Source organism: Apostichopus japonicus, chromosome 4 (assembly GCF_037975245.1).
Source record: "Apostichopus japonicus isolate 1M-3 chromosome 4, ASM3797524v1, whole genome shotgun sequence".
Classification (NCBI taxonomy): Eukaryota; Metazoa; Echinodermata; class Holothuroidea; order Aspidochirotida; family Stichopodidae; genus Apostichopus; species Apostichopus japonicus.
In genome coordinates this window covers 528,853-731,409 of record NC_092564.1, presented here as the reverse complement: position 1 = coordinate 731,409, position 202,557 = coordinate 528,853, and the positions used below count along the sequence as shown (strand labels likewise).

The window sequence follows — 202,557 nt, the reverse complement described above, 5'->3', positions numbered from 1 at the left end:
TTCGAAATGACGATTGAGGTAATATGAATGGTCACTATAGTCAAACCCTCTACTGCCCTCTCATCACCCGTCATGCCAGCCGTCGGCAAGGAGAGGGAATAAACTATCATATTTGTCTGTTAATTTATTTGCTTTGATGTTTTTTTATAATTGTCTGTCTGTCTGTCGGTCTGACAGTTTGTTTCCTTCCTTTCATATTCTTATCTGATTGCTTTTCTGATTGTATGTCCATGCATTTGTGGTAATTCATCTAATTTGGATGTAGGCAATCACTAAACTGCTCATAATATAATGTATAATAATAGTAATATGAAACGTGTTAAAAATAACACGACTCCAAGTCATGGAATCCACTAATTTATCATAGTTTTCTTGATTTATAGTAAAGTGAAAGCAAGTTGAACAGGTTTGGGTGGCATATTACTCTAAAAGGATTTGTTTACGCAAACCGAACATGAGGAAACATTGATAAAGTGACTTAAATGACCTGAAGTTTTCAACGCCGGTTCCCGGGTATCCGTATGATATATATATATATATATATATGTATATATATATATATATATATATATATATATATATATATATACATATATATATATATACTATTTGTTGTCATGAAGATGTTATGCTCAGTTTGATTTCACCATTCTTTTCAATCCTAATTCTCATATAGGATACATAAGTTGTTTTGTTTGATTGAATATATCAATATATCCATGTCATATATATCTTGTATATCACAGTTCGCTTAATTGTAAGTGCATACATCCGATCGGAAATGCATTTCCATTAACAAAGAACACACTTTCTTAGCATATATCCTTTCCAACATTTCCTAAGGATATTTCCTGGCGTTGGTTTGGATATCATAGAATGTATTGTGGTACTCGTTCGTACCCAGCCGGTGGGAAGTCCATATACGTCATTATACGAATACTTAAAGTCCTGTGCATTATGATGCATTACAATACAGGCTTACACTCTTTCACCTTCAACTATACCGAAGTGTCAATCAGAATGATATAGACTTCTACAGGCCAATCATCGAATTAAGTTCAGTTCTTATCGGATATGAATACATCATAATTAGCGAGAACTCCGCCTACCTTTCTCCAATTGGAATATTCCGTTACACAAAGCGACGCACGTTACTGCCTGCTATGCGCTGATTACGTCCTTATTTTGTCTTGACATGCTTACACGTGAGCGCGGGTTTTCGCCTACACCACTTATAATCAACTTCCGACTACTATCTAAAATAAGTACGTATTATTGGACAAAATTGCGTCTTCAAGCTTGTTTTGTCCTCTGCTTAGTCGTTTCCCTTTCGCAAAGTTGTAGCCTTGAATATTTTCTATGGGATCTTTAACTCGCCGCTCATCCTTGTAATTTTGCCTACGTCATACCTGAGCCTCTCAGTTCTATTGTGGATTGGCGCGCTCAGAAGTGCTGCCGAAACTTGTGGGCAGCTGGTATAAAATGCATGTAGTTAGTAGTCGCTTCTCAAAAGACTCTAGAAATAGCTTTGCATAATTGAGGCCATCAGTGTGCTGGTTATAGCTTTATATAGTTACTCTACTTGTAAGGAAGATTGTGACAGGATTTCTATATCCTCCAACGAGTGTAATCTTTTTTTGGATTGTTTTGATGGGTTACATTCATTTTAATATATCTGGAACATAAAGAGAAAAGGAAAGAACATTTTTTTCCTATATTTTCCGTGATCGAAAACTTTTTCTCCAAAATGTCGGAGTAATATAAAACAAGGAACCTAAAAGCTTGTGAACGCGTTTAAAAGATAAACTCACCATTGTTATTTGAGTTTTCTTTTCTTCCTGGGAAGTATAACAGATTTCTGGTAAGTAAGAAATATGTTTCTTTTCTCTTCGTATTTTAATTAAATTCTAAATTAAAAGACTATAGTCTGCGAATTCTGTGCAACAAAGGTTTATTGAAACTATTGTACAATGTATTGATTAAACAGTTACATCTTAAAGCAAGAAAGCTTCGCAGTTAAATACGTTAATTAACAGAGTCCGTTTTGCTAGTAGGCCAATAGAAGAAAAATCAAATATTAAAAAGGAAAGATCAAAGCTAGCTAGCTCTCTCTCTCTCTCTGTGACAACATAGGATATTGAAATCTAGAATGATGCTCTACATTTAAGGCCCAATTCCTGATTAGTGTGACACGACGTTCTGGATACGCTATTCTTATGTTATTATGCGTTGTTTATTACTCATGCACAGGGCTACAATGTTGAATTAATTACGGTACTTTTAAATGAGAATAATGTAAAATTACTAACTACTTTGAACAATGTTAGCTGATTCTTTCAAAATAACATGATTCATTCTATACGTGAAACAGCTTGCGTATCATGTGATGGAAGCGGGGGTGCGGGCTGCGGGCGGGGGGGGGGGAGGTCGAATGAGTATCGCACCATAGAAGGTAATATCTCTTCTAGGCCGACAGCTAAAATACTCGGGTTCCTGCCAATTAAATACGTTTTTTTATTTCTTTTTCGTTAGTTTTTGTGTGTTTGTGTTATTAAATTTCCGTGATTTACCTCTTTTTTTTTTGGCCTGTCACATATTCAGGCAAATATTAAAATTGCGTATTGAAATATAAGTTAATGTTTGCAATTACACAGAAACTGTAACATGTTTTTTTTCTTTCAGTGTAGATCAATGTTGTTATGTGCTTGTCAAGGAGCTTGATAGATGTTTACAAGGTTATAAACATTATGGCGTTCACTGTCGTAGTATTGGACAGGTAATTATAACTGAGTCGACTTGTCGTGCTCATGTTATTAAAATATAAATCATTCAAAGATCAACCTCATTCAGGACTCTAATAATGCAGTACTCTACCGTAGCATGTCGGGTTTTAACAGACAGTATTCAATGGTTTGAATAACAAAGTACGCACACGGTAAACACTTATTAAATATTAACTGCATTATTGTTTGTTCCAAAATTAAAACGGCACTAATTATACCTAAAAGAGAATAGACAATTATATTTCTATGAAGCAAAACAGTAAAATCAAAACTATATGTCATGGAGAAACCAACTGCTGCTAATGAGATGTATTTTTAGTTGTAATTAACAACATGATTTCAATGCAATTATTAAATTGCAGAGTTGTTTGCTGATATCTTATTTTCAATCATAATTAAAATAGTTTTTCATCCAAGTTGTTACGATTCGTCAAGGGCACCAAATTTCTTACTTCTAAACTAAATGTCTTTATTCCATTTTAATTTTACAGTTGTAACGCTTTCACATTATATACATTTCCGCTATATATAAAGTCCAACAATCCACTTAACAACTGAAGGTATAACAAAAGGTGAACCAGGTATCCATGGTAACTCGATATTTGATTGAAAGCCTTACATGACAGGAAAGCCATCAGGTTTTTGACCTTCATGTAGAATATTTCAACTGTTTCCATAAACGCTGGTTGCATCTCAGGTCTTTGAAGTTATTAATAATTTCCTCATATCACTTTAAAGTTCACTTTTTTACTAGCAAACATTCTTCTGTTCATTTCATTTAAGGCTGGCGAATATTCGTACATTCTGAAATAGTTGTCTTATCAAAAATATCTTAATTATTAATAAATGTTAAATCTGACAAAACTCTTCCTCTCTCAGTCCACTTCTTTGCGCACTTTCTTTCTCTAATCCTCTCTCTAATCCTCTCTCTAATTAGAGAACTTATTTTCAAGATATAATACTTTAATCTATATTTTATTTATGTGTTCTTTTATACATGTGCTGTTGACGTATTATATATTTGCCAAGGTGAAATCATATTTTTCTGACACAAGTTCCATTTTTGTATATTTTAACTGATGAGTTTCAGAAATTCGAGACAATTCTTTCAGTTTCTATGCTTCGATGGTTCGATAGCAAAACAACTCCATAAATCTTACGACTTAAAGAAAAATGATTAAGGGATGACATTTCCATATGCGCCAGAAATAGTACATTTCTTTTCTTGTTTTGTCAATCATAAAAGGTGTGTTTTGCTGACAGAAACTTGTAATAACATCTACAAAATTAGAAGGTAATTAAGCATATTACCTCAATGGATTTGTAATAACATCCACAAAATTAGAAGGTAATTAACATATTACCTAAATGGATTTGTAATAACATCCACAAACTTACAAGGTAATTAAGCATAGTACTTCAATGGATTTCTTTGTGATCAGAGGTGATTGCTTATAAATAAAAATCCATAATGACTCCAAACCTAAGAGAGCAAACCAAACACAATTACTAGAAAATTGTTTTAGGACGCACTTAAAATAAACCGAAAATATGAGGCAAGTGTGGTCAATATCGTCTGATTTAAATCCATATAATAACTTGCGGACTGTTGGAAAAGATGAGATTAAGGTGAGGTCATTTCATCACTTGATGAGGTGCCCCTATAGGTGCAGCCAATGAACACAGAGGTTACTTGATGGGGTGCCCCTTAGGTGCAGCCTATGAACACAGAGGTTACAATTACTTTTGATGGAGTGGTTGTCGCTCTTTAACGACACGCTTTGAATGAGTGAAGGGGGCTAACAGGCTTGAATGATCACCCTGCAAGTTTTCTTTCTTGGAGGTGATGGATAACTTTCAACGACAATGTGGCGGAAGTACATGTGGCTGTAACCTCTTACCAGGGTCATTCAACAATCTCATTCTAATCATACATACTGAAGATGTCATAGTTTACTGATGAGATTTATTTTGATCAGAATGCCGTGTTCTCAATGGAGAAAGGGCTGGCGGTCTGTGATAGTGTATAATGTCCCCTTCCTTGGATTATTTTATCCTGCAGGGGGTTCTAAGCTAGTGTTCAACCCCCTCGGGAAATTGGACACTGGACTAAGTGCAGCTGTATCTCACAATATGTAGCGAGCAAAAGTTACATTATGGCTGGTTTGTTCTTAACTACTCATGCATTTCTGTTTGTTCCAGTACAATTATACATATATGCAATTACATATTTCTCATTAAATACATTATCGATACTGCATGTCAAAAACACTGATTAGACAGATCTAAGGTAATCATAATAGTAATCTTTTCAAGTCGGTTACCTCTCAAACTAACCATCAAACTTAATGTTTAGAGAAAATCGCGGCAGCATATATCATGGTGCGGAGCCTTTCACGAGACAGAATTTTTCTGCAGAGGGTTTGCTCTAAATTGAATACCTCCCCGGGATAGACTACTCGGAGAGGGGGAGTGGAGGGGGTGATGCTACACTGTCATACCGGACCAGGTAATGACGTACACCAGACGGGAGGGGTGGGAGAAGTGATGGGGGCTGCCGGGCTTTGCGAGGGGCGCGGAATGGGGAGTGGGGAATGAGGATGGGGTAAAAAATAATTTCCTGCGCTCCCAGCGAAAAGTCGAAAGTACGACTCGAGGCGCATGCGCTGGTTTATTTGCTTTGAACAACCACTACTCAGTATTATTTTATATAGATCATATCTACATGCAAGTTAATATACCATTGACAATGGGCAGCACCAACGATATGATAAGGATCCTTTATTCACTGTCATTATAATTTTACTGTTTTATGCTGTGTTACATTAGTATTAAGCAGTGTTATGTCAAGCATGCGTCTTAGTAATATTTTGATAGTGCATCGATTGTTCTATTTGTAAACTGTAGCGGGCACGGTTTGTTTACTTACCGATTTTCATTTGCTCAATATTTTTTAAAGGGATCAATAATAGAGGGGAAAGCAGCTCATTATGATTATGTGATTGCTTGCTACATATTACAACCAAAAAAGAGATTTAGCAAAACAAGGAAATGTATCAGTTCGCATGTGTTAACAGAATAATGCTTTAACTTCTTTCGCTTATAAATAGCACAGAAACAACGATTAAACATGTGAATTAGTTTTGTTTTATACACATAATGTCTTGTATGAACGACTGATCGAGTAGTGGGACCCAAGTTTGCAGAATATTGAAATTATGTATCCACGAATCGAGCCACTTATTTGGAACAATTGAGTATCTACTTATATTGTTAAATTCTGGTTATATATTATAAGCACGTACAATTTAGTTAGCATGCAGGGTATGTTGGATCTTGTGTAAATTAACTTTACTGTTTAACTATAATGTTTAATGATATAACGTTCAGCTCCTTGTAATGGCCACCCATTGATCTTTTCGTGTTGTTTTTCTACTCCCATATATACACTTATATACTCTATCAATCGTCTGAGGACGATCCTATACGCAAATGATTCATCTATCGAAAGAAAATAGATGAGATGTAAATTAAACATGCGTATATTCCACAATTAATATCTGCTTAATACTTAATATCTGTTAAATACACTGAAAGCAGTTATAATAACCATAACCATATTATAACCATAAACTGCCTCCGTACCACTGATATTATACGAACTGCATCAAACTGAATCAATTGAGAATCGTCGAGAAAAGAGAAAGCAAACAAACGAATCATGAAGGGTAAACGATATGTTGACATTTATTAAATTAGTTTAGTGACCTTATCGTGCGTTCTTGTATGATGTACCAAGCATGGATTGAGATGGTTGTGTTTACACAGCGTATATGTAATATATCGTTAGGGTTAAATGTAGGCGCCATACTAAAATGATGGCGTATGCTTGACAATCTATACTCCATTGAATAATTTATCATTTAAATCATTTATTGTATATGTTACGAATGAATTACCATTGTATAATTGTATGGATTTTTCTGGAAGCATTTGCAAATTAATAAGTTTTTACACATCAGGCTAGATTTTACATAATCTCAGAACAACCAGAACATGCATTACCGCAGACAATATAGATGTGTGTGATGTATCGATGACGCTTAAGAATTCTGTGTATATATATATATATATATATATATATATATATATAGTCTATATATAGTCATATATAGTCATATATTGTCTCTATATAGTCATATATAGTAATATATAGTTTCTATATAGTCTATATATACTCTCTCTCTCTCTCTCTCTCTCTCTCTCTCTCTATATATATATATATATATATATATATATATATTTTTCGTCATCCGCACCGAAAGATTTATGAGCCGATTTTGTTCTTCTTCTATTGTTCCATGATGGTTCAACGCACTTTTACCTGTGTTTACCATGGATGGAACTACATACAGGAACAACACCTTGATCACCTGCTACATTATGAGACTGATTCATTCAAGGACGAGGAATAAAAATATACTCTTTGCCATGTTTACTTAATATTTACATATCATCGTATCTAATTGCAATGCAAAATAGTTGCCGTGTCCTCCTCCGTTCGTGTGTAGTCTGCAGTGTGTATAGCGAAACTGCCCATACTAATCACACTCTTGGCGCCATTCTCCTAGCTCGGGTTTTTTATCGTTTTGTTGTATAACATCGTAGAATCAATAACGACCCACATGGCATCGACTTTCCTTTAAATGGCGGATGATCCAAACAAAATACGATTTACGTATACGACCCTGGAATATCGACGTGACGGCTTATTTGTTATTTATAATGACAGTATTTTAAGCAATGAATATGTATTTATATATGTGAGATGAAAACACGCATTGTCAAATAAGACACGGAGGTACATTACATAATGTGAGGTAAACTATAATATACCTTTGTAATATTAAACAAACATAGTTATACATTCACTCGAGAATGATATATGCTGCATATAAAGACACTATATGCAGGTTGGCTAGATTATTAATTAGATGTATTGTAGAAGACCCTTAGAATAGATGCAGGGCCTATCTTAAATACTTCTGTCTCTTGATTCCTATATTGAACTCAACTACCGTAAATTACAAAGGGCGATTTTATCTGTCGGTTACTGACGATTAATGGTGAATAATGAACGACTTGTGTCACTTATTTATTACAACAATTCGTACTTCAACCTCACGGCAAGTCTGCTGCTGCTAGAATTATTTGTCAAGTGTGTCATTAATTTCTATACTTACTCCTCTTTGGACTTCAGAGAGTGCATCTATATTGAGCTGTTAATGCACAAGTGCTTTTGAGTTTTGCCATAACGAATGTGGTATAAGATAGATGGTTAAGTAATTGCACATTAATGAAACCGATTCACTTCTTGATGTGATAAGAAATAATGGTAGCAGTTAAGTAATCCAAATAGAGCTACAAGCCTACCACTTCAGTACATGTTGAAGTCATTAGGAGAAATTGTGAGCTATAAATCTAAAGAAAACACGATTGTCTCACTGTGATAAGAACATCTTGTTATTATACTACCTTTATTTGCGTGTTTTTAACGGCTTTAAGTAGTTTTATCAACATTTGTGTATACCAGCTGACAATACCAATGTATCTATGACGCATACATGACTATAACCTGATGAAAGTAATGAATGTGTATACATTAGATTATTGTGCTGGGAACAATGGATAACTAGTTTATAACTAGTCAATAATATGATCATTATGGTATACAGTGGTTGACACGAAACGGGTCGTACGAGACAAAATCTAATCCTGTGATATGTAACATATGTCTCTACATGATACAGTAGAAGAGCAGATATTTCCACATGCGCATGTCTATCCGATGTACTAAATACAATGGTTCCGCGAGCCGCGCCAATAGACTCGTAAAGATTGTATCACATGTCCGCACATTGCCCGAAACTCTGGTCTATGTAATAATGCCTTTCAGTTTTATCATTGTTTTAGTTTTTACATCCAAACACACATCTAACAACATAATGTTGTAATAATGAAGTATGGAAACAACATATATTTTGAAACTTCAAACTTTCGCTCTCGCAAAGGCTTGGTATCATTTTTGCTTGAAGCTATCACTTTGTTATTCTTTCGTGATGTTAATGTTGTGTTTGTCTAATATTTATATTCTTATTATACATGTGATTTATCAAATTTGTCAATTTATCGATGCTGTTCTGAAGTAGAATTCCATAATGTAGGTCAGTAGCTTGTTCAGTCAAGTGTTATTTTAAGTAGTAGAATATAAGTTGAAATTTTGAAAATTTGTCAAATTCTACTCTTTAAAGTCCTCCGGGAGACGAGTGTCGAATCGAATTCATTCATTGGTTGACTGTGTGTATTCCTTTCTTCCAGTATAAGCATGATAGTGTGGTGTCTCCTAGTTTTAGGGGCCGTGGCCATTCTAAATGTTCGTTTGAATAGTAACTTACTACGAAGACAGTCAGAGAGAAATCAACATCATTTCTGAGCATTGTAGTATGACTTCAGCTAGATCTGACCGGGCAACCTCCATGTTAAAAAAAAACTGACAATGCGCAAACCTATACGTATACGTATTAGAAGAATAATGAGCACAAAAACCTATATGTGATCTGCGAAGCATTATGCATATGAACTCGGTAGCTGACAATGACACCGGTAGCAGCACATATCTACTTGCATATGTGGTCGGTTTAGAGGGGGGTCAACTCTCGGTAGCTGATAATGACACCGGTAACAGCCTATATCTACTTGCATATGTAGATCGGTTTAGAGGGGGGTCAGCGAACAGTGTTAAATTGGTATGAAATGCTCCCAATTTGTCACTTCATATTGTTACTTGTCACCTAAATCGGCTGCACATACAGGCAAAGCTGTTCTCTATATTAAATGTGTAACTGAAGTGCCAAACATGGTGGAATTTGTAAGATGGGGATCGGTAGCGACAGATGGTTGTTTCATAAACACACAATTGTCCTACGCTCTGGCAGGATATGCCGTAATTATATTAACGGATATCAATCACTCTCAATGAACCAATTATTTAGTCTGTAGCTACATTAAAATATATCTTTCTTCTTGTTTTGTATGATAACACTTCGTAGTTCAGTCCGTGATTCAAGATTCATAAGTGTCAGAGTCACGACTCCTCGACAGATCAAGATTTCTGTTTTCCGTTCCAGTTAATTCTAAGCAATTCTGTTTAGAATTTCCTGCCCTTCAGTAACTGCAGTGTATATTTTCCTCTGTGTTGAAGTATTTTATTTGCACAAGCTATTATTATTATTAGTATTTCCGACGGTATGTAAATAGTTAAAGGGAAATACCCTCTGAAGGGTACGATGCCACGAGATTCAAATCACCGCCTTTATTTGCCGAATTTGAGGAATGGTTTTGTTGATTTGCGTTCCTTTTTTTTTTGGAGGAAGAGGGGGGGTGGGGTGACAATTTTTTTTTTATTGAAGATTGTCGTCTTTAGAATAAAAGCAACTATTTCGTTTTCTTCTGTTGGTTGTTTTACTTTAAATGCTTCTTTAAGAATTCATAATCAAACCTAAACGAAGTGTTTCGATTGTAATTTTACTAGACAGTAGAAATTACTCTAAATCTAGCTATCTATTTCTCTTTGGGCTTCGATTCCAACATATTAACTTAAAATTTCACAATTCATCAGTCAATGTTTAAATTACTGAAGTAAAGCATTTCGGTCATCACAATAAACGTTTCCATTATTATATGTACTGTCAAATTCAACATATAGCAGGAAGGGCTGTTAATATTAGCATATCGCTACTTATTCTTATACTGGTATATATATAGTAGTATAGCTTCTGTTAATCATATTATATTTCCTCTTTTGATATCACGTGTCAGTATTCACCAGTCTCGGATAAGTCGACTAAATCTGACAATTGCTATAGCGGCTTTAAGTAAGACCAGATACGCTAGATAGTTCTAAGGTGTTCCAAACAGGTTATTGTTTATCCTATTGTAAGCTCTTGAACCTTTTTTATTGTTGTTGTGTGTCCCAGTTGTAATACGCACGGCTGAAGTCCAGTACCGCAGATCCGAGTCCGAATCAGGCTGAGTCCAGCCAATCCGAGCCAACGAACCATGAGTCCAAGTCCGGGCTATTGACTTAGCACTCACGATAGCACACACCTGAATCAACCTCCCCATTCCCTTTCCGTCTCCCCTTACTCATCCTTTCCTTATTCCCCATCCTTTTTCCCCTTCCCTTCCCCTCCCAATCCTTGTCCCCTTCCCCATTTCCCCCTTCCCCATCTCCCCTTTCCCATCATTGTCCCCTTTCCCATCCTTGTTCCCCTTCCCCTTCCTTCTACCCCTTCTCCATCTCCCCTTCTCCCCACGCCCACCTCTCACCCATGTCTATCGCCCACCATTTAGCTATAAATTATATCCTTACATATATGTTGTGTCACATATTCTGCAAAGATTTCTTCTATGGAAACAATCATCATAGAATAATTAATATATCTGTTGATGCTACAGTGACCAAGATTGACAGGGCTATTCTAAGAATCACAGGTGCAAGTGATACAGGGGTAAGGGATGGTGTAGGTTACAAACCTGTGAGACTTAGATTATGACTTGATAATATTAGCAGAGGTGTAAGAGAGTGTAGTTCTAATGGGGGTTCATTGTAATTGATCGGAAGTGCAGGGAGCCGAAGAAGGGGAACATCCTGCTTGGTTAGGGGATAATGCATCAATTCCACATTCAGTTTGCTCCCTCAAACACAAAATAAATACATATCTGAACAAACATTACAACGAAATGTCTTTGCAATGTATCTCAGGGCCCAGTTGGGTGTAGAACACACAACAACTGCAGCTATTTTCTATATAGAGAAAATCAACACAAGAGATTCCACTATGTACCTACTACAGTAACTCTAGAGCATATATACAGAGAGAGAAAAGCAACATATATGATCCCACTTTGCACCTACTACAGTGACTCTAGTGCATAGAGCAAATATATATATATAGAGAGAGATAGACAGGTATAGAGAGAGAAAATCAACATGGCTTCTGTAGAGCTGTTAAACACTGTACGTACTGTATATATCTCTATTAACAAAGCTTTTCTCTGCATTAAGTTATTTATCTATATAGTAGTCCCGTACACATGCCAAGCTGCCATCTCATCTCTGGTTAAATGACTGAAGTAATACTTGAACTTTCGATAGCATTTCACCTTTTTACTATGTCTGTGTATGCAAATGAAGCCACTTAATATAAGTACCATTTTATTCCTTCCTAGTTGAGACCCACTTACGCTGCTTAAAACTATTTCCTGTTCTGTAACTCTTCCGCGTGATTTGAGACAAGCGTAGATTATTTCGCATTGTCTTTGCCCAAGAACGATAAAGTTATTAATATACCAAACTTTATCAATCGTATAGTGATCTGAGATATGGCAAAGAAACAACCATGTTTCTTCTCTTACACTATTTAACGCAATCCTTTTGTCCATGTTGATGTTGTTTGTCTTTTATCGGTCAAGTCCAATTAAGAAATGAACATTAAAGTAAGCTTCTGAAAAATACGTTAAATTATATCTACAGCCGACCACACTTAAGTAATTTAACTGGAATAGCAACTATAACGTTTGATCTCAGTGACCATATCTCCTTCATCGATCAAATTTAAATTCTGATCAATAAGTTGATAATTTCATTATTCCACGTGACCAAAAGCTAAACTACTGTGTTAGTCAACTGCGGAAGGTGCGAACTTTGTTAGATAATCTATTCTCCACATTATAGGACTATACTGATGGGATGTGTGATCAGTGTTACAGTTCTTTATAGTGTCTTAGTGTCTTATATTGTGTTATAGTGTAATATAGTGTGTATAGTGTGTTATAGTGTGTTATAGTGTGATATAGTGTGTATAGTGTGTTATAGTGTGTTATAGTGTTATAGTGTGTTATCTGTTTTCAATTACAAAATAGTAGAAAATGATATAAAACATTACTGCAACACTCAAACTAAACACAATAGTAAATCTTTTACTTATCGCAGTGAATTATTTTCATGTTTTACTTCCCTTGATCCTAGAGATTTGAAAACATCCATTCACTTGTAAACATTTCAAAGTGGCAAAGGAAGCTATTAATAAGTGGGGAGGGGGGGGGTCGGTAGAAAACCTTTAAACTTGATGGCAGGCAATCTGTGGCCGGCTTGGGGAACTTCAAAATGTCGATTATTTGATCACAAAGTTGTGCTTTCCTTTCAAATTTTTGAAGACTTTAAAGCATTTCCCCCATCTGTTCTCGAAATTTTAACTTTCTAACTGCTAACTTTTGTTAAAGAAAAGTTACATTCTTCATATTATTTTTCTACTCAACCTGTCATACCGAAATTTATCTTTAAAAATTTGGTATAAAAAGACGAATTGCGATTTAGAAGCTCGACATTTAGGATTTTAATAACAAACTTTGTTTATCTCAACTTTCGACATTTTCACATTTTGACACTTTTGACATTTTCTCAGAGACTTCGACTACATAATATATCAAATTGTTACTTTGTATCCTAAAAATTCGATTCAATCTTTGAAATTACGGCTCTTTATGCAGGAATTTCAAATTTTAGTGTACCTGTTTTGCAACCCAGTGTTTACTGCTGAGAACACCTATGTACTGCTGTACTGCTATGTGAAATTGTGCTTTAGTAGGCAGCTTGGTACAACTGTGTGCATCGACTGTGGAAATGTACATATCGGTATTTCATTATATCTACAGTGTAATTTGAGTAGAACAATGTGCAATACAGAGCGTAATTGCAATCACAGTTTTAAACTGTATTTAGATTTTAATGACATTACCGCCCTCAACTTTGAATGGTGACGTAAAACATTACTGTCATGTGACTGTCTTTTGTACAATGTAAAACTGGTTCACATGACACAGGAAGTTGTTATAACTTATACTTAAAATACCTCATTCTATTTTTTGCCAAGAGGAACTGCTTCAGCAACCGTTCCCTTGGCAACAAACTACTTTTTCAGCTTCATCAACGACACTTCACATATTATATTATATGAAATGATTAATTGGAAATAAAGCCACGCATTTCCTACTACTAAATATAAAAACAAATCAAGGATAGAAAGCTGACAGGATAATTGAAAGCAAATGCTGATGGACTATAAAACGTATTTGCTCTAGCGGTTACAGGTTAGCAAATCCCTTTCTTTCACTAATATAATGTCCTCTACTTCAACATGTGTAGCTACAGTAATTTTGAGCTGGGCACCTTTTTGGAGCTTTTTCATAACCACGGTACTTACATTTTAGTTGACTCACTTCAGCTTCATTCGATGTCTCTTTAAATAATTTGACGACATACTGCCTGACAGTTTGCCTCACAATCAGTGAGGAACCTTGAGGCATTTTGCTAACCAGGAGGTACCCTACAGGAGAACAATTCTCAATACCAATTCTGTGATCGATATTATTTGATCACGTGACCGACATGTGACGATATTATGACGCTCTGAAACAGCTAATTGATTTTGGAGCTACCGGAGGTGATCGCCGTGTTATTTGGAAATAATAATCAGAAGATAAGTAGTTTCACATATTGTTTGCGGTCGAAGAAATGAACTTGTGGAAATTATTAATTTTGTGCACATTTACACAACATTGAGAAATCCATGGAACTTCCAAAAACTAAACTTCTGCATAATAGTTATTGTCTTCGTATGTTACGACTTAAATACTTGAATTCATGTTAAAAGTTACAATATATTCACGTCACCTGATGCAATTTCAACTTCATCTTCCTAATTTCTACTTTAAATTAATTATTGCCGAATTAAAGTCCCAACAATTTCAAAGAAATCGCTGTTAGCATCTGATATATACTGGAACTGATATTTTGATTCAATTAATTTCAATCAGCTTTCATAAATAAGAAATATGATCAGCATATGATCAATATAGCAACGGTGGTGTGACTTGAAGTGCTCATCTACTTCTAATCGGAAATATGGCAAATAATAGCATACACCCTTTAAACAAATGTAACATTACCTATGAAACTAAATGTAACATTACCTATCGAACCTGCTCATTGTTATGAATCTTTACATCTCTTTATAATTTGTTAATTGCTCATAAATCAATATGTTTCTGATCCGTTTCCTTATCCTCCTGGTTTTGTTCATAATGCGCATGTATCTCATAATTCCACCGACACAGCAATATAGCTGGCATCAAACTATCTTAGCTAATGAACCGCTACAGTAATATAGCCAGCATGAAACTATCTTAGCTAATGAACCGCTACTGTAATATATAGCTGGCGTCAAGCCAACTTAACTAATGCACCGCCACATTAATATAGCTAGCATCAAACTATCTTAGCTATTGCACCACTACAGTAATATAGCTGGTATCAAACTATCTTTGCTATTGCACTACTTCAGTAATATAGCTGGTATCAAACTATCTTAGCTAATGAACCGCTACAGTTATATAGCTAGCATCAAACTATCTTAGCTATTGCACCACTACAGTAATATAGCTGGTATCAAACTATCTTTGCTATTGCACTACTTCAGTAATATAGCTGGTATCAAACTATCTTAGCTAATGAACCGCTACAGTTATATAGCTAGCATCGAGCCATCTTGGTTAATGTACCACTTCAGTAATATAGCTGGCATCAAACCATCTTAGCAAATGCGCCGCTACAGTTATATATAGCAGGCATCAAACCATCTTGGTTAATGCACCGCTACAGCAATATAGCTGACATCAAACCATGTTAGCAATGGTTACCTTTAAATCATAATCTTCATTCTACTTATTTGTTCATCAATTTAAGAAAACCAAGGTAAAGTTCAACTTAATGCGACGGAAAGCACAAGATTCCTCCGGAGCAAGTCAAGCGCCTGCATCTCCTGTCGGTCAATCTATTTGTACGTTTGGATAATTGTAGGTGGGCGGTGAGATAAGTAAACTTGTTAACATCAGAAAGACGGTCTTGACACTAGCTTCATCACTCAAATGGTTCACGTCTCGTTTGTAAAGGTCACAAAGAGAGGAAACCCATGTCCAGGAAGTACAAGGAAAACGTCTAAACTGAACAGACTTATTGAGAAAAATGATAGCTAAAACAACCTTAAAGGGAAGGAGGCAGCATTAGCTCCAGTTAGATTAATATAATTATGATCTTATGAAACGGTCCGTAAAAACATAACACTAAAGTGAAGGGGAAATACTTGTATTTTATTGCTAATGTGAATAACTATCACACCATGATGGAGACTAAAATTAATCCATCGCTAAATTCACAAAGAATGAAATCCACACCGGGGTAAAACAGAATTAAAAATAGAGGGATGTCAAAGTGAAATCTTGAGCGGTTATTTTATTCTTATTCATAATGTTCCTGAGTTCACACAGGCACGATGTGGACTTGGACTGGCGGTACCGAGGCGATACCGCTTGATACACGTAGATATCCTCAGACAAGTCATAGTCAGTATAGAATTGTTCACTTAACACAAAATAATGCAATTATGAAATGTGTATTTTACTTCCAACATTTGCTCAAGTTGGGAACGGCTGCGCGCAGTTACAGTACATTTCTTAGTATAATACATTTATAGTGGTAGGATTCGAAGGTACATCCAGTGTAAATATAAAACAAAAAATATAAATTCCGGAAACTTATGTCACGATTACCATAGCGTACGTTATAGTGAATCTGATAACTTTAATAATACCTTTGTGGCAGGTAAACGAATTAAGTTAAAGATTATGTTATAAAGAACTACACTATGATCATTGACATGATAATGCGGAATAAAATGTCATTAAATTTAAGTAATAAGGTGACAGGTGTTGAGGGTCCACGTGTTTCATATATTGTCTTCACTAATCAAAGTAATGACTTATGGACAATGAGGGTTACATCGCGGAACCCGTACAACATGTCTCTTTAATCGAGTGCCGCATTACTTGCACAAGGATTTATCATCTGCATGTGGAACGAATGGCTTCATTACGTTCAAATTGCCCCAGCTGCTTATGATCACAGGACATATTATTTCAAATCATGTCGACGCGTTGACATTGTTAACCCCTCGTCAAGGGCCATCTAGGTTCCTTTTCAACCTGTCCCTAATTCTATTTGACTTCTCGATCAATACACATCGATAGGATGTGGGCCCTGTAAAAGAGCTTGGATTTTAAAAATCGGATTCCTAGTAGAACCTGTCAAATTGTGTACTTTTAAGAGGATGAGAATAATATACCATAGACATGATTCAAATGTTTACATATGCTATACACATCTTTTGTTATCCAACTGCTACGGGCTTACATACATTGAATAGATAAGGATCAGTGTTTATTTGCTGAGATCAAATTTGATACAAATCGAGTTCGAAGATTTTGATTCGGATTGGTACAATGAATTGTAGCTCTGAATCAAGTTGACGTGCAAATACTCTCCTTATAAAATGTGATACGGATATCAAATGTTTCCTTTATAGGTACGCTGATTATGCTATAAAATAAAACAAACTCGCATGCACAGTGACATGCGCAAAGAGGGAGGGGGAGGGGGTGGCAGGGGGATATGGCATGCTCACCTGCCATGATCAGTCGAGGGAATTCAGCCGGTGAAGAATTAGACCAATGTTACGGGTGTACACCTTCCCACCCCCTCCCACCCCCTACCACCCTCCCCCATTCAACCAAACAAAATATCAAGGGTATTTATGAGAATAAGCTTGTGTTTAGAGTTAAAGACAACATTTAACATCTAACTATGCCTCAGAATGCACCATGTGACGTCTAAACATTTTACTTTGACTCAACACTCCCGCCCCCAACACCCCACCCCAACACCCCTCAACACCCCCTCAACAACCCAACACCCCCTCCTCTCCTTCGCGCGAAGTCTAGGTTGTAATTTCATTATGATTCTATTTAGTGTGACATCTCCTGACAAGCACGGTGTGAAATAGGTCACAATTGATGTCACCTTCATAGTTTTCCATGAAGCTTATTCGGTCATCTCCACCTGTTAAAATAAATAAACAACTCTATTTAAAGAACAGTTCTGTTTGTCAGTAATAGATAGTCTTTCTGAGCTATAAACCTGATGAAATATTCTGTGGGTTTTGCTGTTAAATTCCTTCTGTTTATTTTCAATACTCTCTTTTTTTTCTAAATTTCTCTTTTGAACGTATTTACTGCTGAGCATTATATCACAATACTGAATACGTTATTATAAAATGTGGCATGATTGAGTCAAATGAGCAATAATTTCATTTGTTTCTTAGAATGACGCCTGCAAGGATCGTGGCCTTCCTTTGTTTTCTCGTGGTGCTTTTTTCGTGTATGGTATCAGCGGCGAGGCAGAGGGGAAGGGGCAATGGTTGTCCGCCAACAGTAGGGTGTGACGGCAGAACAGACAGCATCCGATGGGGGAAAAGGTCACCCACCACGATAGACGATATAAGGTAAAAACAAACAACCATTTTCAAATGGAAGTTTTTCTTCATAAAAATTCATCACAGAACAAAAGAAGCAACGTAGAATGTAAGAATAATAAGATAAGGTCTAACAGGTAAAATAAAAGTGATAGCGATCCATATGTTTGATCTTTCTTAGGATTGGATGTGCACTGCATATATGAGCTAGCAGTTAATGTCTTTGCGTTGCACAAATTAAATGTAACGACAGATTTGTAACGCAATGTTATTGCCTTTTTTTTAAAATGAAAACTCTTATTGAATGTTAAACTTGCATTATAGACGTCTGAGCTTTAGGCCATCCTCATATAGTGATGAGAAATTGTTCGCAACATAAGTTGACGGCTTCAGGTTTAATTAATTATTAGAAACTTGATCCACTATGCTTTTTAGTATTCGTTTAAAGTTAAACGGATTCAGGCGTGCATGTGCATGCATCTAGACAAACCGCCACACGCATGCACATATATGGTATGCAAACACATAAACGTGTGCTTAGTTACACATTGAATGTGTTCTAAGATGTCGTCGTATGATGCGATCCAAACATGTGAAAATACACAGAAGAAACAACAGTAATATTAAGTGTAACAAATATATGTAATCACAAACAAAGTAAACAAGAAAGAAAGGTGAAATATCCTTCTTGATAGAGTTCAGTTCCAAGTTATTCCAACGTGCATGTCATGTATTGGTTTATTTTGTCATGGATCAGTACAAATAACCTCCATCTTAAACTGAATGATCACCTCAGCCACGGAATACTCTGGATTGTTAATTTAAGATATAGGCATTTCACAATGGATCAATAAAACTTTTGAATAACTTGAAAAGCTTTCATTTTAAAAGACCAGACTGACTAACGAGTAAGAGAATCCTAACACGCAATCAATGAATGTTGTTATCATGTATTTTATAGACTTGACGAGAGGGGGTAAGAGTGAGCTACGCGGCCCCGGGATGTGCGGTCAATAGGGCACCTGGAGAATTTGGAGGGCTTTCCGGGAAAATGTGGTATAAAGAATAGTGTGTTCTCATTTCCACAATATAGTTAGGAAACATTAAGTGTGCAAAAGGGGGACCCGGTGATAAACCTATCCCAGGACCAGACCAGACTCTCGACTCGTCTGGCACTACGCTGTACTCATTAAGATATTAACAGCTATATCTTATACTGAGACATTACTTGCTTATGAATTTTGATCATTCTATAGGACTTGTAATATCAACTTATTTATCACTGCGATGCTAATGTCAGCAAACTATGCTAACACATTTCGTTATAACTCATTGTACCTAATTCTTGCCAAACCTGGTCATTACTCAATTTAAGCTTCCCGATCGTGTCGTGCCTGTTCGCTGCATGTGGCTGGTTGGGTGTTTCATTGCTGGCCATCCGTGCCTGTTCGCTGCATGTGGCTGGTTGGGGTGTTTCATTGCTGGCCATCCGTGCCTGTTCGCTGCATGTGGCTGGTTGGGGTGTTTCATTGCTGGCCATCCGTGCCTGTTCGCTGCATGTGGCTGGTTGGGGTGTTTCATTGCTGGCCATCCGTGCCTGTTCGCTGCATGTGGCTGGTTGGGGTGTTTCATTGCTGGCCATCCGTGCCTGTTCGCTGCATGTGGCTGGTTGGGGTGTTTCATTGCTGGCCATCCGTGCCTGTTCGCTGCATGTGGCTGGTTGGGGTGTTTCATTGCTGGCCATCCGTGCCTGTTCGCTGCATGTGGCTGGTTGGGGTGTTTCATTGCTGGCCATCCGTGCCTGTTCGCTGCATGTGGCTGGTTGGGGTGTTTCATTGCTGGCCATCCGTGCCTGTTCGCTGCATGTGGCTGGTTGGGGTGTTTCATTGCTGGCCATCCGTGCCTGTTCGCTGCATGTGGCTGGTTGGGGTGTTTCATTGCTGGCCATCCGTGCCTGTTCGCTGCATGTGGCTGGTTGGGGTGTTTCATTGCTGGCCATCCGTGCCTGTTCGCTGCATGTGGCTGGTTGGGGTGTTTCATTGCTGGCCATCCGTGCCTGTTCGCTGCATGTGGCTGGTTGGGGTGTTTCATTGCTGGCCATCCGTGCCTGTTCGCTGCATGTGGCTGGTTGGGGTGTTTCATTGCTGGCCATCCGTGCCTGTTCGCTGCATGTGGCTGGTTGGGGTGTTTCATTGCTGGCCATCCGTGCCTGTTCGCTGCATGTGGCTGGTTGGGGTGTTTCATTGCTGGCCATCCGTGCCTGTTCGCTGCATGTGGCTGGTTGGGGTGTTTCATTGCTGGCCATCCGTGCCTGTTCGCTGCATGTGGCTGGTTGGGGTGTTTCATTGCTGGCCATCCGTGCCTGTTCGCTGCATGTGGCTGGTTGGGGTGTTTCATTGCTGGCCATCCGTGCCTGTTCGCTGCATGTGGCTGGTTGGGGTGTTTCATTGCTGGCCATCCGTGCCTGTTCGCTGCATGTGGCTGGTTGGGGTGTTTCATTGCTGGCCATCCGGACAGTATCATATTCTGAAAGATAAATTGTATTTGTTAGTCTATTTATATCAAGGAAGGATCATCGTGTTATATTTCTGTATCTATAGTGTGAGATTCTCTTCTGTAACATCATCAATAACATAGACCAGTGGTTCTGTCGAATATTGCCCTGGAAACCTGCTTATCTATTTTTGCATGAGTTACTTTAATCAATAGACCATACTTACAAGCTATTTATTTCATTTACAAAACACACGATGTCTTTCTACAGAATAATTATATTCTACATTTGTTATCATACAGTGGTTAGTTTCATACTTCATTTATTATTCGCAGTTGAAGATGAGATTAGGTTCTCACTGAATATTTAGAAAGCCTTCCATCTCACATGTCATAGTTGTTGGGAACATTGTCATATTTTACCTCACACTTAATTCACTCGTTAGTCTAGCAATATTCTGGGACTGTTATACTTTCTTTCAAAATGGTCTAGGCAGTTAATCACGTAACGCATTGATCCATGAATATAAGGAGGCTAGAGTTGTATACCTCTGCTATACAGCATGTAGTGTGCATGGTAGGTGTTTAGCCTATAGGTAACTCAGTCATGTCACAGTGTGGTAGGACCGCATGTAGTGTGGTAGGTTAATCTAAGTTTGGCCTCTGAAAAATTAATGTCCAGGTTTGTTTGTAGAATCAATCAACATTCATGATGAAGTTAATACAAAAAACTAAGAATGTTATTCCCGTAAGCACGAGTATATGATTACCACGGGAATTACACTGCAACCACGCGCATAATTTGAACAACACTCCCTGATTAAAATCACATCCATGGAGAGGTTGCGTGTAAAACAGTTAGATTAAAAAGCACCCCACATTACTTTTATTACTATATCAAAAACGCTCCATTGAAACCAGAACATAAAAATCGCTGCAAAAAAAATTGTCAGTGAATTACTATAGTTAATATAAATATAACCAGCTCCGTTGATTTTTTTTTATAAACTTGCGATAAACCTTGTTTTTGTAAAGCCAAAACCTGACTCTCCTGCAAATTACACGTTAAATGATCACAGCTGGTGGTCTATTCATGAAATAATATTTGACCATTAGACCAGTTTTGTCCCTATCCGAATTATAATTAATCAAGTCAAAAAAGACCGCACGGTTTTTGATGAAGCTAAATTGTTTTATAATTATTGATTATATCCAATTAAGTTATTATTATCAATCATATTTTCAATCCAAAGGACCACCGAATGTTTTTTTTTTTTCAACTTGCCGCTATTGTTGAAAAAACTAAGAGGGTTATCCAGCGAGTACTGTTTATACAATGAAATAAAGATATAGAATTCAAACACTCCTGCATTAAGTATTATATATATATTGTCAACTATGCTAGTATCGTCACCTGTCTCTTCACCAAGCACCAAGGAACACCATCTCTAGGCAATGACTTCTAACGATAATATCCTAAAACCATGAAACATAGGTGTCCTTTAAACTGTAGTACCCCTTCTATAGGTCACATATCGATTACATCATCGACATAATTAGCAATTAAAATCCAATACGAATAACCTAAAATACCTCGTTATGGAAATTTAATAAAAGGAAAAGTTCGGCTTGCATTTAAGAACCTATCGACGTCGTTAAAAATACAATAAAATGAACGTTGAAAGTGTTATTGCCTGATATCAGTTTGCAACCTGTTGTTTTTATTGCATGATCTTAATTTTTAAATTGTGTTTCATCTTGTATTGCAACACTTTCTCCCAATCTTTTGGCTCTAAAATTGACTGTAATGGCTTTATAGTGTGTCTTCTAAATGTCAATGACAGACTTCTACATCTTGTCAAATCTATTTGCATCTTTGCTAATTTTTTCTTTGCCTGAAGGGAATCATGTATGTGAATTACAATATACTGAACAGCCAGAAGTCTGCTAGTCATTCCCAAAAGACGATATTAATCTACTGAGCTGATTTTTATCTCATAAACTAACTTATTTAAGTCATCACTATATGATACCGTTTAATTCATTACAAACAAATCTTTAAATGACATTTTATTATAGGGCTTTCCTCTTTGCCTGGAATGGCCGCCATAGGATAAGTATATATATATATATATATATATATATATATATCTCTGTTCAAAGTGTCTCTTTCGAGATCCGGCTTTAGGAATCACAAATGATTTTCGAGTTGGATAGCATCATGTTTGATCTCTAGAGTAGGGCAAAATATGTCACCAAAAACAGAACTAGTATTGTTCGATATAGGTGACAAACGCCTACAGTGGAATTACGATCTTCCTTACCGGTTTCGAACCTCTGGACATACAATCAGCGTCCATAGCCTAGTGGTTAGGGTGTCCGCGTACAGAGCGGGAGGCCCGTGGTTCGAATCCCGGTGGAGGCTGAAAGTTTTTTCACTGTTCTTGATTTTCCAACTCATTACGATTTTCATATATATATATATATATATATATATATATATATATATATATATATATATATATATATATATATATATATATATATATATATATATATAAACCGCAACGGAAGGGCTTATATACCTATCGTTTGTATCATATATAACACAAGCGTCTTCATGAGTGCAACTGCGCGTGCGTAAAGTCTAAAAGTGAATCCCATAGGCTACCGTACCTAGCGATAAAAGTAATGATAAAATCCTTCCCAGTTCATAAAAACGAGAGTAAATACATTTTTGGATTTACCTCCTTATAGATAAGAATTCGTTGATTAGGTTAAGCAACTAAATCTTGGCCTCCCTTTACTGGTTTCAGACTTATGCGCATATAATCAATTTCTACAGACCGCATATAGAGCGGGGTGCGGGTTCGAATCCTGGTGGCTGGAATTAATTTCTATATATTTGTGATCTGAAACATTAAACATAAAAGACAATGTATTGAATTTGTTTGTAATACATTCTACGTCACGTTGTATTGTTTTGTTTAAACACAGAGCACTATTTTCTCAAACGAATACATCAAGAGCTTCCATATAGACGTCCAAGGCCTAATATAGATAGTAAAGTTGTGACGTACAAGGCTTGTTATTAGAAGAATAATTTTGTTGGCTCACTTAAAAATAATGAAAAATTGGTTTCTTCTAACCTTGGAAACCACCAAGTTTATTTTTTTCAAACAGAGAACTGTTTCATAGGGAGAAACGTTACATATAAATTGGCGTGAATAGTGATTAAAACTCCCAAAAACATGGCGGCTTTTGAAGTTAAGTGTGGCTAGCGGCAACATTGTGTAGTATTTAATATATTTTCTTCTCTTGCAAACCTGATGTCACGATCTTCATATCATCTTCTTTAGAGGTGAATGACTGAAAGTCAAAAAGCGTTCTAAGGTAAATAATCAGGTTAGAAACAGTCCGTTCTCTTAGGTTTAGTGTTATTATGTTTGTCCAAACCAAACATTACTGTTACTAAAATATAATGAAATAGTTTTATAACATTAAAGACATCACTCTCTCGCAGTTGCGTCCTACATCATTACCTATAACAAGCTACATGATCAAGAAGAATAAATCCTTTTATCGATCAAGACGATAAAGATAAATTATAATTTCGCAATATGACACTTCAATTATCAACCATGCATGATTGAATCAAAATTATCACAGAGCATGCAGTATTACAAAGACAATGTTAATGGATGACATTCATACATATTATTCACAATAACAGACAAGTATCGAAAACGTACCGTACATCTCATAGCCTGACCTTATATCCATTCATCCATGTACAGTTTTATTTATATTTAAAAAAGCACTTCTTAAACTAACATTCAATTAAAAGCTTAGGCCTATAGCAACATTCGAGAAGATTTACCTAATGTTAAGTTCTTATCCAATTATTCTTCTTTGTCGCTAAAATATGTGATGAAAGCACTGTGTCTGCACCAAGTCTACTTTAATATCACGTAAGTTATTGTTCAGTTTAAAGAATATTTAATAACACCCACAGAGACAGACAGACACACTCACACACATATATATATATAAATATATATATATATCATATATATATAAATATATGTGTGATATATATATTTATATGATATATATTATAGTCACTAATATTTATGTATCAATGATTTATGTTAACTTACTCCTACTGACTTTATAAAGGTTTACGAGAGGTACGAACTTGAACATTCGGGGTATATCAACCTGACTTACTGATAATAACATGAATTTCATAGCTAATTATGGACTCATCAAGTTAGCAAGAAGCATTTCCGTAAAGTTTAGTAGTTAATCGATAAACTTAAAAAAGTTAACTAGATTAAACTGTCTGTGGACTGCCATTTGACCAAACTACGACAATATACCGACACCTTTTTGATTTTCAAACCTCGAACGGATATGTATTCAACCATGATATCCACATTTGTGGAAGTATTCAATTTTGCAACGGACATTTTGCGATATTCTTTAAAATTAACTATCCATCCTTCCCCCTCCTCTATTATAAACCTGACCAATAAATCATTACCTGAAACTGCCTTCGTACCCCATGGAAACCTGCACACCTGCTGCCATATAACTTACCTTAACATGGCAAATATAAAAAGCGTGAGCAAAATAATGGAAATAACAGCGCTTCTGGTTTTATACGCATGACTTTTACCTCTTAATTGGGCTCTTAAAATCTTCAAATTACATCCTTTAGGCTCCGTATTTTAGTGTACGGTGACTAAGAACTTGGCGATGGTAGAAGAAATTTAACCGATTTAGTTAAGCTTTTAGTCACAAACAACAAACATGTTGGTGTCACGAAACTATATTGTCAGCATAGGATAGCAGTCTCATAAAGCTGTAGTTTTAACAACCAAATTCTTGAAAAACATCAAGAATGTTTGAAGTCGGTCAAACAAGCTCCTTGTTGTTGTGGATTAGTCGTAATTGACCTTAAAGAGGACGACATTTAGAGGCGCTGCCTGCATTTTGTTCTTTATTTAAATTTCGAAGAATGCAACGCTTTAAAAAATAAATATAGGATAAACGCTAAACGAAATATATAAGTAGAATTATATTTTTCATAAGTTTCTACAGTTTTGTAATGCTTATTAAAATAGAGTTATTGCAAATTGTCTTTAAGATTTTTCCATCAGCCTTTATAGTGAATTAATTCCACTAACTGATTGATCAAAGCGAGCACTTCCATACTTCTGTGATGTTATCTCACATTGCAATTAAATGGAGATAAATAGGTCACTCTTTATTTTTGTCACAAATCTAGATTCGAAACTATAATATTAAGTGCCGTGTCAACAAAGCAACACTGACCTCATCGAAAGCAAGAATTGTCTGTTTTCATTAGATTTGAAATACACGATACAAGTGATAATTCTAAGATAGAATATTAGTTAATATTAAAACAAAATGGGTCAAGTTGAAAAACAAGAAGCAAAGTAATAATTGCTTTTGTCTTCAATTGCAATCGGATATCCTCCGTAATGCATTCACTTTAGGCTTGATTTATGGTGACTGCTGACCAATAAACTCTTCTGGTCAGAAGTAAATGTATAGTCACAGTTTTATTACGCCAGCAGGTAAAACGCTGCAACAAATTGCGTGGATACAAATAGAAAGGTCAAATTATTATATAGTTAATGAAACTACAACCGATAATTTGAGTACACCATATAATCGTAATGGAATTTAATGGAATATATATATATATAAACTCCATATATGTCTCATTTATTACATTGTGTACATATTACTGTGTGCGTCTGACAAAGTTGAAATCCACAGTGACGCTTGACTCAGAACCTTAACTCATCACAAAACGTTTGTCATCGCCGTATGCATTTTGCAAACATTATTTCTCTATGTATATCAAATTAGTAATTATTTCCTTCCTATTTCTTCACCTTTACGTCTTAAGATCGATTTTCTTGGAGATATTTTCCGAATTTAACATCGCTATTATGTTAGTTGTCCTTGTGAAGGCGCTTTGCGTATGTGTCACAAGTTGTTTAACCGATGAGAACTAATAGCCGATATACAACGAACAAGAATTATACACAAAGAGCTAGCTAGTGAAATTGAATTAAACTTGCCTTGGGACGATGAGTAAAATTTTCGTCACGTGATTATTCATACCACAGTCACGTGTATGACGTAACGGCTCATTAGCAGCTTAACCTAATACGTATTGTTGTACACATTAAGACATGTTTTTATACGTTGCTGTTAACAACATACTATTTGCATTTCGAAATGGTCTGTTAAATATCAATCATATTTTTACTATGGTTGTATAAAGCATGCAATGATTCTTGAAGCTTTATAAAGTCCAACCAGAATTTCTTCTCTTAGCACCTTCAGAAATGTCGCATTTTATTAGTATTACTGTTTATCCAATTGTGTTTTGTTTTATACTAAATTCCCATAAAAAGGTAGTTCGTTGATTTGAATATAGTAGCCTAAGCTTTTTTTTAAGAAGTATTTCTCAACTTTCTATTTTGCCTTGTAAACATATCATTCATAATATTATGGAAACTGTTTACGGTGACGAAATGTTGAGAAACCAATGATTGGAACTATTATTTATTTGTATATTAACCTTCTGTCAGTGAAAACATTTAAATCTAGATAAGTGTCTTAGTTATGTTGATCAATATTGGAATCTTCGTATTTGGAAGATTGCTCAGTATAGATGTTTGTATAAATTGTCGACCGAAGTCAGAAGGTATAGGTTTACCTGTGCTGTGCACCCGTTGTTACACAAACAACATAAAGCGTATCTCGTGGGTTCTACTTACGCGATAAAGATAGTCACGTGGTAGTTATATCTGCTTCAAAACGGTACTTTTTTTTAATAATAGATGCAAACGAGATTCAAGTTATTAAAACAATAAATGAAAACAATCCGGTATATGAACTGAATAGTTTAATCATAAGAGCATGTTTGTTGTACATATCATGTACTTACTTACCCTTGTACACAATTAGCCACTATACGTCAGTTCCTAAAGGGCTTCCCGGAATTTATCAAATGAATTATTTCAATCTTTCAAACTAACAATAGAACATGAATCACTAGTCAGTCACCACAGAACAATATCAAAGTAAGAATACTGCTACTTGTTTTTATCAAATTCTTTCTCAACATGAATAACAAAATGAAGGTGAAATTCATCTTGTAGAGTTTAAATAAAAATCGAGTACTTCCTAACTATCCGTAAAATTTCATCTTAACTTTTATTATAATATGAATTCAGGAAAATATCGTTCCCAGGAGACTACACGTCAGAGGGTAATATCGATTCACACGATTATCTCTCTTAGTATGAAACAGGTGAACAAGCACTCAAGGGTTAACTCTGTAAACCTGAGACTAGGTCTGAAGATTTAACCATAACAACTACATTGTATGTGACGTCATTCTGTTGCTGCTAGCAGGAACCCTAAAGCTGTGCTGAATCGAAGTATTAAAAAGTAATGAATTTTATATTAAGTCACAAACAAGCGCCCTGAAAAACACAGTGTTAGGGAATTGCCTCTTGTATAAAATTGAAATTGTAGTGAGTTGGAAAATCCAGAACATTGAAAAACTTCCAGCCCCCACCGGGATTCGAACCCGGGCCTCCCGCTTTATATGAGGACATCATATATATATATATATATATATATATATATATATATATATATATATATATATATATATAGCACAAAACGTAGAAGTTACGGAATTCCTAAGCCTAATAATTCATTGTCGATTAAACATTAGATTATATTTACTTGTATTCATTAAGTGACAAGGCTTAGGTCTATGTGATGCAACAACTGAGGATAGCCATCTGTTGTGTCACTAATATAATAAATTAACAATGCAAAGTATCTTTAGTTATGTGCAAGACTGCAAACAAAACCAGCATGCTTCAAATTTGGCGATACAATGACAAACAACTGAAATGCGACACTCCACGCGGTCCTCAGTCGAAATATTTTGGTTGCAATTTTCAGAACAACGTCTGAAAATGATATGGATGGTTGTCTTGATATTTAGGCAGAGGTTTCGCGTAATGAAACTCTCGGACCGTGGAGACTTGAGACTGATGATATTGACCAGCAATGCGCACATATTGTGTCCTGTTTACTGAACCACTGAGGTCACTTCATGAGTTTGAGCGTCATATTCCTGGAAGCCACTGCGGTGTTACGTCTATTGAGAGATATAAGTTATATCATATATAGAAGAAATAAACACAGAACATTGATAAGAAATTGATATAATCGTCTATACTTGTCTATATATCGATTCCTCATACATGAAGGATGATCTACAAACACAGTTTCATGCAGCAGCAGCAGCAGATAACATCACATAGTAACGTGCAATAAGACTCTTATCATCCGCTACACAAAAGCTGGTCTTTCGCCTTTATCAACTTCTAAATGGTTTCATCTACCCGGTGCCATCTTAAATAGACTAGAGTTTTTTAAAGCAAACAGATGAATAAAGCGGCGTTGTATGAAGCGTGATTCGCGAAACTGAACCTATACGGGTATAAGTGTGTGAAGGTGATCGAGAAACTGTTTCAATGTACTTTACAGAGATAATAAAGAAACGACTTGCAATGATCTGTTTCCTTGAAGAAGTTGTTAACTGCTCAATAATTAATGTTGTCTCCCTGACATTTCTTCATATGAGAAAGGTAATGTTCGAATGTAACTCCCTGTCCTCCATTATTAGATATGAATATGTAAACCATAATGAAGCTCATATTGATGAAACTTCAGGTGTCGCGGCTATAGTTATTTGATCAATTTCAACCAAACCTGTCTTGTGAAAGTGTGTCTCATAGGCTTGCATGCGTTCTTTGATGTGATTTGTTTGATTATCAACTGAATACCTCATCTTCTCTTAACCATAATCGCCAATAATACAGATAATGAACATTTCAAATTATACCTATAATAAACTGAAGGCAGTAAAATAACGAATTCCCTCGTTTCATTTAAGTGTGAATGTTTGAAACATTCATGCTCTGTAAGTATTATTTAAATTAATGTATTTCTGTCGGTAAATGCACATTTTGATATTACCCTTTTTAACAACTGCCTTACTTCCGTTACAATCCTTTTAAATGTCTTTTGACGTTTTACGATTATGTCGGTTTATGACGTTTGACGTTTTCAGCCTTGCATTGCCGCTGTTATCGTTAAAAGCGTTGCAGTATTACGTCATTCATACCATGAATTATGACTGATCACTTCATTTCCTGTCGATATCGTTGCGTTATCTTTGTACCATCTGTAACTCGCTCTTCTAATGGCTTATGTTTGTCATCAATTCGGCCCTAGTCTATAAGTCATACAGGAAGCAAAAAAAAGAAAAAAGAAAAAAACCAAAGGACATCATTGTCACTGTCATATAGCTGGTTATTGGATACAACACACATTTTGAAATTACACTGAGTCACAAAAATAATTGTTATCGTACACCAAAATATAGTTTGTAACAGTCCTGTACCAGTGGCGTAGCCAGAGGGGCAGGGGAAAGTGCCCCCACCCCCTCTCCTCACCCGAAACTTTAAATGGCTTACATTTTATAACACAAGCACGCATCTTATACACAAATCTAGTTATCATGATGGAAATTATCGAAACGAACTGTTCTCAGAGGGGATGGCCCGCCCCTTAGACCCAGATCGAACGTCAGCCAAAATTTGTGCCCCTGGTCCTAAACTTTGAATTGGTAACAGAGGGTAGAGCCTATATGATGTCATAAAAAGGCATATCAATACAAGCTTTAATTAAAACAATCCATGACTCCAATAGGAACGAAAATTTGGTTTTGCCTACTCGCACCACGATGTTTAACTACACGCCTGTCCTCTACAATGTTGGACTGTACGGTAATATATGAGCCAAACAAAAGTGGGTTGTTGTTCTCAATAGCAAACAAATATCAAAAACGTTGGATTTAATATCGTGGTTAGTTGTTTGTCTGCAGATCGCAGACTAACATTCTTCTTGCAACTCATTGGTAAGCAGAAAAACAGATATATCCTTCAATTTGTTGACTAGGTAAGAACAGTATTACGTCAAACTCCTCCATGGAGAATATTTATAGCGTAACTCTGTTCTTCTGTTTGTGTCCAATTTTGCGACTTTTTCAAAGTTTGCTGAATTATAGAGTGTCATTTTGAAAACATTTTAAAATTAAACCGTTACCTTAGAGTCCATATCACAATGAGACACATCAAACAGTTCATACAATCTTGGTAGTGACGTCAATTTGAATTACCAAGGGCTGTTATTAAGCGTGACAGACATTGGTGAAGATTCAGTGGGTATATCATCTGTTAAATGAAATTACTATGTGTAGCAAAGATATAATGTTTTCCAGTCACTCACTGACTGAATTCGTTCTTAGTATGAGATCTAACACAGGAACGGAAAGTCTTTTAAGAAACACATGTTCTCATTTTCATTATGTTTCTGTCATGCCAGTATACCAAGAGCAGCAAAACTTAGAATTTAGATGTCATTGTGTATCTTTTAATATTTTACATACCACTAATCATTTATTTCAATTAATAAATCAATTAATTTAATTCAATAAGATGACGTCAGTGGATGACTTATCCATATATGTCGCTGAATATATTTTATATTGTCTTACCATTAGCCTTGTAATGAGTCTCGGACTCCTAATCTAGCATAGTTGACTGTGCTCGCACCTCTCCCAGCGCATGAATTTGCTCTATAGTGCTGGTACTCGGTGGTGCATTTACAAGTCTAGTATATAAATGAAAGATTAAACGCATTCTTACTCGCAACAAGACGAATGTTAACGTTTGTGTTTTACTCATATATCACTACAAGTGTGCTTAAATTTCTCTAACCCTTACCCTAACCTTTTAGGGTTATTCAAATAAAGTATTTGGACATGCTTCGTAAGTAGCCTAACTATCATCAGTAGAGATGAACGAGCCTATATTCAATCTTCTTACATATCTTACCATATCTTACGAGATGCCACATTAAATAATTTATCGCAATATTTTTAATTATTGAAAATCCAATTATTACCATTAATTAAAACCCTATAATTACATAAAACTATACCGTTATTTTATTATACGACTGGTTTTTTCGAAATAAAGGACCATTTTTTATCGTAATTTCCTTATGTGTGATCGTTCTACTTTCAAGCATAAATAGAGCCCGAACTGAACTTATGTCAACAAGAAATATAAGTTAATATATATTAATATAACATTAACTTATTTCTAATACCATTGTATTTACTTTGGTGAGTTTAACCTCTGTTTTCAATCAGGCATGCAACATTAGTGTTACAATAACTAAAACCATTCTGTGATTATAGTCTTCATTTATAAACATCTTGGTTACCATGCTGTCATTGGCTTAACCACACAACCGTCTACTTATCCCGATCGCCTGATTGTTACAAGCAAACGTTTTACGGAACACAGACATTGGAATAGCATTACAAGGTTTGATCCGATACGTAGCCATATTTCTTCTGTCATCCTTTATGTTCTACATTGTTATACATCTCTTCACCTGTCGACATGGTATCCGTTTACGTGATGTCATCGCTGCATGGAACCTTCACTATAATATTACATTCGGATTATTGATGCTGGTTTATTATCTCGTAACCTCAGCTGGAGAGGCCGAGAGATAGCAGGGTTTAGAAACACGGAGGCATTGCGCAAACTCTTGCTGGTTCATCTGTAACGAGATTTTAATTTCATTAACGGTTCTGTTGTAATAATATTTGCAATGCTACTGGCACTGTATCACCAAGGTTTAAAGTTGATAAGGTTACTTCTATGTTGGTCTACCATAGATCTTAATCGATAATTTTCGATATTTGGATTAGTACACGTTATAGCGTTATTCTTGGCATTATTGTGTATACAACAATGTTATAAAGGTTGCGAATCAACCTCTATATATTTTTTGACATGTAATATATTTCTATGTTTCCCCTTCAAGTTTGCGAATACAAAATGATGCTAGTAAGTGTTTTGTAAGTTTTATGAACAGCAGCATGGACGAAACAGGCATATCATTACTATAAACAAATTAGCATTAATAAATAAATAAGCATTAATAAATATAAGCCTGTGTGGTATTCATTTACAACAATGGAAATGGACTAAACTATTTACAGTTCAAATAATAACAAAGCATTTCAAGCAATTGTGAAATGCATGTCACAATTAAAACTTCTTTCTTCGTTTTCGGTGTTAGAACGATAAACTTGCTAACGATTCTGCTGCTTGGTATTAAGATTGAGGAGTAACATATTAGAACAATAACGTAAAGAAAACCACTTTAATGAAGTGCGCGAGGAAGCTTAATGACGTTGGACTAGAGTGACCAGTATATCCCTTTCTAGCATATATGTGAGCTAAACTGATGAAGTTTAAATTTATTGCTATCTGAGTGCTTGCTAAGTACATGTTGTTATGAGCAGAAGCAGTGAAACTATTAATTTAGTCGGGTATATGTTGTTATGAGTAGAAGCAGTGAAACCATTGATATAGTTGGGTATATGTTGGGTATATGTAGAAGCAGTGAAACCATTGATGTAGTTAGGTATATGTTGTTATGAGTAGAAGCAGTGAAACCATTGATGTAGTTAGGTATATGTTGTTATGAGTAGAAGCAGTGAAACCATTGATATAGTTAGGTATATGTTGTTATGAGTAGAAGCAGTGAAACCATTGATATAGTTGGGTATATGTTGGGTATATGTAGAAGCAGTGAAACCATTGATGTAGTTAGGTATATGTTGTTATGAGTAGAAGCAGTGAAACCATTGATATAGTTGGGTGTATGTTGTTATGAGTAGAAGCAGGGAAACCATTGATATAGTTGGGTGTATATTGTAAACCATTGATTTAGTTTGGTATATGTAGACGCAGTGAAACCATAGTAATAGTTGGGTATATGCTACAATTAGCCTTCTATTCGTTTGATCGTTGGATGCGTTCTTTCGATGAGGTATTTATGGCCATTCGGAAACCTACCTTGAATGAACAAGAATCATGCTGTAAAGATAACTGTACTGAGGATTTAGTTGTGGAGGGTGCCGTAAATTTACGCCTTAGTAAACCTGTTTTCTACAAGGCGATCAATTAATTATTGGGAACAAAAACCAGTTTTAATATTTCTGTCTTCTTTTCTTTCCTTTCGCTCACTTGCAGAAACGCAGCAGAAATGCTCTTAAGGAGAAGAAGGCCATACTTGGAAAAAGAATACCCAGAAAACTTAGGAGGAACCAAGACTACATTTTTGTCTCTATATAACAGACTCAGGAGTAAAAATTACTATAGATAGTAAGTTAAACTTTATTCTTTCTCTCTAACAAATTTCATATGTGTTTTCGAATTATAGTAGAGCGATTCAATACAAAAGTATAAGAAGACGTTAGCCGACACAAATCATAGACAACTACTTTCACTCCACCTCCCTTCCATCCCTTCCACCCTTCCCTCCTTCCCCTCCCCTCCCCTCCCCTTCTCCCATCCCCTCCCTCCCCTCCCTCTATCCCTCCCTCCCCTCCCTCCATACCCACCCTCACCTCCCTGACGTTTCAATTCGGTATATTCTCACTATAGAAGTTCAACCAAGAACAATTTATAAGTTGAAGCTTTTGATACAAGTATTCTGCATGCCGGTTAAGCCTATATCGTACTCGTGTCTATACTCTATTCACCAAGTGAATAATACGCCACAGACCTCCCACACCCTTCACCCCCCCCCCACCCTCCCCACTGACTCTTCCTTTCCTCTGTTATCACTCATCCGCATTACGAGCATGGCGAACCTCTACCATGGCCATATGGCGATACATGGTTTTCTATACCTTCTTCAAGAATGAAGTAATGTTTAGTGTTGAAAGGTGGGAAAAGAGTATAACCGACAGAGTTTAAATATGACTGCCAGTCATACAAGATATGGCTGCAAGGAATCTGCAAAAACCTTAATTGAATCTAAATTATGTATATATTAATAAAAATAATTCTCAGTTCTTATATAGCGCAACTTACAATAAAGTCTCGCCGCGCTGTATTTAACCCTGGTCATTGGTAACTTGTCACACCTCGCAAGTCCCCATTTATACACCTGGGTTATATCATGTATGTTATATAATAGTATCCAAACAGACTAATTTTTCATGTTGGTTTTGCTACAAATTCCGCCTTTCAGAAAGAAAGAAATGAAGAACAGAAATTTTGAAAATTGAATAATTGTTAACATCATTTCCATATGAAAGTATTATATATTTAATAGGCATCTAATTTCCATTTGTTTGTAAAATGTATGTGTTATAATTTTGCATAATTTCTAACTTCATCAATCAAGATATTTTAACGGTTTTTCTTGTGAGTTGTAGCAACTGATTAGGTTTAGAGGAAGTGTAAACTTAGGTTTCTCAACAGTAACAATCAATTTGTGAAGCATTATTTCTGTCATGCTGTAAGAGAGAACAAAATAATAGTTCCATTCGTGGTATGGAACACAGTACACTAAATGCTCTATTTTACACGTGTAAATGAACAATACGCAAGCAGTTAAATGTAGGATATAACATGTTGTTTGGAATTAACGTATTTTTTTAATTAATTGAAAGTCGATAATCAAATGTGATATTAGTGGATGCAATACAGGACATTAAGAGACTTCGTCATAAAATATGGTGGATCTGCAGCATGTATATCATTGTTAATTACGAAGCCAAATTAGTAATACCAGAACAAAGGGGATACCGCAATTGTAACAATTAAACGTTAACAGTGTTTTGTACGTCCCCGTTACAGGCAAATCAAGAGCAGTTATTTCTTCTCGAAACTTCTTAAGTTCGTTGGAGAACAAAATATTTCGATAATTTTGAAACGTCTAAGATAGTGGTCATATATTCCAACAATTTTTGTCATGGATGGTGTAGTTTATTATCTTATCAAATAATGAACAGAACACAACCAAATATCAGACCGTAGAAAGTAATTTAATGAAATGGTCCAGGATTGGAACTCAACCGTTTCTTCTCTCATTTCTAACCCCAATCCCTAAAGTTAGTTTTCTTTCTAACTCTCCCCTATTGTTAACCCTTCTTAAAAGAATAAATTAATACTTTGCCTTGTTCTTATTTCTTTGAGATTTATGGCAGAATATTTTGCAATTAAATTAAGTTGTGTTCTGTGTGCGTTAACAAATAAGTTGTACCATCATTTCTCGTATAGTCAACAGCACTTACAAACATGCTTCTTTTGATTGATTTCAGGAATATTTATTTATAAGTAAATAAATTGTATCAAGGGAACCGTTAATACTTTTTGACATTTTCAAAATAAAATATGAGAAGAAGAAACGTGAATTTGAAGCCTATAGTGTTCTAGATTTCATGATATTGTGTGCTTACTAGGTTTATAAGATTGTTATAACCAACACCCCTGCAGGCTAATTTATATCTAATATCGTTTGACGTCATTCTTTAGATGGCATAAAGGTTGGTTTGATTGAAGCAGTCAGGCTTATCATGACACCCCCCCCCCCCCTCTCTCTCTCTCTCTCTATTGTTGCTTGATTTGTACTGCCTAAATCCTTCTTACCAGCTTTCTCCCTGCATGGCTCTTTCCATTTATAGATCAAATTGTTTAAAGAATTCTGCTGTAATTTTGTTGACCCTGTCACGATCTCCAGGAAAAGTGTGTAATTCGCTATCCGAAAAAAAAAACTCAATTCTAGAGCATCAACGATTAAATAGTTTTTTATGAGAAAATTGATGCACGTCCGTCGGTCCGGAAAAATGGGACAGTTTTTCCTTATTTTAGCTGACAGATTGCAGTAAAATATCTTTAGATTCTTTCGATTATTTTCGAGATTCAATTTGTGATATTACTTGGAATGTCAATCAGACTTAGTCGAGTGTGTTTGAGAACAATTACGGGTGATTAAATGTAGGATGACGAGCGATATGTGGTGTAAAGTGAGGAATATTGCATTATGCTACGTCAAGTTATAGCAGACTGAGTCATTAACTGTAACATGCATAGGTTCTATATATCCGCTGGTGAAAAGAGAGGAATATTGCATTATACTACGTCAAGATTAACAGACTGAGTCATTAAACTGTAACATGCATAGGTTCTATATATCCGCTGCAAACATTTGCTACAAGGGACTGGGCGTTAAATGAAATGATTAAGTTTTAATTTTATTTTTGTTTTAATTAGAATTGAAGTAGATTAAATTCAGGAGGGAAGCTGGAATCTTTGAGGCTAGAATAAGGTGATCATAATCACGTAAAACTGTATGTATGAGGCCATTCTACAAACTTACTATAGTTACATGGTTGGATGGCTTTCCAACACTATAGCCATCAATGGAATTGTATGTTGTAATTTGAGGTTCCCTGCTGTTATTTTTGTATCCACGCAGCTCTTATCAAGGACGTGATTATTCATGGGAGATGATCAATAAGACAACGTTTCCTTGTAATAAATACTTGTTTTGCTTTCAAAACAAGACCAGCATGAGATATTAGCAATATGAGTCTACAGATGTCGTTGAGATGTTCAGTTTTCATAATCATTATTTACAATACTATTGATGTAGTACAGTGCTATTTCTTCGCCTCTCAGTTATTAAGTATTATATCTTTGAATATGGTTATAATGACTGTATTAATTGCAGCATCGCACCGGTATATATTGAAGAGAGTTATATAGTAACCATGCGAATCGAAATATATCTTTTGAAGATATTTATACGTGAAATGAAGTATCTTATCTTTTGTTTTTAGTAATTATAGTGCCTTATTTGAAGTATCGTCCGTACGTATAATGATATAGTAATAGTAAATGTTTTAATGTATATTATTGAATAGCTTTAGTCAGATACTTGATAAAGCTTTTCTATCATATAACAGATTTGTAAAATGAAAGCAGTTACCGTTTAATGGAAACGATGCACATATTGAAAGTAATATCATAGTAATACTAACAATAAATATGTTTGTGTCTAGATCGCTATAATAATTATTTTAGATTATCCATATTTAGGAACATTTCTTTTATTATTTTCACTTCCTCCAAGTATCTAAAGATACAAATCATCATTCATTTGAAGACAATCGACTTAATGACAAAACCGTCTATGTGTGTTACACCTTCCGTGGTATTCTTTTTGACTTAACGTAATTTAAATACCACGTGTTGTTCTTGTCAACAGGAACAAGTCTTGAACGCTAATGGAAACATTTTTCGGAAATATCCCACACGGGATGTTATTTAATACGTAGGAATAGTCTCTGCAAAAACACATCTTTCAATTAGGCCAAGTAACAGAGAGACTTGAATGCAATAAGCATAACTTAATACGTTTATTCTTACACACGTGGGAGTCGTCCTGCATCGCTGCCGGTTAGTAAAGTGGATATCATTTCTTCAGAAAGCTTAGAAATCTTCTGCTAATGTGTAATTGTAGACTAATATTCGGGGGTAGACAGCACGTTGCCTTCAACTTACAAATACATTCAGCTATTATCCAGAATTCTACTTCCTCGTAAAGTTATTGAACTAAAAGTGAAAGAGAGTAGGCTAGTTGAATTTCTCGAACGACGTAAATATATGAAACAAATGTTCCATAATATGTGCTTATGCGTTCTTCATTTGTAATCATTAATTTGTTAATGTTTTCTTTAAGCATTACTGTTGCTATTTGTTGAATGAAGGTCTTATCATGGACATAGGTTTACCCTGTAAGCGAAATACGTTTGCACACATTTTCATCTTTCATGGCTTGAAATTATTCTTTGCCTAATGATATTACTTCCTGCACATTCAGTATTTCATATATCCATATCTGATTATCGATGGACCAAGACCCTTTGACAGCCAGCTTAATATTGATCTATGTTTCACTGATATGTACTGCAGTAATATGATTCTTTCTCCCAAAGCATCGCATTTATTGGTATAAGTTTTGTAGATCTAAATCATGTAATAATACAATTTTGAATTTAGAAACGAGGCTTCAATTATGCCATTTAGCTTGCATTTTTGTGTCTGTTTAATGTATCTATAGATGATTAAGAATATAGTGTCTTTCGTTTGTTTGTTAATATGTTACCTGGCGACTCTTCGTTTCGAACTAATGTTTATGACGGTTTTTCTTCGCTCTCATTTAGAAACCCCAAGACTTTACTATCTGGCAACAAAAGTTAACAGTTCGTCCACTCAGTGAAGTTCTATCTCAGATGGATCCCCAGCGCGGAGTACCAGGGAATCATGAATCAGAAAATGGGGAAAATTCCACACAGGCATCGGACGGGAAACTATTTTGATTTTGACGGCCGTTTCTGCTCACACGTACCGGACGACGAAAGATTCAGATTTAAATTTTCTAGTCAAAGCGATATTAACATTGGTTTCCAAACATTAAAATAATTTTAAAGGAACTGAAGCCATTTAAATAATTTTGAGGTATGGCAAACTTTACAACAATTATCCTTAATAGTTTATTTGATCCCCAGCGCTATTAAAAATTTGGGGATGCACCGATTAAAGTATTCATATATTTACGGGGTAAATATGGCTAAGTTATACTGTGCAAGCACTAACGGAAACTGTCAAAGCTTTTGAAATGTTTTGAAATTATATGTTAGCAGCTAAAAACTCTCGTAATATCTTATTTCTCAAATTGATAAGTTGCAAACAGTCTGTATAACCAAAAGGTGGAAGTAGCCTATGTACTTGATAATCATCGACATCACTGATGGACACGGAATTGATCGTAGTCTAATAAATTCATTTCGGATAAAGGTTAGTCATTTCCGATTATCACATCTACAAAGTCAAAAGTTGCAAAGCATATTAATAGCAGGAAATGGGAACTATTACAGACATGGAATTAACGTTGTCCGATATTTCCTTAAGCTCTAGATTTACTCCTCTTGTGTTTTGCAGGAAATTGTAATGGAAGTTAAATGTCCTCTTTCATGACAAGACGTTGCTTGATTGGGGCGTATGTCTTAGTTACATTTATAGCTTAATTCTGCCTTAACAGATTTTTGCTTTGTTGAATTGGATGGTTATTGACGATGGAAAACGAGTGCTTTCTCGGTATGCCGCCGTGAGGTATATTGACCGAACTTAATGCGTTCAGAAAACTTGTCAGCTTTAATTTGTTTACAAAAAGCTGGCAGTAGTTATTAAATTACTTTCAAGTTAGTTGATGTTATAAGTAGGACGCAGTCAACTTTTTATGAATACCTGGTGTTTAGGGGTAACATCATTCTGATTGTGATGGGACGAGTAAGGATGGATAAATTAATTTATCATTCTATCAAGAAAATGTTTCAATTCAGAAGGGTATCCTTTATTCTCTGTTCTGTTCACATAGGTGGAATTTGGGAATATAAAAGCCAGAAAATGTTAAGCAATTATCCATGTGCTGATCGAGATCAAATGTGTGACAGGTACAAAAGTTTAGATTACCCTAAGTGCGTAAGCAGGAAGGTATAAATTTAAAGAATTCAAGGAATGCGAGTCTTAGTTAGAGTGAGGGGACAAGTAACGGCATATGTCATCTGCATCAATAAGAATATCTCGATAATGATAGCTGTATCATACCACTCGCCCACCCGCCCACCTCTCTCTGTCTCCCTCTTCAGGTCTACCAACATGTTCAATTTGTATTATAGCGCCCACCCGCCCGCCCGCCCACCCGCCCACCCGCCCGCCCACCCGCCCACCCGCCCACATTCATTTCGTTTTATTTACAGTTGTTACCAAAATATTCACAACCGATTGTGCAATCTTTTCGCGACATCAAATGTACACTTCAGTATGAAATGTTTTACATTTTAAGGCTTCACTTTGTCACATTACATTTAGTTTGTGACGCCATATGTATATATGTAAGCATGGAAATGTTAAGATGTATTCAAAGATCTGTTCGGAGTGGTGCCTGGTGAACAATGGTGAGAATATATATATATATATATATATATATATATATATATATATATATAAATATATATATATATATAAATATATATATATATATATATATATATATATATATATATATATATATATATATATATATGATACCACAGCTGTTCTTCAAATGAGTCTTATAAATCCCCCCAAAAGTTGAATGTCCCATAAATATTGATGTTCGATTTCCCATGTTCGTGGAAGAAGAGTATGTATATACTATTCCGTGATTTGCAAGTTCTTTCAATACAAATACAAGAATGCTTTAAATTTCATCACGTATTATTTCTTTATTCTTATAAATTGCATATTTAAGTTCATTCTTTAGCATTCTCATAAATTACCATTCTATATGTAGCTAATTAAATTTTAATAGTATATTATTAAAAATAACGACAAGACTCGATAATGCAATCTGATTCTTAGAGGTATGAAGTTGAATTCCACATATAAACCTGATTCTTAGAGATATGTAGTTGAATTCCACATATTAATCTGATTCATATAGATATGTAGTTGAATTCCATATATTAATATATTTCTTAGAGATATGTAGTTGAACTACACACATTAATCTGATTCATAGAGATATGTAGTTGAAATCCACGCATTAATATGATTCTTAGAGATATGTAGTTGAACTTTACATATTATTCTGATCCTTAGAGATATGTATATGAATTCCACATATTAATCTGATTCATATAGATATATAGTTGAATTCCACATATTAATATATTTCTTAGAGATATGTAGTTGAATTCCACATATTAATCTGATTCTTAGAGATATGTAGTTGAATTCCACATATTAATCTGATTCTTAGAGATACGTAGTTGAATTCCACATATTAATCTGATTCATATAGATATGTAGTTGAATTTCACATATTAACCTGATTCTAAGAGATATGTAGTTGAATTCCACATATTAATCTGATTCTTAGAGATATGTATTTGAATTCCACATATTAATCTGATTCATATAGATATGTAGTTGAATTCCACATATTAATCTGATTCATATAGATATGTAGTTGAACTCCACATATTAATATATTTCTTAGAGATATGTAGTTGAACTACACACATTAATCTGATTCATAGAGATATGTAGTTGAAATCCACACATTAATCTGATTCTTAGAGATATGTAGTTGAATTCCACATATTATTCTGATCCTTAGAGATATGTATTTGAATTCCACATATTTATCTGATTCATATAGATATGTAGTTGAATTCCACATATTAATCTGATTAAAACATTAACTTGCTTGAGGTGATATTTCAAAGTGCTGTAATACGTTCGTTCACTGACCAATACCTTTACATGAATATGTCATTTACTTCGTGTATATACTGTGGTTCTATTTTTAACTGTAAATGTAGTGCTCCGTATAACGGCGAATTGATTATTGCCAGACAGATGCTTTGAGGAAGTTTATTGCATGATTTTACTAAACATGCAACAACTGCTACAGAAGTCAGAAACGTCCATTAAGCAAAATAAAAAATACGAAATAATGATATACACGAAGAAGTTACTTTTTCTTAAAACACCCCACCCTCATCCAGATATCTCAAAATATATTATATTGTTGAGTCGTGTACTTTGTATTGATTAACTGTTTTTGGCGAATCGATTATCTCGTTAAGTTTGTTCAGATTGGAAGGCTGATAATGCAATTTTAAAGTGCATTGTCAGCACAATGCAAAACTTCTGCTAGGAACAATATTAAAACTCCTTGTCAAGCCATCCTTACAGATCATTCATATAAATGTCATTGCTATCAATATTTCTAAGTAGCGAATAATCTACAGGCTGGAAATTACAAACGAGGCTTTCACGAGTGTACAAATAAATATTGCAAATTGAAGAAAGAAAAGTAACGGGCAGGTATTGATTTACCTGCAATTTTAATTTCATCGGTAATAATACACGTTTTTAAGGGGTCGAAGCTTCAGGAAACATAACATGACATGTTATATCTTTTAGTGGAGACATGGTTTGTCCAACAAACTCTCTAAGAGACTTATGAAAGGAATCTGTTCTCTTCAAATTGCCAATTACTCGGCCATATTACAATAATTTCATTGAGTCAGTACATGGTCATTCCATATACATGGACAATACAATATTTCAACCTCAGTAATTTAAATTCCTACTTACTCGTTATTCCCAGTGTATGTATGGGTGTGTGGGTGTATGTATGTATGGGTGTATGTATGTGTGTATGGGTGAATGTATGTATGAATGTATGTATGTATATATATATATATATATATATATATATATATATACGCCTACAGTGGAATTACGACCTTCCTTACCAGTTTCGAACCTTTGGACATACAATCAGCGTCCATAGCCTAGTGGTTAGGGTGTCCGCGTACAGAGCGGAAGGCCCGTGGTTCGAATCCCGGTGGAGGCTGAAAGTTTTTTCGCTGTTCTTGATTTTCCAACTCATTACGATTTTCATATATATATATATATATATATATATATATATACGCCTACAGTGATTTTCCAACTCATTACGATTTTCATATATATATATATGTATATATATATATATTTATATATATTATAACGAAAATCCACGTTTATTCCAAAAGAAAATATTAATAGAGAAAGCCAGAGAAATAAGATATGACTCATAATTGACAAATAAGGAGTAATGTTTTAGAAAATATATTGGAATTTTCGGTCCTCTGGGACCTTCGTCAGCAGTACTTGGCAGTCGAATGAAAAGTACAAAATGTAACACAATGAAAGTATGTCGGTAGATAAGTGTTAGTTTTATTGATGGAATTAGTACCAAATAAACCATGACTATACAGGAAGCAGGTTAAGGAGCCAAGGTTAAGGAGTCAAGGGGTCCCAAGTCTTTGTTGAGGCCGGTGATGTGGGACTAAATACACACGATCTAATCGATTTCTTTTTATTTACGTTCAGTAAAGAATTAATCGGTTACTCTTGAATAATATTCAGGATTCTCAAAAAAATGTGTAGTGTCCTGTATATATGAAGGAATATGGTCTAGTTTAGTTTAGTTAAGCTTAGTTTAGAAGCAAAAAAAAATGATCAGGATGGACACTCAAGTCATCAAGGACCCTATAGGAGAGAAAAAAATACTGAAGACACAAAAAAATCAGACCCAATTACAATGATTAAAGTGATGATGATTACAATGATAAATTGCTTGTCCAGAGCATTCTTAAACCCATTCACATGACTTGGAAGTACAACTTTCTCAGGCAAATCGTTCCGCTAATTCACAACCCTATTAGAAAAGTTATGCCGAATATTTACCCTACTTTGTAACTTCTGGACTTTCAGACAATGACCTCTGGTACAACTACTATATTTGCAAAAATGTCAGTGAAGGATAAATTGTCAAAACCATACACAATCTTGCAAACCTGAATCAAGTCAGCACGTAACCTCCTAAGCTCTAGTGTGGTGAGATTCAGCGGCTGTAACCGCCTATAATAAGGAACACTCTTTAAGGAACTAATCATTCTAGTAGCCCTCCCCTGTACCTTCTCAAGTACTTCCTTATTCTTAGCAAAATATGTCTTAGTAAAAGGGTTGAGTATGGAGTCGATGTATCCGATGTTCTGTAAGAGTACGAATTTCTGAAATAATTCAGTCAATTCAGTTCATGATCACCGAACGTGGCCACTTTAGATATAATGCATATTAATAACAAAGTGACTCGAGTTCATGTAGATTCGGAGTTTATGGAATATAAACTCATGATTTGAAGTGCAAAACACTTAGAAGGATTTTCTGGTGTCTGTATTGATAATTTATCAATTTTTTAAATGTTTATGCATGTTGAGCTGAAAGCCACATCTTTGTAGCATTTTATACTGTACTGTAATATTTGTAAATGCATCTGCAAGCATTGGTTTCTTCTTTATAATATGTCAATCATTTACCCACAGAGAAATAACATTTCTACAACAAAGATGCATTTTGATTACATTCTAAATACAGGTTGACAGCTTACCAAACATTCCAAATGTATCAGGCCTCAATGATAAATCAACAAGAAAATAATCGCCTAAATAAAGCCGTTGGAAGCATTTGCCTACTAATGAATACATATCTGATAGTATAAGTTACTTAAACTACGCTAAAAGATGAGTACATACTTGATATCACCAGTTTCTTAAACTACATGAAAATGAGTACATATATGTTATGTATTGAACCCACATTGCTTTCCTACATTGACCTGTTATATGTTTAACTGTTAATGAAATAATAATACATTAAATGTTAAATATAAAAGGTTTCGCATGGACGACGAAACTTTGCAATCACAGAAATAGTATCTTCTTTATGAAATTGAAGTCAACCAACCGAAAATATATAGAAATGAAATATGACTGAAAGTATGATGTCAACTATTATAAATTCAGAGATCCGTTGATTCTGTTGACAGAAACGCAAATTAAATTTATCTGTTGACATAACCTAAATTTTCCTGACCAAATAGAATTATACGATACGTTTGACATTTCCAATAGAATTTAGAATACACTTCACTGATGCCTGTTGAATTGTTATTTACTCTGACCAATGTGATATATATATATATATATATATATATATATATATATATATATACATATATATATATATATATCTATATATAAATATATAGATATTATATATATATATATATATATATATATATATATATATATATAGATAGATATATATCTATATCTATATATATATATATATATATATACACATATATATCACCCATATCACCATATATATTTATATCACCCATGGACAGATGATTTACGATATACATGGCACATTGTCACCTGATTTTATATAAACAAGCAAACATAAAAAGAACAGATGGTGCGAAAATAGGGAGGACTGAAGGTGATTTAAAGTATTTTATAAACTTTTTGGCTAAATGTGGATATTACGTCGGGCGTTTAGTCGGAAGGGTTGGGCTCATCATTCTAAACTTTCCCCTCTTCCAAGTCAAATTTATGGAAATTTGGATGATGGGAATATTATCAGCTATCAATGTAGTATGATGGGTAGGATATACCAGTTAATAACGTCTGTCTATGCTGTAACGAGATGGGAAAGTCTCATAAATATTAATGAATGTGTCAGTTTAATGTACATTCTTGAAATGTCAATATTTTTATGCAAGTGTATATATCCCTATTATTTATTATTGATGAGTATGGTGGTGCCAAATAGATACTGTACAGTAGTTTCGCCCGACGGAATGGGCAATCAGTTACGAGGGCAACATATTAGTTACGAAGGCAACCTAAGTTTCCCAACGGCAATCTAAGTTTCCGCGGAGGAAACATGACTTCTTGCGACGGCAACATAACGATGTACAATCTGCGCGCCATACTGAACTTTTGTAGATCGTGGCGCTCTACTCTTTCATTTTATTACGCACTATACCCATTTGTCATTCTCCGGACTAGACGTGACATGTGCTGTTCCTCTCCGAAATTGGTGCCCAAGATATTTCCGTTACCGAATTACAAACGGAAAAACTGTAACGAAAGTTCCGTTCGAAGTGATGCCACATACCAATTGCCATTATCGATGACCAAACTTTGCGGTAACAGTTTCTGACTCTAAACGTCTATCACTTTCAATTGGTAATTTAGGTCTGCATCTTCAGGCCCAAAGATGGTGCAATTTGCTGTAGGGCCTACTGTACAGTAGACCTAACGTTAGGCCTAGACTGGTTACTGTAGGCTGACATCACTCTGCCAGTGACATATATATATTGCAGTTTGAATCCAAGAATACCCATACCACAGGGTTTCAAATTTGACCCAATCATTTGACCTAATCTGTCATACTGGGAGTGGTACTGGTACAGTGGCTAGGCCTCAGTTGTGGCTGTCACTAGTGAACTACAATTACACTACAGCCTAAACCACTGCCTATAGTACAGGTTAGGCCTAGGCCTAAGCAATAATATTTAGCATTAAAACTGCAGTATACATCTTGATACAGTCCTATTAATATCGAAAAGTACCTATTTTAACACACCCAGAAATTTCATGTTTTTACCATAACAACGCGAAGTAAGTTAAAGGGCTTGACATATGCCTCTAAAAAGGGTATGTACAGCGAAAATGTCATTTGGTAGGCATAGGTGTAGGAGGCTGGGGGAGCTGCAGCCCCCCCAACCAAAAATTCGGGCAATATGCTGAGAATTTTTCGGGCACCTACTGAAAGAAGAATAATTTGCAGCGTGTTTTACAAATTTTTTTGTGAAAATTCGGGCAATGTGCTGAGAATTTTTCGGGCACCTTCTGAAAGAAGAATAATTTGCAATGTGTTTTCAATGGTTAAACTTACAGTACTGATTTCGCTTAACTCCCGTTGAAAAAAAAATCAACGATCGATAACAAAAGTTGAAAATCGTTGAAAATCGATTAAAAACGAATAATTTCGTTGACAAGATTTAGACTACTGCGGGCACGGTTGTCAACAAAGTTTCAACGAAATTTCCACGAAAGTTATCGCGATCAAAAACCGCCAAGGCAATTCTAGACATATCAAGGTTGTGACTTGCGTTGAATCCTTAGTGTAACTACAGCCGTTTTCAGACTATACCAGAAGTTGCCGAGGAATATTACAAACGTTGCAAAAGTTTGATTGTATATAAGACAGAGTTAGTTCTGTACTAGGTGTTTGAAAAAATGATTTGGCTAGGATAATAAAAACTAGTCTTGGTCGATCGTAACAAGCACATTCTACGACTGTTATAGGCTAGTATTTAACTAGGATAAGTTTAAGTTAACTCACCAAGGAACGCAGTGTCAGAAAAACAAGGAAAAAAATATCAACAATGAAACAGTACTTTCGTAGCTGGATATCAAAGAGATCTTTATTCCCAATAAATTCCTGTGCTGTGTTACTTGACGTACTACAGTACCGTTTACTACAGAACCGCACTCTCAAACTTTTCTGCATTCCGACCAAAAAACCTCCCCCGGCTTCAATGCACGCAAAAAAAAACAAAAAAAAAACTGTTATTTTCCCCCTAACCCGTTACTGTAAGTTGCCCGCGAATGCAGATTGACTGCCCTGGTAATTAAGGTCGCAGCCTGGGTCTGGGCCACCTATAGTATGCTGCTTACATGTGCATTCCCTACCCTGGATATCCCCACCACCAAACTTTCTTGAGAGGCTTAGTCCAATCATAAACCTGGTTTTGTCAAATTCACGCCTACCATATGTTAATTAGCATAGTATTTTATCTTCGTGGGGGTTTAGCACTGCAGAACCTTTGGCTGGCTGCCTCTAGAAGCAAACATTATTTTACCCCCCTACTGTTCGTAATGGAATGGATGTTACCTGTTACTAAGTTAATTGAAACCCAAATATTCATTCATATATATATAAGTAGAACAATCCAGCAGGGATAGAAAGTTTATCTTGAATGAACCAATCAGAAGTCGTGCTATTAATAAAACTTGAAAACACCTGGCCAGCAAGAGAGTTGCAAACAATTGTTTCCATGACTACTAAGAAAATAAAGCAGTGACTTGGGGCCCACGTTGGGTAGATTTCTGTGGAAAATGAATATATTTTCATTGCTTATTTGAGTATTGTATATTGAGAAGAGTTGATCAAACATTACTGGGGAGGGCTTTCAACTGGCCTGACGGCTTTCAACTGGCCTGACGGCATGTAAATTTAATTTAATGAGAAGGGGGAGTTTTTATGAGTCTCCCGGTATGCGTCACATGAGAAGTAAATGTTTTGTTTTTCGGTTTTATCATCGTTTTTCAAGTGGAACAACTCATAAAATCATATAAAATGAAAATAATATATATTTGAATATCCTTCTCTAGTTTTACTAATCAGGAATGTTTGATAAGGCATGCAATGCATCGTTCGAAAATGTAATTTTAAAGTAGAATTGAAAATGAACAACATAAAACAATATCTGTGAAGCGTGTGGAGCACAACTTTGAATATTCGTTGTGAAAGAAAACATAATGAACGATGTTTACTGCGTAAATAAATTTCGCGGAACTGGTATAGAGAAATTACGTACTGCAGCTTACGTCAGAGAAGCTCATAAATGACACAGGTGGATAGAGCGCATCAAAATTCGGTTTAGGAAATCCATATACAGCCGACAAAAGTCGATGTCTCCTTCCGTTTTCGAGTTATAAGCGATTTTGTGTTTTTGCGATATAGCTTTCAGTATATTTTCATTGAATAAGGTCGTTTTTGGTTCCTTGCTTTAGCAAAAGGAACCTATGCAGTCAGGTTGGCGTGTGTGTGTATGTATGTATGTATGTGTGTATGTGCGTGTGTGTGTCTGTGACACTTGCTTGGGTACGCTCTATCTCAATAAGGGAATGTTGGATTGAGGCCAAACTTGGACTATAGATCCACCATATGGAGAAGGTGTGCCCTATTGTTTCTGGTGCCCACAAAGGTCACCAAAGGTCAGTTATGGTCCAAAAACCGAAAATATTAAAACTGCAATAACTCCCAGTGCCAATGTGCGACAAGATTGATATTTTGGGACAAGTTGTGAACTGGTTAGGGGAGCATTTCAAACTTAACGGTCATGTGATCTGAGGTCAACAAAGGTCAATTAATGATAAAAAACTAGTATTTTTGCGATAACTTGAGAACGAAATGTCCGTTAGGGTTGGGAGTTGCTTCAATGTAATCCAATTGTTGACCCGCACCTGGGTGACCCTTGACCTCAATTTGACCTTTGGTGACCTTTACGTGTTTTTTTGGATTTTTACAGTTTTGATGCTATTTTCAGATGTCAAAGGTACCTTCTGAACATAAATGTCAATAGGTTGACCCCGTGTGACCTTTATGTGCGAAGTTATATGGGGTCAAAGTTTTTCGGTCGGAGTTAGGATGGTTGTACAGACTTGTCGTTTTGTTTTTTGGAATCAGGAGATTAAACTACATTTGAAACCAAGGTCAAAAGGTCAAAGGTCACATTAGAAAAAATGTGCTTATTTTGGGAGGAAACGAGCAAAAAAGAAAATGTTTGGTTTTGATGCTAGATTTGGATACCAAAGGTACCTTCCGATCAAAAATGTCAATGGGTTGACACCCGTGTGACCTTCGTGTGCGAAGTTATACAAGGTCAAAGTTAATTTTCAGACATTTAATGCAATAACTCCCAGTTCCAAGGTGTGACGTGGTTGATATTTTTGGACAAGTTGCAAATGGTATAGGGGAATATTTTAAAACTTAACGGTCATGTGATCGGAGGTCACCAAAGGTCAATTAATGTTAAAAAACTAGTATTTTGGGAGGAGAAAATGGGCAAAGCAAATAAATGTTTGAATTTGTATAGTTTGATGCTCTATTTAGGTCTCACCGATCAAAAATGTCAATAAGTTGACCCAAGGTGACCTTTGTATGTTAAGTTGTACGAGGTCAAAGTTAATTTTCAGACATTTAGTGTAATAACTCCCAGTGCCAAGGTATTACACGGTTGATATTTTGGGACAAGTTGCAAATGGTATAGGGGAATATTTTCAAACTTAACGGTCATGTGATCCGAGGTCACTAAAGGTCAATTAATGATAAAAAACTAGTATTTTTGCGATAACTTGAGAACAAATTGTCCGTTAGGGTTGGGAGTTGCTTCAATGTAATCCAATTGTCGACCCGCTTCTGGGTGACCCTTGACCTCAATTTGACCTCTGGTGACCTCTGGTGACCTTTTTGTGTTTTGTGGATTTTTACAGTTTCGATGCTATTTTCAGATGTCAAAGGTACCTTCTGATCATAAATGTCAATGGGTTGACCCCCGTGTGACCTTTGTGTGCAAAGTTATACGAGGTCAAAGTTAATTTTCAGATATTTAATGCAATAACTCCCAGTTCCGAGGTGTGACAGGGTTGATATTTTTGGAGTAGTTGCAAATGGTATAGGGTAATATTTTCAAACTTAACGGTCATGTGATCCAAGGTCACCAAAGGTCAATTAATGATAAAAAACTAGTAATTTTGCGATAACTTGAGAACGAATTTTCAGTTAGGGTTGGGAGTTGCTTCTACGTAATCCAATTGTCCACCCACATCTGGGTGACCCTTGACCTCAATTTGACCTCTGGTGACCTTTTCGTGTTTTGGGGATTTTTACAGTTTCGATGCTATTTTCAGATGTTAAAGGTACCTTCTGATCATAAATGTCAATAGGTTGACCCCTGGATGAGCTTTGTGTGTGAAGTTATAGGAGGTCAAAGTTAATTTTCAGACATTTCATGCAATAACTCCCAGTGCCAAGGTGTGACAAGGTTGATTTTTTTGGACAAGTTGCGAATGGTATAGGGGAATATTTTCAAACTTAGCGGTCATGTGGTCCAAGGTCACCAAAGGTCAGCTAATGTTAAAAAACTAGTATTTTGGGGGGGAGAAAATGGGCAAAGAAAACATGTTTGAATTTTTACAGTTTTGATGCTCCGTTTAGGTCTCACCGATCAAAAATGTCAATTGGTTGACCTACAGGTGACCTTTGTGTGTGAAGTTATGTATACAAGTTCAAAGTTAATTTTTAGACATTTAATGCAATTAAATCCCAATGCCAAGGTGTGACACGGTTGATAATTTGGGACAAGTTGTGAATGGGGTGGTGGAACATTTTCATACTTAAAGGTCATGTCATCTGTGGTCACCAATGTTATCATATCTGTTGACCCGCTTGTAGGTGACCTTATACTTCTTACATTTTCGACGCCATATTTAGATCTCAAAAGTGCCTTTGATAAAAAATCCCATCACATTTTGTGATCACAAAAGTGTTGGCTATAGTGTTGGTTACTTTATGCGTACATGTAGGACCACAATTACTTGGACTATTTGAGCCCAATCTTGCTTGATAATATTATGTGTATTGTCATATACCCCAAGCAAGGAACCACAGTGCCCTTGGGCTCTTGTTTTTGTGTGTGTTTAAATAAGGGTGTGACCTAACAGATATTTCGCTAACCGTTTCACCGTATCGCCTGCCGGTCGGTTAAACGTTTAAACGCCGTTCCCGATCGCGGCTTTTTCGACTCGACTCGACCGTCACTCGACTTTTAATCAAAATAGGACGTAATGAGTACAATAATTAAGGTTTTCTTTTCCAGCAGGTAGCAATTCAGGCAGCAAGACAACGATCAGTGTATGTTAATTACTAATTAGGCCCAATAATATTGCGAACCTTTCGTGTAATAATAATTGTCTAACACACATGATCAGTATTCATGGTCTTCAGAAGTTCAGATCATTGAATTTATATAACTCCGCCTTCGGCAACATCGTAACTTTTGAAGAAAAAAAAACAATATATTTGTCTATCACAAGATTTTAAACAAAAACTCGCCTAAATTAGCAAACTTACCCACCTTTCCTACTTACTCATTAAAAGTCATGTTAAGAAAACAAATTACGCACGCACGTGTTCTGCGATGGGTTGTAAAAATCAAGTTCAAACTGGTTTTAGCAGCCTCTGATTTCATTTTCTTTCTCTTGTGTCACATACATGATACAGTACCTTACATTTGATATGAAAGTAACTTCAACAACAGCTTGCCCAAAATTTGTGTCGCAATATGTTAAGATTTAACCACGCTGCGCAGTACCATTCATAATTTGCCTATTACACTAAAATTTACACTCGGCGTCCAGATGGCGGGAGAATTTAACATCATGTTCAATGTGTTGTGTCGTTCCCATGGTGCGATGAACTTGGGCAAGTTGCCAAGTTCGAATGTCAATGACCTACTTATGTTCTGTGACCAATGTCAGTGGGAATTATGTGTGTAAAAACTCGGGTTTTTCAATGTGTTATATATATAGAAGTTTTAAGGTAAGCGGAGCGAATTTTAGGGCGGCTCGTTGATTGTGAGGAAGCACTTATCTAAGCATCAATATTTGTGAAGAATATCGTAAGTTTTTCGTATTCATTCATTTCCATTTATGTTTGCCGCAATCCCGCCCGCAATGCATGCACAGCATAATACCATGTGTGAAAAAAAATGGCTGTACACGTGCGGACCTGAGAGAGCAAACTGGCCATGTGTTGTTAATGTTATAACGGTACTTTCTGGAACGACCATTTGCGTCTTTTGGGGTTAATATATTTCACACGGGATTTCAACATGCCATTGATCGATGTACACGGGTGATATGTCGCAAATATAAACTGAGAAAACGAATTGACGACAGTCATGAGCTCATGACTATTGACCTACTACTTTAGTTATATTGAACACATTATTCATGCCTAAAACATCGTTTTTCTGTTTTTTATAGATAGTTTGCAGTACATTACTAAGTTCTTTACATATTTTTAAATAATTTTCATGTTTAAAATGTAAACAAATAGAAAAAATAAAAAGAGAAAACGCCTTTTTGAAAAATGGAAGCGTCCTCGCAGAATGGGCGGGGCATCTTTATTTTGCTTCAAGTAACATGTTTTCGCTCGGAAACAAAGTTTCATACTTCAACTCTCATAAAAACCAAATTAACATCTCTTAAAAATAACTATTTTTAGTAATCTGCAAGTAAACCAAGTTTATATGTCCATTCATTGTTATTTAAATGGTTAAACAGAACTTCAACTTATCTGGAAGGGTGCCTCGTGGTACATAGCTTGTACTGCAGCCCTCTATTAGACCTGGCCAAGTTAAGACTTATGTCACTGTGTTTGGGGTTCACAGTAAGAAAACGTCCCCCGCCAGTTTAGCTACATGAATTTATGTGCATTACTACTCATACAAGCCTGAGAATGCTCTTGTAAATATTCCCTCTTTCAAACGACTGTACCAAAGTCTAATTGATACTGATAAACGAAGTTACGCGTTTTCCGGCGATTCGCGTAACCACATATTAACCTTCTATTTCGTTTACAAAAGAATTTCAACGCATCGTTGAAAATTCCACGAAGGAAATGACTGAGATAACCAATCGTTAAAATTCGGGGAATTTCGATAAAAATCGGGGAATTTCGATTAAAAAAACGTAGAAATCCGATTATTTTTCTATCAACGAATTTTAACGGGAGTTAAGCGAAATCAGTACTGTATATTATTATGATCATTATTGTTGTAACGACTTCCCCAATAATTATAACCAATATGGAAGGGTAATAAGACGGGAAATGATTGATGTTATTGGCATGTGATGTAATAACCGATGAATGTCTATATGATTATGCACATTAACCTGTTGAACGCGCGCATTTCATTTCATTTACAAATAAGGCAAAATTTTTTTGTACAAACAGGGTGGTACTATATCTCTTCTAGAAAAAGTTTTTGAGTTATCGGCTGTCAAAGTGGACCGCTTTTGTACATCGGAGCAACTTTACAACTTAATAAATTCATGTTGAGTAGAAGCTAGAACCCTGGAATTTGGTAATTTGTAAGCACTTTATACTTTAAATTAAAGTAAAATACCCTTACAGCTCTCACTTGGTTACGTTGGTAGAATAAATGGCATCAAAAACCCTTCCTCATGCTGAATTGCAGCACGAAATAGCAACTTTAGAACTGCACAACTTGCAAATATATTACAGGAAAGCATTGTAATCATTAGTTCGTATTGCTTGGACTGGACATTGTAACCTCTGAAAAACCAAGTAGTACCCTGAAGCAATTATTTAGGAGCAATTTATCACTAAAAATAGCACATTATTTTGGCGAAAAATACTGTACCAAAATTGAATATTTTGGCATTTCTAAGTTGACCTTACTCCACAAGACAAATTTGCTTTTATAACCTATTTTTTTTTTCATTCTATGGGATAGGGTCTATAGGCTTCTGTAATAGGAAGGTAGGAGGATGTTTAATTGCTGAGAGGTCAGACCTCATAAATCATGAAAATGCCATGTGGCGACAAATTGCTGAATTTCAAAGTGTCATAATTCAGCTTATTTTGAAGCAATACAACAGAAGTTTTCAGAATATGCTTATTCCATGGATTTCCATGCATACAATACAATAATATGGTAACATTTAAAAGAGGTCGAACTACAACATACTCCAAACTTTGGTGATTTGACGTTGTCAATATTTATATGTGTCCTTTTTAACTGCAAAATGGTCCATGACATTTTCCAATACACTACCTAAATCAAAGCGATCTTTTATGCTTGAAGTCAGCACTGCGCATGTGTAGTCAAAAAACATCAGCATTGAAGGTGCCCAGGTGTGGCCTGTTTACATTTATAAACACATGCAGTAGTACATACAAGCAGAGGTGTCTATAAACTCATACAGATAGCAAGGGGGATTCCATTCAAAACCACAGTGGAATATTGTGAATATATTTGGTTGGGATGTTTTCAACTTGTCATAGTTGCGGTTTTGTAGTTTGTGTAGCATTTGGTAGTTGAGTAATTTGCTGCACATAATACCAGTATCCTGCGGATGCAGTCCTTATGACATTTACGTCCGCTGGAAATTTCTTGTGTCCCGGACGCAGAATCCTGTGTTGGTAACCATTCTGTGTAGACTACAGCTCTGAATGGCTAAATGTTATGTGATGATTGGTCAGAATACCTAGCCCTCATGAATGAAAAACATCCAACCAGTCAGAAAATATTTGATGTCTAGAACCCTGGAACAAATTAAACTCCAGATTTGAGATAACACAAAGAACATAGAATTCATACAAAGAAACAAAATAACCAAAGCAATTAGGAAGTATCTTACAATATAATATTGACATGCTGTTTCCTACATACTGTACATAATATTCCAAACCTTTTGTTTCTTCCATTGATGTCATCAATGGCCTCTTTTCTAGACCTTATGTTATGTTAGGCTATCAGTTATAGCATGGCACTACTTTTTTCAGTTTGGTTATAAATATATAGATTTTGGCAGCTAGATCCTTTGTTTAACAAAGACAAGACTAGTTGTTTCAGCTATTATTATGATCATATCATATGATATGATTTTGGCCCATATTTGACCAGAATGACAAGTAATCAGCAATGATATACCATGTGACCTTGAACAGCTCTATGGGATGATAGCTGCTCAGTATATATGGTAGCAGAGCTATGGGATGATAGCTGCTCAGTGTATATGGTAGCAGAGCTATGGGATGATAGCTGCTCAGTGTATATGGTAGCAGAGCTATGGGATGATAGCTGCTCAGTATATATGGTAGCAGAGCTATGGGATGATACAGTAGCTGCTCAGTGTATATGGTAGCAGAGCTATGGGATGATAGCTGCTCAGTATATATGGTAGCAGAGCTATGGGATGATAGCTGCTCAGTATATATGGTAACAGAGCTATGAGATGATAGCTGCTCAGTATGGTAGCAGAGCTATGAGATGATAGCTCACTCAGTATATATGGTAGCAGAGCTATGGGATGATAGCTGCTCAGTATATATGGTAAAAGAGCTATGGAATGATAGCTGCTCAGTATGGTAGCAGAGCTATGAGATGATAGCTGCTCGGTTGATATGGTAGCAGAGCTATGGGATGATAGCTGCTCAGTATATATGGTAGCAGAGCTATGGGATGATAGCTGCTCAGTATGGTAGCAGAGCTATGAGATGATAGCTCACTCAGTATATATGGTAGCAGAGCTATGGGATGATAGCTGCTCAGTATATATTGTAGCAGAGCTATGGGATGATAGCTGCTCAGTATATATGGTAGCAGAGCTATGGGATGATAGCTGCTCAGTATATATGGTAGCAGAGCTATGGGATGATAGCTGCTCAGTTTATATGGTAACAGAGCTATGGGATGATAGCTGCTCAGTATGGTAGCAGAGCTATGAGATGATAGCTGCTCGGTTGATATGATAGCAGAGCTATGGGATGATAGCTGCTCAGTATATATGGTAGCAGAGCTATGGGATGATAGCTGCTCAGTTTATATGGTAACAGAGCTATGGGATGATAGCTGCTCAGTTTATATGGTAGCAGAGCTATGGGATGATAGCTGCTCAGTGTATGTAGTTGCAGAGCTATGAGATGATAGCTGCTCAGTATGGTAGGCAAGTATGGTACATACAGAAAGATTGGATTCATAATCACAGAATTCAGAGACATAAGGGTGAAATGAAATAAAGCTCTCTCAAAGAATGCACCATGAATCCAGGTATCTGGATGTAACTGACTGACCATACTCTCTACTTTGTACTTGTGTTTTCTTTTGTTTGTAGAGGGCATCCATCCCTATTGTCAAAGATCAGCAGATACTTTAATCTTCTTTAAGCTAACAGGAAATGGTAGTGTACTAAAATGTAGATAACTAACTGTTTATTGAGCACAGGAGGTATATATGAAGAACAGATATAACAAGGGTTAATAGAAGACTTGACAGCCACTGCAAACAATGTTTTGAAGGATTCCTTTGCTTAGTAGGTGATAGATTTGACCAGAGATTTACCCTTGAGAATAAACAAACAAACCACTATGATAATTCATGGTAAATGTGATTTCCATGATCACTCACTGTGCAGGTTGTTATTAACACAATTAGCCCAAATGTCTAATGCAAATGTTCACTTTAAATGTAACCTTGATGTTGTCAAATTGATCTCCCACAAATTAATGAAAGGAATATTTTGCATTGTGTACATCTGTGTACTATACTGAAGCTCCCTTAATAGTAGCACATACAGTGACATGTGTCATCAATAGGCAACACCTCAAATTGTCTTTGATTTTCACCATGCAAATAGGACACAATTTAAATACTGTTTATTGTTTTAATGATGATGAAATTATCACTTGATTTATATCTATATTGATGATATTTCTTATCCCAGCAATGGAACAGGCTGGGAGTAGGATCAATGTGCTATGTTTGCCAAGCTCGTTATTACATGTATCAAATCTCACATTTCTTTTTCCTTTAATTTTGTTGAGTAGTTATACGTGCTGAACAGAAGCAGTTATATATGCATCAGAACTGTGTTAGCACTCAGATTAAACTAGTGAAGGAGAAATCCATGCCTAATGTCTGAATTTATACTTCAAACATTATTCATAGATGCAAATAGTTGCAAATATTTTCTATTCTCCATGAAGTTTAAAGATAAGCTGTAGTTAGAGAATTACGCTAATTGTAATTTAAAACTTTTTTCTGTGCCAGGAAGGACGAAGAGGCCATATAAGTGTGTATAACTTGTAAAAGAAAGAATAAATGGGCATCAACAGTTTCGTTCCTTTGATTTGCAGTTAGCTTGGGAATTTTTTAATTAATTTTATCTCAATGAACAATTATCACTGAATTTGGTAACATGAAATGATTATGTACAATTGGAGACACTTGAAGTCAAGTTTCCTACTGACATGAATCCTTGTGTCAGTGGTGAAGAAATGTCCAGTCCCATAGATCTATACTTCTGATGAAAGTTGAACCTCTTGTCTTAGCATAAATTTAAATGTGGCCTTTGATCGGGCAGGTGGTACAGATGGAAAACCATTAAAGATTGAGTCTGAACAATCTTGGTATTGTTCCAACACATTGGTGGACTGGCTATATAATGGGACAACACAAATAAATAACTCTCTTGTCATCTACGATGTGTTGCAGTTAAGATTCCCACATATCCAGCTGGTATTGCCATCTAGTTCTGACTACCACATATGGCTGATATTGCCATCTAGTTCCGATTATCCCATATGGCTGGTATTTCCAGCCCAGGTCTGACTACCACATATGGCTGGTATTTCCAGCCGAGTTCCGATTACCCCATATGGCTGGTATTTCCAGCCCAGGTCTGACTACCACATATGGCTGGTATTTCCAGCCGAGTTCCGATTACCCCATATGGCTGGTATTTCCAGCCCAGGTCTGACTACCACATATGGCTGGTATTTCCAGCCCAGGTCTGACTACCACATATGGCTGGTATTGCCAGCCCAGGTCTGACTACCACATATGGCTGGTATTTCCAGCCCAGGTCTGACTACCACATATGGCTGGTATTGCCAGCCCAGGTCTGACTACCACATATGGCTGGTATTGCCAGCCCAGGTCTGACTACCACATATGGCTGGTATTGCCAGCCCAGGTCTGACTACCACATATGGCTGGTATTGCCAGCCCAGTTCTGATTACCACATATGGCTGGTTAAAGGTCATCTGTAGTCACCAAAGGTCAAAACATGAAACCTTGGGAACATGATGTACTGTATGGTCATAATGGAAGCTTGGATATGCTAAGTTCAGTCATTGCCCAATATTGAAAAGAAGAAATATACTTTTAGTGGAGGTCATCTCATTTGAGGTCACCAAAGTCAAAATATTTAAACAATATCTCAAGAAGGGAATCTCAGACAGATTTCATAATTTGCCAGGGGATGTGTTGTGTTGAGAGAGGCTTAAATATTGTTTTTATTGTGCAAGTAATGGGACATTTGAGGTCACTAGACGACAAACTTTGGAAAAAAACAAACATATAAACATGGCATTTCAAAGAGAAGCTTCCTTCAATCTCATATTTGCTATGAAAGGAGGAGGTGAAAGGTCATTTGTGGTTGCAAGAAGTCAAATATGCAACGATATAAACGATGTCTCAAGTAAAGAATTTTGAGAGATCCAATAGTTTGCAGTTATACTGTAGGTTATGTATCATCTTTGATGAGAAAAGCCTATTGTTTTATTGCAGAGCTCCAAGGTCATTTGAGGTCACCAGAGGTAAAAAGGTGAAAGGTTCAAACAGATCTTGTTTATAGAGTTTTGATCTAATTCTTCCCAAGTTGGTCCCAAACATCAGTTGTTAATGGTGTTAAAGTGTATAGGAACAGGAGGTCAAATGAAGTTATTAGCAGCTGCCAAAAGGAGGAATGATTCAAACCTGCATCTGTCCTCAAGGCTTGCTCTTGTTGTTCTCTCAACTAGCTTTAGTTCCATCCCAAATAGACGTCTTATCTTTACTAACATGAACCGTAAGTAGTCAATGTTTATCACAGTGTTTCATAATATTGCCTTTCAATTAGGGCATGTGTGAATGGATGTCTTGACCACTTGATAGATTTAGAATTTATTACAAAGCAATCATTCTATCTGAAAGTCACAATAGTTATCTTTCTGCATATTACACAATGTTGGTCTTATTTAAAAGGTGTGAAGACTCGCACACAAAGAAAAGTCTAATGCCGGTTATCTGACCTAGTTTAGAATAAGGTGTAACAGAAGTGTTAGACACCACCATAGATCCCAGAAAGTACGCACACAGCTTGCTACCTCTGTAATTAGACACTAGTGTACAGTCAATACAAACAGCGGCGGTCAATACCCACAGCACAGTGTACACACGATACAGCGATGGACATCTCAGGTCCAGCTAAAGATAACAAGGTATAACGTTCCTTAATGTTTGCATTTTGTAGCGACAAGCAGAAAACTTCACTTGCAAGCAACGGAAAGTTAACTTTTTCAGAGCGCGGCACACGGTTTGGTGCGAGTCTTCAATGCCTTTAATAAGTTAATCCCTCATTACATGGTCTATCTTTGATGTAAGATAGTGACATAAGAGTTGGGATATTTCAACATCAGTACAGTACATCTCTTTAAATGAAGATATATTGCATGATTAAGATATTAATGTAATTGACTTGAATTATTCTTTTTCTCAAGACTTGCAGCTTATGTTTCTTTTATGTTTCTTCTATTATGCAAATGTTTTATGAGGAGATAATGTTATGTTGGAGACTTCAAGCAATGTTGGTTATGTCAATTATGTTGTTTCAGTCATACAAGCGATGTTTGTTCCGTAAGTTGAAATGCTTTGTTGAGTTTATCCAACCGATGCACATGAATCATTTACAGACTTTTATCTACTTCTGTTCAAGCTTGCAGAGGTTTTAGTTTGTTTCTACACATTTGGAATAAATGTGATGCAACAGTTAAAAATATGTTTTGTTCCTGTATTTTTGCTGTCCAGCAACTCTCCATGCCCAGTGACAGTTTTGATTTAACATGAGATGAAATGTGACCCTTTTTTTTACTTGTCCTCTTGTCTTTAAACAAGTTAAAGACTGAGTTGTAGACAAAACAAATTTCCAATTGATAGGAACTCTTTCTATTGACATTTCCCAAACAGAGCAGTTTTCTTCTGCAGTAATAAATTTTCTGTTGAAAGGATGCATAGACATATTATATTATTCTCAGCACAGCTTCATCAATAAATGCTGCTTTTGACTATTTCATTCACAGGACTGATTTCCTTGTTCCGAAATGTTTCCAGTGCATTCTCCTCAAAGGTGACAGTGAATTTAGTTTTTACTAAATGGCATACAAGAAGCAGTTAATGGTGTATACAGTATGGTGTAGAACCAGAGGGAATCATGAATACATATATATCTAAATTCCTGTGACATATCACTAACACATGGCTTCCATCTTCCTGTATTATACTCATGAATGTTGAAATTTACACATTTGGATCTTTATTGTTGGGAACAGATGAAAGATAATTTCAAAGAGGTTCTAATTCTCATGTAAATTTGTGGATCTATTTTGTGTAATTTGACTGCCTTTAGTGACCAGATATATTGAAATGGCAGTAAAGGTCAAATTTGATCTATTTTGAAATGTTATAAAATGAATAGGAGCAGAAACTTATAGCAGACCTCGCAGTGAAACCTTTAAAACCTTTATAAAACCTTTATTTCAAAAACAGCTCTTTATTTTTCAAAAACACTCTTTAAATCCTTTGAAACCTTTATTTTTAGTTTAAGTTAAGTAAATTTTTTGAGTAGAAATGTTGTATTCAGTCATGCTAACCATTGGCCATTAAGTTTTTGTGGACAGCCAGGATTGATTCGTGCAGTGATTCAAAACAGACCCACAAACAGCAGTTAATGTAAGTCAGGTATATATTTTAAGTAAGGGACACATGGTGAGTATTTTACAAATTAACTTCATTTAAACCTTTAAAATCCTTTATTTTCATGTTTGAAGCCTTTTAAAACCTTTATTTCTTCATTTTCAACCTTTAAAAAGCCTTTATTTTGTTGAAGAGCTGCTGGGAGGTCTGTAATAGATGGAACTTGAGGAAAAGTATCCAATCGATTATTGTTTGATTCATTTGATAGGTGATATGAGTTACAATTTTGGATTAATTACAGAGAAATAAAATGCCATGCATGTATTTGTTAATTTAACTTTCTTCTTATATTTAATTTTCCATAATAAAAATAATCCAGTCAATATCCAAACTGTCATTTGTTTAAACTGAGTTGTGGAAGTTTGGATAGCATGTACAGAGGGAGGTCTAATGTAATATTTTAAATTGACCAGGCTGCACAATGTCTGGTAACTGTTGAAGGAATTTCAGAGAAAGAAGAGTTCTATTGAAAACATAGACATTAACGTCTTTCTCATGTAAATATCATGGTGGAATAACATGAAAGCAGTTGTAATCTGTAACATTACTTGTCTGTTCATATGCAAATTGTATTTAGGAGACCCACTCAAACCATATAATGAACTACCTCAAGAGAAAAAAATTAAAGGTGTGTAGTTTATCTTGTAGAGTGCAGTATTTAAGAACATTAATTAAGAAATTGGCAAGTAATGGACAAAGCCTTTTGTCCTCTGTGGTGAGCCTGGAAGAGATATCAGTTCTTACCTAGAAACAGTCTCCATATTACTTCCAAAATATGTTACATGTATTTGATTTCAAAACTTTGAAATTCACATATATGAGGACTTAAAAGTAAATTCTACAACAGCTGTAAAGTTTTCAAATCTTTGAATTGTTGCTACAAAACTGTGAAATGCTCTATTACAGGAATACTTAGGAATATATTCCATTGGTTTATTTAAATTTATCAAAGATAATGAAATTTTTCAAGACCATTACAGGAACAGTGTTAATTTCTGTGTGTAATGAATTTGGCTCCTGAAATAGTGATCTGGGAATTCTAAGCGATGTATAAATGCTTCACAGAGTTTGAAAACTATGTATGTTTTCTTGCTGCATCACTAAGCAGATAAACATTTAGTCGATCAGCCAACTGATTAAATACAAATTGAAGCAACCTTTATTCTTTGCCAATGACATAAGACATCTAGGTGATGGTGTTGGCATGTGTGTAAGGGTGTTCAAATGTGTGTGTGATGCTGTAGCTTGTATGCCCTTAATAATGATAATTAAATTGTAGTGCAAATATCCAGAAAAGAAAATGTTCAATGTGCTTCACAAACAAAGTATGAATGAAAAAGATGAGATTTTAGTTTCTGCTTAAAAGGGTCCATACTGTATATGGAGCGGTCTGTGTGTCCAGTGGGGGAGGGTTTAACTCAAAGAGCACATGGTGGTTTAACTTCATACTTAGGATACTTAGAGAGGAATCTGTTGTTCCCTGTTTGCCAATGGTCATGGGAGGTCAACATAGGTCAAAGTCTGAAATTATGTGAACACATACAGTAGCTCCAAAACAGAGCTTTGATGACATTCCAACTGAACTGAATGCACAAGATCAATATATAAATCAAAGGTCATTTGAGGTCACCAGTTGGCTTGTTGACTTTCTAATTAATAGACAGATTTTATGAATTTAATGATATTCATTATTGGCTCTTTCTCCAGGCTTGAGGTATCACAGACTGGAATCTTCACGAGTCATCGATTACAGTCCATTTCCCAGCTGCCTGTTCCTGCTGCTACTGGTGCATTCAGCTACAACCCTGTTATATCAGTGTGTCCTACTGTACCGTCTGTTACTGCAGTACCTCTCTCTGTCTCTTCTCCACCCCTCAGCTGCCCCCAACTTATTTATCTACAACACAGTGACATTGTTCAAGGTCAAAGGACAACCACTACCCAAGGTGTCTTTTCCTCACCACCAGTGGCTACTTCCGCATCTCAAACGTCATTCTCTTTCCACTGCAACCCTCCAGGATTGACTATTGGTGTTCCAATGGCATCAGGTTTCCACATAGACCCCACATGCATCACAGAGTTGCCTCTTCAACCAATGGCAATGTCCACTGAAGCTGTATTGGTTACCTCAGCTTCATCTCCACAAAGCACCTTTTCTCTCCAGTGCAATCCATATCATGTGAATAGTGCTGACATAGAGAAAGACTCTACTGTCCTCAAATACAACAATAGGGGATTTCCCTTACCAATCACACCCTATGGATTTGTTGATAGAGATCATCAGAAGAGTTTGTCAGTTGTTGATACACTCCTAGATGGAAGTAAAAAGGAGTTCATGATAACCAGAGCAGAAAAGGTTTCCCTGTGGAGGTAAGCATACAGTTAAGTTTGTAAACATATTTAATGTATCTCGTAGAAACAACAACCCCCAAATTGAAATAGTTGTCACTATACATCTTTTAAAAGGTCTAGGTAGGGCTGATTATTAAAAAGGATTTTGAAATTTTTCCATTTTGCAATAAGGGCACACAATGTGACATTAAAAAGATGACCTAAATATTGAAACCCACAAGCCCCATGTCTACTATAGGTGAGGTTACTTGAAGGGTAGTTTTTGAACTCTCTACAGGACTTTTGCATCAGCATTTCCAGACAGTTCCACAAAACTAGAAGTAACAGACAGTTCCTTATTATCCATATTCCTTGGCCTGCCATCACATATCAGAAAGGCTGTACGCCACAAAGGTGGCATTAGTGCCATCCTAAGAGAGTGTCCATGGTTCTATGTATCCGGAGATCAAGTTGAGCTGGTACCATCCATGGAAAAACTCTATCAATGCCAGGTATGTTTACATCTGTACATGGTTAGTTACAGTAGCAGTTAGTGTTGGGCTGTAAATCAAATAATTCATATTTTCAATTGTCTTCAATGTGTTCTGCCTGAAAAATTAGATACATCTGCTGGAACTGAAAGTGAGTGGACAAATAAATGTACTTTTAAAATAAAGACTAATAGTTTAAGATTACACAGAAGGAAAACTAATTTGAAACCTCAATTCCATTCATCCCGGAATGAGGTGGAAAGTTATTTAGCATTGCAGATTTTTAAGTCTCAATGTGTGTTTGTTGATGAATTTCGGAAAACAAATTTCTGAAGCAGACTTAATGTTTATTATTCTAAATGCACTCTGACCAGGTGGGATTCAATGAAGAAAAGCTGTCGCAATCTAAAGAAAGATATTTATTTTCTATTGCCCTTATGGCAAGAACGATTTACCGTAAATCACTGCGACCACCCATATCAGCATGTTCATTACACAAATGAAAGCTATATACTCGTATTGTCCACTTTTTTACCCAATTTCACGGAGAAAACGTCTGAAAACACCTGTTTATTCCTTGCAATGGAAGGAAATAACACAATTTTGTAAGCTACATCGGTAAGACCAAAAGAAAGATACTACTCAAGAGACTGGACCTAGCACAGGCTAGGCCATAAAAGTGAAAGTAAGTCCTAAGCCTAACAGTCGTAAACAAAACAGAGAGATTTGATTGGCACATAATCTGTTGGGCGGGGCTTGCAAATTTTGAATGAAGTTTGTAGAATCTACGGACTCATTAAACAATCTTGCGGAAATTGCATAGAACGGTGTTATTTTCACTGAGATTTTTGGGCAAAAAGCTTGCAAGGATGAAGTTAAAATTTGGCAAACACACAAATTAAACCCTGGGTTTTGGAGTGAACACAGAATACAGAATAAGTTTCTTAAGTAATATAGATATGTGAAATAACCAGTCAGGTTTTACAGGAAGTTTTCATTTTGATACTTTACAATAATGAGGGTGCTTCAAACGTGACACTAAGCAAGCCACATTGATAATCAAATGCTAGGTAATGCAAAGTATAGGCCTGTCTGTTTGTCTTGTTTGCTGTCCCACTTTCCTTGCACCCCATAAATTCCACAAAACTCAAAAAAAATTGTCATAGTTGCAAACACGACTAATTGAATTTGGCTTGTTCAAAGCAATCCATTACAGCAAAATGCACAACATGTAGATTGTGTGGCTTTCTCAGTTGCAGAAGTGCACTAGTGTTACAAGCCATGTACAGAAGCTACATCATCTCTCATACTATCAGAATAAGGTAAATAGTAGGAATACATTAAGAAAGGAAAGAGTTGTACAGTATAGAGGGATTGGAATGGAGAGGCATGGCCGGTAGTACACTTCCTATAAACAAAGGATCAAACAAACTTACAAAATTTATCCAAAGTTAAAGATGTACCAGACGTGTAACCCTGTGTTTGGTAAAGTACGAAATAGATTAAAAAATCCATTTATGTGCTTTATAATAAGGTGAGGGACCTTCAATGTGCTATTATGCAAAAATAATGCAAAAAATTGTTCAACAGGCCCAAGTACGGCTGGTATATTTGTTAAACAAATTGTATCTTGAGCGAGGAATTACCTCTTTTTCTGGCAAGAAATGTAATATGACTTTTGTTTGATGTATTTATCTTGCAAGTGGTAATGAATTCTTGCTTCATTGGTTGTATATTTTTGTATCAAGATCATCTTAAAGTCGCAGTTTGTGTCATGTGCTAGGTATGCTTTTGTTCATGTAATAATATTTCACTCAAGGGCTGAAGAAAGTGGTCACCTAAGCTTACATTACCTTGTATAAGTATGCTCTTGTGAGATTTATGCAGTGTTAAATATCACTGATGTGAGTCAACTGGGCTGACTTAAAAGTGCTGGCTTTGTTTTGCTTTTGGCTTTTCTTTTCTAGATACAACCATACTCAAAACTAAAATCTGGCCTTGTCAAAATTTACAAGTATTTTCAGTGAAGGCAAGATGGTTCCTAGAGTTTCAGCCTCTAGGGTTGCAGAAAAAGATCTTTTTTGAAACGTATTAAATGAAAGAACTTTTTTTGTTACATTTGTATGTTTTTTATAATTTAAATGACATAACAAAGTTATTCAAAGAAAAACATGATTTGCAATTAATATCTAATATCTATAAGGTTAAGTCAGTGAAGGGTTTTGTGCCCTACTTTCACCCAATATGTTCACTTAACCATGTTCTCTAAAGGTCAGTGTAATTGAAAACAATAACAAATGAAACACATCCCTTTCAACCACATGATTTTCATCACACACTGTGTGAGCAACAAATTTATATTTAATGTAAGTATTCTGATCTTTCTCTTCAGCTATTTGTAGTTATAATTGCAAACTAGAATGATTTTTTTCAGTGACTAATAGTCTGTCATTTAATGAGGCTATCATGTTTAGATTCTCATGGGGCATCAAACTTTTGTTACCTTGTCACATCTAAAGAGAGTAATGTTCAAGTACTTCTCAAGTACAGAATGACAAAAAGAATGTACTTTGTTCTCTTCCTCTTAACATGCAAATATGAAAACATAAATGTCAAGGATGACATTAATATAAATGAGACAGATATACCTGAAGTACCTGGAAAAGATATATCTTTTTCTAATGAAATCAAATCATTTTTTAGTCAAGTAGCTTTTTGTTTTTGGTATGTAACTTTAGCAAACCTACAAATTATGATAAAATAAGTTTGCACTTGATCCAGACAAAGACACCCACTAGATTTTTAACTATTTCAGAATTTTTGACATTTCTTAGCCCAGACACTTCATTGGTATATTGGCATACTATGTAAAACAAATTGGATCCTTTCAAATTTGTTGATTTTTGCTTCATTGTTTTAAATGTCGGCTTTTGACTTTAATGCATTTTAGGTAGACTTTTATGTTGGTAATATCGATTCTATGGAGCTTAAGAAGAATAATCGAGAATAACTAAAATCTGAAATATTTGGTTGCCATGAAAGTTTTACTATATAGTTAGATTGAAGAGTCATCACTGACGACAAGGTAGTTTATTGGACAGTTATAAACATTCCACATGATAGTCCAGCATTGCCAACATCATCGCCACCACCGTCATAGCCATCACCACCGTTACGATCATCATGATCAAGTAGGCCTTCATGCTTAACCACTCGCTGTGAACATTGATACCATGTAACCTTTGAATACTAAAGACTGATGGATTTACCTGTCTTTTTGACTTCAGCTTATGAAATGTACTACTAGCTGTATTAATGGAAACTCTCACCTTCTCCACCTGTTCCTTCTAACAAACTCATTGGTCATTGGGGTCCTTGCTGTCACTAATACCATTAATTTCACTTAAACTATAACGTAGATGAAATAATTATAGGCAAATCATCACTATCTGTTCCCAGAGGAACATGACCTGCCTCTGTCACCTTTAATAGTTTAAATTACAAACTACTACTAGCTAATTTACATCATCATAGTACTCTGCAACCTGAATTCATACATGAAATATGATAATTAAACATAAAGTAAGAAACTTGCTTTTTCGTGTAAATTGTTACAAGTTCGAAACAAATTTACGATGACAACAGATTCTTAGTTCATAATGAGTTTCGATTAAATTTCTCCTGTTTTGGCATAATTTGTTATGTCTGTGGTATTCATCAATTCAGAATAAACCTTTCTATAGATTTCTACTTCTAATGTGGCAACAGTGTGCTTTAGGGACTTGTCCTGTGACAGCTCTGCAAAATTAATAATTTATGTTTGATGCTGAGTTGGAAGGAGTGTTACTGCATGCCATTGGAGGTCAGTGTAAGTTTAAACTCTTCAAGTGTATAATTGGTTATCTTGTGTTACTATGAATATTATGCAGATGGATTTTCACCTTATTGTATACTTTGGGAATTTTTGCATTTCAAATTATGGACGTAAGTGCCAAGAAAAGAAGATGTGTCCTTGAGGAAGTATTATCTTAAAATTTAATAGCTAAAAATAGGACAAACATACTTTTGGATGTTGAATTAGACATATACTTGATTGCATGGGTATGTCAGGATGTTGGTGCACTTCTCTTCATTTTGTGTTATTAATTTCTAAATATTGTAACGTTACAGAAAGTCTGATGTTTTTTATCTTTTTGTAATTTTCCAAATGTGTTAACCTTAGGAGTAATAATGAGCTTTAGTCTTAAAATACTAGCATGAAACAGATGAAGTAGCAACAACAAAAAACAAAAAGGAGGGTGGTGAGGTGGGAGGAGGGGGGGGGGAAGGGAAGCAAAATGCCTTTGTGTTGAATAAAGCTAAATTTGTACATAGTAACAGTGAGCCTTCAATATATGCTCTTCTTCCTAGATTTTATGTCTCATCTGGGAAAATTTGAAAGTTCTTCCCCTTTTTGCTTGACTTTTAGGATGATGATGTCGCAGACATGTCCAAACATCAAGTGGAGGAGCAAACAGGTAGTGATGTTTATGACTTCGTTAACATTTAGGGAGTTTCATTGCAGTGGTGGACTTGCTCAACTTTTATCAAATGTGTTTTATAGGATTTTAAGCAGTGGAGCCTTTGATTGGTGACAGAAAGAAATTTAACATTAGATTGGATTGGTCAATAAATTTGAATCCTGAAAGAACTAAGATTATACTTGATATGATCATCCGTGGACTTCAACAAGGATCAAGTTACAGGAGCCAACTCTATGGTGACTGATGAAACCTGCCAAACTGGCTTAAAGAAAGTTACATTATGGTTTGTCGTTACTATTGTAATGCTGACTGTGGGAGTTTTAAGTTAGCCTGTATCACAGTAACTGGTATTAATAATGCTAGCATTCCTCAAGGTATATCTTTGACTTTAGTCATATATGTGGTGCGAGTGCAAAGGTTTTAAGTGGTTAAATGGTATACTGTTTTGTTTGTGTTAGGAAACAGCAGTCATGAGTCGGCTGTGTTCTACTATTAGACTCTCACAATGTGTTATGGTAATTTATAAATCTTTGCAGTTAATTAAATTCTAGAGACAAACAATGCAAGTTGATTCTTTCCCTCATATTTCTTTTTCTCAGAGACTACTCCTGTTTCTTGGGAAGATCTTTCTTTATCTGACATAGAAGAAGGAGGTTATCCCTGTCTCTCATCAGAGAATGGTCAGTATTATTCCCGTCTCTCATCAGAGAATGGTCAGTATTATTCCCGTCTCTCATCAGAGAATGGTCAGTATATTATTCCTGTCTCTCATCAGAGAATGGTCAGTATATTATTCCTGTCTCTCATCAGAGAATGGTCAGTATATTATTCCTGTCTCTCATCAGAGAATGGTCAGTATATTATTCCTGTCTCTCATCAGAGAATGGTCAGTATATTATTCCTGTCTCTCATCAGAGAATGGTCAGTATTATTCCTGTCTCTCATCAGAGAATGGTCAGTATATTATTCCTGTCTCTCATCAGAGAATGGTCAGTATTATTCCTGTCTCTCATCAGAGAATGGTCAGTATTATTCCTGTCTCTCATCAGAGAATGGTCAGTATTATCCCTGTCTCTCATCAGAGAATGGTCAGTATTATTCCTGTCTCTCATCAGAGAATGGTCAGTATTATTCCTGTCTCTCATCAGAGAATGGTCAGTAATTATTCCTGTCTCTCATCAGAGAATGGTCAGTATTATTCCCGTCTCTCATCAGAGAATGGTCAGTATTATTCCTGTCTCTCATCAGAGAATGGTCAGTATTATTCCTGTCTCTCATCAGAGAATGGTCAGTATATTATTCCCGTCTCTCATCAGAGAATGGTCAGTATTATTCCCGTCTCTCATCAGAGAATGGTCAGTATTATTCCCGTCTCTCATCAGAGAATGGTCAGTATTATTCCCGTCTCTCATCAGAGAATGGTCAGTATTATTCCCGTCTCTCATCAGAGAATGGTCAGTATTATTCCTGTCTCTCATCAGAGAATGGTCAGTATTATTCCCGTCTCTCATCAGAGAATGGTCAGTATTATTCCCGTCTCTCATCAGAGAATGGTCAGTATTATTCCCGTCTCTCATCAGAGAATGGTCAGTATTATCCCTGTCTCTCATCAGAGAATGGTCAGTATTATCCCTGTCTCTCATCAGAGAATGGTCATTATTATTCCCGTCTCTCATCAGAGAATGGTCAGTATTATTCCCGTCTCTCATCAGAGAATGGTCAGTATTATTCCCGTCTCTCATCAGAGAATGGTCAGTATTATTCCCGTCTCTCATCAGAGAATGGTCAGTATTATTCCCGTCTCTCATCAGAGAATGGTCAGTATTATTCCCGTCTCTCATCAGAGAATGGTCAGTATTATTCCCGTCTCTCATCAGAGAATGGTCAGTATTATTCCCGTCTCTCATCAGAGAATGGTCATTATTATTCCCGTCTCTCATCAGAGAATGGTCAGTATTATTCCCGTCTCTCATCAGAGAATGGTCAGTATTATTCCCGTCTCTCATCAGAGAATGGTCAGTATTATCCCTGTCTCTCATCAGAGAATGGTCAGTACCAGTTATCATGACGTCTTCTTTGTCTTAACATCAATTGTTTTCTCTATGTTAAATTGGACCTATACAAACAACTTTCTCTCTTTATTTTGTTTTTGTTTTGTTATTCACAGTATTGGAAATTGATCGTTTTAACTTAAATATTTATTGAAACATTCATGAAAGCAGTCTGAAATCTCCCCCCCCCCCCCCCACACACCCATCAATGAAATACTGATTCCGTAGCTACTTTAAGAGATATATCTGTAGCCCCTACTAATTGATCCAAGGTTTGAATGAACAAGGAGTTTTGGTTTGACTAGAATGGAATTCAGACCTGTGGCAGTGATAACTGATTTAGTTATACAATTTCTTATATATATAAGAATATTTTGTTCTCCAATACTGGTTTAATGACATTATTTTCTAGTTAGTTCTCTTTGTATCTTTGTTTACAACTTATATATTTATGTAAAATGATTTATGGTCTGAAACAGCAACTGTGAGCAGATCCACCCTTATTAACTGCTGACATATTTTCTTTCCCTGGTTCTAGACTACCCAGTATCAAAAACATTGGCCTGATGGATAATAGTAAAAAGAATTGTCTCTAGTATCGCAATGCTTTGCAAACCACAGGGTGTATAATACACAATCACAAATAGATATATAGCATTTGTTGTAATAGAACCTATTCATGATTTTCCATGATGAAATATTTAAGAAACACTTATGTGAATTGTTACTTTAATAACTATTCTCTTGCCTTCAATTTGTTTATTCTTTTATTATTATTATTTATTATTATTATAATCATCATTCATGATTGATTGATTGTTCTTTGATTATCCTTAATCATGACAAGTAAATATTTGTTTAATTATATCCAGACAATGTTCATTTAATAAAGGTCCCTTTTAATTCCTTGCCAAAGACAACAGGAACCTATAGTAAGATGAGGCCGTGTACTTGCATTTGTTGAGTAATATTTTGGCCTTCAAATATTGTGTAGTGCATGGTATGGAAGGCTCTGAACTTTGTCTGTTATAAAATACTATAGTTCATGAGTACAAAAACTGATGTACAAGTTTGCACTTTTGTGACAATTTGCCCATTTTGAATAGCATGCTGCTATGTGTTCTCGAATAAATTATTCCTTGTGTGTCATGTTTTGGCTTGCAAACACTCTTACTCTAAAAGTGAAGCTTGGATGAACTTCATACTTGGTACGCAGATCCATGGTCCATCTAAGTGAGTACAAGAACCCTAGATACTCTTTTTTGAAGGTCAATGGTCATGTGAGGTCAACACTGGTCAAAGTCTGAAAACCTTGCGAACAAAAGTAAAGGTGGGATGAAGTCACACTTTGCATTTGGATCCATTTTATGGATTACCAATTGAGTACTTGATGTTTTCTGTGGAGGTCAAAGTTCTTTCCAGGTCAACAGAGGCCAGTTTCTGGAAAACTTATAAACATTATAACTTCAAGAGTAAAGCTTAAATACACTTCAAGCTAGTGGTGAACTAGAAGATTCCTGTTGTTTTCTTTGAAGGTCTATGGACATTTGAGGTCAAGAGATAGTATGATAATCTTTTAAACAGGTCGATGTGAGCATAAGAACCTTGGTGATCATGTGCATTCAGCAATGGTCAAAATGTAAACTTTTGTATGTAGTGTAATATGACATGTTCTCATGTGAAATGAGGCAAGTAATACAAATCTAGTTGGCTTTCTGGTTGTATTATAATCTCATTCACATTATATACTCCCCACCTCCGTATGGCAATATTTATCAAGTAGAAAAATAAAAATAGGGCTGCTGTTATCCAGTACATGGTTAGATATTGTACTCCTCCTCATCCTCAGTTTATTTACAGTATCATGATTATTTCAACCACTTTCCATTCATCTTCTCTCAAGCAAGGAATCTTGTTGACATAATATCTGTGGATCAGACAGACAGTTTGTCTACCACATTAATTCTATGACTTATGTCAGTTCAGATTTAAAGTTCCTTTGAGGGCAAACATAAACTTTTCAGCAGTTTGATTGATAAGTCAGCATAAACCTTTTTAGATATAAACATCCAAACTAATTTCATGAATATTGTGGAAGAAAATGATTTGTGGAGATTGTCTTTTTGTGCCCTGGGTCGCATTTTGGCAAATTCTAATTTAAATTATTACTTTGATACTTGCTGTGTTATTTAGCACTTCCTTACATTCTGTCTGATGAGTGTGTTTCCCTGAGGATAATGGGATATTTCTAAAACAAGTAAGGGAGTTAAACTTAATATACATAAATACATCTGATGATACAGTATGTTTGAAGGTTCCTGCTGCTTCCATCTGCTCCTAAGATGTATTAGAAACACTGTAGTCATGGATAATATCAAAAATTTCTCTGATGAATGAATCTTTACCAATGACCCTGAGTGTTGTTATTAACCTATTCCTTCTTGCAATATTCAGTGAACCTTATTTAGAATGAAAGCTTCAAATCATGTTTGTCTGGTTGCTTTCATATCTTTCATTGGGAGTGTACTTACTGGGGGTCATCAAGTTAGTTACATGCCTACCAATCTAAGGAGTATGAATATTATATCATATGATATATATCATACATAGTTTAGCTATTCTTTGTGAGTGCAACATAAAGGGATACTAATCAGATGCAGTCACTGCCACAAGTTGTAAAATATTAAAGACATCCAGGTCTGTCTCTATATCATTCCATCCTATCAATACCTATTTTATGCATGATTTCCACTTGTTCTGTAACAGTCGGGAAAAGGAAGAATCTTTGGGGGTCATAGAAGTCCTTGAATTTGACGTTTAATCTGGGGAAGTGAGGACAAATCCCCATTTTAACACTTATTATGGTAAAAAGGAATAAATTATTATTGCTAAAGTGCTATGCACAATATTAATTAGAACAACAGTATCTCATTTCATGAATATGCATCCAAGTATATAAAGTGACTTGAATCCTTGATGATGTGAAGCAAGATATAGAGAGAAAAAAACCACCAAAGAAATCTGGAAAGAGGATTTTATTATCCTAATTTAGTACTCGTGATATTTGCACAAATGTGATTGTGTCTGCATTAATCAACATGATTTAGAGCTCCAAGCAAACTCCTGCTCTGTTCAAACAGCTTATTAATAAATTAATGGATTGCATTAAAATTTCACAATTTGACAGTTAATTAAATGTTTAGATGCAATAACAACTTTTGAGGGTGATGGCGAGTGTGTGGGAGTGCGTGTTGTGTATTTGTGTGTTATGCCAAAGCTTGTAACCATGTATGACAACTCACAAAGTACATCTTGGTTGAAGATTGAGTGTGCAAGAACCATATTTCAAATGGTGGAGGTCAAAGGTCAACTGAGTTCAGTCTGAAACTTGTAAGCACGATAACTGCAGAAGTAAAGCTTTATTGATCTTAGTATATATTATGTAGATCCACCTTAGTGAGTAAAAGAACTAACAGAAATGACTTTGTTGAACTTTTTAGAATGTAGATTCCATAAGGCAGTAAACTGGTGCAGTTCAAATGTCATTAGAAGACAACATAGGTCAAGGTCAAATGTCATTAGAAGACAACATAGGCCAAGGTCAAATGTCATTAGAGGCAACATAGGTCAAGGTCAAATGTCATTAGAGACAACATAGGTCAAGGTCAAATGTCAGTAGAAGACAATATAGGTCAAGGTCAAATGTCATTAGAGACAACATAGGTCAAGGTCAAATGTCAGTAGAAGACAACATAGGTCAAGGTCAAGTCAGTAGAAGTCAACGTAGGTCAAGGTCTTAAAACTTTGTAAAGATGATACCTGCAATTGGCCTTCTGGTCATTTTAAATGTAAAGACTAAAAAAACTCATTCAAGAGTATATTAACAGAATATCTTCCTTAATTTCTATTTATTTTTATGAGGTCAAGGAAGAAAACAAATCTCTTGTTGTGTTTGTTTTGCATTATGTAATGATGAGAACTCATATATCATGTAAAACAGTAAAAGGGATCTAAAAAATGTAATTAGCTGGTTGTAGTTGATTATTAAACAAAGTCTCAAAACTAGTCTAAGTGAAAGTAAATATTATTGTCTAGAAAACTATCTTCTGCATCTGTGAGTTGGATTTTGTAATATAAGGTTGGATTTCATTTTTGAGCATCATTTTTCATCATTTAATTAAGGATGTATGGTTCCATGAACTATTAAGATTGGTATACAGACAAATATAATAAAGTGTGATATTAAGTTTCCATGTTTTCAAATGACTGGCACTTTTTGGCATCAAGATACTTCATCATTTTTCATTTTGATATAAATCTGCTTCAGTCTTCTTGACAAGTGTATCATTTTTACCTTTCCCTTCTAGTTGTGACTTCTTTGCTTAATTGTCTCTTCTGTCAACTAAATCTTGCTCAGCTGGTTCTGCAAGTTCAGTTTGACTTATTTTAATCCAATGCATTCAATATGCTTTTATATGCACTCTGTATTCACATTGAAGACCTGAAAACAATTATTGAAGAAGAAACTGATTGTTATTACCCTAATTTATTTTCTAAATGTTTGTTGAATGACAATATTAATTACAGTCATAATGAAAGTGCAGAAAAGTCCTGATACCTACAGAACTCAACAGTAGCTGACTTGTTTTATGCATCTTAAACTTCACTTTATTGAAAGTAACCCAAATTATAACATAGAACAAATGCACCTCCCCACCCCTTCCCTCCCCACCCCTTCCCTCCACTCCCCTCAAGAAAAATGACCAACAGGCACATTAAATATTTCTAACTCAATGACAACAATCTGTAATACAGTATTTAGCAGGTTAACTACAAAGGAATTCTCGACAAGAACAGAACAAAACCTGCATACTATGAAAGAGAAGACTTGTACTATTTCACACAGTAGTAATGAGCTCTGTATATTAAAAATGAAGCAGATTAGATTCACATTGATACATTTTGATATATTTGATTTATAGAAACGCTTGAACCTGAAAATACCCCCAGCCTAACACCGTTGACTGCAGATTTTGATGGAAGATCATCCAGGAACGATAAGAGGGACTGGAATGAGAGGAGAGAGGCAGAACGAGAGGAATCAGAGATCATGAAACAGGAAAAACCAGGGAATGATACTCAAGAGAAAGGTGCTTGTGAGGTTAAATCTTATGCCAGTGGAAGGAGTGTGTTAGATGATCACGAGACAGACTATGTGGTTAGGGATGAAAATAAAACAATGAATCCAAGTTTGATGACTGATAAGTCCACAGAAGATTGGAAATGTGTCCAAGAGACAGGAATGGTGGCCTTTGATAGAGAAAAACAAGAATGTGTTGTAGCAAGTAAAGATGAGCCTAGAGAGAATAAAATGTTGAATACTAGTGGGTGGGAAGATCCAGCTGCTGCCAATGTCTCTAATAGTTTACATAGTCCTGGTAAACACCTCAAGTTTGGTGATATGGAAAGCAGTAACCGCTGTGGTGGGAGAGGGAATCAAGGATTGATGAAGATTGAAGATGGAAGTTGGTATGTGGTGGATGAAGTAGAAGAGGGAGGAGAGGAGGGGGAGATGGGGTGGGGGGATGATTCATCATCACAGTGTCAAACCTGGGATGAGGTTGATGATACTAGAGCTCTTAGAGAACTCATTATGGAGAATGAAGAGAAGGAAATGGGAGCCTGTAGCAGTCAAAAGCAATTCAATATGGAGGGCCACCGACAAGATGAAATACATACAAGTTTTGTTCAGGCAGGTAGAAGACTGTCAGAGAATCATAAGATGATACAGACTGTCAATAGAGGATGTTGGAATGAGGAAGAAGTTAGCATCTCAGGAGTAGATACTGTGAGAAGTGATGTTAGTATTCAAACATCCATCTTGATACAGCCACCAGTCACAGCTAAAACTTTGGTGGATCATTCTACTGACTGTGCTGATCTAGTAGCAGTGACCGAAGCCACAGAGAATACAGTAAGTTGTTTACCAATTAAATCTCTCCTGCTGATCTCCAATCGTTAAGAAATTAAGATTATTAATTGTTAATTCTAAATTGTCATCATGGCAAAGGACCAAACGTACATCCAGGATAAATCATGTGTTTACTACTTTATATCATGCCTAGGAACTTTAAGATTAATCAGCTATGTTTACCATAACACAACCTCTCTCATTACTTGTATACCTATAGTGTGGAGGAGAAATGGTTGGGTCTGCTCGGATTCTTTGCGCTTTTTCAAACATACTGAGTACAAATCACACCAATTAACCTATTTTAACACCCTCATGTGTCCCCAACATTGGTATGACCTCATATCACATGATAAGCACATGTTGTATCTTGTCAAATGATTTTATTATTTATGATATTGCAGTTGTTCAAGCTGAGATAGCCTTATTATTTTTTTTCACCAAGTGAAACTTAATAATTGAATAATTAATTGCATCAAAGTTCAATGTTTTGTTACATGGACATCTACTTGTCACATGGTACTTGGAAGATGTGGCTATAATTTAGTATTTGAGATGTAAATCATCAAAACAATTGTCTAAAAATGTTAGGAATTCGAAAGTCCAGTTTGCATCCTGGGTGTCAACTTTTGGACCTTAAAGCAACGTAACCAAAGGAGGTGTCCTCTGTAAAGGTGAACAATACAAGATGTTGACATTTGAGCAACATGTACTATTCTAGTAGACACAACATCTACTTAGAATCTACTTGGTCTTAAAATAACTTCAGAATGGAGATATCTTGGTCTAACAGGATTATGTTGTTGGTGGTTTTACTACATGTTTTACAGGGTCAGTATACAAGTGATATGCAATGTGTCTCAAAATTAGGGTGCACAGTATGTGTAGCTTAATAACACTTTAGTATGTGTGTATATATAGCTTATTAACATGTTGGGGTGTATAGATACATATATAGCTTATGAGTACATCGGTGTGTGTATGCATATTAGGCCTGAGTCGGGTAGCAAAAAATCGGAACCGGGTACCCGTTATCAGTATCCGGCCGGGTAACAGGTACAACCTCCGGACCAAATATTGAATATAAAATGTTCAATGTACATAAATGGCAGATCACTATGCCACCTACAGTACTGATTTCGCTTAACTCCCGTTGAAAAAAAAACAACAATCGATAACAAAAGTCGAAAATCGATAAAAAAAGTTGAAAATCGATAAAAAACGAATAATTTCGTTGACAAGATTTAGACTACTGCGGGCACGGTTGTCAACGAAGTTTCAACGAAATTTCCACGAAAGTTATCGCGATCAAAAACTGCAAAGGCAATTCTAGACATATCAAGGTTGTGACTTGCGTTGAATCCTTAGTGTAACTACAGCCGTTTTCAGACTATACCAGAAGTTGCCGAGGAATATTACAAACGTTGCAAAAGTTTGATTGTATATAAGACAGAGTAAGTTCTGTACTAGGTGTTTGAAAAATGATTTGGCTAGGATAATAAAAACTAGTCTTGGTCGATCGTAACAAGCACATTCTACGACTCTTAAGTTATAGGCTAGTATTAAACTAAGATAAGTTTAAGTTAACTCACCAAGGAACGCAGCGTCAGAAAAAAAAAAGAAAAAAAAAATATCCACAATGAAACAGTCGTAGCTGGATATCAAAGAGATATTTATTCCAATAAATTCCTGTGTTACTTGACGTACAACAGTACCGTTTACTACAGAACCGCACTCACTTTCAAACTTTTCTGAGAGCGCATTCCGTCCAAAAAATCTCCCCCCCCGGCTTCAATGCACGCAAAATAAAAAACATCCTGTTATTTTCCCCCCTAACCCAGCTACTGTAAGTTGCCCGCGAATGCAGATGGACTGCCCTGGTAATTAAGGTCGCAGCCTGGGTCTGGGCCACCTACAGTATGCTGCTTACATGTGCATTCCCTACCCTGGATATCCCCAGCGACCAAACTTTTTTGAGAGGCTTAGTCCAATCATAAACCTGGCTTTGTCAAATTCATGCCTACCATCCATTAATTAGCATTGTATTTATCTTCATGGGGGGTTTAGCACTGCAGAACCTTTGGCTGGCTGCCTCTAGAAGCAAACATTATTTTACCCCTACTGTTCGTAATGGAATGGATGTTACCTGTAACTAAGTTAATTGAAAACAAAATATTCATTCATATATATATAAGTAGAACAATCCAGCAGGGATAGAAAGTTTATCTTGAATGAACCAATCAGAAGTCGTGCTATTAATAAAACTTGAAAACACCTGGCCAGCAAGAGAGTTGCAAACAATTGTTTCCATGACTACTAAGAAAATAAAGCAGTGGCTTGGGGCCCACCGTTGGGGAAAAATCTGTGGAAAGTGAATATATTTTCATTGCTTATTTGAGTATTGTATATTGGGAAGAGCTGATCAAACATTACTGGGGAGGGCTTTCAACTGGCCTGACGGCATGTAAATTTAATTTAATGAGAAGGGGGTGTTTTTATGAGTCTCCCGGTATGCGTCACATGAGAAGTAAATGTTTTGTTTTTCGGTTTTATCATCGTTTTTCAAGTGGAACAGCTCATAAAATCATATCAAATGAAAATAATATATATTTGAATATCCTTCCTTAGTTTTACTAATCAGGAATGTTTGATAAGGCATGCAATGCATCATTCGAAAATGTAATTTTAAAGTAGAATTGAAAATGAACGACATAAAACAATATCTGTGAAGCGTGTGGAGCACAACTTTGAATATTTGTTGTGAAAGAAAACATAATGAACGATGTTTACTGAGTAAATAAATTTCGCGGAACTGGTATAGAGAAATTACGTACTGCAGCTTACGTCAGAGAAGCTCATAAATGACACAGGTGGATAGAGCGCATAAAAATTCGGTTTAGGAAATCCCTATTATAGTTATAAGCGATTTTGTGTTTTTGCGATATGGTTTTCAGTATATTTTCATTCAATAAGGTCGTTTTTTTGTGTGTGTTTAATTTTGTGTTATCTTGTTCGGAAATGATCCGAAATGAATGTAATAACTGTTTAGTTTTTCCACTTCTGGTATAAAATTATTCCATCAAAGTTAACATGAGTAACATGTCTCATGCCAAATCTATATTAAACAAAATAGAAAAAATAAAAAGAGAAAACGCCTTTTTGAAAAATGGAAGTGTCCTCGCAGAATGGGCGAGGCATCTTTATTTTGCTTGAAGTAACATGTTTTCGCTTGGAAACAAAGTTTCATACTTCAACTCTAATAAAAAACCAAATTTACATCTCTTAAAAATAATTTTTTTCGTAATCTGCAAGTTAACCAAGTTTATATGTCCATTCATTGTTATTTAAATGGTTAAACAGCACTTCAACTTATCTGGAAGGGTGCCTCATGGTACATAGCTTGTACTGCAACCTTGCAGACGGCCTGGCGAAGTTAAGACTTATGTTACTGTGTTTGGGGTTCACAGTTAGAAAACGTCCGCCATCAATTTTACTACATGTTTCTTTGAGTGTTACTACTCATGCACGCCTGAGAATGCTTAAGTAAATGTTCTTGCTTTAAACGACTGTACCAAAGTCTAATTGATACTAATAAACGAAGTTACGCGTTTTCCAACGTTTCGCGTAACCACATATTGACCTTCTATTTCGTTTAAAAAAGAATTTCAACGCATCGTTGAAAATTCCACGAAGGAAATGACTGGGATAACCAATCGTTAAATTCGGGGAATTTCGATAAAAATCAGGGAATTTCAATAAAAACGAAGAAATTCGGTTATTTTCCTTTTAACGAATTTCAACGGGAATCTCGCATCACCAAAGTTGCCAAGACAGGATTTCCAGTAATAAATTTCAGCTCTCAACTTGAATTTAACAGACATTACAGCTGTGACTGTGTAGCGATTCATCCCTAAACGATCGTATTTGGAATAAACGTTTAGTAAATAGCCACTTGCGATTATTTTTGTTTTGTTATCTCGTCTGTAATCCATGTTGACAAACTGTAAATTTCCTTGCCAGTCTTTCCTTTTATGAAATAAATGAATGAAAAACGTTATACAGTAACTATAACTATATGAGAGGAAATAACTTGCCATGGACAACCAGCGCTAGCTGCCTGATGACAACAAAGACACATGCACTCGACAAACTATGTTTGCGTAAATCCCCACAAATCTCAGACCAAATAGTAGCCTAATATCACAAAGAGTCAACATGGAAATCTAGCCTAACCATCTGTTTATTTGCTCAAATTGTAACGCAGTTAGCTGAAACTAGAACATCCATGGAATGCTTTCATTTATTGCTGCTATCTTCGACCACGTGGTAGCCTAACACCACACTAAGTCAATGGGGAAATCTAGCCTAACCATCTGTCTAGTTGCTCAAATTGTGATGCAGTTAGCTGGAACTAAAACATCCATGGAATACTTTCATTTATTGCTACTATCTTCGACCACATGGTAGCCTAACACCACACTAAGTCAATTGGGAAATTTTGCCTAACCATCGGTTTGCAAAAAAAAGAAAAGCATTCTTTGCCTACTGTAGCCTTGTTTACAACTTTCAATTAGTTGGAAGCCAGCAATTGTTTGGAAGGTTTCTGCTATGATTTGAAGATGGAATTTAGTATTTTACGTACACTGTTGCTGTTGCGATGGATTGAAGGTTTCAATTTTGAGTAGTTTTCACCAGTATAATATTTTCGCTTTTGGTGTTGAGTGATTTTATCCACACACGAAAAAGAATTATTAAGAATGGCTAAAACTTGAAATAGTAAGTAGTTAAAACAACCATCTACACAAGAAAGTTATTTCATGAAATTAATCTATCGTATTCGCGTGTCTTGATTAATCAAAACATGCAGTTACACCATTTTTTGTTCGGTGAAATGTTCGGTGGGGTATTGGGTATCTGGGAACCCGACTCAGGCAAATGCATATAGCTAATAACACATAGATGTGTGTATGTATATGGGCATTTACACAGTAAACCAACACGGTTGAAGCCTAAGACTTAACTTGCATGGGATTAAAAAAGTAAATGCACATTCTTGCCTCTTTTGTGTCATGTGTTATTGTTCTGTCTGATAATAGCAATAACTTTACACTGAGCGTTTCGATTTTTGTATATTTCCATTTGAAGTTCTATTTTGCGTTATTTTTGTAGTTGTCAAACGTGACACTGTGTTACCGTCTTTCTTTATGTCATCGAAATTATCTAGGGTTAAAATTTTGGATTCCTGTCATAGAGGAGATTTTCCCTGATAACACTGATAGAAAAATGAAAATTGCCATTAAAAAAAAAATGATACAACTCCCACAAAATATGGTTAATGGTCGTAACAGTGTATGTCAAGATGTAGGCCAAATTAAACAGATCAGTATTATCTGAGAGAAATCTCCCATGTTTAATACATGCAGTCATGCCCCACAGTGTACAGTAGCTTTAAGGTGATTGTAACTTCTGTGTTAATTGGAAACATAAACTGTGTGATTGTACCCTCGCAATGAAGTTGGCCTAGATTTCTTGGGCAACAAATGTATATATAGTAATTTTGTGATGACATCAGTTGCATTTGGTAGTATAGTGTAATTGATAGATGCATGTACTTACCAGAATATGTGTGTACAAGTCAGCTTGAAAACTGTACTGTAAACTTGTAGAAAAGTATATCTCCCTCCAACTGAGCCCAACAATCACTGTATCAAATCAGAAGACAATGTGATATATAATGACCAACATGTATGATGGAATACCTGAAAACTAAAAGACATAATCTGGTCCCATATGTGGTGTCCAAAGATTCAAAAGCTGAGCTTATCATTTTTCGTACAAACAGAATGGCCAACAAAGTGAAGGATACCAGCAGAACCTCACTTATTAGAAGCCTAGATTGTTGGAATCATGTAGAATAATTACCAAACTTTATTTTCTTTCATGAATTGAATGTGTATTTCTTACATGGCTTGGTCTGAGTGGCAATGTTCAGGTTTGGTATGTTTTCGATGTGCTTTGTTTTATCTATGGATTTATCAGCAGTTTTATTCGGCTGTCAAACTTCTTTTCGACAAGTAAAAAATCTCTTTATGTCAAAAACACAATATTTGCTGCTATACAATTTTTTTTAATGTGAAACATTGCAAATTGATCATAAAATCAATCTTAAATAATCATTTATCAATTTTAGGCCATAAAAAGCCTATTGTTTTATGGAACTCCCAATTTTGATTATTAACTACTCAGTTCACAAGTCAATGTTTATAAACAATGCATGCATGGGTGACTCTCAACAATAGCAAGGAATGTGAATGTGTACCTCATGATGTCTCCATTCTTAGAAGCTGTAGAAGCAGTATATGACCCAGGTCAACATGCACTCATGTTAACATTGATTATAGGAAGGATGTATTTATAAATGTGCACTCTTCTGGTAAACTCCAGTGTGCAAATTTATGAACCTTAAAGGAGTTTGGGGTTGCCTCAAGTTTAGTGAATATCCAATCTCTCCACAGTACTTTCCTTCTCAATAATTAAATGTGTCCAACATATGCATCAGGAAATTAAAACAATTGTGTAGTAAATGATTACAGTATGCTAATAAAAGAGATGGAACATCTGAACATAACCTGTAGATTTTCTATAGAACTTTATAAAGCCATACTTAAAACCACTTTGCCTAAAATTTCAGTTGGTGTTAGGCAAATAGATGCCTTTAAATGCTAATATATCGTGTAGTGGCACCCCTGAGTAATGTAGGTTTCAATTGTCATCAGGAGGACCACAAACCTCACACGTCTAAGGTTTGTAGGCTAATTTGGTTATAACCTGCCAGAGGATTATTTTACAGATGGGGCTGGAGTAAGGAAGTGCTTGACTGATATTTTTAAGTTGTTGTTGTCTAATCTAAACTTACAGTATGAGATTCATGTAGTGCAATTGACATGACAATGCCATGAAAAGTCTGTAACAAGTAGACAAATTTTATATTTCAGAAGAATATTTTATATACTTTTCAAGTTAACTAGGTCTCTTGTATAGAGCAGTTAGCCTGTAATCATCAGTGTTGTCCAAAATATGCAACAAATGTTAGACACATGTGTTAACTCTTGATCATGTTATTTCATCAAAACAAACATGAACATAAACTGCACTTTCTTCCTTTCACTTTTATGCTATAATTTAACAATAGAGTTTAATGTCTGCAATTATCTTGGAACACATCCAGGAAAGGGTCTATTTACCAAAGTGTTTAATAATAATAATAATAATTATTATTATTATTAATTCTCTTGGGAAACATCCAGGCAAGTGTCTATTTACAGTACCAAAGTGTTTGTAAGCTTCAGCATGCTACTGTACAGTGTTCCAGTAATACTAATGTCTGTCTATAGAGTAGTCAAACATAAAGCTCTGTGTGTGCTATGTTACATTGATTGTTCTCATACATACACATGGCGAAGAATCACAACCTTGTGGCTCCGTGTTCAATTGTCTGTAATGTATTTCATGTTTATTGTTTTATTTGATACAGGAATGTAGATCTGATCAATGTAAGAAGATACTTGCCTGTTGTCTGTTTATTGTTTTATTTGATACAGGAATGTAGATCTGATCAATGTAAGAAGATACTTGCCTGTTGTCTGTATATTGTTTTATTTGATACAGGAATGTAGATCTGATCAATGTAAGAAGATACTTGCCTGTTGTCTGATTATTGTTTTATTTGATACAGGAATGTAGATCTGATCAATGTAAGAAGATACTTGCCTGTTGTCTGATTATTGTTTTATTTGATACAGGAATGTAGATCTGATCAATGTAAGATACTGTACTTGCCTGTTGTCTGTTTATTGTTTTATTTGATACAGGAATGTAGATCTGATCAATGTAAGAAGATACTGTACTTGCCTGTTGTCTGTTTATTGTTTTATTTGATACAGGAATGTAGATCTGATCAATGTAAGAAGATACTGTACTTGCCTGTTGTCTGATTATTGTTTTATTTGATACAGGAATGTAGATCTGATCAATGTAAGAAGATACTTGCCTGTTGTCTGATTATTGTTTTATTTGATACAGGAATGTAGATCTGATCAATGTAAGAAGATACTTGCCTGTTGTCTGATTATTGTTTTATTTGATACAGGAATGTAGATCTGATCAATGTAAGAAGGTACTTGCCTGTTGTCTGATTATTGTTTTATTTGATACAGGAATGTAGATCTGATCAATGTAAGAAGATACTTGCCTGTTGTATGTTTATTGTTTTATTTGATACAGGAATGTAGATCTGATCAATGTAAGAAGATACTTGCCTGTTGTCTGTTTATTGTTTTATTTGATACAGGAATGTCGATCTGATCAATGTAAGAAGGTACTTGCCTGTTGTCTGATTATTGTTTTATTTGATACAGGAATGTAGATCTGATCAATGTAAGAAGATACTTGCCTGTTGTCTGTTTATTGTTTTATTTGATACAGGAATGTAGATCTGATCAATGTAAGAAGATACTGTACTTGCCTGTTGTCTGATTATTGTTTTATTTGATACAGGAATGTAGATCTGATCAATGTAAGAAGATACTGTACTTGCCTGTTGTCTGATTATTGTTTTATTTGATACAGGAATGTAGATCTGATCAATGTAAGAAGATACTTGCCTGTTGTCTGATTATTGTTTTATTTGATACAGGAATGTAGATCTGATCAATGTAAGAAGGTACTTGCCTGTTGTCTGATTATTGTTTTATTTGATACAGGAATGTAGATCTGATCATTGTAAGAAGATACTTGCCTGTTGTCTGTTTATTGTTTTATTTGATACAGGAATGTAGATCTGATCAATGTAAGAAGATACTTGCCTGTTGTCTGTTGATTGTTTTATTTGATACAGGAATGTAGATCTGATCAATGTAAGAAGATATTGCCTGTTGTATGTTTATTGTTTTATTTGATACAGGAATGTAGATCTGATCAATGTAAGAAGATACTTGCCTGTTGTCTGATTATTGTTTTATTTGATACAGGAATGTAGATCTGATCAATGTAAGAAGATACTTGCCTGTTGTCTGATTATTGTTTTATTTGATACAGGAATGTAGATCTGATCAATGTAAGAAGGTACTTGCCTGTTGTCTGTTTATTGTTTTATTTGATACAGGAATGTAGATCTGATCAATGTAAGAAGATATTGCCTGTTGTATGTTTATTGTTTTATTTGATACAGGAATGTAGATCTGATCAATGTAAGAAGATACTTGCCTGTTGTCTGATTATTGTTTTATTTGATACAGGAATGTAGATCTGATCAATGTAAGAAGATACTTGCCTGTTGTCTGATTATTGTTTTATTTGATACAGGAATGTAGATCTGATCAATGTAAGAAGATACTTGCCTGTTGTCTGATTATTGTTTTATTTGATACAGGAATGTAGATCTGATCAATGTAAGAAGATACTTGCCTGTTGTCTGTTTATTGTTTGATTTGATACAGGAATGTAGATCTGATCAATGTAAGAAGATACTTGCCTGTTGTCTGTTTATTGTTTTATTTGATACAGGAATGTAGATCTGATCAATGTAAGAAGATACTGTACTTGCCTGTTGTCTGTTTATTGTTTTATTTGATACAGGAATGTAGATCTGATCAATGTAAGAAGATACTTGCCTGTTGTCTGATTATTGTTTTATTTGATACAGGAATGTAGATCTGATCAATGTAAGAAGATACTTGCCTGTTGTCTGATTATTGTTTTATTTGATACAGGAATGTAGATCTGATCAATGTAAGAAGATACTTGCCTGTTGTCTGATTATTGTTTTATTTGATACAGGAATGTAGATCTGATCAATGTAAGAAGATACTGTACTTGCCTGTTGTATGTTTATTGTTTTATTTGATACAGGAATGTAGGTCTGATCAATGTAAGAAGATACTTGCCTGTTGTCTGATTATTGTTTTATTTGATACAGGAATGTCGATCTGATCAATGTAAGAAGATACTTGCCTGTTGTCTGTTTATTGTTTTATTTGATACAGGAATGTAGATCTGATCAATGTAAGAAGATACTTGCCTGTTGTCTGTTTATTGTTTTATTTGATACAGGAATGTCGATCTGATCAATGTAAGAAGGTACTTGCCTGTTGTCTGATTATTGTTTTATTTGATACAGGAATGTAGATCTGATCAATGTAAGAAGATACTTGCCTGTTGTCTGTTTATTGTTTTATTTGATACAGGAATGTAGATCTGATCAATGTAAGAAGGTACTTGCCTGTTGTCTGATTATTGTTTTATTTGATACAGGAATGTAGATCTGATCAATGTAAGAAGATACTTGCCTGTTGTCTGTTTATTGTTTTATTTGATACAGGAATGTAGATCTGATCAATGTAAGAAGATACTTGCCTGTTGTCTGTTTATTGTTTTATTTGATACAGGAATGTAGATCTGATCAATGTAAGAAGATATTGCCTGTTGTATGTTTATTGTTTTATTTGATACAGGAATGTAGATCTGATCAATGTAAGAAGATACTTGCCTGTTGTCTGATTATTGTTTTATTTGATACAGGAATGTAGATCTGATCAATGTAAGAAGATACTTGCCTGTTGTCTGATTATTGTTTTATTTGATACAGGAATGTAGATCTGATCAATGTAAGAAGATACTTGCCTGTTGTCTGATTATTGTTTTATTTGATACAGGAATGTAGATCTGATCAATGTAAGAAGATACTTGCCTGTTGTCTGTTTATTGTTTTATTTGATACAGGAATGTAGATCTGATCAATGTAAGAAGATATTGCCTGTTGTATGTTTGTTTTATTTGATACAGGAATGTAGATCTGATCAATGTAAGAAGATACTTGCCTGTTGTCTGATTATTGTTTTATTTGATACAGGAATGTAGATCTGATCAATGTAAGAAGATACTTGCCTGTTGTCTGATTATTGTTTTATTTGATACAGGAATGTAGATCTGATCAATGTAAGAAGATACTTGCCTGTTGTCTGATTATTGTTTTATTTGATACAGGAATGTAGATCTGATCAATGTAAGAAGATACTTGCCTGTTGTCTGATTATTGTTTTATTTGATACAGGAATGTAGATCTGATCAATGTAAGAAGATACTTGCCTGTTGTCTGATTATTGTTTTATTTGATACAGGAATGTAGATCTGATCAATGAAAGAAGATACTTGCCTGTTGTCTGTTTATTGTTTTATTTGATACAGGAATGTAGATCTGATCAATGTAAGAAGATACTTGCCTGTTGTATGTTTATTGTTTTATTTGATACAGGAATGTAGATCTGATCAATGAAAGAAGATACTTGCCTGTTGTCTGATTATTGTTTTATTTGATACAGGAATGTAGATCTGATCAATGTAAGAAGATACTTGCCTGTTGTCTGATTATTGTTTTATTTGATACAGGAATGTAGATCTGATCAATGTAAGAAGATACTTGCCTGTTGTCTGTTTATTGTTTTATTTGATACAGGAATGTCGATCTGATCAATGTAAGAAGGTACTTGCCTGTTGTCTGATTATTGTTTTATTTGATACAGGAATGTAGATCTGATCAATGTAAGAAGATACTTGCCTGTTGTCTGTTTATTGTTTTATTTGATACAGGAATGTAGATCTGATCAATGTAAGAAGATACTGTACTTGCCTGTTGTCTGATTATTGTTTTATTTGATACAGGAATGTAGATCTGATCAATGTAAGAAGATACTTGCCTGTTGTCTGATTATTGTTTTATTTGATACAGGAATGTAGATCTGATCAATGTAAGAAGGTACTTGCCTGTTGTCTGATTATTGTTTTATTTGATACAGGAATGTAGATCTGATCATTGTAAGAAGATACTTGCCTGTTGTCTGTTTATTGTTTTATTTGATACAGGAATGTAGATCTGATCAATGTAAGAAGATACTTGCCTGTTGTCTGTTTATTGTTTTATTTGATACAGGAATGTAGATCTGATCAATGTAAGAAGATATTGCCTGTTGTATGTTTATTGTTTTATTTGATACAGGAATGTAGATCTGATCAATGTAAGAAGATACTTGCCTGTTGTCTGATTATTGTTTTATTTGATACAGGAATGTAGATCTGATCAATGTAAGAAGATACTTGCCTGTTGTCTGATTATTGTTTTATTTGATACAGGAATGTAGATCTGATCAATGTAAGAAGGTACTTGCCTGTTGTCTGTTTATTGTTTTATTTGATACAGGAATGTAGATCTGATCAATGTAAGAAGATATTGCCTGTTGTATGTTTATTGTTTTATTTGATACAGGAATGTAGATCTGATCAATGTAAGAAGATACTTGCCTGTTGTCTGATTATTGTTTTATTTGATACAGGAATGTAGATCTGATCAATGTAAGAAGATACTTGCCTGTTGTCTGATTATTGTTTTATTTGATACAGGAATGTAGATCTGATCAATGTAAGAAGATACTTGCCTGTTGTCTGATTATTGTTTTATTTGATACAGGAATGTAGATCTGATCAATGTAAGAAGATACTTGCCTGTTGTCTGTTTATTGTTTTATTTGATACAGGAATGTAGATCTGATCAATGTAAGAAGATACTTGCCTGTTGTCTGTTTATTGTTTTATTTGATACAGGAATGTAGATCTGATCAATGTAAGAAGATACTGTACTTGCCTGTTGTCTGTTTATTGTTTTATTTGATACAGGAATGTAGATCTGATCAATGTAAGAAGATACTTGCCTGTTGTCTGATTATTGTTTTATTTGATACAGGAATGTAGATCTGATCAATGTAAGAAGATACTTGCCTGTTGTCTGATTATTGTTTTATTTGATACAGGAATATAGATCTGATCAATGTAAGAAGATACTTGCCTGTTGTCTGATTATTGTTTTATTTGATACAGGAATGTAGATCTGATCAATGTAAGAAGATACTGTACTTGCCTGTTGTATGTTTATTGTTTTATTTGATACAGGAATGTAGGTCTGATCAATGTAAGAAGATACTTGCCTGTTGTCTGATTATTGTTTTATTTGATACAGGAATGTCGATCTGATCAATGTAAGAAGATACTTGCCTGTTGTCTGTTTATTGTTTTATTTGATACAGGAATGTAGATCTGATCAATGTAAGAAGATACTTGCCTGTTGTCTGTTTATTGTTTTATTTGATACAGGAATGTCGATCTGATCAATGTAAGAAGGTACTTGCCTGTTGTCTGATTATTGTTTTATTTGATACAGGAATGTAGATCTGATCAATGTAAGAAGATACTTGCCTGTTGTCTGTTTATTGTTTTATTTGATACAGGAATGTAGATCTGATCAATGTAAGAAGGTACTTGCCTGTTGTCTGATTATTGTTTTATTTGATACAGGAATGTAGATCTGATCAATGTAAGAAGATACTTGCCTGTTGTCTGTTTATTGTTTTATTTGATACAGGAATGTAGATCTGATCAATGTAAGAAGATACTTGCCTGTTGTCTGTTTATTGTTTTATTTGATACAGGAATGTAGATCTGATCAATGTAAGAAGATATTGCCTGTTGTATGTTTATTGTTTTATTTGATACAGGAATGTAGATCTGATCAATGTAAGAAGATACTTGCCTGTTGTCTGATTATTGTTTTATTTGATACAGGAATGTAGATCTGATCAATGTAAGAAGATACTTGCCTGTTGTCTGATTATTGTTTTATTTGATACAGGAATGTAGATCTGATCAATGTAAGAAGATACTTGCCTGTTGTCTGATTATTGTTTTATTTGATACAGGAATGTAGATCTGATCAATGTAAGAAGATACTTGCCTGTTGTCTGTTTATTGTTTTATTTGATACAGGAATGTAGATCTGATCAATGTAAGAAGATACTTGCCTGTTGTCTGATTATTGTTTTATTTGATACAGGAATGTAGATCTGATCAATGTAAGAAGATACTGTACTTGCCTGTTGTATGTTTATTGTTTTATTTGATACAGGAATGTAGGTCTGATCAATGTAAGAAGATACTTGCCTGTTGTCTGATTATTGTTTTATTTGATACAGGAATGTCGATCTGATCAATGTAAGAAGATACTTGCCTGTTGTCTGTTTATTGTTTTATTTGATACAGGAATGTAGATCTGATCAATGTAAGAAGATACTTGCCTGTTGTCTGTTTATTGTTTTATTTGATACAGGAATGTCGATCTGATCAATGTAAGAAGGTACTTGCCTGTTGTCTGATTATTGTTTTATTTGATACAGGAATGTAGATCTGATCAATGTAAGAAGATACTTGCCTGTTGTCTGTTTATTGTTTTATTTGATACAGGAATGTAGATCTGATCAATGTAAGAAGGTACTTGCCTGTTGTCTGATTATTGTTTTATTTGATACAGGAATGTAGATCTGATCAATGTAAGAAGATACTTGCCTGTTGTCTGTTTATTGTTTTATTTGATACAGGAATGTAGATCTGATCAATGTAAGAAGATACTTGCCTGTTGTCTGTTTATTGTTTTATTTGATACAGGAATGTAGATCTGATCAATGTAAGAAGATATTGCCTGTTGTATGTTTATTGTTTTATTTGATACAGGAATGTAGATCTGATCAATGTAAGAAGATACTTGCCTGTTGTCTGATTATTGTTTTATTTGATACAGGAATGTAGATCTGATCAATGTAAGAAGATACTTGCCTGTTGTCTGATTATTGTTTTATTTGATACAGGAATGTAGATCTGATCAATGTAAGAAGATACTTGCCTGTTGTCTGATTATTGTTTTATTTGATACAGGAATGTAGATCTGATCAATGTAAGAAGATACTTGCCTGTTGTCTGTTTATTGTTTTATTTGATACAGGAATGTAGATCTGATCAATGTAAGAAGATACTTGCCTGTTGTCTGATTATTGTTTTATTTGATACAGGAATGTAGATCTGATCAATGTAAGAAGATACTTGCCTGTTGTCTGTTTATTGTTTTATTTGATACAGGAATGTCGATCTGATCAATGTAAGAAGGTACTTGCCTGTTGTCTGATTATTGTTTTATTTGATACAGGAATGTAGATCTGATCAATGTAAGAAGATACTTGCCTGTTGTCTGTTTATTGTTTTATTTGATACAGGAATGTAGATCTGATCAATGTAAGAAGATACTGTACTTGCCTGTTGTCTGATTATTGTTTTATTTGATACAGGAATGTAGATCTGATCAATGTAAGAAGATACTTGCCTGTTGTCTGTTTATTGTTTTATTTGATACAGGAATGTAGATCTGATCAATGTAAGAAGATACTTGCCTGTTTTCTGTTAATTGTTTTATTTGATACAGGAATGTAGATCTGATCAATGTAAGAAGATACTTGCCTGTTGTCTGTTTATTGTTTTATTTGATACAGGAATGTAGATCTGATCAATGTAAGAAGATACTTGCCTGTTGTCTGATTATTGTTTTATTTGATACAGGAATGTAGATCTGATCAATGTAAGAAGATACTGTACTTGCCTGTTGTCTGTTTATTGTTTTATTTGATACAGGAATGTAGATCTGATCAATGTAAGAAGATACTGTACTTGCCTGTTGTCTGATTATTGTTTTTATTTGATACAGGAATGTAGATCTGATCAATGTAAGAAGATACTTGCCTGTTGTATGTTTATTGTTTTATTTGATACAGGAATGTAGATCTGATCAATGTAAGAAGATACTTGCCTGTTGTCTGATTATTGTTTTATTTGATACAGGAATGTAGATCTGATCAATGTAAGAAGATACTGTACTTGCCTGTTGTATGTTTATTGTTTTATTTGATACAGGAATGTAGGTCTGATCAATGTAAGAAGATACTTGCCTGTTGTCTGATTATTGTTTTATTTGATACAGGAATGTCAATCTGATCAATGTAAGAAGATACTTGCCTGTTGTATGTTTATTGTTTTATTTGATACAGGAATGTAGATCTGATCAATGTAAGAAGGTACTTGCCTGTTGTCTGTTTATTGTTTCATTTGATACAGGAATGTAGATCTGATCAATGTAAGAAGATACTTGCCTGTTGTCTGATTATTGTTTTATTTGATACAGGAATGTAGATCTGATCAATGTAAGAAGGTACTTGCCTGTTGTCTGTTTATTGTTTCATTTGATACAGGAATGTAGGTCTGATCAATGTAAGAAGATACTTGCCTGTTGTCTGATTATTGTTTTATTTGATACAGGAATGTAGGTCTGATCAATGTAAGAAGATACTGTACTTGCCTGTTGTCTGATTATTGTTTTATTTGATACAGGAATGTAGATCTGATCAATGTAAGAAGATACTTGCCTGTTGTATGTTTATTGTTTTATTTGATACAGGAATGTAGATCTGATCAATGTAAGAAGGTACTTGCCTGTTGTCTGATTATTGTTTTATTTGATACAGGAATGTAGGTCTGATCAATGTAAGAAGATACTTGCCTGTTGTCTGATTATTGTTTTATTTGATGCAGGAATGTAGATCTGATCAATGTAAGAAGATACTGTACTTGTCTGTTGTATGTTTATTGTTTTATTTGATACAGGAATGTAGGTCTGATCAATGTAAGAAGATACTTGCCTGTTGTCTGATTATTGTTTTATTTGATACAGGAATGTCGATCTGATCAATGTAAGAAGATACTTGCCTGTTGTCTGTTTATTGTTTTATTTGATACAGGAATGTAGATCTGATCAATGTAAGAAGGTACTTGCCTGTTGTCTGTTTATTGTTTTATTTGATACAGGAATGTAGATCTGATCAGTGTAAGAAGATGCTTGCCTGTTGTCAGTCAGATCTACTAAAGGTAACCTTGGAGCAGAGAGAGGCAGATGCCCATCTTTCTCATGTAACATCTAAACTCAAACATGTTGAGGAGGAAAACAGGAGGTAAGCAACATGTACTTCTACCAGGACCCATGCAACACCTTCTCTTGTGTTCTTCCTTTGTCATAGGGTAGTAGTGCAGGTACAACACTAAGCAATAATGAACAAATGTTTTGTGGTCAAACCTATTTATCTATTTTATTATGATCTCTGTCAAATATAAAACAGGTCCAGCTCTGTTGTACAGAAACATGGCTATTTGTCCACCTGTGTGTACCCTAAGACACTTAAATATCAGATATCCTATAAAGATGAATTTTGACAGAAGTTCAGTTTTTATATCATGATTCAAGGAGTCTGGGACTGACAGCAGTGTTTTGCAGTGATCTGCAACATTTCAAAATTAATTTAGAAAGTCATCCTTTAAACTGTAGATATAAATTGGTTTTTCAAAGTTATTTTGTTTGTTCTTTCTGAAGTCACAGCATGATATTCTGTCATATATGGTCAGAAGTGACAATTTATTAAGAGTGCAGGGCATCAAAATGTCTGAATAAATCCTTAAAGTGGAGGCATTGTTCAACATTGTTTCTTTCTTTCTTTTGCTATGCTATCAGGTTAAACATGCACAGCAGCTCTTCAAATGTAATTGCTGCTTTGTTATATATGTCTGAGATTAAAATCCATTTTAATATATGCATCTCATATTTAGGGCATGATTCTTAAATAATATATTCACAGTCCTCCTTCCTCTGCCATTGTTTAGAGCCTCCTCATTAAAAGTCATCTCTTTATATTTTTGTTGCAAATCAATACTAAATGATACCTTAATACCATTGGTTTTCCATTTTGTTGTCCCTATTTTATATATTAAGTGACTGTTGTCTTTTTGTTTTTGTGTGTGTGTGTGTTTGGGGGGGGGGGGGGGGGGTTACATAGAAATCTTGTCCAATCAGTTCCTTGCCAAGCCCCAGATTATTTATGCTATTTCTGTATTTTTAGACTGAAAGATGAACTTTCATCTGTCATTACGGACTTAATTAAACAGCAGCAGAAACCCAAAACAGAGGAAAAGACTACTGCTACTGAAATCAACTATGACATGGTCAAGATGTTACAGAGAAGTCTGTCAGAAGCTAAGCAGAATCTTCTCCATTGTAACCTAAAGGTAATTTCAAGATCATCCTCTTGTATGTTCCTGTTGTATGTTTGTTACTTCATAGACTTTGAACATACCAATTATATGTTATTAGGACACTCTTCAATGGTTGCTAACCATTGTAAGCATTGGCCACAACTTACATTCATGTTCCAGTGATGACCATGTTGATAGAATTAGCATATGAATAGAAACAGAAGAAAAATGATGTTTTATTATTTGATTTATTCTTCTAGGGCTAGAAAGAAACACAACTGTGCATGTCATTTGAAAGCATACTCTATGTTTGATTCCTTGCCAAAGTTTATTCCAGGAATATATTCCATGCTGAAGGAGAGTGTGTATATTTATTTATGTATGTATGTATGTATGTAACCCCCTTGGCCTTTAAACACGTTACTCAAAAAGCATATTATGCAATAACTTCATGCTCAAGTGGTATGAGCATATATATTTTAATGAGCACAAGATTCCTATCGTTTTTGGTAGATATCAAGTTCATTTGAGGTCAACACAGGGCAAAATCTGAAAACAACATAATAACATGATAACTCTCTAAGTAAAGCTTGGATAAAAACCATATCTAAATGCAGGTCTGCTGTAGTGAGTATTAGAATATTATTTTTTGAAAAGGTCATATGGTGTCAATACAGGTCACACTTTTTAAAAACAGTACCTTCAAAACTGATGCTTGGATGTAAAATGAGGGCAAGAACCCAGCTGACCATGAAAATTCAGCATTGGTCAATACTTGATATCTACCAAATGTACTACCACATTTCATGGATAAATCAACAAGAAGATAACGATAAGAAAACAAAGATTCTGAAGAACCTCTGCCATCATATGAGATGACATTAAAACAACCATCTGTGATACACTTTAGGCTAGAGTAAGGAAGGGTGCAACTAGTCAAAATAGATGACATTAAAACAACCATCTGTGATACACTTTAGGCTAGACTAAGGAAGGGTGCAACTAGTCAAAATAGATGACATTAAAACAACCATCTGTGATACATTTTAGGCTAGAGTAAGGAAGGGTGCAACTAGTCAAAATAGATGACATTAAATCAACCATCTGTGATACACTTAAGGCTAGAGTAAGTAAGGGTGCAACTAGTCAAAATAGATGACATTAAATCAACCATCTGTGATACACTTTAGGCTAGAGTAAGGAAGGGTGCAACTAGTCAAAATAGATGACATTAAAACAACCATCTGTGATACACTTTAGGCTAGAGTAAGGAAGGGTGCAACTAGTCAAAATAGATGACATTAAAACAACCATCTGTGATACACTTTAGGCTAGAGTAAGGAAGGGTGCAACTAGTCAAAATAGATGACATTAAATCAACCATCTGTGATACACTTTAGGCTAGAGTAAGGAAGGGTGCAACTAGTCAAAATAGATGACATTAAATCAACCATCTGTGATACACTTTAGGCTAGAGTAAGGAAGGGTGCAACTAGTCAAAATAGATGACATTAAATCAACCATCTGTGATACACTTTAGGCTAGAGTAAGGAAGGGTGCAACTAGTCAAAATAGATGACATTAAAACAACCATCTGTGATACACTTTAGGCTAGAGTAAGGAAGGGTGCAACTAGTCAAAATAGATGACATTAAAACAACCATCTGTGATACACTTTAGGCTAGAGTAAGGAAGGGTGCAACTAGTCAAAATAGATGACATTAAATCAACCATCTGTGATACACTTTAGGCTAGAGTAAGGAAGGGTGCAACTAGTCAAAATAGATGACATTAAATCAACCATCTGTGATACACTTTAGGCTAGAGTAAGGAAGGGTGCAACTAGTCAAAATAGATGACATTAAAACAACCATCTGTGATACACTTTAGGCTAGAGTAAGGAAGGGTGCAACTAGTCAAAATAGCAATATAGATTACGTTAAAATATGTCCTCGCTTCTTGCCAAGTGTTTTTACAAATGTTACCATAGTAAACGTGTATACGAGACTGTCATCGAACTTTACCCTAGCTGACAGAGAACTGTGAAACATACTTCTTGAAATTCAAAAGGATAATCCAAGGTCCCATATAGTCATTGTAGGAGACATCAACAGAGATACCATTCCGTTTCTACAGACAATGGGATATAGAAATTTTGTGGACTTTGTCACATATCCTCAAGCAAATTCCAAACTCGATGCTATGTTAGCGAAAGGCGAATATTACAAGGTTAAACCAGGGCCACCCATCTCAAGCTCCGACCATACCACTGTTCATATTTTACCAATTTTTACTGAAAAGCATAGGAAAAGTCAACCAAGGAAAACGAAATTGAAAGCTGATTTATAAAAGGACAAGACTGATATTTAACGAGACGCGTTAGGTACCACTGATTGGAACACTTTTAGAGAAAGCTCCAATAATATAGACGAACTTACTGAAGTGGTATCATTTTATATTAACTTTGTGAGCGACGTGTGTGTTCCAAAGAAGGCAACCCCATTAGCAACCCTTAGAAAACGGATTCCAGCTGATGCTGACATCAAACGATTGGAGAAAGAAAAGCGACATGCGATAGAGGTAAATGACCGAGTACTTAGAAAATAATACAGAGAGATATTAACAGATGCATACATCAGAATAGAACCACTGTTTTTCAGGAAGTAACTGCAGACTCTAAATCTCTGTGGGACCTACTTAGAACCGTACGATCGCCGGACAATGATGAAAAACATACTGTAAGCAGAGATATGGCAAATGAACTAAATGTTTATTTCGGACATTTCAATGACTCCTTATGCTTAGATGTACCCTTGTCTTTGCCTGAACGTACGAATAATGAAAACTTTAAATTTGAAGAAAGGAATGTTACAAAATGCCTTAAGTCTCTAAATAATGGTAAAGCTGGTGGCTCTGATAATACAGCTTGGTGGGTATATAAATTTTGTGAGGATGAACTATCAGGTATTTTTACAACTATTTTCAATAAATGTAGGGCACAATGTGAGATACCAGCTATGTGGAAAAATGCCATAATAGTCCCTATACCCAAAGTGTCAACCCCACGATCTGTAAATGAATTTAGACCAATTGATCTTGCCTGTATATTAAAGTTTTAATTGTATGCAGAAATTGATGTGCCTCAAATAACCCAAGCTATTGATCAATATGGAGATAGCAATCAATTTGCTTATAGGAAGGGGTTGTCATGTACTGATGCTGTTTTAACACTAATTCACAATATTGTCACAGTATTAAATAACAAAGATACTACTATATCTAAGGTCTTATTTCTTGATTTTTCCAGTGCTTTTAACACGGTTCTTCCAAATCGTTTAATCAAGGACATGCAAGGGTTCGTTGAAGAGCCATGGTTGTTACATTGGATATCAAATTTTATGAATGGCTGGTCTAGACAGATAAAATATTCCAAAGGTCTGACGGAAAAATCGAAAATAAATGTTGGTGTCCCTCAAGGCGGTCCTCTGTCGTCTCTACTGTTCACAATATATGCTGACGAAATACGATCTACTTCTAAATGTACTGTGGTGAAATATGCTGATGACACTGCTATAGTGTGCAGTATATCAAAGCGAACGCATCAGGCTGTCCAAGCAAGTTATAAAACTGCTGTATCAAATATTGTAGATCTTTGTGATGGGAAGAATCTAAGACTCAATCCAAAGAAAACTAAGGAAATGGTTTTTGAGAATATAAATATTAACATGAAGTTCTTGTATCATGTAAGTTAACTAAAATCTCAATTAAAGATGCAGAAGTAGAACGAACTCATCATTCAGTATATCTAGGTGTTTGTATTGATGATAAACTGAGTTTCACTGGTCAATTAAGCAGAATACTTAAACGGGTGTACTTCATAGTCTCAACTCTATCGTATATAGTTATATTTTCATGTTGATGTAAGGAAAAGAGTTTTCACTGCCAATATCTTACCACACCTAATATATGCTGTTTCTGCTTGGTATCACTTTTTACTAATAAAAGATAATAATAAGAGGATTATTACTTTTTTAAAGTATTGTTCTAGAATTTTTAATAAAAATTTAACTTTCTTATGAGTACTGTAAACAATGCTGCTAAAAATGAGTTCATTAGAAGTGTAAATTGCATACAGAGAAATGACAGACATTCTTTGCATACCGAACTTAACTCTCTACTTCGAGAAACTACTAGGTATAATTTAAGAATCAAAGCAATAACACCAAAATTCAGAATTAATGTGTATAGACATAGTTTTATTTAGTTGCTATTTATATACAAAATGGTAATCTGGATAATTTATTGTAGACAGCTGCACTTAATTTTTTGTTTTTTTTTTGTTTTTTTGTTTTTTTTTGTACACTAACATTTTAAAATAATTTCTTGTTACATACTCACTTTTAATGTCCTATTTATAAATATTTATATTTATACTGGAAATAAATAAATGAAAAAAAAAATTAAATGAAAAATTAAATCAACTATCTTGAAAACATAATTAGATAGATATGATCATAAAAGGTGATACTTTTTGACAGCTGTGGATTCACCTCAGGCATTTCATTTGCATTTTGAATGTTAAAGTTGTTTATTTATCTGTAGCATGAATGATATCTTAACTTGATTTGGCATGTTTGAGTAATTTATTTTCTTTGAAGGTATAGTTGACTTTGATTCCTTGTCAAAGGCAAAGAGAATCCATGTCATCTTGAATCATAAGTTACACAACCACTCAATTTATTTAATCATAAGTTACACAACCACTCAATTTATTTAATCATAAGTTACACAACCACTCAATTTATTTAATCATAAGTTACACAACCACTCAATTTATTTAATCATAAGTTACACAACCACTCAATTTATTTAATCATAAGTTACACAACCACTCAATTTATTTAATCATAAGTTACACAACCACTCAATTTATTGAATCATAAGTTACACAACCACTCAATTTATTGAATCATAAGTTACACAACCACTCAATTTATTTAATCATAAGTTACACAACCACTCAATTTATTTAATCATAAGTTACACAACCACTCAATTTATTTAATCATAAGTTACACAACCACTCAATTTATTGAATCATAAGTTACACAACCACTCAATTTATTGAATCATAAGTTACACAACCACTCAATTTATTTAATCATAAGTTACACAACCACTCAATTTATTTAATCATAAGTTACACAACCACTCAATTTATTTAATCATAAGTTACACAACCACTCAATTTATTTAATCATAAGTTACACAACCACTCAATTTATTTAATCATAAGTTACACAACCACTCAATTTATTTAATCATAAGTTACACAACCACTCAATTTATTTAATCATAAGTTACACAACCACTCAATTTATTTAATCATAAGTTACACAACCACTCAATTTATTTAATCATAAGTTACACAACCACTCAATTTATTTAATCATAAGTTACACAACCACTCAATTTATTTAATCATAAGTTACACAACCACTCAATTATTTTTTTAGTGTGTACTGTATTCAAGAACATATTGTTCTTAGTGGTTAAAGGTAATTTAAGGACACCAGAGGTAAAAAATCTGTAGTCATAAACATGTTGTTAATAATCAATAGGTAAGCTTGACTGAACTTAATACCTGGTATGAAGATTTATTAATAGAAATTACAAGAATCGTGTTAGTTTTGTTGAGGTCAAAGGTTATATGAGATCACCATAGGTCCTCAAAACCTTGTAAACACAATAATCCTAAAATTAAAGCTTGAATGAACATTTACTACATGTGCATCCACTTCAAAGTGTAGAAACATGTAATTTATCTGTCTTTTAATGTCACCAGAAGTCATGGATTGAAATTTTGTTAGCAACTAAAAAAGAAAGGTTGGGTGGACTTCATACTTTGTAAATTTACTTTATTATGTACAAAAATCCTATTTTTTATGTGAGGTCAAAGATCAGTTTAAAATCTTGATGCTCATTCTGTGTATTTATACTTTGTTATGTTTTTATTTTCCTGTAGAACATTGACTTACAGGCCAAACTAGCTCTCCAGTTGATCAGTCAAGCATATGAAGAGTCTGAAATCATCTACTCCATGAAGAGGCTAAGGTAATATTGTGATCTGTGTTTGATGGGGTAGGAATATTCACAATCTAATGCCTGGGTATGCTCTATAAAATGGAGTAAGAAAATAAGTATCAGAAAATATCACGATCCAATTCTGTTATAGTCATATAATGTATGTTATTTGTTTGAACCAGTTTGAGTAAATTGTAAGAAGCAGGAATAGTGTTCAAATGTTTAGTGGCTGAAGAACAATTACTGAAAACGTTACCGTTTTGGTTTTGTTTGCAAATAGTGCTAGGTACATTTACATTACAAATGGACATAGCCAGCAGCCACAGTACCAAATATGAGAATATGTATTGAGCAGCCTCAGTTTAAAAGCACATTACAATACTTTTGAGAACACTGCTTTTGTTTTATGAGACTACTGGCTATGAGTGGAATATACAAGATACATGCACTGTTAAAGGGTTAATAACCAGCTGGGACTAATCTAAAATGCACCGAAGGACGTAAAACATCATGTAATTTGATGGCGGAATAGATTAGCTGATATATTTTTAGAGAGGCGGAAGGAAGTCTCAAATGTGTATTTGATGGTTTAAATGTAAGTTAAAGGAAATAGTTACTATATATGTCTGTCAGTCTGCTTTCAATGTCTGCAACTGTCTTCAAAGTTAACACTAAAGACTTACCATAATGATGTCATTTCCCATGTGATTACAAAGCAAGATAATCCTTACTTACCATAATAATGTCTTTTCCTGTGATTACAAAGATATGTCTTTTCCCATGTGATTAAAAAGATATGTCTATCCCCATGTGATTAAAAAGATGTCTTTTCCCACGTGATTAAAAAGATATGTCTTTTCCCATGTGATTAAAAAGATATGTCTATCCCCATGTGATTACAAAGATGTCTTTTCCCATGTGATTAAAAAGATATGTCTTTTCCCATGTGATTTCAAAGATATGTCTTTTCCCATGTGATTGCAAAGATATGTTTTTTCCCATGTGATTTCAAAGATATGTCTTTTCCCATGTGATTAAAAAGATATGTCTTTTCCCATGTGATTAAAAAGATATGTCTTTTCCCATGCGATTAAAAAGATATGTCTTTTCCCATGTGATTAAAAAGATGTCTTTTCCCTTGTGATTAAAAAGATATGTCTTTTCCCATGTGATTTCAAAGATATGTCTTTTCCCATGTGATTTCAAAGATATGTCTTTTCCCATGTGATTAAAAAGATATGTATTTTCCCATGTGATTAAAAAGCAAGATAATCCATTAATGCTAGAGCAAAATACAATACACTTTCTGGTTACTTATGATTGATATGAAATATTGCATTTGCTACTTGTCTTGATCCCTCAAGTTAAGTGTAAAATAGATGTGTTCGCCTTCATTTGTGAATCATGAGGCAAAGGAAATTGACAATTTGGAGAATGAAGTTATAATTGTTGTTTTTCTAGCCTTTCTTAAAATAGCAGTCCCTCAGGATCTTGTAATAGTGGAAATTGCTGTAGCTGTTTATGGGTTTGAAACTTTTAGCACTTAAAAATAATAGTCGTCTCTGTGGGGACACCTTATACCTTACAGCTGTTTGTATCTGCTTATAATACTGAAGGTGTGATTTTTGTAATGGCTAAGATAAGCTACCATCCGGAAATGTGGAATAATTTAGAAATTAAATTGGTTATATAAATTATCAGTTAGACTATTAATAGGTGACATTGTGGTTATCATTTTGTTATTATGTATTACAAATATTCTATTACTGCAGTGCTTGTGTGGTTATTTTATGTGTACTGGCTGTATTGAGTATTAGTAGAGTTTTACCTTTCTTGTATCTGCCCTACTTTCTGTTTTTGAATGTCACAGTGTGGTGTCGGAATAGTGTTATCACATACTGATGCCAAACACCAGCATGGAAACTGATATTAGGCCAATCAGAAGATGACAGATTTACAGTGTGCATATACTGTACTGTGTTCTAGTGATGGGGCTACTGTGTGTTTAGTACTCCCTTGTGTCCTTTTACTCATGAAGAAGTAGACATTCCCGATGCCACAATGGTTTAATCAGATTTTTCTTGACTTATTCATGATTGTCTGGATGATGCAGTTCAGGAATTTTTCATTAATTGGTTGTTTTTGGGAAAATCTTCCCACTCTTAAACTGTACATCAATTGACTGTGTTATTACCCACATTTTTAACCTTAGTTTATTTATAAGAGAGGCCATTATTCAGAGAATTGGTTTGTTGTGATTGTTGCCCATGGAGGTGGATAAGGTTATAAATCTAACAGAACTTGTCAACTTTATTAGCCTAAGATAAAAGGTTAAGATAAAGAGAGTAAACATTTGTGGTTTTGATGACAAGAGAAACCTTTTCAGTCATGATGGTGTGTGTATGTGATGCCCAGTGTGTAGACAATATCTCGAGATAGGAATCATGGATACTTTACATACTTTAATTGTAGATGCCCCATATCGAGTAGAAGAACCCTATCGGGGGTCGAAATTGACGCTATTCCGCTATCCCGAGAATAGTAAAATCATGAACGGAATACCAAGTTGCTTGGGGTGACTATTCCGTATGGATAGTGCTAAATGTGATAGCTAACAACAAACTTTGACAAATCCATCTAAATTTACTTGCCTGTCACTAGTCAGGCAACAATTTTTATTTTATTTGTTTCCCGGGCGTAAAATCTTGCCCAGAAATTAGTGTTTGCACGGGTTATCCGGGTTCCCGCCTGATGCGATACTACCCGATTCCTAATTTATTACCCGAATCCTACACAAAGTGTGATTTAAAAAAAAAAAAAAAATTGGCAAACCGACGGTAAGGCAGATTTCCCATTGACTACCATGCAGTCGAAGATAACAGCAATAACGAAGGTACCCGCCCGACGCGATACTAACCGGTTCCTAATTTATTGTACCCAAATCCTACGCAAAGTGTGATTTTTTTGCAAACTGATGGTTAGGCAGATTTCCCATTGACTTAGTGTGGTGTTAGGCTACCATGTGGTCAAAGATAACAGCAATAACGAAAGGTATTCCATGGATATCTTATAACTGCGTCACAATTTCAGCTAATGAACAGATGGCTAGGCTAGATTACCCCCATTGACTTAGTGTGGTGTTAGGCAACCATGTGGTCGAACAGTTCAGCAGTAATGAAAGTATTCCATTGATATCTTATAACTGCGTCACAATTTCAGCAATTAAACAAATGGGTAGGCTTAGCTAGATTTCTCATTGACTTAGTGTTGTGTTAGACTACCATGTGGAAGAAATTATTATTTATTCATTTGTTTATTTCATAGAAGGAAAGGCTGAAAAGGAATTTTACGAATGTTTATGGATTATAGACGGGATAACTAAAAAATAATAATTGCAAGTGGCTTTTTACTAATCGTTTATTCCAAATGTGATCAAATTGCACGAATCGCGCAATCTCGCGGCTAATGCGAAGCCCGGGCTTGCATAATAGATAGTAGTAGTAACAACTGTTTAAGAGCTAAATTGGATATTTATATGGTCAGATCCAATAGACGTGGAGAGCAAGCATAAGCAGCAGCTGCAGTGCGATGTTAGTAGTAATGTTAATCATATGAAGTTATTAACAAGTTAATGAAAGAAACCAAAGCAAATAGAAATTATTGAGGAAGGTTTTTATAGTTTTAAAGGAATAGTGGAAAATGAGACGGAATAGTGCATTTTCAAATCCACTATTCCGCTGGAATAGTGGTAAATATTCTAAATTTCGACTTCTGCCTATTGTTTTTGGTGGAGGTCAAGAGTCATCTGAGATCACCAGAGTTCATACTGTGAAAACTTTGTTAACATGATATCTGAAGTTAAGAAGCATGGAAACTGTTCATACTTGTTGTGTGGATGCATTATTGTAAGAAGAAGAACCCTAGTGTCTGGAGGAGGTCAAAGGTTATCTGAGGTCATCAGATCAACATTGCAACTTTGTGAACATGTGATCTCATGATAGGAAGTATGAATACTTTCTATACTTGACATGTGTATATGCATCAAACTAAGTTGAAGAATCCTAGTGTTTTTGGTGGAAGTCTGAGGTCACCAGAGGTCAAACATTGAAAACCTTGTAAACACTATATCCCTAGATAGGAAGCATGGATAATTTTACACTTAACATGTGGATTTGTCATATTGAGAAGAAGAAGCCTATAGTTTTTGGTGGTGGTCAAAGGTCATCTGAGTTCACCCGATCAAATATTGAAAACATTGTAAACATGATAGTTGGGAAGGATGGATACTTTTCATACATGCATCTGAATTGCCATATTGAGTACAAGAATCTTGTTGGTTGTGTAGGTCATTTGTGGTCACCAGAGGTTAAATTTAGAATCCTTAAACATGATATCTCAAGGTAGGAATCATAGATCCTCCTCATAATTGGTGTGTGGACGCATCACATTGAGTACAAGACCCCTTTTGTGTTTAGTGTAGGTGTGTATTGTCAAGTACAGATAACTGACCTGTGTTTATCATGCCATAGTAGTATTGTACATCAACATAGTGGTTCAGGACATATATGTTACAGGAGCTATTTCTGGTTAACAAGCAGAAGTCTAGTGTAATGAAGTCATTGAAACCTCAATGCACTTTGCATTCTGTGTTTTTCTACTAACATCGAACACCTTCAAAATATCAATCGTGGACTCTTTCAGTTTACCTCACATTTAAACAAAAGTTGGTTGTTAATATGAACGACAGTTTAAAGTAGAATGAAATTCTGAAATTAGTTGTGAATATATCATGTGGTTAAAGTTCTTTCTGTGCTGGTTATTCCAAAGGTGACATATCTCAAGTCAGAATTCAATGTGAATGTTCTGAATTCACAGCGCGTACTCCCTCACCTCATATAACCTATGCATTACCGTATTAACCTCGCTCTAGCATCTGGCAATTGTCTGTATGTGAGTGTGGCCATCTCCCTTTCGTAATTGCCAGCCTTTTGCGGAAGTATCGCTCTTTCATTGCTCTTAATAAAGCTTAAGATTTCAATCACTTCGTATACTATTATCGTTGGTTTTGTAATTCTATTTCAAACCAGGTAAGGTTTGGGGAGTCTATTAGAAAGCAAGTTTGGTCTACAAAGGAACAATTTATCTGGTTTTGGTCAACCAAATGTTATACAAATGGGGAACTTTAAACACACATGGAAATGGAGATTTTACAGAAATAGCTGTAGCATTTGCAGTATCGTTATTCTTTCTAGTATATGATCCTGGTCATAATCACTTTTCACATCTTTCTTCAGTATTTCCAAGAAAGCTAGTCTGACCATGCAAATGATGAAATATCAGGGCCAACTTCAGTCATGCAAAGAAACAGTAGATGGATGGAAGATAAAGAGTGAAAGGATGTTAGCATCGGGAGGTTCCATCCATAACCTACCTCTCTTACCTCCAATTGACATTGAAAAATTCACTCCAAAATTCAAGGTAATAGTAGGAACTGGTGCATGCATGTTAACGCTATTATTATTTAGTTTGTCATTTCAAGAACATTTCTTTAGTGCCAGTATTTTGTTGATCAAAGTTTTATTGCAAAATCTGCAATTTTCTACGGCTTACAAGGTTCAATATTTATGCGCAAATCATTCCATAGGATGGGAGATGGCAATATCTGTACACTTGAAGTAATGACTGCCCCAGGACTGCTTAAAGTAGGGACAGACTGTTCATAAATAGTGTTTCAAGTAGCTTAGGAAATTGTCAGGCAATTTGCAGGCTACCAGCCAGTATTGTTGTTTATTGCAAAATCTGCAGTTTTGTAATAGTGTTTTCAGGAAGCTTAAGGAATTTTCAGGCTACCAGTTATAGAATTAGGTTTTTTAATAGAATATTTGCTGTTATTTGTTACGATGGTTTTGATTTAAAATCAATCAAACTGTTTTTACTCTTGCTGCCAGCCTTCAGTTCATGGCCCCCTGAGACATCCTACCCAACCTTCAGCTGCCAATATCAAGCTTGCTGCTAACTTCAGCAGTTCAGTGCAGACAGACAGAACATCTAAACCTCAACAGGTTGAAAAGGAAAAGAAAGAGAAGATGTCACAACATGCAAGTTTTATCCTTAGTGCTGGCTCTGAGGATTCCAAGATACCTCTGTGCTCAACATTCATGCCAAACAGTAACTCAGACCGCCCTGGGTCTGAGTTTCAACCTGACTTAACTGCGTCTAGGTTTGTTGATGAGAACAATGGATGTCATCTCGCTAAGGTGGAGACTAAAAATATTACCGAAGAAGCAAAAAATCAAGGTACAGCTGCCCCTAAGAAGGTTGAAAATCAGTTAAGGACTGATCCTGTAGTAACACCCCACCAGGAGCCTAGAACAGCATTCCACTCTGATTCTTCTCTACTATATCAGCATGACCCTGCAATGTCCCTTTACCATCACCCTACAGCATCCACAAAGCATGGCAGTACCTGGCAGAACTCCTACCTTGGTCAAGAGGTGCCACCTCACAGACACCTTCCAAATACCAGTACCTCTGTAGAAGTGCCAAGCGTGCAACCAAGTAACAATTGGCATACAGGAGAGTTATTTTATGATAAGAATAATAGTTATTACTCATGTCAACACAAGCAGCCTGACAACAGGATAGGTACATCTGATTGGATGGGTCAGCCAATTGATTTGAGATCATGCAATACCCAGAGACTACCAGGAAACATCAGAGTTGATACCCAACATTTTACTCCCAAGCCATTACCAGAAAATATTCAGGGAGAATTAATGGCAGTTGAAGCAACCATTATTCAGGGAGTTTGTAGTGAGCAGACAAATTCTCCAACCTCATCTTCAAACATGGAATGCATGCCCAATGTACATTATATAGGATCAGACAGGGGAACTGTGAATGCACCAACACAGGTGCAGAGGAAGTCCCCCACTAACCCCACTTTACCTGTGACTGCAATGCAAACCACAGTACCTGCTGATTCAAAAGAACCTTGTGACACTAGCCTCTCAACAGAGGCAAGCGGGGAGTGTGTGGGAACAAAGGTTAACTGTCCAAGTAGCACTCAGAAAGGAGAAAGTCTACAAAAATATGTTACTCAAGATACAAGACAGGAAATAGATAACATCCAAATAGGTGGTGAAGTAGTATGTCCATCACTAACAGAGATACCTCAGGTAGCACAAGCAAAGATCCCCAGAATACGTGGTGAAATAGTTTGCCCATCACTAACAGAGATACCTCAAGTAACCCAAGCAAAGATCCCCAGACAGGATTTAGGGCCAACTGCAGCAGAGAAGGATAATTACAGAAATCTTGATAGAAAGGTGGGCCCACCAATTTCACCAGCGTTACAAAACATTGCAAGAAAAAAAGAAATAGTTGTTCATCCAAATCACATCCAAAAGGTGGCAAGGGCATCAGTCCATAGTAATGTAGGACTGGATACATTTGAGAAGGAAGTTACAAGAGCAGAAAGGAAAAAGAGAGGCAAGAGCACCCTGACTGGAACAACTGACAGAGGCAGTGGATGGTTAACTTCGGTAGGTTTTATCAAGATTGATGGCTGAGGTATGGGTGCTAGGTTTTATCAAGATTGATAGCTGAGGTATGGGTGCAGAGAAGTGTAAGTAATTAGGGGGATTGAACCCTGACTGGAACAACTTTTTTGAAAAGCATTTTATTTTCTAACTTTAAGCTGTTGGTTTGGAATTGTCAATTCAAATTAAAGCAGTATTTGTGTTAGAATGTATCATAGGGTGACTTTCACCAAGTCATTTGATGTTCATATACACTGGATTCACCTAAATCTAGAAATATGTGGTACAACTATTTGGCTGCCCCTGATAATTAAAGTATAGTTTTGTCTCACATAAAGAATCTAATGTCTTCATATTTTGGTAATGTTTGTACACATTTCTGTACTTTACCATCAATCATACCTAAATATGTAATGAAAGGGACATATCCTCTGAATGTAATTACTTTCTGTCCTTTTAAAAAAAATTAAAGAATCATATCTTTCTTGGTTAAATATAGCAAACTTTTGTACCATTTTGAAACATGAAAATTACATTGGAAAAGTAATAAGTGTGTACCTAGGGGGCTATAGAGTATTTGATAGGGAGGGATCAATCAAACAAATTGTAGTAAAGATAGTTTGTGTTGCAGGGATCAGATGAAAACTTGCAAATGAAGGGACTGAAGATGTCTCAGATTGTAAAATTGATTGACTTTAATATTTCATCTCAAGTTTATTGTATTTTTGCATGTTTTCTTTTCAAGGGAGGTAAAAGAAAGAAGAAACAAAATGAGAGAGATTCCTTGAGAGATCGTGGGGAGGTGGTAGCTACAACTAGGCCACCCAAGAGAGATCGTGGGGAGGTGGTAGCTACAACTAGGCCACCCATAGAGGATGATGTTATCCCATCTGTCTTTTCTTTGACCCATTTATTGAAGAAGTTGTCAGACATGTTTCCAGAAGAATCAAGGTGAGAGTAGAATTTATAATCCTTTTATGCAAACTGCCATTCACATGGGTTTAATCCATCCTGCAATGGCATCTACTACTGAACACATTTTAATGAATTAAAAGAAAACTACAGCTGCAGTGGGAGGGTGGCATTATATTTTGTGCATTTTATCTGTTTGTTTCTTGAGGACAAGAATAAAAAATACTAGCAAACGTAGAAATGTTCTTATCCTGACAGAAGAGGCTGACAGGACCAAGTAGGGTGAGTGGTAGGGGTGGGAATGAGCTCAGAGGAGCTGGTAAATTTAACAATTGGTGTTGAGAGCAAGCAAAGGCATGCTGTTCATGGTATGGATAACACATATAGGCCTTGACTTGTCTTCTGATTCCATGTTTAGTGATCATTGGAACACATTTTCTTAGTTGTAAGAAAATGGGAACCCTTCTTTTTATCTTTGAGCACCATCTTTAATTAAACCTGCATGTCACTTGTACCCTACAGCAATCACCTTGCAAAAATTCTACTCTATGCAAAAGTTGAAGTGATGAAATTTGTGCACTAAGGTTACATTCTAAATAAAAAGCTCCCAAGCTTATGTTCTACAGAAAAAGTACAAACATTTCAGACACTTATTTCTGGATAAAGTGTTTTTAGAAGTTATTTGAACTTACAATGCTAAACATAAAATTGCTCTAGTCAAGAATTATTTCTAATAATAGAAGAAAATCATTTTAACCAATGAATTCAATGCAGCTTCCGATTTTGAAAAATAGAATACTTACAATTGCACCAGATATGGAAATGTCAGTATTGTAGTCAAGCCCCTTTTTGTTCAGCCGGAATCGAGTCCCTTTCACTTAGCTTGTGTCCTGGGTTGTTGGTCTACAGTCATCCTGATCCTACCAGCTAGTATCTTAGTAGCATTTGTTGTTCTACAGCCGTCCTCATCCTTCCAGCTAGTATCTTTGTAGCATATATTGGTCTACTGCCATCCTGATCCTTCCAGCTAGTATCTTAGTAGCATATATTGGTCTACAGCCATCCCGATCCTACCAGCTAGTATCTTAGTAGCATTTGTTGTTCTACAGCCGTCCTCATCCTTCCAGCTAGTATCTTTGTAGCATATATTGGTCTACTGCCATCCTGATCCTTCCAGCTAGTATCTTAGTAGCATATATTGGTCTACAGCCATCCCGATCCTTCCAGCCAGTATCTTAGTAGCATATATTGGTCTACTACTATCCTGATCATTCCAGCCAGTATCTTAGTAGCATATATTGGTCTACTGCCATCCTGATCCTTCCAACTGGTATCTTAGTAGCATATATTGGTCTACTGCCATCCTGATCCTTCCAGCCAGTATCTTAGTAGCATTTGTTGTTCTACAGCCATCCTGATCCTACCAGCTAGTATCTTTGTAGCATATATAGGTCTACTGCCATCCTGATCCTTCCAGCCAGTATCTTAGTAGCATATATTGGTCTACTGCCATCCTGATCCTTCCAGCTAGTATCTTAGTAGCATATATTGGTCTACAGCCATCCTGATCCTTCCAGCTAGTATCTTAGTGGCATATATTGGTCTACAGCTATCCTGATCCTTCCAGCCAGTATCTTAGTAGCATATATTGGTCTACTGCCATCCTGATCCTTCCAGCTGGTATCTTAGTAGCATATATTGGTCTACAGCTATCCTGATCCTTCCAGCCAGTATCTTAGTAGCATATATTGGTCTACTGCCATCCTGATCCTTCCAGCTAGTATCTTAGTAGCATATATTGGTCTACTGCCATCCTGATCCTTCCAGCTAGTATCTTTGTAGGATATATTGGTCTACAGCTATCCTGATCCTTCCAGCCAGTATCTTAGTAGCATTTGTTGTTCTACAGCCATCCTGATCCTACCAGCTAGTATCTTTGTAGCATATATAGGTCTACTGCCATCCTGATCCTTCCAGCCAGTATCTTAGTAGCATATATTGGTCTACAGCCATCCCGATCCTTCCAGCCAGTATCTTAGTAGCATATATTGGTCTACTACTATCCTGATCCTTCCAGCCAGTATCTTAGTAGCATATATTGGTCTACTGCCATCCTGATCCTTCCAACTGGTATCTTTGTAGCATATATAGGTCTACTGCCATCCTGATCCTTCCAGCCAGTATCTTAGTAGCATATATTGGTCTACAGCCATCCTGATCCTTCCAGCTAGTATCTTAGTAGCATATATTGGTCTACTGCCATCCTGATCCTTCCAGCTAGTATCTTTGTAGCATATATTGGTCTACTGCCATCCTGATCCTTCCAGCCAGTATCTTAGTAGCATATATTGGTCTACTACTATCCTGATCCTTCCAGCCAGTATCTTAGTAGCATATATTGGTCTACTGCCATCCTGATCCTTCCAGCCAGTATCTTTGTAGCATATATAGGTCTACAGCCATCCTGATCCTTCCAGCCAGTATCTTAGTAGCATATATTGGTCTACTGCCATCCTGATCCTTCCAGCTAGTATCTTTGTGGCATATATTGGTCTACTGCTATCCTGATCCTTCCAGCCAGTATCTTAGTAGCATATATTGGTCTACTGCCATCCTGATCCTTCCAGCTAGTATCTTTGTAGCATATATTGGTCTACTGCCATCCTGATCCTTCCAGCCAGTATCTTAGTAGCATATATTGGTCTACAGCCATCCTGATCCTTCCAGCTAGTATCTTAGTGGCATATATTGGTCTACAGCCATCCTGATCCTACCAGCTAGTATCTTAGTGGCATATATTGGTCTACTGCCATCCTGATCCTTTCAGCTAGTATCTTTGTAGGATATATTGGTCTACAGCTATCCTGATCCTTCCAGCCAGTATCTTAGTAGCATATATTGGTCTACAGCTATCCTGATCCTTCCAGCCAGTATCTTTGTAGCATATATTGGTCTACTGCCATCCTGATCCTTCCAGCTAGTATCTTTGTAGGATATATTGGTCTACAGCGATCCTGATCCTTCCAGCTAGTATCTTTGTAGCATATATTGGTCTACTGCCATCCTGATCCTTCCAGCCAGTATCTTAGTAGCATATATTGGTCTACTACTATCCTGATCCTTCCAGCCAGTATCTTAGTAGCATATATTGGTCTACTGCCATCCTGATCCTTCCAGCTAGTATCTTTGTAGCATATATTGGTCTACTGCCATCCTGATCCAGCCAGTATCTTAGTAGCATATATTGGTCTACAGCCATCCTGATCCTTCCAGCTAGTATCTTTGTAGCATATATTGGTCTACTGCCATCCTGATCCTACCAGCTAGTATCTTAGTAGCATATATTGGTCTACTGCCATCCTGATCCTTCCAGCTAGTATCTTTGTAGGATATATTGGTCTACAGCTATCCTGATCCTTCCAGCCAGTATCTTAGTAGCATATATTGGTCTACTGCCATCCTGATCCTTCCAGCTAGTATCTTTGTAGCATATATTGGTCTACAGCCATCCTGATCCTTCCAGCCAGTATCTTAGTAGCATATATTGGTCTACAGCTATCCTGATCCTTCCAGCCAGTATCTTAGTAGCATATATTGGTCTACTGCCATCCTGATCCTTCCAGCTGGTATCTTAGTAGCATATATTGGTCTACAGCTATCCTGATCCTTCCAGCCAGTATCTTAGTAGCATATATTGGTCTACTGCCATCCTGATCCTTCCAGCTAGTATCTTAGTAGCATGTATTGGTCTACTGCCATCCTGATCCTTCCAGCTAGTATCTTTGTAGGATATATTGGTCTACAGCTATCCTGATCCTTCCAGCCAGTATCTTAGTAGCATATATTGGTCTACAGCCATCCTGATCCTTCCAGCCAGTATCTTAGTAGCATTTGTTGTTCTACAGCCATCCTGATCCTACCAGCTAGTATCTTTGTAGCATATATAGGTCTACTGCCATCCTGATCCTTCCAGCCAGTATCTTAGTAGCATATATTGGTCTACAGCCATCCTGATCCTACCAGCTAGTATCTTTGTAGCATATATAGGTCTACTGCCATCCTGATCCTTCCAGCTGATATCTTAGTAGCATATATTAGTCTACTGCCATCCTGATCCTTCCAGCCAGTATCTTATTAGCATATGTTGTTCTACAGCTCTCCTGATTTGCCATTAAAACCAGCTGTTTGGATCATTTCTTTTCAAGGATGAGAACGATGACACCACACATGATATGATTTTAATGTTTAGATATTGTTTATGCTCATATTTATTCATTTTGCATACTTTCATCAGATTATCCCTGACTAGTGCCATCTTGAAGGTACGTGCGAATCATCGTGGACAGCTTGACAAAGTACCATATGCTATCATCATATCAGAAGCAACAGTCATCCTTACATCTCAGAATGATACCAGACAAGAAAGATCAAAGGGTGTGGCCTGTAAACTAAATGCAAGACAGGATCATCAAGAAGCTGAAGAAGAACCAAGAACTGCTCCCAAGGGAAACCTCTTGCCAAAATTACTCAAAAAAATGTCGGAAACTTTTCCACAAAAAAAAAAGTGGGTCAACTTTAGGTTTTTATAAATTTATTGTTTGTAAATATTAGAGATGGAGCACATCAAGGTGGTCAAATGGGAAAAGGGTCTGAGCACATTGAGGTGGTCAAGGTGGGAACAGGGTCTGAGCATATTGAGGTGGTCAAGGTGGGAACAGGGTCTGAGCACATTGAGGTGGTCAAGGTGGGTTGAGTACACGTGGCAAAAGATTCTGAGCACACATTGAGGTGGTCAAGGTGGGAAAAGGGTCTGAGCACATTGAGGTGGTCAAGGTGGATTGAGTACAGGTGGCAAAAGATTCTGAGCACACATTGAGGTGGTCAAGGTGGGAACAGGGTCTGAGCATATTGAGGTGGTCAAGGTGGGTTGAGTACAGGTGGCAAAAGATTCTGAGCACACATTGAGGTGGTCAAGGTGGGAACAGGGTCTGAGCATATTGAGGTGGTCAAGGTGGGTTGAGTACAGGTGGCAAAAGATTCTGAGCACACATTGAGGTGGTCAAGGTGGGAACAGGGTCTGAGCATATTGAGGTGGTCAAGGTGGGTTGAGTACAGGTGGCAAAAGATTCTGAGCACACATTGAGGTGGTCAAGGTGGGAACAGGGTCTGAGCATATTGAGGTGGTCAAGGTGGGTTGAGCTCAGGGTGGGTAAAGAGAGTGAGCACATGGAGGTGGTCAAGATGGGTGGAGTACAGGCTGGCAAAAGATTCTGAGCACATTGAGGTGGTCAAGGTGGGTTGGATCCAGGGTGGGAAAAAGTCTGAAAGCCTTTGTGTACATCCATGACAAGCTTTTGAAAAGTTTATTTTATGTTTTTAATGTTGGCCCTTGAAGCCTGTGCTGAAATGCAGACAAAGAATGCTTATCCATATCCTATGAATTCTGTTACCCATGTTAACAGAAAATAAGCAATATAGGCAGTACTTTGACATTTAAGACAGGTGTTTTCTTCTGAATTACTGCCATTGTATTGTTGCCAGTCTTGTGATAATATTGTTTCTGTTTATTTGTCTGATAAATAACAGCCACTGATTCCAGAGCTAGTCAATGATGATGTAAAGTGATTGTTTCTTTTCCATCATGCAGAAAGGATATTATAGATGGCATAATTCAGGTTCGCAAGACACACGGAGGGACGTTGGCTGGTATCTCCATGACTCAGGTCATTTTTGAAGTTTCAATGTTTCTTAAAAATATTGGCACCGTACAAGAAAACGATGATAAGGTAAATAGATCCTCTCAAACTACAAATTTTAATAATTCCAGTACAAATCCTGTGTATTGTGCAAATTTTGCCAACAGAAGTTTGTGTGTACTGAAGAAGGGGCATCAACTTATTTGATTTTTGAAATTAAAATGTCTTTCTTTTTGAAAAGAGGGAGATTACTGCATTCTCATTGAAATTGTCTCTTGTAAACACAAAATACTTGTGATTTTTAAGTTGACTTCACTTTGTTTTCCATGGATGTGCTACTCTAATTGATCAACTTACACCAATTTGATGATATCGATAGAAATATTTCGTAATTAAAGGCATTCAATTTGAAGCCATTTTATTTGAGCAGTAGTGTCCTGAAATGATCTTACAATGTTAGATTTTATTAGTATGATGCAAACAAGTTGTCTGTAGTTAATTACAAATTATTTAGATTATTAGATGTTTTGATGCTCATGATCCCTCCCCGTCACCATCCATCCCCCCTCAACATCCCTCGCCCCTCAACATCCATCCCCCCTCAACATCCCTTGCCCCTCAGCATCCCTCAACACCCCTCAACATCCATCCCCCCTCAACATCCCTCGCCCCGTCACCATCCATCCCCCCTCAACATCCCTCACCCCGTCACCATCCATCCCCCCTCAACATCCCTCGCCCATCAACATCCATTCCCCCATCATCCAATCCCCATCATTGTCCTTCCTGGTGATCATCTGGCCCTGCCACAGTGGTTTTAAATGATTAAAATATAGAAAGAATGCTTATTAGTGGTCGGCCCATGCACTGCTATTCATGAAGGATATGTGCTTAGTGTAGTTAGTGTAGAAGGCTATACGAGCACACGCTAGAACATGTGGATTCTCATAACTGTTTAGGGCTCTGTATGATTTGCCCAGGAAGCCAGCTCATTTTAGAGTACAAATGTTTAACAGGAATTTACCACAATGACGGTAGCCTTGGGCCATTACCCATACCTCTCACTTTGTCTTTCAATAGACGGACATTCAAAAATGTTTTGAGTCTTTGCACAAACTATTGACAAACATAGATAGATTTTGTTTACAAGCACTTCAATAAGGCCATTGCAAGATGTAGAAATCAACCAATCATTGCCCAGCTTCCATTTATGGTTTCATTGGAGTTGGCCAACTAAAATAGGCTAAATACGTACAACTGCAGCACATGCAATCACTGCTGTGTAGTATAAAATCAGCTAAATGCAATAGAATCATGTCTGGAAATGGTCAACAAACATCCTTCCGAACAAACATCAACAAATATTGTCATCGTGTATAAATTGTATATGGTTCTACATCATACTCACTCTGTGCTGTGCTCGAAGCATTAAACAACAGTACCGCAACTCTATAGGGCTAGCCCACTTGTTAGTTATTCCAGCAATATACCAACATTAGGCCTACATAGTTGGATGTCATAATTTGTACAGATTTCCAGCCTTCTCTAATTGTTAGGTCTAAGTGTTCAGTGTGGTTGTCTAGTTTAACTTCATACTGTGATATTTTCAATGTCTAACATATCAGCTTGAAGGGTTTGGCTTTTAAGCCTTTGGATTTTTATTAAGAATTCCTTAATTCAGAATTCATGCTAAGAATAAAATACTAGTAAGAAACAACATCAATGAATGAACAATCGATAGTGTCATTTTCGATACGCAAGTTAAAATGAAAGGGGATTGTACACATAGATGGCCTAATGTTTGGCAACAGTTTCATTTTTTAGTACAATTACTGTTATTGGTATCAGCCAATGTTTGAACTTGAAATATCAGCTATCGGCCATAGTAACGATATTGGTGAAACACTAAAGATTATAATGTGTAGAATTAATTATCAAGAGTGGTGGAAGTAGGGCTGACAACCTGGCTTTTGAATTTTTTTTGGATATCATGCACAGTTCTCACCTTGCTATCACCAGTTATATGTTATCCAGTAGAAAGTGCATTTCCATTAACAAAGAACACACTTCCATGGCATATATCCTACAGAAAGGAGGTCATTACCTGCAAGGGTGTGAATCTTAAGGTGTGGTTTAGTATTCAGTATTGATCAAATGAGCCTAAGGTATGAAGGAAGCATTCAGCTATGAATATTCATACCAGATGCTTGTTTCCAGTATGATGTGGGATATTCAGTGTTGGTGATGAGTTTGAATACTCAGAAAAGCAACATTGAGGTATGACTGACTACCCAACCTAGAATTGTCATGACAAAAGTTTGGTTCTTAACCAATTATACTTTACTCACATAAACCCTTCAGTTTATGTCTGTCATAAAAGTTCTTCTAGTTTGACATGGGATAATCAGTTTAATCAAATCTAATATTTAATGCAATAATGAACCTATTTACCATTCAAGAAAAAAGCCTACCAACAAGCAACTATTGAATATGATAAGAAGGATGTAAGAGAATGAGTGATGATGGATAACATTCTAAGACAGAGGCAGGTGAAAACATTCTTTAAATCATCAATACTGCAAAGATGAGGCCCACAATTATATTAGCCTGTGAGTTTATATAAAGTCAGGGTTACCCTTGATGGTTAGCATTTGTACTATCTTGACAGGCTTAATATTAATGATCTATGTTGCTGTCAGTGTAAACTAACATTTGTAGTGTTTAATACTCCAGAAACATATTGATGATGGTTTAATGTTATTGATATAACAGCATTTTGAATATAATGCTTTTTTTATTTGAATATTTAGGATTTACAGGATAGAAATTGCTGCAAAATCTGTCAGGGTTCAATAAAGTCCTCCCAACTGGTTCGAGAATTGGAATGCTTACATACATTTCATGATGAGGTAGGTAAATATTAAAACAATGACAATATTCTAATTGACCCATACATTTCATGATAAGGTAGGTAAATATTAAAGCAATGACAATATTCTAATTCACCTATCACCTGCTGGCTTTGGTAAATGCTGTGGAACCTTTTCTGGTGTTTGAAGCTAAACTTTGTTTCTTTCAGTCCAGTAAATGAAATAAGATTCTTCTATATTATTGTCGAGTGATAGTCATTCAGTTCAGCACATTAAACAAGATTCTTGCAAGTTATTGTCACGTGATATCCTTACAGTCCAGCAAATTAAGTAAGGTTCATATTATTTTCACGTGATAGTCCTTCAGTCCAGCACATTAAATAAGATTCCAATATACTGTCGGAATAAGATCCTTCATACTTGTCTTGGTTGGCACTCTCCTGATACCTAGATGCACTGACTGGTAAGCCTTGGCTGTATGCACTGACTGGTAAGCCTTCGTTGGCACTCTCCTGGTGCCTAGATGCACTGACTGGTAAGCCTGGGTTTGCACTCTCCTGGTGCCTAGATGCACTGACTGGTAAGCCTGGGTTGGCACTCTCCTGGTGCCTAGATGCACTGACTGGTAAGCCTTGGCTGTATGCACTGACTGGTAAGCCTTGGTTGGCACTCTCCTGGTGCCTAGATGCACTGACTGGTAAGCCTGGGTTTTGCACTCTCCTGGTGCCTAGATGCACTGAATGGTAAGCCTGGGTTTGCACTCTCCTGGTGCCTAGATGCACTGACTGGTAAGCCTGGGTTTGCACTCTCCTGGTGCCTAGATTCACTAAATGGTAAGCCTGGGTTTGCACTCTCCTGGTGCCTAGATGCATTGACTGGTAAGCCTTGGCTGTATGCACTGACTGGTAAGCATTGGTTAGCACTCTCCTGGTGCCTAGATGCACTGACTGGTAAGCCTGGGTTTGCACTCTCCTGGTGCCTAGATGCACTGACTGGTAAGCCTGGGCTGTATGCACTGACTGGTAAGCCTGGGTTTGCACTCTCCTGGTGCCTTGATGCACTGACTGGTAAGCCTTGGCTGTATGCACTGACTGGTAAGCCTTGGTTGGCACTCTCCTGGTGCCTAGATGCACTGACTGGTAAGCCTGGGTTTGCACTCTCCTGGTGCCTAGATGCACTGACTGGTAAGCCTGGGTTTGCACTCTCCTGGTGCCTAGATGCATTGACTGGTAAGCCTTGGCTGTATGCACTGACTGGTAAGCCTCAGTTGGCACTCTACTAGTACATAGATGCACTGACTGGTAAGCCTCAGTTTGCACTCTCCTGATACCTAGATGCACTGACTGGTAAGCCTGGGTTTGCACTCTCCTGGTGCCTAGATGCATTGACTGGTAAGCCTTGGCTGTATGCACTGACTGGTAAGCCTTGGTTGGAACTCTCCTGGTGCCTAGATGCACTGACTGGTAAGCCTGGGTTTGCACTCTCCTGGTGCCTAGATGCACTGACTGGTAAGCCTGGGTTTGCACTCTCCTGGTGCCTAGATGCACTGACTGGTAAGCCTGGGTTGGCACTCTCCTGGTGCCTAGATGCACTGACTGGTAAGCCTGGGTTTGCACTCTCCTGGTGCCTAGATGCACTGACTGGTAAGCCTTGGTTGGCACTCTCCTGATACCTAGATGCATTGACTGGTAAGCTTTGGCTGTATGCACTGACTGGTAAGCCTCGGCTGGCACTCTCTTGGTGCCAAGATTTACTGATTGTGTGACTTTAAACAGCGAAGTTAAGTCATTGCAATATTGATGATCAAACATGGGTTGGTCACAGGATCTGGTAATGTGCAATGGAAATGAAGTGTTAATATGTAAATAAGAATCCTCTGCTCCTGATTAGGACCTTTTCTTTATTTATTGGAAAAACTGAAATAGTGGCAGTCCTGAAATTAGATTTGTGTTACAATCAAGCTTTGCTTTATACTTTCTACATTGTTTGCTTTATTTGTAAAAGAGAGCAGAGCTAATATATTATATATGTAATGTTTAGTCACATAACTTTCTATGTATATAATGTATCTTCACATAACTTTCTAAAGTATCAGTTGAATGGTTCCAGAGAGCTGAGTTTACTCATATTTGTGCAGCTGTGTTTATCACAGAAATCAAACACATTTCATTCATCTGTTTAATTTGTCTCTATTAGTGCATCCAATTGTGGTTTCAAAAAAGGGAATATAGATGTCCAGTTTGCAGAAGACACGCCCTCTTACAAGAAGATTTCCCAAGATTGAATTGACTGAAGAATGCATGTAGAAAATTTGAAGGCCATTACAACGAGACTGGGATGAGGGGAGTTAACTACTGGTTCTTCTTGGAGTCTGTTATTTGTATTGTCATTATTGCACCAGTCCTTGAGTAGGTGTTAACTGTTAAGATTGGAACTTTACTAAAAGTGAAAACTCAGGACACAACCCGTTTTATATTCAGTTTTATGATTCAATTTGCTTTCATTTTGTACTAACATTTGAGTACTATTCGGTCTTTTGTGAAAATTGAGACAGATCAGCAAAAAGATGGATTTGTTGGGACAGATTGAGTACTTTTGGAGGTTTGCCTATGAAAGATGCCAGAAATATATCAGTTACTCAAAGAATAAAAATGTATATTCTGGGATGTCTTGTAGAGGTATTCAATCAAGTCTCTGGGTAATGTTTTGTCCAAGATTTAACTGCATGTTGGCTCACCTTATGGGGCCCATCTGACCATGACTAGGTTAATAGCATCCATGGTCTCATTAATGTTCAGTATTACCTGGTGGCTCACCCTGTGGGCCCATCTGACCATGACTAGGTTATTAGCATCCATGGTCTCATTAATGTTTAGTACAATATGTTGGCTCACCTTATGGGGCCCATCTGACCATGACTGGGTTATTAGCATCCATGGTCTCAATATATAGTACAACATGTTGGCTGATCTTGTGGGCCCATCTGACCATGACAAGGTTATTAGCATCCATGGTCTCATTAATGTTTAGTACAATATGTTGGCTCACCTTATGGGGCCCATCTGACCATGACTAGGTTATTAGCATCCATGGTCTCAATATATAGTACAACATGTTGGCTGATCTTGTGGGCCCATCTGACCATGACTAGGTTAATAGCATCCATGGTCTCATTAATGTTCAGTATTACCTGGTGGCTCACCCTGTGGGCCCATCTGACCATGACTAGGTTATTAGCATCCATGGTCTCATTAATGTTTAGTACAATATGTTGGCTCACCTTATGGGGCCCATCTGACCATGACTAGGTTATTAGCATCCATGGTCTCAATATATAGTACAACATGTTGGCTGATCTTGTGGGCCCATCTGACCATGACAAGGTTATTAGCATCCATGGTCTCATTAATGTTTAGTACAATATGTTGGCTCACCTTATGGGGCCCATCTGACCATGACTAGGTTAATAGCATCCATGGTCTCATTAATGTTCAGTATTACCTGGTGGCTCACCCTGTGGGCCCATCTGACCATGACTAGGTTATTAGCATCCATGGTCTCATTAATGTTTAGTACAATATGTTGGCTCACCTTATGGGGCCCATCTGACCATGACTAGGTTATTAGCATCCATGGTCTCAATATATAGTACAACATGTTGGCTGATCTTGTGGGCCCATCTGACCATGACAAGGTTATTAGCATCCATGGTCTCATTAATGTTTAGTACAATATGTTGGCTCACCTTATGGGGCCCATCTGACCATGACTAGGTTATTAGCATCCATGGTCTCAATATATAGTACAACATGTTGGCTGATCTTGTGGGCCCATCTGACCATGACAAGGTTATTAGCATCCATGGTCTCATTAATGTTTAGTACAATATGTTGGCTCACCTTATGGGGCCCATCTGACCATGACTAGGTTAATAGCATCCATGGTCTCATTAATGTTCAGTATTACCCTGGTGGCTCACCCTGTGGGCCCATCTGACCATGACTAGGTTATTAGCATCCATGGTCTCATTAATGTTTAGTACAATATGTTGGCTCACCTTATGGGGCCCATCTGACCATGACTAGGTTATTAGCATCCATGGTCTCAATATATAGTACAACATGTTGGCTGATCTTGTGGGCCCATCTGACCATGACAAGGTTATTAGCATCCAAGTTCTCATTAATGTTTAGTACAATATGTTGGCTCACCTTATGGGGCCCATCTGACCATGACTAGGTTAATAGCATCCATGGTCTCATTAATGTTCAGTATTACCTGGTGGCTCACCCTGTGGGCCCATCTGACCATGACTAGGTTATTAGCATCCATGGTCTCATTAATGTTTAGTACAATATGTTGGCTCACCTTATGGGGCCCATCTGACCATGACTAGGTTATTAGCATCCATGGTCTCAATATATAGTACAACATGTTGGCTGATCTTGTGGGCCCATCTGACCATGACAAGGTTATTAGCATCCATGGTCTCATTAATGTTTAGTACAATATGTTGGCTCACCTTATGGGGCCCATCTGACCATGACTAGGTTAATAGCATCCATGGTCTCATTAATGTTTAGTACAATATGTTGGCTCACCTTATGGGGCCCATCTGACCATGGCTAGGTTAATAGCATCCATGGTCTCATTAATGTTTAGTACAATATGTTGGCTCATCTTGTGGGCCCATCTGACCATGACTAGGTAATTAGCATCCATGGTCTCATTAATGTTCAGTATTACCTGGTGGCTCACCCTGTGGGCCCATCTGACCATGACTAGGTAATTAGCATCCATGGTCTCATTAATGTTTAGTACAACTTGTTTGCTATCTAATGGGCCCATCTGACCATGACTAGGTTATTAGCATCCATGGTCTCATTAATGTTTAGTACAATATGTTGGCTCATCTTGTGGGCCCATCTGACCATGACTAGGTTATTAGCATCCATGGTCTCATTAATGTTCAGTATGGCTCACCTTATGGCCCAGTATTAAATGTTGGCTCACCTTATGGGCCCATTTGACCATGTCTCTGTCAAGTGAAATTTACAAGCCATAGTCTAGAAGTATATTCAGTATGTCAATACTATGTAGATTACTGCAGTGTTAATAGTTAGTTCATAAAAAAGTACAAACTATAGATAATTGATTTGACTTCTATTAATTATATTTTAGTATCATTGCTTTAATATATATGATCTTTCCACTGAGTTTTGCCATTGTTAATCTGTACTCTACCCTTGCCATAAAGTTTGTTTAGATGCATTGTCAGTTTTCTGTTGATTATTACCAAGCATATGGAGTGCGATTAATTAATTAGTAAGCACATCATAGTAAGTAGAGCATTTTGTTTATTCTTTCTGTATAACCTTTCACTTTGTTATGTTTCGTTATTTTTGCTGATTTCAATACTTTTGGTCCAAAGATGTTAAATTGATGCAAAGCTGTAGGCCATTCTTTAGATCCTTGTGTAATTCTTTAGATCCTTGTCATTCTTTAGATCCTTGTGTCATTCTTTAGATCCTTGTGTCATTGTTTAGATCCTTGTGTAATTCTTTAGATCCTTGTGTCATTCTTTAGATCCTTGTGTCATTCTTTAGATCCTTGTGTCATTCTTTAGATCCTTGTGTCATTGTTTAGATCCTTGTGTCATTCTTTAGATCCTTGTGTCATTCTTTAGATCCTTGTGTCATTCTTTAGATCCTTGTCATTTTTTAGATCCTTGTGTCATTCTTTAGATCCTTGTGTCATTCTTTAGATCCTTGTGTCATTCTTCTGATCCTTGTGTCATTCTTTAGATCCTTGTGTCATTCTTCTGATCCTTGTGTCATTCTTTAGATCCTTGTGTCATTCTTTTGATCCTTGTGTAATTCTTTTTTATCCTTGTGTAATTCTTTGATCCTGTGTCATTCTTTTGATCCTTGTGTCATTCCAGAGAAGATAAATTGTTAGTAGATGTTTGTTAGTCTTTCAATACTCTAAGATAGTTGTAAGTGCCCTTAAATATATCCATAACATTCCTTACATAGATGTCATTTTAACTTCAAGAAGACGATAAAGAAAGAGGTTTTTTCTTGGAAGTAGGAAAGTTTATTATTCATGTTTTGTTACATATGTCTTTATCATGTACAAATATAAAGCATAAATCACTCATATGTCTTAATGAATTTATTTCCGTATAGTACACATAAATTTGCATTGACTTAAATTTGCGATTCAAAATAATGACACAATTTCATAAAATCAAGCTTGAGAAAGAAAAGAAATGGTTAAGAAAACTTCATTTGCATCTGAATAGCTCCACCTTCTGTTTTGGGTGTGGGAAATTACTGGAACACCAATCTGCAATTGATAGTGAAATATGATTTGGATAGTTATCCTTCATTGATAACTGATAATTCCAAGAGTTTTAAGCTAGGGATGTCGGGTCCATGGACTCAAGTTTTACAGTTGAGACTTCCTTCTCCCCTGATTTGTACAAAGCATTGTCAAATCCGATACTTGGAGGCAGGCCAGGATCTTTGGATACAGCTGGACTTTTACCGCGATACATCAAGAATATCACGACCATGACAGCAACAACCACCGCAGCAAGAACACCAATTACAATACCAGCGACACCACCAGAACTAACACCTACATAAAAAGAAAACCAACACATGCTTAGTGATTTTAAAATCTTCCAAACCAGCAGGCTGAATGTATACCAAACTTCACCTCAACTGACCTTATGAAGAATGATTCACCTTGTTCATTCAAGCTTTGTTTTGACTTCATCAGGTTTACAAAGTTTTCAAACTTTGACATCTGGTGACCTCAAATGACTGCTACTAAACAATGTTTCTAAAACTTAGGTTTTGGAGTCGCCATATATTCAGATATATTCATGAGAAACTACATATTTCTTTTACTCACCAAGGATAGCTGTTTTTGGGAGTTATCTGCTTTCAACATTTTCAGAGTTTGACCTCTTTCCAAAACAAAAGGGTTCTGGTACTCACAAAGATAAGTCCACACACCAAGTATGAATTCATTTTATACTTTATGAACTGTACAGGCTAAGGGTGTCACATACATATGAACACACAAGCCCCACCACCATTGAATAGATTCCTTTTAACCTGTGGCAAGGAATCAAAGAGCCCACCAGCCATAGTAATTAATAATATTACCTGTTTGCTCTTCTGGTGAACCTTCTTTGGCAGTTGTAATGGCTGGCACTGTGAATGGTGGTAGGGATGGATTCAGCGTATCTGTAACCACAAAGAATAACAAAACTGAAGTCTCCAGGAGCAAGATATCACTCGAGGCTGAAACCCTCAGATCATTCTTTCCATTGCAAACATATCTATAAATAACTTGTGGATGCCTTGTGTACATATGTCACTGATACTTACTTTTAGATGCTTAATGTACATATGTGTCTGAAACTCACTTTGGGATATCCTGTATAGATATGTCACTGATGCATTTGGAAGTCTTGTGTACGTATATCACTGATACTCACTTTTAGATGCCTTGCATACATATCCCTGCTTCTGCAGACATTCCCTGTCATTCCACAACCCAGAGCTGGGGTACATCTCCACGCACAGCTCTTCTATATCCCCGGCTTGGTAGGAAGGCTCATTATCAGCCCAGTTCAGGTAGTTTACTGAGGATCCATCAACCCATCTGTAGGCTCCTATCATACATAAAGTAATTTGGTTATAAGCCACATAGGCTCCTATCATACATAAAGTAATTTGGTTATACGCCACATAGGCTCCTATCATACATAAAGAAATTTGTTTATACGCCATATAGGCTCCTATCATACATAAAGAAATTTGGTTATACGCCACATTGTCCCCCATCATTCATTAAATCATTTGGTTATAAGCCACATAGGCTCCTATCATACATAAAGTAATTTAATTATTAGCCGCATAGGCAGCTCCTATCATACATAAGGTAATTTGGTTATAAGCCAAATAGGCTCCTATCATACATAAAGTAATTTGTTTATAAGCCACATAGGCTCCTATCATACATAAGGTAATTTGCTTATAAGCCAAATAGGCAGCTCCTATCATACATAAAGTTATTTGTTTATAAGCAACTAGGCTCCTATCATACATAGAGTAATTTGGTTATAAGCCACATAGGCAGCTCCTATCATACATATAGTAATTTAATTATTAGCCACATTGGTTCCTATCATACATAAGGTAATTTGTTTATAAGCCACATAGGCTCCTATCATACATAAGGTAATTTGTTTATAAGCCACATAGGCAGCTCCTATCATATATAAAGTTATTTGTTTATAAGCAACTAGGCTCCTATGATACATAAAGTAATTTGGTAATAAGCCACATAGGCAGCTCCTATGATACATAAAGTAATTTAATTATTAGCCACAAAGGCTCCTATCATACATAAAGTAATTTTTTTATAAGCCACATAGGCTCCTATCATACATAAGGTAATTTGTTTATAAGCCACATAGGCTCCTATCATACATAAAGTAATTTGTTTATAAGCCACATAGGCTCCTATCATACATAAGGTAATTTGTTTATAAGCCACATAGGCTCCTATCATACATAAAGTAATTTAATTATTAGCCACATTGGCTCCTATCATACATAAGGTAATTTGTTTATAAGCCACATAGGCTCCTATCATACATAAAGAAATTTGGTTATAAGCCACATAGGCTCCTATCATACATAAAGTAATTTGTTTATAAGCCACATAGGCAGCTCCTATCATACATCAAATAATTTTGTTAAAATCTACATTGGTACCTTTCTTCCGCTAAGAAATTAAAAGTTGTAAAAGTTTATGTAACTATTCTAATAAATAGGATGCAAGAGTCATATCATCATAATCTAGATAAATATAAAATTCTTCATTTAGGTTGTCTTCAGCAGGATGGAACTTGACAAGTTATTACTCATTATGTACTATACTCACCATTTAAATCCCTGTCCAAGCCAATCCATACATCAGTGTTGGTAGCTTGCACTGTGCTAAGAATGAAATCATTCTCAGCCTTGCTATGGATACTGGATAACTGTGCTCCATATGTTCTGCAGATGTACTGAGCCTCAGGGAATGATGCCTGATCTCCAGCCCCTGCCCTTATCAAGAGGCAGTCATTACCGTAGGTTAACCAATCCATAGGACATGAACCAGGCGTCTCTGGTGGTAATGTTGGTTTCACCACTGTCATTGAGAGAGTAACCATACATTGTATTAACAATAGTTTTAATGTTTATATCCAGCACGACATCTCTAAATCATTTCATGTTCCCTTCTAGTCCTGCTTAACCTTGGGGCTAAGATGTACTTGCTTTATGTTATTACTGAGGTAGCATATAACTTACATGATGTGTATTTACAGATGCCTCTGTAGTTGCTGCTACAGCCTGTGTCATCCCAGGTACCGTTCACAGTAAGTGCAATACACCCTTCATTTGATCCCTGGCTTGGCTCCATAGCTGCCCAGTTGGTGTAAGAAACCGGCCAACCATCCAACCATTCATATTCTCCACTTACCTTCAAAAGTAAAAACATTTTGTTATTGATATGCTGGGAATACTTTTTGTTAACAATTCTTTTTGCAGTTTTGAATATTAAAACATGGTATTGGGGGCTTGTAAATGTAGTAGCTCCTAGAAGTCTTTTGTAACGGGGCGGGGAGTGGGTGTATTTTATATTTCTGGTTATTCAATGTCCCATGTACAACTCCCATCTCCAAGGGGTCTTTGTTAGACATACCCCATTTTGAGTCATGCCAATCCAGAAAGCATCTGCATTAGTGCCGTAGAGTAACGTCTCCACAAATGATTGTTCGTAGACATCCATGATGCTTGCCAGATCGTAGCCATCACTCTGACAGGTAGCTGCTGCTGTCTGGAAGCTGGTTTCTGATGTAAGAACCCTGAAACAGCTCTCATGGAAGGGAACATAACCATCATCACAGTTGTTTTCTACTGGTGTTGGCTCAGAATTTGAAGCATCTTCAAAAAAAAGTAAAAAACAAGTGGAGTTTGAAACATATCTAGTACCTCTGTGTACTGTAAGATGCAGTCCCTAGGCATAACATCTTCAGTTTAGACTAAAACTCCACTCAATATCTCTGACAGCTATTTCAAGGTAAATATAATGATGTACCTGTGTCTAATTCATCATCATGATGTATAGAATGAACTTCAACCATTCAAGAATGAATCAGAGTTAACTCACACAAATCCTATAACCAAATCTTAGCATTAATAGCATTAATCATCTGTATTTACCACCTTTCATTATCTCAACAACATTTTGTGGGATGAAAATTGGGAGCCGTGCCATCCCCCTACTTTCAGGTTATCCATCCCATCCCCCTACATTCAGGTTACCCATCCCATCCCCTACATTCAGGTTACCCATCCTTCCCCTACATTCAGGATACCCATCCCTTCCCCTACATTCAGGTTACCCATCCCATCCCCCTACATTCAGGTTACCTGTCCCTTCCCCCTACATTCAGGTTACCTGTCCCTTTCCCCTTCATTCAGGTTACCCGTCCCTTCCCCCTACATTCAGATTACCTGTCCCTTCCCCCTACATTCAGGTTACCCATCCCATCCCCCTACTTTCAGGTTATCCATCCCATCCCCCTACATTCAGGTTACCCATCCCATCCCCTACATTCAGGTTACCCGTCCCTTCCCCTACATTCAGGTTACCCGTCCCATGCCTCTACATTCAGGTTACCCGTCCCATGCCCCTACATTCAGGTTACCCGTCCCTTTCCCCTACATTCCGGTTACCTGTCCCTTCCCCTACATTCAGGTTACCCATCCCATGCCTCTACATTCAGGTTACCCGTCCCATGCCTCTACATTCAGGTTACCCGTCCCATGCCTCTACATTCAGGTTACCCGTCCCATGCCTCTACATTCAGGTTACCCGTCCCATCCCCCTATATTCAGGTTACCTGTCCCTTTCCCCTTCATTCAGGTTATCCATCCCTTCCCCCTACATCCAGGTTACCCTTCCCATCCCCCTATATTCAGGTTACCCATCCCATCCCCCTACATTCAGGTTACACTTCCCATGCCTCTACATTCAGGTTACCCGTGCAATGACCCTACGTTCAGGTTACCCACCCTGAATGCCTCAGTAATCTTTATATTTGGGTAATTCCATAAATTGGGGGGCCAGGTGGTATTTAACTATTTATTATACTTTCATGGGGCATTTGTTACCATACTATGATCAACATGTTAAATTTTATGTTATTATTGTGTTGCCACTATTCATCTGTACTAAATGAAACCTAAGTTATTAGTTGAATAAGTTATTATGATAAAAAAATAACATGGCTTAAAACAAGTTTTATGATGACTTATTGTAATGTAAACATTTTGGTGTCCCTTTTACACATGAAATGTACAATTTTCAAGAAATTCAGGTGTTCTGAAGGTGTAATTCACTCCTTTACCCTTAAAAGGTATTTACACATTGTCATTTTGAAGGTTCCTATTAGATAAAACAATTTGAAAAGGGGGTTTATGATAAAAAGGTGATTGATAGATTGTTGGGGCTACACATGTGAATAGCCTCTACAGTGCTAACTTCACTAGAGTTACAGGCCGGATGTTACAATCCTAGCGGGATCTTCAGAGTTAGGTTAAATGAAAGCTGAGAATAAGCTACAGACAGTTGGGCCAGACAAGCTATGTGAGAACTCATATATATGTCATGAAGTGATAAGTATTACCATAGACCCCTCTAAGTTTTATCAAACACTTGCAAGGTTATTAACCCCTGTGCACTCTTGACTTTTTCCCTGGTTCCCTGACAGCATATAAAGAAATACTTAAAAAAATTGTTTGACCTGCTTTTTCTAGGTAGGGCTCTGTAAATAGCCTATCATGTAACTTACCCCAGGGCACGAATAAGGTACTAACTCTACCGAGCCATAAGGCGCCACCATAGTGACACAGCCACTTTACACTAATGTATGAAGCCAAACATCAAAGAGAAAATATATTTGCAGGAGATGAACTTATGATAAACTGCACTTAACAAAGAGAGGAGCAAAAGGAGTGGGCAGTAAAAAGTGGGAATTAGGAAGAAGGAAGTGTGAAAGGTCAGAATGGAACATGAAGCCCTCTAATTACCTATATTCTTCTGGCATACATATCCGCTTTCCTGAGTGCAGATGATATCATTCCATTTGCCGACCACTTGCTGGTTCCAAACCATCTCTACACAGTCTTCCTGTAATGAATCAAATCATCACATTAATTAAGTACAGCGAACACACATGACATTAATTACATACAGCGAACACACATGAAATTAATTAAAATGCTGTTCTCCAAAAATTGATAGAAATAGTAGGTGACAGGATTGATGCCCGTGTAACACAACTTCTGTAAAAGTTTGTTAATGATTGAACCTTACACAGTGTCGACACTAATTGTAAGGTATAATATTTAGATACAAAGGAATGCTCTGTTACTCATCAAATCATATTAGATACGCTACTTACCTCTCCACCACTCTCATTTGGTTCCCCACTGTTCCAATTAGTGTAGTCTATGGGAGCACCATCTACCCAGTAGAACTGTTCTGTATCAGAAATGTCACTTAATCCTATATAGACCTCAAACTCAACATCCTTCATTTTAGAAATGAGATAAGCTGTGTAAAATTAAAACCAAGTAGCCCATATTATTAATAACCTATTCAGTTAAGCATTACATGTAGGTAAATCTTTTATTCTATAATTTTTCATTTTTAGAAAAACATTAACACTGCCAAGCACTTTTGTATGTTAATGTAAAACCAACTTGCCAAGTACATCCACATATATTCTGTTGTTTCATGTGAGTCAAATTTCATATTTTGTGCTTACTTCTTCGAATATGGAAGAAGTATATAGATTTCATATTTCCTTCACCTGAATTTCTGTCACCTACCTTTGTCAATCAATCAGTCAATTTGACATACATCATTCACACTACCATAAGTACAATCAGTACCAAGATTGTTTGCACTGTGATCAATACTATTAAATCACATCAATGTGATATCGATTGCTCATCAATAATTTAATCACTTGACATATTCAATTTCATGCATGATTATAGCCTCAGACAATTCATTTTCTTTGTTATCAATACAAAAACAATAATGTGCTTTATAATCGGTCTTTTTGACATTGATAACTTACACTGAATCTTTCGATCATAAATGATGGCCAAGTCTGCTCCTTGAGCTTGGCAGTTTTCCTGAGCATCGTACCAAGTTTTACGATCATACTGATTCTGACCATAAAACTTGTAACAACGGTGATCAAGCTGGTCCCAGTCACTGGGGCAGTAGCCTGATGGGGCAGGAGTAGGTGCCCTGGTGTAAGGGGCTGGTTCTGTGTACACTTGTTTACATATAAAGGTAAGTGCATTTTCACAATTGACATCATTCCATAAACCATCTGTAAATAAGAAATAAAAGCTTGGAAGTGTTCACAACCTAACATCACTTTCTTCCCTTCAGAATCCCTTAAGATCACATATAGAGATTTGAAGGAAAAAAAAAGGTTTGCCAAAAATGTTCACAGTTACAAACAACTCAGGTGAAAGGTTCCTAGCTACTACATAACTTTTATCACATTGCTCTGTATAATTTGCTCAACTTTGCTGCATCAACAATGTTATATTTCAGTAAATTAGCATTCAATTATGTTAATATATACATTGGGGTCTAATAATATACCATAATGATGAACCTGTATTCATGGAAACAACACAGTTGAAACAATAGAGAGCTAATAATGTACATATAGTTTAGCTAACATACATGGTGTCCATACCTGTGTTAATGTACATATTGTGTAGCTAACATACATGGTGTCCATACCTGTGTTAATGTACATATTGTTTAGCTAACATGCATGGTGTCCATACCTGAGTAAATGTACATATTGTTTACCTAACATGCATGGTGTCCATACATCAGTACATGTACATATAGTTTAGCTAACATGCATGGTGTCCATACCTGAGTTAATGTACATATTGTTTAGCTAACATGCATGGTGTCCATACCTGAGTAAATGTACATATTGTTTACCTAACATGCATGGTGTCCATACATCAGTACATGTACATATAGTTTAGCTAACATGCATGGTGTCCATACCTGAGTAAATGTACATATTGTTTAGCTAACATGCATGTTGTCCATACCTGAGTTAATGTACATATTGTTTACCTAACATGCATGTTGTCCATACATCAGTACATGTACACATTGTTTAGCTAACATGCATGGTGTCCATACCTGAGTAAATGTACATATTGTTTAGCTAACATGCATGTTGTCCATACCTCAGTTAATGTTCATATTGTTTAGCTAACATGTATGGTGTACATATTGTTTAGCTAACATGCATGGTGTCCATACCTGAGTTAATGTACATATTGTTTAGCTAACATGCATGTTGTCCATACCTCAGTTAATGTACATATTGTTTAGCTAACATGCATGGTGTCCATACCTGAGTTAATGTACATATTGTTTAGCTAACATGCATGGTGTCCATACATCAGTTAATGTACATATAGTTTAGCTAACATGCATGGTGTCCATACCTGAGTACATTTCTGCACACTGTTCTTCTCCGTTTGCATCGTTGGGCTCACCAACATTCCAGTTCTCAAAATCAAGAGGAGTGCTATCAGCCCACCTGAAATGATAATGTGATTCCATGTGAAGGTTGAAGACAAGATTGAACCACATAATATGTAAATGACACATCAACCTCACAATTATTAACCAGGTTCCACAAGTATGAACAGAACAATAAAGGCATGTCCAATGATATTTTTCCTTGTGAAACAAATCTATCACACATTTGGAAAATGAATTTGGAAATTTCATATCCTACAAGACAATACAAAACCGACCCTAATTTTTGGAGAGCTTTTTAGTTATGTGTATCAAGAAAGGCAAAGATGATATTTGGGCTTATATCACTTTAACCTACATGTAACAAGAACTAAATCAAGTAAACCATTACTGTGTATGGATGACAAACTGCCAGTTAAAACAACACTGAATAATTATCACTTTTAACATTTGAACAGCCTTACTCCGCTTCTATGTTCTGTTGATTTTTACTGTCATTTGTTATTACATTTATTGATTGATTAGATTGATAAGTTGTTATTATTATTATATTTTATAGTTGCTGCTATTTACGGTTAAGCCTTTCATAAATTAAGACAATAAAACTACAATTGAACAAGAACTACATCACAGTGGATAAAAGAATGTAAATAGCTTACACGTATGTTCCTGATATGTCATATTCTCTGATACCAATCCAGTGAGAGCTGTAAGAGTATGCACTGGCCTGAACAGAAAAAGAAAACAGATCATTCATGGGGATCTCTTGATCAGAAGGTGGAATCAATTGAAATAAATCAACCATATTCCAGTAATATTTCCTAAAAGTAAACATTAACACATTTACATGTCCCTTAAAACACAGCATGAGCATATGTAACATTATAAATACCATGTGTAGATATAACATTATAAACACCATGTGTAGATGTAACATTATAAACACCATGTGTAGATATAACATTATAAACACCATGTGTAGATATAACATTATAAACACCATGTGTAGATGTAACATTATAAACACCATGTGTAGATATAACATTATAAACACCATGTGTAGATGTAACATTATAAACACCATGTGTAGATGTAACATTATAAACACCATGTGTAGATGTAACATTATAAACACCATGTGAAGATGTAACATTATAAACACCATGTGTAGATGTAACATTATAAACACCATGTGTAGATGTAACATTATAAACATCATGTGTAGATGTAACATTATAAACACCATGTGTAGATGTAACATTATAAACACCATGTGTAGATGTAACATTATAAACACCATGTGTAGATATAACATTATAAACATCATGTGTAGATGTAACATTATAAACACCATGAGCATATGTAACATTATAAACACCATGTGTAGATATAACATTATAAACATCATGTGTATATGTAACATTATAAACACCATGTGTAGATATAACATTATAAAAATTAACAAATGTACATGTAACATTATTAACATCATGTGTAGATGTAACATTATAAAAATCATGTGTAGATGTAACATTATAAACACCATGTGTAGATGTAACATTATAAACACCATGTGTAGATGTAACATTATAAACACCATGTGTAGATGTAACATTATTAACATCATGTGTAGATGTAACATTATAAAAATCATGTGTAGATGTAACATTATAAACACCATGTGTAGATGTAACATTATAAACACCATGTGTAGATGTAACATTATAAACACCATGTGAAGATGTAACATTATAAACACCATGTGTAGATGTAACATTATAAACACCATGTGTAGATGTAACATTATAAACATCATGTGTAGATGTAACATTATAAACACCATGTGTAGATGTAACATTATAAACACCATGTGTAGATGTAACATTATAAACACCATGTGTAGATATAACATTATAAACATCATGTGTAGATGTAACATTATAAACACCATGAGCATATGTAACATTATAAACACCATGTGTAGATATAACATTATAAACATCATGTGTAGATGTAACATTATAAACACCATGTGTAGATATAACATTATAAAAATTAACAAATGTACATGTAACATTATTAACATCATGTGTAGATGTAACATTATAAAAATCATGTGTAGATATAACATTATAAACATCATGTGTGGACATGACATTATAAACATTAACACATGTACATGTGACATTATAAACATCATGTTTAGATGTAACACAAACAGTACCACATGTACATTAAAAACATTGAAGACATCAAAAATTGCATGTGTAGCTGTGGCAATATAAACATCAGGATGTGATGAAACATTATCCATGTTGATTTAACATTATGAACATTAATACATTAATAGTAAAAGCAGCATGTGTAGATGTGACATTATAAACACCATGTGTAGATGTAACATTATAAACATTAACACGTGCAGAAAAACAACAGATGCTACATAGTAATAACAGACTTACATAATATATCAATTTGTCCTGTTCATCCCTGCCATGAATGGACACCAAGTAGCCTCCATTATCCATGCACCAGGTATTAGCATCTGTCCAGCTAAGTCTTGTGTTGGCTCCAGCACTGAGGTAGTAGCAGTAGTCGCCTTCAAGAATCCAATCCTGGGCAGTAGGGCAGGGAGTATCTACAGAAATAACAACAAAGGTTTGTGTGGACATTCATACTGTCACTAACATGCAAGTTGCCATCTTTTGAGGTGGAAAGGACCAAAAATAAGATTCATTCAAAATCTCTCTATACAAAAATAAAGGAATATGATTGTAGAATCATCAGGTAATATTTATCAGAGAATTCCAGGAGCAGAACTGTGACAATGACAACTCACACACTAAACAGATTTGATTGAAATAGAACAATTATGATTTAAAAATCATCTCATTTTCTTAAATGTCTGGACAAATGTCATAGATAAAGCTATTCAAACTCAATTCTTCAAAGCACAAAATGATGTACAAATATTAAAGATTACAGAATGACTCACATGTCGGTTGACTTGAAGGAGGTAACATAGGGTCACTTCCAGGAACTTTCCCTGGGAGAAGAAAAAAATAAAAGAAATTTAGGTTGAACCAACATGAAATGGACTTAAAGACACCCACCCGACCACTGCAATAAACATGATCTAACACAGCATATTTGTTGGTGCAGTCATTCATATTCTACAACACCTTCTTTTCTCAGCCTGTTCAACTCTTAAAATTGTTACTATAACATTTCATAAAGGAAGGTCAATGTTAACCTCTGGTCAGCAGGTGGCATAAAGGTGATAATATCAAATACTATCTTAGATGGTGTTTTTCAATAGTCTACCCAAAGTACAAGTATCTTATATCATCTCATACCCACAGTACTAGTATCATATAGCATTTCATACCCACAGTACTAGTTTAATATAGCATCTCATACTCACAGTACTAGTATCATATAGCATCTCATACCGACAGTACTAGTATCATATAGCATCTCATACTCACAGTGCTAGTATCATATAGCATCTCATACCGACAGTACTAGTTCCATATAGCATCTCATACCCACAGTGCTAGTATCATATAGCATCTCATACCCACAGTACTAGCATCATAAAGCATCTCATACCCACAGTTCTAGTATCATATAGCATCACATACCCACAGTACTAGCATCATAAAGCATCTCATACCCACAGTACTAGTATCATTTAACATCTCATACCCATAGCACTAGTATCAAGTAGCATCTCATACCCATAGTAGAATCTCATACCCACAGTACTAGCATCATAAAGCATCTCATACCTGCAGTACTAGTATCATATAGCATCTCATACTTACAGTACTAGTATCATATAGCATCCCATACCCACAGTAATAGTATCATATAGCATCTCATACCCACAGTACTAGTATCGTATAGCATCTCATACCCATAGTACTAGTATCGTATAGCATCTCATACCCATAGTACTAGTATCGTATAGCATCTCATACCCACAGTACTAGTATCATATAGCATCTCATACCCACAGTACTAGTATCATATAGCATCTCATACCCACAGTACTAGTATCATATAGCATCTCATACCCACAGTACTAGTATCTTATATCATCTCATACCCACAGTACTAGTATCATATAGCATCTCATACCCACAGTACTAGTATCTTATATCATCTCATACCCACAGTACTAGTATCATATAGCATCTCATACCCACAGTACTAGTATCATATAGCATCTCATACCCACAGTACTAGTATCATATAGCATCTCATACCCACAGTACTAGTATCATATAGCATCTCATACCCACAGTACTAGTATCTTATATCATCTCATACCCACAGTGCTAGTATCATATAGCATCTCATACTCACAGTACTAGTTCCATATAGCATCTCATACCCACAGTACTAGTTCCATATAGCATCTCATACCCACATTACTAGTATCATATAGCATCTCATACCCACAGTACTAGTATCATATATCATCTCATACCCACATTACTAGTATCATATAGCATCTCATACCCACAGTACTAGTTCCATATAGCATCTCATACCCACAGTGCTAGTATCATATAGCATCTCATACCCACATTACTAGTATCATATAGCATCTCATACCCACAGTACTAGTTCCATATAGCATCTCATACCCACTGTACTAGTACTTGGAGACTGTACCTTTCTCTATCTGGCAGATCCAGTTCTTGAGGTTAGTACATTCTTGATCGTTCCATCCTCTCCCATTGAACAACATCTCTGCACAGTCTTCACCAAATGTGCCAACATTATTTGGTTCTCCTTCTTGCCAACTGACATAGTCCAATACAGAACCATCACTCCATTCAAAACCTGTAAGAAAGCAAGAAATCATCACTCTATTCAGAAGCCGAGACAAAGAAAAAACAGATGTTGTTGTTGGTTCTAAAGATATAATAAAACTGGTTGAGATCATTACAAACAACACCATATATGTTTGCCAGGATAAATTGAAACAGCTACTTGTCCCAAAATGATCCCTAGACTCAGTGATGTAATTGTTACACATTCCTTAGCACAGAGCAAGCCTTTAACAGTGACATTTTACTCACCACTTTCAGTTGATCTGTCATGCAGTCCAATCCAGAAGCCATTATCTCTGTGAAGATCAACAATAACTACCACGGTGATATGTTCTTACATAAGAGATATATACGACCACATAGTATGACTATTAATGAGCATCCAGAGACTAAAACTAACAATTCACACTATTTGACATTTGCATATCCCACACATATGTGTGTTTAGATCTCTTATACAGATAGATAATAGTGGGGTTACACTGTTTGACTTACGTATATCCTACACATGTGGGTACTTTAGATCTCTAAGATAGATAGATAATAGTGGGGTTACACTGTTTGACTTTCTCATATCCTACACATGTGGGTATTTTAGATCTCTAAGATAGATAATAGTGGGGTTACACTGTTTGACTTACGCATATCCCACTCGCATCTTTATATAGTTTTCTTCATCAGCACTATGGAAACTTGCCAAATCTGCTCCGATGGCATTACAGTAACTTTCTGCATCCTGCCAACTACGTAGGCTTGAAACAACAAAACCAAAGTCATAGGCCTGAAGGAAATCAAAGAAATAGAGGAGAGAATGAAAAAATCCAATCCAACCAACATATCTGCACAACAAAAGTGTTATTATTCAAACTCAGTTTAACATACTAAAAGGGAGATTTTATCAAAGGTGTCCTACAAATATAAATGCTCATTCTTTGAAAATGGACCATACATCTTTGCAATAACAGTGGATTACAACTTCATATCCACAAACATTTCCCCTTCACTTTTTGCAGCTGTACCTTAAAGCACTTATTAGCATAGCCGATCCAGCCTTCAGCACAGTTAGAGTCACTTGGTGCAGTTGGGTTGATTGGCTGTGTCACTGTTGGGGGAGGGGTGTAACCACCCCTAACTCTTTCACAGAGGAAGTCATTTCTGGTGGTGCAATTCTTCACCTGCCACAAACCAGCAACAATACCAGAAGTAGCAGCTACACAGTCACCATTGTTCTCCTCTAAAGATAAAGGAAAAAAAGGAAAAGTAAGATTGCAGGCAAAATATATATTAAAATACATATGAATATCCATGAACACTTTCAGAGTACAAAGGAAAATAACAACTTTTAATACCAGTTCCTCTGGTGAAAACTTGTAGATGTTTATCCATTGCATAGAATTACTTACAATGTCCCACATTCTTAATTATTAAGGATGTAGGTTGTCCTTCTTGGGCTTAACCACCTTGGGGTAGCTTGAAACGCTATGTCAGTTCCTACTATAGGCTTACTGTTACTACAGTTTGCCTTGGCTATGTCAAACTGCAAGTCTGCATGTTCTAGCTCACCCTTTCATGATTAAATTTCACAGTTGAGATGGCATCTAGTCACTGGCTATGTATTCTGTACTTATGTTTGATGTTCTTTATGGCCATTCATCAGGTAACTTCTTCAGCTAGGTTCTTTGCCCTTTGTTACTCAGATACATAACATTATTAACCATATTACTACTTCTTGATTCTGGAGTCACATAAACACAACATTTCTAAATGATCACATATAGATATGAATGGCACCAATTTTTCGGGATAGTTATAGCTACTTTCCAACTTTCCATGCTACTCTCCAACTTTCCATGCTTATATATACAGTACTTGATTTGGAATTACTAGAGGCCACCCTGATTTATACTTGTGAAGACTTTCACTCTCATAGTTGAACACACGAAGTAACATGTTAGACTGGAACAAGTGCAGTTTTCCATTTTATTTACTGTTTCATGGACCCTACAGGTTTCATCTTTTTTCACTTAGGAACTTCATCAACCAGTGTTTCATAACAGACAACTGAAACTATAGTAACCATGAATGAACAAATATTGTGTAGTGTTACTCATTACTCTTGAAATTCATCTGACCAGTTGCTGTAAGTTGAGAGGTCACAAGCGCATACGATTTTGCCATTCAATGACTGCAGATAAAAGATATTACGAATAGTCTTCGAGAATTGGAAATGTGGATATCCTCCAACCATATAACAGATACAATAGTAGCAGCTGTATTCTGTATGAAGAACTCTACATAATATATAACACACTGTAGACAGCAGTTAATGTTTGAGCTACTTACTTGGTTCCAAATAATCCCAGTGTGTATAAGACACTGCAGTATTATCACTCCATTGGTACTGTCCAGACACTGTTAGGCTGTTCAGTCCTATCCAATATGAAGTACCATCCTCCTGGCTAAGAATACTGGTTATAACAGTCTGTTCATATCTGTCAAGTAATGTTGTAGTAACAAATATTTCACAGAATATAGTTTAAAATGTTACTAATTATATTTCAATAACACAGTCATCAAGTTTGTTCACTCTTGCTTCATGAGAAGGACATCAGGCAATTATTCTCATCCCATATAGCCATAAATCAGCTGCTTAGAAGCTGAATTCTTTGACAACATAAAATCTTAGGTTAGGCCTATGTGCATCTGCTGAGAACTGAATTTTGTACAGCAGTTAAAATAAGTCTATTATACAATTTCAACATGAATTGTTCAAGGTATTGTGACTTGAATGTTCGTTACAATAAAAGGCTTTTTGAATAAAATGATTTGTGGGAGTAAACATGTGGCAAAAACGACCTGCTGCATTAAACAGAAATGGCCACAGTAGGTGGCCGTATGTACAGCATCAAAACACAGTGCCCTGTCCTCCATCCAGGATTACCTTTGCCAAACACATGAATGTTAGGCAATCTTTATGAAAGAATTTTAAGCATAACTATAAACAATCAATGTTTGAATTTACCAAATAATCAACAGCTAAATATATTTAAAGTCTACTTTTATATGTTATGTCTACACATTGTCCAGCATCAAAACTTGGTCCTGGTGCTTCATAAATTCTCACGGTTCCCCCATTTAATTCATATTCTTGTCACATTGTCAAGCATCAAACCTTGGAACTGGTGCTTCATAAATTCTCAGTTCACTGATGTTATTCATATTCCTGTCACATTGCCAGCATCAAATTGATGCCTCATAATTTCTTATTCGTGTCACATTGTTCAGCATCAAGCCTCACTACTAGTGCCTCATAAATCCTTACAGTTCACCGATGTAAATCTTATTCTTACCTGTCTTTGATTGATGCAAGCATAGCTCCAGAATCTCTGCATTTACTTTCAGCATCAGACCAAGATGATTCAATGCTGTTACTGATAATGCCATAACAGGATCCACCGTAGCCAACCCAGCCCTTAAAGAATGTGACATAATGCAAAGATTGTTACATTGCAATGATACAGAGCAAATGTTAACCAAGTTTATCAGGGATTGCATGAGAAGTCCCTTTAATTTACCAAATTACAAGTAAGCTGAAAATACCTGGCAGGGTTGAAATTTGCCAATTAGCCAATAATTATAATAAATGAGCCAATATCGCATTCCTTTTTCTGATATCTTATGATGTTTGTTTGATTTATGACTACCATATCACTAATTTTTCACTTACATATTCACATCCATTAGTATGTTTGTTTGATTTATGACTACATATCAATAATTATTTACTTACATATTCACATCCATTAGTATGTTTGTTTGATTTATGACTACATATCAATAATTGTTTACTTACATATTCACATCCATTAGTATGTTTGTTTGATTTATGGCTACATATCAATAATTCTTTACTAACATATTCACATCCATTAGTATGTTTGTTTGATTTATGGCTACATATCAATAATTGTTTACTTACATATTCACATCCATTAGTATGTTTGTTTGATTTATGACTACATATCAATAATTCTTTACTAACATATTCACATCCATTAGTATCTTTGTTTGATTTATGACTACATATCAATAATTGTTTACTTACATATTCACATCCATTAGTATGTTTGTTTGATTTATGACTACATATCAATAATTGTTTACTTACATATTCACATCCATTAGTATGTTTGTTTGATTTATGGCTACATATCAATAATTCTTCACTTACATATTCACATCCATTAGTATGTTTGTTTGATTTATGACTACATATCAATAATTCTTCACTTACATATTCACATCCATTAGTATGTTTGTTTGATTTATGACTACATATCAATAATTCTTCACTTACATATTCACATCCATTAGTATGTTTGTTTGATTTATGACTACATATCAATAATTCTTCACTTACATATTCACATCCATTAGTATGTTTGTTTGATTTATGACTACATATCAATAATTCTTCACTTACATATTCACATCCATTAGTATGTTTGTTTGATTTATGACTACATATCAATAATTGTTTACTTACATATTCACATCCATTAGTATGTTTGTTTGATTTATGACTACATATCAATAATTCTTCACTTACATATTCACATCCATTAGTATGTTTGTTTGATTTATGACTACATATCAATAATTCTTCACTTACATATTCACATCCATTAGTATGTTTGTTTGATTTATGACTACATATCAATAATTCTTCACTTACATATTCACATCCATTAGTATGTTTGTTTGATTTATGACTACATATCAATAATTGTTTACTTACATATTCACATCCATTAGTATGTTTGTTTGATTTATGACTACATATCAATAATTGTTTACTTACATATTCACATCCATTAGTATGTTTGTTTGATTTATGACTACATATCAATAATTCTTCACTTACATATTCACATCCATTAGTATGTTTGTTTGATTTATGACTACATATCAATAATTCTTCACTTACATATTCACATCCATTAGTATGTTTGTTTGATTTATGACTACATATCAATAATTCTTCACTTACATATTCACATCCATTAGTATGTTTGTTTGATTTATGACTACATATCAATAATTCTTCACTTACATATTCACATCCATTAGTATGTTTGTTTGATTTATGACTACATATCAATAATTCTTCACTTACATATTCACATCCATTAGTATGTTTGTTTGATTTATGACTACATATCAATAATTGTTTACTTACATATTCACATCCATTAGTATGTTTGTTTGATTTATGACTACATATCAATAATTCTTCACTTACATATTCACATCCATTAGTATGTTTGTTTGATTTATGACTACATATCAATAATTCTTCACTTACATATTCACATCCATTAGTATGTTTGTTTGATTTATGACTACATATCAATAATTCTTCACTTACATATTCACATCCATTAGTATGTTTGTTTGATTTATGACTACCATATCACTAATTGTTTACTTACATATTCACATCCATTAGTATGTTTGTTTGATTTATGACTACATATCAATAATTGTTCACTTACATATTCACATCCATTAGTATGTTTGTTTGATTTATGACTACATATCAATAATTCTTCACTTACATATTCACATCCATTAGTATGTTTGTTTGATTTATGACTACATATCAATAATTCTTCACTTACATATTCACATCCATTAGTATGTTTGTTTGATTTATGACTACATATCAATAATTCTTCACTTACATATTCACATCCATTAGTATGTTTGTTTGATTTATGACTACATATCAATAATTCTTTACTTACATATTCACATCCATTAGTATGTTTGTTTGATTTATGACTACATATCAATAATTCTTCACTTACATATTCACATCCATTAGTATGTTTGTTTGATTTATGACTACATATCAATAATTCTTCACTTACATATTCACATCCATTAGTATGTTTGTTTGATTTATGACTACCATATCACTAATTGTTTACTTACATATTCACATCCATTAGTATGTTTGTTTGATTTATGACTACATATCAATAATTGTTCACTTACATATTCACATCCATTAGTATGTTTGTTTGATTTATGACTACATATCAATAATTCTTCACTTACATATTCACATCCATTAGTATGTTTGTTTGATTTATGACTACATATCAATAATTCTTCACTTACATATTCACATCCATTAGTATGTTTGTTTGATTTATGACTACATATCAATAATTCTTCACTTACATATTCACATCCATTAGTATGTTTGTTTGATTTATGACTACATATCAATAATTCTTTACTTACATATTCACATCCATTAGTATGTTTGTTTGATTTATGACTACATATCAATAATTCTTCACTTACATATTCACATCCATTAGTATGTTTGTTTGATTTATGACTACATATCAATAATTCTTTACTTACATATTCACATCCATTAGTATCTTTGTTTGATTTATGACTACATATCAATAATTGTTTACTTACATATTCACATCCATTAGTATGTTTGTTTGATTTATGACTACATATCAATAATTGTTTACTTACATATTCACATCCATTAGTATCTTTGTTTGATTTATGACTACATATCAATAATTCTTCACTTACATATTCACATCCATTAGTATGTTTGTTTGATTTATGACTACATATCAATAATTCTTCACTTACATATTCCCATCCATTAGTATGTTTGTTTGATTTATGACTACATATCAATAATTCTTCACTTACATATTCACATCCATTAGTATGTTTGTTTGATTTATGACTACATATCAATAATTGTTTACTTACATATTCACATCCATTAGTATGTTTGTTTGATTTATGACTACATATCAATAATTCTTCACTTACATATTCACATCCATTAGTATGTTTGTTTGATTTATGACTACATATCAATAATTCTTCACTTACATATTCACATCCAATAGTATGTTTGTTTGATTTATGACTACATATCAATAATTCTTCACTTACATATTCACATCCATTAGTATGTTTGTTTGATTTATGACTACATATCAATAATTGTTTACTTACATATTCACATCCATTAGTATGTTTGTTTGATTTATGACTACATATCAATAATTGTTCACTTACATATTCACATCCATTAGTATGTTTGTTTGATTTATGACTACATATCAATAATTCTTCACTTACATATTCACATCCATTAGTATGTTTGTTTGATTTATGACTACATATCAATAATTCTTCACTTACATATTCACATCCATTAGTATGTTTGTTTGATTTATGACTACATATCAATAATTGTTTACTTACATATTCACATCCATTAGTATGTTTGTTTGATTTATGGCTACATATCAATAATTGTTTACTAACATATTCACATCCATTAGTATGTTTGTTTGATTTATGACTACTTATCAATAATTGTTTACTTACATATTCACATCCATTAGTATGTTTGTTTGATTTATGACTACATATCAATAATTGTTTACTTACATATTCACATCCATTAGTATGTTTGTTTGATTTATGACTATATATCAATAATTGTTTACTTACATATTCACATCCATTAGTATGTTTGTTTGATTTATGACTACATATCAATAATTGTTTACTTACATATTCACATCCATTAGTATGTTTGTTTGATTTATGACTATATATCAATAATTGTTTACTTACATATTCACATCCAGCAATGGTGACAGGAGCAGCAGTTCCTTCCAGTATCATTTTAGGCATCTTACAAATTGATGGAAAGCTTGCTGAGCACCTCTCATCATTCCAGCCCCCCTGTTGGTCAAATTATTGCAAATCATTAATGGAAGTTTTTATTAAATAATCACACACATAAACAGTGTTGCTGACATGTAACAATGATATAAACTACATTCCAATAATAGAAACACACATTTACCTATTGTATTGTATTCAGGTGTGGTCATTAACACACATTTACCTATTGTATTGGATTCGTGTGTGGTCATTAACGCACATTTACCTATTGTATTGTGTTCAGATGTGGTCATTAACACACATTTACCTATTGTATTGTATTCAGGTGTGGTCATTAACACACATTTACCTACGGTATTGTATTCATGTGTGGTTATTAAGAAAACAAATGAAATGAGTTCATATCTTAGTTTAACTGTGCTAGCTTTTATTTACCACAAGACCCTTTCTCAGAGCCTCTTTAACACTAAGCCAGTATGTGAGTATGTACAGTATGTATGTATGTGTATGTATATGTATGTTACAACTATGAAGACACTCTGATGGGTCACAACAGATGTTTTGATATCTCTAAAGCTCCCACAGGCAAAAAAAAAACTGTTTCAAGTTCACTTTTGAAGATTATGTTGAAGGAATATTAACAAAAATTAACCAAAAAAATAACAAACCTAATATGACTATCAACATGAAGATATTTAGAGACTTAGAATTTGATACAAAACATTAATTACAAGAAATATTGCCATTTCTATTCAATTGTGGAGAATCACAGCCCAACACTCTGATTTCAGTTTTAGTGATTAAACTTCAACGTGATCAAGAACTTACACATATTCATATAAAAGATTATATTCTGTAACTTTTCATTTCATGTTTTAAAATTAGCAAGAGCATAGAAAGCCTTAGACTTTTTGCAAAAAAAACTGAAACTGCTACTAAGTTGAAGCCCTTAACTAAAGAAGAAGAATTGTTTAGTGCCATTTACTTAAGTCTGTCATGAACTTGTCACATTGTTTTCCTACAAACAGCTCCTTCATCAAGTAGAAACATTCTTCCATAACAAACAGAGTACTTACACCTCCTTCAATTTCAACACAGTCTTCGCCTGATGTACCAAAGTTGTTTGGTTCGTTGTCATTCCAGTTTGTAAATAACACCTCAGAAGCATCAACCCATTCAAATGTTTGAGAGAGTCTGAGATCACTCAAACCTATCCAAAAGTTTGTCAAAAAATTTTCTGAACCAGCTGTGAGAAAATGAACAATTTCATCAGAATTAAATATCATTCCGTTCCAGCAAATAATAATAATATTTATTTAATAATATAATTTGTCTTTACTTGATACATTATGCACTTAAGGTCACTTTCACTTTGCCTTAGTCAGTCAATAGAGATACATATAATATAAGGTCACTTTCACTCTGCCTTAGTCAGTCAATAGAGATACATATAATATAAGGTCACTTTCACTTTGCCTCATTCAGTCAATAGAGATACATATAATATAAGGTCACTTTCACTTTGCCTTATTCAGTCAATAGAGATACATATAATATAAGGTCACTTTCACTTTGCCTTATTCAGTCAATAGAATACATATAATATAAGGTCACTTTCACTCTGCCTTAGTCAGTCAATAGAGATACATATAATATAAGGTCACTTTCACTTTGCCTTAGTCAGTCAATAGAGATACATATAATATAAGGTCACTTTCACTTTGCCTTATTCAGTCAATAGAGATACATATAATATAAGGTCACTTTCACTTTGCCTTATTCAGTCAATAGAATACATATAATATAAGGTCACTTTCACTTTGCCTCATTCAGTCAATAGAGATACATATAATATAAGGTCACTGTCGCTTTGCTTCATTCAGTCAATAGAGATACATATAATATAAGGTCACTTTCACTTTGCCTCATTCAGTCAATAGAGATACATATAATATAAGGTCACTTTCACTTTGCCTCATTCAGTCAATAGAGATACATATAATATAAGGTCACTTTCACTTTGCCTCATTCAGTCAATAGAGATACATATAATATAAGGTCACTGTCGCTTTGCTTCATTCAGTCAATAGAGATACATATAATATAAGGTCACTTTCACTTTGCCTCATTCAGTCAATAGAGATACATATAATATAAGGTCACTGTCGCTTTGCTTCATTCAGTCAATAGAGATACATATAATATAAGGTCACTTTCACTTTGCCTCATTCAGTCAATAGAGATACATATAATATAAGGTCACTTTCACTTTGCCTTATTCAGTCAATAGAGATACATATAATATAAGGTCACTTTCACTTTGCCTTATTCAGTCAATAGAATACATATAATATAAGGTCACTTTCACTTTGCCTCATTCAGTCAATAGAGATACATATAATATAAGGTCACTGTCGCTTTGCTTCATTCAGTCAATAGAGATACATATAATATAAGGTCACTTTCACTTTGCCTCATTCAGTCAATAGAGATACATATAATATAAGGTCACTTTCACTTTGCCTTATTCAGTCAATAGAGATACATATAATATAAGGTCACTTTCGCTTTGCTTTATTAATTCAATAGAGATACATGTAATATAAGGTAACTTTCGCTTTGCTTCATTCAGTCAATAGAGATACATATAATATAAGGTCACTTTCACTTTGCCTTAGTCAGTCAATAGATATACATATAATATAAGGTCACTGTCGCTTTGCTTTATTCAGCAAAAAGAGATAAATGTAATATAAGGTCACTTTTGCTTTGCTTAATTCAGCTAATAGAGGTACATGTAATACAGATATGGCAAAATGGTAACAGGGGGAAAATGTTGCAGCTTACTTTCAGTGACCAAAGCAGCGACATATTCATTTTCTGGCAGGGTGTGGATTGAAGCTAGTTCAGATCCAGCAGCAAGTGACCGACACTGATCTCTTGCACTTTGCCAAGAGCTTGAACTGAGCTGGACTTGATAACAACTATCACCAAAGGCTTGCCATCCAGGAAAACATCTATAGTTGGGAGCCAGGGTGGTGGGAACCTCCTCAAAGGGAATGTCATAGACTGAAGTAAAAATAAAGAGAATATGTTAAATGTAATTACAACAGCTGTGGGTGATACAGCAGCCCATGACATCACACATGCCCACATACATCTCTATACACATCACCACACACACACACAGCCCATGACATCACACATGCCCACATACATCTCTATACACATCACCACACACACCCATGCATCCTTTCACACACCCACAAACACAAGCAAGAGAGGGATAAAGTTTGCCCCACCAGAACAAAAACTTCCACTTGCTAGATACCTTGTAGTGTCAAAGTAAAACAAAGTCAACGCACTACATTCAGGCCAATGGTAGCTAAATGCTACCTTAATATCTATCCATATTAAGTTTAGTAATCTTAAAGATCAGCCACCAAAACCGTGATGAAAAATAAAGTATAAACACATGAAATATCAGTAACCTGATTACTGGATGAAAAATAAAGTATAAACACATGAAATATCAGGAACCTGATTACTGGACGAAAAATAAAGTATAAACACATGAAATATCAGTAACCTCATTACTGGACAGACGAAAAATAAAGTATAAACACATGAAATATCAGTAACCTGATTACTGGATGAAAAATAAAGTATAAACACATGAAATATCAGGAACCTGATTACTGGACAAAAAAATAAAGTATAAACACATGAAATATCAGTAACCTCATTACTGGACAGACGAAAAATAAAGTATAAACACATGAAATATCAGTAACCTCATTACTGGACGGACGAAAAATAAAGTATAAACACATGAAATATCAGTAACCTGAGTACTGGACGAAAAAATAAAGTATAAACACATGAAATATCAGTAACCTCATTACTGGACTTTGCTCCTCTCATGGTGACATGAGAAATGCAACTTACAGTTTTCCTCTAAACATTAGTTGTAACATTTTCACTGCGTAGGCATACGACAAGAGATATCATATTATTTTCAATTGCACAATGAGGAATAAACATGATATTTGAGGACTAAAATCAAATCCCTGAAGTTTGCAAAGTTTTAAGTTTGATTCATTACAGAATATACAAGAACATAATAGTTCATATGTTTCTTTCAATATCTCTCTAATCATTCCACATCAACAGCTTCCATATATATCTTGTGCAAATGAACAAACCAATGAGATTGGCTGTTGGATAAATTCAGCCTGGCAATTGAACTTGCTTCAAGTAGAGCAGGGTAGTGAGAGCTATCATTATATACATGGTAGCAGTATAGTGTGGTGATAAATAGGAAGATTTAAATGCTGTCAGTTTGCATAGTTTGCCAGGAGTTATTTATAGGAATGTAAATCAGGACAAAGGTCAGGATGATAATTGCCTCAGAGCAAGTACAATATTTTCTTATGATGAGTGGAGTTTGTCCTAATTCTGACTCACTTGTATCTGCATCACAAATCAAGCCTTTGACCTCTGTACACGTCTGATCATTCCACAATCCATTGGTGTATATCTCTACACAATCTTCTTCACCAACATTATTTGGTTCATTTACATCCCAGCGTCTGCATGAGATTAAAAATTGTAACAATTTTAACGGAATAAATGTTTTAACAGATTCTTGAACCTCCTGGTTGTTTACCAAACAGAATGTGTATTCCTGTAGCAAGATACATAAATACATGATAAGATCTGATGAATTAGATCCTTTCAAACAAGATTCAAATGATGGTAAGTATCTTATAATATTATGCATTTAAGATACTGCACTTGCTGATGTCACAATGTCTCAAAATTATTGCAGAAACTTGAAAGAATAAATCAAACATGTAAAATCTTGTAAAGACAGCTCATAGGTTTTTTCTTATTAACAAGACAAAGTAGACACAACAGCATTTCACAAAGGCATATACTTACCTGATTTACAGGTAGAGAGAAAATGAAATTACCTTACAACATAACCTCCAAAATTTTAAACAGTGCAAGTACATTTATGACTGTGTATAGACTCCCTGAATTATACCAAGGTCTTCTATCACTGTCTCTTACCTAGCAATTACATGTAACAATAATTCAGACCAACAAATGTAGAGTCACTAAATATGCATATTACTGTGACTGAGCATTAGAGAAGTCAAACAAAGTATAGTTAACTATATAAATGTAGAGTCAATAAATATACATAGTATTGTGACTGAGCATTAGAGAAGTCAAGCAAAGTATAGTTAACTATATAAATGTAAAGTTACTAAATATACATAGTAATGTGACTGAGCATCAGAGAAGTCAAGCAAAGTATATTTAACTATAAAAATGTAGAGTCAGTAATTATACATACTATTGTGAATGAGCATTAGAGACGGCTCTAACTGATATCCTTACTGACATAGTATGGAAGGTAATGTGGCTCTAGCTGTAATATCCCTATTTACATAGTATGGAAGGTAATGTGGCTCTAGCTGTAATATCCCTATTTACATAGTATGGAGGTAATGTGGCTCTAGCTGTAAGATCCCTATTTACATAGTATGGAAGGTAATGTGGCTCTAGCTGTAATATCCCTATTTACATAGTATGGAAGGTAATGTGGCTCTAGCTGTGACATCACTAGTTACATAGTATGGAAGGTAATGTGGCTCTAGCTGTAATATCCCTATTTACATAGTATGGAAGGTAATGTGGCTCTAGCTGTAATATCCCTATTTACATAGTATGGAAGGTAATGTGGCTCTAGCTGTAATATCCCTATTTACATAGTATGGAAGGTAATGTGGCTCTAGCTGTAATATCCCTATTTACAAAGTATGGAAGGTAATGTGGCTCTAGCTGTAATATCCCTAGTTACATAGTATGGGAGGTAATGTGGCTCTAGCTGTAATATCCCTAGTTACATAGTATGGAAGATAATGTGGCTCTAGCTGTAATATCCCTATTTACAAAGTATGGAAGGTAATGTGGCTCTAGCTGTAATATCCCTAGTTACATAGTATGGGAGGTAATGTGGCTCTAGCTGTAATATCCCTATTTACATAGTATGGAAGGTAATGTGGCTCTAGCTGTGACATCCCTAGTTACATAGTATGGAAGGTAATGTGGCTCTAGCTGTGACATCCCTAGTTACATAGTATGGAAGGTAATGTGGCTCTAGCTGTTATATCCCTATTTACATAGTATGGAAGGTAATGTGGCTCTAGCTGTAATATCCCTATTTACATAGTATGGAAGGTAATGTGGCTCTAGCTGTAATATCCCTATTTACATAGTATGGAAGGTAATGTGGCTCTAGCTGTAATATCCCTATTTACATAGTATGGAAGGTAGTTACATAGTATGGAAGGTAATGTGGCTCTAGCTGTAATATCCCTTTTTACATAGTATGGAAGGTAATGTGGCTCTAGCTGTGACATAAGTGACATAGTATGGAAGGTAATGTGGCTCTAGCTGTGACGTATAGCTATATAGTATGGAAGGTAATGTGGCTCTAGCTGTAATATCCCTAGTTACATAGTATGGAAGGTAATGTGGCTCTAGCTGTGACATCCCTAGTTAAATAGTATGGAAGGTAATGTGGCTCTAGCTGTAATATCCCTATTTACATAGTATGGAAGGTAATGTGGCTCTAGCTGTGATATCCCTATTTACATAGTATGGAAGGTAATGTGGCTCTAGCTGTGACATCTCTAGTGACATAGTATGGAAGGTAATGTGGCTCTAGCTGTAATATCCCTATTTACATAGTATGGAAGGTAATGTGGCTCTAGCTGTAATATCCCTATTTACATAGTATGGAAGGTAATGTGGCTCTAGCTGTGACGTATAGTTATATAGTATGGAAGGTAATGTGGCTCTAGCTGTAATATCCCTATTTACATAGTATGGAAGGTAATGTGGCTCTAGCTGTAATATCCCTATTTACATAGTATGGAAGGTAATGTGGCTCTAGCTGTGACGTATAGCTATATAGTATGGAAGGTAATGTGGCTCTAGCTGTAATATCCCTATTTACATAGTATGGAAGGTAATGTGGCTCTAGCTGTGACATAAGTGACATAGTATGGAAGGTAATGTGGCTCTAGCTGTGACATCCCTAGTTACATAGTATGGGAGGTAATGTGGCTCTAGCTGTAATATCCCTATTTACATAGTATGGAAGGTAATGTGGCTCTAGCTGTAGTATCCCTATTTACATAGTATGGAGGTAATGTGGCTCTAGCTGTAATATCCCTATTTACATAATATGGAAGGTAATGTGGCTCTAGCTGTAATATCCCTAGTTACATAGTATGGACGGTAATGTGGCTCTAGCTGTAAGATCCCTAGTTACATAGTATGGAAGGTAATGTGGCTCTAGCTGTGACATCCCTAGTGACATAGTATGGAAGGTAATGTGGCTCTAGCTGTGACATATAGTTATATAGTATGGAAGGTAATGTGGCTCTAGCTGTAATATCCCTATTTACATAGTAACAATGGTAATGTGGCTCTAGCTGTGACGTTCCTAGTTTTTAGAGTACTTTCATATTCCTCAGTTGGTGGCATTCCCAATATAAATATTTCTTTAAATTTGTAAGATAAAACTTGTAAGCAGATTAAAGTTCTTACGTCAATCCTGTTTCACTAAGCTTGGTGCCATCGACCCATTCAAAGTCACCTTCCAAACTTAAATCGTGAAGACCGATCCAGTATGAGCCTTCCAAAGTAAGTATTTTTGTTGTCAACCAGTTCTGAGTATAATTCAAGAGAGAGATAAAGTTAACATGGCAATTGTAACATTAGCTTAAACCTGTAACGTTGAACCTTGCCACTAATCAAAGCAAGTTCAGCATTGGACTGCAAGATTTTCATAGTAGAAGTACCTAGGCCTGCCTACTTTCTTTACAGACATTGTAGAATTAAATTGCATAATTACTAGCAATATTGAAAGCTAGTCAAATGAATTAGGAAATGTTTGATTCTAGATAGGATGAAAAAGGTGATTTGCCTTACCTCAACATCTGTATCCTTGATGATGACCAGATCAGCTCCGTAACTCAAACACTCAGTCCTGGAGTCTTCCCATATTTTATAGGCAGTCTTATCAAAGTAATAGCATTTCTTCTGATACATTTCCCAGCCTGGCAAACATTGGTCCCCAACAGCTGTAAATGGCAGAGCCATAAGTAACAGCTATTAATTAATGTGTGAGGTTGCTAGGTAACAGAAGTTTGAATATCAGAGCCTGACCGTTTATACCCTGTGGTTGCATCAAGTCAGTCAGCAATTTCACAACTGAAATACTTTCTGATCAAACTTGAAGCAAGGTAGTGAAGTTAGATTTGTGGTAGCTAAAAATGTGTCTACATCAAACTATAAAGCAAACTGTACATGTCAGACAAACAATGCATAAAGAAACAAAAGAGGTCATGTGCATGACAAAAGAGGTCATGTGCATGACAAGTTCTCAACTTGAAAGTGTATGATAAAAATAAATCAATTTGTATGACTTGTTTTAATCTGAGTAAGTATTGCACATAAATATGCTAGAAGGCTAAATCAAATGGTGAAGTGTGATTGCTGGAACTAATTTGAAGCTGCTCTAAATGCATCATTAAACTCTGGTTTGTTGGCTCCTCCTTGGTGTCTAAACACACCTACAGGAAACCAAGATGTGTGTTAGTACTTCTGTATCATACATGTTTGGGTATTTCTTTAACTTTATTACTAACGACTCACGTCTCTCATAAAGATCCACATTTTCTTTGTAGGACATGGGAATACCAGAGTAGGCAGTATTGGCTTCACTCAGAGCACATTCCATTGTAGCTGTGTTGTATTCAAATGATCTACAAGTGAATCCTGTTTGCTCAACACACTGTCTGGCACATTCTTCTGGGAAGATGTTTGTTAGCTGAAGATTATCATAGCCTTCCAGGTTCATGCTGTGGTAAACATTAAAATGGCTTACCAGGTAACCTTTAAAGAAAGAAGAATGATTATTAATATGTGAATAATTATTGAAATTGAAAGAAATCCACATTCTCATGTTTGATAAGGTTTACATTATCATATCAGTTCTTCAGTCTTGTCAATATAATGTCTCAAACCATAAAACCGATATTGAGAGGTGTTTGATCATGAAAGTGCTTCGCTGCTCATGATTCCTTTGTTGAGAAGGAAGCGATAAGATTTCCATTTCCTTGGGATTGCTAATAACATAACAATGAGAGGTATATAAAAAGGGCTTACTATACATTTGATAGCACGGTATAACACTGTTTATATATTATTAAATAGTAGTATTTCTGAACCATTTACAGTATGTCATTATTTAGAATTATTAGAAAGTATTATCACAGAACACTTTAAAGTAGAGCATATTCATAATTCTCATATATCATTAATATATTTAGTGTTATTTTACCATTTTTCTTGCAAATATATCCCATTTCTTGGTTGCAATCGATGTCATTCCACTTGCCAGTGTTGACGTACAGTTCCGCACAATGCTCGCCTGGTTCACCCGCATTATTTGGCTCTCCTGGTTAAAGAAATAAGCAGAAATCATCCATCTCTGAAGTATTGAACCCTCATGCAATAACAGTCTGTTTTCACCATTATGCAATAGCAGCCTGTATCACATGAACCCTTTTGCAGACATTATTTCCATTCAGTAATACACTGAACATACTAAACCATTGATCTCTGAAACATTGGACCTTTATAACTGTCTGTATTAATTAAGGCAAACACTGAACCTTTTGCAATATCTGTCTGTATATCAGTCTGGGTTCCTAGCTTGCAAATGAAAGATCATTAACAACACTTGTAGAAAGTAAGTGCATTGTTAGAAAAAATGGATATATGAAGTGTCTTCCTTCTTGCCAAACAAATTATGTAAACCGTATATGATTTATTATTGTAATGTTACACATCAACTAATGTCTAGACTGCTAACACTAGATGGTAATATATACAATATAGAATATAAAGGTCTACACAGTCTTACTTTATCATGGCTCATTATCAGCATACCAGTGATCATTAGAAATGATATATTATTTTCATCATATTTACCATTATTACCACCCATTCACCTCCAGACTATTACCCATACATGCATCCAATGATGTGTGAGAAACCAATACATTATGAACTAAATGCTGAAGCAATATTTTCCCATCGTTTTGTATCATATTTCTCCTGATCTTTTAAGATCAATGGGTGCCCCACTAAACAATAAGTCATCAGCTGTCAGTCTGAGGTAATGTTATGTAATATTACCTGAGTCAGTCTGAGATAATGTTATGTTATATTACCTGAGTCAGTCTGAGATGTTATGTAATATTACCTGAGTCAGTCTGAGGTAATGTTATGTAATATTACCTGAGTCAGTCTGAGATGTTATGTAATATTACCTGAGTCAGTCTGAGGTAATGTTATGTTATATTACCTGAGTCAGTCTGAGGTAATGTTATGTAATATTACCTGAGTCAGTCTGAGGTAATGTTATGTAATATTACCTGAGTCAGTCTGAGGTAATGTTATGTAATATTACCTGAGTCAGTCTGAGATGTTATGTAATATTACCTGAGTCAGTCTGAGGTAATGTTATGTAATATTACCTGAGTCAGTCTGAGGTAATGTTATGTAATATTACCTGAGTCAGTCTGAGGTAATGTTATGTAATATTACCTGAGTCAGTCTGAGGTAATGTTATGTAATATTACCTGAGTCAGTCTGAGGTAATGTTATGTTACCTGAGTTCCAGTTGAGATATCTGAATGCTGATTCATCACTCCATGTCCATCCTCCTTCCCTGCTTCCATCAGTTGCACCAATCCACAGTCTGCTTTCTGTGATCAGCACCATACGGCCTATCCAAACAAATGTATGTTTCGCAATTAATGGATTCCATTCATTTACTGGGTTCCTATCCAAAGGCAGCTTAACTAGTCAGCCCATGAAGTAACAGGGCATTTAACTGTGTTATGTTTGAGGCTTAACTTAGGTATAAATGAGGTAAGGCAGGTCAAGCATGCTACTTAGCTAGGTTACCTCCCCCCGCCCCCATATTACTGGCCATTTCAGTATTTTAACTTAACTTTATATTTTATTTAATAGCTTCACATATCATCTGACCAGGTTTTGTAACTATACATTTACTTGTAATAGCTCACCACTAATATAAGACATCTCAAGTAGGCCACTAATACTGCTCATGTTACCTGACCTTATATTACAGGCCAGGTTATCATCTGACCAGGTTTTCTAACTATACATTTACTTGTAATAGCTCACCACTAATATAAGACATCTCAAGTAGGCCACTAATACTGCCTGTGTTACCTGCCCTTATATTACAGGCCAGGTTATCATCTGACCAGGTTTTCTAACTATACATTTACTTGTAATAGCTCACCACTAATATAAGACATCTCAAGTAGGCCACTAATACTGCCTGTGTTACCTGCCCTTATATTACAGGCCAGGTTATCATCTGACCAGGTTTTCTAACTATACATTTACTTGTAATAGCTCACCATTAATATAAGACATCTCAGGTAGGCCACTAATACTGCCCATGTTACCTGACCTTATATTACAGGCCAGGTTATCATCTGACCAGGTTTTCTAACTATACATTTACTTGTAATAGCTCACCATTAATATAAGACATCTCAGGTAGGCCACTAATACTGACTAGATTTCCTCCTGCTATATTACAGGCCATCTCAGCATCTGGCCAGGTTTTATAATCGTAAGGCTTGAAGAGATAGCAGTTGCCAGTCGATGAGTCATATTCCCAGCCACTGCCACAACGTGAATCAAAGGCCGCTGCAAAAATGGAATAAATTAAGGTTGAATTTATAAGAACTGCTTTGAATTATTTGCTTTAAGTTCAAAACACAGACAGGATAAAAAATAGTTGAAATGATAACATATAGCCAAACATGAAAACTGGTAAGCAGCAGACCAAAAAAATATCATCAATGTTAGTATCTATAACATTTCAATGAAAGTTTACTTTCCACTGAAAAAAGGAATATTACTGAAATGAAAAACAAATTTAAACATTTATTTGCTATTTTTTCAAGATTTTTTTCCAGACGCTTTTAGTCATTAAGTTCCAAATCAATGGACCCAGGCAAACACATAACCAAATAAAGCATTACAAAGATATCTTTTTGATGTTTCTATAATTTGGACAGTACTCACGTGTAGGTCCCATATCCACAGTAGCAGAGCTACCAGCATCTAAGGAAAAGAGAATATAGAAAATGTCATCCACTTCATTAAATAAAAATTCAAACTTAGATTTCTAACTGTTTCAAGTAAACATTCAAGCTTAGATTCCTAGCTGTATCAAGAAAAGATTCAAGCTTATATTGTATCATTCAATTTTTGCACAGGGGAGCGATGGCTCCCACTAGTCTATGGAACGCGAATAGGGCAAACTTATTTTGTTGCTAAGTTTAACAGAATTTTAGACATCAACGTGAGTTTGAGCAACACTGTTGCTGCAACAGCATGGTAAAACAGCAGCAACAACTTAAGTTTAGGCAACAACAAACTTAGATTAGACAACGAAATCAGATTGCCCTTGTCGCGCGTGGACGCGTGAAAAGGGCAAACTGATTTCGTTGTCTAAACTTACGTTGTTGCCATCGGCGCTGTTCAACAATTGATTTACCACGTTGGCTTCATATGATTACTATATGCAGGGGGGTGTTTCTTATGAAGATCTAGATAAAGGTTGTGTAGTTGGTAACAGCAAACTGATACAAGCTGTCCCTTTAATGTTGAAGTTGCTATTAAACAGAAAATTGAAATAAGTTATCCTTTTGGTGTTGTAGTTGGCTACAACAAACTGACACAAGCTTTCTGTCTGGTGTTGTTGGTCACTGCAAAACTCAACTGTGACAGGCACAGGAAGTACAATGAGTGACGTATGAATATTCCTAACGACTTCCTGCAGTAACCTCTGAAGACTTCAGCAAACATTTATGAACTGCTGGCTTATGCTATTGTGTACAATACACTAGGAATCTCACCTGAATAAAACAGATGAAGTATGCTGTGCATAGTCTATGACGCCCTGGTTTAAATGTGGTTTTAAACTTAGTTTTATTTTCTGCATAGCAATTGAACTATATGTATTTAACAGGACAGTGCATGGCGGGTAGCTAGGGTTTCCATCATTCAGTAGTATTTTATGCCATGTCTTAAGATGTCAGATCTGTACAAAATTGAGCATACTAATATTGATATGCTATAAAAGCATTCATTTTATTTAACCCATCATCATATTTTTTCTTATAGTATTATTTTTCAATCCATAACCAATACCCACAAACATATCCCAAAATCAATGTAAACAAAGCTGTCATTGCTGCATTATAATGGACAACCATTACAGCACAGTTCAAAACTTTTATTGGAGAGTATCCAAGATCTTTCTCTGTGCAAATGCTACACTGTGTATTCACTATGCTGCGCATACACTACACAGGGCAGACAGTTAACTGGGCAGATGATACACTGTACATACAATTCACTGTGCATATGATACATCGTACATACGCTACACTCTGCATATTAGTCATAGTTTATGTACATATATTACTAGCCTTGTGATGCACCAAATATTGTTGCTTAAACAGCTTCTGAAAATCATGTCATATTAACTGATTCTGTATTGAAAGTTATAACTAAGGAATTTGATGTTTCTATTGGTAAGGATGTTTCAAAAACTCACCAAGGTTACAGAATTTGAACTCTCCATCACTGCCATACCCTGTAGAATATCCAATGTAGTTGACCTGGAAGGGGTTAGGATCAGTCCACTCCATGAAAGGAATTCCTTCACCATATTTATAGACCGATATGAGTCCATCTGCTGTATAGGTTATTTCAAATCCTCTAAACTGTGTACCACTCAATATGCCAATGGTTTCTACTTCCACCTCATGAGCACATGTGGGACACAACCGAATCACTGACTGGGTATTGCCCCACCCACCAATGACAATCTCGTACATCTGACCTTCACCAGTGTTGGAGGAGGACAAAGAGATATGTACGTCATTGGTAGCCCGCACCTCAAATTCAACTCTGTTGCTAGGAAGTGGCGAGGGATGGTAACGGTAGAAAAAGTCAAAGTCAGTTGTCCGTGAGGTGAAGGTTTCACAATCTGAAAGATCAGAAGACAAAAATTTGCTAGTACATCTTATCTGTAAAGAACAACCATAGCACAGAGAACTGCAAAGGAATAAACTGCTCCATCATAACTTGGAAAACAATTAATGTCACCAGCTCTGTAAAGATTCAGGATAACAATTGAAGTATGCAAAACCAATGACATGTTTATGTATTCTGTATTAACACTGATATATTAAAGGCACCAGCTTCTCTTTAATACACATTGTTCTTCAACCATCATTGCTTTGATTATTCATCACTGAAGAGTTATCCATCAGAACAGCCATCCGTCGTTTGCTGATCAAACCAAGAATGCAATCTGCAGTTTGATATTATTACAGAGAGCTGTGTTTAGATTTGTACTTCAGGATTAATGTTGGGAACTGTCTAAAGTTTGCTCCCAGGTAACTGTTTGCTAATTTCATTTATTATGTATTCAATCTAAAATCCAACTAAGCTTATACTACAGGGGGCATACATTAGCCTAATGTTATCACATATATAGGCCATGTAGGCCGTCAGTCACGTACATGGTAAAACTGTAAACAACCTGTGAACTGATTTCTATGGCAAGGCTGCATATTTATATTTACCAATTTATATCCTAAATTACTTTTCAAACACCTGCAATGTTTTTCATCATGATGTTTTCAGTGTGTAACTTCACAGCCTTTCAAGCCTAAGAGTGAATGTCCCATTAAACAAATTACTCATGAAATTATGGTTTGCATGATTGAAGAATTCCTTAAAGCATTTTTGAAGTATATTTGTATAAAATTGCAAAAAATTAGGCAATGACAGACAATTTAAAGTATTTGTTTGCAAACAAAAACTTTCTTACAAGAAAGTTAGAACACTTATACAGCACCGGAACATCATACTTGCGCTAGGCCTATCCAACCTGTTCTTTGATTGCTGTGCACTATTAAAAGGCTAGCGCTCCAGGAGGTCCCAGTTATTTATAGATTAGTTGAAAAGACCATAGAAACTACATCCGTCGACCTTTATTGTTAAATGGTGATGTCCATTGTGTAATTACCAATCACATGTTGCTTGATTCTTTAAACTATGCAATGCAGCAAGATAGCTTAGGCTATACAGTACAGTGTACACATGTAAAAGTTAACGAACATAGTTTACCATAACTTTCTCGGGCGGGAATAGTAAACATTTTCACCAAATGTTACACTTTAACACATCAAGGTAGATGGAGATATCTCCAAATTATGAAATTACGAAAGTATACACACAAAATTTTTCTTTTTTTCATTGATTCAAATAAAATTGTAGCTGAAAGTGGAGAACGATGTTAGTTATTTTCACAAATTTTCAAACTGGGTAGAAAAGACTTGGAACAGTAGTTATTTCCCTGATTTCCCGGGGGACCCATTTCCTTCAATAATTGGGATTATGTTGTTATTATCCAACATAACTAGTTAAGTTTCCATAACTTCAGCCTCACATATAACCATGGAATAACATTTATGAGTAACTTCACCTCATTCACCTCAAGAAACCATCTCAAAACATCACACTTGAAGCTTACATGAGATTATAATTACCTTTTGCCTTTTCACAAATGTAAGGCCTGGACACTGCACAATTCTGATCATCCCACTCTCCTTCTTTACTATCTTCTACCAGAGCTGCCACACAGGCATCAACTCCAGAATTGTAGTTTGGGTTTCCAGAGGACCAGTTGATAAAATCCAGCTGTAACATTACACACATAAAGAGCAAAGTAGTTCTTGAATATGTGACAAATTCATCCAATGTATTAGTCTGCTTAAACTAAACATTACTCAAATTTTCCACTTATTTCACTGAATGGCAAATTCACACTTGTGAGGTGTTAAAATTCAAATGACCATGGAGGCTAATTCCATGGACTAAATTTTATCTTGAGGTAAAAACACTTACATAGTAACATTAACACAGGAATGATTTTGTTAAGTTTGAGTACACGTAATAATTTGTTTTACTGGTCTTATTTACTCACACTGCTCCCATCTGACCAAACAAAGTTGCCAGTGGTTCCCAGATCTCTCAGACCAATCCAAGAGTTGACACCAATGCCTCCAACTCTAGCTGAATGAAAATGTCACAACATGTAATAACCATATTAATGCAGTTTTAAGAATTTTTGTAGTTGTCTCTTCTGAGTAGAAAATGTGCAAATTTATAGCAAAACATGCTCAATCATCCTGAGCCCACACCTTGACCTACATAAATCCTGCTAATCCTGGGCTTCTTACTACTACCTAGAACACTTAAAACTACCAAAAACACTTAATACAACCTAGAACACTCACTACTACATAGAACACTCACTACTACCTAGAACACTTAATACTACCTAGAACACTCACTACTACCTAGAACACTCACTACTACATAGAACACTTAATACTACCCAGAACACTTGATACTACCGAAAACAATGAATGAAACCTACAACACTTAAAACTATCTAGAACACTCACTACTACATAGAACACTTAATACTACCTAGAACACTTACTACTTAGAACACTTAATAATACCTAGAACACTTAATACTACCAAGAACACTCACTACTACCTAGAACACTCACTACTACCTAGAACACTCGCTACTACATAGAACACTTAATACTACCTAGAACGCACACTACTATATAGAACACTTAATACTACCTAGAACAATCAATACTACCAAAAACAATGAATGCAATTAACCTAGAACACTTAAAACTACCTAAAACACTCACTCCTTCCTAAGACACTCATTACTACCTATAATACTCACTAATACCTAGAACACTTATTACTACCTAGAGCACTTAATACTACCAAGAACACTTAATACTACCTAGAACACTCACTATTACATAGAACACTTAATACTACCTAGAACATTCACTACTATCTATAACACTTAATACTACCTAGAACACTTAATATTACCAAAACCACTAATACTACCTAGAACACTTAATGCTATCTAGAACACTTTCTAATACCTTGAACACTCACTACTATCTAAAACAGTAACTGTTACCTTAGACACTCACTACTACCTTAAACACACACTACTCCCTATGGCACTCATTACTACCTATAAAGCTCCCTAATACCTAGAACGCTCTACTATCTAGAACATTCACTACTACCTAGAACACTTTTTAATACCTATAGGACATTCACTCCTTCCTAAGACACTCATTACTACATATAAAACTCACTAATACCCAGAACACTCTACTATCTAGAACATTCACTACTACCTAGAACACTTTCTATACCTAGGACATTCACTCCTTCCTTAGACACTCATTACTACATATAAAACTCACTCATACCCAGAACACTATACTATCTAGAACATTCATTACTACCAAAAACACTTTCTAATACCTAGGACATTTACTCCTTCCTTAGACACTCATTACTACCTATAAAACTAACTAATACCTAGAACATTCTACTATCTAGAACATTCACTACTACCTAGAACACTTTCTAAATACCTACATTCACTCCTTCCTAAGACACTCATTACTACATATAAAATTCACTAATACCCAGAACACTCTACTATCTAGAACATTCACTACAACCTAGAACACTTTCTAATACCTAAGACATTCCCTCCTTCCTAAGACACTCATTACTACATATAAAATTCACTAATACCTAGAACACTCTACTATCTAGAACATTCACTACTACCTAGAACACTTTCTAATACCTAAGACATTCCCTCCTTCCTAAGACACTCATTACTACATATAAAATTCACTAATACCTAGAACACTCTACTATCTAGAACATTCACTACTACCTAGAACACTTTCTAATACCTAGGACATTCACTCCTTCCTAAGACACTCATTACTACCTATAAAACTAACTAATATCTAGAACACTATCTAGAACATTCACTACTACCTAGAACACTTTCTAATACCTAGGACATTCACTCCTTCCTAAGACACTCATTACTACATATAAAATTCACTAATACCCAGAACACTCTACTATCTAGAACATTCACTACAACCTAGAACACTTTCTAATACCTAGGACATTCCCTCCTTCCTAAGACACTCATTACTACCTATAAAACTCACTAATACCTAGAACACTCTACTATCTAGAACATTCACTACTACCTAGAACGTTTTCTAATACCTAGGACATTCCCTCCTTCCTAAGACACTCATTACTACATATAAAATTCACTCATACCTAGAACACTCTACTATCTAGAACATTCACTACTACCTAGAACACTTTCTAATACCTAGGACATTCACTCCTTCCTAAGACACTCATTTCTACCTATCAAACTAACTAATACCCAGAACATTCTACTATCTAGAACATTCACTACTACCTAGAACGCTTTCTAATACCTAGGACATTCCCTCCTTCCTAAGACACTCATTACTACATGTAAAATTCACTAATACCTAGAACACTCTACTATCTAGAACATTCACTACTACTTAGAACACTTTCTAATACCTAGGACATTCCCTCCTTCCTAAGACACTCATTACTACCTATAAAACTCACTAATACTTAGAACAGTCTACTATCTAGAACATTCACTACAACCTAGAACACTCTACTATCTAGAACATTCACTACTACCAAGAACACTTTCTAATACCTAAGACATTCACTCCTTCCTAAGACACTCATTACTACCTATAAAACTCACTAATACCCAGTATGACACTCATTACCACCTAGGAAATACTTACTAGTACCTAATACACTACAACCTAGAATTCTCACAACTAACTTAGACATACACATTGCTACCTAGAACACTCACTACAAACTAGAACACTCACTACAAACTAGAATTCTCACAACTAACTTTGACATACACAGTGCTACCTAGAACACTCACTACTACCTAGAACACTAACTACAAACTAGAATTTTCACAACTAACTTTGACATACACATTGCTACCTAGAACACACACTACTACCTAGAACACTCACTACAAACTAGAATTCTCACAACTAACTTCGACATACACATTGCTACCTAGAACACACACTACTACCTAGAACACTCACTACAAACTAGAATTCTCACAACTAACTTCGACATACACAGTGCTACCTAGAACACTCACTACTACCTAGAACACTCACTACAAACTAGAATTTTCACAACTAACTCTATCTATCTATCTATCTATCTATCTATCTATCTATCTATCTATCTATCTATCTATCTATCTATCTATCTATCTATCTATCTATCTATCTATCTATCTATCTATCTATCTATCTATCTATCTATCTATCTATCTATCTATCTATCTATCTATCTATCTATCTATCTATCTATCTATCTATCTATCTATCTATCTATCTATCTATCTATCTATCTATCTATCTATCTATCTATCTATCTATCTATCTATCTATCTATCTATCTATCTATCTATCTATCTATCTATCTATCTATCTATCTATCTATCTATCTATCTATCTATCTATCTATCTATCTATCTATCTATCTATCTATCTATCTATCTATCTATCTATCTATCTATCTATCTATCTATCTATCTATCTATCTATCTATCTATCTATCTATCTATCTATCTATCTATCTATCTATCTATCTATCTATCTATCTATCTATCTATCTATCTATCTATCTATCTATCTATCTATCTATCTATCTATCTATCTATCTATCTATCTATCTATCTATCTATCTATCTATCTAACTTTGACATACACATTGCTACCTAGAACACACACTACTACCTAGAACACTCACTACAAACTAGAATTTTCACAACTAACTTCGACATACACAGTGCTACCTAGAACACACACTACTACCTAGAACACTTACTACAAACTAGAATTCTCACAACTAACTTCGACATACTAAGTGCTACCTAGAACACTCACTACAAACTAGAATTTTCACAACTAACTTTGACACATTGCTACCTAGAACACTCACTACTACCTAGAACACTCACTACAAACTAGAAATCTCACAACTAACTTCGACATACACAGTGCTACCTAGAACACTCACTACTACCTAGAACACTAACTATAAACTAGAATTCTCACAACTAACTTCGACATACACAGTGCTACCTAGAACACTCACTACTACCTAGAACACTCCCTACAAAGTAGAATTTTCACAACTAACTTTGACATACACATTGCTACCTAGAACACTCACTACAAACTACATTACTTACTATGACAGGGGACACTTACTAGAGATATAGGATTGTTCATCACCATCATTGATGGAGACGAGATGAGCACCGTTACTGACACAATATGCCTCTGACGTCACCCAATCTGCTCGACTAGTATCACTGTAGTAACAAGAATTGCCAAACAGATTCCAACCAGCGGGACAGTTGCCCACAGCTGTATTGTAGAGATGAGAATCACATATAGCAGTTGATCAAAGTAAGGCATTAAATAAACAGAAATGTTACATTAAGCACATCACTCCCAGCCAAAAATGTGCTCCTATATTCTTTCCTTAATAAATTAATAACCCCAACCTATATGTATTAATGTATGTATTAATAACCCCAACCTATATGTATTAATGTATGTATTAATAACCCCAACCTATATGTAACAGATTCCTTTAGTAAGCTTTCTGTCAACAACAGAGCAACAATTTTACTCTACAGCAGGCCACCATGGTCATTGGAGTAGTGTGTACATTAGTTCTCTGTAGAGCTATGATGCATCATTGGCTTCTCATAAATAGTGTACCATAGGATTCTTGCCTTGTTCCTATCAGTATCCTCTCCTGAGTTGATGTTTTTTTTTGTGCTCCGTATCAATGGATGCATGTACTCACAGATTTCAGGCTGTCACACATAATATGATACATTGAGTTAGTCTAACATTTAGAAACGGATGACCTACCTACCAACCTTTACAAGATTTATGTTTGAAGTACATTAACCTTTAGTTTCCCACCAGTGGAGGTATATAGAGACCCTTGTCTAAGCCAAGTCAATATGTTACATACACTGTTGTAAGTTGCTATGTTGCAATTACATAATTACCAACATGTTAAAACTTGGCCTACTTTCAGTAGTAAGAGTACCAATCAGAGTAGTTTTGCGAGACTATCAAAACTGAATAAAATAACATATACTATACATATTATAAAACTGTTTGAACATGGTTCCTATCTTGCATGCCCGATTCATACCTTACATGCCCTATTTATAGATCTGTTCCTGTCTTACATGCCCATATATAGGATCTGTTCATGTCTCACATGACCAATGCATAGGATCTGTTCATGTCTTACATGTCCCATATATAGGATCTGTTCCTGTCTTACATGACCAATGCATAGGATCTGTTCATGTCTTACATGTCCCATAATAGATCTGTTCATGTCTCACATGCCCCATATATAGGATCTGTTCATGTCTTACATGCCCCATATATAGGATCTGTTCATGTCTTACATGACCAATGCATAGGATCTGTTCATGTCTTACATGCCCAATATATAGGATCCTATTCATGTCTCGCATGTCCCATATATAGGATCTGTTCATGTCTTACATGCCCCATATATAGGATCTGTTCATGTCTTACATGACCAATGCATAGGATCTGTTCATGTCTTACATGCCCGATATATAGGATCTGTTCTTGTCATGCCCCATATATAGGATCTGTTCCTGTCTTACATGCCCCATGAATAGGATCTGTTCCGGTCTTACATGTCCCATATAGGATCTGTTCATGTCTTATATGTCCCATATATAGGATCTGTTCCTGTCTTACATGCCCATATATAGGATCTGTTCATGTCTTACATGCCCCATGTATAGGATCTGTTCATGTCTTACATGTCCCATGCATAGGATCTGTTCCTGTCTTACATGCCCCATATAGGATCTGTTCCTGTCTTACATGCCACATATAGGATCTGTTCATGTCTTACATGTCCCATATATAGGATCTGTTCCTGTCTTACATGCCCCATGATTAGGATCTGTTCCTGTCTTACATGCCCCATATATAGGATCTGTTCATGTCTTACATGACCAATGCATAGGATCTGTTCATGTCTTACATGTCCCATATATAGGATCTGTTCATGTCTTACATGCCCCATATATAGGATCTGTTCTTGTCATGCCCCATATATAGGATCTGTTCCTGTCTTACATGCCCATATATAGGATCTGTTCATGTCTCACATGTCCCATATATAGGATCTGTTCATGTCTTACATGACCAATGCATAGGATCTGTTCATGTCTTACATGTCCCATATATAGGATCTGTTCATGTCTTACATGCCCCATATATAGGATCTGTTCTTGTCATGCCCCATATATAGGATCTGTTCCTGTCTTACATGCCCCATGAACAGGATCTGTTCCGGTCTTACATGTCCCATATAGGATCTGTTCATGTCTTATATGTCCCATATATAGGATCTGTTCCTGTCTTACATGCCCCATATATAGGATCTGTTCATGTCTTACATGCCCCATGTATAGGATCTGTTCATGTCTCACATGTCCCATGCATAGGATCTGTTCCTGTCTTACATGCCCAATGTATAGGATCTGTTCCTGTCTTACATGCCACATATAGGATCTGTTCATGTCTTACATGTCCCATATATAGGATCTGTTCCTGTCTTACATGCCCCATGAATAGGATCTGTTCCTGTCTTACATGTCCCATATATAGGATCTGTTCCTGTCTTACATGCCCCATGAATAGGATCTGTTCATGTCTCACATGTCACATATATAGGATCTGTTCCTGTCTTACATGCCCCATGAATAGGATCTGTTCATGTCTTACATGCCCCATAAATAGGATGTGTTCCTGTCTTACAAGCCCCATGTATAGGATCTGTTCATATCTTACATGCCCATGTGCAGGATCTGTTCCTGTCTTATATGCCCAATGCATAGGATCTGTTCATGTCTCACATGTCCCATATATAGGATGTGTTCCTGTCTTACATGCCCAATCTATAGGATCTGTTCATGTCTTACATGCCCCATGAATAGGATCTGTTCCTGTCTAACAAGCCCATATATAGGATCTGTTCATGTCTTACATGTCCCATATATAGGATCTGTTCCTGTCTTACATGCCCCATATATAGGATCTGTTCATGTCTTACATGCCCCATATATAGGACCTGTTCATGTCTTACATGCCCCATATATAGGATCTGTTCATGTCTTACATGCCCCATATATAGGATGTGTTCCTGTCTTATATGCCCAATGCATAGGATCTGTTCATGTCTCACATGCCCCATATACAGGATGTGTTCCTGTCTTACAGGCCCCACGAATAGGATCTGTTCATGTCTTACATGTCCCATATATAGGATCTGTTCCTGTCTTACATGCCCCATGAATAGGATCTGTTCATGTCTCACATGTCACATATATAGGATCTGTTCCTGTCTTACATGCCCCATGAATAGGATCTGTTCATGTCTTACATGCCCCATAAATAGGATGTGTTCCTGTCTTACAAGCCCCATGTATAGGATCTGTTCATATCTTACATGCCCATGTGCAGGATCTGTTCCTGTCTTATATGCCCAATGCATAGGATCTGTTCATGTCTCACATGTCCCATATATAGGATGTGTTCCTGTCTTACATGCCCAATCTATAGGATCTGTTCATGTCTTACATGCCCCATGAATAGGATCTGTTCCTGTCTAACAAGCCCATATATAGGATCTGTTCATGTCTTACATGTCCCATATATAGGATCTGTTCCTGTCTTACATGCCCCATATATAGGATCTGTTCATGTCTTACATGCCCCATATATAGGACCTGTTCATGTCTTACATGCCCCATATATAGGATCTGTTCATGTCTTACATGCCCCATATATAGGATGTGTTCCTGTCTTATATGCCCAATGCATAGGATCTGTTCATGTCTCACATGCCCCATATACAGGATGTGTTCCTGTCTTACAGGCCCCACGAATAGGATCTGTTCATGTCTTACATGCCCCATATATAGGATCTGTTCATGTCTTACATGCCCCATGTATAGGATCTGTTCCTGTCTCATATGCCCAATGCATAGGATCTGTTCATGTCTCACATGCCCCATATATAGGATCTGTTCCTGTCTTACATGCCCAATGTATAGGATCTGTTCCTGTCTTACATGCCCCATGAATAGGATCTGTTCCTGTCTTACAAGCCCATATATAGGATCTGTTCATGTCTTACATGTCCCATATATAGGATCTGTTCCTGTCTTACATGCCCCATGTATAGGATCTGTTCATGCCTTACATGTCCCATATATAGGATCTGTTCATGTCTTACATGCCCCATATATAGGATCTGTTCATGTCTTACATGCCCCATATATAGGATGTGTTCTTGTCTTATATGCCCAATGCATAGGATCTGTTCATGTCTCACATGCCCCATATACAGGATGTGTTCCTGTCTTACAGGCCCCATGAATAGGATCTGTTCATGTCTTACATGCCCCATGTATAGGATCTGTTCCTGTCTTATATGCACCATGAATAGGATCTGTTCATGTCTTATATGCCCAATGCATAGGATCTGTTCATGTCTCACATGCCCCATATATAGGATGTGTTCCTTGTTATATATTAAGAGTTTAGTAACATGTGCAAATAAAAGAAGTTCGTGTGCAATATGTAGATCGTGTGCACACCACCCTTAGTATTATGAACGGCCGTGCATACCTTATGAAAGGCCATGCATACCAATGTATTGTATTCTAATAATGTAATGAAAATAAACTACTCAGACACACTCAGGCTGTTGACCACGAAAGACCGTCTCCGGGTACTCTATAATATGTCTCTCTTGGAACCTTTCGGTTTTCCTTACACCTTTTCCAAGATATAAAATTGGCGACGAGGATGCTGTTAAATAATATACGCTAAACAAGCCAACGAAATAATGGCCGTTTTCGGCCATGTCGGAGTTTTCGACGAAAAGCTGGAACTGTTTGCAGATTACGCAGATAGATGTGACGCTTTCATCGCAGCGAATGATGTAGCAGAGGAAAAACGTGCTAACTTTTTCCTTGCTGTGGTGGGTGTAATCGCCTACAGATTATTGAAGGATTTATGTAGTCCTAATCTACCGAACACTAAGAGTTACGGAGATTTAAAGAAACTACTACAGGATCACTATTCACCACGTCCAATCGTCATCGCAGAAAGACATAGATTCTGGACAGCTACCCAAGGGGAGAACGAATCTATATCATGCTTCATAGTCAGACTCAAAAACGTAAGTGCCCATTGCAATTTCGGGACCTTTTTGGAAGAAGCCCTACGTGACCGTTTGGTTTCTGGATTACATGCCAAAATGTCCAAAACTCAAACGCATCTACTATCCATGGCTGATCTAACTTTTGACAAGGCTAAAAAAAAATGCTTAGCTGATGAAATGGCTTATATTGCTACCAAAGATTACCTGCATACAACTAATATAGACGCAACTAATGCCGTGTATAGTGGACAACCAACCCATCGCTTCAAAGGCAAAGCTCATGGCAGTCGAGGCTCATTTCGTTACAAATGTAAAGGCTGTGGAGGTGAGCACAAGCGAGCTGATTGTCCATACAAGGAAGTTACGTGCCATAACTGTAAACGGAAAGGTCACTTACAGCGGGTATGTCGCTCTGGAGGACAACATGGTTCCAGTGAAAATACCAACACCAGGCACAGAGGAGGGTTAAGACCAAATCATTTCAAAGCGGGACATGCTAATACCAAGCACGTGGCCGATGGCAATCAGGAGGCAGAGGACAGCGTGTATCTTGATGGTGTTCAGGATGAAAGGTACCAGTCTGAAGGTTTTGGACTATACAATGTCACTAGTAATTACAGTGTGTCACCTTACATGATTCGTATGTCGGTAGGGAAAGGGAAGGCAGAGAATATTTCAATGGAAATTGACACTGGTGCTACTAGGTCAACGATTTCAGAATCTGCTTACATGTCAGAGTTAGCCAATATGTACCCTTTAAAGAAGTGTGATTTTGCTTTACGCAGTTATACAGGTGAGCTAATTCCTACATTAGGCTACGTTAGTGTACCTGTTAAGTTTAAGTCTAGCCCTTCCCACCTGGCTGATATCATTATTGTACAAGGTAAATGCCCATCTTTGTTTGGTCGAGATTTATTGCAAAAGATAAACTTAGATTGGAACCAAATATTCACTGTGAAATCTGAACCGCAGTTAAGACAAAAAGGTCAAAATCACTTGGGTGACATTGGTGCTTTAAGAAAATCTGAAATTGTGCTTCCTACTTGCCAACCTTGTGATCCTGAAGGTTTTCGTGAGCTTCTAGAGAAGCATCGTAAACTATTTTCTGATAAAGATACGGGGATTAAAGATTTTACAGCTTCTCTGAAATTAAAACCGAATGCAAAATCGACTTATCAAAAGTCTAGAGCCGTTCCTTATTCCATGGTTGACAAGGTGGAACAAGAATATAATAGGCTAATTGAAGCAGATATCCTAACCCCAGTAACGTCTAGTAAGTGGGCGTCCCCCACTGTACATGTACCTAAAGCAAATGGATCTGTAAGGGTCTGTGGAGACTACAAACAGGTCAATAGTGTAATTGAAGATGATGGGTATAAGCTTCCTAATGTGCAAGATTTGTTTGCGAAATTGGCTCAGGAAGGCTCACAACCCAAAGTATATTCTGTAATCGATCTAACTGGTGCATTCAATCAATTGTTCTTAGATGCAGAATCAGCGCAGTTGCTAGTTTTGAATACGCATAAAGGTTTATTAGCTCCTAAGCGTCTCTGTTTCGGCGTAAAAACGGCTCCTGTGCTATTTCAATCCACTATGGACAAAATATTGACTGGTATTCCTCATGTATTTTGTTATGTAGATGATATCCTTGTTGCGACAAACAATGTCGAAGAACATCTTAAGATTCTAAGACTTCTGTTCGATAGACTTGATACGTATAATGTGCGCTTAAATGCAAGCAAATGTCAATTCTTCAAACCACAAGTCCAATATTTAGGTCATGATCTAAGCGGTAAGGGCATTCAACCAGTTCAAGACAAAATTGAAGCAATAATGCGTGCGCCAAGACCTACCAATGTTTCAGAGCTAAAGTCGTTTTTGGGAATAGTTAATTACTATGGCAAGTTTGTTGAAAATTTAGCTTCCAAACTTCACCCCTTGTATACATTGCTGCAACACAAGTCGGAATGGAGTTGGTCCAACGAGTGCGAGCAAGCTTTCATGTATGTAAAAACTGTCCTAACAGGTGATAAAGTACTAATTCATTATGACCCTACGAAAACACTGGTATTGAGCGTAGACGCGAGTCCCTATGGGTTAGGTGCGATTATAAGCCACAAGTTAAGCGATGGTACTGAGCGTCCTATAGCCTATGCTTCCAGGACACTCAGTTCAGCAGAGAAAAACTATGCCCAAATTGATAAAGAGGGGCTTGCTATAATATTCGGGTTAAAGAAGTTCCACTTGTATCTTTACGGTCGTAAATTTACCTTGGTGACAGACCACCAACCTTTGACCCGCATATTTGGTCCAAAGTCAGCGATACCGCCTTTAGCTGCAGCGCGGATGCAACGCTGGGCTCTAATTTTAGCGGGTTATCAATATGAGATAGTCTATCGCACTTCTACACAAAACGCCAATGCGGATCTTTTAAGTAGATTGCCATTACAAGACAAATTAACTCAAATTACAGATCCTGATGAATGTTATGTTTTTTCTACCGTAGTCGATCAGCTTCCTGTTACAGCTGAGACGATTGCGAAGGCCACTAACAAAGACATTGTTTTAACAAAAGTATACGAATATACCTTGTCTGGATGGCCAAAACACTGTGAGGAGGAGGAATTGAAACCATATTGGACAAGACGGTTAGAGCTTTCATTAGAAAATGGTTGCATATTATGGGGTAGACGTGTTATTATTCCGCAACAATGTCAGCAACACATTTTAAATGAATTGCATGATTGTCACACCGGTATGTCTCGTATGAAATCTCTGGGTAGATCTTTTGTCTGGTGGCCAGGCATGGATTATGACATTGAGGACCTAGTTAGATATTGTTCTGTTTGTTCAAATGAACAGAACACCCCAAGGAAAACACCCCTAATTCTTTGGCCTTGGGCTACCGAGCCATGGCAGAGAATTCACCTAGATTTTGCAGAAATTAATGGCCAACAGTTTCTGTTACTGGTTGATAGTCATTCTAAGTGGCTTGAAGTTTTCCCCATGTCGAGTACAACAGCTTCGGCTACGGTTTCCAAGTTGCGAACAGTATTTGCTCAGTTTGGTCTTCCTGTACAAGTTGTGACTGATAATGGTCCACAGTTTATTGCAGAGGAATTCAAAAGTTTTCTTCAAACTAACTCTGTTCAACACACTTTGACCCCTCCATACCACCCTTCTAGCAATGGCTTGGCAGAAAGACATGTTCAAACTTTCAAGAGAATGTTTAAGAAATCAGAAACAAAGTTTGCTAGTTTACAGCATAAGGTTGCACACATTCTATTTCAGTATAGAAATATTCCCCACACAACTACTGAAAAGACCCCAGCAGAGCTCTTTTTGAAAAGAGCTCCCCGAACCAAGCTTACACTTGTTAAGCCATCTCTAAAACGTTCGGTCGAGTACCGTCAGGCTAAATCTAAATTCTATCAAGATGGTGTAAATCCGAAAATGATATCCTTCGACCTATACCAGTCGGTGAAAGTCCGACATTTGAGAGGAGGAAAGGTTAAGTGGATACCTGGGACAATAGTTGAGGTTAAAGGTCCACAAACCTATTTGGTTAGAACACCAGGGAACAACCGTCGGTATGTGCATGCTAATCACCTTAGGCATGATGATTCTAAACGTCAAAATGCTAATCCTGAAATGGATGTTGAAAATCCAAATCAGGATACCAGGTTTTCACCCAGTGCCATAAGGTTTCCTTCTGTACCACATACTTCTATGGTTCCAGAAATCAAGCCAGATCCCTCACCATCTGTTAATACGTCACCATCTAAAGCTTCATCTAATATTCCTATTGATTCTAAATTTCAAAACTTTGATGAGCAAACCCCTATTTCTACGCCAGCAAAAACCAAACCTAGTTCAAAACTTTCTAGTCCTGGAGATTCTTGTGTCGTAAAAACCAGGTCCGGTAGAGTTGTCCGACCACCTAAGTTTTTAAATTTGTAACTTTATGTTTGACAGACATCAATATGGTATTTTTATATCATGTTTTATGATTCGGTATGTCAGTGATGTTATTGGTTTGTGTATTGTGAAAGTTGTATATTTTGATATCTCCAATAGTTTAGTCGTGCAGTATTTTTGTAGTAGAGTACTTGTAAAAGTGAATTCGTATTTTCCGTGAATATTTTGCTAATATTATATGTTCGTTGTTGCAATAATAAAATAGTGGTCTCTAAGCTACAAGGGAGGATTGTTATATATTAAGAGTTTAGTAACATGTGCAAATAAAAGAAGTTCGTGTGCAATATGTAGATCGTGTGCACACCACCCTTAGTATTATGAACGGCCGTGCATACCTTATGAAAGGCCATGCATACCAATGTATTGTATTCTAATAATGTAATGAAAATAAACTACTCAGACACACTCAGGCTGTTGACCACGAAAGACCGTCTCCGGGTACTCTATAATATGTCTCTCTTGGAACCTTTCGGTTTTCCTTACACCTTTTCCAAGATATAAAATTCCTGTCTTACATGCCTCATGTATAGGATCTGTTCATGTCCTACAAGCCCCATATATAGGATGTGTTCCTGTCTTACATGCCCATGTGCAGGATCTGTTCATGTCTTACAAGCCCCATATATAGGATCTGTTCATGTCTTACATGCCCCATATATAGGATGTGTTCCTGTCTTACATGCCCATGTGCAGGATCTGTTCATGTCTTACATGTCCCATGCATAGGACATCACTCCCAGCCAAAAATGTGCTCCTATATTCTTTCCTTAATAAATTAATAACCCCAACCTATATGTATTAATGTATGTATTAATAACCCCAACCTATATGTATTAATGTATGTATTAATAACCCCAACCTATATGTAACAGATTCCTTTAGTAAGCTTTCTGTCAACAACAGAGCAACAATTTTACTCTACAGCAGGCCACCATGGTCATTGGAGTAGTGTGTACATTAGTTCTCTGTAGAGCTATGATGCATCATTGGCTTCTCATAAATAGTGTACCATAGGATTCTTGCCTTGTTCCTATCAGTATCCTCTCCTGAGTTGATGTTTTTTTTGTGCTCCGTATCAATGGATGCATGTACTCACAGATTTCAGGCTGTCACACATAATATGATACATTGAGTTAGTCTAACATTTAGAAACGGATGACCTACCTACCAACCTTTACAAGATTTATGTTTGAAGTACATTAACCTTTAGTTTCCCACCAGTGGAGGTATATAGAGACCCTTGTCTAAGCCAAGTCAATATGTTACATACACTGTTGTAAGTTGCTATGTTGCAATTACATAATTACCAACATGTTAAAACTTGGCCTACTTTCAGTAGTAAGAGTACCAATCAGAGTAGTTTTGCGAGACTATCAAAACTGAATAAAATAACATATACTATACATATTATAAAAATATATAGGATCTGTTCCTGTCTTACATGCCCAATGTATAGGATCTGTTCCTGTCTTACATGCCCCATGAATAGGATCTGTTCCTGTCTTACAAGCCCATATATAGGATCTGTTCATGTCTTACATGTCCCATATATAGGATCTGTTCCTGTCTTACATGCCCCATGTATAGGATCTGTTCATGCCTTACATGTCCCATATATAGGATCTGTTCATGTCTTACATGCCCCATATATAGGATCTGTTCATGTCTTACATGCCCCATATATAGGATGTGTTCTTGTCTTATATGCCCAATGCATAGGATCTGTTCATGTCTCACATGCCCCATATACAGGATGTGTTCCTGTCTTACAGGCCCCATGAATAGGATCTGTTCATGTCTTACATGCCCCATGTATAGGATCTGTTCCTGTCTTATATGCCCCATGAATAGGATCTGTTCATGTCTTATATGCCCAATGCATAGGATCTGTTCATGTCTCACATGCCCCATATATAGGATGTGTTCCTGTCTTACATGCCTCATGTATAGGATCTGTTCATGTCCTACAAGCCCCATATATAGGATGTGTTCCTGTCTTACATGCCCATGTGCAGGATCTGTTCATGTCTTACAAGCCCCATATATAGGATCTGTTCATGTCTTACATGCCCCATATATAGGATGTGTTCCTGTCTTACATGCCCATGTGCAGGATCTGTTCATGTCTTACATGTCCCATGCATAGGATCTGTTCATGTCTTACATGCCCCATATATAGGATCTGTTCATGTCTTATATGCCCCATGAGTGTTAGCAAATGAAGTGGTCATCTATATCCCATAAGTACCACACACTGACCATTTATAGCAAAGAAGTATTAATAGCCACTTACGTAAATTTGGAGTTATAGTGTAAATAGGATCACCTGGGAGGGAAAAAAAACAATATTTTATCATTCTTATAGTGAAATTTTGTGACGTCAGAAAAGAGCAGAATGCGTCATGAAACAATGATTATTTCCAACCTAGTAACAATTGTCAGAGAAGCATTTAAAGTGTAGAACACAACAAGAAAAAACCTTACAAACATGATCAAATGTGAGCAGTGAAACAAACAGTGAATTAAATTGTTATCTTAATGAAGCATTCATATATTCAAAGATGTAATGATAGTTATAATGTGACTGTATTCTTAAACACCAGGCAGTGTGGGTAATTATTCAATACTTTATGACATTTTATGTGACTAACTTAAGACTGAAACACCTTTGTGCCACCGTTTTGATATCACCTCAACCATATTTCTTTGAAGGGCCCCCCACCTCCCGCACCCCCCCCCCTCCATGTTTAATTTTTCATATAGATTGGTTAAAACTTACCAGTTCTTGCTTTGCAAACATAAGATTTCAGCACAAAGCAGTTTTCTGTGTTCCATTGACCACTTGTATCGCCTATAACAATAAACATCCAAAAAGGTCAATCTCTTTAAATTTAACATATTTAACAAATTGAAATTTAACATAGAAACAATACAAAAACTGGAAACAAGAGAAAAAGTTTGATTTAAAAATATTCAGCAACATTTACAACAAAAAAGAATGTCACAAACATTAATGTTACAACCACAGATATTTATTAAGAATATTCTGAACAATTTGAACTTTGACCTCACCTGTAAAGATCATACCACAGTCATGCTGTCCAATTGTATTTACTGGTTCATCAGACCTCCAATTACTGAAGGTTACTGCACTATTATCAGACCACACAAACACACCATCAGATGGATAATCTACAGAGAAATAGAACATCAAGAGAGCCTGGTTTAAAACAGTTCAACAGATCATACTTAACCAATGACAAGGTGTAAGCAGATCTAGGGTTTGGTAGATATAAACGAATGAATGTCATACCTAGGTGATGTCACACACCTACATCTATAAACTAATAAATGTCATACCTAGGTGATGTCACACTCCTACATCTATAAACTAATGAATGACATACCTAGGTGATGTCACACTCCTACATGTATAAACTAATGAATGACATACCTAGGTGATGTCACACACCTTCATCTATAAACTAATGAATCACATACCTAGGTGATGTCACACTCCTACATGTATAAACTAATGAATGACATACCTAGGTGATGTCACACACCTTCATCTATAAACTAATGAATGTCATACCTAGGTGATGTCACACTCCTACATCTATAAACTAATGAATGACATACCTAGGTGACTTCACATACCAACATCTATAAACTAATGAATGGCATAAGTAGGTGACTTACCAACATCTATAAACTAATGAATGTCAAACCTAGGTGATGTCACACTCCTACATCTATAAACTAATGAATGACATACCTAGGTGACTTCACATACCAACATCTATAAACTAATGAATGGCATAAGTAGGTGACTTACCAACATCTATAAACTAATGAATGTCAAACCTAGGTGATGTCACACACCTACATCTATAAACTAATGAATGACATACCTAGGTGACTTCACATACCAACATCTATAAACTAATGAATGGCATAAGTAGGTGATGTCACACTCCTACATCTATAAACTAATGAATGACATACCTAGGTGATGTCACACTCCTACATCTATAAACTAATGAATGGCATAAGTAGGTGACTTACCAACATCTATAAACTAATGAATGTCAAACCTAGGTAATGTCACACACCTACATCTATAAACTAATAAATGACATACCTAGGTGATGTCACACTCCTACATGTATAAACTAATGAATGACATACCTAGGTGATGTCACACTCCTACATCTATAAACTAATGAATGACATACCTAAGTGATGTCACACTCCTACATCTATAAACTAATGAATGGCATAAGTAGGTGATGTCACACTCCTACATCTATAAACTAATGAATGACATACCTAGGTGATGTCACACACCTACATCTATAAACTAATGAATGACATACCTAGGTGATGTCACCCTCCTACATCTATAAACTAATGAATGGCATAAGTAGGTGATGTCACACACCTACATCTATAAACTAATGAATGACATACCTAGGTGATGTCACACTCCTACATCTATAAACTAATGAATGGCATAAGTAGGTGATGTCACACTCCTACATCTATAAACTAATGAATGACATACCTAGGTGATGTCACACTCCTACATCTATAAACTAATGAATGTCATACCTAGGTGATGTCACACACCTACATCTATAAACTAATGAATGACATACCTAGGTGATGTCACACTCCTACATGTATAAACTAATGAATGACATACCTAGGTAATGTCACACTCCTACATCTATAAACTAATGAATGTCATACCTAGGTGATGTCACACACCTACATCTATAAACTAATGAATGACATACCTAGGTGATGTCACCCTCCTACATCTATAAACTAATGAATGGCATAAGTAGGTGATGTCACACACCTACATCTATAAACTAATGAATGACATACCTAGGTGATGTCACACTCCTACATCTATAAACTAATGAATGGCATAAGTAGGTGATGTCACACTCCTACATCTATAAACTAATGAATGACATACCTAGGTGATGTCACACTCCTACATCTATAAACTAATGAATGTCATACCTAGGTGATGTCACACACCTACATCTATAAACTAATGAATGACATACCTAGGTGATGTCACACTCCTACATGTATAAACTAATGAATGACATACCTAGGTAATGTCACACTCCTACATCTATAAACTAATGAATGTCATACCTAGGTGATGTCACACACCTACATCTATAAACTAATGAATGACATACCTAGGTGATGTCACACTCCTACATCTATAAACTAATGAATGACATACCTAGGTGATGTCACACTCCTACATCTATAAACTAATGAATGTCATACCCTAGGTGATGTCACACTCCTACATCTATAAACTAATGAATGACATACCTAGGTGATGTCACACTCCTACATCTATAAACTAATGAATGGCATAAGTAGGTGATGTCACACTCCTACATCTATAAACTAATGAATGGCATAAGTAGGTGATGTCACACTCCTACATCTATAAACTAATGAATGACATACCTAGGTGATGTCACACACCTACATCTATAAACTAATGAATGGCATACCTAGGTGATGTCACACTCCTACATCTATAAACTAATGAATGGCATAAGTAGGTGATGTCACACTCCTAAATCTATAAACTAATGAATGACATACCTTGGTGATGTCACACACCTACATCTATAAACTAATGAATGTCATACCTATAGGTGATGTCACACCTACATCTATAAACTAATGAATGGCATAAGTAGGTAATGTCACACTCTACATCTGTAAACTAATGAATGACATACCTAGGTGATGTCACACACCTACATCTATAAACTAATGAATGACATACCTAGGTGATGTCACACTCCTACATCTATAAACTAATGAATGACATACCTAGGTGATGTCACACACCTACATCTATAAACTAATGAATGACATACCTAGGTGATGTCACACACCTACATCTATAAACTAATGAATGACATACCTAGGTAATTTACCAACATCTATAAACTAATGAATGACATACGTAGGTGATGTCACGCACCTGCATCTATAAACTAATGAATGACATACCTAGGTAATTTACCAACATCTATAAACTAATGAATGACATACCTAGGTGATGTCACACACCAACATCCATAAACTAATGACATACCTAGGTGATGTCACACACCTACATCTATATACTAGTGAATGACATAACTTGTAGGTGACTTACCAACATTTATAAACAAGTGAATGACATAAGTAGGTGACTTACCAACATCTATAAACTAATGAATGTCAAACCTAGGTAATGTCACACACCTACATCTATAAACTAATGAATGACATACCTAGGTGACTTCACATACCAACATCTATAAACTAATGAATGACATAAGTAGGTGACTTACCAACATCTACAAACTAATGAATGACATACCTAGGTGATGTCACACACCTGCATCTATAAACAAATGAATGACATACCTAGGTGACTTCACACACCTACATCTCTAAACTAATGAATGACATACCTAGGTAACTTACCAACATCTATAAACTAATGAATGACATACCTCGGTAATGTAACACCCCTACAGCAGGTATAAACCAATGAATTTTGTACCTGCAATACCAATCCATACATCTGTTATTCCAATGTTCTGTAAATCTTCGAACTGAGAGACAATGAAATCGTTGTCCTCCCCACTGAAGATAGAGACCAGGAAAGCACCCTGAGCTTCACAATTATGTTTAGCATCGGTGTAGGTCAGCTGTGTGTGACTGTTAAACTGATAACAGCTTCCTTTGTGGATCCGCCAGCCAGGTGCACAAATACCTTTTGTATAGAACAAATGAATCATGCTGAAATAAATCTACATAACTAAGTAAATACTGGGGATGCAAATTATGGTAGATGCAAATTAAAACTGATTATCGAACAATATCCATATTTAATACAGTGTCACCACAAAGAATCCAAAGGCAATATCTTATCACATTGTAGATTGACTTTAATGAATGAGACCTCAGAAGTGTGCCTTTCTATGCTAAGTTTGTGCTATGTACCAATTGGTTATGTAGTCTTCATAGGCTGTTCACATCCTCCAGAGCCTATTGCATTTTCAAACAGAGGCTCTGTCAAGAGTTTATTACTATCATTGATATTATCAGCTGTATTGACAGTGTGAAAACTCTTGGATCGAATACTTAACAAATGCATCTTTCATTTTGTATATTTTAAAATGAAAACAGGAGGCCTAATTAATTGTAATGGATTAAATATGGCAGAAATTGGTGGCGTTCAGTATATAAAACATTGTATTTTAAAGATTTGGGTACAACAAACAAGAAGGCAAACTGATTACATTACTACACAAGACTCTATGGCAAAATATTAAGGTACAATTAGCTAGTTAGTTAACCTTATCAGTTCACGAAACCAACTTCCACGAAAACCAGAATCAGCCTATGCATGTTAATTATGACAGTGGAAAAGAGCAAGTCTCAAAGCTAAATTAAAGCTCAGTTTTGAAACAAAGGGCCAATATTTTCTCAGAATGTTAAACTGATCTACAAGTGTATATTATATTGATCAATGTGTGAATGCTACGGTGATCTACGTGTGTATGGTATGTTGTTCTCCGTGTACATATTATATTGATAAATGTGTGTATCCTATATTGATCTATGTGTGTATGCTATATTGATCAATGTGTGTTTGCTATATTGATCTACATATACATGTTATAATGATCAATGTTTCAATGCTATGTTGATCTAAGTGTGTATGCTATATTGATCAATGTGTGTTTGCTATATTGATCTACATGTACGTGTTATAATGATCAATGTTTCAATGCTATGTTGATCTAAGTGTGTATGCTATATTGATCAACATGTACTTGTGTTGATCAACGTTTCAATGCTATGTTGATCTATGTGTGTATGCTATATTGATCAATGTGTGTTTGCTATATTGATCTACATGTACATGTTATAATGATCAATGTTTCAATGCTATGTTGATCTAAGTGTGTTTGCTATATTGATCAACATGTACTTGTGTTGATCAACGTTTCAATGCTATGTTGATCTATGTGTGTATGCTATATTGATCTACAGGTGTATATTATATTGATCTATGTGTGTATGATTTATTGATCTATATGTGCATGTTATATTGATCAATGTTACTATGTTGATATATGTGAGTATGCTTTATTAATCTATGTGTGTATGCTATATTGATCTATGTCTGTAAGCAATATTGATCTACGTGTGTATGATATATTGATCTATGTCTGTAGGTAATATTGATCTACTTGTGCTTGTTATATTGATCTATGTGTATGTAATATTGATTTACATGTGTATGCTATATTGATCAACGTGTCCATATTATATTGAACTACTGGTGTGTGTTATGTTATATTAATCTATGTGTATATGTTATATTGATCTCTGTGTGTATGTTATACTGATCTATGTGTGTATGTTATATTGATCTATGTGTGTATGTTACACTGATCTATGTGTGAATGTTACACTGATATATTTGTGTATGTTATATTGATATATGTGTGTATGTTATACCGATCTATGTGTGTATGTTATACTGATCTATGTGTGTTTGTTATATTGATCTATGTGTGTATGTTATATTGATCTATGCATGTATGTTATATTAAGCTATGTGTGTATGTTAGAGCATTACAATTCCCTTAGATACTGTTAGTCTGTTTGTTAAATCAAATCAAATTCAAAGAAGTAGGAGCAAGAAATTTACCTTCATCCCGTTCACAGAGAAAGCCATCTCTCATATCAGTACATTTAGCTGTGCTCCACTGACCACTAACAGCAGTATCTAAAACCTCTCCACAGTCACCACCATCAGCATAGTACCTACAAATTAAAAGGTAATCTTTGGTCCTCACTGTATTGATTTCTTTATGCTAAGTTTGAAAATGTCTGCTTTGGTGTCGCAGAATAAGAGAATATCTTAAAATCAATATAAAGGTAAATATTGAAAACTAGTCAAATATTTTACAACAAGTTCACCAAGGTTTCTCAACAATTCAAGCATAAAGTTCTTACCTGTTTCCAGGCTCATTCAGGGCCCAGTTTGTGTATGTTACTTGTTCTTGATTGGACCATTTGTAGATAGAACTTTCACTGTAATACTGTCAGATAATATTATGGTTAGGATTAAAGATTAATCTTTACGAAATCGTTTAAATGGAGCACCATATTAAGATGCTAAGATTGCAAAAGGTTTAATTTAAGCACCATATTAACATGCTAAGGTTGCAAAGGGTTTAATTTTAAGCACCATATTAACATGCTAAGGTTGCAAAAGGTTTAAATGAAGCACCAAATTATCATGCTAAAATTGGAAAAGGTTTAAATGAAGCACCATACTAACATGCTAAGGTTGCAAAAGGTTTAAGTGAAGCACCATATTCACATGCTAAGATTGGAAAAGGTTTAATTTTGAGCACCATATTATCATGATAAGATTGCAAAAGGTAAATTTGAAGCACCATATTAACATGCTAAGATTGGAAAAAGTTTACCATGGAGCATTTTTATTATTATATTTTAAATGATCATAGACATATATGTCTATAATTACAAACCATCATGTGGTTTGGGCAGTATTCCCTTTGGTGAGTTTGTCAGTTTCTACCAAACTATCTATGAGATATTTTCAAACCCTATCGAGAAAAGCCTTCTGCAGAAAGAAATATTGTGTGGAGAGTATCATCAAATATACAACTGGGGCTGTGGCCAAGTGGATAAAGGCGGTGGCATTTAAAGCAATGAGGCTTAGCAATCGGGAGGTTCCAGGTTTGATACCCGTCTGGGTCATAGTAAGGTGGGTTTTTAATCCAAGAGCAATCTATGGTTTATCCATCTGAAATGACTTTCTATATTGACAAGATTCCAAATTTGAGTCAAAATGTTGAATTGGAAGCCACCCAACTTGTAAGTTGTAATCCATAAGCTCTTGCGGGCTTCTCCCACATTTATGGTTGCTTAAGCATCATAAAAATAACTGTTGATTATTATTATCATTATTAGTATTAATTATCATTTATGAATCAAATTTGAATTTAGGGGAAATTCTTACACATCTTTTATTATGTCATCAATGATAACACATCAGCAACTGTTTCCACTACTAAACACCTAGTTACAGGTGTGATTAATACCAGCACATTCTATGCAGTCTTTAATATTGGTTGGATTTACCTTATTAGTGATCCCAATCCAGAATGTAACACCATTGAGCTGAGAAGTAGCAGTAACCACATTCTGTTCATCAGCACTGTTGACTGCAATCAGATTACCGTCCAAATTTTTACAATAAGTTCTTGCGCCCTCAAAAGTCTTCTGCAGCTCATAAAATCTGTAACATTTGTTATTAGCGGAGACCCACCCATCTTCTTCATCACACTTCTTTATGATGTCTAGAAAGGAATTGATGTATAATAAAATAAGACATCTATTCAACTATGGACTAAATCTTTATCTGGTTCTACTCCAGTCTCACATAAAATTTACTAGTCTTATCCCAGTCATTTAAATATTTCAAATTCTTACTTCAGAAAAATAACAGAACTTTTCTCAGTCATTTCCTAATGCCATCAATTTAAATTTTATGCTAGTTCAATCAATTGCAGATTTCTATCATATATTATATAAAGTATTACCCCAGTACCTGGAGCCACAGTGCTCCAATGAGACTGTGTGGTTTGGCCAGTGAGTCACTAATTATCAAGAGAAATTATTGTAAAAAAGAGTAAATATTGTACATACCGAAAGAGGTACAAGAGAAGAGTGAAGAGTGTTCCGCGCAAAGACTATCAAAAGAATCCGGTAAAACTCAGGGCTGCCTCCACCTTGTGACAAAATAGTGGTGGGGCTAAAACTCCATGGTTTGTCTTCTGGTTATTATTACTTTGTATGTTTTTAATTTGGAATGTTTGCCAATCCAGTTTCAAGGGCAACAATATTGCACCCAAATTGAGTGAGCTAAAAATCTGCCAATAGGCTAAAGTATCTTCAATGAACATGTCTGATTCGAAGCTAATAGCTTCTCCACTCACCAGTTCCTCTTTCACATATATATCCTGTGGTTGCAAAGCATTCTTGGTCATTCCAGAGTCCAGATGTTCCATACATCTCTACACAATCTTCACCATTGTTTTGATTATTCGGTTCATCACGATTCCATCTCCTGAGGTAACAATACAATTTGAGAGAAAATTAATGGCAAAAAAATAGGTAAACTTACTTCAAAACAATTACAAGATTTACTAACATTAAGGATTCCAACAGATCCCAAAGCAGCACAGTCTATTAGTTTGACTATGTCACATTCATTTCCCAAAGTAGCACAGTGCATAAGTCTGACTAAGTCACGTTCATTTCCCAAGGCAGCACAGTGCATTAGGCTAAGTAACATTCATGTCCTACAGCAGCACAGTGCATTAGTCTGACTAAGTCACATTCATTTCCCACAGCAGCACAGTGCATTAGTCTGACTAAGTCACATTCATTTCCCACAGCAGCACAGTGCATTAGTCTGACTAAGTCACGTTCATTTCATACAGCAGCACAGTGCATTAGTCTGACTAAGTCACATTCATTTCATACAGCAGCACAGTGCATTAGTCTGACAAAGTAACCTTCATTTCCCACAGCAGCACAGTGCATTAGTCTGACTAAGTCACGTTCATTTCATACAGCAGCACAGTGCATTAGTCTGACTAAGTCACGTTCATTTCATACAGCAGCACAGTGCATTAGTCTGACTAAGTCACATTCATTTCCCACAGCAGCACAGTGCATTAGTCTGACAAAGTAACCTTCATTTCCTACAGCAGCACAGTGCATTAGTCTGACTAAGTCACGTTCATTTCATACAGCAGCACAGTGCATTAGTCTGACTAAGTAACCTTCATTTCCTACAGCAGCACAGTGCATTAGTCTGACTAAGTAACGTTCATTTCATACAGCAGCACAATGCATTAGGCTGACTAAGTCACATTCATTTCCCACAGCAGCACAGTGCATTAGTCTGACAAAGTAACCTTCATTTCCTACAGCAGCACAGTGCATTAGTCTGACTAAGTAACCTTCATTTCCTACAGCAGCACAGTGCATTAGTCTGACTAAGTCACGTTCATTTCATACAGCAGCACAATGCATTAGGCTGACTAAGTCACATTCATTTCCCACAGCAGCACAGTGCATTAGTCTGACAAAGTAACCTTCATTTCCCACAGCAGCACAGTGCATTAGTCTGACTAAGTAACCTTCATTTCCCACAGCAGCACAGTGCATTAGTCTGACTAAGTCACGTTCATTTCATACAGCAGCACAATGCATTAGGCTGACTAAGTCACATTCATTTCCCACAGCAGCACAGTGCATTAGTCTGACAAAGTAACCTTCATTTCCTACAGCAGCACAGTGCATTAGTCTGACTAAGTAACCTTCATTTCCTACAGCAGCACAGTGCATTAGTCTGACTAAGTCACGTTCATTTCCCACAGCAGCACAGTGCATTAGTCTGACTATGTCACATTCATTTCCCACAGCAGCACAGTGCATTAGGCTGACTATTAAAAGTCACATTCATTACCCACAGCAGTTCATTTCTAATATTGAAGAAAGAGCATAAAATGTTAGAACAACTTTTTACTTGCTTCTTGAGTCTGATGAATACTGTAATATGTGGATAAAGATTAAGCCCATATGATCTAATTCATCTTGAGTAAGCAGCAATATTATTTGGTCTGGCAGTAATGCAAGGTTTCCTTCATGTTAAATGTCATAGGAACCTTATTGTATGCCACATGCGAGAACTTTGCTGTTCAGTCTTTAACATTAGCTTAAAGCTTGAGTGACTGATTCTACAGGGATGTCCACTGTTAGTGTTCTACTGTGTTTCTTTATATCTATCCATAATTATAATATTTCTGTTTGTCCAGATCTTTCAATTAATGTTTGTGAAAGACAACACCTTGGGCACAATGAATTGTAGCCTGCTCGTTTGACACTGTCCTCAAAGGAGGATGTAGCATAGTAGTGATCAGGTGATCATCAACATTTTTGCCATCTTCAGAATTCCAATGACATCCTTATTGTGTTGTAGCTGTTGGAGTGTTCACCACCATCATTGTACAACCCTTAGGTTCCATGAACAATTGAAATTATGTTGTTGAGTGAAGACATCAGTGGACTTGAAATTTGGAGATTGGGATTTCAAAACAAATTTGTTCACCACAACTGCACTACAGTGATGCCTTCATCTCTCTCAGTACTTGAGAAAGTGGTCAGGTGGTCACGCTATGTGGCAATCCCATGAGCAGGAATGGGTGCGACATTACACATCTGCCTCACAATTATATGAATATCAAAAAGAGAAGGTTTGATATAAGCCGGTGTTCATTCTTTAAAAGGGTTTCAATTGAGCTTCTTATAGCTTTCTAACCATTGGAATTCATCAAACTAAACATACTCAGCAGCCAGAGCTTAGTTTTCTTCTGGAGGCATAGCATAGCAGAACTGCTCATTCAGTGGTGGGTTTTACCATACCAAGCTAGTTTTGGACACTTTACTATGACTTCTCAATGTTCTCCTTGGTAACATTAGAACACATATTATCTGGTATTTAGATATATATCTAAAGCAAATAATCACTTTGACTTTTGATATGAATTGCTTTCTAATCCTGTCCACATTTTAATGGGCATTCTTTACACTGCTTCATCAGACTATCCCCATTGTATTTAAAAAAAGTACATCAGCTCCTAACATATATTTTACATTACCCTTTACTTTGCTACATAGTTCAATTGCACCCTGCTGAATAACAGTATATAGGTATAAATTGTGATATATTTGTGAAGGGCTAAGGAGTTCCTTTTAGTTGCAAAGTCACCTTTATACACAGCAGTAAGCTAAAGTGCCATCATTACATATTCACCTTTATCCATGGCAGTAAGCTGAAGTGCCATCATTACATATTCACCTTTATACAAGGCAGTAAGCTAAAGTGCCATCATTACATAATCACCTTTATCCATGGCAATAAGCTAAAGTGCCATCATTACATATTCTCCTTTATACAAGGCAGTATGCTAAGGTGCCTTAATTACATGTTCACCTTTATCCATGGCAGTATGCTAAGGTGCCTTAATTACATATTCACTGGCTAAATTGCCATCATTACATGTTCACCTACATACATGGCAGTATGCTTAAGTGCCATCATTACATGTTCACCTATATATCCATGGCAGTATGCTAAGGTGCCTTAATTACATATTCACTTGGCTAAATTGCCATCATTACATGTTCACCTTTATCATGCCATGTAGTATGCAAAGGTGCCTTCATGACATATTTACCTTGGCTAAAGTGCTATCATTACATGTTCACCTTCATCCATGGCAGTATGTGCCCTGAGGTAGGCCAGTTGTCTGGCTCTGTGCCCTGCGGTAGGCCAGTTGTCTGGTTTCCAGTATGACGTCATTTGCTTTAAGGTATGTATTTTTCTATTTCTGTGTGCAGTATTGCACCAACAGTGGACATGGACTGTTGTTCTTTATCAGAAAATCTTATTTCTGTTTATTGGACAATATAAGTACTAATAGAAGTAACAGAATTTGAGTGATAAAACTTCTTGAGATGAATAAAATCATTAAGTTACCCTTTACTTAAAATCCAATAATGACAGAGCTGGGTTTCTTAGTGTAATGAAATGCATTTCTTAGTTTAAAAACGCTGCTAAGGTTTGGTAAGCTACAATGAAAATGACCATGAATGACCAGGAAAATGAAAATGACAGGCGGAGTGTATAGCCTAGTGGTTAACGCCGGCGTCTCCCAGTCATGAGATCCCCGGTTCGATTCCCCGCCGACAGCAATGTGTGTCGTCTGGCAAGGGTGTTGTTCAATAACAACTTCCTGACAAGGACGTTAAATGGATGTGTGCCGAGAGATTGGCTTCGGTCAGCTTGCGAGTCTACAAGCCTCCATGGCTTCTTTCGCGAGTTCCTGCTTGCGGGAAGATCACATATACATATATACCATGCACTCAGTAATAAAGCCATTGGCCATTAATCCATTCATTTCTAAAACTTAACTGCCTTTAAAATGAAAACCAAACAAGTCATTAAAACCTCTTCATAGGTTTTCTTTTATTCTTTCCCAGTCATGCCAACCATGATAGTTAGTGCTGCATTTATTAGTGCAGGTTATACTCACGTAATATTTGGATCGAGTGGAGTAGAATCAACCCAGGTAAACTGTCCTTCGCCATCTTGATCATAGAGTCCAATCCAATAAGATCCAAGAGATCCAGCAACCATCAACGTAAGTTGATTCTATAGGAAATTTGAAACAGTCTTAAAACTTTGTTGGGCAAAACTAAACCATGAAACATTCTCTTTGATTTATTACTTTTGATGTTATGAAACCCTGCAACCAGTTTCCTGAAATCTGGGTGCAAGCAAGTCAAAAGAAAAGATATCCTTCAAAATATAATTAAGGAAAATTGAACAGTACTTAAAACAATCTTAAAACCTTCCTGCTAAGAATAACCATTTCTCTATTCTTCCCAAAATATTCCATACCTCCCACAACCTTCCATACCTACCGCATCTTTCAACACATACCACATCCTTCCATACCTCCAACATCCTTCCATATCGATCAATACCTCCCACATCCTTCCATACCTCCCACAACCTTCCATACCTACCGCATCTTTCAACACATACCACATCCTTCCATACCTCCAACATCCTTCCATACCTCCCACATCAATCAATACCTCCCACATCCTTCTATACCTCCCACACATTTCCAATCCATTTTATATTGCAAAAGTACATGAACAATATCACGACCGTACTAGTGAGAGGTTCATCTTATTATCTTACATTCCATCCATACCTCCCAAATCCTTCAATACCAACCAACAACCTTCCATACATCCTACAACCTTCCATATATCCTACATCCTTCAATACCTCCCACAACCTTCCACAACCTTCCATACTTCCCACATCGTTCTATACCTCCCACACCTTTCCATAGCTACAACCTTCCATACCTCTACATCCTTCCATACCTCCCACACCTTTCCATAGCTCCAACATCCTTCCATACCTCCAACATCCTTCCGTTCCGCTCACACTTTCAATACCTCCCACATCCGTCCAATCCATTTAGTATTGCATAAATAAAATAGAAATAGTAAAAATAGAAATAGAATACAATGAAACAAGCAGACATCATGTAATCCCCCAAAACTTACTGGTTTGGGGATTTACGAGCGACGATACTTACCTGTCTCTCACGCCACAATTGCACTTTCCTTTCTACCTAACTACACATTTGGAAACGTTTTAGCACTGCGCCCTCACTCCCTGGGCAATGCCCACCAACTCCTCCTTCCAGATCTACCCCACGGCGACGCGCAGGCCCATGGTAGGGTAGGGAGGGTGGGTTGTCAGGATCTAGGCATCGAGGTCGGGATGTGTTGAACAAGCTCAGCCAATCGCTAGGAACCCTTGACCAGTGGAACAAGGTGAGATGTAGTGTGTGAAGAGTTATGTGCAACAGAAAGACTGTACGAACTCCTATGAAGGGGAGTGTGTATGACCGAATAGAATCCCTGGAGGCTCACCTGAGTCTGAATAGGTCTGGGTTAAGCCGGATCGGATGGACGTCTCTGGTCCTGCGGGGGGACTGACAGGTTATGCCAGGTGTAGTGTGTGACACGTAGTGTTCTAACGCCAGGTCTCCTAGTGAACCGAGGAGCTCCTGTCCCGAGTAGTGTTGGTAGAAGCTAAATTGTCAGGTAATGTAAGGCGCTCAGTTGCCCCGTCAGGTCGTGTCGGTGTAGGTCCCGATCGTGGTGGTGGGAGGAGGGAGAGACAGGTATGTATCGTCGCTCGGAAATCCCCATACCAGTAAGTTTTGGGGGATTTACTTCGCTCCTCTCTTACCTGTCTCCCACTCCACAATTGCACAGTGTGGCACTGTTACAATGGTGGGAGGCCGAACGGGCGCGACCTACCCGAGGGAACTCCCAACACTGCACGATCAAAAGCCAACCCCGAAGCGTAGGTGTCTGTCAAGTAAGTTGACACCAAGGTCGAGGGTGTCTTCCATGACGAGGCTTTGAGAATGTCTTCCAGTGGGATTCCTGCAAACAGAGCCTATGAGGTTGCCTGACCCCTAAGGTCTTGGGCTCGTACCCATTCTCCCGTTGGTGAGTGGGAGTGTGTTGTATATATGGGTAGGTGAAGGTATGCGTCCTTCAGGTCCACTGTTGGAGCCCACATGCTCTTTTTGAGGGATGGGACGATGATGGAGAGTGTCTCCGTCCTGAAGCATTTTGGTTTTATAAACACGCTGTTTAGTGGCCGGAGGTTCAGAATCGGCCTCCAGGACTTGTCCTTTATTTGGAGTGAGGAAGAAAGACGACCGGAAAAGGGGTACCTCCCTTCCCATCATCCTCACTACCGCGCCCTTGTCTAGCAAAGCCTGGATTTCTGTCTTCAGGGCAAGGCGTTGATCCGGGTCCTCGGGGGTTGGTGTGGCACCCCTTACTCCACCCTCTGGAGGTAAACGGGGTACAATTGAAAATTCTATGTGGTGTAGAAGTCTTGCCTACCATCAGGTAATCCGTGGTAGGGTGGGCACCCCTAGGGCCGGGCGAGGACCTGCACGGCTGGGCGCCACGTGCGTTAAGTCCTCTCCTCCCTCGTCGCTCTGGAGGTGTTCCACAGGCAGGTTGGTCCCTGTGATCTCCAACCTGTAGCTTTCCCCTTTTCGCACTTGGGGGATAATGGTCTATGATCCCTGTATTGTCTGTCGCCTGTCGAGAAAGAGTTGCTGCGGCTGCGGCCCCTTGACAATCAGAACCGGAGGTTGCTCTTGACATTACCGGTCTGTGTGTCTGCGGTCTCTGAGGGTTCAGTCGAGACAAGGTTGTTTTAGAGAGCGAGTCTCTTCTTGTAACTTCGTTCTGGACCAGTTCAGTGAATTAACCTGCAATTATGTCGTCACCAGTTATCGTGAGGTCTTTCCAGGGCCTCCCCTTCCGGCAACCTCATTGCTGCCAGGATGTTGGCTCGTCTTGATTCGACAAGTTTGATCAGTCTCGCCAGGGGGCCGAGTAGCCATAGGATCTGGGATGCTTCCCGGTCCGGTATTTGTTTGCCGTCCTCTGGTAGTTGTTGATGATGTCTCATCAGTAGTTCTATGGTTAGCATAAAGGTGGAGGCAAACTTAAAACCCACGCAGGAGGACTGATCCAGGTAAAAAGCTAGATGGTCTAGCCTTCTGTGGTGAGGGTCTCTAAAACAGCCAGTGTTAGTCCCTTGCTCCGACCTTGAAGAGCTGCTTCCATGTGTCTTCATGGACTCATAAGGTCTTGTATTGTTGCACAGGGTATGCCGCCCATTTCCTTCTGTTCTGTAGATTTTTGATGAGGTCGAAGCAGACGGCGTCTACTGGAACATACAGGAATTATCCAAAGATGAAATTCCAAAAACACAAAGTACAGTTGTATAAACTACAAGCGAAGAATTTGCGGAGAAAATGTGTAGTAACTTCTGGGGTAGTAGATATGGAAAGAGGAGTTGGTGGGCGTAGCCCAGTGAGCGAGGGCGCAAAGCTAAAACATTTCCAAATGTGTAGTTAGGTAGATAGGAGAGAGCAATTGTGGAGTGGGACACAGGTAAGAGAGGAGTGAAGTAAATACATCAAAAACTAAACTGTAATAGAACTTAGTAAAATAACAGCAATACAAAATATAAAACAAAGAATGAAGGTAACAAATGAGAAAGGAAATGGGAAACAACAACATAGAGCTTCATGTATACAGAACAAGGCAAACAGAATGGTGTCTACAGCAATGTTGGGTATGCCGAAAAATATGATAAGTACTCCAAACCGTTGTGTTTAGTAATTGAACACTATGCTCACCTGGATGTCCATGCTCTTGATGACAACCAAATCTCCTGCATATGACTGACAAGCCTGCTGTGACTCGTGCCATGTCTTAGTGTCTTCAAATACTCTGTAACAGCGTCCATTAACCAATTTCCATCCAGCAGAACAGGTCTGTGACGAAACTGCCCAAAAACGTATAGAATCCATATATAGCCAAGTGGATGCTTGAGTCCCTCCTTAGAGAAGCCATTGTCTAAGTATAATTTGATTGTCATGCCTACTGTACATTTTGAGCCCTCTTTTCTGTAATCCCATTATTAGATTTGATCAAACTTCCAAGAGTCACAGAATCATATCCACTGTTGATGCATGTCATAAATGTCATATAAGGTCACCTATCACGGCATCAATTAGGTGTGTTGCTTTTAATGCAGTGATCTACTCAAGGTTCCATTATTATACAAAGTGATCCACAACACCCCAAATTTGATTCTCTCCATACAGTTACACAACATACACGCACCACCTATTGCATAGACTATGTACTCCCAACACCTACAGAGTACAAGTTACTGTAGCAAGATATCCTGATCCTTGCCCCAGCAATGTCAGCAATGTCGTTATTTGAAGTTACTGCTGCAACCGATGCCCTAGTAGTGCTAAGTTCATTTCTCATTGCTTAATAAACTACATGGTAAAATGGGTTGGGTCACATGAAGTAAATTATAAGAATTGTACAGGGTTAACAATGATAAATGCATCCAGATTGGACAAGTCTGAGCAATCACAAAACCCACCCTTTAATGTTGAGGGAGACTAGTATTATCAATTGAATGATACTATTTCAATCAATCAAATATAACAATAATTACACAGAGAGTTACGTTCAACATTAGTGAGAACATCAATATTGACAATAAATTATACAAGACTACCGTAGGTATGAAATTCAATGAGTAGAGAATACTGTATGCATGTATTGGAAAGCTAATTGAATACTTAAGAAGACAACTAAGATAATTTAACAGAAGTCCTTGCATAGCAAGCAAAACAAGCAAAAGAAAAATATGAAGTTTGATATGGTTGTTCTAGATATTAAGCCCCTTGTAACTAGATCACATGGTCTTGTTGCGAGAAGAGAAAATCGTAGTACAGGTCTTTTCAAATTGAGTGAAAGTTTGTTAGCTTTATATCACATCAACACATTATGCATTATGTAATACTGGATATAATATTATGATATCAATACAAGACAAACCTCTAAAGTAATTGCCATTAAACTGAAGTCACTGAAAAAGTAAGTATCTTAACTTGTTCTTTACAACCAACAAGAAAAGCTGGAGTAGACACGGTCCAGGGATGCATTCAATAGCTAGACACTCTCTACTTTGTGGTTATAAGGAACTTCAAGGAGCTTACAGAGGGAATTAAATATATTCCATACTGGTTCAGGAAATTATGTGAAGAGTAAATGGTTCTATCTGTTGCCAGGTTTTGACACAAAGTTGTCACAATGTTTAATTATCTAAGGTCACTTGTTGGCATTCAGAAGTATCATCAACACATGTAGCATTCCTGGAAACAACCGGAAAGGAATGTTGTAGAGGCTGTTTTACCCGGAAGGTTTGTCTCTCAATGTGTTTTTTACAGTTCTGTGAAGTCGAACCATCATGTCAATTTTCCAATCTGTGTCCAGATCATCATTATCAAGATTTTTGTGTCATTAGCTTGTTTATAGTCCAGTGTAAAGACTTGAGAATGAAGAAATATCCCTATTATTTATACTATGCATTACTTACATTAGATAGTATTTTAACATATGAATTACGAGGTCATCCAACTGAATTCCAGATGCAGGGCTCAAATTTAACAGTCGTCCGATCATCTGAGAAGACCAAAAATCATGTCGGACAACCTAAAACCTTTCTTAGGTTGTCCGACATACAACTAGCTGTTCAACACTTTGAACAAAACTTGAAAAATCCCTATTCTTAACAAAAAAAGTCTGCCCCCAAAAACTTGTAGTAGCTTGTTGGTACTGCCCTCCATTCATGTTAGAAACAACATAAGAAATAAATCACATTTTGGTACATTCCGTAATGAGGGCAAAATCCTACACTTCAACTGTATGTGCACACTGTGCATATATATATGCACTAATGGCTTCATACAGTACATACCGTATGTACTTTGTACACTACTGGTTACAGACCCTGGTGGCCGCGACCACGCAAAGCCTTGTTTTCTACCTGACAGCTGTATACACATATATGACAGCAGGCTGGAACGTACATGCAGTACTATGCTGAACGTACGTGCATGTGGGCATACCGCATGCTCAGTTATGTTGCTGCAATGTACATGAGCTGTACATGATCTCTGGAAATGATTGGAAACGATAACGGAAATCATTTTTCAATATTTACCAGAAAATTCCTGCAACCCAACATGATTAAATATGAACAGTGTCATACACCACATAAAATATCATAACTCTAAACTACAATATTCTATCCAAAATTTGTCAATCTCCGAAAGACTATTGCCTCAAGCCGATAGACTAGGCCTGCGTAGCCTGATGTTACAGTACTCACAAACAAGGCGAAATAAATACATTTTAGTATTACTAACGTACGGATATCGCGCAAGGGGCGTCAGTTTAAAAATCCAAATTGCTTCATTTGGACAACCAAAAAATCCTTCGGACAACCAAATATCAAAGGACAACCTTAAAATGTTTTGAAAAATGAGCACTAAGATGCATTCCGCTCTTAGTATACTGCCATAATTATAGGTAATGGCTCTATTTGCATGCAAAGCTAGTGCTTAGCCTAGAGCCTACTTCTACAGAATTTCCCAGAGAGTTTCTTCAATATTTTTCTCAAATATATAAAATGCATATGTGCATGTTGTTAAAACATTGCAAAATTTGGAAAAGTAGAAATATATTGAGCAATTTGTTCAACATTGATGAAAATTTGACAGTATTGTTATTAACAGTTATACCCAATGTGTTTACTTATCGACCAAGTTACTACTACTAGTAGCATGGTGGGTTCATAATTGACACACTTAAGGATTTGATCAACGATGTCTATCAAGAAAAAATCCAAATCACTCTGCTGTATGTGTTTTTCATATGTGTGGTTCCTCAGAAATGTAACGATCTCAAAATATTTATTGTTCTGTGCATATGCAACTTACAATTGAGCAGAGTTTGACCACAAAATGTCTGTTCTTTCATACCCTTAGGTCCCTTGTTGTTTGTTGCCTATATAAATGACATCGACGGAGATATTTTGTGTAAATCTAAGAAGTTTGCTGATGACACCAAATTGTATTCTGAGGTCTCTTCCAAAAGCGATTCTGAAAATTTTCAAGCGGATTTGGATAAGATTTTTTCCTGGTCTCAGGGGTGGCAAATGCTTTTTAATATTGATAAATGTAAGATAATGCACATTGGTAGTAGTAACCAAAAGTTTACATACAATCTTAATGGTGTGGAGTTACAGGAGGTCTCTGTTGAAAGAGACCTAGGTATCTACATTGACTCATCTCTGCAACCTTCTAAACATTATCTTGAAGCTGCTAAAAGAGGTAATAGGGTTTTAGGTATGATCAAGAGGAACTTCAGTTTTCTGAAAGAGGACATCGTAGTTAGGCTTTATAAGCAGTTGGTTAGGCCTCATCTGGAGTATGCTGTGCAGGCTTGAAACCATACTTTGCTAAGGATAAGGAAGTACTTGAAAAAGTCCAGAGGAGGGCTACTAGGATGATTAGTTCCTTAAAGGGGGTTCCTTATTATAGGCGGTTACAACTGTTGAATCTCACCACACTGGAGCTTAGGCGGTTACGTGGGGACTTGATCCAGGTTTTCAAGATTGTGTATGGTTTCGACAATTTATCCTTTACCAACTTTTTCTTGTTTGCTAACAGTAGTTGTACTAGAGGTCATTGTCTTAAACTCCAAAAGTCGCATAGTAGGATTAATATTCGGCATCACTTTTTTTCTAATAGGGTTGTGAATGAGTGGAATGGTTTGCCTGAGAAAGTTGTACTTGCAAGTAGTGTGAATGGGTTTAAGAATGCTTTGGACAAGCACTTTAAGCATTGTAATCGGGTCTGAGTGTCTGTGTCTTCAGTTTTTTTTTTTTTTTCTCTCTCTATAGGGTCCTTGATGGGGACTTAAGTGTCCCTCCTGATCCTTTTTTTTCTACTAAACTAAACTAAACCCTTAAATTGACACATTCCTTGATAAGCTAACAGTAACTTTTGTGTAAGTACACATCAACTGACTCTGAATGCTGTTTGCTATGCTCTGAGCCCTTAAGCAAAGACAGGTCAGGTCCCAGAGAGTAGTGGTCTAATGCTGAGGTAATATTGGTTTTTCAAAGTGGCTATTGTTACGACTAGTCGTAAGAATAATTCCCGACTACGCATGCGCAGTTGCTATTTTCATGACCAGGAGTACTATTTTTACGACGAGGAGAAACAATAATTTCCGGTTAGGGTTAGGGTTAGGATTGAGGTTTAGGGTTATGTTTAGGGTTAGGGTTACCCCTACTACATGCGCAGTTGCTTTATTTACTTTACTGCGCTTGAATTTGCCTTTGTCGTAAGAATAGTTTATAAATAATTGTTACGACTCGTCGTAAGAATAGCCACGGCCTTTTTTTTAGGTAGTAAGATTAATTACCAAACCCCAAAAATGTGTGCAAAACTGGCAGGAGCATGTAAAAATCTTATAAAAAACACAAATTGATCAGCACATAGCTGACATGGATTCAAACTTATAAAATGTGTAAACTGCTTCGCTGCATAAAGTCTAGGTGGCTGCTGTATTGTTGCTAGTAATATTTTAATGTGCGTCAATTACGAAGATGCGTCAATTATGAAGCCTTTTCTATACTAGGCATAATAATACTAGTAAGGCTAGGCTAGGCTCACTTTATGCCTATGTGCCTGACGAGAGCGTCGTCAAACTACCGTGCTTTTCATAAGAATGTTGTTTTGGATTGAGCCTACCTTAGTTACACCTAGCTGTATAGCATGTCATGTTAATAGTATTTCCTGCTCATTGTATTTTCGAGGTGACATTCGCAGAGTTAACAAGCGAAGTGTGTGCGTGGACTTAAATCCTGCTTTCTCTATTGATGCTCACCATGGACAAACCACCAACTAGCCTGCTATATTCTTCTTTCTGGTTAGGCCTCTGTCTGGTTTGGTGTGCAACTGACGGGAATCCAAAGTGAAACACGCCACCGTATAGGTTTAACAACCATGCATCATACTGCCAGGCGCTGATCTCTAAATCAGATATCTATTTAGAGATCAGTAATGCCATGTATTTATAAATTTCTTTGATGCCAGACTACAGAAATGAATTTCTCTGATCGACGAATAGTACCACGGAAGTATTATACGAATACACCCGTTCATGTCAGCCCATAGCGAAAAGGGTGCATCAGAATTATATAAAAGCCAACAGAGCCGTTTAACAATCATGCTTCATATTTTAATACATCGATGCCAGCAGTGGCGGAGCGTCCATACAGTCAGGGGGCGGATATCCCCCCTGACGAACTCAAATGGACGGCTGGCGCCCTTTCCAGCTCTTTACCACATTTTACCTATTCGCGATTATTGACTTTTTTATTGCGCTCTCATCTACCTATTGACATTTGTCACATTTTGTTGGTGTAATTTCGCGATGACACCTATTTATTCTTCGTTTATCTGCAAATTAGCCAGGCCCGGAAAGGGTCATTTCCGGCGATCTAGGGAGTATCTTTACTTAACAAATTTCTGTACGCTACGCGCCAACCTGTGGTGGCGCTCCGCTTAGATAGTGTCGAAAGCGCCTCTACAGACCATTCTTGCCCCTCCTGACGAATACCCCTAGCTCCGCCACTGGATGCCAGGCGCTGATCTCTAAATAAGATATCTATTTAGAGATCAGTAATGCCAGGTATGTATGATTTTCTCTGATGCCAGACTACAGAAATGAAATTCTCTGATCGACGCATAAAACCACGGAAGTATTATACGAACACACCCATTCATGTCCCCCCCCCCATAGCGAAAAGAGTGCATCAGAATTATATAAAAGCCAGCAGAGCCGTTGTAAAAGTATGGTGTGTTGCATCAAAACTATGGTTCAATGATATACATGAAGTTGATCGATTAAATAAAGCATTTTACCGCTTTACTTGGTTGTCCAAATATCTACATTTATCATGATATGCGCAAAAAAAATCTCTATCAACTGAACCTCTGTCCATCTTTAAATCGTTCAATTCTTTACCCCGGAGCTTTCAATTCATTATTGGCCCGCAAAAGAAAGGCCCGCCAGCCTAAGAAAACATCTTGAAGCTTCGACAGGAATATTGTCAGTTTATTGATATTGAAATCATTGGTCTAATCGGGCCTTAACTTAATAAATAAACCTTGTGATGATTTACATAAGTGAACTTGTAGAAATAGCATATATGTACTTTTTCGCACTAAAATGCCTGTCTGTGAAGCTCACATGTAAAACACTTTCCTCTTTTTTTTTGACACCGTGTCACTAAAAACCAAATAACCAGAGGTGCCGAACCATGATCACAACAGACAAGTAATTGCTATCTCACAAAAAGTTGATTTCCATACAGCCTGTTCATAACCATTATGAAACTAGTAATCATGGCGATACTTAATTTAGAGTTTCACTGTTTGAACTTTACGTTGAACACAATTGACGTCTCAACTCGACGAAAATTCTTTAATAAGTACTCTCCGTAACGTATTTCAGTCAATTGGTTTTACATTTATTTTACCTACGCTGATCTCATCTGACCTTTGACCAGTGTCAAGACATATATACATTCATAATGCAGAAATTCCCATTTTTCAGTAGCCTTGATTACAATGGAGTGTTACATGCACACATGCGTTAACCCGATAACAAAAGAAATGATTTATATCGTTGGCCTAATCCATTTCCAGCTTTGACATTGACGACGATGATTTGAATTGCTTTGGGAGGCGCTATTCTTTAATTACAGAACGGCCAATTGTATACGATATTCCCTCACTGAGCAGTATATGGAACACAGCGTTATGCTCGAATATGTGCTTCCTGTTATACAAAGAAATTACTCTGTATGTAATCACTAAAGATAATTATTTTAATTACTTACCAATAGGTAGAAAGGCAAGAGCGCATAGGAACAAAACAGTAGCTGAAAAGGTAGCCATGGTTACGCAACTAAAGAAACAAATAAAGTTGATTTAAAGGAAGACAATTTAATAGCTGTTAGCTAATGTCGCCCTCAGTAGAAAGGTTGACTGGAATTTATCCTCTAAATTGTCGGAAAGTCTACACGATTCAAGTTTCAAATGTTTCTCTGTAATAAACCTGCCAGACAGGAACGTAATCGGGAGCTCAAAATCTTGGATTTTGCCACCCGCTAGTTTAAGGTAGTCTACCTCCAGGTCTTGTCAACTACCTAATGATCACAGTTTGTTTCTCCTTGAGTCCTTTAGATGGGATTACTACTAAAGATTTAATTAATTTGCATTAAGGATAAAAAACAGAGTTATAAAGTAGACGATACCATTTTAGGTCAAGGGAAACCTCAGTTCTCATCTTCAAGTGTTTCATAACAGCAGCTTAGATTTTAACGATCTTTGGCAACTCGCGCAGATAACATAATGTTTAAACTTTGGATGGCAGAAGTCTTGGATATTCATGTTATGCCAAACAGATAAAATAAACTTATAGGCTATTACGCAATCGTAGATAATCTACAAAGCTTGGAAGTTACAAATACAAACTAGTTGATGCCATACGCTAAACAGTATTATTCAAGCAATCGTCTTAAAATAAGGATTTGAAATATTGCATTTAATTGAGATCAATGATATAACATTAGTTTCAGATTAATCGACAATAGAGGTATTACAAATAACACACAGTGGGTGTATATGAACTAAGTTGAATGAACGAGCGCGGGTACAAGATGTATATTGGAGAGGGATGGGTTGTCAGACGTTTAAGAAACTCTCGAATATAAATTCCATGGCTTCCAATATGTAGCAATGTAAGCTGAAAGAACACGATTTGTAGAATGATTGCAGCGTAAAACTGGTTTTTGTTTCCACTGATGTAGTTATTCCCTCTTCCCTTACTGTTACAGTATCTTGTAGGTGATGTGCTCGATATCATTTTTCTCTCGGTAATGTTTTTGTAATGTTTTGTGTTTTTTTTATATATTTCAGTTTTCAGTAACTGTTTTTAATTAGTGCTTCTTTATTTTAAATAGAGCACGGTCATGATCAAAACATCGACTAGTAATGCGTTGTGACAAAGACTAACACTTGTGCACTGTACGTTGTGATGATGTACCATAGTTTCTACTATTAAGTGATCTGCATTACACGATGCATCTGTGATATCAGTTTCATGCAGTCAGTTCAGTGTAGGCCGTTATGTATGCATAATGTATTATCCACTCAAATTAACTCGTAAAAAGTTTGTTATCTGGACATTAAATGCCACTGATAGTAAGCTTGCCGTAAAAGCAAAGAATAAAGTCCAGCTAAGCCAATCTTTATCTTTATCGAAAGACAAGAGTATTGTGGCTTCCCATGTAGTCTTACACAATTTGAAAATAATCATGAAC

The 202,557-nt window shown here is 36.1% G+C and overlaps 2 protein-coding genes and 1 long non-coding RNA gene across 9 annotated transcripts; 2 read left to right on the top strand and 1 right to left on the bottom strand.

Annotated features, from left to right (window-relative positions):
- The first annotated feature begins 1,192 nt into the window (after positions 1-1,192).
- LOC139966041 (uncharacterized) lies at positions 1,193-40,840 on the top strand. Its single transcript, XR_011792423.1, has 4 exons — positions 1,193-1,861; positions 18,119-18,298; positions 34,018-34,149; positions 39,006-40,840. It is a non-coding gene; the product is annotated as an uncharacterized lncRNA (long non-coding RNA).
- A 5,448-nt stretch (positions 40,841-46,288) lies between these two features.
- LOC139966046 (uncharacterized) lies at positions 46,289-124,321 on the top strand. 5 transcript variants are annotated; one of them, XR_011792426.1, is made up of 18 exons: positions 46,289-46,444; positions 61,022-61,068; positions 63,402-64,064; positions 64,324-64,537; positions 68,985-69,033; positions 69,639-69,719; positions 76,073-77,064; positions 93,847-93,989; positions 94,929-95,094; positions 101,087-101,175; positions 106,440-106,623; positions 107,094-108,689; positions 109,432-109,637; positions 113,893-114,162; positions 115,246-115,384; positions 118,105-118,203; positions 120,361-121,086; positions 121,316-124,321. XR_011792426.1 is itself a non-coding variant. In XM_071968682.1 (17 exons), exons 2-17 carry the CDS (start codon positions 61,043-61,045, stop codon positions 120,451-120,453), a joined length of 5,010 nt encoding a protein of 1,669 aa, XP_071824783.1. In that variant the 5' UTR covers positions 46,289-46,444; positions 61,022-61,042; the 3' UTR covers positions 120,454-124,321. The 5 variants fall into 5 exon arrangements, 2 of the variants coding, with proteins under 2 accessions (XP_071824783.1, XP_071824785.1); XR_011792424.1 differs by having other exon boundaries at positions 120,361-121,240; XR_011792425.1 differs by having other exon boundaries at positions 120,361-122,324; positions 122,404-124,321.
- LOC139966045 (macrophage mannose receptor 1-like) lies at positions 120,640-201,270 on the bottom strand. 3 transcript variants are annotated; one of them, XM_071968681.1, is made up of 46 exons: positions 199,053-199,190; positions 196,072-196,270; positions 193,925-194,073; positions 190,190-190,308; positions 186,020-186,150; positions 185,163-185,380; positions 184,005-184,090; positions 183,697-183,812; positions 181,534-181,746; positions 177,999-178,118; positions 177,706-177,777; positions 177,220-177,252; positions 165,908-166,066; positions 161,647-161,735; positions 161,210-161,360; positions 159,205-159,639; positions 157,665-157,703; positions 157,110-157,283; positions 156,206-156,322; positions 154,870-154,986; positions 154,182-154,421; positions 153,456-153,607; positions 153,072-153,193; positions 149,910-150,034; positions 148,290-148,511; positions 146,519-146,688; positions 145,389-145,499; positions 141,041-141,162; positions 140,034-140,182; positions 138,710-138,924; positions 138,332-138,471; positions 137,940-137,986; positions 137,530-137,700; positions 135,842-135,892; positions 135,309-135,484; positions 133,506-133,573; positions 132,810-132,904; positions 131,390-131,650; positions 130,706-130,857; positions 130,332-130,431; positions 127,939-128,180; positions 127,545-127,716; positions 127,132-127,383; positions 125,678-125,854; positions 125,343-125,423; positions 120,640-124,806 (listed from the first exon to the last, which is right to left on the bottom strand). In XM_071968681.1, exons 1-46 carry the CDS (start codon positions 199,053-199,055, stop codon positions 124,580-124,582), a joined length of 6,780 nt encoding a protein of 2,259 aa, XP_071824782.1. In that variant the 5' UTR covers positions 199,056-199,190; the 3' UTR covers positions 120,640-124,579. The 3 variants fall into 3 exon arrangements, with proteins under 3 accessions (XP_071824782.1, XP_071824780.1, XP_071824781.1); XM_071968679.1 differs by lacking the exons at positions 196,072-196,270; positions 199,053-199,190 and adding an exon at positions 201,073-201,270; XM_071968680.1 differs by lacking the exon at positions 196,072-196,270 and having other exon boundaries at positions 199,053-199,337.
- Positions 201,271-202,557: the final 1,287 nt, after the last annotated feature.

Bases quoted from the DNA above. Each gene is read 5' to 3' on its own strand.
- LOC139966046 (XM_071968682.1), top strand. From the start codon at position 61,043: ATGTTTCCAGTGCATTCTCCTCAAAG. The intron at 61,069-63,401 runs GTGACAGTGAAT...CTCTTTCTCCAG, and splicing joins CCAGTGCATTCTCCTCAAAG to GCTTGAGGTATCACAGACTG. The intron at 118,204-120,360 runs GTAGGTAAATAT...TGTCTCTATTAG, and splicing joins TACATACATTTCATGATGAG to TGCATCCAATTGTGGTTTCA.
- LOC139966045 (XM_071968681.1), bottom strand. The intron at 190,309-193,924 runs GTGAGCATAGTG...AATTTCCTATAG, and splicing joins TCAAGAGCATGGACATCCAG to AATCAACTTACGTTGATGGT. The intron at 157,284-157,664 runs GTGAGTACTGTC...CCATTTTTGCAG, and splicing joins TGTGGATATGGGACCTACAC to CGGCCTTTGATTCACGTTGT.